This window comes from Molothrus aeneus, chromosome 1 (assembly GCF_037042795.1).
Source record: "Molothrus aeneus isolate 106 chromosome 1, BPBGC_Maene_1.0, whole genome shotgun sequence".
In the NCBI taxonomy this organism is placed as follows: Eukaryota; Metazoa; Chordata; class Aves; order Passeriformes; family Icteridae; genus Molothrus; species Molothrus aeneus.
The window spans coordinates 58,953,326-59,195,295 of NC_089646.1; the positions used below are offsets into that span (position 1 = coordinate 58,953,326).

The 241,970-nt window shown below is 41.9% G+C and overlaps 9 protein-coding genes across 18 annotated transcripts; 2 read left to right on the forward strand and 7 right to left on the reverse strand.

The window, feature by feature from the left end:
* Positions 1-11,554: 11,554 nt before the first annotated feature.
* ADNP2 (ADNP homeobox 2) lies at positions 11,555-32,588 on the reverse strand. 2 transcript variants are annotated; one of them, XM_066557782.1, is made up of 5 exons: positions 32,485-32,588; positions 26,847-27,000; positions 24,967-25,086; positions 19,835-19,924; positions 11,555-16,967 (listed from the first exon to the last, which is right to left on the reverse strand). In XM_066557782.1, the coding sequence occupies exons 3-5, from the start codon at positions 25,072-25,074 to the stop codon at positions 13,998-14,000; spliced, it is 3,168 nt and encodes a 1,055-aa protein (XP_066413879.1). In that variant the 5' UTR covers positions 25,075-25,086; positions 26,847-27,000; positions 32,485-32,588; the 3' UTR covers positions 11,555-13,997. The 2 variants fall into 2 exon arrangements, with proteins under 2 accessions (XP_066413879.1, XP_066413873.1); XM_066557776.1 differs by having other exon boundaries at positions 26,843-27,000.
* Positions 32,589-44,990: 12,402 nt separating this feature from the next.
* Positions 44,991-53,407, reverse strand: RBFA (ribosome binding factor A). Its single transcript, XM_066557784.1, has 7 exons — positions 53,244-53,407; positions 52,191-52,233; positions 51,436-51,612; positions 50,061-50,173; positions 48,523-48,607; positions 46,762-46,832; positions 44,991-45,717 (listed from the first exon to the last, which is right to left on the reverse strand). Exons 1-7 carry the CDS (start codon positions 53,351-53,353, stop codon positions 45,324-45,326), a joined length of 993 nt encoding a protein of 330 aa, XP_066413881.1. The 5' UTR covers positions 53,354-53,407; the 3' UTR covers positions 44,991-45,323.
* Positions 53,408-53,874: 467 nt separating this feature from the next.
* LOC136553413 (probable 2-ketogluconate reductase) lies at positions 53,875-58,658 on the reverse strand. Its single transcript, XM_066544928.1, has 7 exons — positions 58,553-58,658; positions 58,099-58,159; positions 57,219-57,603; positions 56,309-56,480; positions 55,089-55,267; positions 54,490-54,586; positions 53,875-54,115 (listed from the first exon to the last, which is right to left on the reverse strand). The coding sequence occupies exons 3-7, from the start codon at positions 57,598-57,600 to the stop codon at positions 53,962-53,964; spliced, it is 984 nt and encodes a 327-aa protein (XP_066401025.1). The 5' UTR covers positions 57,601-57,603; positions 58,099-58,159; positions 58,553-58,658; the 3' UTR covers positions 53,875-53,961.
* A 3,805-nt stretch (positions 58,659-62,463) lies between these two features.
* Positions 62,464-68,043, reverse strand: LOC136553421 (probable 2-ketogluconate reductase). The gene is made up of 5 exons (XM_066544940.1): positions 67,662-68,043; positions 66,040-66,211; positions 63,846-64,024; positions 63,557-63,653; positions 62,464-62,718 (listed from the first exon to the last, which is right to left on the reverse strand). Exons 1-5 carry the CDS (start codon positions 68,041-68,043, stop codon positions 62,562-62,564), a joined length of 987 nt encoding a protein of 328 aa, XP_066401037.1. The 3' UTR covers positions 62,464-62,561.
* Positions 68,044-70,188: 2,145 nt separating this feature from the next.
* LOC136553431 (probable 2-ketogluconate reductase) lies at positions 70,189-79,188 on the reverse strand. Of its 4 annotated transcripts, none has more exons than XM_066544964.1 (7): positions 79,096-79,152; positions 77,269-77,503; positions 74,790-75,174; positions 73,372-73,543; positions 72,378-72,556; positions 71,540-71,636; positions 70,189-71,162 (listed from the first exon to the last, which is right to left on the reverse strand). In XM_066544964.1, exons 2-7 carry the CDS (start codon positions 77,461-77,463, stop codon positions 71,006-71,008), a joined length of 1,185 nt encoding a protein of 394 aa, XP_066401061.1. In that variant the 5' UTR covers positions 77,464-77,503; positions 79,096-79,152; the 3' UTR covers positions 70,189-71,005. The 4 variants fall into 4 exon arrangements, with proteins under 4 accessions (XP_066401061.1, XP_066401057.1, XP_066401050.1 ...); XM_066544960.1 differs by lacking the exon at positions 79,096-79,152 and adding an exon at positions 77,997-78,198 and having other exon boundaries at positions 72,378-72,553; positions 77,269-77,375; XM_066544953.1 differs by lacking the exon at positions 79,096-79,152 and adding an exon at positions 77,997-78,198 and having other exon boundaries at positions 77,269-77,375.
* Positions 79,189-79,219: 31 nt separating this feature from the next.
* Positions 79,220-87,093, forward strand: TXNL4A (thioredoxin like 4A). 2 transcript variants are annotated; one of them, XM_066557795.1, is made up of 4 exons: positions 79,220-79,289; positions 79,416-79,589; positions 86,024-86,127; positions 86,812-87,093. In XM_066557795.1, the coding sequence occupies exons 2-4, from the start codon at positions 79,437-79,439 to the stop codon at positions 86,981-86,983; spliced, it is 429 nt and encodes a 142-aa protein (XP_066413892.1). In that variant the 5' UTR covers positions 79,220-79,289; positions 79,416-79,436; the 3' UTR covers positions 86,984-87,093. The 2 variants fall into 2 exon arrangements, with proteins under 2 accessions (XP_066413892.1, XP_066413903.1); XM_066557806.1 differs by lacking the exons at positions 79,220-79,289; positions 79,416-79,589 and adding an exon at positions 80,891-80,968.
* A 2,280-nt stretch (positions 87,094-89,373) lies between these two features.
* On the reverse strand, positions 89,374-93,049 carry HSBP1L1 (heat shock factor binding protein 1 like 1). Its single transcript, XM_066557821.1, is given in 6 exon segments — positions 89,374-90,446; positions 90,449-90,461; positions 90,692-90,786; positions 91,678-91,744; positions 91,842-92,360; positions 92,898-93,049. Coding segments are annotated over 5 exon segments (294 nt in total). The 5' UTR covers positions 91,887-92,360; positions 92,898-93,049; the 3' UTR covers positions 89,374-90,372.
* A 10,499-nt stretch (positions 93,050-103,548) lies between these two features.
* SLC66A2 (solute carrier family 66 member 2) lies at positions 103,549-170,052 on the forward strand. Of its 2 annotated transcripts, XM_066544988.1 has the most exons (6): positions 103,549-103,603; positions 103,962-104,318; positions 113,162-113,295; positions 117,495-117,548; positions 146,680-146,896; positions 167,387-170,052. In XM_066544988.1, exons 2-6 carry the CDS (start codon positions 104,116-104,118, stop codon positions 167,592-167,594), a joined length of 816 nt encoding a protein of 271 aa, XP_066401085.1. In that variant the 5' UTR covers positions 103,549-103,603; positions 103,962-104,115; the 3' UTR covers positions 167,595-170,052. The 2 variants fall into 2 exon arrangements, with proteins under 2 accessions (XP_066401085.1, XP_066401093.1); XM_066544996.1 differs by lacking the exon at positions 117,495-117,548.
* Positions 170,053-173,728: 3,676 nt separating this feature from the next.
* Positions 173,729-225,307, reverse strand: KCNG2 (potassium voltage-gated channel modifier subfamily G member 2). Of its 4 annotated transcripts, none has more exons than XM_066545033.1 (3): positions 225,214-225,307; positions 196,301-197,120; positions 173,729-176,134 (listed from the first exon to the last, which is right to left on the reverse strand). In XM_066545033.1, exons 2-3 carry the CDS (start codon positions 197,054-197,056, stop codon positions 175,340-175,342), a joined length of 1,551 nt encoding a protein of 516 aa, XP_066401130.1. In that variant the 5' UTR covers positions 197,057-197,120; positions 225,214-225,307; the 3' UTR covers positions 173,729-175,339. The 4 variants fall into 4 exon arrangements, with proteins under 4 accessions (XP_066401130.1, XP_066401112.1, XP_066401104.1 ...); XM_066545015.1 differs by having other exon boundaries at positions 196,301-197,124; positions 225,214-225,281; XM_066545007.1 differs by lacking the exon at positions 225,214-225,307 and adding an exon at positions 224,827-224,921 and having other exon boundaries at positions 196,301-197,124.
* Between the last annotated feature and the right edge of the window lie 16,663 nt (positions 225,308-241,970).

The window sequence follows — 241,970 nt, forward strand, 5'->3', positions numbered from 1 at the left end:
ATAATCCATCTGTTTCTGAAATTTGTTATGTGTATTCTTTAGACTTGGACAGAGAAATAGAATGGATGCATTTTGAAAAGCTTTTTGAACTGAAATGGCTCAGATGATAGCCCCAGAAACTTCAAACAATTCAGATTGTTTGGTTTTTTCCAAATCATTAGCAAATATCTCTTCAATATGTAGTTTCTTAGCTTGACTAGCATTTAGCTGAAGCAAATCTGATGCCTACTAAAAAGTAATTATAAATGTCTTAAGAAAATAATATTTACACACACATACATGTGTGTATATATATATATATATATATATATATATATATGCACCGCACTGGAAAACTTAGTTAAAAGCTTTAAAAGCACACTTTTGGTGGAATAGTATATACAGTGAACTTACTTTTATACATCTGTGAAGATTTTCTTTGATGAGAAATTATAACAAAAAAATTGCCTTAAATTGTGTGATGAATCTGGGAGAAGCAGAATTTAAGCCCAGAGATTGTGATTCTTTAATTTATGTCAGTGTCCATTGCTTGCTAGAAAAGAGTGAAGCTTTTGAGAGGTTAAATATGTACAGAACCAATGAGGTTTCACAGAATCCTAAATTCTGAAGCAGAAGTCCAGCATTCAGACTGTACAGGGTTTATGCTCTTTTTTCTGGATGAACAAAAGCACTTAAGTATTTCCTAGGTTTTCTCAAGACCTTGGACTACCTCAGAAGAATGAAGAAATTAACTCGTGGGTTTTGAATTCAGTTGAACTGGGATAAAAAAAAATAGAAGAAACCAAGCCCAGTCTTAATTGCAGCCTACGATATTTGAACCTGAGGAGGACAAATCTGGTGCAGGTTTCAGAGGAGTTTTCCATAAAGGTGCTAACAATCTTCTGTCACCATCTGTGTGGAAATCACTTAAAAGGAATGGAGACAGCACAAGGGCACTTCAAAGCAGCACAAGCCTGTTTGTTGCTTTTATAACAGGACCCAGATGAAACATTTACAAAACATTATTTGCTTCTCTGCTGAAGACCAACAATGGCAATAACTGGCTCCAGAGAGATGTCACTGTTCTCTCTCAGTTTGCTTAGTTTGGCTCTTCCCAGCAGGGTGGTACAGAAGCAGAGATGCCAGAGGTGCCATTTCGTACAGCCCCAGGAGAGGATCAGCCACAGGGACAAACACCAGAGCAAGTAAAAGCAAGAGACTTCTGGCTGAGTTCTGAGTCCAGCAGGAGCTGGCATCTGAATTTTGGAGGCGAGGAACAGTCAGTTCTGAGCAGGCACAAAATCACACCTGGAGCCGCAGTGTCACTTTGTCACTCCACAGCCCTGCCCCTCTCCCTTGCTCTGCTTTCATGGTGCTTTACCCACTATCACTTGGAGATTTGCACGTGTCTCTCAGTTCAAAAGCAAAATGTTATTTATACATCTCTACTGAGTTCATGACGCTTCTCCAGCTCTTCCTTTTACACATAACAAAGGATATTTCAAAACTTTTCCCCACCATCTCTAGTCCTAGGAAGCTCTGGGAGCATTTACATGAGCAAATACAAATACATGAATGCTCTGTGAGACTGCAGCCTAAGTGTTTCATATTTGAAGTCTGGGCTGTAAGGTAACCCTATAGTCAAGTGAATCCCAAAAAGTAACAGGGGGAAAAAAGATGTCTCTGCCAGGGTTGTGCAAGACCTGATTGCAACCTCCTGCAAGTTCTTTGAACTGGTGCTTTTATACAGTGAGACAGTGGCTCCAGCTGCTCCCTGTGGAGCAGTAATGAAGGTGACAACTGCAGGTAACTCTGTCACCTCCTAAGAGTGGCTGTACCCACCACTGCTAAGGCAGCCTGCCTCCCATAGAGGTGTTCAGTCACTGCTTGTTTTGTGCTCTCTGGGCTTTTTTGCCTTTCAGTTCCTAGGACATAAAGGAAAATAAAAAATAAAGGACAGCCTTCCCTGATGATGCAATAGTTCCTGAAATAGTGCAGTAATCCTACCATTATTGCATAAAGAAATGTTATTAACCTTAAATTTTTCATTATATTATCATATATATGAGAATAATTCTGATTATATGTGTATATATATATAACACATCTGTGAACCCATAAGTGACTTTCAAACTTGTATTAACAGATTAGTAGAGTTAACAGAGTTAATTAGATCACAGTCCTTTCTTAAAACAGAATAAATCTATTCTTCCCCCCAGAGTATTTTCTGATTTGCCTTCCTCAAAGCTGGATTCTTCTTCATTTGGCCAGGTCCAGTAAGGAGAGTAACCTGAGCCAAAGGGTGTTGATGGCTCTGTAATTCTGACACTCCTTCATAATTCCATAGCTTCTTGCTGTAAAGAGCCATCCCTGTGTTTTTCCAAATGCCTTCTCTTGTGCTTGGCAAGGTTTCTCACTTTGCCTCTTTGTGCTCAGTTCTCAGCATGAGCTGCAATATATACAAAGGTCTTCAATCTGTTTTATTCAATTCTGACTCCTCCTCTAAGCCAGCATTCTTCTGCAGCACTGAAGAGTCCTAGGGGGTTAGATGATTCAGTCAGTGGGTTATGATATACAGCAGAACAGAAGTTCTTACTAGTGCTAATGTGGCAGTTTTCAAACTAAAGCCTACTCTTCAGCTTGGTGTTCTGCAATTCTGCACTGTTTGCTGACAGTAGAAGAAGTGGATGGGTTGTTACTGCTGTTTGCTGTATAAATTTACTTTTTAGCCACATTTTAAGCTGCAGCAGCAGGAGCAACATTCAGTAAATATAAATAAAGATATATTTAGATGCACTTATATGCTTGTATACACACCAATATACACATATATATGCATATAAATATATTTATATCACAGTGCTCTGTATCAGGCTCCATATCAGCCTCTTCAGGAAGAGCATATTTGGCCATTGTAGAGAATTTAGCAATTTATTTTGGTAAAGAACCAAAATATGAGGGGTTAATACTTTTAAGTTTGAATTTCAAGTACAAATGGCAATCAAAGATGCAGGATCACACTGACTTATTGCCTAATTTATACATGATGTTGTCTGGCTATATGCACACAAAAAGGCTAAAAAGATAACTTTGGATGGTTTCATTCTCAGGTGCATTCAGCTGCAGCAGTTCATTTTCCTCTGAGTTCCCTCTGGTGTTTTCACTCTGGTCCCTGCTGCTCAGGGCAGTAAGAGCAGCTCCCAAGTACCAATGGAATTGCTGGCATCAGTCAGGAGCAGCCATCGGCCCCCGACCACTGCATCATATTCAGGGCCTCTGGCATAACAAAGTTTAAATATTTGCAGCCATTAGTTCCATGCAGCAACTGAGCTGCTGTCAGCAAGGCTGTGGCTGTGTTGTCATTAGTAGTGGCTGTGGGTACCACGAGCTTCATCCAGATCAGAAGCAGGGACGTGCCTTAGCCAGAAAACAAGATACAACAAGCAGCCCACCTGGCTTCCATGCTGGAAAACAAATGCTGTCACACACACACATTCCCTGTGCCTGTGTTGAATATGGCAGGTTGTGCACTTTGCTTCTTTAACAGGCTTGAAGTGGCAATGGAAACTATGGAGCAGCATCTCGTGGCTGCAGTACTTTCTGAAGTGCTGCTTATATCCATAATGCAGGATTTACTGCCTCCCTGCACCACAGCTTTAAGGCCTCACTCAAGGCCCAGATGAGTCAAAGGAGATGTGAGAAATGCAAATACACATTTCTAAAGTAGAAAAAATTAAATCTATATCTTATTTTCCCTTCTGGCTTTAGGCTTCAACAGGAGAAACTGTACAAGCAGAAAGAGTCAAGGGAATGAAACCATGTAACAGAATGCTTATCATAGAGACTTATCATAGCAGAAAAGAGAGACGGAAACTATTATTTCCATCTATACGTGATGCAGTAAGAATGTGCCATCACAAACAACCTCAACACAGACTTGCCACCCTGCTCTGGGAGATGGCCCAGCCGGGCAGTGCTGGTCAGTGACCACAGCTTAGGAACAGGGCAAGCGGAGCTGTGGCCTGTGGAGGCAAGCCGAGTTACCCATGTCCCAGGTCAGTCAGTTGTGATGGCAATGCAGCTAACACAGTCCAGATTGTAACAATAGTGATACGTGGAACTGAGATGCATTTCATTATTCTGAGAAGGATTTTTAGTAAAGTTTAGGCACACTCAAAATATGCAAAGGCTTGATTACAATCCAGTAACAGCATCTGTTATGTTCATGTGGAGAAGTTTCTCTTGGCAACTGATTAAAAAACTCCAGAGGCAAACATGGGTGTGAGCAAGGGCCAGAGCCTTAGAAATCTCTTTGAACTTTTCACATCATTGCTGCTGCAATCAAGGGCATGTGCAGTACAGAAACACAGGCTGTTAACCATTACTGTGGCCCTTCTTGCTCTGATGTGTGACCCATGATCCATCACACCTCGTGTTCATTTTGTTACGTACTCAGAAGCAGCACAATGACACTCAACAAGTAAATAAATAGCAAATACACACAATTATAAGCACATCACTGTTAACATCACTGCACCACACTCTGCAATAAAAAAAATTTTCAGTCCTTGTCCTCAGTCCCAAGTTTCCCAAACTGAATAGTTCACCCGAGTTTCCTGTGTACAGCAGTGCTGTCCATCAGCCATGAACTGTTCCAGGTGAAGATAAAGGCATTGGCATTGTGAATGTAGCAACTGTGCCATCCTTTGATGCTCTGATTTTTAACAGCAGAGAAGCTTCCTACCAGAACACAGCAGGAACATTTATTCACAGTAAATAGGTGTGCAGCTGCTACTGATCTTCAATACATTTTTACTGTCCACTGCAGCAGACTTTTAACTACTTTGTTAGCGGCAGATGCCTTTTCTAAGGCCTTGTTCTTTATCTAGAAGTGTTAGGAAAGGCAGACCCTGCTGGCAGGATAAGAGGCAGTGGACACAAATGAGAAACCTCAAACTTCACCTGAACATCACTTTTACTATGAGATTGGTTAAAACAGCGCTGGGCACAGGTTGCCCAGAGAGGACAAAATTATTTTCCACCCTTGAAGATAGTCAACACATGATGGGACACAGCCCTGGGCTCTAGGTGGCTCTGCTTCTTCCCACATGCTGTAATTCTGTAATAAAGCTCTGAGGAGCTGAAAAGCACCACCATACATGCTAACTGTCTTGCTGGTCTCCTCACTTACCTTGCATTTTTAAAATGTGGTCATTTCCAGTGCTTGGATTTGAATTCCATGACATATTTTCTCTCTGCAAGTTAATTCTAGATCAACAGTTCCATTGCAGCAACACATAATCACAGAATCACAGAATACCAGGCTGGAATAAACCTCAGGCATCATCTGGTCCAACCTTACTTGGCAAAAGCACACTGTAATGATGGCCCAGAATCCAGTCCAGCTCAACCTTAAAAGTGTCCAGTGTTGGGGAATCCACAACTTTCTTCCTTGGAGCAATTATTCCAATGCCTGTTTATTCTCATTGGGAAAAAAAAAAAAACCAAAACTTCTTGCATCTACTCATAATAAATATGAAATAACTGTGAAATGTTTTCCTTTGCATCCAGCCTACCTGCAGCCATCCCACAGCCCCGGGCTGTCCACCAGGCAGGTACGTGACACCCTTGAAAAAAACCAGCACTCACTGAGCAAGAGGGTTGAATTTGTCCAGTCCTTCCCAATCAGGATAAAAGTGGTTACTAAACATCCAGCAGCCTCCTGGCTTGAATGACAGCTCTGTGCTTTGCTTGGCCAATTCAACCCACATTTAAGTGACAACAGTTCTGTAGCTGGGAAGAATCAAGTGAGTTGAAAATGCATTCCATACATTACTACTTATTCTTGAAGAGTACATATCTTCTCTCATATATTACAGCCTTTTCTAGGTTGTGGAATGAAAGGTCTTGCCCAAAATATACAGGTTAATAAAAGACTCACAGCCATAACCCAGATGCTTCTTTGAATGTTTAACACTCAGGTCACTTGTCTGGAGTTTAGGACTAGTATTACAGTTTCATATCTATTTTTTGAAGTTTGCGTTTAATTATGGATCCCAAATGCAAATCTTTCAACACAGAAATCCTCTGCTCTCCAAAATGCGTATGAATTTCACAGGTTCAAATCACTGCTGTGATGGCTGCAGAAACTCACAAGATTTTTCATACATTGTATTACTCTGATGATTTTTTTACAAGGCAGATCTAGTATGCACTAAGCATGTTAGAAATGCCTCTGTGAGCAGGAAGTATATGAGGTGTTGGGCTCAGGTCTGTAATTGCTGACAGCAACACACCAAAGTTTCTAAGGAATTCAACTTTCCTGAAATTCAATACAGAAAAAGCTAACTACAGAGTGGGAAACATTTGTTTTGACAGACTCAGGAGGTCATCATGCTCTTGTGGTTTTAAAATAAACCTTCAACCCTAAGATTAAAAATCTAAATGCTGTGGTCAGGGTTGTGCTCCCCACAGAAATCCCGTAGGTGGCATCACAGCACATGGGGAATTACATTTCAACTGCTTTTGGTTTAGAAGGAATGCAGCCGCCTTGGGATTTTTATTTCTCAATTGTTTTTTGTTTAAAGCTAACACTTTCCTGCAACTTCAGTTCTATTTTCTGTGCCACTTCAATCTCAAGAAGATCCAATCTGCACAGGCTTAAGTCTCTCTTGCTTTATGTAAATTTATTTCCTCCTGCAGATGCCTACCATAACCTACTCAGGGCTGCCCCAAGAATGTAATTCTCAGTTGAGAAGCACACCTGACATCAAGGACATGTATGGATGTATTAAATTGTTGGTATGGAAAAGAGTCAAATCGACAACCATAATTTTTGTCGCCAGCAATCCAAAGTTCATATAACTGGGTACTTCAGGGCTGAATCAGACACAGGTACAAACCAAGACACACTCTCAAGGTTTCAGTGCTTGTTAACAAAGAAGTGAGTATTTTGAAGTTTTTTTTTTTTTAAACCCTGATCATTTAAAGAACTCTCGTGCAGACCTGAAATTATAATAAAGTTACAGTAAATTCAGCATTATTGTCTTAATTCAGAAGAGGCAAATGATTGCATTAATATCTGAACAACAACCAGTAGATGTCAGCACCATTTTAAATCTGGCACTGGGGGCCACCACAAGGGGAGGACTGGGAAAACCAGTGAGGAGTCCAGGACAAGAACTGGATCCTGCCCCAGTTCACCACATGTCCATCCTGTCCCCAGCAATGACCATCAGGGCACAGTGCCCCACTCTCCAATGACAGTCACATTGGTTTGTTCATGTGTGACCACCTGGGCACAATGTATATTAGCTCCTGTCGAAAAGAAAAAGGATGTAAATTGAGGCAAGGGTGCCTCTGGGCTGAGCCTTGACTGGATGGATGCCTTACACCGATGCTCTGCTTGTCCCTTGCAGCTGACTTATTATACAAAGCAGAATAAGAAAACAGCATACTTTTAATTAGCAGTATGGATGAAAGGAGGAAAACCAAGTAAACAAACAAAACCAACAAAAACAAAACAAAACAAAACAAAACCAAAAAACCAAAAAAAAACAAAAAAAAAAACCAAAAAAAAAAAAAAAAGGAAAAACAAAGTAATCGCCTCTTGCAGGGTTTATCACCCTTCTCAGGACTTCTCACCAACATAGTATTTCCAAGCACAACTTATCCCTCTGCCTTTGGCTGGGTCTGCTTCCTATATCCTTAAAAATCCACCCACAGAGAGGGAACAGGGAACTGGCCCCACCAGCTAAACATCTTCTAATAGTAATGTCACTGTATTAAAAGGTTTTAAGGCTTCAGATTTGCCAAAGAGTAATCCATGTTTCTCAGCATGATACAAATACTCCAGCAAAAACACAAACAGATCTAACAATGCTCAGCCACGGAGTAGTACAAAGCAAAAGTTTTATGCAAGTAACAGAAAACTGCCAGTTAATTTCTCCTCCACCTAATCCAAAACTAGATGGAGAAGATACAAAAATTGCAGATTTTGGGGTATTTCAATGTTTTTGCCAAGATTTTTGGGTATTTCTATAGCAGTTGACCTCACTGCCCCAGAGGAACATGTGCCTTAGGCCAACAGAAACAGTAGGAAGCAGCTGCTCAGAGAAAATGCCTTTTTTTCCCTGTTAATATATCATTTTGCTAAGCTCTGCTTCCCCAAGTGCCTTGCATGATGAAGAGGTCTTTAATGCTGCTGTTGTTCTGGTTCCCTCCTCCTCTCCAAAATGAAAGCATTCAGAATACTATGTGCATTTTTTTGAATATCTGTATTATTTTAAAAATATTTTATTTTATAAATATTTGACATTTTACTTCTTAGTTGAACAATTTTTATTAGGAAGCCTCCAGTCCAAGCTTTCCAATTCATCTGTTAAAGAACAAAATTGGCGTCTGAAGAATCCAGTGGCAGAAGTGTCTCTTGTGAGATGGATTTTGCTCTGTCCAAGACTCTCAGGGCCTGCCAGCCCCAGCACCTTTGGTGCAGCAGCACCAGCTTGGTATCATGCTCAGAGGGGCTCTGGAGAGGCTCCCCCATCCCCACTCCCACAGCACCCCAGCATCCAGGGACCCCAGGTCCTCTTCGAACTCCTCACTCGTGCAGGGACCTGGTCAAAGCCATGTTCAGCAAAACCCAGGCTTTACAAAGAAACTGCAGATTGGGAGGGACGGCCACTATGCTCACAGAGAGGTGTTTTGGGAATTCACCTACAGCAGCCTTCCTTGGTGCAGTGTTTAACAGGGAGCTGCTGCCTCTCAGCTTCCAAATGCCATTCCACGCCCTGACCCAGCAGGAGTCCCACCCTTGTTAGCTGGGCTTTCGGTGTGCTCCCAGGACACGCGTTTTTGCAGAACTTGGCAGGTTCCTACAGAGACTGCCCAGTCCTGGACTGTGCTGATGGGTGGCAACTCCTTTGTACCTGAAGCAGTCACCTCACACACCTCTGCTCAGCTGAAGTTCAACCCAAAAATGTCTTCCTGCCCCAATCACACTTGATCCTTCTCAATGTCACAACCCTGAATCGAGCTGGCTCTGCAGGATTCCACACTGAACGTGGTCACACGTCACCCTCCCTTGGTGCCAAGGCTACCTTGAGCCTTGAGCAGCAGTGGGCTGGGTGGATCTGTGCTGGCTGACCTTCATCCATGTGTGTTTATAAATCATGATGCTGTTGCAGGAAGTCCCAGCACCCAAGTTCTTCACATACAATACTGGTTCTTCTCTGCACCAATGCTGCCTAGCAGCTTTTCCTCCATTAACAAGTTGGGTTAACAGACTTGCACTTTTCACAGCATTAATAAAATAATAAGATCAGTCCAGACAGCTACCTTAAAATGAACTCATACTCCAAAATGCAGAGGATCAACAAAATGATCAGAGAGATGCAGCACCTCTTCTACAAGGGTGAGAGAATTGTTCAGACTGTAAGTCAAACCGACACCAACTGATAATACAATTAATCAGATCTTTCTCCAGAAATGCCCAAGCCTGATGGTTTTCAATGACACACACACTATCAGCTGTCCCATCCTTGGCTTACTTGGTGCAGCTCAATCCACATCCCACCCGCTAGTCTCAGCCTGCAAGGATGACAGGAACTGCTCTCACTCCCTCTTGATGGACAAGCAAACAAAATAAAATGATACCTGCTAAGACTCTTGAGACTTCTACTCCCCCTCATTCTATTACAAGCTGCTCTGAAACATGCTGCCAGGTAATACCTTGATGAACAGCAGTTGATGTGGACTTAAAAGGGTGAGCACACAGCCCACGTGCTCCTGGTTATCTGCAGAACAACACACTCCTCAAGCACACCAGCAGCACCATAAGCACACCACAGACACCCCCTTGCACTCAGTGCCTTAAAACAGGCAAGTGCACAGCAAAAAGAACATTGTCACACGTGTTTTGGGATCTGGTACCCAAGTAAGAAGAGAAATAGTCACAGCTGCAAGCTGCTCGTCAGATCTGAACAGCCAGAATGAGACAGGGAAGGCAGGCACTGAAGTGAGGTGTTAAGACTTTAAATGAGCACCACAAAGTCTTCCTTCATTCATGAATATTCAAATTGTCCTTTTCACATTGCAGAGGAGTTACAGGTCTCCTGACTTTTAAAAAAAGCAATGAACATTTTAATTTTCTTAAGGTTTTGGGGTTGGGGATGTTTCTTTTGGGTTAGGGGGGGTTCATTGTTTGGTTTTTATTTGGTTTTGGGGTGGTTTTCTTGGTCTTTTGTAGGGGGGAGCATCCTCCTTGCTATTAGATTGCAACTTTCTTTTTTCATGTATCTGTACTTTCCTACTTAATATCAAGTATCTTTCCCACAAAAAGGTGTCCACAATCAAGTTTTCAAGTTTGAGAAATATGTTTGAAAATGGCACAGCCAGCTGCAGTAGAATTATAGCTTTATAGATAATTTTGTTGAGAATTGCAAACCCAAAAATTATATTATCAGCTACCTGAATAAGCATCTGAGGTTTTCTGAATTTTAAACACTGAAGGGAAAAAAAGTTTGATGTGATTGTGAAGGTAGGTAGCATTCCACACAGGAACACAGTATTGAAAACCCAACACAAAGGTGTTTTGGTTATTGGACCCTTCCAAAGTGTCAGCTTACCAAACAGTATTCACTTAACTCCCAGCACATGAGCATATGCAGAAGAAACATGACCAAAAATCCTTCCTACTGCTCATATTCAAGTAATCAGTTATCACACTATTTCACAAGCACAAAACTCAAGGCACCACAACAAAGTATTATTGCTCAAACATGGACACCTGTCCAGACCAATGTATTTCAGAAGCAGGATACATGTAGATGTGGGGCTTTTTCAGTCCCATAGGAAACAAGTACTTGCAACAATCATCCTGCAAGCCAACCAGCATTCTTCCCAGCTGGGCTTCTTCACAGTGGACCAGAGCTCCCTTCACATTTTTCAAGGACTTGTATTCATAAAGCCTGCTGCAGAGGGCAGCTCCACTGTTTTCCCATTCCCATATCCCAGCAGTATGAGGTTCTGTCCTTAGAGAAGTGCCAGAGAGGCAAATACCACACCACCCACATGGAGGCCAAGGCCAGGGCAGCAGTGTGTTTCCTGACTCTCTATCCCAATGACTTCACCTGTGAGAAGCCCACAGCAAAAAGCCTGATTTAATTAAAGCCACTGATTTTTAACTTGGCTGTTTTCAAGCTCCTTGGTTTTCCTGAAAACCACAACCATACTGTGTTCTCAGTCACCACTTTCACATTTCAAAATTGATCTGGTTTTTATTTCTACAGAAACCACTTAGAAGAGCACAACAACTTAGTGATAGCAAATTAGTACCACGATTTAGGAGCATCAGTCTCTAGGAAAAAATGCAGCTACCAATATTTGAGATAATACACAATTACTATAACGCACTAAGATCTACCTGAAGCATCTAGATCCAAGTTCTACATCTTACTTTCCTCTTGTCTCTTTCAACAGCCATTTTGCACCAAAAAAAGTTCACATAAAGTTCTCTGAATGTATTAAAAGAGGAGAGAGGATGGATAGGCAATCATTTGCACACACACACCTAAGAGAAAGTTAAAAATACGGTTTATTTGAAACTGTGAAATCAAAATCCAATAAATAAACCATTTAATATCAACACTGGACACTATGTAGGAAAACTCTGGTAAGACTGGATTGTTCCCTTGGTGCCCCAAGCATGGATGAGCCACGAAATGACTTCCCAGCTCCCCACAGCCACGTTGCTCTCTCTACAATCCTCCCCCATTCATGGCAAGCCTTCCCCAGATGCACACTACCAAACCCCCATCCTGGAGTCTCACCAGAACCAGCAGAACTGCCCCAAAGATGACAGGGCTCACAGGGCAGAGGCTATAAGAGCGAGAGTAAGTGTCTACATTTCAGGACTTCCAGAGAGCATTCCTCTTCCTCACTCACAGCCCTCTGAACAAGCTTCATGAACCGTGTGCTATGGCCAAGTATACTTTATTTTTTAGTTTTTAATGAGCTATTATGAGGCTATAAGAACACAGTTTCTTAATCACTTTTTGGGGTGGCGTGCAACTGATCCCATAAATATTGTACATGTTTGTTTAACACTGCTATTAAATTACTAGGCTTTTCCAAATAGCAGTAACCATATGTTACATACACATTAAAACTCTTTGACGTAATAAATATTAAAATATGATTTTATCCAAAATATAACTCCAAACAGCTTATAAAGCCTCAGGCAGGAAGTCACCAAATTCTGCTAAACACATCACGCCCTTTCAGAAACAGCAATAATACATTTTGTATCTGCTTTAGATAAAAAGTTCCTACAGCACAGGGCAAAAGTCTACTGATTACCTTAAAAATAGAAATCAGCTTGGGCATATCACCCTTTCCTTCTAATACTGGCACAAGTGAACTTTGTTTCTTTCTTCTTAGAAAGGAGGGTGGGGAGGGGGGAGTGAAGAGGAGGAAATAAAACCAATGCATCTTACAGGTTATTTATTATGTAACTGGCTGTTGCTACTGGAGCCACTCTTAGACAAACCAGATGAAAACAAGCATATCCAGAAAGGACAGCACTCAACAAGGCCTCGATGTGGCCACCAGTTTGTGCTTCAACTCAAGTGAACCTTCCCAACAGCTCTTCTGTAATCTGCAACAGAGATGTCAGTCCATACTGAAGGTAAGTCTCTTTGGGTTTATACTACTGTGATGCTCTCTACAGGCTAACAAGAACCAATCACTACATGAATATCAACGGCTCGAGTACTCAACAGTTTAAAGTCTTGATGCTACCAATTCATCCAGGTTCAGTTTGTACCATTTCTGACCCAAGGGACTTCAAGCCAGGGATCTAATTTGCTGGGGAGTAGGCTCTGCTCAGTTACTACTGTATAAAACAGCAGTTTAAAAAGTCAGATTTTCCACCATATTTGGGTGATATTTGGATAGGGCTTCTACACTTAAGTGACATGCAGAGAGGCCATATACTCCATGTATCAAAGTAATTTGACACTCTCCAAAGCAGCTCTGTTTTTTGAAAAAGAAAATAAAATAAATGCTTTGAACAACAGGTAAACAACCAGGCTTCAACACCAAATGAAAAGGATAAACACCTCTGGTTAGCAAGATCTATTTAACAGATAACACAACCATTTCAACTCAGTTCACTGTAACACTCCAATGGGCACCCCCAAAAGCCCCTTATGTTAATACTCAGCAGGAACCACAGATCACCAGATTTAACTGGCACAGGTATTCTGACCGAGGAAAAAAATCACAATGCCATGTATTTCACAGCTACCAGCACGCTGGGAATTTGAAAGGGTAATGGATGTAATGGCCGCAATCACTGCTTCAGTAGATAAACCAGAAACAGGTCAAAAATATCAGGACTTAAAAATACAAATAGTCAAATTAATCTTTTTCACATAGTTTACCTTGTTATTTTAACCCACATTACACATTTTATTACTTAGAAAAGACGACACTGCATAAAAATAAAATAAAATTTGGTTTTAACAAGGATGAGGGTTTTACATGACAGTATAAAAAATGTAATAGGAGCCTGAAGGGGAAGAAAAAGAAATGGAAGTGGAACAAAATAAAACAAACTGCCCCCCCAAAAAAACCCCAGAAAACAAAACAAACAAACAGAACAAAAAACCAAAACAAAACAAAAAAGAAACAAAAATCCAAACCAAAACAAAAAACAAACAAAAACACCCCCAAAACCAAACAGGAAAAAAAAAAACCAACAAAAAAATCCCCACAACACTACCCCCAGGAAAGGGAAAAAGCTAAAACAAATTCCAGATGTTTAAGTCTGAAGGTTTTAGCTTTTAAAATACACAACTACGTGTGCCTTTCACAATAACAGTCAGAAGTGAACGATACTTTTTGTATTACTGCACCCTTCAACAGGCCAGTCTGCAAGTTAAAACAAACAATATAATAAATTGCTAAATTGTAAGTATGCAATTATGGATTGCTTTTAGCTACTATAAAAAGCTGGGTTACATATCCAATGGTCCATCTTTTAAATTCAAACTGTGCTTAATGTTTTTTAGTTCAGACATACTGAAACCCAGCAGCACAGATGGTTTGTGGTGTTTTATTGCCTTTAAGCATGTATTTCTCATTTTTCCAAAGAACGATGCAACATCAATTTTCCATGCATATAGCAGCAAGGAAAGTAATTCCACCTCTTTTTTAGAAGGATATGGCCTCTTGTGAAAGTAGTCTGACAAAAACTGTTTCTGTGCCTCATATGAATTGTGATCATACTGATTAGGATCTACTGCTAGAAAGCGGAGATCCTCACTAGAAGGAAGTTTTCTTAACTCAGTCCTAATCTTTTGTCGTTTAAAAGGCACTACCCCTGAATTTACTTCATTCTCTGCAGACAGAGCTATGCCAGTACTTAAGCTCAGAGGCTGCTGTTCCTTATTCCTTTGGTCTTCTGCAACAAAGCAGGAATCTGATTGCTTTCTTTTCAGTACCACAGAAAGATGCTTCTCACCATTCACAAACAGAAGCTCTTTCCTCTCAGTGCGCTCAAGCTGCATCTTCAGGCTCGAGTTGGTGTCTTTGGGAGCACTTCTACAACGGAGCAAATGTACAGCAATAGCTGTCAGAGTCATATTTCCAGTGTACACACCACAACAGTGGATGCACTTGAAAGCAGGAGACTTTAAAATCGTATGCACAGTCGGCATTATATGATGCCTCTCTTTCAAATGCTTTTCATAGGTTTCTCTACCAGCAAACGTACCTAAGCAAAAGGGACAGGTGAACATTTTTCTGGTGCATCTCCTGTTCACTTGTGCTGTCTGAGGTTTCACTTTGATGTAAACAGGGACAAGAACTGTTGAATATATTCCAACAAGCACTGCCAAATGTACTTCTCTTTCACCCATGTCTTCATCTGGTAGCACTGTGTTGAAATCAAAGTGTGGGAACACAAGGCCACCCTGAGCATCGTTACCTAGCTGAATTCCTCTGTTGCTGTAACTCGCATGCAACTCCTTTCTCCCATTGTGTGCAGTTTTGTTGTGCTCCACGAGGCTTTTTAAGTCATAGAAAGTACCTGTGCAAAACAAGCAAGATAAGCCATGCATGAAGATATGCTTCATGAGTTCCTCCTCACAGAGAAAACACTTACAAGCGTAACACCGGATTGCCTTTTCTGTCATCCTCAGAAAGGATGCGCAAGCTGCAAGTTTGTGAGGTTCTGGGGCTTCCACTTTTACTTCAAGTGGTTTGTGGGCCACCTCCATGTGCACCTCGTAGACATTTGAGGGGAAAAGCTCATTGCAAACAGGGCAGGTCTTCCACTGTTTGGCCTGTCTGACAGCTTGGCTTGTTTCAGGAGCAGGCGGGGAGGCCTGCAAGGATACATTGTCAGAGGTCAGAACTACAGGAGGAGAGGGAGCATTGGCTGGCGACTGGGACAGCTGAGCCACTGACCCCGTCTGCACGAGCTGGATAGGCACCTGCGGAGGTGTCACAGTTGCTACTCCACCACCGGGAGGTACAGGCAAAGTAACAGAGACGGGGGCCAGCGTGAAAGTAGGTATCCCATTAACCTGCTTGCCAGTGGGGATCAACTGCCTCAGTATAGAGCCCGCAGTCAAAAAAGCTGTGCTTTGAGAAACCGGAGGCTGAACTGGCTGATTTACTGGGATAAGTGCTGGGGCAACAGGTTGATTAAGCTGAAGGAACCCAGGTCCAACAGGCTGTCTGACAGGAACCACCCCAGGGGCAAGAGGCTGGTTAAGCTGGAGAAGACCTGACCCAACTGTCTGCGTCACAGGAAGGACCCTGGGATCCACAGGTCTGTTCATGTTCCCAAGTGACTGGCTAACAGACAGAATTCCTGGAGCAACTGGCTGATTCACAGGGAGGACTCCTGGTGCAACTGGTTGATTCACAGGGCCAACAGGTTGAGTAGCAGGGAGCGTTCCAGCTGGAACCAGATTGTTTATAGTCCCAATTGTTTGATTAACAGGAAAGAGCCCAGGCCTGACGGGCTGATTAAGAGGAAGAACCGCAGGGGCCACAGCTCTATTTATGTTCCCAACAGAATGATTAAGACGGAACCCGTGAGAAACAAGGACAGCCTGTGAAGGTGAAGGCTGAATACCAAGGTTGTTCTGAGCCACGGGAGGATTGCTGGGCACAAGAGCGACCTGCGAGGATGGAGCAGCAGGAGCACAGGTGGTATTTGGGAGGCTGCCAGAGGCACTTGGGACAGTCACTGGTCCAACTGTGTTCTGGACTGCTTGTGTGTGCACCATGCTCTGGTTTTGATTATTCTGTGGAAATGCAACCTGGATGCAAGCTGGAGCTGTCACAGAACCTGCTGGGACAACAAGAGGCCCTGCAGATGGGGCAGCTGCTGCTACACCTGGGATAGGCTTTGGAGCAATATGCATTTGTTTCACAAGTCCAGGTTTCTTAATGCGTTCCGAAATCAGAGATCGAAGTTTGTTCTCCAGGTCTCTGTGTGTTTCAGCTGTCAAGACATGGTACATTAAAGAATCTGGGCTGTTCGCAGGAGCATTACATTTTTTACAGTAGAACTCAACTGCATTCGGTGTACTTTCATCACATTTCTCGCCAAAATATGCACTTAGTAAGTTTTCAAAATGGTTCATCAGCACATGTTTCTTCATATTGTAATACAAGGTGTCTGTGAATTGACATTTTAGACACGTGAAGTTTATGATGTCACTCCTAAACTGTTTCATGCCATCCAAAATGCTGACTGTATAGTTCTGTATTCGTTTATTAAATGAATGAAACATCCAGATGTGTTCTCCCACTACTCTGGGCCGAGAAGAAAATGCACATTTTGGGCAAGAAACCACCATCTCTTGGTCCATTTCATCCTCATGGTAACGATGCAAGTGATTCTTGAAAGAAGTAAGCAATTTGGATGAGAACTTGCATAAGCCACAGCAGTACGGCTTTGTTCTGTATCTCTGCAAACCAAAGAAAAACATCCACTTAGAAACTGTCAGTTCCTATGCCACTGTTAACTGTTTAAATCTGCACTATCAGCTGTCAGAAATGCCTTCACTGGATGTACAGCATGTATCTTCCCAGTTTCTTCTGGTTTTGAAAAGCAGATTTAAAGATTACATACTTAAGAGGGGGAACACTTGTGTGCCTTTTTTGTTTCATTATAATTTACTAAGAAGCCTTACATGAGTTTACTTCTACCCTAGTTCACAAGAAGTAATTCTGAAGCCTGTCTGTTTTTAAATACAGGAATCACAGAACAAGACAGAAATATATACTATATACAGAAGTTAAGCCTTAGGAATTAGGAATAGCACCCCTTTTAATTTGACACCTTTAAAGCTTTGTTTAGTTCAGGGTCAGCTCCTATCTACTGGACAAAAAGACAAAAAGCAGAACAGGCAATAATTTTATTTTCTGTATTTCAACAGCCTGATCTTTGCTGAAAACTCTCCAGACCTTCCCAACAAGGCCATAAACAAAGATTTTTTAAAGAACATTCTTTTGGAGCCAAAATAATAATAGGAAGTAGCAAAACCCCCTGTTATGATAAAACAGCGATGTATTAACTCATACATACTTATACACTTAACTCATACATACAATTTATATTAACTCATACATACTGGGCATCCCATCATAGAATTTTTTTTGTGAAATTTCCTCGAAAACGCTCAGTATAGAGCATACACACTCCTCTCAGAAAAGTATTTTAACTGCTTAAGAACACATCTATTTTGCACTAACCAGTGATTTGCTCCCTCAGTTATATGTCACATGACAGCACTGCTTTTCATATCCATATGAGCATCATTTGTTCTTTCTGAAAAACTGGTAGCCCCATCAACCATTTTTTCTGATCAACTTCCTAACCCTGGCTCCTGCCAAAAACTACAGAATCGGTCACAGCAACACCCAGGTGACAAATCTGCACACTCAAAAATCTAGTGGAATCTGTCTGTTCTCTCAGACATGTTTGTCACCTCACTGATTTCTGCCCTCATGAAACAGAACCCAAAGGGAACAAGCTGTTCTGCCACTACAGCATCCAGCCCAGTTAGATCACCCACATATGTCTCTCTCTGTTCAGAGAATGTGAATACCACACTAGGAGAGTCTCCTGATGATAACCAATTCAAAAGACTGGGTCAGACAATGCCACTGGCTGGCTAAGGCTGCTGAAGAAGCCCACTGCTAAGCTATCACTGCATTATCTTCTATATATCCTCTTTAGGTGCCTAATCTTAGCTGCTAGTAAACAGCAACAAAGCAAATTAGCAGATGCATCGATCTTTAAGTATCCTGCCTAGAGAAAGGCCACTGACACTAATGAACTAATGAAGCACACAGAACATTACTAGAAGATACACCTCACTACTTCTGAAGGAGTAAAATGACAAAGGAAAAATTCCAAACAATTCTCTTTCAGCTGAACAGAAGCAGATGGAAGTATACTGCTTTGATATTCTCTGTATGAAACCGAGCTTTTCCACACAAACACTTTACAAACCATTCTGCCAGCATGTTCTCCTTGCATGCTTTTTCTGCTTTTTCTGTTCACCCATCTGCTTTTTCACCACAACCTACCAATGGCATGCCAGTTTTATAGAAAGCTTGACAAAATAAGAATAAGAATACAAGCCACTTAAGAAAAAGAAAGCATCTTGGAGATTGACCAATCTTCAACTGTATAAATGGAATCCAAAAGAAGGCTTATAAGAGACATTGCAGTAAACTCAATTAACCCTCCTTTAAAGAACCTACCCAAGAACATAGTAGTACTTTCTGTTGTGTAGTCTCACATTCCCCACAACTTAGAATCATGCAGAAAGACAAAACAACCTCAAAAAACCAAACTTCTGCCAGAACAGTTAACGTCTCCCTAAAAATAGTACAAACGGTGGAAACCACCAACTGCACTTACACAGACATCTTCTCCAGCCTACTGAGTTTACAGGAGGCAACAATTTATTTTCCCCTTATGGCAACAACTTTGGAAAAGAACATCCTGAAGGACCAGCTTCTTTTCTCCCAAATCTAGGCAGCATGATATGTGAATGATATACATTAATAAACCAAAATTGTTTAAAGAAAATGAATAAGAACAAGGTTAGTATCCAAAAGAGACAGTGTGGAACTGTTCTGCAGTAATGTGTTATCAATTCCACACTGAACTTCATTGATAGGTCTTCCATAAGAAGGCCATGAGGGGCCCCAAGACTCTTCAGCAAGACTGACAAGTCTATGTTTTTTTCTGGACATACTCCACTGCTCTAGACACAGCATCTCAGAAACTTGCTACTAGATACAATTATAGAATTGTTCACCTCAATCCTGCCTTTCTTATGGAGTCTAGCTATACAGAACTAAAAGCTGTTTCACATACACAAATCTAACTGGAAAGAGTTTTCCACTGCTACCCCAGACCAAGCCACTAATAATAATTTCATCTTAATCCACTTGCATCTATGCAATCACATTTTCACCCTTCCAATGAAACAGGAGTCATGTTGTACAGAAGACCATGCTAAGACTACATATTAGGTTAGGCTAAAAAGGCAAAATATTACTGTGACATCTTAAACACTGATGTTCAGGGTTGTATCCTTAAAGACTGAAAATGGTAACTGAAGTCCTCATAACCATCTCTATTACAGGGAAAAACAAAGAGGAAATGTAAGATTATTCCCTGACTAATAGCACTTAGAAAACAAATATTAAAGCTATTTTTTCAATAAAAAAGCTGCATTCCAATTTCTGAAAATTTTCAAATTCAGCAACTCCACACAACATGTTTATCCAGAATTTGTGTCACGAACATACATACCTTCCTTTTGCCCACAGGCTCCCAAGGAGAGACATCACTCCATGAAGTGTTACAGAAGTAGTTTTCACCTGCATCAAAACTTTTAAGATTCTAAAAGTAAAATAAAAACAAGAAATGAAAATGAGGCATTTGCAATTCTGAATATAAAGAAATCTCAATAGGAAATAAGGAAAAATAAAAAAGAAAAACCCCACACAAACAGAGGATGACTTGGAAGTCTCTAAACGTCATTCAAAGAAATTACTTCTTTGACCAGCTTTGATTTCTTTTACCTCAAGTATTTGTTCATGTGACTGCCTAATAACAGAGTAGGAATTCTGAACATTTCATAGTTACTGAAAATAATATTGGGAGTGAAAATATTTAAACTTGAATTCCACTGCTTCCAGCCAAGTTCACAGTGAACACGCAAAGTATTTTTCCTCTCTACCTTCCTCCTCCTTCATTGGTAATATTTCACTGCTTACTTCATTGCTTTATTAGCTTACCACTACAGTTTACTTTGCAACAGGTTTTAGTATTAAATATGTGTAACATTGTTACACTTCAAACTTGGAAAAACAAAAGACATTCACAAAAGCTGATTTCCAAGAGCTGCTTTTCCCAAAGCTACAAAAGCACAATATTACTGTGTCTACAACAACTGTGGCAGGGAAAGCAACTGTCCTTACAGACTTCTTTAATTAATCCCATCAGAGCAGTTCACATCCCTCAAGCCAATGCCAGCTACTATCCTAAAAATAATAAGTTTATCTCCAGATTTCTGAGACCCACACATATTTAAACACAAACTTAATGGGAAAGAAAAAAAAACCAAATAAACAAAAAAACAAACAAAAAAACCCAAAAAACAACAACAACAAAAAAAAAAACCCCAGAAACAAAAACACAAAAACAAACCCCAAAAAGCTCACGCTAGAGTCCAATTTACTAGGCATTTCTGAAGACCCTAACCTAGATTCAACAGCACACCCAGAATGCCCTGGATGGAACACAAGCTACAAATCCAGGCTTTACTCATAGAAAACTTGCATCTCTTCTCCCCTCACATTCTTACTTTTGACAAATCCTTCTTCACTCAAAACTCTGCCGATACTTAGAGAAGGCATGATTTCCACTTCTTCACCAACCCCCACTCAACAGCAGAGGCAGATAACAAGTAACATTTAAGATCAGATGACCTTACAAAAGGAGTGAAATTCATAAACCTAATAGTTCATGTTACGTGAAATTTAGCAGCAACACAGAATATAGTCAGCAACAAGGAGCAACAAAGCTTCAGCAATCAAAAAAAACCTACAGAATCCTACTTAACGCAGGCTCTGTCTGCACTAGGCTCTTGTCCATTTGCAGTATGCAAATATGAGCATTCCTACGTGTTCAGCAGATTAGAGTAAGCCAGAACATCATGCCAAAGATAATTTGATTTTAACTTCATTATTCAAGAATTTAGAAAAATGTAGCAGCTGAGTTTGCAATACGCTGTCTACCTTTTTAAGTGTCAAGTATGCTCAAAGAGAAACCAGAAAAGCTCAGGGCAACAATAAACAAATCCCCTGCAATCTAATCAACCCTAGACTTGAATGAGTCATGTATTTGCCCTTCAACCAACCAACAAAAAAAAAAAAAAAGCCAAAAAAACAACCAGCCAAAACCACAACCACAACAAAAAAAGAAAACCTCAGAAAAACCAACTGAACAAACAAAAAAAATACAAACCACAAAAAATCCAGGAACCTTAGAAAGAAGCCTTGCATGCAACAAGAAACAACCCAGAATTTTAGTGAACTATTTTTGACTGAGAAAATGAAGAGACTTGAGACTTACTAAAACTTCTTCAGCTGAACACGCTGCAGTGAATCACACACTGCTAAAAAAAGTTTTCTTAAAGTTTACGGCTTATCTGAAACACGTTCTGTTTTTGGTTTGAGTGAGCGGCTCCTACACTTAAACCCCAGATTCCGACAAGCCAAACACAGGAAATACGACTAGATAGTTTTGCTGAAATGGCTATTTCCTACAGAGGAATATCTACTAATAAAAATAACCATTCTTATCAATAGAACTCATCAGTGGGGCAAATGGCTGCTCTGAACACTTGCTTTAAACAAAGATCCACTAATTAGTTATGACCTTTCCAGATTTCTCACTTCCAGGAGGGGATGAAAAAAGGAGAAGGGAAAGGTAACACGAAAGGAACAAAGCCCTCTGAGAAGCCTAACTAAACCTTATGCATAATAGGTATTCTTAAGTTGAAGAGAAAAACATTTTTAAAATAAGAACTGTTCTCCCCTCTGTATTAAAACTCTCATGATTTTCCTTAACAAAACCATAAAAAGCTGAGAGTTTAAATGAAGACACAGAATCATAGAACAGAATCATGGAATGGTTTGGGTTGGAACGTGCCACTCTTGCACTGAGAATGACACAAGAACAGGCGAGAGGCATTATTGTAGAAAGAGCAAAGAAGGCTAATTAATTATCATACTATTCTATACTATATTACATGACATCTAAAAAACTGAAACAAGCACTCAACTGCACAGAATCTTGTGACTGTCTGCTGACCAACAGTCTGCACATGTGCTTGGCCCTGACAGGCCAAGGAAATAAAACAACATCACTTTGGGTAAACAATCTCCACATTGCATCTACCTTGGCACAACACAGGTGCAGTGCTGTGCCAAAGTAGAATTGTTCTGATCATTCTTTTCTCTGCTTCTCTCACTGCTTCTCTCAGGTTCAGAGAATGTGAATCCCACAGGAAAGGACCCTATAGATCATCTAGTTCTAGCCCCCCCATCATGGGCAGGGATGCCACTCACTAAACCAGGTTGTCCAGGGCCACATCCAACCTGGCCTTAAATACTGCCAGGGATGGGGCATCTACAGCTCCTCTGGGCAACGGTACCAGTGCCTCAGCACCCTCTGAATAAAGAATTTCTTCCTAAGCTCTAATCTAAACCTACGCTCTTTCAGTTTAAAACATTGCTGCCCCTTATCCTGTCCCTATCTGTCCGTATAAAAAGTCCCTCTCCTTTTAGATGCCCCCTTCAGGTACTGAGCAGCTGCAAGGAAGTCAGCCCTCTCTTCTCCAGGCTGAAAACCCCAGCTCTCTCAGCATATCTTCAGCTTCAGAGCAGAAGTGCTCCAGCTCTCCAATCACCCTCATGGCCCTAAAGATCACAGTATGTTAGAGAAGCTGAAACAGTCTATTAAAGGAAAACCTCTGACCTTACAGTCAATGTACTTAAACACACTGCTTGGAGAACCAAACTAGTACTCCAGCCAAAATGCTCATGTCTTCTTCCTAGCAGAGATCAATTAGCCTAAAACCTAATCCTTTTGGTCTCTAAGCTACAGAGAGGTACTAGTCATACATTACATTCCTTCATCTTCCTCACCAACTCTTGTCCATTATCGTACCTCATTACAACAGCGCAAGACCAGATTTGGGTCATGTTAGTAGCATATCATATTTCAATCCATTTCTTACATTGTCCAGCCATAAAGAGTCCAGAAACAAATCTCAATATTTGAAAAAACAAACTTTAGGTACTTCTCACTAGATGGTTTTCAAGGTGCCTTCAAACTCAGGCCTGCCTATGATTTTAAGTTTTATTAAAACATCACACATATCATGCTACCAAAAAGAAATACCATCATCATATGAACCAAGTACTGATCAAACTATACTGCTAAACCTGTACCAAAACCAGCCCCAGATTACCCAGGAAAAACAAACTAAAATTATGAACTTGGTTGAGGAAGAATTATTTGCCAAAAAAAAAAAAAAAAACAAACCAAAAAAACCCACAAAAACAAACCAGTATTTTTTGGCCAAAATCTCATAGAGGTTTTTCTACAGTGGAAATGCTTGCTGGGTTTCCCACCATCATTTTTTACTTAAAAATGAAGCAAAACCAACTAAACACACATTATACGTACCCCCAAAAACCCAAACAAATACAAAACAACTTATTACTTATTTACCATTGAAGTCCATGCAATAATCAAAGAGACTGCAAGCAATTTTATAGTAAAAACCTGTCACCATCAAAACATTCCTGCTTCCAATGGTCGAGACAGACTCCGCTCTTGAGTGAAAAGTGTGATTACAGAATATTAACAAAATAAAAACAGCAAGTAAATCAAAATTAGTAGACATTATAATTTTCCTTGAGCTATTGCCACATTTAGATATATGCAAAACTGTTCAATTGCAATAACAATGTTCTAAAATCAGTTATGCGTGTGGACTTCAACATTTTTTTTTCCATTAGCTAACAGAGTTTCAGAAAGAAACCACCACAAAAGACACAACAGTACCCTTACAGAGCGTTATACCTACTTTAGTACTGCCATACAGAAGCAATCAACCTCTTGTCAACACTAAGGCATGAATCTACTCAACACTCAAAAAATCCTGTGCACCAGCTCACTGAAATACACTACTGTTAAGAAATGGAGTTACATCGCTGTGTTTGCACCTTTTCTGGCACTGGGTTGCCAGTCTGATGGTGTGCATTCTGCCTGACTGATGCACAAAATTTTCTTCTCAAAGTGGCAACAGTGGCACAAGGTTTATCTTACTCACCCCAGTACACCTGCATATACTTTTTAAGATACAGAACCAAACTACAACTCAATGAGATCATTTTGGTATTTTTCACCAGACACAAAGTTTAAAGGCCTCTCCATTTTCAGAAATGCAGATGATTTGTATGTCTCTTCAGAAGCTTGTCCTTGATATGTGATGGGATGTCTTTGAGGAGACTGAAGTCCTCATCTGCATGAAATCTTAAAAGAACTGGAAAAAGTTGCTGCATTGCACACAAATAACAATTCATTAGTGTGTGGTATTTTTTCCTGAAGCTGTACTGTTTCTTTTTGTTGAAACATTGCTAACAGAATATGAGGCACCATCTATGACACATCTTGCTAAGAAATACACACTCTTGCCATGCTAAATACTAACACACCGAATTCCTGCCCTGGGTACGAACAGTCAGTATTAAGTAACCCCTAATGTAAGGACTCCCCCAAAAAAGCTATCATATATACACCAGAAGGTGAAATATTTGTCAGGAGTTTACATTTCAGATTTGTTTACATTCTTTCAAATACTTTACCTTCAATAATTCCCTGCAGCTGTCAAGCCCAAGATCCACAAGAATGTCCTTCACCTTTTTTCGAGCCTTCCTTACATTATCAAGGTTTTGAACAGGAATTTGAAACATTTTGCACTTTTCCTGGGGAAAAAAAAACCCACAATAACCAAAAAATAAAGAAAAAAAGAAAAAAAAAAAAAGAGGAAAAATAATAAGGAATGAAAAAACACACTAAATACTTCAACACAGGTACTTGCATTTAAGTGTGTTAAAGTAAGAACTAAAATCTGAAAAGTCAGAGAATACAAATATTTAGGTTAGAAAAGACATCTAAGATCATCGAGTTCAAACATTAACCCACCACAGTCATTATCCATGCCTCTCATCACCACACCTATGCATCTTTCAAATACCTCCAGGAATGGGAACTGAACTACTTCCCTTGCCAGCCCATTCTAGTGCTTGGCAACCCTTTTTCTGAAGAAGTTTCTCCTAATATCCAATTTAAACCTTCCCTGATGCAACTTGGCTCTTTTCCTGTCACTTGTTACTTGGAGGAAAAGACTGACCGCCACCTGGCTACAGCTTCCTTTCAGTTGTAGAGTGATTAAGGTCACCCCTGAGCCTCCTTTGCTCCAGGCTAAACACCCCCAGCTGCCTTAGCCACTCCTCACTGGACTTGTGCTCCAGACTCTTCCCCACATTCACTGCCCTTCTCTGAACTCACTCCTGCTCCTCAATGTCCTTCCTGTACTGAGGAGCACAAAACTAGACACAGCACTTGAGGTGAGGCCTCACCAGTGCCAAGTACAGGGTCAATCACTGCCCCAGTCCTGCTGGACACACTCCTGCTGATATGGGCCAGGATGCCATTTCTTAAATATGAAAACCCAAAATCTTTAAGCCAAAGAAGTGGGCTCACTAGCATTTCCCAAGTAGAAAAGCTGACTGATTTTCAAGGAAACAGAATGTAAGGGGGGGGGGGGGGGGGAAGGAATCTTTATATTTCTTCTTTCTACAGAAAATTCCAAATTTTTCTTTCAGATCTCCTTGTATCTACATGACAGGAACATAGTTTTGTAGGGTTTTCGTAAAAGAACATGAATACCAGAATTTTATTAAGTTCTATTCAGAAAATTACAATCATATCATGTAAGGAGAAATTCCACACCTTTCACCTTAAATGTTACCATCAAGATGAGAAATCTTTTTGATATTTTTGTTTGCTGTCAACCATGGACATGCTTAAAATATGATTGCTAGTAAAATCTAGATTTCCTGCAAAAGCTTCTACTTTTGTGAACTTGTAATGTATCTCCACAGGCTCAGCTGCAGAAGTAAAAAAAAAAGCTCAGCCTTTGTCAACTCCTTCTTAGATTACAGCAAGATACAATTTAGACTGTACTTTAAGAAACTACAATGGACACAGAATGCAAAACCCAACCCTAAGCTTGCACTGAAAAAGGTCACTGGAAACTTCTCCAGTAGTTCGTGCTTAAATAGCTGACAGAGGATCCAGGAGCATTTACAACATCCTACTGCTAAACCATTCATCCATCCAGGAGATGCCTGAACAGGAAAAAGAAAAAAAAAATAGAAATAGAGGAAATCTCCAAACAGTCTTTCAGCACATACAGTCTCAAATGGATTGAAAAGCTGTGCTTTTACCAAAAAAAGCAAGCTCCGTGCCAACATGAAAGCTCTACTTTGAAGAAGACTTTCATGCAAATAGTTGCAAAATCCCCCTGCACATAAGACACAAGCTAAGCCTCAAAAAATCCCCAAAACCCACAAATCATATAAAAAATGTTCCAGTCTGTATGTAACCACCCCAAACCTTAATTTATGTAAAAAACATATAATTGAAGGGTTTATGATTAAAATTCAACAAACTCACATACTATTCTTCGCTTCTTCTCCCCTGAAAGGAAAGGTGTGTAGAGAGAAATGGAGAGGGAACCCCATTTGACAGATGCTAGTCTCGTTTTCTAATGTTTTTTATCACCAAGTCCAGAAGACATTCTGATACCATCGGGGTAGGTGTACCACAGGAACCTATACAGAATGGAATAAATCAGAGTAACTGGTCTGGCATTCTCTCAAAATGAAATGAGCAAAAATTTGACATAAAATACTCTTTTTAAAGTGAAGTCACCAGGAACTTGCTGAGTCCCTAGTTAAAGCTTGAAGATCAGTCCCTCTATGACAGCAGGTTATGCACATCAAGCCCACAGTCCAGTACGGATAACAACAGAGCTACTGGACACCACCATGCCCAGTGGTGATCAGCCAGAAGGAAATATGGTTCAATACATCAGGCTCCAATGGAAACAGTTTCCCCATCTCAGTCTTCCACCTCATACATTGATGCTACTGAAGAAGGTGATACAGGCATTTGTTGAGGCATGTCTAGCTCACAAAGAAGAAACAGTCAATAGGGGTGTAGTACACAACATCCATGTACCTCAACAGTTTTCTTAACCAGCAATCATTCTGAAATTATTAATGCAGAAGAAAATGAAATAAAATTATTAATTATCCTTAAATGATTAATCCATGAGAAAGAAAAACACACCAAAACCTCCACCATAACAGAAAAAACTTGAATATAAATTATGCTCCAGTTCTCAAACAGTTGGTCTTCAATCCAAAGGCCATCACGTGCAATCATTTGCAATGTTATTCAGTAGGTATTTGAACAATGTTCTTGCAAGTAAGGATCTAAAAGGATCTCAAACTAGAATTGCAGAACGGTATGGGTTGGAATGGATCTTAAAGATCATCTAGTTCCAGATCTACTCCCACGGGCAAGGACACCTCCCCCTAGACCAAGCTGCTCAAAGTCCCATCCAACCTGGTCTAGAACATTTCCAGGGATGGGGCATCCACAGCTCCTCTGGAAAACTTCTGCCAGTGCCTCACCACCCTCACAGTTAAGAATTTCTTCCTAATATTCAACCTAAATCTACCCTCCTCTTGGAGTCTCTCTATCCATTAGACCAGCACTGCCCTATCATAAAGGTCACAAAAGATCAACCTTCTAAGCTTATTTCCTCAAGCCCTCAGTTTAATTCCTTTATTATTATGCAGTTTATTATCCACATTTTCATAAAAAAAATTATTTTTCTTCTATTTTTGACATTCCTCAGGCTTTAGTTTGCACATTGGTTCCATGAATTTGTTGGTCCACATTCCATTCTTAATCAGCAAATTCAACACAAAAGGACTACAGTTAAACTGAACGAGGGTTACCAAGAGTCTTTATCATTTTACTGCACTGCCTGTCTAAAAGACAAAAATTTATTCTTCACAGCTTTAAATTGTTTCCAAAAAAACTGATAATCCACTGAGTTTTCAGACTAGCGTCACTTCTTAAACAGAACCAAGGCAAGTTTTTAGCAAAATAAAGGAATAATTGTAGCAGCTGATGTCTCAAATTCAGTTCTAAGAAGGCTATCCAACTCTTGCTCAGGCATTTTAGCCATTAAGCTATTCCTATTTGTTGTTTTTTTCAGATAACATCTCCATAATGATACAGTGTAGCTTTATTCAACACTATGGGTTTGTTTCATTTCTGCATTTGTTACCATAGATTGCAACACCCAACTTACTACATTTGATTTTTCAAAGATCACAAATTCAACTCTTCCCTTCCAGCAGTACTGCAGTATTTTAAGTCTAGCCTAAAAGACAAAGTAACAGTCTGCACAGTATCTTGGTAGACAAAGACACCAGTTTTCAAAGTAACTACCTTTTACTATCATTTCTCTGCATTACAAAAAAAGGGAAAAACACTAACACTGCACCTCTTCAAAAAGGGAAATCATCACAAAATGCCAAGTTCCTACTCCTTTTACTTCTTAGAACCATTCTCATTCCCCTTGGAAGGAACCTCGAGAGGACAGCCAGTCCAGCTTCCTATAAGCAGGCTCAACCATTAATTGCAGCCAGGGCACTCTGTTTTGGCCAGTCAGGTTTGGCAGCCTCTCTGGGCAACCTCCTCCAGTGACAGACTGTGCTCACATTGAGAGCTTTACTCCTTATATGAAATCTGCACCACTTTTGTTTGTGTTCCTACACGAACTAGGCATTTGCAAGCAAATGAAAATGGAGTTGGTATGGAGCTGGCAAAAGGAAGATGCACATATGTGCCTTCAACGGGCATGCAAATGCTTCCAGCAAAATCCAGTCAACTAGATAATCAGGCATTTCTAGAGTTTTCAGGAAAAGAGGAATGTCAGAAGATCCACAGAGAAAACAGCCGTAATGTAACACTTTTAGACACCAGATAATCTGTACAGAAGCAAGATCTCCAGACGTGTTTCTAAGTGGTTGGCCTTCACTTGCCTGTTGCTCAAAGAACTGCTTTGAGCAGGAAATTATGGAAGACTAATGGAACTTCGTCCTCTCAACTATCTACCTCGGAAATTGAATAACTCTTAAGTTTTTGTAAATTTTATCTAGTAACTGTCATTAGTAACTGAGAAAGAGATTTTTGAAATCTCTTTAGTCTTTTTAAAAGGTTTGTATCTTTTATAGGACCTTTATAAAAATATACAGGTTTGGAACATTTGGGTTGGAGTATTTTGGAAGCTTTGTTTACTAACTTTTACTTCAGCAGTCATCAGAACTGACAAGCACCAATAAAAAATTACGTTGCAGCCAGAATATTCCTAGTAAAGTCCAGGGTAAGGAAGCAAAAAGGGCCTTTGCATGGTATCCACAGATGTTTTATTCAGCTGCATGGTGGCATGTTCAGCGTGCAAGGCACACTCATGAGGGGAGCACCAGTTTCTCCCTCTCCCCAGAGCTCAGGCTGAAGCATGCTCTCAGGCAGTACAAAGATGATGGCCGGGAATAAGGGAGGGAGTGGCTGAGGGACACAGAAGGAGCCAATGGGGTCCCAAAAGCCCCTGAGGGAAGCCTCTTGTGTCTCCCCAACCCAGGGAATGCCTCCCACGGTCCCCACAAATTATTTCCATTACAGTAAACTCATTAGAAGTTGACAATTCATATTAGTTCAGAAAACAATAAAAACTGCTTCGTTCCTGAAAGTCAAATGAAAGCATGTGATCTATTTTCAAGAACCCAGGGAACAAGAACACCGGATGGCAGAGAGCAGCTGGGAGGACAGGCACACCAAAAAACTGCCTAGCAGAATGAGAGTTTGTCTTGGCCATACCAGATTTTACCCTCATCAATTTTATTTTGTTTCTGGTAAGCTTACATATCCTGTGAGAAGTAACACCTGGGTCTCTGCTCAACCACACATTACAGGTCAGTTCCATTTCCTGGACTCTTATCTCTGAAAGAGACCTAACAGGATTTACAAGTACATCAGCACCATCAAAGCTTATCCAACCTATGGAGGGAGAGGGAAGAAACCTTCCTAAAGAAAAAGTTGACTAAATAGAATGGATGCTATTCTTGTTCATTGTTTAATCAGTTGTAATTTAAAATATATTCTAATAAAATGCACAAAGAGCAGTTCTGGTCACCAAAGTAGTTTATCTTCTTATATTCAGATTTCTATCCAAGGGCAACTTAATAGAAATCTGAGGTAAGAAAAAAAATTAACTCTTTGTCCAGCTATATCAGAAACCTCTGGGCATTTCAAATCATAGATCTCGTAAGAGTCACAACAATTCTGCTCTTTTCATGGCTATAAATCACAAACTTGTTGAAAAGGTCACCTTGCCCAACATGAAGACGACCATCATTCAACAGCTGCTAACACACAATGAAGAGGAGTAAGATATGTGATGGCATAGCCTGAGATGCAGCACAACAACCTGCATCTTACCTAACATATCAAAGCAAATTTAGATCACTAACTACAGCCACTGTGGTTTAAATAACTATTGTGATGGTTCATTAACACACAACCAAATCCCTGCTATCCAAGACTGGTGAGAAGAGGCTAAAGGACACTACCATGGAGGGACACTACCATTTAGACTCATGGAGCCTTCCTAAAGCACTAATTCACACAATACTTTGACTCCCTTGAAAGTCCCTTCTGGACATTAGCCAGAACCTGAACCCAGCAGGATCCAAGCTCATCCTAGGTGATAGAAGCATCTGCATAGAGCCCACTCAAATCCTGCAGGATTTGTCAGCCCCACGTGTATGTGAGCAGAAGAGTCACACCCTGAGTACAGCTATTCCAGGAGGAAGTACCACTGCATTTATGCTGCACTTGTCAGCTTGGTGTGACCCGAAGACTTTGCACTTTACAAATGGAGACAACAGTCCACAGCACAGACAATCCAAAACCTTAACAAGTCAGAAATGGGACAGAACTGAAATCACCCCCAGGGCTGTGCAACAGGTTTCAGAAGAAGGACTAAAGTGTTTAAACACAAACCAGCTCCACCAGCACTCAGTAAGACTTAGCCCAAATCCAGGAATTCCCAATGGAAAAACATAAGGCATAACAAAACTGTATGTGCTCTTGTTTCTAAAGATTTGCTGTAATTTGTGGCAGATGTTGCTTTTCACAAAACCTCCATGAAACAAACCAAAGAAATTATTACAGCTTATCATATACACTATACCTTATAATAAACCTTATTACAAGTTATCATATTCTTTATTTCTTGCCCAGTTCCTAAATATTGTGCTGAAGAAACTCCATTTTTTTATCAAAATTAAAGTTTATTAAAAGGAGCACTAGGATGTCTAGAATATAGATTCAATATCCCAGGAGTCTTTTTAAGTGTTTCATTGTAGCTCTTTAAAACTTTTAACAAACACAAATTTTTGGTTGAAAGAAAACTGTTAAGAACAACAAGCAATTCATCCCAAGTAATTAACCCATCAAAACTTTATCTGCTGAAAGTGTTCATAACTTTGACAGCCCAGGACTCTGAACCCCTGCAGCAGGAGTTACACACGTGTCTTTTATTCTGTTCACAAACCAGGACAACTGGAACTCCCCATTACCTGGTCTCGACCACAAAGCAAGCGCATTCAAATGGTTTTCAAGGCTTGCATTGTGTGGGTTGTGTTTGTTTACATTATTCATAAACTTTCTTTCTAAATGTATGCATTGCTGTGGCATGAGACACCACAAGGATATTCGACGTAATTTTGCGTCCCATTAACTGGTTCCATTAGCCGGTGGTGAAGTGCTGGTTCTGTACGCGTGTCACTCCTGTCCCTCCTACAGTTTGCCACAAACTGTTTCAAACCAAAACAATTCATTAAAAGCAATTAAAATTATTCATTCAGACTTCAAAGCAAGCTATTAAGCTGGGTCCTTAGACACTCCATCGCTGAAGTGCGACCTGGAATTAAATAACCAACACGTAGGACGCGCGGTGATACCGAGCTGCTCACAGCCCGCGGCAGCGGCGAGGCAGCGGGGGAGCATCCCCGCGTACAACGCTTCGCCCGATGGGGCCGCGCCGGACCCGTCCCGTCCCGTCCCTCCCTGACCGCTCGTGGAAGCCGCTCTGAACCCGCGGCGCCCGCCGAGCCGAAATCGCGCAGCGACCAGGGCGTTCGCCGCCCTCCGCCCCGCCCCGCCGCACATACCCGGCCAGGCTGCAGGGGGAGCCCCCGCCGCTGCTGCTCCTCCTCCTGGCTCTCGCTCCCGCTCCTCCTCCTCCTGCGGCCGTCGCCGCCGCCCGCCGCGATCCCGCACCGCCGCCACCCACCGCTCACGGCTGCGGCTCTGCCCCCGGCGCTGCCGCCGGCGCTGCCCGGTGCCACCGCTCCCGCGGCCCCGCCTCCCGGCCTGGCGCCGCCGCCGCGCTCAGTGCGCGCCCCGGGGGGGTGGTGGCATGGCCGGGGCTCCGCGCGCGCCTCGCCCTGCGCCCACCTCCTCAGCGCCCGCCGCCCGCGCGCCGCCCGCGCCGCATCAACCGCCAGAAAGAGAAAATGGCGCTTGATCTACCAGAGGAAGTGACGTTGAGGCTCAGTTGCATGGCAGGCAGCCAGCCAATGGGGAAAGACTCAGCCAGCATTCCCATTGGTTCCCCAGAGGGATGGGCGGGGCTAGAGGCGGGACCGCAGGTTGGGCCGGCCCAGTCTGGAGCTCACCTGCACCCCTTCACACCTCTAGGGGGCAGCACGGAGAGCTCTCGCGAGAGCCGTGACGTCACCCCGGGGAGGAGCCTGATGACACCATGCCCATCACACGAGGTTGCCACGTGACCACCCAGCACTGGGCCACATGAGCAGGTGGGTGGAGCCTCATTTGCAGCTGCTGCATCCTGGAAGCCCCACCCACCCCACTGGCCACTGGGGCGAGGCAAGGCCTGGCGGGAAGGCTCCCCATTGGCCGTGCTCCTGGGGGCGGGGCTCACACACCTTGGCGCCATGGCGGGGCTGGGCCAGGATGCAACGCCTGGGCCTGGGCCAGAAAGGACACGGAGCAGGTCTGGGGCACAGGGCCCCTCTGGTGATGCCATCCGGGAGCATGGCGTTGCCACACCCATGGCGCTGGAAGGCTCTGAGGTGTGATGGAAGACACTTCGCTGCAAGCTCTGTCTACCAGCCATCTCCATGTCTGCTAACGCACTTCTTGCTCTTCCTTGATGACAGATGGTTTCTGATGGACACAAGATGCAAACAGAGCCAATCCCCTGTGCGGGCAGGCAACAGCCATGCCACAAGGACCAAGACAAGCGGCCACAGCAGTAGTGTGGCTCTCCACCACCAAGACCCCTGATGTGGCCCTGCCACCAGACCTGGCAGGAGGCCAGTCATGGCAAGAGACCCTATATGACCATGCTGGATCCCATCCTTGGCACATGGGGACTTTCTCCCTGCATCCTTACCATCTTCCTGGCACAGGTCTCAGTCACAACCACAAGGTTGACCTGACTTTGCTCAGGCCATTCCCAAAGGCTTCACAAACTATTGACTTCAACTAGAGATTGCCTAAGTGCTCACCATGTGAGAGACATGCATCCATGGAAGCCAAGGGGGATTTTGCTATAGGCCTGGGCAGCCATACAATTTCACTGTTGCTCTACACACAGTTCACACACAGGTCAATGCATTGGCCAGTGCACTCAATGCCTCTGAAGGCCACAGCAGCAAACTGACTGGCGTCTTCTCAAAAAGTAATACAAATCAAACATTCACTTTGGCAGAAAAATATTCTTTTTTTTTTTTTCAGCAGTGGCTACAAAAGTTATTTACCTTTGTAGTCAACAGTTCAATAAGTACATTGAAATGCAATTAGTTCTTTTTTTTTTTCTGTTCGTAAATTCCTTAGCTATGTACTTTCAGCACTTTCAGTGTATAACAGTAAGGTTGTAGGTAAAAGCATTTACAGAAAAAAGGGGCAGCCATCCACGAAAGATAAATTATCCATAGCAGATATAGGACCACAATATAAAAAATTGTCACCACAGTGCAAGGAGGGGTATGTCCCACTTAGTTTAAATGTAGCATTTAAAATAAAGGTATTAACTTCTGTCTAATAATTCATAAAGTAAAATAAGTGAACATGGCTCTACCAGTATGGAAAGGCCCAATGGCTCCCACATAATCAACAATATTATACTTCCATTGCTACAGACCCAATAATTGCAAAGTGCTTCAAACAGTAGATGTGTTAAAGAGATTAAGCGAAAGGTTAAGAGAAAACATTTGTGAAAGAGTCTCTCGTGGCTGAACATTCCAGCCAAACTGTGGGATATGTCCACATTTTCACAGAACCCCAGGACAGCTGAGGTGGGAAAGGACCTCAGGAAGCGGTCTGATCCAACCCCACATTCCCAAGCCACCTGGAGACAGTTGCCCAGGATCATGTCCAGATGACTTTTGAGATAGAAACCACCAAAAATGGTTTCTATCATGTGGTAAAAACAGGAGCTAATTTATAAAGGGGGCAAATTAAATGTACCCACATAATAACTTTAGTTGTAAATCTGTCACCTGTTTATCCCCAGCTGCCAAAATCCTGCAGTGTGCTCAGCAAAACTGGGTGATCTTTAAATCATGGCACTCATTCACTTTGGAAAGGAAGTTATATTTTCACATTGCAGGACTGGCATTGAACTGTAGACATTGGAAGTAGGTTCATCAGCCACCAGCACATGCCTAAGACTTTCCAAAGTGAAACCTGTTACCAGGCTTCAAATTCCTTCCCTCGTAAAAAGACAAGCAAACAAACAAACCAAAAAAAAAACCAACAAAAAAAATCCACAACAAACCAAGAAGGACAGAAACATGCAAAATCAATTGAAGAAGAAGATTTGGAAGAATAAAAATGGATCAGGTTAAGAAGGACGAACAATGTTTGTATTCATTTTTCCTTCAAGTCAACAACAATTTCACAATATAAAAATAAATGGGCTTGGGGACAACAGAGTGAAGTCAGAAACACACAATGTGAAGAAGAGTAAAAAAGTTTTTAAATCAGGTTTTCTTAGATAAAAGTAATAGCTTTGATCAATCAAATCTGATGGCTTAGTCATTTTCTTTAGGAATGTATTTGAAGATTAGTACTTCTCCAACTAGAGGACATCAAGAAACTTGGTGAATGTAAGTTAGCTGTCACATGAGAGTTAAATATTTGTCTAGATGCCTTAACAGGTTACCTCTAATGGTAACAGATTAAGTAATATTTTTGCTTATACTGTTGGGCAGTTCAGGTCTAGAGGAAGTGACAAGAGCAAGAGAGTGCTTTGGCAGGTCACAGTGACTTGTGAGTGCCTAAGCCCTGTCCTCTTCTTCCTTTGCACATAATTCACAGTTTCAGCTCTTCCCATTAGGTGTCTCCCAGCAGAACAGGAGCAGCAAAGAGCAACCACCTGCAGGTGTACAGCCAACAGCTGGGTTGGCAAAAGGGACTCATCAGAGCCTATAGGAGAGTCAGGAGAATTAACTTCCATAGCTGCCTTCCTGATCCCAGTGTAAGATCCCAAACCAGTACTGACCTAGATGACTCTTTTGATGAAGTGCAAGAGGTTGGAGGGGAGTTCTGTCTTTTTGCAGGGATTTGCAGCCAATATTTTCTCCCTTCAACTCTCCAGTACATTTTCTGCATCAGCTTATATTAGTGTAATGTCCACTTGCTTTTGAAGATGAAGCTGCAACACATACCAGTCTCAGTGATCATCTGTAACACTGACTGATGAGCATGTTCATTGCTTTATTCTAGATGTTTAAGGGTTAATGTAATTAATTTACATTCTTTCTTCCCAACAAACAGAAGTTTCAAGGTCTCTTTTTGCAGACTCTGTATGTTTAATTTGCCAGAAAAAGGTGTTTCCTTGCTTGTTGTAGTGTGGCCATGATTCTAGAGAAACGGCAGACCTTGGAAACATTTCCAAAGAAATCATGTGCCAAGCCTCCCATTGCAACCCCACTCTTCTGCTCCCTGCAGGAGACCTTCTCAAATTCCACTGAAGTATAGAAAGACTTTTACTGAATGTCATAGCTTTTCAAACTAGTTTTCATTATGAAAGGAGGAGCTTCTCTTCTAGGAGAAGAAAAGGAAACCAAGAAGCAAAGCACAAAGAAAAGACAAAGAACAATGCCAAGGAAGCAGAAGTCATGCAAAAAGTAACCATATTCAATAAGTTGTATTAGTTCAATATTCATATTATATGAGAAAAATATAAAGACTCACAGAGAAAAATTTATCTCAAATACTTGTAATTCTGGCTGAAGCAATATCACTTTTTTACTAAACAAAACAATGTTTATCAAGATGGCTTTACCTACAAAAAATTAGACTTAAAATTACTATTAAACTATGTGATTATTTGACTAAAAGAAAGATGGATCTTAAAAATCCAGATTATGTTATAGAAATGATCTAATTATTCAGACAAGATGAGAGCGAAAGATAACTATAAAAGAATGAAGAATCTGCCCAAGTCCATCCACTAATTAGGATCTCTGACATTAATTGACACTCAAAATTATTCAAAATAATTTTTAGTATTTCTGAATTTCAAATATCATTGGGAATTTTTCAGTTTCAATTACATTGAAGCATTTTAGCCAAGTTTGAAAAGAGAATGTCTAGAGAGATTAAATATCTCTGATTTTTAAGAAAATCATAACATCTGCACGGTAATGCAGAAAATCTATTCCTCAGTATATGCAAATATTCTACTGTAAGAATTCCATTGGAAAATACAATTCAGTCTACTTTTCATAATTTCACAAGAAAATGTTTCACAAGAAAATCTTAGAAAAAAAGAATCACAATGCTTTTGGCATTTTGCACATAAAATTCTGATATTTTCTTTTCAGATGTTCTCTATTTTTAGAAGAGGAATTTTAAAACAGAACAAAGGCTTTTGTTTTATCTTAACAAAATATTAGAAGCTGCCAATCTTTGTCTTTTTAATGCTAAACATCCCTTCAAGTTTAATCCAATTTTCCCTAGGTTGTTCTGGAAGTACAAAGGTGTATGTCTACCATCGTCAAAGGCAGATTACTAACTCTGTAGGAGTGTACATTTGGTTCAGACAGTAGGGCTAATAAGGATGATTAAGTCCACTAGAATGTCAATGTTTCTACATTATTTTGGACTTTATCAAGCCAGAGAAGATACCAAAAGAGTAGGGTGTATTTTTGTCCTTGTTCAAGTTCTCCTTCTCCTTGTTCAAGTTTTACCACGAAATAACTTTCCTATAGCATTAGATGTCCCATGTAATTTGTGTGATAAATAAATACTTATACATGCAGATAGTTATTCATTACTCAGCCTTTCCCTTATGTTTCCCATCAGGCAGGCATTCTGAGAAAGCTATAAACCAGGATCATATAGCTTCTTTCCGAATTATGTACACATTACATGTCAAGTCTTTTTCTTTATTCAGAAATACTGTTTATCAAATTCTGAGAATAAAGTTTGCATGTATTCATTCATAAATGTATTCACCATACATTCATTCATGTATGTATTCACCATACATTCATTCATGTATGTATTCATTCATATAACCATAGTATTCAGATTGTAGTCTTTAAGGACAGGCAACATTGGGTTACCCTATCTTGGCTCAGCTTCCTGTGCTGGGCATTTGATGGGAGATGAGTTAAAAGATAAACCAACTGATGTTTAACAGAGCTGCAGACTAACCTATAAAAGAATAATTAATGGCTTGTCATCACTAGATTTAACATTAAGTGTAGAGTCTTTTTTAATTACCTAACCAAGCAAATAACATGTCCTGTTATTGGCCAGGTGTAAAATCAATGTATTTCAGCTAATTCTGAGAAGGGCTGACTTTGGACACTCCCTGTCCAAAGGGTTTTGGAATTCTTCAAAATAAATTAAAGCCTTTTTTTCCCAGCCAGTATGCTGCACACATACTTGAAATAATAAGGTGAATATTTAAAAGTTTGACTTGCGCTATTCACACATAAATGAATTTTCCTATTCATTTGAAAGGTAACAGCTTTAAGTACAAAATAATTAACACTTTCATTAAATATGCTGTTTGTGGTCACTCTCAAAAAATTTTAAGTTTCTTTTTAAAAACACAATAATCCCATTTGAATGTATCTGGGGTTGAAAATCCTTTGGTCATCACATAAGAGAACAGACACTTACATTTAAAATTAGAGTGCTTTAGCTGTATAACACCCTGAACAATCCCTTACCTTGTATGGATTCAGAGGTTTACTGAAATATTGCTGGGAAAAAACCAAACCAAACCAAACCAAACCAAACCAAACCAAACCAAACCAAACCAAACCCCCAGAAATAAAGGTTATCTTTAAAATACTGTTAAGTCATTGCAATTCCTCTAGACAGCCTGGCTGGTGCCCACCATGGATGACTGGCAGACTTGCTCTTGGAAATTAGATTCTTCAGCTGGGTAGGTGAAAAAATGGTTATGCAGCCTCTTCCAAAGCTGACATGTAAATCCAAGTCACAATATCTAAAAAGCTGAAGAGATTATTCCATTTTACAACCTTTCAGATGCCTTGTCTTGACATATTCCTAATGTGGACAGAAAGGTTTACCTTATATGTTGTGAAAGAGTAAGTTTATTTTAAGTATGAGAGGTACACATGTCAGATGGTAGGACAGCAAGGAGTTTACTTCTTGATGTCTGGGTTCAGCTAAAAATATGTGGGTTGGAAAAGGAATTGATTGATTTCATCAATATCTCAAAGCAAATTCTGAATAATTTAAGCACATAAAACTTTTTTTCTTAAAATTTCAAGTTTTTCTTGAAAAGAAGATCGATGAAGAGGCTGATTTAGATTATATTCCAAGACTGCCTTATCGAGATTAGGATCTTCATTTTATCTTACCATGATAGCTTGCCACACACTGGTTTGACTAGAGATGTCCAGGTGAAGGCTGCTGGAATCTCAGGAAAATTGTAAAGGTCGCAGACAGCAGCAGATTCACAGCTGACAAAAAAGCATTCAAGAAAAGTGAGGAAAATGTGTGGGTTTTGTGAAATTTGCCTTAACACAGCTGAACAGATTCAATTGGGTTCAATGCCAGCAGGGGAGGAATAGCATGGTAATGATTAGGAAGCATTACTTCAAAACACAGCACCTAGAGGTGATTGTGTAGAGCCTAGCTCTGTTCCTGCTTTTGAAACCAGGAATGTGTTTGAAGGTACTAAACATGAAAGTCCTCCAGACATATCATTTGTTCAGCCTCCTCACAGTTCCCTGGAATGCTCATCCTACATAGCTGCCTAGGGACTTCTCCTTTAAAGAAGCTATGCTTCACATCTATAAGAAGACTCTGTATCTTTTCCTAAGATTAATACAACTATCAAAGTCCTGTTTTCAAGCAGGTACCAAAACTGCCAATCAAGCTCCACCTAAACACACAAAAATAATGCCTTCTTGTGTGTCAGGCAAGATATTTTTGTAGGAAAGGCACACTCCAAAGCCCTGGTGAAAACTCATCTGTACCATGGTGGATATTTCTCATTCCTCAGGTTCAAGTAGGAGAAATTCCATCTGAAGTAAAGGCAAACAAAAACTGAACCAGTTAAGTAGGGGCTTGGAGTGCCTATGGAATAAGAAGAAATCTAGCAAGGCAAGACAACAGCTGAGAGGGCTGTCATCACTTTCAAGAAATTTAGCAAGGATGAAGTCCAAAGAAGGAAAAAAGCTACTGAAGTGCAAGGAAAATTATGTTTAACAACACAAACCAATTCAGTACTTCTTTCCAAAAGGAAAACCTCACCATCAACAGGATAGTAGCAAATGTCCCTTGGTGTATTGGGAAGAATGGTGAGGAAACCATGCATGCTTTCTATGCCTCTGCAAAGTTCACACAGAGGAAACCAAAACCCTGTCTTTCACCTCTCATGCCACCACAATGAGATATGCCCTTATTTACATAGTCTGAATGTATATATCCATTTTGGCACCAACAGAGAAAATTACAAGCCGAGTACATTCCTTCCTCTTTCAAGGCTCAAAATATTAAATCCTAAAGGAAGAGGAGACTTACCAGGCATTTGTATAAGTTCTGAATATTTCCCCATGAATGGAGGTGCATAAATAACTTTCAGAAAGATTTAAGTCACTAAGGAGCTTTGAAAGTTTTACCCTATGGATGGATTCCATATAAACACAGCCATCTGGGCAGCTTAGTTTCAGTGGGAAAAGGGATGTGAGGGTGATAGCAACAATGGGAACAATGGGCTGTTCTACAGTTTGGAAATTTGCCTGACTGTGCTTTGGGCATGGATCCAAATGTTCTAGGTCTGAAAATAACCAGCCTTTCCACCACACCTCCTCCCCCTTGTTTTTCAAAGCCTAGGTTATTTCCATAGTGGTCTCTTGGCACTGTTAATTCCAGCCAATGGAATACATTTGGCTACATTTTGGCTTTTGAGCCAAAAGTGTCGTGATGGCTCCAGGCTGAGGGAGAACAAGGCTTGGGAATCTGCTGGGAGATTTGACCAGTGTGTACATTGAAGAGGCATGTGTTGCTCGCACACTCAGGGAATTGCCAGTTGCTAGCACTGAGGTCAGGAAGGATCCAGAGCAGATTGGCATTAGTCTATGGGATTTTTTGCCTTCCCCTGCAGCATCAAGAATGACCACTGTTCAGGGCTCTCCAGTCCCTTTCTTCCAGGCTTCTCATGCAACTCAAAGATGGCCTCTGTGCCCTGCAGCTGAAGGGGGGAAGGCTTTTTTCCCCCCATGGTGAGCTAGCAAGTGTCTCTAGCAGGTTTTTTTTCCTTTGTCTGCAGCACTGAGCACGGTCCTTTGCCAGGGCTCCTCCAGGCCCTTGCACTTCCCAGACACTACTGGTGCCCTGGCTCTCTCTGACTCTTCTACCCCCTGCAGGCTTGGAGCAAGAGTGAGCTCTGCTCTTCACATTGCTCCATTTTCCAAGGGGTTCTTGCTTCTGATGAAAACAGCCTTGGAAGCCTTCCTTCCTTGCTTGGAAGGGTTTCTGGCTTGCTGCCCAATCAGAGGCTTGGATGCCAAATGGCTTATTGCCATTTTCAGCTCTTCCAGAGGACAATACAAGTGTGGGGCACATTTCATTCATCCTTGGCCAAGAAGCACAGTGGAGCATATTTTGGAAGGCAAAAAGTGTTCTTGTCTTCGATGTGTGTCCAACGTTGGATAATATCCCATAGTACCACACACCTCTTTGCTTTATTCTTCTGTACGCGGTCAGTACCAATCCTCATTCTTCTCATTCCTCAGTCTTCAGGAAACAGGGACTGCTTGACCTGTATTCCTGCTGTTGCTCTTTGTGCCTCTGTAGCTTTTCTTTGCTAGACTGGAGGGCTGTTTTTTCAATTTAAAGTGAAGAATGCACCAGCCTGGCTACATGTGCATTGTGTTAATGCTTGCAGGAATCAGCTATGAAACAGATTCCAAAAAATGAAATCATTACATAACATAAATTCAGATATAAAAATAAAATACCATTCCCTTTGTAATCTTTCAGATTTGTGTCCTTGAACATGTTTTTGAAGATGAAAAAGCCTTGGTATTTCAGGAAAACAATAGTCTCATTGTTGTTTGACTCATGGTGAGCATAGGGAATAGAATAGAATAGAATAGAATAGAATAGAATAGAATAGAATAGAATAGAATAGAATAGAATAGAATAGAATAGAATAGAACAGAATAGAGTAGGACAGAATAGATCTGCTCTATTATGCCCAGAGTTCTGCATGACAAGCTATGACCCACATCTGAATGTTCTATCTAGGAGAGCAGCTCTCTGCAGTGTCAGACACCTACAGCATCACTCAGGCTGAGCTGGAACATGCTGCTGGAGCCCTGGGCAGGAGTGGGGGGTGGAGAGGGGAAGGCAGCCTATAAGCACCGCCAGAGCCCTGGCAGAACATCTGCACTGGCCATGTGCTCTCCTGTAGACATTGATGGTTGGCCACTTTGGAGACAGAGTTTTGGGCCAGATGGACCTCTGCTCTGATGGAACACTGTTGTTCTCTGGGTCTTGTGTTTTAACAGGTTTTTCCAAGAGAAATGACTCAGGTATTTCTACAGCTGAATACAAGGAGAAAAAGAAAATCCACAGGGAAACAAACATGTATTGCTCACCTCAAACAATTTGTAACCATTAGTCTGAAGCACCTCCTCCTCCTGACTGAGGGATTGATCTCAAAGCCTAGATCTTTGATCTAAGTGTCAGAGATGTGGGGGTTTGCCATCCTGTGGAAGCCCAGCTAAACTGGATAAACACAAAAGACTTTCAAAAAAATACAGTTTCCATGTGCTTTTTGCAAATGTGTTCAGGTGATCAAATGCTCTTGAGGTGATCCACAGCTTTCACCCCCATGAAAGGTACGTGCCTCCTTTCTACAAAGTGACAGACCCAATGCCCAGGCTGGGACACAACTGCCTATTCCATCCCCTCTTCTAGTGTAAGGCTGCGAAGAAATGTCATCAAAGATATCCTGAGCATCTAATGGTAAGGAAAGGAGGAGGAAGCAACAAGAGCCAAATCAAATCAAATCAAATCAAATTGGACCAAACTGAATTGAATCAAATAGATGAGTTGTAAGGGATGATCATTGAGTCCAGCTGCCTGACTACTACAGGGCTGACGAAAATAAAAAGCATGGTATCAAGGGCCTTGTCCAAATGTCTTTTAAACACTCACAGGCTTGGGAGATTGACCACCTTTCTCAGGAGCCTATGCCAGGGTTTGCTCACCCATTGGATTAATGCTTCCTCATGTCAAGTCTGAACCTCTTCTGAGGGCCACAGCTTTGAGCCATTCCCACATGACCTGGCACTGGGTCCCAGGGAAAAGGGGGACCTTTTCTCCTTCCTTGCCTCAGAAAGCTTTACAGACCGGTGAGGTTGCCCCTCAGCCTCCTTCTCTCCAAACAAGAAAACCCCAGTGCCCTGAGCTGCTCCTCACAGGACACCCTGCCAGCCCCTTCCACAGCTTTGCTGCCTTCCTCTGGATTCATTCAGGGACCTTCACATCCTTTTGAAATTGTGGGGCCCAGAAGCACACACAACACTCAGGGTGAGGCCACCCCAACACCAAGCACAGCAGGATGATCCCTTCTCTGAAGTGGCTGGTGAAGCTGTACTTGATCCATCCCAGGACATGGTTTGCCCCCTGGGCTGCCCAGGCACACACTGCTGACTCCTGCTGAGCCTCCTGCCAGCCAGCACCCCCAGACCCCTCCTGCAGGGCTGCTCTCCAGCCACTCCTCATCCCATTTAGACTTTTGCCTGCCATTACTCCTTCCTATGTGTAGAGTCTGGCATTTATCCTTGTTCCATTTCATGCCACTGATGTTTGCCCAAATACTCCAGGCTACCCAGATCCCTCTGCAAGGCCTTTTGTCCCTTGGGAATGCCAGCAGCACCTCCCAGTTTGGAATCATCAGCAAACTTGCTCATGGTGCATTCAATTTCTGCATCCAGATCCCCAAGAAATATATTGAACAGAACCAGCCCTAGAATGGAGCCTGAGGAACACCACTGGTGACCAGTCACCAGCCAGATGTCCTTTGGCCAGATCTTCACCCAGTGCACTCATCCCACAGCTGGAAAATTTGTCCCAAAGGATGCTGTGAGGTACAGTACCAAGAGCCTTACAAAAGCCCAGAAAAACCACATCCACTGCATTCCCCTCATCTGCTGGGCAGGTGACCTTATTACAGGACACTAAATTATTTAAACTGGACTTTTTTTTGTAATGCATCTGCATTGACTATGACTGATGATTGCAGTGTTCTTTAAGTGTAGTGATAGGACAAGTCTTAAGTTTTAAATGAAAAGAGAGTAGATTTAGATTAGATATGAGGAAGAAATTGTTCTGTCAGGGTGGTGAGGCACTGGCACAGGTTGTCCAGAGAAGCTTGTCCAAGATGCCCCATCCCTGGAAGTGTTCAAGGTCAGGTTGGACAGGGCTCTGAGCAACCTGGTCCAGTGAAAGATGTCCCTGCCCAGGCAAGGGGCTTGGGTCTAGATGATCTTTAAGGTCTCTTCCAACCCAAACCATTCTGTGATTCCGCTGTATTGTAGGGCAACCTCCCCTGTGTTGATTTTCTTTACCTCCCCATTAACTAATGGAATTAAATTTTCTGTATTTCTGGTAGAATTCTCTTTTACTACCTTGTTCATTGTAATTTCTTTGAAGCTTGCAGCCTTCTGACTTTATACATTCTTGCGATTATTTTTTACGTGCTTTGAGTCAGAAAGTTTTATTCTCTTTTTATATGATTCCCTATTCATTTTCAGATCTCAATTTCTGGAACATTCTTCCCTGCTGCTCTTTCTCTGCTTTTCAAGTTGTTAATACATTTTCTAAGTCACAATGTTTTGCCAGATTTGACCCAATGGATAAGCAGTTCTCAATTTTTTTCTGATGCAGTTTCCCTTGCACAACTATAAATTTATTTTCTTTCAGGGTTGTAACTTTATTGGCCATCATTGAGATGTTTTTTGTAGAAGGTGTTCCCCCATTAGACTGGTCCTCTAGAGAAGACCCTGTCCTTGTCTTTGTGTGATGAAACTGAACACTACTGTCATTATTTTGCTTCCCTCTTCCTTCCTTATATCAGAATAACAAGTACCATCACTTAGTGGTAACTTTTATACAGGTCACTAAAAAAATAATAAAAGAAATATTGCAATATAGAAACCATAATTTTATTGGAAATAATCAACACAACTGCAAGAAGTTTTAACTCAGTGCTCTAATAGGTATATTTTATTGTTACAAAACTGCTTTCTGCTTGAACGTCCCTCAACTGCAGCAGCTTGGAAGCTGCCTAACAGCATGTCAGTAATGACAGTTTTTCTTACATACTTTGTGCTAGCAAACATGTTCACACGTGGCAAATCTATTCGTTTGAATGAGGAAGTGGTAAACATGTACAAAATAAATCTTTCAGTAGCTGTGGCAGTCTTTTTTTTTTGTGATTGGCAGCCTTCATTTCAAAGGGAGAGGCTTTTTCACTTCATTTCCTTTTACCAGTAGGCTGAGTTAAAGTTTTGTCATCATCCACATCCAATTCATTCACCTCTTCCTGTAATTCATCCTGCAGCTCATAGTCTGAGGCTGATTCAGTGTTATCATCCCAGTAATCAGCTTCGTATCTGTCCAGTAAGTGTTTCTGGGGCATAACGTCATCATCGTCAGGAGGATTCCTTGCTTTTTTCTTTTTCATTTTCTTTTGAATCTTAGAAAGCTGCTGCTGCTGCTTCTCTGTCCAGACAAAGTTTTGTGTATGTCTTGACGCTTTCATTTTTTTATAGTCCATTATCTGTTTATTCAGCAGTTCATGATCAACACCAAACAGATTAGGCCGTATGGGTGAATCTGAAGATTGAGCTGTTGAAGGGAAGAGTTTACTGTGGGAAAGAAAACAAATATTGGCTTGGGTTTTCCCCCACATGTATTTCTATTTTTGACAACTTGAGTAACACAGAAATAAACTGGACTTTTCAGTTTAACTTTATTAACACCCTGTGTTCCCTATGTTATGAAGGAAGAGATACCACCATATCATGTATGCAAGGACAGTTTGTGTCAACAGATTTAATGGAAGAAAGCCAATAAAGCAACAACATGCCAGATGAAACTGCCAGTCTCTGGGAAAAAATGTACCTAGGTGAGCACTGTATCTGGGAGACCCAAGGAACTCAAGACTTCTCCCAGCTCTTCCAAGAAGTGAGAAGCAGCAGCCTCTGTCTAAAACACATCAGAGCGATGTGACACCTTCTGATGGACTTGACTATTTCCCCAAGACACGGAGAAAGGTGTTAGGTATGCTTTGGGAGATCTGTCACAGGAATGACTTCCCACAGGAAGCTATTTCTGATTCACACCTGATGGACCATCCTGTGAGATGCTGAGGCACAGAGGGCATTTCTACCAACAGACTACAACACACAGGTGCAAAGGCTGTTGGCTTTGAGAGCATCCAGTATACAGAACCACTATTCCAATAGGTTGTTCAGCCCTATCTCTCAATGGTTAAAAATTCCTCACAGAAGAATGTTAAATCAATTTAGGGAGATTTGTCAGTAAACTTGCAATCCATACATAATAAACCAAACTTGTATCAGAACAAAGTGGACAAGTAGAGCAGTACTGGTAAATGCCATTTTCATCCTCATGAGACGATTGCCAGCAAAAACAAACATTACTGCTGCAGAGCATTTTTAAAATTTTGATTATCATCAACACATCAAGTCTGGAAATCTTAGAAGTTCTACATATATTTTGCTCATAAAAACTAAGATATTAATACCAGAACAAGTATCAGGTCTGTGAGTAACAATGTACACATCTAATTAAAATATACTTTCTCTTACGTCAAATAATACCCAATTTAAGTTGGCCAGCAGAGATGGAAACAGACAGTCCTACAATTCTGAACCAAAAAGACCCACCTTGAATCATTTTGAGATGATTCTTCTTCTTCTGGAGGTCCAAAATCAGCAATTGCCAGTAAGTCCTCCACCTGTAAACACATGAAGACCACAGATATTTAAATCTACTTTGTTTAAATCTACACTGTTTATCTACTTTGTTCCCTCTACATAAGAAACAGACAAGTATCCAACAAACAATTCTATGTTTGGACTATTTAGCAAAACCACTTTAAAACAGCCTTTTCCTTCTTTACATGGAATTGCTTATACTTCTTTCCTGGGATGTTTTTGTCAACTAGTGAATCCAGAGATTCCTACAAAGTTTTTTGCCTTATGTGCATTATGAACCCTTGGCTAGGGATTGTTTGACCTTTTTTGGTTTATTTCTTCTTACCTCAGTCTTGCAAATCCTTTTGCATAACATCCTTACACTTAGATTTTTTTTCACCTCTTCTCCCTTTCTGCAAGTTTGCATTTCTCTTACAGGCAACTATGGAGGTCCAAAATCCTTTTAACATGGCATCTAACCAGTAAATGCTACAAAATATTAATGTATTATTAATGCATTATTATATGCTGTGCTCACAGACTATATGTAATCGTGAAAATTTTCTCTTGTTTGAAATTTCATTTCAGCTTTTCTTTACATTAATTCCCTTCTAATTCATTGAGTTATTCTAGGAGTTTAATTTTTTCCCTTTATTTACAATACTTAAAAACCAAGTTCAGTGTGCTACTTGAATCTGTGATTGACATAAATCTGATGAACTGTGAAGTGGGAGAAAATGATCCATCTATCTGCTCCCCAGTGTCATTCCCTGACAGAAGTGATATAAAGAGGGTTTTTACTTATCTTCTGTGAAACTCAGAACTTTTCTGATCACAGAAAGTTCAAGCAGTTCATTGCATTTCTAGAGAATCTGAAATTCTTTTTATCCCTTCCAGCTCTGCTCATGCACACTGCAGGAGCCCATAAGGGTCTAAGAGTAATTGGCTGTAACAGCAACACTATTATAAATAATAAGGCACTTCAGGGCACAGAAACATGAACCTGTTCTTTTCAACTTCTGTTCACATCCACAGCTTGAGGAGACATTTCTCATCAAATTCTACTCATTGGTGTCATCTTTCTCTTCTGGAAATCTCACTATGTTAAGAGATCTCGCTTCACAGTCCAATGACAGCAAATTCCCAGGAAACATCAGCATTCTAGTAATATTTCAACTAGTTAAAGCTATCAACACCTTGACAGAAAACATGAAATGGTAAAGATAATTTTAAAAGTTAAGGAAAAAAATGTAGTATGAATAAGCCTACATCCCCTATGCAAAGATTTGCACTTCCCTACAAACATTTTAACAAGTCACAGATGGAAAAAGATATGGGGAAAAATAAAAATTAAAAAATCACTGTTTTTTCAATTGAATCTTAAAAGCACATAACATTTAAAATGTGGAAAGCAGCTCCTCCAACCTCATTTCCATAATTATGTACACCAGGCAGCCTTATATTATTCCTTAAAATGGTAATTTAATTCTTTAAAAATTCTTCACTGGCCTAATGATACTTTTAAAATACTTTAAAAATTCTTCACTGGCTTAATGATACTACAATTCTTCTACATATTATATAGGCAACAATCTTACTCAAGATTATTTGTTAAAATGATTTTTGCAACTATAGAGAAAGACTGATTTTTAATGAAAATTGGTAGAGCAACTAAATTATCAGCTCTCTGCTAAGTCTACATTTGTACATTGAGTCAAAGATTAGATTTACCTCTTTTACAGCTGCAGCTTCTTTGTCTTTTATAAATATTACTGGGGGTACATTTCCTACAATCTGCTGACTCTTCAGAAGATACCTGGCAAAAACACAGCATTCACCAGCATGAGTATCAGTATATCATCTGCCAGACAAGTAAAAGGTGTTAAATTAAATCCAGCAGTACTGCACATTTAAAGATATGGCTTGCAAAACTTCCAGTCTGATGAGGAGCTATCCAGGTTGATGCTAAGCAATACATCACTGCAGAACCCCAACTTCGAATGCACAGCATACAAAAACTACTGGCTGCAGGTCCAGCTGAGTATTGATGATATTAGGTTTGTCCATATCTGTGTACATAGTCTGGCACAGATTCTTTCCCCACTTCATTTGGTATCCTTATCCCCTCTGTAGGGATAAGAGCAGTGGGGGAATACAGCCCTCAGAACAGGGCAAGACAACTTATCCTACATGCTAGCTGCAGGAATGATTGACAGGGGTCCCCTTCTCTTCTTCCCAGGAGCAACTTTCCTTCTTAAAGAGTGGAAGCTGTGGAGTAGAAGAGAGCATTGTGCTGGAACAGGAATTACACAGCTTATGGAAACAGGGAGAAAGGAAATAGTTTCACAAGTATGGGTCTATGCCACCTGCCACATGGGTGAAGTCCTTAACTTCCCACAAACTGCCTGGATAGCAGAGGGAAAGCCAAGGAAAGGGAAGAAGAGACAAAAATCTCAATGATACCATGAAACATCACCGGACTCCGTGTTGGAAAAATGGGGAAAAGCATCCAAATACACGGTAGCATTCTCAGTTTGGGGGGTTTTTTGGTATCAGTATTGTGAAGAACTACTGTAATAACGGTCATCCCTTTCTGGAGGCCTAAATCATCCCCAGCAATCAGAACTGCCCAGTGAATCTGCAAGGAGATCCTTGCAGCTGTCAGTTCCCTGTACAGCATCCCGTCCTGGGCTCCTGTTCCGCACAGCCTGGCCAGCCACTGTTGCAGTAGTATTAATCAAGTCACAATAAGCAGTGCAGTTCAGCTCCAGGGAGCAGCCTCTGGGCTGACTGACAGAAGCTCACAGCTAAAGGGAGCTCTCCTAGGATGCAGGCATCTTATTGGTTCAGAGATAGACCAATGAGCTGTCTCGACCCGGGAGTTTGGAATGGGATAAACGAGTCTGATGTCTGACGACCAGAAGGGAGTTCTGTCGTGCGTTACATCGTGGATCCGCTGTAGTAAGCCACCACCACCAGGACACTGGAGTGAGACCTGTGCCACACTCCTCTTGCTTTCTGCTTGGCCCACTCCTGCCCTGGGAAAGCACAGAAGCCAGAAAAGCCAGCTATGCTCCAGCAAAAGATCACACAGCTGGTCTGACACAGCCACCCTTCCCTGTGAGGCTCATCACAGAGATGATGAGATGCTCTCTTTTAGATACTCCAAGTATCTAAAAACCTAAGGCATCCCAGTAGGTCAGGTCTAGACTGTCAGAAGTACTGAAGAAATGGCCACAGGAGGTGGCCTGTCTATCCCACAGCAGTACCGTATACGTGGAGCACTCTTTCGCAGCACACTTTCAATGTAACTGTCCTTCTCCACAGTGGAAGCAGGGTTCCAGTACACACGGCACGCTGAAAAGTTGGATGACAGGGACACCTAGAGAAAAGGCAAATCTCTTTTTAAGATGATATATATACACACAAACCTCATATACAATGAAGTCTGTGATGGATTGCAGAGGGCCTAATAGAAAATGTCTTTTGATAATGGAAGTGATGATATCAGACCAGAATCAGCTCATGAGTAAATCAGGACTGATCTACACCCAGCCATGTCCCTGTGCAGTGCAAACACTGTGCAGCTATAAAATCTGTATTGTGTTGGGAAGAAGGCTGTTTCTTTCCATCTCTCACGTTATAAGTTGTTTAACTTACAGCAATGCCTCCTGAAAGAACTGTCTTGCCCACAGCAGCCAGCATTTTTACATGCAGACATGTGATCTGAGACAAGCTCTAGAGAGACAGAAATACTCTGTGAAGGGCGCTGCACATATACAGCCAAAAGACTCATCTTGCCCATGTAGTTTTGAACACTCGTCTGACAATAGAATTAATTCAGCTGGAAAAATCATCTATTTTAGTAATGAATGACAACCCTTTACCTCATAGATGCAGATATGAGGTATCATTTTCCATGCTTCTAATATCAAAGTTAAGTCCACCAAGCTTTTAAGCTAAACACTGGTATAATTTAATCTTTATAGAACAGCAAATGTAGATGATAAAAATTGCAGACAACAAAAAAGAATGCAGAGACTGACTTAGTTCCTGTATCAGAACTCTAACATCCCTTTCAAATCCACAAATTATGACACCACTAGATACAATTACATACAAATCTCAATTCTTTCTCAGATCTGGCTTGACAATGACATTTTCTTAGGCTTGCCCTTTTTTTTTAACTAATCTCATGCATCACTTAGGTCTTCTGCCAGTAACATTGCTGGGGAGTGACACAAGCAGGTGACAACTCTCACACAGCTACAAGAAGAACAGACTCTTGGAAAGATACAATTACATTGGTAAAACCATGCTCCTCCTTCTGAAAGGGCAAGACAAAGAGTTTATGTCTGAGTAATAGAAAAAAAGTCATATCAGGAGAATCATCATTGAATTGGCCTGAGTTGCATTTGCATTAGAGTGGCAAAGGTCAGGCAAAAGTCAGGCACTACAGTGGCAAAGCTCTGCTCATGTGTACTCCAGTGCAAGATGTTGCTGCACTCTGCCACATCAGAAGCAATACAGTAAAACTCCTCTTGGCACACATCACAACATGCAGGGGAGCTCCTTTGGCACGTCCATGCCAACCTCACAACGTAATCAGAGTGGCTCAGCACAAGCTGTAGCCTTGGCACTTGCCTTGCAGATTTCCAGCTTGAGATCATAAAATTCCTGACTGACTTCACAGGTAGTGGCCATCTCTAACACAGCTTTATGAATAAGCCCATTCAAGACTCTGCAGCGCATATTGTCTTCTCTCCTTGCTTTTGTAAGGTCATTTTTCTTTAAAAAGTCCAACTTGGTTGGTTTATACAACTATAAAAAGAAACAAACAACACATTAAATAGCAGTTACACACTTGTATTAGGAAACTATATACAGTTTCATGCACTTTACTAAGTATGCTCTTATTTCATTATTGCAGCTGTGATGGCTTTATATAGGTCCTACATATCAAGTGTTTCAATACAGAATACTTCTGTTCACAAAATCTTTGACATTCGTGTACTACAGTCAAAGTTTCTAAAGTTCTTTGTGTATTTTGTAGCAAGTTATGAAGCTCCATAGATCTGTTTTCTCAAATACAGCATGCATTGACTGAAAAGTTTTGCTTGTTTGAAAAACAAACATTAAAAAAGTTTCATTAAACTAACTTCTATGAATAGAAGTTTTAATCTGAATCAGTACTCAGGAGTGTGCAAGAGAGCATTGATGCTGCAAAGGATGAAGCCAAATGGCAATCCTGTCACAGTCAGACTGAAGCCCTACTCTTTGTTCACAAAATCCTGCTATTTCTCCATCAGAAAATGCTTTAAAGTTAGAATCAATGGCAGAAACACAATTCTGTTCCTCCTGGCACAAATAAACATATTGCCTTCAGAACTTGCACTTACCGTTTGTGATCCCAGGGTAGGGCTGTCATACCAGTACTTCTTTCTTTTGGGAAAAGGAAAGGAAATCAGCCTTATCTTTCAGTAGCTCAGAGAAATAAGGATTCTCTGTGTAATTAATATTCCACCTGCCTGAAAGGACACCACAACACCCAGGTTTTCAGAGAAGTAGCTCTCCTCACAGCTGGGGTGCACGGAGCAATGCTTCCCACCCACAGCTGAAGCTGCGCATAGATGGGAAGGGGGTGGAAAAGAACAGCTCTCAGGTTTCTTTAGATTCAGAGAATCATTAAGGTTCGAAAACAGGGCTATGATCATCAAATCCCATGGTTAACCCAGCACTGACAAGTCCAGCACTAAACCATATCTCTAAGCACCACTTCTACACGTTTTCTGAACACTTCCTGAGACAGTGATTACACCACTTTCCTGGGGATCCTGTTCTATTGCTTGACCATTCTTCCCTTTCAGTGAAGAATTTTCTCCCAATTTCAATCTAAATGTCCCTTAGTGCAACTTGAGGCCATTTCCTCTCGTCCTGCCACTTGTTTCCTGGGAGAAGAGACCGACTCCCACCTGGCTACACCCTCCTTTAAGGCAGTTGTAGAGTGGTAAGGTCCCCCCTGAGTCTCTTTTTCCCCACGCTGAACACCCCCAGCTCCCTCAGCTGCTCCTCACAGGACTTGTGCTCCAGACTTTTCACTGCTGCCCTTCACTGGACATGCTCCAGCACCTCGATGTCTTTCCTGCACAGAGGGGCCCAGAATTGGACATAGCACCCGAGGTGTGGCCTCACTGAGAGCACAGAGCACCGAGGGACGATCAGTGGCCCGGTCCTGCAGGACACACTACTGCTGGTAGAGGCCAGGGCCATTGGCGTTCTTGGCCGCCTGGGCACATGTTCAGCCGCTGCCGACCAGCTCAGATCGGTGGCTCGGGGTCGGTGTCTCTCTTTCCTCCGCGGTGCCAGGGCCGCGGGAGCGCCCGAGCCCCATAGCCCTCTGACTTCCCTTGCCCCAGCGCCCACAGCCCACCCCGGCAGGGCCCCAAACCTACTTATTCTTGCGGAGCATTTTCCGCAGCAAATTCCGGGAGCCGCCCAGGGCTGCGGAGCTGCGCAGGGCCCGGCAGCACAGCGGCACCACGGCCACCCGGACGCCCCACATTGCTGCCCTGGCCCGCGGCCCAGCCCGGCCCGGCCCGGGGAGCTCCCACCTCCAGCTCCGGCTGTGCCTCAGGCTCCGGCTGCGGCTCCCCCTGCCGGCACGGAGGCCCGGCCCCGCGGCTGCGGGTGTCCCGGCCGGTCCCGGAGAGGGAAGGAAGGAGAGAGGGAAGGAGGGAGAGAAGCCGAGCCGCTCTCACGTTGGGCGGGGCTCTCACACACTCAGACCGTGGCTCCTTCTCCGGCCCGCGGCGGGAGCACGCACCCAAGGGCCGGGATTGCTGCTGGAGCCGCCCCGACACGCCGGCTGCGCTTGTGGCTGTGCCGGGCGGTCCCTCTTAAAACACCATTTACATGTCCTTCACTTCGCTGCTGCATCGGCGGACAGCTGTAAGGGGATGCGAGGAAAGTAAATAACATTGAGGCAAGACTCGGTGCTCTGGAGTTTTCCAGAGTTTCCAGTTTTCTTGAAGATCAAGACAAAACACTGCAGTTTTCCACACAGAACTGCTGCTGGATATTAAATAAATTGAACCCGTGATTTATATATTTTATCTGCATAACACGAAATTACACGAAGTAATTACATCATTAATACTAAATGCAAGCTGCTCAGGGCAGCACCTCACGAGGGATAGGAAGACCCGCCAGGCCTGCCTCTATGCTCTCTGCCATTTCCTCCATCATAACCCAGCGCGTCTTCTTGGTGGCACTTCCGATGTGAGGAGTTATTATAACATTCTTCAGCTTTAACAAGGGGTGATCCCTGGGAGAGGAAAAGAAATGCTGAAATAGTCACTCTCAGCACACTCATCAGTATTTCATCAGTATTGCAGGCCGCCAGAGAAAATAATAATTAAAAATAAAACAAAACCTAATTGCATGACCCAAGTATATTCAGAGGACTTCAAAGTGCTGCCTAGCTTGGTGGGGTTTTATGCAACAAATCCTCCAAATGAGTAAGTGTGAATTTTATTTGGCTGAAACAGGATTAGGGACAAAGTTTCAGTAGGACCAGTGCACATACCTCATATACTCCTACTAACAAAATTATGCAACTTCTCACATGTTCACAAAATCTTACTCAGTTTGAACATCACACATACACCCTTTTATTTTTAACAAAAATACATGTCCTACCTTGGCAAAGGTTCAGGATATGTCACATCCAGAGCAGCTGCCTTAATAACTTTGTTTTGAAGGGCTTCCACCAAAGCATCCTGATCCACTATTAGACCTGGGTTACAGTACGAAGGATATATTCATTTTCATGTCCTCTCAGTATTCTTTTGGGTGAAGTGGTGAGGCAAACAGCAGGGCAGGCCATGGTCACAGTGCAGAAGCAGCAGTGGAGTGTGGTGGAGTGGGAGTGGGAAGTCTGGGTATGTGCATCGGGGAATTAGCAGAATGAAACAGTGCCAGCTGTCAGGGTAGGCTGTGCCACCCTAATGTGTGTGAGCAACAATATTGCATTAAATAAATAAAAAGCTTAAGTAGGAGATATATAGATACACATGGGCTTCTAACACTCCAAGGTCACTAACATTTCAGAGATCTACTTTCTCATTATTATGGGAACACTTAAATATTTTACTGAGATTTGACCATGGGTGTCTAAATAAACTAATAATCAGAAAATTTACGGAAAATTTCAGAGGGACAGCCTCTATATTGGAGGTTTTCCCAGGACTTGTCATGCCACCAAACATTAATGCAGTTTTGTTTATTCTGCACCTTACCTCTGCTGATATTAATAAGAGTAGCAGTGGGTTTCATCAGCTCCAGCTCCCTCTTCCCAATCAGTTTGTGTGTCTGTGGAGTTAGGGTCACAGCTAATAATACAAAATCTGACTGCTGGAGCAAATCATCTATCTTCTTACAGTAAACAGCTCCAACAGCACTTTCTTCTTCCTTTTTTCTGAAGGAAAAAATCCCAAAATTAAACTGCAGTAGCAAGAAACAAGGGAAACATCAAATCACCAGTAGAGAAAATGTTTCTTTATCTTTAAATGTATTTTTATCTTTAAATGTTTCTTTATCTTTAAATGTATCTTTATCTTTGCTGTGTAGTTCAAAGCAGTTAGCTGCTTGCCTGAAACTCAGCAAAAAAAAGATCAAGCTATTTCCCACAATACCAAGTGAACTGTACACAAATGTGCAGTATGGTGGGGATGGAAAGTAAGAAATGGGTATCACATAAATGCATTGAATAAATGATAAACCAAATGCATTTTTGTCACAATTCCTGTGCTAGGGATTCTTTTCCTACCCAAAAGCAATACTGATGTCTTGTGAAAATAAAGTAATTTAAGTAAGTAATGTGAAAATTACTGAGGAAACAGACAAGACAGGGCAGGGATTAAATCTTCCCAAATCTATGTCAGCAACAGCCTGATTGTGCTGTGCATCAGTGCTGATTCACTGAAACCACATGCTGCAGAACCTGCTGGCACACTCGATCTGTATCAGGATGAGGTTGGCTGGCTCTCATCAAGTTCCCACAAAAGAAAAGAATGGAATGGGCCTGATGGGAGCACAGGGCCACAGGGCCCATACACCTCACCTAGAAGACAGCAAACAGATTGGCAAGTCTGGCCCTATATTGTCACATGGCTTTGGAAGGGTGAGATGTCTCTGCTTGAATCCCTCTCTCACCTAAATCACAGGAGTTAAGTCCTCCCAGTTTCCTCCTTTCCAGTCCATTGCAATGTCACCACCATGGCAGGAGGAAGCCAGGAGCCCCAACTAACAGGGAGAACAGTGAGGTATATCTCTCCCATTCCTTCCTGACTTTCTTTCTGTATAAATTGGGAAATTAATTACCATCTTGGAATATGTGTATGTACTTTTCCACTTAAAATAAAGAGCACTGTATAAAGTGAAAGCACAATGAAAAGTACAAATAACACATAAAAAGAGTGACAAAATAGAGTTGCCTTAGAACTGCAACAAGCTTTACCTCTGATTTCTGTTGTGGTACAAAATCTTCATTTCAAAGGCTTTGGCTCTTTCAGCCACTTTGTAACCAATTTTGCCCATTCCCAGGATTCCCAGGGTTGCTCCAGAAACCTCAACCCCCAGCCAGTCAACGGGGAAATACTCTGTGTCAGGGGAGACTGCCATCTCATGGCCTTGGAAGAGCAAAAGAAGAGTTATGTAATCTAAAGGATGTTCCAGCATCTGGTTACTTCCCTCCCCCACACACACGCTTTTTATCATAGGACTAGGCAGAAGCACAGGAGCAGTAATGTATTGTCATGTATTGTATTGTTTCTGGACAATAAGTGAGTAATGCTGCACTGTACACAGGACTGCTGACACTGATTTCTTGCTCAGGAGAGAAACATACCCAGCTTCTCTTTGGCAAGAAAGGAAGCAAGGAAGGTTAGGCCAAAGCAGCAGTAAGGGCTTCTGATTCCCAGCCTCCTTGCAGATACACCAAGGTTGGCAGGGAAAAGAAACACAGAGCATGGTGGGCAGATTTCTTGTTCATAATGACTCAGATACATGGCAGCTTGGCAAAGACAGTCTTCAAACCTCCTTGAGAATACAATCTTTTAATCCCCTTTTATTGCAACCTGAAAAGCAAGACTGCAATGAACAAGTACAATGAGTAAGTGGCTGTTGGCTGAGGGAGAAGAGGCCTGAATTTAGAGTTGTCCAAAGAAGGAACAACTCTACCTTGCCAATATGCCAGTTTGGAAATAGGATGCCAGTTATTGTCAATGAGACAGATTTGTCTTAACTTCTTCCTTTGCCCCTATTTCCCATATTTCTAGTGTTAAGCTTACTTTTGCATCAGCACACATTTTCTGCATGTTTTGAAGTCATCTTTTCTATGAAAAAACTAAGATCATTTAAGTTATTACCTTCCACAAGTCTCCTGGAAGATGCCAGCATCAAAGCCATCCCCATGTCTGCAGTGTCAGTGGAAACAATAAATGGAGTATTGGACACCTTCACACCATAGCTGGAGAGGAGTTTCAGATCCAAGTGATCTATTCCCACTCCTGCACTTGCAACTACCTTCAAGTTAGGCAAGCTCTGGAGCAGCTCTTCATTAATAGCTGGTTTGTGATACCACACATAGATAGCTCTGATCTTTTTGCTGAGAAGTGTCTTGTTTTCAAGATATTCTTTCATGGTGATGAGATGAAAATGTTTCTTCAGAAATCCAAGATGGTCTTCATATACTCCAAGCCTCCCTCCTATACAGTCAACTAGCACATAAGGCAGTTCCTGACTCTCCATGCCCTACGAAAGCAAAGAGAACCAAAAGGACATGATCTGAAGTGATCCATTATACCTTTTTTTCTAAAAACCAGGAATTGATTGGCTCAATTATATGCTGTTTTCCCACTTGATGAAGGATTTGGCTAAAGATAACCACTCACACATGCAGAAGTCTTTTAGCTTCTCCCTGTGTTATTCAGAAGGATGTTTAATTTCTATATAATCTTGTCAATAAGAAAACATTTCTGGCATACCAAGTATGCTAACACTTAAACAAATGAGTAACCAGCTGTTACTCCTGTTCAATATTCAATATTTAAAGCCAAAGTCTTGATAATTTAAGAATGCAGCTGTGTGAGTGGAAAGGTATCTTTTAGCCTGCAAATTCTGCCACTTCTGCAATTATACTAAGCAATTATCATTGATGAGATTATCTCAGTAAAAATCTCATTTAATGTAACAGAGCTATAAATTGTCAACTCTGAACTTTGGAGTTACCCATGAATGTAAATTTACCCTTTCTTTCTTCAGTCTCCTTCAGTGCTTTGCCAACTCTTCACTCTTCGCTCTGCTGACTCTGCAAAGAGCCAAGGCTGTGATTTCAGACCCCTTCACGCCGCCCCTCATTGCGAGGGGCAATGCTCCCACACTGCTCCGGCACCGCCGGGCCAGCTCCCCCTTCTGTGCCCCGGCCACCCGCCCCCGAGCGCGGTGTCCCGGGAAGTTCTCCCTGCCCGGGGCGGGCGGAGCGCTTTCCGCTGTCCCGGCAGGACTAAAGATAGGAGGGAGCTGGAGCGGCGGCCGCGGGCTCTGTCCAGCCCTGAAGGACGGCTGGGAACGGGCGGGATCCCGCAGGACAGTGGGAGCCCCCGCGCCCCCACGCCCGGTGCTGCCCCCGGAGCCACCCGCGGGGCCCGGGCCCTGTCCCCCCCCGGCAGAGGTGGGGTCCCGCGGTGCCGCTCGCACTCACCCCGTCGGCCGTGCCCGCCGCTCCCAGGCGCACCGCGGGGCGGAGCGGGAGCGGCCGCCGAGGCGGGCACTGCCCGGCTGCCCGCACCCCGCCGGGACAGCCTGCGGGGCCAGGGGGGAGGAGAGGCGGTGCCAGGGCACGGGACGGGTACCTCAATCCCTCGGAGAGAGAGCAAGGGGAGCTCACGAGTGATTGTGTGTTTTTGTAGGAGTGTTTCTGTGCTGTTCGTGATTTCAATACAGTCGGGATTTTGCGTTAATGTCCTGCACGCTGTGTTTTCCATACTGTCTTTGAAAACCGGACGTGGTCTGGCCTTTCTGCTGATCATTACACACTGTGCATATGAATTAACATAAGATGATGAGTCGTCTCTGACCAACCGACACCAGTGACAGCTCTCACTGTACAAATGAAGGTCTTTTCCAACCTATATGATTCTAGGAATACCCTAAAAATCTCTCTTTGAGACCTAAGCAGCTTGGGCAGGCTCAGGTGCTTGGACACCTGAGATGTTAGCTCAGCTACAGGCAGTCCTGTGCCAGCTTCAGCTGAGAATATGTGAGAATTTTTCTTACAAGGTTACTTGGTCTGTATCATAGAATCACAGAATGGTTTTGGTTGGAATGGACCTTAAAGCCCATCTATTTCCAAACCTCCTGCCACAGGCAGGGACACCTTTCACTAGACCACATTGCTCGGAGCCCCATCCAACCTGGTCTTGAACATTGATAGGGATGGGGCATCTACAACTTCTCTGCTCAACCTGTTCTGTTGCCTCATTATCCTCAAAGAGGACAATTTCTTCCTAATCTTCTCCGTTCTACTACCTAACCTAAACCTTCTCTCCTTCAATTGAAGGCCATTCCCCTTGTTCTGTCACTACTTGTGAAGAGTCCCTCTTCAGCTCTCTTGCAGTCCCCCTTTAGTTACTGTAAGGTTGCTATAGGGTCTCCTCTGAGCCTTCCTTTCTCCAGGCTGAACAACGCCAATCCTCCCATTTTGTCTTCATAGTAGAGATTCTCCAACCCTGTGATAACTTAGTGGCCTTCTCTGGACCCACTTCAATAGGTTCACATCTTTTTTGTGCTGAGGACCCCAGGGCTGGATGCAACATTCCAGGTGGGATCCCACAAGACCAGAACAGAGGGGAAGAACCACCTCCCTCGATCTCCATATCCAGTGATGGGCACTGGGAAGTACAGCTTCAGTTCTCAGTTCACAGAAGCTGTGCTGAAGTGATTCCCCTGGCTGTGCAGGTGGTTCTAATCCACTGGGGAGGATGCCTGGTTTCTGGGGTCACAGCAGCTCAGGAGCCAGGACATACCACTGCTATGGGCATCCAGGAATCTTTCTCCTTTCACACTACGGAATAACCAGCCATAGGGGCTGCTGTGTCTCTCATGACTACTGTAGTGCTTTTCAAAATAATGGATTCTGTCAAATACACTTTGATATGTTGAACATGAAGACAGTCAAGTTTAACACCAATCCTCTATAAAATTGCTAATAAAAAATAAAATATAATACAATATCAATTGCACTAAACCATAAACTGTTCTTGTTATCCTGGTGATGAATTTTGAGTATCAGTTGCTTACATTAATTTCAAGTTCAAACAGTTAAACTTTGAAGCAGAAATGAATTAACTAGTAATATGGAGTTATAGAACATTAACTGTATTCTTAGTTAAGTTTGCTTGCATTTTCTTCCTTTAAAAAAATACATAAAATGATTACACATTACTTCTTTCACATAAAAAAGTTTCCAAACTGCTTTAGTGGTAAGATTGTAATGAGTAAGCTTTTAACTTACTGCTCACCTGAGATCAAAGGACCCTTGTAAAGTCCCTCTCAAAGACACAAGTCTGAGGAAGGAGGCCTACCACATTTTAGTCTTGAAGGTAAAGAAAAACCTTTGGGAGGGCAACACAGTAGTGTTTGCCTTTGTATATCAAATCCACAAATTTGAATGAACAAAATGAAGGAGGAATTAGACAGAGGAGCCAAAAAAATAACAGTCAAAGGAATGTTACTCCAAGCAAAAATCCAGGACATACATATCAAATGTCAAGAAAATGCGTGTGTTATGTGGTTAGATGTGGAGAGAATCGGATGTTCTCAAAGCTGTTTCATGCAACTTGAACATCCAATTTTCAAGCTATAGGTCAGGAGCTGACACAGCTCTACAGAAATTATATCTGTTTAGCATCATATGTGAAAAGAAGTTGTCAATTGCACCAGTGCACTATCATGTTCTAAGTATATTTAGTTTGTAGACTACCTTACAGACCTCCATGTAGTGTGTTAAGCTGAATTTCACTGTGTGTACATCGTTGCTGTTTGCCAGTTTTCTCTTACAGAAAGGGATCTGATATACCAGCACTGCACAGAGCACTGAAATGAGTGAGGTCTGTGGGTATATGGAGGGAAGTATTGCATAGTCTGTGGACTTCATCCCCATCATTAAATATTGCTGTTGGTATCCATGTAATCCTGCAGGGTGAGCTGATGCCTGCAGTGTTAACAAGGTGCTTGCATAATAGTTATTTCTTAGCTTTAGGCTTTGAAGTATTGTGTTACCATAAAAGACTTTTGTACAATGCAATGCATACATCTCTCAGGTGGGTTGTACAGAATAGCTTAAGCATGAAGCTGGATAAAGACATACATTTCCTATGTCTACATTAAGTTTTATAAAGCAGTATTTTATTACAGGCAAAAAAAAAGCTGAGACAGGAAATCTTCAGGCAAGGCCAAACCAAGTGATGCATTTGTTTTCAGTGGTTATAAACTGTCATAAAGTGTTATTTGGTATCAGCCTGTCTAGCTGCTGTAGGTAAGGCCCACTTTCCCAACAGAACTCTGTATCAGCACTTTATTCCAGATCATGTACTTTTTGCACATCAAAATATTTCAAAAAACCTGAATCAATGGAGAGAACTCAGCACTTTATTCCAGATCATGTACTTTTTGCACATCAAAATATTTCAAAAAACCTGAATCAATGGAGTGAACTATAGTGGATCATCTCTTCCCTCATGTGGCCACTGCATTTTTGCATCCACTTTCAGTAACCATGAAATTGAAGGTATTGTGTGCAAATCAACTCATCACTCCAGTGACTGACAGGAAGATGTGTCTTCCCTTCTAAAGCACCCCCTGGCAGGGAGCACTTCTGAAACTAATCAGCCCAGATTCTTGAAATATCTGCAGATGTAGGAGTAAAACTCCAAGCAAATGCCAAGCATGTACAATTGTTTAAGTAGATATGAAGTACTGTATCTGATTTTGTTTGCTTCTTCACTTGAGAAAAGTTTGCATGTGCACAAGCCTTGTGTGTTTTCTGCAGTTTTAGGATATTGTTCTAAGAAAAGGCATTTTTTTCCTCTTTTCTCTTTTATTGTACATAACCTTGTTTTTCAGCTCCGTAATTTATTGCTTAGCCTTTTATTTTTTAATAAATTTAACTTATTTTTTCAAGGTTATACATGTAACAATGAAATGTGTACTGGGCACCTGTACCTCAGAGAGCAGGGAGGCCCCTGGGGCAGTCTTGAAATTCTTGACAGCCAATTTGCTGTGCCTGAAAAGCTGCAATGTCTTGTTTCCTGGAGCTGCAAAAGTGATGGGACAAAGTGTATTTTGGCCAGCACACCTGCAAGACAAAGGCTGTGTAATGATGCTTAAGGCTCCAGGCAAAATCCCGGTTGCACTTAATGGCAACTTTGCTACAAATTTTATGGATAAATAATACTATTCATAAAGGCATCCTACATAACAAAAGGCATAGCACTGCCACACTGGGTGTTTATTTGTCTTTTGGACTTAGTATTAGACAAGAGAAACTATATAAACACAACTGACACGATGGCAAACTGCTTCCTTCCAAGCTTTAGTGTGGTGTATGAACGTTTGTATTTAACAAGATCTTTAGAGCTGATGTGCAGGGGAAAGATAAGAATAAAAAGACAAAGAGAAGAATAAAAAGATATGCAATATCCTTTCACATATCAGCTAGGGAGCACTTCACTGGGTAGGGGGAGACCATTCAGGGCTGCTAGTATGTTTTCAACTGCTTCCTCTGTTATCATGTAGGTGGCCTTGTCTGTTTTAATGCCGAGGTGAGGTGTTATAATGACGTTCTTTAATTTTAACAATGCATGATCTCTGGAAGGAAAGAAAAAAAGAGTTAACTATTGTTGTTCATCTAAATAAAGAGGAGTCTTACTTTAGCTTTTGCACAGTATTTAAATTTAATTTGATACAACTCTACAAGTCCCACTTAGCCCCAGAGAACCTTAGCACCTATATTGAAGTAATTTTGAACTGCAATAGGACAAGCAAAGACTTCATAAGTAGCTCTTCTCTCCAGAAACACACTTCTGCCATGAGGCAGTAATTTGAAATATGTCAGAAGAGAGGATTTAAGCCCTCCTGACACATTTACCTTACACAATAGTCTGAGCTGTAGTTATTTGCACACAGACACAACAAGACCAAACTCCTCACAACCCAAAATGCAGCCAGCACAGTTTACTCCAAAAGGCACCATCCTGGTAGAGCAGTCTTTTTAGAGAAGCTAAGCAGTCTCTAGGCCCAAGAGGTTTGCAGTACTTCAGCCTTGTATTGTGGAAAGAAGCCTGTGGAGAAGGACACCTCCTGCTTATGCAGCAGGTCTTAGGCCTCAAGCAGCTTCCACCCATTAAAACTGGCAAGCTGCACTTGAATAAAGCAATTTGCAAGTGAAGAGCTGCTGTAGCTTTAGGGGGTGATTCTAAGGACTGGGTTTAAATGCTTTCTCTGCTCCTGCTGTTTCCTGGCTCCCAGGCTTCCCTTTGGTCTGTTATCAGCCCCTGTGTCTGGGCTGCATCCCGTTCCCATTCATGGCACTTATATCCCAACTCATGCCAGAGGCAAGGGGGCCAGCTTCCTGCCTGCTGCAGGGATGCCTCTGGCCTCAGCAGGGCTCCCCCATCCTTCCCGAGGAATAAGCAGAGATGGCAACCTGGGCAGTGGCTCTGGGGAGGTGACATCCAAAGCTGCGGCCCTGATAACACCGGTCTGCAGAGCTGCCGCCAGCGCCTCTTGGTCAACTACTGCACCTGGGGTGGAATGAGAGTGTCCCTGAGTGCGCCTGGCAGGCAAAGAGCAGAGAGCAAAGAGAGAAGGGAAGGGGAGAGGGACGAATTTCCTGATCACCCTCCCCACATGCCCCAGCTGTGCTGGATGCAGCACGGTGCTGTGGGACACAGCAGGACCACGCTGTGAGGCCAGACAATGGATCTGGATGGTACCTCGGCTGATGTTAATGAGGGTAGCTGTGGGTTTCATCAGCTCCAGCTCTCTTTTCCCAATCAGCTTGTGTGTCTGAGGTGTCAGGCTCACCACCAGCATCACAAAATCCGCCTGCTGGAGTAAACTGTCTATCTTTTTGCAGTAAGTGGCACCGACAGCTTGCTCCTCTTGCACTTTCCTAGCGGGGGGGGGAAAAAAGCATTTCAGTCAAGAAAACATTTTCTTCAATGATATCACCAGAATACAAACAAAAGGATCTGATTATCACATCCATATAGCAAACAGGTGGCAAACAAAGGTGAATTTACCCTCAGCTCAGTCTTTAGATCCTTCTGGAGAGCTTCAAGCCCTACAGCACAGGATAGATTGCATGCCTGCCTGTCAGCCGCTTCAGTGCAGGATTCCAAGGGCTTCTTATGAAGTCTGCAAATGAACTAAGGCTGAGCACTGAAGCAGATGGCAGCACACAGTCCATTCTCCAGGATCCCCTGTGTATCTCAAAGGATGCAATCACTGCTCAAACCAGAGGAGTGGTATTCACCAGAACTCACCCATGCATGCTCTGGGCATGGCAGTGGTCCTCATCCTGTTGGCACCCCCAGTATGCCTGTCATTTTTTTATGAGTGAAATCAGCAAGGCAGCTCTTTGCCAGGCTCCTGGCTGCCCCAGGACATTCACAGAGTAAAGTGTTCAGCAGAAAAAGTCAGCAGAGTAAAGAGATTTTTAGTTTTAACTTTTCACAGTGCAGAAGAATACTTGCCATTTCTTACATTCTTTGTAAATATAGCTGTCTGAACTTTGGGAAATGAAGAAGCAATGATAGGAGATCATGTGTACAATCACCTGCTTCTGGTTGCAAGAGAAGAGCTTTAAGTTATCTCCTCCCTAATCTAGAAATAAAGAGATCACACTAAGAAAACAACTTCAATTTAACTTTGACCCATGTCTCTCCTAACAACTGCACTTCACTGTTTTTTTTTTTTCAAGGCCAATGACCAGAAAGTAAGAGGGAAAAGAACAGAATGGAACTGCAGCCAGTTTTGCAGCATGCAGAGGGCACCTTGATTCAGCACACAAGCTGGAAGTGTAAATATACTTTAAATATACTTTAGGCTTTTAATTTCTGTTGCACTGTGTATTGATAATTCATCACAGCACTCTGACATAAATATTATTTTAAAGACTGAAGAATATTAAACAGAGGGAGTTGAGGATGATACACATTAAAAAAAAGAATAGAGGGATTTGTGTCTTTTAATTTTTTTTTTTTTTTTTTGTGGTTTGTGAAGAAATTCTGAAATATTTTAAGGAGTACTTTCTTTTAAATGTAAGTTTGCTCAGCTGTTTTTCTGAAGAAACAGGAATGCCAAGCATGGCTAAAAATTCCTGGCCTCATTCACCCTTGTGATTTGCCTACAGCTAGCTAAAGCAGTGACCCTCCTCCAGCAGTCTGCCTATGGTGAAAATCCCTGAAAGCCACATCCTAGCACTGCAGCTTCTGCCTCCAGTCACAGAGGAGTAAAGTTCTCTCAGGGTAGGCCACAGTTTATAGTAGTAAATAATTGTTCTGCTCATTATCTGCACCTTGCCTGATTGCAAAGGCCTTGAGTGGCTCATGGGGGTCTTGCTCACTTCAAATTGAAGAGCCCCTGTGCTGAATGTCTAACAAGGTTCAGATTTCCAGATACACAAGCTAGGAGGGACTAGAAATAAAGGGTGAAATCGAGTTAAATACTTGCTAAAATTCCTACTGGCTTGAGAAAAAACCAAGATTTTCTTAAGAGCAGCTCTCAGTCATATTTTGCCAAGTATATGCTTCCTAGTTTCCAGGCACTGTTTCCAAAATATCCCTTCTGAACTTCAAAATATGGGGAAAAAATGAACAACAAATAGAGTTATGTTGTCATTATAGTAAAATGTGATAAGAATAAAAAAGCATAAGTTTGATTTCCTTCCATGCCATTTTTCTGCAGGAAACTTTGAAATTTCTAATATAAAACCTAAATTAAGTTTCCAAGTGTTTAATCACTGAGTAACTCATTACAGGACTGATTTCAGACAACCATTCTTTTTTTTTAATCTTGGCCCTATTCCCTCATTTCTTGCTATATTTCTGTCATAACTCCTTGAAAAGAAAATACTGACTATCTGGAAGAGTTTGTGCTGCAATTAGAGTCAAGACATATCTTTACCTCCGTGTCCTGTTGTGGTACAAAATGTTCATTTCAAATGCTTTGGCTCTCACAGCAATCTTATACCCAATGCGGCCCATGCCAATGATCCCCAGAGTAGCTCCAGCAACTTTAACTCCCAGAATATCAGCTTCACAGTAGTCCATACTTGGAGAAATTGAAATGTTATGGACTGCAAGAAAAACACATAAATATGGGAAATGAATGGGGTCCAACAGGGAGGAACAAGGTAAAAGAGCCTGGACTTGTTTTGCTACTAGAGCATACTTGCAATGCTTACAAATGTGATTTTTAATGTAATGTCCTAGGTAACACCCTAACGTATCATCATCCCTGCTACATTTATAGATGATAATCCAATTTATTCTCACCATATTACAAAAAGCCTTTTGATATAATCCCTCCAAAAATTTTATTACTGCCTTAGACTCATGAAAATATTGCCCTGTTCCTCACCAACAATCAAAATAATTATTGCCAATAACAATGCAGAGTTTGAAGATATCACATGGAGAACACCATCAGATATTGGGTTTCCTCTTCACATCTGCCACTCTCCTTGGAAAGAAAAGTGAGACTTCTTTAAAAATCACAACTTGGTAATTTCTGTAATTACCTGTTAAACCTGCACAATTCTGGATAGTTCTACAACACATAAAATACAGTTATGTACACAGTGTCAGCACTTCTTGCAAGGTGACAGCCTTTTGATATTTCAATCTTCTGATATTGCCAGCTTTTCTAAAACACAAGCAGAATATTGTGAAAGGATACAAAAAATGACTCAGGAAAAAGCTCAGTCTATCATAAAACTCGGAACTATCAGAAATGCCACCAGGGATAGTTTAAGTAAATGGGAACAAGAAATTAATCTTCCTTTTAAACTGTCTCCCCCTTTGCGAGGTAGAAACCAACTTAGAGGGATGCAAACCCCCTTTGAGTTTCTATGAATCCTGTAGTAGAGATGGCAAGTCAAAGTCAGGTAAATATAAAAGGATAAATGTGAAGGATTTTTTTCCTGAAGAAAGAGGCTTTCTAACCAAGCCAAGGGTAGGTCTATTTGACAAAATAGCTAGAAAAAATTGTTGATGAGACTAGAAAGGATGCTATTAACAAAAACTGAAGTAGGCTGCCTCTATTATTACTCCCTAATGCCCCTTAAAAGCCCAAATTCTGCACCAATACATTTCAGTCTCCAAGAATATGCCCATGCCTCTATCTGCCTTGTGGGTTCCTTCCAACTCAGGATCTCCCACAATTCTATATAATCTTCTTATACCCCATTGCTGCCTCCCATATTAAGTTCTTCTGCCAGGATGTGAGTTCAGTGATATCTGATCTTTGGCATCCCACACTTTTGGTCATAGCACTGTAATGCCATCATGTTTTATTTATATCTGCTTGAAATAAATGCTATGTATGCCTAATGTAATAATTTAAATATACCTATTATACATAAAATATATTAAAATACCGATTATTCTGTTTGCCAAGCCAACATACTTACATTTTCACATTTTATGTAAAACCATGTGCACTACAGGTAACCCTAAGAAAAGTCAAATTAATGGCAGGCAAATCTTGTAATAGTTTTGGAAGCCACAAAAGAATTGAGATGTTACCTTCCACGAGTCTTCTAGCAGATGCTAGCAGCAAAGCCATCCCAGTATCTGCTGTGGTGCTGGAAACAGCATGTGGAGCATTAGCCATCTTCACACCAAAGCTAGCTATAAGCTTCAGATCCAAGTGATCCATCCCCACCCCCGAATTCGCAATCACTTTTAAGTTTGGCAGGCTCTGGAGGAGCTCTTTGTCAATGACCGGTTTGTGCCACCACAAATAGATTGCTTGGACCTTTTTGCCTACATCCTTTCTGTTTTCAAGAAATTCCTTCATGGTGATGAGGTGGAAATGTTTCTTCAGGAATGGCACATGGCTATGCAATATCCCACATATGCCACCAACTTCATTTACCAAAAGCCAAGGTAGTTCTCCTTCTTCCATGATCTGCACAAAGAAGAAAGACACAAAGTGTCAGAAGAAACACATATTATTATTTCCAGACATTTTAAAGAATAATCACTACCATGTCCCATTTAATGACATTTATGTCAAGAGATCCTGTAAACCACAAAGGAAGATAAGAAAACCAAGACAAGCAAGCAGGTCTTTTAAATATGCTACCACTTACACACACACAGGTGCCCACATACATACACAGAGCTATTCACATAATCAGTCTGAACAAGTTCTGTCCCCGCGATCTAAGATTCCATATTATGCTGCAGTGCCGGATTTCTTCTGCCCGACTAACTCCCAACACTGTCAGCAAGAGTGACCAAAACCAGACAGCTGTCAGGGACAGGAAAACACTAAATCAAAACCATACACCAACTTATAAATGGGGGAGGTCCAGGGGAGGATACAATCTTTAGCCAATTGGGAGAAACTGGGGGTGGAACGCAAGGAGAGGAATACAATATTTAAACCGATAAGGAGATTACTGGGGAGGGGAACAATTTAAACAAACCAATGGGATTTTGAAGGATACAAAATTGATAGGGAAATTTCTAGAGAAAGGGATGGGCTTGAGGCGAGATTGACATTCAATGGGAGAAGGAACAGGGAACAAAAGGGCAGGTCTGTAGGGAGATGGACAACTAGAACAAAACAACAAAAAAACAACAACTAGAGCAAAACAAACTAGGACAAAAAAACAACACAGGGGGGAAAGGAACAATCCATTGGTAATAAAATATGCTATAATAATACAAAATGCAGGGGGGGGGTTTATAAAACTGACTACTAGGGCCAAATTACAATCAAAAATATGCACCACAACAGTATTACTGCTACTATGCTCAAAACACAACAGTTGTCATTAATTACTTAGTTTCAGATCCTCAGTAGTTTGCAGTATATAGTGCAATAAATCTCCTTTGCTACCCTGAAATCACAAAGTACCCTGTCAAGTAGTTTAGAAAAATGTTGTACCAAATTTACGTCATGAAAATAAATTGCACGGCTTCATCATGAACTTTGAGTTATCAGGTTAATTTTTAAATGCTTTTTGCAGCCACCTGTCCTGAAGAGACCCCAGTGACTGCAGAGCCCTTTCCTGAGCCTACTGTAAATTACAAAAATAACAAAATCATATATGCTTGGGCAAGTGTTTTCCAAGAAGGACATACACACTCTAAATTTTTTGGGTTTTTTTTTCTGTTTGTTTGGTTTTTTTCCTCAGAATCCCTGACCATCTGGTTTTGGTCCCAAGAGGGCCTGTGAATTGAGTTACTTTGGGTTTTTTTGACAGACTACATAAAGCTACCTTTAATTTTCAATAGCAATTTTGGGAAGAGCTGTGGGGAGTGTTCAAGAGCTGAAGATCTTGGAGTAGCAATCCTGTAGCAGTTCTGTTGTCTTGCTAGTATTATTTTACTATTTCCAATGGAATGTCTAACTCTTGGCCTGCCTACACTTCCTGTGCTAGAACTTCATTTTATCATCCCTTCAGGGAGCCTGACCATGTTGCAAAATAATGGAAAGTCTTCCTGACTTTATGAAGGTGACAACCATTTTATTGAATTTTCTGAATTTGTTGATTGCTAATAGGAAAGAATGTAAGAAGAAGCTTGGCCCTGGACTGCAAGTCAGGACTGATCACTAATTTTGCTTTAGGTTATACCCTCACCAATGTGATTTCGATGGTAATTCTACGTTTCTGTCATGGCCAGTGAAGATAAAAGCATCAATTGTATCTGCATGGAGGAACTAAATCTCTTGGAATTTACTTTGGTTTTCAAAGGATACCTTCATGAAAAATAAAGACACTTTTTCAGCAATTGGCTTTGCTTTAACATGTAGATGAAGCAGGGCTCTTCCTAAATTAGAAAACCTTAGGCCTATGATCACTTTAAAGAACATTTCTTCAGTGTTTACATATAAAAATAGAATATTGGATTATTGGCTGAAAAGTGTTTCAGGATACAGTCAAATTTCTGCAGGGAATCAATGCTCATTCGTCTTCAACAGATTGGAGAGTGTTACACAAATTGCCAGGTGCACTTGCTTATCATTATGTAGCAGCAAGAACTGGGAACAGAACATTGCTATTCACCGAAATAGAATGAAGAGACCAAAATGCATAACTGCCCAGTTAAAATCTTCAAACAAATCTCTTTTATTACTTTCACTTTATTTTTTTTAATTGTGTGAAAAATGTGTATTTTGTGATTGGCTTTTCACAAATATTAAAATGGATATTTTATGTGTTATGTTAAAAAGTTATACTATATTAATCCTTTTCAGTAGTGTGTTAAAAATAGTTTTAGGCTATAACATAGTATTAAAATAAAAACTATGTGATATAAGATACATGTTCTAACTAGCTCAAGAAACTCTTCGTACAGTGATAACAGCAGCAAGACACCTACATCTCCAAGAGAAGAATTATTGCCTCTTTATCTGAAAATACACTCTTTCTACTACCTCCTTCTTGTCTTTGAGATGCCAACAGGATTAAGGGGGGGAAAGTTAACAGTAACCAGAGAAATCCCTAGTTTAAAAGGAATGTATGCATCATGTATGAGATATATGAATAGGCAACAGGCTATTGCTTTTAAGGGTTTGTTAGCGAGCCATGCTTTCAAGAGTAAAGCATCCAAACATTCATAATTCTTTGCTTTTGTTGTCCTTTATTGTCCTAACTCTGATTGTCCAAATTCTTATTGCTCTAATTTGTATTACTATTTTTATAACCATTTTATTACTATTAAACTTTTAAAATTTTAAAACAAGTGATTGGCATTTTTCACAAATTGTAAGTAACAGAACAGATCAAGTCTGACACTTTTGCAGCATCATGATGAGCAGTGCAGGAACAGGTTACTTTTTTATTCAGCTTAAAAGTGATAAGAAATAGTGCTTTCTAGTACACAGGAAATTTAGTGGCATCATCTGGCACTCATCATTTGGGAAACACTTCACTTGGAATGGGTTGGTCATTGAGAACAGCCAGCATGTTTGCTATTGCTTCTTCTGCCATCATACGGATGGCCTGAACTGTTGCGGTTCCAATGTGCGGGGTTATGATGACGTTATTCAGGTTTAATAAAGGATGATCTCTGGAAGAAATGGAAAGAACAGAATGTGTTACACAAGGAACTTACTCTGCTGCTATCCCATGCTAGTTGTGAAGAACTGAACCTCAGCAACAGCCCATTCAGACCAAAGCACAGAACAAGCATGAAGCTGGGGGATGCTTGCTTACACGTTTCTTCTTCTCCATCCGTCTTGCTCATTGCCTGGCCCATGAGTCAGGCTGGCAAAGACCCATCAGAGGTGGGAAAGAGGAATAACTTGTTTATTTATGATTGTGCAAGACAGTCTGAGGTTTTGCCCTTACACAATGAGTCTCCCGGTGGAGAGCAAAATTATGAGCACACTTTGAACACAGTTTAAAACAATTCAGATTAACAGACTGGGAAAGAAGTTTCTTTACCTTGGCAGAGGCTCAGGGTTTGTCACGTCCAGAGCTGCAGCCCTAATAATCTTATTCTGGAGAGCTTCTACCAATGCATCTTGATCAATAACTGCACCTGCATTGAAATTAAATATTGATATCCTGATGAGGTTAATGAACACATTTTTACCTATAAGGGGGGGGAAGGTCTCCAGGGTCAAATGAGAAAAAGTAGAGGATCTTTATCTTGTTAGAAAATAGAATGCCTTTTTAATAATTATTAACCAAACAAACCAAAGATTTTATTTATTAACCTTTAATTATAGGATGATTATGGTCCACTGCATAAGATTTTTCTAGGGATGAGACCAATACCAGTTTCAGTCTTTTCCTCATTTTGACACTTCCTGTATTATTATAGACAAAGCATTTAATCTCTGCAGATTTTCCACTCTTTTATCTCTGCTTTGTTTACTGATAATCTCTCTCATATGCTCGTTCAGTGCCAACAGAGCTGTTATCCCATGTGAGGCTTCCTTTCTACACTGCTGTTCCAAATGTTACTTAATATTTTCCCTTGTACCCCATTCTCCCTCACTGATGATAAACCTTTCAGTTATTTCCACTAAAACCCTCTGTTTCTAGAATAAGGCTAAAGAGAACCAACCATCTGCTGAGCATCCCTAATTTCCAGAGGGCCTTTGAAGACATAGCATATGATCCATGTAAGTCACAGATTTGTAGACTGCCAGCTACTTCATGACTCAAACAACAGAGGGATATCACAGACTGAGGTTGGAGAGGGGAATATCAACACAATCAGACAAAAGATGACCTTAAGTGTGGAGCCACAAACAGTGATTTCAGATCCTCCTACCTCGGCTGATGTTTATAAGAGTAGCTGTGGGTTTCATCAGCCCTAGCTCCTTTTTCCCAATCAGTTTGTGAGTCTCAGGAGTCAGGTTCACAACCAACATAACAAAGTCAGATTGCTGCAGCAAGTCTTCCATCTTTGCACAGTAGTGGGCACCAACAGCCTCTTCCTCCTCCTTTCTTCTGAAGGAAAAATGCACAAATCCCCAAATTGACACAACTATTTCTAACTGAGTTTAACAATCAGTCAGCCCTAGGAGAGTTCCAGAAAGCACAGAAACTGAGAGGTTTGAGACCAACACAAAGGATAAGCCATTGATAGGCTCAGTTGGTAGAGTGGATGCAGAAAGGATGTGGGCTAGAGGGAGCAAGAGGCTACAGGAGTGGTGGGACACTGGAGGAATGATGTCTGTGTGAAAGCACAGCACACAGGCAAGATGAGGTTAGGAGGCTGGGGATGCAGTCAGACCCTGCTCTTCTCTCCTGTGTCTATGCCAATTCCTGTGGAAACTTTCCTTGTCTGACATGCCAGTTAGGACTTGTGATTGAAAAGAAATGAACTGTGAAAGAAAGGGAACTAGAGATCCATGAGAAATGAAGGCCTTTGTCATTGGTGCCAGTGTGATGAGAGATCTGGCTAGGGTGAGGAGACTGGCTGGGAGGAACAGGGATGCTGCCAGAAGCCTGAAGAAGAGTCTGAGAGGGAACACCATGAGGGCACAAGACCTGGTTTGCTTGTACAACATCTCCCAAATGCTTACACAGTCCTTGTTTCAAACTGATAGTGGCTAACCAGGACAGGGCAAGTGCAGGGGGAACTGCTTCCTGAAGGGAGCAGGAGGGACCCAAAGTGAGGAAGTGGTGGCACAGTGGTGCTTGTCACACTGCTTACAACTGCCACAAGTGCACAGGAAGGCTGGGGACAGAGCAGAGCTGTGGCTTCTGTCACTGCCCCATGGACAATTAACTGCAGAAAACAGAAATGCAGAAACCTTTACCTCTGGATTCTGTTATGGTACAGGATCCTCATATTGAAGGCTCTGGCTCTCTGAGCCACTTTGTATCCAATGCTGCCCATCCCAATGATCCCAAGTGTTGCTCTGGTTACTTCCACTCCCAGCCAGTCAACAGCAAAATACTTTGTGTCTGGAGACACGGCAATGTGGCAGCCTGCGTGGAAATACAGGTTGAATGGGTACAAATAAGCCATAAATGGAGGCCTGGGGGAAATAAAAGGTTCATCACCATTACAGCAGTGGGGCTCTGGAGCACCCTTTACAAAACACCTTTGTTGATTTGGACCAGTTTATATAAGGGCCTGGATGGTGCCAATTCCTGCATCCAAGCCTGAAGCCTGTGTAACACAGTGGGATCCTGGCTGGGTACTGTGCTGGAAGGAGTGACTCCTTGGGGAATTAACTTTTCCACAGCTGGTGTGTTTTCTTGGAAGTTCAAAAATAGCTTCTTTGAAACCACCTGTAAGCACTGACTTCACTTTTTTTTTCAGCTGGGGTAAATCTCACAGTTTCTCTCCTGGATCACAACCCAAACCAGTCTCACTCCTTGAGTAGGGGTGAAGGTTTCAAATTCCAGCTCAGCCAGGGATCTCAGTGAGCTTTTACACAAAGAACTTGAGGTTCAAAAAGATACAATAGGGAGAAAATATCACTGGGAAAGAGATTATTTCATGCTCAGGGGTGGAGCAGCAGTGACAAGAAGACCATGAGTCCCTGAAGAGAGAGGCAGCTTCTTATGAAGGTCTCTTCCTTCCTTCCTTCCCCAGAAAGGCATTGCTCAGCAAGGGAGTGGGGAAAGAACCTGCTTTTAGGGACACAAACTAATGCTGCTGGAACAACTTATAACAGCTTTGTCAAAAGGATTATCATCTATTTCAAAAATAATGCTGATGCTCTTCAGGAAATACAACCCACTGGTTTAGACAAACTGATCCACAGAGGTAGGAAAAAGAAGAATTTATACTAATTACTGCTCTGGAGTTGGAGATGTGGCCACTAATGCTCTGTATCTTCCTGCAGCTCCTAATGCTTCTTTCAAGGGGAAATGGAAAGTGATGGCATTCAATTTGGATGCACTCTGGCACTCTGTATTCAGTTTTCACAGCTATAAACAACCCTCCCAGTGAACAGCCAGAGAAGAATGAAGCCCCAGACATTATTCCAAACAGGATATCACATAACTTTTAAGTGCAAAATTTAGACAAAAGCCTTACTCTTGTCACTGTTGCCCTAAAAAGAAGTAAGACATAGGAGAAGTAGATGCCTCTGAAAGTTAAGGCCTGTGAAAATTTTTCCCTGTAAAAGCATCCCAAATATTGATTCAGAAAGATCATCTCTCTCACAGCAAAAGCAAAGTGTGCCAAAGAAGTAGCTAGGACCAAGAAAATTTAAAACACTACCTTCCACTAGTCTTCTGGCAGAGGCCAGCATCAAGGCCATTCCTATGTCTGCTGTTGGGTCTGCCACAGCGTGCGGGGTGTTGGTCACTTTCACACCAAAGCTCGAGATCATTTTCAAGTCTAAGTGATCCACTCCAACCCCAGAGTTTGCAATCACCTTTAAATTAGGCAGGCTTTCTAGAAGCTCACGGTCAATAGTTGGCCTGCACTCAAACACAAAAACAGATTGGATTTTTTTTCTCATTTCTTCTTTGTTTCCAAGAAATTCCTTCATGGTGATAAGGTGAAAGTGTTTCTTCAAAAGTGCTGCAAGGTCTTCTAGCACGCCATGAGTTCCTCCTATATCCAGGATCAAAACAGCTGGCAACTCTCCTTCTTCCATGACCTGAAATGGAGGAATAGAAGAAATACTCCTTTGTTTAGGAGAACACTCTGAAAGGAGCAATGATGTTCCTTTAAAAGTTATCATTTAAATTCACATGTGTAGATCAGGAAACTGATGAAACTCAATAGTGCTTTTAATCCACAGGCACTTGGTACTAGTGTGGTATGTCAGACAAATTCCAAGTACTTTTACCAAGTGCTGATTTAGACTATAACACCAAGGAATATCTACACTCTTACATCCAAATCCAGTCCTACAAGCTGTTCTTCTCAAAGAGTTTCATTTTGCTCCTGAATCAATACTGATTTAATACAAAACTAGTAGCTTTTCCAGTAGCTTACTCACCAATGCCTTCTATAAGTAGTGCTATGAAACAGAGGCTGCTAGAAATTTAATCAAAGTTTCTTGCCTGTTGGTTATGGTTGGTGAAGCCAGAGGCAATGTAGGATGGCACTGAGGCCCAGATGGTTCTGACAAGGATTCTTTATGTCTAACAAATTTGCACAATGAAGGGCCACCCTTGGATAGCTGTTAGACTGCTTGCCTTCAGTGTTTTAAACATTCAGATCTGTACCTGAACTTACCTTATGCAAAATTTAGCACACTTATGTGCTGAACCAGTGAGGAAGAACACTAGAGGAGATACCACTGATAACACAGTCTTTCATGCTAGAACTTTCCTCTGCCCTGAGAGTTTTGAGCCCAGTCCTCTCTACAGCACTCCAGCAAATGCACTCTGCAATAAGATAGGGGCTCCACATACAACCAAACACCTAATTAGAACTCCTATTGGCAAAAGTGGTAGTTGAAGATTTCCTGCATATCTTGACAATAGCTGTGCCTAATTTCCTACAATTCTTTTTGCTGTGCTCTACTGACTTTTGATCTCCATCCCATTCTATCTCCTAGGCTTGTGTCCAAGAAACCTGATGTTTTGCTACCTGAATCAGAAAAATTTTCCACAACAGTATGCTGATTTATTCTGGGCACACAATGCTGGCCAGCTGTGTCCTGCTGCTTCACTCCTCTCACAAAAGCCTTCTGTGAGTAATCAGAACTCAAACCTGTGTCAATGTAGGTTGGAAGTTTTTGTCAACCATGTTTACCCTTGTCCTGAGCAAACTCAGACTTATCCCAACCACATCTATTAAATGGCTTACAATCTTGGCAGCAGTATCCTGGCCTTGATGTGCATTTCTGCTGCAGTTTCAGTCTGCTGCTGGACATGGGCTTGAAGGGGCCTCCATGCTAGGACAGGTCTGCAGTTCACCACAATGTCTCTGATAATACTATCTGGTTCTCAACTGCAGCAAACAAAGCAATGAGGTGAACAGTGCAGCCAAATTGCAAAGGAAGACCATGTTTTTATGTACATCTCATCTTTTTTTTTTTTGCCAGCTGAAGTTGTCAGCTACATCTAGTTGTCAAAATTGTGCAAACTTCCCCAGGTGTAGTTTGCATTTCTTAAAGAGTATCACACAACATTACTAGGATAAACTAGATTTGTGTTGCAGAATGAATGATGCATAGAATAAAAGAGGAGTTGATGTCATATTGTGATGGCATTGTCCAGCTTCATGAATGATCAGAATCTGGTAAACCTGGAGGGCAGCTAAACTTTTGCTGTTAAGCAGGGAAAACTGGGCACCAGACATGATCAAGTGACTAGCAGATGCCAGTGAGGCAGCACTGTATTACTCCATTTGCTTTCATCACCACCTCCTGCCCTATTACAATACACCACACATGATGGGCAGAGCCAGACTTGCTTTCACTTTGGAAGCACTTCCTACACTTCAGAAACAGAAAGGTGACCCACAAGGAAGCCTCTAGTTATAAACAAACCAGTGCACTAGAAGCAGGCTAGTGGCATGTTGATGGATCTTTCAACAAGTGTGGGCATGCTGAGCCTGCCACCATTCCATTCCAGCTGTGTTTGATGCACGAGTGACCCATTCGCTGCCTATAGCACTGGTCCAACAACTGGTGTTCTGCTCACCACAGGTACAATCTTAAAAAAATCACACTGATAACAGGAAATTAAAAATACTTAAAGGAACCTCACAGAAGGAAGGGGGCTCTCCAGATACCAACCTTGGTCCCAGTGCTTATTGTTCGTCTTCCAGCACTAAGTTGGCGCGTCCTGTACCTCTGTTTGTAAATCACACTTCTGTGACAGCAAAGTCCATGAGAAGCAATAACTGGATGAAAAAATTTGTAAGCCAAATTTGACTGGCCAAACATCAAAGGAATCAGTTTTGACAGACTTGATGCTTTGCTCCTGAACATAATTATTCAGTTATCTTCTCCAGTGTGCTAAATGTAACACCTGTCAAGGATATGACAATTTTGGTTTTGGACTAGTTCCATCTGTGTTATCAACAAGTTCTTTTTTTTTTTTAAGTTGTCTCTTCTCCTTTTGTATTTACATAAGACTATATGCTTCCATGTAGGTAAGCAGTCATAATCGTAGTAAATCATTGATATAAGATAACTGTACTAAGTTCTGGTCCTGCCATTGCAGAGAAAACTTTGAAAATATGACTTAGATTGAGACAACGGGGCAAATACGTTTAAGTATTAACTTCAGTGCTAACTGAAATTGACCTTATTTCATCTGTGGAGCTTGACTCACTCCTCCTGCGGAGTTTCACTCACAGATTTGTTGGCTGGCACTGCTATATCACCTTGGACTTAAACAAATCATAATAAAATAAACGATGTAATTTTTCCTAGCCCAGTTTTCAATTAAAATTAACAGCCTGCGTTATCCAGGATCAATTCCTCCCACTAACTTCTCTAAATAAGAAGACTAATTATACCTGAGCGACGACCACAAAGCACTGACCAGGGCTGGTTTCTTTCCGACGACGCGCCTACCACAGCTCGATCCCGCGGCAGCTGAAAAGCCGGGAGCTCACGGCTCCTGCTCGGGGCCGGGCACATCCGCTCCTGCCCAGCCCCGCTCCCTTAACCCTGCCTGCCCGGGCACCGCCAGCTCCGGGGCTGGCGATTTCCAGGGAAGCTCCGGCACGGGGATCACCACCCCCACTGCCTCTGCCCCTGTCTGCAGCCGGACCGGGCTCCCTCTCCTTTCCCCCGCCCTCTCCCTCTCCTTCTCCCCTCCCCGGACGTCCTAAAAAGGTGATAAAGCAAGACGAGGACTCGGATGGTTTTTGGAGAGCTCAGCACTTGTGGGGCAAAGCTATTTGCCACCAATTTACATTGTTCCCCACGGCCCTGGCTGCAGTTTGTGGGGAATTTTTATAGTGGAGACTATGTTTTTGTCCCTGCCTGCTGCAAGCTAACCTTTCAAATGAGTGTCTGCTGTGGAATTAAGGAAACAGATTGGTCTGGGATGGCCTATGCCAATGGCCAGCTCGATTCTGGAAGCCAGTGCTGGAATGTGCTGGTTTTGCTGCTGACCACTTCCACTGGTGGGTTTGCCCAGAGTGCTCCCGTAGTGTTGCTTGGATCACCGGAGTGATGATGGAGCCCATGGAACCCCAGAGCGGGCCTGGGAGTGGCTGGGCATGAAAATTGTCATTGCTGTGGGTGAATACACTGAGAAAACCTCCCACAGCCAGGAGATGCCATAGCACAGAACCACGGAATTGCTGGGCTGGAAGGGACCTTAAAGAGCATCTGGACCCAGCCCTCTGCCATGGGCATGGACACCTTTCGCTACACCAGGGGGCTCAGAGCCCCGTCCAACCTGGCCTTGAACTCTTCCAGGAATGGGGCATCCACAGCTTCTCTGAGCGTATCTCCTTGATCAAATCCCATGGAGGTTACAGGGAATGTACAACATCAGAGCGGTCAGCAGCAGAGAGTAGGAGATCTGGGCTCTGATCACCTCTGTTTCACCCTCCCCGTCCTAGCCGGCATCACCAATCCCCACGGCACGGCTCCACATCGCACCTGCGAGGGGGGACGCGGATGTCCCTGCCCAGCCCGTGCCCACCCGTTCGGCGGCGGGGTCTCCTCCCGTCGGGAACGCGCCCGGTCCGCCCCGCGCCCTGCCGGAAATGCGCGTTCCCGTCCCCGCCCTTCCGCTTCCCGCCCGTCCCGGCGCTGCCGCTGCTCCGTGTCTCTGAGGGAAGGACGCCCGCGGGGTGCGCTGGGGACGGGCCGCGCCGGGATGGGCGGGCCGGGGGGGCGCTCGGTGCCCGCCGGCGCCCCGGGAGGGCCCGGGGAGGGCTCGGGCTGTCAGCTGCATGGGCATCCCTGTCGTCCCGCAGGCTCCCCAGCCGGCCGCCAGGATGTCGTACATGCTGCCGCACTTGCACAATGGGTGGCAGGTGGACCAGGCCATCCTGTCGGAGGAGGACCGGGTCGTGGTCATCCGCTTCGGGCACGACTGGGACCCCACGTGCATGAAGATGGATGAGGTCCTGTACAGCATCGCCGAGAAGGTAAACGGGAGCTTTCTGCTCCTTCTGAGCTCAGTGTTCCCCATGGCTTGCTTGGAGCCTGGGGCAGCTTGTAACCGGGGTTCTGCACAGGTATCCCAGCTTTAGGAGGCAGCGGGAAAGTTGTGTGGTTTCACTTTCACGAATGTCTCCTAAAGACTGCTCTGATGTTTGCAGTGTTCTGGGGGGTGAAAAGAGCGTCGCAGGTGTTCGGAAATCGAGGGTGCTGCCAGTCAATAATCCATGACTGAGGGAGCATCGGCATTCAGGCAGAAACAGTGCTCGGTGGTAGGGCTGCTGCGGCTCCGGGTAACGCAGCACTCTCACTTCACAGTGGAAATGTACCTTCAGATTTCCATCTGAGTAGCTTGAAAAGTTACTTTCATTTTGGCTCTTAAGAATGGTGAGGCACTTAAATGTGCAGGATGGTATTGATTAATCTGTCACTCATATAATTCTGATTAATCTGTCAGCAGTATTAATCTGTCAGTGATGTTATCCATGGACACCAGTAGCATTCTGCTGAATTGCATGGACTGAATAAAATTTTAAGAGCCAAACTCCACAGCTGTTTTCAGATGGAAACTGAATGATTACAAACAGCTGGTCACTTACTTAAGAAAGATACATAGATAGGAAAAACTAGACTGTTAGGATACACAATCACCTACAATTTACCTTTTCATATATTTGCTAAAGTTTTTGCGACACGATAGATGTAGAATATTGACAGCTCTTTAACTGAGCCACATGAAGGAAGAAACAAAAATATCTGAATCAGAAATGGTAACTTGGGTAGGAAAAAGTGTCAGCTATCATAGAAATCACAGAATGGTTTGGGTTGGAAGGGATCTTAAAGATTATCTCATTCCAACTCTCCTGCTCTCCTGCACAGGTTGCTCAAGGCCCCATCCAGCCTGGCCTTGAACACTGCAATGAATGGAGCATCCAGAACTTCGCTGCCTTCATAGAAAGTTCTGTGCATGCTGCATAGATTGACATGGAGTTGTTTTTGTGGTTTACTTTGCCTTCTGAAGTTTTTAAAAATAACTTGTGTCTTGAAAATCCCCACAATTAAAGATCTATACCCACAGCCGTTAAGATGTATTAGAATGCAGTAAAGAGTTGTGACATGTTTTAATACTGTTGTTTTGTATTCAGCCTGGTGGGAGTGTTATGCTCAGATACTGTTAGTATGGACTTGAGGCAGGATGCTTGGAAATTTCGAAGACCTGTTGGCAGCTAGGGGTGACTGGGGGAAGAAAGAACAAAGTAACTTCTTATTTAAAAATCTCCCTCTGCAGAAATGTCAAATTAAAGAGGGAGATCCTACCTCATCCTCTTGCTTACAAGCCATGTTTGGATCTCTGCTGTTTTAAAGAGTGAGTAAAAGTTCCAATTGTCCAGGTGTTTATTCTAGAGAATAATACAGAATGTTGATGCATTATAAATGCAGGCTACGTCTGAAGGCAATGTGACCGTATTTTACATTTGTTACCCTGGTGCAATATTCTTTTAGACTGCAGCATGTTTTTGGGTAGCAGTAATATTTATCTGTATTTTATGATAGGATAACAGGGTTTTCTTTTCAGTTTTCGTGGAAAAAGAAACTAGAATGCTATCTGAAAGTACAAAGCAGATTGTACTGAAATGTACTCCACTTGCAGCTGACTGGATTTTCTCCCCTAGTGTTATATGAAAAAGAAGCAAGGTTTCACTGAATGTCAAAACAAATCATAATTGTAAGATGTTAGATTTTTTTTTGCTTTGTCAGGGGTTCAATCAAACATTGATTGAAGCAAGAATTGAGTTTCACAAATTTTGTCTTAATGACCTTTTCTAAAAATACACTTTTTTCTTTTCTTTAAAGGGAACTCATAATTATAAACCTATCCCCTAAAATACAGGGATTGGTTTGCTAAATTGATGCACCTTGTTTAAGAAATTATTTATTTATGAGTGAATAGTGTAAATTAGGTAACTTGTATTGGATCAGTTTGGGTTTAGGGAGGATTTTTCAAATGTTGTGCATTTATTTAACCATAATCAGAAGTGTGAATAGCTGTGGTTTTTCCTCGAACATAAGTTGTGCCTCTGCATTTCTGCTAAGGTTACATGAAAAGTGAGAGAGGAAAAGAAGGTGGGGCAGGGAAAGAGGTAGCTGTGAAAAAAGCATATAGGTATTTTAGCTACTGGTGTTTGTAATTAAAAGCTGATTAGTCTCTGTTCCTGTATTTTTTTCCTGCAAGTTTCTTGACTGTAAAGCAGTGTTTTGTTCTTCTAAACAGAAAAAACACTGTCTAGAAACTGGTTAGAAAGATGAGAAGGAGGAATCTTGGATCTTGTTCCAGATTTCCTTGGATATTTGGGCTGTAAGGTTTGCTTTTCAAAGGCAGCTGAAATCTTTTAACAACTGAAAAAACAGGAGCATTACTTACCTCTGACAGGAATTTCAAGAAACTTCACGATTTTTGTCAGTCATCCTGGGCATTAATTGTAGTGTCAATCTCATGTTGTAGGAATGAATTTATTTATTTTTTAGAAGGATATTGTTAATTAAGGAAGTCAGGGAGGAGAACTTCAGAGGACAAATGAGTCCCATGGCAAATGATTTTTCCTACCTCTGTGTTTCCCATTTACTAGCAAGTATGTGAAGACAGGATACAGAATCTTTATCTGATGTTAAAAGTCCTATAGATTCCTCTGCTTTATAGTCTTGAGCCATTCAGTGTAAAGATTTCATAGCAGTCCTCAGGCAGAGACAGTTCTGTGAAGTATTCAAACAGCCTGGGACAGTGGCCAGGCAGTAATATACTTCTGGGTTTTCTACATGCATCTTGAGCCATGTGGATTGATTGGACTGATCTATGAAATTACCATCACTGGGGAGAAGGGGCAAAACTGCAGCCCAACCTATGAAAAGAGGTCACACAGTTTTGAATCTATGCTGCTGTTTGACTTATGTCTCCTACTCTACCCTGTCCCCATGGAACAAGCAGCTCCAACAGCCTGGTAAGGCAGAGAAAGTTTTGAATTGAAAGAGAGATAAGGGAAGTCAGGAGTGTCAGAAATAGTTAATATCTCTCTCTGAAAATGCTTTTATCTTCCATTGTTGCACAAGTGAGGTGCTGCCCAGAAGGAGGTGTCTCACTAGAGTTTTGATTTTTTTCTTCAGAAAGCAGTTGACTTACTGCAACAAATTTACTGTATTTAGTGTATGTTATGAGGTTAAGCACTTTCAGAGTAAACTTCTGTTATTATGTGTTTAACTTCTAAAATACTACAAGGTTTTTTTCATATTGTCTCTACAGTAAAATTTTGGTTTGTATTAACAAATTCAGTGCAGTCCCCCTTGTAACTACTGCCACTGCTTGTATTTACTTGGATTTGCATGTTTAGAGTTGTATTTTATTCTTGTTCTGAGGTGTCCATACTGTATCCTCAGTTACAACTCACAAATCAGGTAGAAAACTTGTTAGCAACCACTGCTTTGACAGGGTAGCAAAGCTGGTTTTGTACAGGAATGTAGGTTTTCAACTGACAGCTCTGTCTGAGCAATGGATTCACATCCCAGCAGAGAGAGGTCGGCCTTTGGTTTGTCTCCACAAACCATGCACTTCCACAGCAGTCTGAATCCATAAATACTTCCCCTGTTTTTGCTTAAATCAAAGCTTTTTTGTGAATTAGAACTGGCTGTGTGTGAAGTTGGCTCAGATGATGCTCTGTACTGCTGCTGTCTTGACTCCAATATTGTGTCTGAGACAGGAACTGCTTCTTCAGGCTCTAAAACTGGTCAGTACTGTGCAAAAAGAGACATCTGAGTCTCTGCAAGGCTTGTCTCGTGTTGAAATGAAATGCCTCTTGGTGACAAGCTTGCTTAGCCTGGCACATTAAATTGCCCAGCCCCTAAACATTACATAGGCCACTGCAGTTCTTCTGCATCACCCTCTCCATGTATTTATCTCGTCGCTCCTTAGGCCTGAATTCCTATTTCCTATTCCTATCCTTGGCAGCTGGTGCCCAAACTCAACAGAGCACACACTCATTCAATGTGCTTTGTAAGCTAGCTTGTTTTGGAGTGGTGATCATGCCAAATTTGAAATTAGGAAAGTGAGGGGTAAAGAACAGAGCAGCTTTTAAAGTTTTGAATTAAAATTTGAGTCCAGCTTTAAGGTCTGCTTCCGACTCAATATGAGCTTTTCAGCAGGTGACTCTCATCAGTTTCACTTCTATGAAAGTAGGTCAGACAGAAGGAAGATTCAATTAATGTCTTGGATGCCTGGGTCCTGGTGATGACTTGCACATGATTTGAGTGATCCAGTCCTTTTTAGTAAGATTTATGTAACAAAATAATACTTTTATAGTCATTTCTCTTGTATGAAATCCTAGGCTGTTGATGAGCACTGCTAGTGACATGCATTTCTGGTTCTGCAACAACTCAACTAAATTAAATGCATATAGCGTCAAACTAACTTTAAAAGGTTTTTTTGTTCTAGTGCTATCTGAAGTACAGAGTTCTTGAATGTAAAATTTTGGTTTAGGAGTGCTTATGCAGTGGTATTCTGGTGCAACATGTAAATCTCCTTGGACTAGTCTTTCACCGAACAAAACAAATCCTAAGTATATTTTATTAAAATAATTTTTCAAGCTCCAAATTAAGTAATTGTTCAGAGATGGTGTGCTCTGTCAAAAGTGCTGAGTGTGTTGTAGAAATTTCCCCACATGGTGAAGGTGTGCTGCTGATGCTAAAAATGCCAGCAGGGTGGAAGAAGTAATGATAGGATAAAATGAAAATGGCTCCTCAGGTGTTTTGTTTTCTAAAAAAAGGATCAACCACCCCACAACTGCCTGCCAGGGCTCACCAGGGAATAGCTTCAGTCACTTCTCAGCTAAATTGGGCTGCCTCTGAACATCCCATTAAGGTTCTTAGAAGTCTTTAATGTAAAATTGAAATGAGTGTGAAGGATCCCTTCAGAGGGTTTGATATTATGACTGTTTTAGTTTACATGGCTTTACCTCCTGCCTGATTTAGAACATAGGGATGTTTTCATTGGAATGTTGACTGAACCTGGGACTCTTAACTGGCTCCATAAAAGCACAGTAAAAACTTTAAATTCTGCTTTGCTCTAGAAGAAATTTTACTTTCTTTGCTAGTAATACTTACTTGTATTCTTGAAGTGTGATTATTTTTATAATTTTGAAACTGTCTTGAAGCAGAAGTCCATAAAAATTTATTTACTCTGTGCTTCTGAGGGTTTTTTTTGTAAATAAACATTTCCATACTTTCTCAGTAAAGTGCCTATTAGGATGTCTATGTACAAGCTACACAATATTTTTCTCATACAAACTAATCCTGCTCTGTGAACTAAAATAAAATATTGTTCCATCGGGCAGGTATTATACTCATCATAGCATTTCCAGACTTTTGATAGAAAAAAATTAACAAGTGGGAAGTATTCTCACAAACAGTGCATTTGTCATAGGTTTTAGACCATGTGTGTCAACCTCAGGCTGGTAATTCTGGGCACCCAAATGGGAGGGACTAAAATTGTGTTAGCAGGTAACTGAGGATGGGGAGACACAATTGTGGGCTCCTGGTGTAGTGCAAAAGCAATTGATAATATACCTTATAGTTTATGCATTCTGACTTAGAATGTGATGTGTGTGAGTGTGTAATTTCTACTGTGCACTTAGGAGCTAAGTTTAGAAACCAAAATTTCCCCTAATTCCACTTGCTAACAAGTATGCTACATCTAGGAAACAAAAGTATGCCATGGTTTTCTTGCAGGAATGAAGGCATTGACTGTGACACTAGAGGGGAGGGATTCTTTTGCATCTGAGTAACTCTGCAGAATGAAAGCCAGTTTTACCAGAATTGTTCATACTTCTCATCAAGGTCTTATTTCTTTAGCAATTGCACTTTTAAATTTTAGCTTTGCACCTCTCAGTAAAAGCTACTAGTTTTAAAATTAAATTATAAGTTTACAATTTTACACAAATTGGATGTTTTAGAGGGGGAAGAATGCTTGGAGGCAGGCACCAGGGCATTGTAGATCATTAATTTTCTGAAGTCTATAAGCAGCTGATGACACAGGCAAAATGTGTCAGCTTGGCTTGCACAAAGCAACTATTCTACTTCTTTAGAGCTGTGCATGTCACTGTGAGTTCTCAGCTCTATATAAAGGGCATTTGTTTCTCTGGATGTTGATTTAGCATAGTATCTTTCCAGTTTACACTGGATGTGAAATGAGCTTCTTAGCTATATTGAAAAATATTTTCCATGTTAATTGGTTGTTGTGATTAACAATAAAAGCAAGGCTGTTTATTCTGATTTTATGACTTAATAATTTGGAAAATAAATGTTACAATAATGAAAGCTTATGCCTTTTAATTGGTAATATATATAGCTTTTGTATTTCCTGTTTTCTTCTGTTTAGGTTAAAAACTTTGCTGTTATTTATCTTGTGGACATCACTGAAGTACCAGACTTCAACAAGATGTATGAGTTGTATGATCCCTGTACCGTCATGTTTTTCTTCAGGTATGTGATGATTCTGGAATGTAACTCATTTAAGCTTTCTGTTTGTCAAATACAGTGTCTCAGCAGATCATTTCCAAATGCATAATAGCACACTGATGCCTATATTTACATTGCTCTACAGAAGAGTAAACTGATTTTATAGGAAAATGGTTTGTTTTCCAATCAGCCTGGTAACAGTGTTTGATAATAGAGTGTAAATTAATGATAGTGAAAAACGGGTTTATTATCCATTTTTCTTAGTTTTAAATCTCAAACTTCCTGTAGAGAATACTGTAGTAACATAGCAGTCAAGCTTGCCAAACTTGCTTTCAAGATAAATCAAAAGTAATAAGGTTTTTTTGGAGTTAAGGTTCCTACATTGATGAGATAAAATGTTCTACTGACAAGCATGGAAGTCTCTCTGGAGATAGAGAGTAATGGGAAAGAAATACAAACAATAAGGAATATGATGAAGGATAATTGCACTGAGTAACCATTTTGGGGGCATGTTAGGAGTTCTTATTCTTCCTTTAAAAATTGGCAGTAAAATGTCAGTTTAAGTGAGAGGAGTAATGATTGTTTTGCAAGCCTGTTTATGTTATAAGGGCTTCCTTTGATCCTACAAAGCATTTGGGGTGGGGTATAAGATTTCTTTCTGAATTATAATACCATATTAACCTGGTTTTTTGTTCTTCCTCTTTAAAGGAACAAGCACATCATGATTGATTTAGGTACAGGTAATAACAACAAGATCAACTGGGCAATGGAAGATAAGCAGGAGATGATTGACATTATAGAAACTGTTTATAGAGGAGCCCGCAAAGGTCGAGGTTTGGTGGTATCGCCGAAAGATTATTCCACTAAATACAGATATTGATGTTTCTTTGGGCTGCCTTTTCTCATAATCCTATGTCCAGTTACATTTTTTCCTGTGTATGTGTATACATAAATGTATATTAAAATAAAAAAAACCTACAAGTCCTTGAATATTGAGCATAATTTGAATGATTTAAAATATTTGAGTTCTGTTTGAGAAGCAGAAAACTTAAAGCCTGGATGTGTCTTGAATATTACTGCAGTAATATTGTAGCTGAATTTTGGGGTTTTCTTTTTTAAAGACTCTCCTTTGTTATCCTTTTGGTATTACATATTTTTGCACACAAAAAGCCTGTTTGCAAAAAAAGCATTTTAAATTGTTTCATTTGCTTTTATTACACAAATATCTAGGAAAATTATACTATAGTTTTTTTAAAGAATAAAGTGAGTTCCACTTATTCACCTTAATTTTTTTTCAGCTAATGAAATTTGACAGTGAGTAGAGATGGGTGCAAGTCTGTAATGTTGAAGATGACTTCTGTTGGGATTTCCTTGCGTATCATACTAGTCCCCTGTATCCACTAAAAATGTGAATAAAACAAGGTGCATTTATTAGTATTTAACAGAACTCAGAGAAAACATCTCCTGTGACTTTGCTCACCAGCACACCCCCATCAGCCTAATGGACTTGTGGTGCCAGACTCCCTTTTCCATGGTGGCTGGGCACTCACTTTGAAGCACTTGGTGAATTCTGCAGTGCCAAAGCATAATTGCACTTCTGGAGCTGGCTGCAGACAGCAGCTAAGGAAACCAAAAGCTATGCTGTCATTTGACCTCCAGTTTGCCTAATAGTATACCAAAATGCACATGTACTTGGGAGACTTGGATTGGATTCCACTGTGGCATAGCTTTTGAAATTTCCATTTGCATTTCTGACAACTTTTATGGTAATGGAGTTGATGTTGTGTGGGGGCTTGTTTGTTTTTTAAACTGATACATGCATATTTACAGGATTCATTGAAACCAAACCAGGCTAGCACCCGTCTCCAGAAAGAAGAAATCCAGTTTGTTACAAGCCAAAGAATTTATTTCTATTACCAAGTGTGTTGTAGAGGATTTAGAAAGTGTGAAGAAAGTAAAACAAAAGGGTCTCAATTTCTGCTGAAGTTAATCTGGTTTAGAGTGGTTACTGATTTGGAATAATTTATGTTGGAAGGAAATGTCAGCCTCCCAGTCATAGTAGGTTCCGCACAGTCAGGTTGCCCAGGATCATGTCCAGCGTTGAGTTGGTTGGACTAGATGATCTTCAAAATGCCTTCCAACCTTGATGATTCCATGTTCTCTAAGGATGGAGATTCTTCAGCCTTTCTGGAAGTTCTGTTCTGCTGTTTGAGCACCTTCATAGGTGAAAAAGATGTTCCTTGCACCTAGCTGGAATTTTCCATGTTTCAGCTTGTGTTGAGTAACCCTGGTGTGCAACACATTCAACAAGAGTCTGTTCCCCGTGCTCGGCAATGGGGTCCTGGTTGGCAGAAAAAAGCCACAGTCCTTTCTTTAGGCTGGACTAAGAGATTTCTCTCAAACCTTGTATCTGCTGTAGCCCACTCCATCTTGGTGGCTCTGTCTCACCTCCCTCACACCACTGCATGTCTTGAATGGGCAGCCCCCAAACTGACAGAATATTGTGGGTGTGGTCACGGGTGAATGGAGGGGGAATGACTTGCTGGCCCTACTTTGTGCTCATACTGACCAGTGGGTTGCTGCAGCCCTTACTGCCTGGGCACCCTGCCCACTCAGCCAACCTTTCCTCCAGACCCCTTTCCTGCAAAGTAGTGCCAGCCAGCCCCTCACACCTGCCCAGCTTGGCATTTTGAACTTCAGCAAGGTCCTGTTGGCCCACTTCTCCAGCCTGTCCTCCAGCATACCAACCTCTCCCCCCAGTCTGACAGTATGTGCAAGTCTACACTGATTAAAGCCTTAATTGGAATGATTTCTTCATCTTAATGAAGGCTGTAATAGAAGCATTTCTCCCTCATTAGCTGAGGTATTTTGCTAACCTGGCAATGCTTCAGTTTCCACATTTTTGGTAAAAGGTTCCCATTACATTTCAAACTAAATCTTCCCTGCAGAGTACCTATGTTTTGGTATACGACCACCTTAAATTTAGTGCAGATGTCCTGTTTTCTGACTACCAATTTCTTCTTCTGGATGTGCCTGGTAACTAGAATTCCTCATCTATTTCCAGGTCTTTAAATAAAATAAACTATTTTCATCAAAACAGCTAACATTAAAGAATTGAAATTGTCACAATATAAATACCTGGGTGATGTTACCTGCACTGGTGTGCACAGCTTTGGGTGGGCTTGTGCAAAGAGTAACAACTGAGCAGTTGTAGCCTACAAATACTGCCATTTTTTTAGTACAGAACGGTTTATTCTAAGAACATATAAGTTAAAAAGGCAACAAATCTTACTGTTTTAATATTAAAATAAATACATTTTCATTCATTGAAAACATTTGTGATTGGATAAGTTCACTATATAGAATGTAGTTTTCTATCCAAAACAGTGGCTTTGCCTTCTCTGAAACTAACAGTTCTTTTTCAGCTTCAGGAAATAGTGTCCCACTTAGATGAACAAACCCAGCTTTCTATTTGTTCCTGGGGCAATGGTTTAATTTTTTTTTCAAGGTTCTGTTATGACATGATACAAATACATTTGTTTTCCCTTAATATTTTTTGTCAGTGTGACTCTAGACTGGAAAATGTCGGAGTCAGTGCTATGCCGTTCTACCTTCATCTTCCTCAAACACATCCTCATTTCAGTGCTGCACAGATACAGTGAATAAGTAGGTTAGTGATTTATTCATGACTGTGATTCAGCATGGAGATAGGAAGATATCTCTCTCTGTACCGTTAAGTACATCTTTGTGGATTGTCTTTCTGCATTTCTGAAAATTACTGCATACCTTGTGCAAAAGGCATCAGAATGAACAGATACCTAAATTACTTCAGAATATTGACAGACATTTATGTCTTTCACTGCGTAAGAAGTTCCAATGACAAGAGGAATTGATGTGTCTCAATTTGAATCAGGAAAGTGTGCAACAACAGGAAGACAACATCACTTGTATCCACAGCACATGGAAGCAGTGCTGCCTCATAAATACTGAGATCACAGAGTCAGCCATCCATCAGGGAGGGAGCTGGCATGTGCAAGAGACAGATATAAAATCCAGAACACAATCCTGATATGTAGTATCATTTTGTAATACGAAGTGATTCACTATAGCTTACTGCTGTGTTTGTGGTGAGTGTGTGTGAGGGGTGTGCTCCAAGCCACACTGAGAAGCTGTAGCAGGTTTAAAAGCAGAGGTACATAAATTGACACCAGCGAGCATCCTCAGCTAGGTCAGCATACCTGAGGGGCAGGACTGGTGGGCAGGAACACTTCAAGCTACACACATTTCCCTATGAATGGACAGCCTCGGTTTACACACTTGGGGTGAGTTAGCACTGCCCCCTTGTATATTGCACTCAGCTGGAACAGGCAGTAAGATGCAGTTTTTGTTTTGTAAAAGTGGTCATGTTCTTTGTCTCTTGGCAAAAAAAAAAAAAATCCAAGGTATATTAAATATGTTTTTTAAAAAGCACACTTTCAAATCCAAGAAAATGCAGGTACACTAAATACGTAAACACCATTACTTGCTCACCACTCAAAACTAAATGGAAATGCATAAACCACAGAAAAACTTAAGTAAGTGTCTTTACTCCCAATTCTTCATCACTGTTTTCTACCCCAGCCTCTGTCATCAGGTCAGCAACGCGCTTCTCAAGGTCATTGATGCGCTCGCCCATTTCTTCCAGTAAAAAGTTAAAGATAACTTCTATAAATAAGAGTTCTACATTTTTACAAGTTTTTTCTTCTGTAAGAAGAACAAGCAGCTTTCTTCCAGATGTGTCAGTCTTTTACTTGTTCACGTTTAATGTAAGATGAAGCATGCACAAGGTCGTATTTTAGAATACAATCCCTCATTCTCTTACAACAGATAACAATTCAAATTCTTAGTATCAAAAGCCTTTGCAAATACTCATGAGTGAACTGTGTGAGAGCATGTTTTCTTTCTGAGGAACTCTTTTAAGTGATACCATACAGGTAACCTACAGAATTAGAATATGAGTGCTACTCAAACATTATTCAGGAAGCAGATGCTTCCTGAAAGGTCAAGTTTCAGAAAAAAAAATTAATAAATGCTTCAGAAAGCAGAGGTAGTTTCTGTAAGCACATGTAATAAGAAAGCTAAGAGCCCCTTCAGGTCTGATTTTCTTCTTTTGAGGGCTCACCTTGTCATGCTCAGGCCAACAGCTACTTTTAAACCGTGGCTCGTTTGAATTGCATTTTTGGAGATGGATGCTTTTTTAAATGCACCTTTGGAATCTTTACACATAATTCAATGCTTATTTTACTTGAAAGCCAGAATTGCTGCACAGAGACTACAGTGCTACTTGTAGTGAAACACATTTTAGGGTTTCCTTCTTAAAAAAGGGATCTATAAGCAGACTGGGGCGGGGTAAGTCAGGTGCCTGTACGTCACAGGTGTTTACCCCGTCACACATTCTGGGCTAATTTGATGTTTACAAGAGAAGCCCACCCCGCTGTTGGAAGCAAAGAGCCCACCCGCACCCATCAACGCGCAGGAGGCCCAGCCGCGGGATCCCGAACCGAGCCGCGGGACCCCACGTTCCAAAGAGGATATTTCTCAGCGTCAGCTTCTCCGTCAGAGCCTCAAAATTCTCCTGCAGCCGGCAGAGCAGATTTTCCGCCTGCAGGGGAAGGGGGAAAATGAACACCGGGGAAGCAGAAGGCAGGGCCCCGGCCGCACGGGACCCCGCAGCAGGACACCCGCCCGGCCCCGCTCACCAGCTGCGGCAGCTCCGCGGTTCCCAGCGGCTCCGCGGCCGCCATCGACTCCGGCTCCGCGGGCGCGGCGGGGCGGGCACAGAGCGCACGGCCCCGCCCGCAGCGCTCCGCGGGCAGTCGGGGAGTCCTTCGCTGTCAATTCTTTATTTGCTGGAGAAAGCGTCCTTCCGCGCGGCAGTAACTGAATAAGGATGCCGAGGTTTGCTCTTAAGATGTCTTATAATTTTATTTTTTTCAAAGGTTTGCTTCCTTTTCTCCCGTGCAATTAGTTTTGCGTGAAGGAGTGGTAAAAATACCGTGGTGGTTGAAGTTCCTTGCACTGCAATGCCGAGCGAGATAACATCAAAGGCATCAGCAAGAGTCGCATGGTGCCTCTTGCAGCACCAGCATCTAGGTCATCCCTGGCTTTTGGCTGCACAGTGTAAAAAAGCTCCCAGTGCATCTATTACAGAGGTGTCTTTCTTCTGGATGCTGAGACTGTTGCCTGATGTAAATGAAGAGGTTTTCATTTCACTGTGCCTGTATGGTTAGGAGCATATCACTGTTAGGCAATAAATTACCTTAGTCAATTACTTTGAGTAATTACATATGCTAAATATGCCAAATATGTGTCTTCATGCACAAAAAATTTCTGAGCTGGGAATTACTTCAGTTGCTGTAAGCCTACCACTTAGAATCTTTCGTAATAAACTTAATTGTTCTCCTTCTTGACCTTCCCCACCTCATTTGAGAGGGCGTGTTAATCTCTGAGGTGAAATTCTGGCATCAAAGCAAACCTCCGCATTGCTACCTGCTTCCCATAATTGTAGCTTCTCTGTACAGCCTTATTTTTTCCCACTCTTGCAGGTAGTCCTTGTTGTAGAAAGAAAAATCAAGCACATTTTGCAAAGCTTGAGTGTCCTAACAGTATTACTGCTCTAGAAAGCTTCTAGATAAACAAGTTGAACAATATTATGCATGTAGATAGGGTTTGCTTTTGTATGTAGCCACTAGCTTCAACCATACAGCCTTTTTGTTCTATTGCATAAGTAATAAGGAACAATTGGTGCTTCTTACCTGTTTATTTGTCAATAATAAATATTCTTTCCTTTAAGGCTAGGTAGTAGTAGTAGCTAGAGCTGTAGTATTTTTGCATTTTTACTTCCGATAACAGCCATAGTCTTCCTGGTTTTCCCTCCTTCCAGAAGAGCTACAAAAGCTTCTCTGTCATGCAGCAATATTTTCTCCCAGAGGCAGTAGAAGTGGCTCTGTCTGCTTGTGCCCAGTTATCTTGAACAAAGCCATAGAGTCCTATTCATAGTGAAGAGCTTGGAAGGATAAAGAAGCAGCTGGAAATGCAGAGGAGCAAGCATTATACAGCCAACCAATTCACAGGAATCTCACTACATCTTTGTAGTGCCACATTTTAGCAATGGCCAGGTTACGGTTCAACTGAAAACAAGCATGACTTGATAAAAGGTTTTCTGTAATTAGCTCCTCATTTTTGTGAGGTAGGTCAGCGTGGTCAAAATAGAAAAAAAAAATATAGTATCCAGCTGGCACAGCAATGAAGGACAGGCAATTAAAAGTGTGAAAGAGACTGAAAAATATTTGCCATGCATTTCCCCCTTCAAAGGTCTGGTTCTTTTACTTTGTGGGCTCAGCAGCTGATGTGAATGGCCCTCTTAGTTCAGATCTGGAGCTGAATGAGGCCAAGAGTGCACAGCTGAGTTTAGGAAATAAAAATGGAAGTGTCTTTAAAGCTAAAAGTAGTCATGAAAAAGTTCCAGACTTCAGAAAGCCTAAGAATAGAAGAGACAAATGACAGGACCAAATAGACTTTGCTTAGCAATGGATTTACTTAGAACTAGCATGCTTGGTTTTACTCTGCTGTCTTCCAGTCTCTTCCTTCTCAGAGGGCTTAGAAGTTCGGAATTGAGCTGTTGCATACATTTCCAGGGTCTGAAATCTGGGGATGTAAGATGAGCCATAGTTTAAAAGCATAGTCCATGTTGGCCATGCACCCGTGGGCTAAGGGAAGCTGAGCAAAGACCCTTGGGTTTTGTTTTGTTTCAAAAGCAAAGGGCTAGCTGAGAACTAGTAAACCACCAGTGCCATAGGAGTATTTAATGCAATAAGAATGCTTAATTTACTAAAAGGATAACAAGTTCATTTTGGCAGTGAGTACAAAAACAGGTCCTGAGGAGGTTTGAGAAAGGAGCAAAAGAGATTTGACAACAAATTCTTTTTCCATTCCAAAATATACTTTATGCTGCTTTCTTTCAGTAAAAAGCTTAGACTTTAGTCACTTTCAGTCTAAATGTCTTCTTAGTATGAAGAACATGAAGTAAAAATAAAATTAGGGTGACCTCGAGGCTGAGGTGCCATCTGCTTCCATCCTATTTCAGTGTTGCAGACCTGTGGTGTGAACTCTTCACAGTGTGCGCTGAAATGATATCCAAAGCATGTTTCCCTTGCTCTTTCCTAGGGAAATTCCAGTCCCTCCACTGCTGGAAGGAGAAGTCAGAGTAGCAGGATAGGACATAAAACCATCTTGAAACATTTATAAGACCTAAGCTCCAAGTTCACTGCCATGCTGTAAAAGGCTGTGGTGTGGTGTGATAGAAGAACTTGTTGTAGAAATTCATTACTCTTGCTCTTTGGATGTTACATAGAGCCTCTTTCCCTCCTCTTTGCTGACAAATAAGATTTTATATACCAGGAGTAAGAAATCCTCTGGTCACATAGTCCAAGCGTGTCTGGCTCAGGGTTGCTTTGGAATGGAGGTGAGGCCACAGAGAGGACATCTCAAAGAGAAGCTGAATATTACATATGTGGTAAGAGAGAAAACAGGAATTTAGTCCTGGAAGGAGACAAGGAGGCAAGTGCTCCTGGGCCAACATGGCAGCTTGTTTGGCAGCAGATCAGAAGGCAGGATGCAAATGGCACTGCAAATTTTGTGGGTTTGCTATTTTTTCTTCCTGGCAGAGGCATGGTCAATACTAAAAGTTTTCTCTGAAGAGAAAAGGGCTAGGCACAAGTTAGTGCTTTCAGCACAATCATGGTATTTTTGCTAACAAATTGTTGGACTGGGTCTTTGAGTCATGCTCTGCTTGGTCCTTCCCTCTCAGGTAGCTTCTCTTGTGTCAATTTGCAGTAGTGATTCAGAGGGACACAATGTGCAGAAAAAACCATCTGGCTTTGCTAGGTCATCACCTTTATATGCAGCAATCCCAAATGGTGCTGATGGTTCTTGTAGCAAACTTTGACATTTACCCAATCTTTTGATTCAGCATAATGCAGTTCACAGAAAGCTTGCTCCACTGGAGTACTTCCTGGTGAAGGCATTGCTTTTCTTTCATATGGTAACATCAGTAGACCAACAAGTTGTTATTTAAAAGCATGGAAAGCTGTGGTGAGTGAAATGCAAATGCCTCAGGCAGGGGAAAAAGGCATTCGGGTCTGTGGTGTCTGACAGCTGGTGTTCCTTTGAAACACAAAGTCATTTGAGGTGAATATTAAAAGCCTGGGTGTTTGCTCATGGTTCAAATTTCAGTTTCTGTATCTTTGAAGAGAAAAGGGTAATTCCAGCCGTTGGAAACCTGATCCCTGATGGAGGTACTCTGCCTTTAATAAAAGTGTTCTGTATAAACTTTTATAAAAGTGTTCTTTAATAAAAGTAATAAAAGTTTTGGAACTGCTGCTCACAAATCCCCTTATTGTGAAATATTTCAGCCAGCCCTTTCTGCAAGTATCTACAAAAAGAAAACTGAAAGGGTTAAGGATAATCTTGATCAGATGTTCAGTGCATGCTGTGGCCATCATGTACTGCTAAGTAGCTGTAACAGAACACAGGATATAATTTTCCTTGTAAGCGTATTGCACCGGGATCAATGCAGGAGCAGCAGAAAGGTGGCTTTGGAGGTTGGTCTGGTGGGTGGTGGTGCATCCTTTGGCTCTGTGAAGAGCTGTGTGTAATTCACGGCTCTGTAAAGTCACCCGCCCAGCATGTGATCCAGAAATCTCCAGCTATGTTTCCCGGACATGGCTGGTAAGAGATGTTAAAAATAGCTTAGAAACTGTTGTAAAATAGTTGATAGATCGTTAAGCATGTCCTGTTAGTTTGGTTATTATATTGTAAAAGGGGTTTAAAGAGTAGTTATAAGAAATACGGTACTCAACGTACCATAATACACCTAAGTAAAGTGCACCACCCCCAAGCGAAACGAGCCAGCCTTATTATAATGGGCTGTAATGTAATGGCCAATCAAGCGCCATAAACCTTCATGCAAATGAAGGATCCAAAAAGAAACCAGTCCAAAGGGACAAAAAACAGGATAAAAAGGGGCTTCTGACCCACTGAATTTGTGCCGCTCCATCTGGGGCGTCGGGGACGTCGCTACATCGCTGCTGAAAAGAAGACCCAGCTGCCGACCTTGCAGCATCCTCGACGGGAGCGCTCCTGCTGCTCGGCCCGCGGGCCACATGCTTTAGGCCTTTCTTTTTCTTGTAATAAAAGCTGAATTCACTTTAGCCTGGGAGCCTGCTCCCGTTTTTATCAAGAGATGTTGCTTCCCATGCTTTTTTCTGCTCCAGCCTTGTTCCATTGTCTTTGGATAGTGAGGGTGAAGGAGTATTCACCACTCAGCTCACCTCCTGAAAGGTGGCAGAAGGGAGCTGGAAGTGTTTGTCTCTGGTGGGAGAGGGAGCAGGGTTTGTTTCTCTGGCCTGCTGGCCTGCTGCTGGCATGCCTGGCACTGCACCTGGGGGCTGTGTTCCAACCACCCCGTGGCCTTGCTCCTCACACGTGCACAGAAGAGCTTTCTGGAAGCAAACACAGTGTGTGACAGGTGAGGCTCTGCTGTGAGGGCAGGATGGCCAGCCCCTGCCGCACAAGGACAGGCAGCTGAGCTCACGTGTTCATATCCCACAACCTGGTGTGGCTCTCTTCAGGGACCTTGTGGTCCAGAGCAGAATGTGCATTTTGTGCACAGATAGTAAACGTGGCATGTGCTGTGGTGCATGATGGAAAGAGCATTTTTCTAAAATATTTGATAAAGAGAGCCTGTGCTGAAGAGGCTGGAAGCTGGGCAAAGGAAGGAGTGGCTCATTGGAAAATGCCCATTTTGCATTTCCAGAAGGTGTAAAGAACTGTGGGTAAAACTCACTGTGACCAAACTGCAGTTATGCTAATGTTTCCTTCCAGCTTCAGACACAATTTTTCCCAGAGGAGGCAACTGGAGTGTCTCCCTGGTACAGGCAGTTTAAATTTGCCTTGAATTAATGGAAAGCACTTAGTATGGTTGCATAAGATACGAGTTGATTTGGGCAAATATGGACAATAACACTGGAGAACATTGGGTGTAGGCAAAGTGTGGGCCAGTGAGCAATGACAGTAATAAAAACAGCCAAGAGTGTGGTAATCTGATTCTTTGGCTTTGTGTTTTTTTTTTTTTTTTTTGAGAAAAAGCTTGCCCTCCTCATCTGAAACAAAGATCTTTTGATCTTTTGTAAATATGCTCTTAAGACTGAAATCTTGACTGGCAGTGGCCTGCTTGCTTCTTCTGTGAGACATTTGTGGAAGAGAAGAGGAGCTAAGAGTTATGGCAGGTATTTTATGCAGCTTGGGTAATGTTGGAAGCCCTCCCACATCAGCTCCATTTAGTGTTCCACATGGTGTTTGCCAGCAGGAGACATTTGGGTGCATATTCCAAGCATGCCTAGCAAAAGGCAGCTGAAATTACAAGGGCATAGAGGGGCCAGAGGGTGCCAAGGGACACTGGCAGCATAGGTAGCACAGGGGTCGGCTGAGCAGAAGAGCACTTGGGGATTTGGCCTTCCACAAGTGGGGAAGAGGTGCAGTGGCATGGGTCCCCAAGGCTGCTCCCACTTTTTGGGCTGGCCAGGGTGGCTCAGAGGGCACATGAGGATGTTAATTTTCTCTCTTGGGTAGGTTCTTTATTAAGCAGAAGCAAAACCACCTGTAACTGCAGCTCCTTGGGGTTTCAGAAAAGTCAGTCTGCTGTGTTTGTGTCTGTCTTGTCTAAATTATTTTTGACTCAAGCATTACTCTTGCAATAAAGATGGTCTTTGGGATCTTTTTTTTCCATTCTGCACTCTTTGCTCTTGGTAAGGAGAGCATAAATTTAGTTTTGTTCTGTTTTTAAGTGTACCAGAGATGTTGAGCTTATCTAACAGAAACAAGCCAGTGTGTAAATGCCACCAGGAGCACTTTGTTCTTGTCCTAGAACAGAGAAAAAACAGTTTGGGTCCTGTAATGCTACTGACTCCAGGTCACCTGGTGGTATTTTGAATCAAGATGAAGCTGTAGTTTCTCTGTCATTTTTATTTTCTCTCTCTGCTTCTTATTTACTCCACAGTGGAGAGAAAATGAGTCAGAGTAGACTAGGATAGTTCTCCTGACACTTTGGACACTGCATTTGCACCCTCGCTTGTTCAGCAAAAAGCCAGCTTGAGGATCTCCCCAGCTGCATTTCATGCCCTGAGTTGGCTCTGGCTAAGATGGACTCAGCTTTTTTCCAGAGTGGCCTGTATGGTGCTGTGTTTGTGACTAGAACAGCACTGGCAGCACACCAGTGTTTTAGCCATCACTGAACTCTGGTTGCACAGCATCAAGGCCACCTCTGTTTCTCACTGTCCTGGGGTCACAAGAGGCTGAGAAGGGAAGCAGCCAGGACAGCTGACCCAGGTGATAAGAGGGAGGTGCTGGACCCACAGCATTACACTCAGCAATAAAAGCAGGCTGCGGGCAGGAAGTTTCTTCCAAAGCAGCTGTTCCTCAGAGACTGGCTGGGCACCGGTCTCTTAATGGGAGGTGGTGAGTGGTTGACTTTGCATCACTTAGTTATGTTTTTTTATTCACTACAAGACTTTTATGTCAACCCATAGGTATTTTTCCCATGGCTTCACCCAAGTGGGGGCTTCACTGCTGCCTAGGACCAGCCCACCACACTCCTTCTTTCACAGCTCACTCCCCAGTATCAGCAGCTTCTTGTGGAACACAATTGATCCTGTAATTAAGTGAGCATTTTGCCCCAGGGAGGAGTGAAGTGCATGAGAGAGGGAGATGGTATACAGAGCTCTTTCTCCATCATGTCAAGAAAGGTCCAAAAAAACCAGCTTAATAAAATAGCCATTTTAGTTAGATGGAATAAAAAGAGGAATCTGTCCCTTCTGATGTTGAGCACCATGCATTGGATCAGTGATAAATGGACTCTGCATGGTACTTTCCCGTGGCACACTGTGCAGATCTCATCTGTGGAGACATTCCTCTATTACACGTCTTCTTAAGAGAAAGCAGCCCTGCTCCTGAAGGTTGTTAAGGTGAAAACTTCTGGGTGCATTGTTGGACATGGGCAAGGATATGCAGGTGGATTGGGAGCTGTCTATGGACTCCTCTGATGCAGCCAACTGCTGAGGTGACCTTGATGCCATGGGACAAACCAAAGGCATCCCAAGAGCAGGTGGGGAAGAAGTAATTGCAGCCAGCTGGACCTGTTTGACAGAAGAGCAGGCTGTGGGTTAAGCAGTCCTGGTTCAACTTCTTACCTGAGTAAGCAGCTACACAGGTAAAAAGTTGAACCAGGACTGCTATTTGTTTATTTCCCCACTCTGAACTTTGCCCATTGTTTACAAAGCTGAAATGGTTTGAAGACAGGTTCATGTATCTCTGCCAGCTGTCAGGCTGATTCCTGCTCTGACATGTTTGCTTTAGGGCTTTTTCTCCTTTTGTCTGTGGAGATGGTAGCAGTCCAAGTACAGAGAGGAGTCTAATCATCAACCTCCATGGTCGTGGCTCCCGCTCCCCAGTGCAAAGCATGTGACTACTGCCCAGGGAAGGGCTTGTAGGCTTGGGCATGTGTGTCAGAGCTCCCCATTGGAAGTGCAGAGGGTGGTTTCTCTGCAGGAAGGTGGGTGTTCCACTCATGCTGATATTCACTGCTCTGTTTGCAAAGACCAGCTCAGATGGAGAAAGGAAGAGTGGTGAAAATGTGCAATAGAACTGTATCTCCTATTAATGCTAGCTTGATTCTGCCCATCAGCTGCCAAAACAGGGGCTCACCAGTGCCAGGAGGGGCCAGGAGGCAGCTTCTGCCACCAGCTGCAGCAGGGTTGCTTTAAAAAAAATCAAAAAATGGAGGACAGCTGATTTAGTGATAATACATTATGGTAGGAATGGCCAATTTCAAGACACTTAAGACCCATTTACTTGTTTTATGAACAGTACAGTGAATATTTCTTTTTTATGTCCCCATGGCTGTAGTTGTAGAATGAGATATATAATGTGATAATTGAAGGAAATTTGGCTACCATAGGGATTCACTTTATCCTTTTACTGTGCAATGTGTTCGAAAAGTAACTTAGAGCTTATCTACACTTTAGCAGGGTCTTGCAGGGACTTCATATGCTTGCTTCTGTGCAACAGCATTTCTCTAATGTAGAATATAAAATAATTTTATTACTCATCTTTCAAAATCAATTGACAGAACAACAGACTGGTTGGGAGACTTGCAGCAATCTGCTATTTTTGCTGCTGCAGTAAAAACAAGTACTAACAGCTGTCCTCCTCCTCCTCCTGTAAAAAACTGCAAATAGATGGCTAAGGTTTGTCATGGAACTGGTCCATTGGGTGGTTTATTCCTGTGTCCTGTTGGTCCCAGTGTTGTCCTGGTAGTAATAAGGCCATATGGAGCCAAGTGTAGAAATGAGGCTCTACTTACTTTTTTAAAGTCAGTGGACCTATTTGCAAAAACTAAACCTTATATAGTAATTTTTACTACTTCTACCAACATTAAAGTTAAAATCCCTTTGAAAACATCCCACGTCTGCTCACCATTTTCAGCTTGCTTAAACCACATCCAAAGATATTACAGGAACATTTCTTATCAGATTTCTTAATCTAAAATAAATCAAAGTTCTCGTGATGTTTGGAGGTTTGGGGAATACGTTGTTACCAAAATGTTAGCTGCTAGAAGCTAGTTCATAACTAGGTGGCTAGAGCTGCTCACATAATCAATTTCAATTCTCCTACAGCAGATGTCCTAAAAAGATTAATTTAGTCTTCAGAGATCTGGTGTGAAACTTTTTCTGCTTCTGTTTTCTGAATGGGTAATGTACTTCTAGCAAATAGAGGGTTCTTCTCCTAGTGGGGGAATTTTGCCATTCTGTGTGAAAAAATAAATACACCTGTTCTTTTTCTCCTCACTTGAAAGAGAGGATTGCTGTCTGGCAGTGAAGCAGTACTGTTTCTAGGGTAAGCTCTGCTTTTACATCAAGAGGGTGGTCCTTCTGAGCTCCCTCTCAGTTCCTATCTCCCAAAGAAAGAAATCTGCTTTCATATGAAGCCTCTCAAAGCTCATTCTTGTGTGACTGCACTCAGACCTGCAGGTTGTGGAACTTTTCCTTGATGATGCAAGACTCTCTCCAATCACCTGTTATCACCTTAGGTTTATGTCTTCCAGCACACTCTCCTCCTGGAGTCTTGCTGGGTTTGCTGTGGTTGGGTGCTCCTTTCCCAGGCAGGATGCTACGCTGGAGGCAGCAAGCACCTCAGGATGGCACCACTACAAAAAAACCCGAGGCTGGCTTTTTAGATATCCTGAGACCTGAAGGGTCCCTTCCTGAATGCTGGCAGCTGTTCAGCCCGAGGAGTTCAGCCAGCCTGTCATTCCTACTCAGTGTCTGGTGTCACTGGTCAGCGGATTAACTCCTGAACAACTGGGATGATTTTAGTGACCGGAACTGAATTGTGTTCACACAGCAACGTGCTGTAATTCACAGTTTTTACCCGTACACTTTCAAGTAAGGGAAAACAACCTAAGTTTAGGCAGTTGTCTGTTTCCAGTTGAGTATTTTAGAACCTGCATATTGTGCACAATTTGTTATTGAATAGACTTAAGAGCATCCTGGAATAATTCTGGAAGCTAACCTGGAGATCTGGTGGCAGCTTGCGTAGTTTCTTCTACTTAGGTAACCATTACTTCAAAATACCTGTTTTCTCAAGACAACTTCTTCATGATTTCTCAAAGTACCTGTATTTACATGAATAAAGATTGGCTTTCTAATCTGGGCTACTCCTACTTTCAACTTGAAAGTTTGTTTAGGCCATTGTGCTTAAGGAAAAATAATGTGCTAAGGGCTCCAAGGAAAGCACGTAAAGAAGTTCGCATAAGTGCCTGATGATAATGTGCAAGTGATACATGAAATATGAGCCATTAAACAATAAAATGTTTTAAATAATGCAGTTTATACATAACTTGATTGTTATAGTCTCTCTGCATGAGTCAGATGCGATGACATCAGGAACTTCAGGATCCCATCAAAAAATCAGAGTTCAGAACATCTGCTATGTATTTTTAACTTCAGCAATCCAACTATCAACTCTGTGTAATGGAATAGAGCTTTGGTCAAGTAGCAGAGCTGCTACTTCCTTGTAGGAAAGCTAAGTCTCAATGTTATCACTGGTCACCTGATCTACATAGGAGGCTGTTTTGGATATTTGTGTGATGGTACTCCAAGAATGTCTTTGATAAATACATTCTGTGGTGATGTGCAGGTTCATGTGCTGCGCATATGCTGCAGGAATTGCCCAGTGGAAGAAATGCTTGCAGTTGAGCAAGGTGCTGCTATGCAGGAAGTAAACAAAAGGCTTCTGAAATCCTGAAACAGACATTTCTATTTTTAATTCAGCTCCTTTTCCCCTTTAAAATTCACAAAAAAAAAGAACTTTTGCAGTTGCTGCTCTAGGACACAAAATCATACATCACTCAGATGCAGGAAAACCCATCTCATTTCCCACCTGTTGGATGAGCAGCAGAGGATGAGCAGCCTTCCTGCTACTAACAAGGTAGAAGAAAGCATGTTTGGGGTAGTATTATGGGGAGCCCAAGGAACAAGCTTTGAGGAGAGCTCTGCAGCCACTTGGACGCATGGTGATGATCCATCCTTTTAAGTGTGGCTGAAGGAGGTGGATGCAGTGTGCATGCTGTCATTCTCCACACAACAGCTGTGTGCAGCACTTGTCCTCTCCTGGCCCAGTGCAAGCAGTGGTAGAGGCTCCCTGGTCACTTTGGGTCTGCCCTAATTTGGGTAGAAGTTGCACACTTTCCCTCCCCAGCCACTGCAATTCAGAGAGCCACAGAAATCACAGAATCATAGAATGGTTTGGGTTGGAGGGGACCTTAAAGACCATCTAGTTCCAATCTCGCTGCCATGGACACCTTTCATTAGGCCACGTTGCTCAGAGCCCAAATCCAGCCTGGCCTGGAACATTCGCAGGGATGGAACAGCCACAGCTTCTCTGAGCAGCCTGTTCCAGTGCCTCGACACCCTCAAAGTAAAGACTTTCTTCCTAGCATCTAATCTAAATCTACTCCCTTTCAGTTTAAAGCCATTCCCCCTTGTCCACGAGGCACGATGGAATTTTCCGTAACTCCTGGGGAGCAGGACGCGGGGCGGTGGCTCAGCGCAGCCCGATGAGGAGAAGGCGCCCAGGTGGGCCCGGGGGAGCCGAGCCCGCTCCGGCACCAGCCTCCCACGGTACCCCGGTGCTGCCCGCCGTATCCCGGTACCGCGGGGGCAGGGGAGGAGGGCCCAGGCCCGGTGCCGCCGCTCCCCGCCGGAGGAAGGGGCGGCCCCGGCGCTCATTGGCGGAGGCGGGGCCGCTCCCGGTGCGTCACGGGCCGCCCCGGCCGCCGCTGCCCGCCCGCCCGCGGAGCGGCGCCGGGGGATGGAGGCGGCGGTGGCCGGAGCTCGGAGAGCAGGTGCGGGGCGGGCGGCCGGCCGTGCCTGCCCGCGGGGCGAGGAGAGCGCGGGTGGGCGAGGGAGGCGGAGGAGCCCCCTCGGAGACACGACCCGGGGGCCGGGCGGGAGTGGCGGCGGAGCCGCGTGTCCGCGCCCTGCCCGGCCGCTCTCAGCGATGGAGCGGCGCGACTGCCGTGCCGGGGCTGGGCTTCCCCTGTGGAGCGCCGGGCTGGGGTTGCGGCCGGGGCTGAGACTGTAGCGGGGGCGCCCCCGACCCGCCCGCGGCAGGGCGGTGGTCTGGGCTCGCCAGCGCCCGGCTGGCAGCGGCCGGAGCCGCCCTCGGCAGAGCCAGGCTCACGCCCCATTCTCTTTCCCCAGGTCCGGGCCCCGCGGGAGAGGGCGCAGTCATGGTGCCGCATCCCGGGCAGGAGCCCGCCCGTGGCTAGAGCCAGCCCCAGCCGGAGAGCTGCGACGGGGCACCCTCAGCCTGAGGGCATCCCTCAGCCTGAGCGCCTCCCCGCGCGCCCCCGGCATGGAGCCGGGCGGCCTGGAGTGGCTGCTGGTGCCCATGCAGCAGCTGGTGTCCTGGGGCGCCGCGGGGGCCATGGTGTTCGGCGGCGTTGTGCCCTACATCCCCCAGTACCGGGACATTCGGCGCACCCAGAACGCGGAGGGCTTCTCCACCTACGTCTGCCTGGTGTTGCTGGTCGCAAACATTCTGCGCATACTTTTTTGGTAAGTTGGCTGTGTTTCTGCTCAGTTCTGAAAGTTCCTGATTGTTTGCCAGGTGTAAAGCTTCGATTGGAATGTTTGAAGAAATAAAGTTTTACAGGCGTTTTTCCTTCTCTTGAAGATCTAAATGCTGTCTTTCCATCAGTGTGTGTCTATTAAGTTGAATGAACTGGGCTGGGGAGCATGGTTTGTTTCCCTTGCCAGATCTGATTATCAGCACTCTGATTTCCAAGATGAAACTTTTTAACTTGTTGGTAAAGAGGTTTATGCTAAGTCAGGTCTTTTTTCTTGCCGACTGTATTTTGCATTTCTCATATTCCACTCTCTCCATTTTCAGAGTGAAAGCCTCGGTATCACACACTTACTCGAGTGTCTAGTTGGCATTAGCGTCACTGGAACACTTGCCATATATTCTTGCATTTTCCCAGGATGCTAGCTGGCTTCAGAGGGGGTTCACTTGTAGATGTTCATGCACAACTACAGATGAAAATTTTCTTTCATGGATAAGCAAGGAAAGGGTGTGCTGCCTTTCAAAAGCAAATTTCTTTTGCTTTCAACACCAGTTTCAATACTTAAGAGCAAATTTGTTTCCATATTTTAGTGTTGTGCTGCCGGACAAAGAAAATGTTATTACGGTGTGATTTCTGTGAATCAATGTTATAAATATCTTGCTCATTATTTCTGATTATACAGGTGCTACACCACTGAGAATGTACTTGGGAAACCAAACATGAAATGGTCTGGGCAGTTACTGCAACTAAGGACAGTTTTTCTATGATTCTGTTTTGACTACAAAGTAGTGCTTTTTAATCCATAAAGAACTGATAGGTAACAAGGCTGCATCCGTTTGTTGGTTTTCAGTTTCTTTTTAAAGAAACCTCTTCTGACTCTGTATAATGGCTTCCTGGGTTCTGCTACAGCAAAATGCAACATGTAAGTGCTGTGCTGGAGTGGAAAGCAGGACACCCTTTCTTGGCACCACAAGCTGGCAGTCAAACAGAGGAGTCATCGCTGGAACAGAGCTACTTGTTGCGTTGGAACTGTGTTTTCCTGGGGAGAAGTATATGGAGAAAGCAGAGAGCAGGAGGGAAGCAGAGGAACTGGCAGGAGGAGGAGAAGCAAAGAGCTTGAGCTGACAGTGTTAGAAAGAGAAATAGTCTTAATTTTTGGTTGTACTGGAAACAGTCAAAATATAGAAATGGCTTACACCTGAATGGAGATGCTGGCAGTTTCTAGGTAACTCAGGCGAGTGAATCTGTTTAGTGAGACTCAGACTATGGAAAAACTGAAAGATCTTTAATTTGAATTGCTTTTAAGTACATCTAGTTAAGAGATGTGTGAAAGTATAAATACTGCAAGTAGTGAAAAGTTATAATTTATATCAATATTGAAAGGTTTGTCAATACCTCAAAAGAGAGAATGCAGTTATATTGGTAGGAGTATGTATGAATAGTTGAGCCACATGATAGTATCACTCCCTGACATGTATAAGCACTGTGTAACTTCTGGTCACCTTGGAGCTTAGCATGGAATGGCTTCACACAGGAGCCTGCAGAAACCTTTCTGTCTGTACTTGCAATGAATTATCTCTCTCTAGTTCTGCTGAACTAAAAGACAAAAGTGTACTTGCATAATGATAATTCAGTCTTCACAGGAGAGAATATTTTGCTTGTCTGCCTAAAAAATTAGGCATCCCTGGTAGTTAATTATAAGCACCAGTAAGTCATGAAAACGGCATTGAGGGTGGATGTTATCCTTGGGTATCTGGATGATTAAAGGAAGATCACAGAGCAAGAGCCTGTGATTCCTGTGAACACTGTGAAAATGCACCCATTGGCAATTCAATTTTTGCATTATTTGGTTAATGTCACTTATGGCCGATGCATTATCTGTGACACAGTGCTCTCAATAATGACATAAATGGCAGAATGATTTTAATTGTATATGTAATATTTCTTGTAGGAAATTAGAAAGTTTTTATTTATTTTGTTTTAAATTTATTAAATAATTTAATCCATTCTGGTGCCAGGACAGAATTGTTCCTACAAGTAATTTTGTTCTGTGTATAATCTATTTCCCCAAGTACCACTTGATGTCTCCTTCCCTTTAGCAAACCCAGTATTAATCCAAGTCTCTCTTCTGAAAACTCTACTGCCATAAAGCTTCTGATTTCAATTGGTTTCAGGTCATTACCTGTGATTATTAAGCACGTGGTTTGAGCCAGAGTAATTTTTTCTAGACTTCCTCTCCTCCCTGATCCAAAAATAAGTACTTAAATTGTTAGGCCTTAAAAACTTTCAAGTTTTAATAGTGTTTCTTTTCAGGACTTAATTTTTTCTGAGAATGGCTGATGTTTTTATTGTTATTTTGCTTGTTTGTTTTGTTTTTAACGTCAAAGACACTTCTATCATTTGTGTCTGTTGTTACTTCCAGGTTTTCCCTGAAATTTCATGTATTGAATTTGTGGCTCACAAGGACAGACTGTTCCTGCCTGTTATGCGTTTTATGCCTCTGTATATTTGCTCTTGGGTAGTGCTGGTGTTTCTGTATTTGTGTTACTCATAACAGACCCAGTCCTCCCACCTTTCCCTTATGGCTTTATTACTCTTCCTTCTTCTCAGCTATGGGGACAATTCCCTCACATTCTCTTTGTGGAATGATGGATTCCACAGGTTCCTGTAACTGTACTTGGTTAATTCAGAGGTTATCCTTTTTTGGTTTAATGCCTGGTTTTGTTGTGGTTTAAGTTTGACCTTTCATCTCCCCTCCAAATAGAGTATTTGCTTCCTAATCTTCTTGGCATGTTTTATGTGTCAATAGAGTTTCAGCTGGTGAATTGTGCTGTGACAGTAGCCAATGAACAAAGTACTACTGAGATCAAGGATAACAATCCTGTTTCCAGTTACCTGTTCTCACCAATTCTGTTTCTCTGATTAGACTGTCTTTAGTGGTAAGCCATCTTTTGAAGTCAAGAGGACTCAGTGCAGGCCTCTCTTCCTTGTCATTCTTACATCTAATCACCTAATTTCAAGGTGTTCCCAAAGAACTTTTAGTTTGCTAGTGATGACAATAGCACAGTATCCATTTTTCATGCTTCTCTTTCACACAGTGTCTCAAAATTTCATCTTTAAGGAGCTGTTTCTGCTTTCAGTTATGTGTGTTTGGCCTTGCTGTGTTCCAGCAACGTGCCAGAACTTTGTGTGAAAGGATTGGTCTGGAAGAATGAAGACAGGCTATGGATAGCAATGGGCGTGATTCTACTTCACTTTATTTATGCATGCATGGCTTTTGTTTAGGAAAAAGAAACTAGAAATTTGGTTATGTTTAAGTCTTTTGCCCTTTTAAAGAGGATTCTTAAAAAAAAAATGGAAAGGTAGACAGTTTGTGCTTATAACATCATGCAAGGGAGTCTCTGTTTACCAGTGTGAAGAGCAGATTTTGTGCTGTAGTAGATTTTATACCAATTTAACATTATTTTCAGTAGTAATCTATTGTTACAATTTTATCTAACACATCAAAGCAATATTTATTTTGGGGTGCCAGTATAGCTGCTGGATATGATTAATGGCTGCATCAGCTGCCCCTTTGTTTTGTCCTGCCATTGTCAGTGCTGCTTCTCCTGTCTGTCTTCTCCAGCCCCACAGGTCATTGTTTCTCTGGACTGGTCAACTTGGGTAAAGTTTGCACTGTGGATAGACAACAAGAGACAGTGCAGAACTCCAGGACTTTGTAATTCTGGTGCATATGAAAGTGTATGGCCTGCTCAAAAAAAAAAAAAACAACCTGATAGCAATTTTCTTCCCTCTACATTTTTAATTAAACTCTTCATTACCATTTTTGATAGCTTGTGCCTTATGTTTTATTATACATTCTTGAGTTAGCTCTGTGTTCTTGCTCAAGGGATACCTGAGCTCTGAGGTGATTAATTATCTGTTTAAGCTGTCCCAGGCTGTTTGGAACTAGTGGGATGGCTCCAGAGTTCCCTGTGGCACTAGACCAAGGCACACACATCTTCTGGGTTTGTGTGGCTGCCAGCTGAGTAGCTTTGCATTGTCATGATGGAGAACAGCAATAAGAAGGCGGGTGAGAGTTGTGTAATCAGTAGGGGGTGGAGGATGCAGAAAAACTTACTTGTGAGTTCTCCCTCTCCCTCTCTACCCCCTCCCTCTCTTCACCTTTTTTTTTTTGAAACAGAGCTTATAAAGAGATAAATTGCAGTTTCTTCTAATATTAAAATGAGAATAAATAACTAGAGGAAAAGGAACTATAGATTTCTTAGAAATCAGCATAGACATTTTTATATATATCTTGACTAAGTGCAGCCAAAAGTACTTATGTTGCCTGCTATCCCCAGAACTCTTTTTTGGATTTTTTTTTTTCAGTTTTACATTTTGTAAAATGAATGTCAGTATGTAATGGGGTTTGTATATTTTCCAAGAAGACAATGTTCTTTCCAAAGGTTTTGAGCTGCAATTCCAAGAGACACTGTCCTAAAACTCACACAGCAGTGCCACAGAAATCCAAAAACAAGAAAATAAAACCATCCAGTTTTGGAGTTGTTCTCACAAAATAGTTGCTGTAAGGCAAACTGTGGGAACAAGTTCTGGCAGCCAGGGACAGGATGGAGACTATGGACTGTGTTATTTTTGATCAAAGGTAACCCTCTACCCACTGCACATCAGTTGACCTGAAACAAAAGGTCTTCTTAAAACAGCAATATCAATAGAGCTCAAAGCTCTCTGTGCTGGAGTCAATGGAATAATTAGAGACTCAGGTATGGAGCTGGAGGTAATTTACAGAGAAATGATGAACTGGCTCTTGTCAGGGGTAGACTCCTAGGTATTTATTGTGCTGTAACATCTACAGTGCTACCTGTGGACCAGGTCCCTTCTGTCTTGTGTTGCTCTGGCTTTGGAACGCAAAGCAGTGAAGTCTGAAGGACTTTCTGTGAGAAAGAGAAACTTGTGCTTTTAAGGCTTCTGTTACTAAAATGGATCTCAACAGTTTTTACCATGTGTGGCATGTGGGATGATGCTATGAATCAAGCTGATAGAATGACTACGACTTTGAAAGATTGCCTTACGTATGGCCTGCTGGTGGAATCTTGATCAGATATTGAGACTAAAAGTGTTATGCAATTCCTCCTCCTTTGTGTAAGTGCCACAGAGCAGGGATAAGATGCAGCTACCTTTTTGTGCAGAAAGTCAAGTGGAATGTTGTATGCACAAGTGAGGAGCTTCATTTGGGATGATGCTTTAAGTCTTGGAAGTTTACATGTCTTGTATCAAAAGATCCTGGTGCGAAACTAGTTTGTTTCTTCTTCTTGCTTAAATCCTACAGAATAAATTCGGTAATGATGTGGGATGTCTTTCAGGACAGCTGCTGTGCTGCTACCCTAGGCTATCTGTTGTGATCCTGGTAGTGTGTGGTGTATCCTGTGTGCTTCCCATGTTGCCTAGAATCTGTAACTTCCCAAAGAGCTGAAAAACAGACAGCAGATGAAAGCTGGAACTCCAGGAGTGTAGGAGGAAATAGAGTGATCTGGCTGCAGCAAAAGCAGTCAGTTTCTTTTCAAAGATGTCTTAGGAAAAGCGATAAGCAAACCTTTTATGTTTGGTCTAGCTTAGGCTTCCTTTTCACAATTGGCATTTGCTGTTTCGAGTAGGCCCAGGACTGGAATAGCAGGATTATTGCAGAATTGAATTATACCAATGGAATTACGTAGTTTTCTCAATAACTAGTTAGTCTCTGCTCTGGCTTGAACGTGCACTTCTCTTGTCTTCATCACCTTGAACGTGCATTAGTCATTTGAAGGCTGTGGAAACACTAATAACATAACTAATAACATGTAAGCCACTCCCTCCTCTTTATTTGTTTATTTGACTAGTACAGGAAATAAAGGGTTCTTTTGTTTTTACAAAGGAAGTAAACAGTGGAAAAGCTCTTTGTCTCTTTGTAGTCTGACATATGAACTCTGAGTTCCTTGAATACTGCAAGTGTCACTGTTCACTTTGTTATACAACACTGTAGTTATGGGATGAAAATGCAGAATAGTGGTGGTGACCCCTCACCCCCAGGACTTGAAAGCTGATCTTTTCTGCAAGTCTGTTCTAGTATCCTAAGGCTCTTCACCTTTCTCTCGTAAGGTGCTTTAATTGCCTTAATGTGCTTCCTCTCCTGGCTCCTGCTTACACAGAGACAGGAATAACGTCTGTGAGGCAGAAAGGAAACAGCATGGAATGGCATTCTCTCCCTGCAGAGTTTACATCCCACAGTGCTCCTGGCTCAAGCTGGCCTGAGGAATCTTAAGCTGGATTAGTGTTGCTTTGGCAGGCCCTGATATTAATGCAAAGTAGAGTAGGTAGCTCGGAGTGGTGTTTGTGTTCATGATCCTGAGCAAAATGAGTGTTCTGGCTTTACTTCTACAGCTTCAAGAACCCAGGAGTGGTCCTTGACAGTGGTATTCCTTTCAGTCTTGCTGCCCAGGTAGTAGGGTGTAATCTGTGTGGTGTAGTTTGCCCTGCCTGTTGGTCTCCATAGCAGCTTGTTTGTTTTCCTGTATATGTGATCTAGTTTAGCTGGTTGTGTTGCTTGCAAGACTTATTCTGGGGTTTGGTGTTTGGGGAGATATATTTCACATGAGTATGTTTTGTTGTATAACCTTTGTTGTCTTTTACTGGATGGTTGTGAAAAACCCTACAGGTGCTTTGCATTGTTTGAAGTTCCCATAAGAATTTTTAAATTTCCATTTTAACTCTCTTGTGAGTTTTGTTTTACTTTTTTTCCCACCTAGTGTTTAGGGGGAGACAGTCTGTAGCAATAATTGAACGTCATGACAAATTGTTGTGATCAGCCAAGCAGGTGGCTATGTTTATTTGTGTTTGTAGTGAGTGGGTATTTGTACTGCAGGCAGTACTTTTGTGAGGCAACCATTAGTGAATGACTGATAATCTCATCAGCAGGGAGAAGCTAGCCTTGCAGTGACCTGTGGCTGGATTTACTGTCATAATAGCTTCTAACTTGTGCTGCTAGCTCAGCCCCTCTTATACATGCAAATACATTTGTATTGAAGATGGTTTTTCTAAATCTGATGTAAAGTGGTTTATAGTTAACTGCTTTGTAATTGTCAGTAAGTCTTTCCCAGTTTTTCTCATCCCTGAGTAAGAGACAAATATTATAGTATTGAATTCCAGTAGATGAGGGGAACTTTGGCACTTGGTCAGCAACGCAGGCTGAAGGAGATCCGGAATCGTGAGCCTGGAGCATAGGCTAGGCCAAACTTTTATTCTTTTCCCCTGCATTTTGAACTAGTGCAATGAAAGCCTTATTCAAAGCACACACTGCCTATGATTATGCTTATCAGCTGTGTTCTTTATTTCCTTCCTCATAGCGTCCTCCAAATTTGTTACAGTAAAGGCTCCATTGAGGTTAGAAGTGGGGGGCTGAAGGTCACAGAACTGCTATTCCTGCAGTAGTAACTGGTGGGCCCTCTGGCAGTAGCGTGGAGTCTCAAGGAGCTATACTTTTCCTCAGCTGTATGCCACTAGGCAGGAAATACTTGGCTCTTTTCACTGATGTGGGCTGCTTGGCTCTTCTGCACACGATTTCCAAGGAAGCTAGTCAAGGACTTTCCAGTCTCTGTCCTGTTCCTTGTTAGTAGACTCATAACAAAAAATCTCTCTAGTGAAATGGCTGCAGTGGAAGCATAGTAGTGTGAGACAGCACGATGGTGAACCTAGCTGGTTTTTACTATATGGAGCTTGGCCAAAAAAGTAGCCCAAGCAAAACAAATTACATTTTGCCAGGGTACTGTAAAATAGGAACTGTCAAGAAGAGGGCAATAATTGCCATGCCTGTGAGGCTTAGGACTCGGTCAGCATGATGTGGCAGAAGATTGACCTTAGTAACTGTGCTGTTAGGAAATTTAGGAAGCCTGTGTTCCTCATGGTGCAGGTGAGGGAGCTGGGGAGCACAGCAATATGTTCTGACCAAATCACTTCCTCAGCATCTCTGTCTTCAAGGCATAAAACCTGGCAGAACTGAGCACAGAGAAGCAGCTCACTGTGCTGTGTGTGTCACCTTCCTGTTGTAAATGCAATATGCTTCCACTCTTAACCCCTTATGTACTTACTGAGTGTGTGGTGGGGATTGCTGATCTTTCATCAGGTGATGTTGGAAGAGTATTACTGATCTCCACTGAAGGATTCTCCTTTTCCTACAGCAGAATCTTGTGCAATCACTTAAGAGTAAGCTCTTCAGTCAGGACTGGCTACAATCCAAGTTCATGTCATCTCTACTTCCTTACCTCCCCCAGTCTTGGTTCAAATAAGGCAGAAATTTATTAAGTAGTTGGTGTGTTCTGCAGACCTGGCTTTTCCACTCACGTGTCTAGACAGGGCTATGGGTATTTATTTCTTTATAGGGCAAGTCCTGTTTTTTTTATGACTTAACTTAAAAATGGAAAATTGACAAAGGGAAGTTTTGCACAGAATTCCATGTGAAATCTTTGGAGTGTATGTGTGGAGAGCACGCATAACTGGTGTTAATGTGGCATAACTCTCTGGTCTCGGTACTGACTTACTGCTTAATGAATGTGATCCTCCTTTCAAAACAATAGGTTTGCAGCTGGCTTTTGAAGCAAAGCCTTAAGCTTCTCTCCAGCATCTCTAGGATCAGTCCACTGGGATGTTGAAATAAGGTTCTCAGATACTTCTGCTCTGAGCTCCTGTATGGGCAACTAGGTCTGTCTGGTGACTCTGGCTTCCTGAGCCTTCCATACCTCTCACTGTTAGCATTTCTTTTTGAAGGTGTTTAGATGTTTTACATACTTTCTCTTCCTTTTTTAGGTTTGGAAGGCGTTTTGAATCCCCTCTTTTGTGGCAGAGCATTATCATGATCATTACAATGTTACTGATGCTGAAACTGTGCACTGAAATTCGTGTGTCCAATGAGCTGAACGTGAAACGCCGCTCTTTTGCAGGTCAGTGATGGGAATTGGCTTTTTTAGGATAAATATCTCTGAAAATATGGTGTGCTCTACTTTCAGTACAAAAGTTCTGTGTTGCAGTCCAGTCTCCCCACTGTAGCACTTTCTGAACTTTTTTTTTAAACTGCTTATTTTCCAGGTAAAAGTGTACAGCTGAAATTTTATTTCAGACAGGTCTTGGTTCAGTCTAGAAATCAGAGTTCTCCCTAATATTTCACACCACATTCTGAATATAGAGCTAGTTGTTATGTTACTGTGCTAGCCTGGATTTTTTAAAAGATCTTGGCTGGAGTAAGAAGCTGTTTTCTTCAGCTGTACTTTTTACCAAGTTCTTAGTTATGATCTTATGCTGTTATCTAAATGTTGTAATTGCAAACATTTGCTTTTGTAGATAATAATTTTCTATTTACTTGAGTTACTGACCATCAAGAAACCAGGTGCTTCTTACCATGGTTGCAAAACTATCCTTTTTTTTTATTTTTGTGTACCATTTCCTTTGGCTTCAGTGTGAGATTAGTTGGGATTTATGGGAATTTTCTCATATTTTTTATTTTGGTTAATTTTGATAATTTCGGTTGGGACAGACTATTATTCTCTGTTTAATAAAATGTTCAGTCTTTGTACAAAGTCCTTACTTTTTTTGCTGCAGATAAGAAATGTGAGATTGGGTAGATTTTTGTTTCTCTGTGTTGACTTTGACTTACAACATTTTATGTAACAGCTTATTACCAACAAGAACAGAATTAACACTGTCAGCTTTCTGTCAGTTGTTTTGCCATTAAGGATGTATAATTTATTCTCTCCATCTGTTCTCTTCCACACTTCCTAGTAATTGAGGGTCTGATCCAATTCCAGATATCCACAGCCATCATTAGAAGGCAGCAGCTCCTGGCTGTGCAGTAGGGTAATTTATCTAATAGCTAAGGAGGCTACTTCCATTCCCGCTCATTGTGGAGTGTAGTGAGAAACTATTCAGGTAAGTGAATTCATGTGGAAGAGGAGCTGCTCTCCAGCTTCCAAACACAAGCTGCTGTGTTCACAGGGGTTTTCAGTCTGGCAGGATGAATGACTTAAAAACTGCCAGATTTAGCAGCAGGTAAAATCCAGGAAGCATTTGGGAGGGGCACGTGTGCTTTCTTCCTCTTCTGCTGTTTGTGCTAGCGTTTTGTGGTGACAGAGAGGTTTCTCTGTTTGCCCTTTCTGAGAGGAAATTGTTCTTGTGCACATTTACACACACACACTTGCAGGCTCCTTCAGTAACCTTTGGACAGAAAAGGGAGACTCTTCAGTTTAATATATAGTGCTCTTTAAGCAACTCTCCCTGAAAGACATACAGTCTCCTAAGGGGTAATCAGCCCTTCCCTTGACAGATGGTAGAACCTCTTTTAGGTTGCATTGTATTATATAAACCTTTTTCCTAAAACTCATTTTGTCATAGGGAATTTGCTAGAGAGATGGATTTTTACCTACTTGTGGTCCTTAATTATTTGTTTTCATAGAAAGGCTTGCGTCTTCCTACAGGCACTGAGAATACTTGGAATATCTTTCTTACATGGATTGATTTTTAGTAAGGACAACTGTATGATGGTTTAGAATAAACATTCAGGTGCATACAAAGCTCCTTTCAAGTTGGACAGAATGATAGGTTTCAAGCACAATACGAGTAGGAGTGAGAACTGTGTTTCTAATCAAACACCTAATCTTATCTTTAAAGTTTTATGGTGATCTAGGCAAGCTGATAAGTCTGTGTACTTACTTTCCTTCCTTATAGTTTGCTGGGGCAGTGAAGAGCTAGGTTTGAAGTCATTGTTTTTTTGTTAACCTTGCAGAATCCTAAGGGAAGGTACAGCATTTCTGTATGATAATGTAATTGTTATTTCTCACATGGCTAGTATTCATTGTAAACGTTTTTCTTTTCTATCCTCCCTTTGAATGTTTCAGCAAAATAATCCAAAATATTTAGAAAGAATAGAATATTTCAGTGGAAGGGAGTTTGCTGTTTTCTTATATTATTTTTAAATGTGGTATTTCTTCCAAGTGGCAGAAGTATGTTTACCAGTGTGTTTTCAGTTATGTGGGAATTGCCTTTTTTCCTTTTGTTTTTATTTTCTCACAAATTAGGTCCCTTAAGTAATAACTAGTTCAGAAAGAATCTGCTTCCTATCTTGAAGCATTAAGAAGCAATCGCTTCAAATCCTGACAAGCTTGTTCTGTGTTCTTTATCATGTTTTCTGGTGTTACTGGCTTAAAATACCCAAAATGTCAATAGCTATTCAGAACATACAAAGCCATTCAGTCAATTTGCTTGTACTTTGAGTTGTAGGGTAACTATCATAGCATGAGAAATGCAGTCTCCCTAGATTTTCTAGTAATGTTTGATCTTTTTTCTTTTTATTTATTTTTAGACTCTATACATAGAGAACTTTAAAAGATCATGTGAATTTTCTTAAATTTTTTCCCTTCTCACAGTTACTTCTAAATTATGGGATTTCCCCCCACTCCCTTTTAGTATTGCAAAATGAAATTAAGTTGAAAGTGGTGCAACCCATCTTGTGCTGGTGCTGCCTTCTCTGATTTTTTGTTTTGGATGCAGAGACTTTATCCTTCAGTACACACCAATTGAAAACAGAGGAAATGCTGTTCATATATCCAACTGTTCTATTACTTTTTTTTTTAAACTTGGACTGTATAGCCTGTTTTTAACAATTCAGGTTGAAAGGAGAAAGCCAGCACCCAAATTAGGCAAAATACAAAACTAACAAATACCCCAATTTGATTTTAAAACCTCCAGTGATAGGACAGTTCTCTCTCTTGCATGAGAATGCGTTGAAAACTACATGGGGTCCTCAGGTGAAATCAGCAGCCATGAACAATAGCTTCTTATCGTTTATTTTGTATTCAACCTCGCTGCATCTTAAGTGTTCTAATGCAGATCTTCTGGTACCATTGTTGGGGTAACAACAGTTTTCCATATTTGTTCCCAAGTTTTAAAGTTGTATCTGTGGAGCCATATGTTGCTGCATTGTTGGCACAGTACAGAAAGGGCCAGGCTTCTTGTTAATTTTGTTGTTGTTTTTGTTGAAAGTATTTTAATATTTTGGGGCATGATGGTGCTACCATCCTAAAGAGCTGAATATTGAAATACAAAATGTGGATGTGCTATGTCTTTACTCAAGAACCAAGAGGTGGCTGAAGCAAAATTGTCACAGGTACAGACATCTGAAAACATCTGGTTACTTTTGGGAATGTTGGTGGGCCAGAGCAGTTTCTTCATATTCTTGGAGATACAGACACTCTCCTCAAATCAGCCTCCCACCTCTCTCCAGCAAACATTCTAGTAATGCCCAAGACGTTGTGACAGATTTTGACCCCCTTGAATGTATGAACTATACTGAAAACCAGTGGACAATATTTATTGAAAGGAGATTCTTGGACATCTCTCTGTACTTGTGCAGCCTGAGTTCCACAAGAAGAACATGGGCTCCTGTGGTTTTACATTATTTCCTCTTGTCATTCATCCAGTTTTGCTGGTTGACTTAATCTCCTTTGTAACTTGTATCTTATTATAGCACTCTGATCCTTTGAAGAGCTTTGGTTTTGGCACTGGAGAATTCTCTTGTGTAATATATGGGTTTCAACTGGCAGAGGAAGGTTAGAGTGGAAAAGGTTTAGCATGCAGCATTGTTGCAGATGAGGTCTGTTCTCTCTTCTTCTTGTTGGGCTTTGTGACAGTATTTTTGAATAGCATTTTCCACCAGAGGCAAGGTAACTACTGTCTCAGCTGTTAATACATACATATCCACACACCCTGTGTTGCTGAGGTAACAGGTTGTTTTCTCTGATCACGAAAAGTTAGAATTTATGTAGTCTAAAGTAAGAATCAAGCTGCCTGTTTAATTGTTTTTTAAGCCTTTATTTTCCCCTCATATGTACACTGCATGCTGGGTTGTGCACTGAGACTGTTCAGGGACTTCCTGCTGCTCAGTCCTATCTTAGCATTGTGGGGTGGGAGCCTTATAGAAAGCATGGGGACTAAAATTTCTGGCATGTTTTGGTCTGGCTATTATTTTTTAATGAATAAAATGTACTAACTGACTAAACTGTAGCTCAAATAACCACTGTTGCATTTAATCATAAAAGTCTGTTTGTCTTTTCTTTCTTTTTTTTTTCCCTTCAACTCTTTTTTTATGTAGCTGCAGATAGTAAGGATGAAGAAATCAAAGCACCTCCCAAGAGATCCTATCTGGGTATGTACTGTACAAACCCGTTCTGCCTGAAGTTGTCCCCTTAACCACATATTTCATGATTTGCTACTTTTTGTGATCATTTTGGGCAATGATTGCATGATCATTTCTATAGAGAATGTTTGCATTACCTTTTCTTGACATACTAAAACCTGGTGTCTGGTTTTTAATTTTTTTTAAATTTTTCACCTGCCCACTTTTAACTTTCATGGAAAAGAGGAAAAGATGCTTTCAGCTCTATTTCAGAAACCAATTCTTTGAAGGCAGTTGAATTGACTACATTGTGTGTCTTCCTTACTCCTTCCCCAAGCTGGACAAACAAAACAATGATTCATTTCTTCAGACTCAGTTCGCATTTTTTCAGCTCTAATGCTGAGGAAACTATGAAATATACAGCAGTATCTTTCAGCAGATATTTCACTTTGATATTCAGGCAAAGTGCCTGCATCCTTGTGAATATTCCTCTCTTTTTTATTATAGAGCAGCCTCAAAATTGCTATTTGGGAATTAGTAATGCCCAAGGTGAGAGCTTCCAATCTTCAGTTTCAGAGTTGGAATCTACGTTGTTTAATTTACCTAAGGAATAAGAAATATTAGGCGCAAACTAGCCTTGCAGTACTTTTCCCACTCTTTAATAGTTTGGAATGCCAGTTTTAGTCAAATAATTGTAGTTTTGTTTTAAATTAGCTGGGGTATTGCATCAGAGAAGTTATGCTGGCACGGAAGTTCCCCAAAATCAACTTTTAGTATATTTTTAACTGAACTGATTCAGAATCTTCTGTTGATACCAACTGTGTTCTGTTGCAGTTCTTGAGTTAGTGAAGGATCAACTCAACTGGCAATATCCAGGGCACAGAGGAACGTTACTGTGGCAAAAGGAGAGTCTCTGTATTTCTCAACACACAGTTAATCAAGCTGGAGTTAGCTCTAAGAAACTGCCCAAGAGTGGTATTAACCTGAGTGCTTTCTTGAAGCCATAAGGCCATTCCTGCTTAGGTTAAATAAGACTCTCTTTTAATGATTCATCTTCTGGATCTCCCCTTTCAGATTTAGGGGCAAAATTCATGCTTTGGGAAATTTATCAGGTTTTTTGGTCTGATACCAGTATTTTTGCAAAGCACCTTTTCCTTTTGTATTTTCAAAACATTATTTTTTCTGGATTTGGTATCAAACTGTTTCTGTTTGTCTTTAACTCTGGTTTGTGTGGTCATTCTCACTGGCTTGCAACACTAACCATTGGAATGTAATGTTTAAGCAGTTCTGTCTTCCATGTGCCTGTATTCCTGATGTCTTTTACTAGTTTCTAGCAATGCTTTATTTACAGTCTCAGAGCTATAAACAGTTGCCAGCTTCAAGTGGTTAAAATTAAACAGAAATAAGTAACTTAATGTGACCTTTTACTTATTTCAATCAATTTTTTTTCCTTGTCTTTTTGGTTAAAAAGTCATTTGTTGGTAGTTTGATAGCTTAAAAAGATGTAGAGTAAAGCACCACACATCTTAATCCAGCTGGTCTAAGTCTGAAACATTTGGTTAATAGGTATTACTTGAGGTTTGTTTTGGAGTTGCTTAGCAAAATGGAATGAATTGAATTATCGCTAAGGAACAAGACAGCCTTACACTACTGCTCTGAACTTAAAAGACTGGGTGGGCAAGTTAGAAATATGATAATTCTCACTGCTATAAAGAAATTAGAAATGTTTTGAGCTGTTTGTGTATAATGTGCATACAAAAGTATGTGCTGGTGGTATGAAGAGTGGGGTGCACAGTGCTGTGTGTCACAGCATATGTCATACTCAATTGACATAGGGCTTAACTGAGCTGTGCCCTGCAGTGCTGTGTTTTGCTACAGCTCTGGGGAAGCTCACTTAGAGATTAGCTGAGGGGAATACTGACCATCCTTTGAGGTGCTTGTGCATTCTCATGTCCTTTAATGAGTTTTAATTAAAACTTCTGCTCAAGAAGAACATATTGTTTTTTAATTTCCTTTGAATAGTTGGGTGGTGTAAAAATTTTTTCAATGTATTTTTAGGCTTCAGAAATTATTATAGTACTTTCTTTTTCTGGTCATGTAGTAAATTACTGTAAATGAAGATGTAGTAAATTCTGTCTGTAAATTATGATCTATGAAAACTATTTAGTTACAGAGCTGTTGAACAATTAGTCAGAAAATGTACTGGGCTACCAATGAATTTTAGGTGAACTTGTTAGATAAATACAGAGGCATTTGTTTGGTGCTTCTCCTTGAATAGAACTGAAGAGCTCCCTGAGATTACTTTAGGATTTGGTTTATTGTTGGTAGTTCAAGAAACCACTTAATGCCACTGTTTTTCCACATGTTATCTGACAAAGTCTTTATCTCTGTCACATGACTCTGAAAAGTGACTTTCTGTCAGTCAGTACTGAGAGAGAGTTGAGGGTGTGGGGGAAGGTTACTGCAGTGTGAGTAACCTAAAAAAAGTTACAGTAAGGTTGGCCCCAGGGTTTTCTGATTCCATACAGAAATAAAATTATTTTCCTTTTTTTTCTTGGTGAAGGAAAGATTAAAAAGAAGTAGCTCCCGTTCTGAAGGATTAATGCTTTATTTTCTTTGTTTTCTAATTCAGATACCTAGTTCTACCTAGTGCCTGGTAGCATGACAATTGCTGAGACTGAGCAAGGTGCAGTTGAGTTGAAATTTGGGTTTTTACTTGTTCCTTGTTTCATGATGAGATGATTTAGAACAAATGTGAATAAGTGTATTAATCTGTTTTGCTAAAATATAAATTCCATTTTGAGCCCTGTGAGTGTCGGAGACTGTTGGGGTAACAAAATCACTGAAGAAGTAACAAAACACGACCATAGTTCGTAAGAGGTTGTATTGTTTAAAGTTGTTCAGAGTGGTTTCAGTGTGTGGCAGGTGAGCCTCAACGTGGATGGGACTTGCTGGATTTTTTTTTCCTTCTAAGTAGGTGGTTAAGCATTTGGAAAGACATTTCTGGGATTTCCTTCTCTGTCTGAAGATGGTTTTATCACTTGCTATATTACAGAATCCTGAACCTTGGTTTTAACTCAAAAAAACCTTCTCTGATGTGATGAGTGTGATTTCACTAAATTTTAAAATGTGAATAATAAGAATTAGTGGTAATGGAACAGCAAAAACTTAGATTAATGGAATACCTGTTGCAAAATATTTGAAACTACTGAACATTTTTTATGGGGGAAAAATGTAAAATGTATGTATAGTTAACTTTGCAGACTTATAGCTGCATAGTAATGAGGAGAAAAGAGTAATGTGAATTGAGCAGGTGCAGGCATCTGCTGCAAGTTTCCACTGGCAGTGTGATAGCCTGACTCACACTTCCACCTCTCCTTTTGTCCGTGCTCTTTAGTTAGCTCAGGGCAGCAATTGGCTTGTGTTGTTCAACAGCACCACCACAGTGTTGACATATTTGAGAACAGCACTACTGCATTACATGTGCCATGAAGGATGTAAACTTTATTTAATCAGCTCTCTGACTTCTTCTGTTCACTGTTAGGTCTGTTTGGGCATCCTGCACAGCTTGTGGACGAGCACTGTGTTTTTCCAGGGGTGCTCTGTAAGTCCAGCCCTTCTCTGTCCAGCCCTAACACCCTGAGCAGAGCTGGCGACACAGCAGAGGCACAGCTTTCCTTGCTGGTTGTGGGGAGCACCTGGGTTTCATTGGAAGTGCTTGACTTCTGCACTGTGCTGCCCGGTTGAATTCCCTGTACAGCTGGAACAATGAGAGCAGAGTTGTTGCTGAGGTGTCACCACCTCTGTCTGTGCATAACTGAACATGGAAGTGCTCTTGGAAGGATTTTGATCCCTCCTCCCCAGGATTGTATGTATCCTCATTAGACTAATTTCAGAGTGCTTTTGTTAGTATTTTGGGGAGGATGTTCAGGAGAAGGGATTGTGATGACATGTCTGTGAGAAAACAGGATGCCAAAAGGATTTTTTTTTTGCTTGTTTTGCTTTGTTTCAATTTGTGGTTTGTTCATTTTTAAATTTTTTTTAAAAGTATTAAAAAATATTAATGGAGTTCTAGTTGTTGAAGAATTCAGGTCTACTTTGCCTGAGAAAATGGCACCTGTCTGCATTAACACTTGGGTTGTAATTCCTTATATGATGGGAACAGTTATTTCCCCATGTCTTTCTCTGCATCGATTTGTAGACCTTTTAGGAGATAAAAGAGAGTAAGAAATGGAGATTATAAACACATAGGGGCACTTTAAAATTTGTTTTAAGTAAATACTTAAATGGTAAACATTGGTGTCTTTTTAATACATAATTTTGGTTTATTTTTAGTTGATGTTGCAAAAGAGACCAACACAAGTCTGGAAAGTAATTTGTCTTTACAGATATGGGTTTGTGCTGGAGGTCTAAGATATTCAAGCATTTCAGAATAATTCAGTCCAAATAGAACCCTTGATTTTTAAAAAAATATTGTTTGCATACTGAACAGATTGAACAGAACTTTTTTTTGTATTAAACTACAGACAGAGAGGGAATAGTTTAATTTAAAAATTTGTTCCTTTATTTTCATAGGGAATTCGTCCTGAACCATTGCAAGTTCAACACTGAAATAATTTTCTTTCAGAAAACATGAGGAAAATGGGTTTGGATCAGTCTGTTTTCTGGAACCAATTTTATGTGTTTCCCAGTAGATACTCTCTTTCAGGCTTTGAAGTTCCATTCAGTGTAAATCTTTCTTCAGCCCCTTAGGCTAATGAGCCTCAAAATAAAAATTCTGTGGCCTTTTATGTCCTGTTGAAAATGTTGAAAGTGGTTCAGTAGGAGGGCATGCCTTTTTTGCAGGCTTATCTGGTATTATTCAGAAGGTATAAGAGGGAAGGATAAGTTTAAAGTCTGTATTCCAGAGAGACTTTTTCCTTTCAGAAAAGACAGCTGGAAAGGGAGAAACCCAAAGAAGGATTTTTGAGCCCTCTGAGCAGCTATGATCCCTGCCTCTGGCAGTTTGCAGTTTCCTTAAGGTGAGAGATCCAGAAATACACACATCCTCTGCAGTGAGGTGGAGGCATGAGGCTGATTTGCCTTCTGCCTCCCTGAGTGCTCTGAAAGCACATTCCTGATCACAGTGGTCAGGAATGAATTTTCTTTTATTTTCCCATTTCCCTATGCTGGAGGCAGCTGGCCCATGTGGTTATCTGGAGGGTGGAGGAAGGGGAGAGGGAGAATTGCAGTAAATCCAGAGACTTAGAGATGAAGTGGCGAGGGATCCAGGTGGACAAGTCACTCTTGTACTGCATGGCATGTAGCAGGTTTAGGCCTGAGAGACAGGTGGTGGCTTTGCATGAGAGTTAAGGTGGTCACCTTTAGAAAACCTAAGGGTATTTCTTTTTGTGGGTGTCTTGGTTTGGAAGGGAGCCTCCCGAGAAATGGGAAATGTAGCCCCCTCCCTCTGAATTGCTATAAATTTTAAATTAAGAGGCACTCAGGCAAAAATATGGGAGCAGGAATAACAGTTCTTTATTAGGGAAGAAAACAAAAAAATAAAATAAACAGTGCAGTAAACTAAAATAACACTGACAGAGTCAGAACACAACCTGACACCCTGTTGGTCAGGGTGTTGGTAGCAGTCCAATTAAATGGTGGCTGCAGTCCTCCTGGAGTGACAGGTGTGGTTCTCTTGAAGCAGGGATCCTGTAGAAAGGGTGTAGTCTTCCTCTGAAGTTGCAGTGGAAGAGGCAGCTGTTCCTCTGGGAAATGCAGTGGAGAAGCCGTGCCGGTGTTCTAGAATCTCAAGATTGGTAGGAATGTTTGGCTCCTCCCTCTGGGCAGAGCATGTCACAATGGAATGCTACAGTTCTTATCAGTCATGCAGTGATATTCAATAGCCTGTTATCAACAGATGTTTCCCCGGAGGGAGGATAGGTTGTGGAAGAGATAAGGAAAACTGCCCACTTAACAGAAGACAACTGCCATACAGATGGTGAATAGAATACAATTTGCTTGGCAATCCAGGACAGTGGGATGCGATGGAAGTGGAAGAGACTGACATTAGCTGCATGACTGATAGGTAGAGTATGAGGCAATAGCTCCCAAGTCTTAAAGTAATCTTGGATGTATTGTTCCATTCATGAACTGCAGACTTATCAGTAGTTGTAGTTAGCCATAGGGAATAATCTGGTGTTGTGGGCTCACCCTGGCAGGCAGCTCTTCCCAGCAGAGCCACCCTCTCACTCCCCTGCAGTGGGTGGGAGGGGAGAGTCAGAAGGCTAGAAGTGAGAAACTCCTGGGTTGAGGTAAAGACACTTTAAAGGGTGAAGCAAAAGCTGTGAATACAGGCAAAGCAAAATAAGGATTTAATTCTCTACTTCCCATTGGCTGGCAAATGTTCAGACATTTCTAGGGAAGTAGGAATTCATCATGGGAACATGATGGGGAGACAAAATCCATCATTTCAGGCATCCCCACTTCCTCCTCCTGAGCAGGCTGCTTACACTTTCTGTGATCACTTGATCAATGTGTGAACCAGCGCAGGCAGGCTCTACTGTGATTTGATTATCTCCAGAACAGGGCAGGAATCTCAGGCATGTTTGATAGGGTGCCTCTTACCACAGGCCTATGTTACCTAAACGTAGATGCTTGAGTTGCCTCTTGAAGAAAGGTGAGGTGATGAAATGTGGTATAAATCCAAAAAACCACTGTTTTTTCTGAGCCCAAGAAATGCGAAGGACTCTTCTCTGAATTCTGCTTTCTGGTTTAGTAGTGTACCAGAGCTGTGGAGCATCTGTTACTTCATGCTAGCACATGGGTCCTACTTTTCAAGTTGAAGTCTTGTCTTAGTATGCTTCACGGTGGATTCTTACTGGGTCTGCCAGTTATCTGAAAATGGAATGACATGTGTCTGCCAGGTAAACAGTTTTTTTTGGCTGCTGACCTGGTATTTTCTTTATGTAGGTAGCATAACTCAGAGAAGAGAGATCTTATTTAGGTGGTAACACTTAATCCTTTTTTTCTGAATTTTGGTTAGCACCAATGATGGTTGAACAGGTTCCTACTGATTTTGGGTTTTGTTTTGGAACTTAGATATTTTACCTTAATTTAAGGTAAAACTAGACTTGGTAGGCAGAGAGGTAATGTCCTTTAACAGACAACTTGGGGAAAAAGTGTTTTCAGCTGTGCAAGTTCTTGTGCAGGTCTGAAATAGAAGCAGTGATCTTCAAGCTCCTTTCAGTTTGGAAGCTGTTTCTCTCCCAAGTTTAACTTTTGTATCAGTTACAACAGTTAAGCAAGAAGAATAGTTGCCACTGGTGGGATGGGGAATGGAATGAACACCCACCATAGAATGTGGATGGGTGAGTTGCATTTCAGGTTATATTTTTAGTGGACAATGAAGCTAACAGTTCTAGAGTCTGTAATTTTTGGTAACTATTGATGAATTTTAGTTTCTAGACTTACTGTTTGGCAACTTTATAAAAAAATTTTTGGCTTTTGGGCTTCACTCAGAGATCAGAAGTGGCACCTTCGACAATGAAAATTTTAACTGGCCAGTAATGGTCCTCTCCCTAGTTTGTGTGTGGGAGATGGTGACTAGTGATTGTTTCATATTAGCCACACATTTTGCACCGGCGGAGTTGATGCACTGTACGAAGTATTTTGCATTCAGCAATAAATGCAGTAGCATTCCTGTGCTTTGAGAGCTGTATTGTAAAAAATACTCTTTCAAAATACTTGAGAAATTGGAACTGCCACCTGCAACTTCTTTTAGTTATTAAACTGAATCCTCTGAAGCTTTAAGCTCTGAAGGTGTTATTCTGATCTTGTGCAATGTGGACTATAACATTTTTTTCAACATTATGTTTTATTGTAGTGCATACAGTAACTTGTGGTTAAACTGGTTCTTCTTCACAGTTTAAAAATTTACCCATTTTTAATCAGCAAGGTTCAAAGTACCACTTCATAAGATGAAATGTCCTCAGTTTTTAAATTTTGAACAGATTACTGTTGAACAGAGTGGACTAGATGTCCTGCTGAGGGCTTTTCCAATCCAAACTATTGTGGGATTGTAAATAAAATATTTGTAATTTGCTCTGTCAACTGTAGTAGCTTTGTAATGTTTTGTATAATGTGTTCATTCATTTGGCTTCTGTCATTGGTGGTAATCAAACAATATACATATTCTCTATCCCTAAAACAGGGAGTTGAGAAAGTATTACCCATGTTTACTTGTCACCAGGGCAGGGAACCTGGTGGACATTGTTCTGTTTTTGCTGCTACTGCATTGTGCAATTATTATTTAGCTCCCTTTAAGTTTTCAGCTTACAGACAGTAGGGAGATTGTACAGGTTGACTATCTCTTGTGAGTTAGAGTCACTTCAGTAAGATGTTATTTTGGGGTAGAGCAGTATGTTTGGACCTCAGTCTTTTGACCCCTTCTTTGCACCAGCCTTGCTGCTGCTTTTGAATGGCTTTGACATGAAAATGTGGATAGGCTGGTGTTTTGTGAACTTCTTAATGCAGTTTACAGTGCTTGTGTTTATAGTTTAAGAGGATCTGCCAGGCTAAATAGAGCATGTGAAGGGCCCATGCCTGTTCCAAAAGCCTGCCTGCTGCAAGGAAAAAGGGGATGGACAGGCAGGCACGATTTAAGTGGATTGAAGGAGGTGTGTGCAGTGTCAGGAGCCTTTTCTTTGCTGTGCAGCATGAGGAGCACACTGCAGTGCTTGGGAGAGCTGGAAAGAAGCAGTGCAGCTGTTGTTCTCCCAGCCTGTCTTTATTTAAAAAAAAAAAAAAAAGTGAGTGGGGGGAAAAGAAAAAAGTCTTTATTTGCTACCAAGAAATTTCAATGTTACCTTAAGTTGAGGGAAAACTGTTTTTCAGTCTGGGGAGAAAAGAAGAGAGGTGGTGAAGGTTGCTCCCCAGCCTGGCATGAGCAATTATACCTAGAGGTTCCCAGGAACAAGGTTCAACACTGTGTTTGTGGAGCGTGCTGCTCGGGCTGCCTGCTCTGCCTCTGGTGCCCCTGACCAGCCATCCGGCAGGCCTGTCATCCAGCTCTGCTCTGGTGGGAAGAAGAGACTGGAAACAGGGTCTGTTGGATACTATTTATGGTGTAAGACCCGTGCCCAGTTGGTGGTGTGGTGAGGAGATAAACCTGTGAATAAAACGTGGATTTTGCTTGTGCCTCACACAATTCAGATGGAGGAAGGAGAACTCCTAGCAACATCTAGCCACATGAGGGTGCTCTGGTGTTTCCAAAACTTGTCTGCTGAGCCGCTAAACTGGAACCTCAGAGACAAGGCTGAGCTCGCTTCCAGGGCTGTGGAAAATAGTGAATAAACAAAGATGTTGAAAAAATATTTTCCTTTTTGGTGGGACCCAGAGTAATTTAATAATATCAGCAATGAAACATCTAAATGTTCAGACAGCTGGTTTGTCTGCTCACCCTTCACATCAGGGAGCATGTGTGCAGCAAAGCTGCTGCTTTGGTTTTGTAGAGGTGAGAAACTTTTGCAATTGCCTGCTTCTTGAGCTTGTCACATGCTGTTCTAAACTTGGTCACATTTTGATCTGAATGGTGAGCTTCATTCTTTAAATTTGGCTTGGAAGGGTCTTCTGAAGTTATTTGATCCAGTTCCCTGCTTGAAGTGGGTCCAGTTAGATGAAGTTGCTCAGGCCTTGTGTGGGTGAGTTGTGAGTATCTCCAGAGATGGAGATTCCACAACCTCTCTGACACCTGTGCCAATGTCTGACTGTCTTCATGATGATAAAGTTTTCCTTCCATCTAATTGGCATTTCCCTTGTACCCCGTATCTTGTTATTGCTTGTCCTGTCTCCAAGTGCCTTCAAGAAGAGCCTGCCTCCATGATCCACTTCCCCCTCAGCTGTAGGCAGCAAGAACCCTTCTCTTAAAGCTGAATGGATCCTCTTTAGGATTAGCCTAAAGAGGATCCTATTAGCCTCTTCATGTACACTGTATATCTGAGCCCTTTAATCATCTTGGTGGCCCACCACTGGGCTCATTTATAGAATCATAAAATTATTTAGGTTGGAAAAGACCCTTAAGATCACCAAATCCAGCTGTTAACCCAGCGCTGCCAAACCCACCACCAAACCGTGTCCCTCATCACCACAGCTAATCTTTTAAATTCCTTCACATGTGGTCACTCAGCCGCTACCCTGAGCAGCAAGTTCCAGTGATTGACAATCCTTTCTGTGAAGTTTTTTTTCCTAATATACAATCCAAACCTCCTGTGATCCAACCTAAGTCCATTTTTGCTCATCCTATTGCTTGTTACTTTGGAAAAGAGGCTGACTCCTACGTGGCCACAGCCTCCTTTCAGGCAGTTGTAGAGAGTGAGAAGGTCTCCCCTGAGCACTCCCAACTCCCTCAGCTGCTCCTCGTCAGACTTGTGTTCCAGGCCTTCCCCAGCTCCATTGCCCTTCTCTGGACACACTCCAGCACTTCAATATCTTTCTTGTAGTGTGGGGCACTGAACTGGACACAGGACTTGAGATGTGGCCTCAGCAGTGCCAAGTACAGAGGGACAATCACTGCCCTGCTCCTGCTGGCCACACTATTGCTGATGCAGGCCAGGGTCATTGGCCTTCTTGGCTACCTGAGTATATGTTGGCTTGTGTTCAGCCAACTGACAGCTGGCAGGCACCCCCCAGGGTCCTTTTCCACCAGGCAGCTTTCCAGTTGCTCTGTCCCAGCCTGTAGCTCTGCATGGGGTTCTTGTGACTGAAGGTGCTTGGTCTTTTGACTGTCATACACTTGGCTTCAGCTTATTGATCCAGCCTGTCCAGATCCTTCTGCAGAGCCTTCCTACCCTCCAGCACGTCAGCACTCCCACCCAACCTAGTGTCATCTGTGAAATTGCTAAGAGCACACTCCGGTAGGCCAGCATCTTTCTTGTACTTGGAAGCCCTGAATGCATTGCTCCAGATAATGTGTCTTGTGGGCATTGAGTAGAGAGGAATAAACACATCCATCCATCTGCTTGCCATACATTTGCCCAACTACATTTTCCTGGAAGGTGATTGAGTGCCTTTACTATAGGTGTACACTTTGACTTGTGCTCAAATTGCCTGCCATGCTACCCTCTGCTATTCTGTGAAGCTGTTCTCTAGTGAGTCAGCTCTCTGCACCAGTACTGTGTGGTTACTCCTTCCCAGCCTCACAGTAACCTGAACTTCATTCCTCAGACTAAGATCCCTTTGAATAGCAGTGCTGTATTCAGTTCATAGAATCATGCAGTATCTTGGGTTGGACGGGATCCGCAAGGATCACTGAAGTCCAACTCCTGGCCCTGTAGAGGACAGCCCCAAAAATCACACTGTGACCCTGAGGGTGTTATCCAGACACTTCTTATACTCTGTCAGGCTTGGGGCTGTGACTGCTTTTCAGAGGAGCCCAACCACCTTTTGGATGAAGAACCTTTTCCTAATATCAAAACTAAACCTCCCCTGACACAACTTCATGCTGTTTCCTGAGGTCCTAACACTGGTCAACCAAAAGAAGAGATTGGCATCTTCCCTTCTGCTTCACATTGGGATGAAGTTGTTTATTGCTTACTCTCCCTAATTTGGTATTCACAAACTCACCATCATCCAGGTTGTTAATGACAGATATTAAAGAGCATTGGCCCTAATATTAATCACTGTGGGCTGCCTTGTAACTGGTTGTAAATTGTATGTTTTTCCTTTGAGAGATGAAAATCTCTTAGCCTGATGATCTAGCCAATTTTCTGCCTTTTTTATTGTCCACTAACAAATCAGTAATTCGTTAATAAAGATACTACAGGAGACTCTCAGCAGCTTTGTTAAAGGCACTGTAAATAACACCTACTGCTCTCCTCTTGCTCTTAAAACCATGAATTCATAGACTCTTAAGGGGTAGGAATGGACCTCAAAGACCATCTAGTCCCAGTCCTGCTGGCATGGGCAGGATGTCTCCCACTAGACCAGGTTGCTCAAGGCCTTATCCAGCCTGGCCTTGAACACTTGCCAGGCATCCGCAGTCTGCCTGGGCAACCTGTTTCATGTCTCACCACCTTCACAGTAAAAAATTTCTTCCTAATATCTAACCTAATTTTCCCCTCTTTCAATTTGTACCCATTACTCCTTGTCCTATCACTGCAGCTGCTGAGCAGTCCCTCTCCAGTTCCTGGTAGGCTCCCTTCAGATACTGCAAAGTTGTTGTCTTAAAGGTCAGGTTGGTCAGTTGCAGTTCATGCTTGGTAAAGCCATGCAGGCTGTCCTGGCTACTTCCTTATCCTTCCTGTGTTTTGGAGTGACTTCCATGAGGACTTCTTCCATAACCATCCCAGGGATGAGGTTATCCTGATTGGCCTGTAGTTCCCTGGTCTCCTCCTTGCAGATAGGTGTGATTTTTTTTTACCTTTCCTTCCCCCTTTCCCCTGTAATAGAAAATCTCTCCCAGTACCATGATCTTTCAGAGATGATGGACTAGCCTTTCAAAGACATAAGCCTGCACCCTCAACACCCCCACGTGCATCCTATCTGTGTCACTTGAAAATTTATGTACAAACTCCTGCTTTCCTGTTCCTGGCTACTGCTTCACTCCCTCATCTTTGCTAGCAGGGCTGAGGAGCTGTAGGGGGCAGACCTCACCAGTGAAAGCACATTAAAGCACTATTAATGCAAGAAGGCAAGAGGTGATTTTAGAGCCATGGTGACAATTAGTTATCTGGCTTTCACGGTGATGTCCTGCTTTGCTGCCTGCCAGCTCTCTTTCTGTAAGCAAAAAAGTGAGAAGAGAAATGTTGATTTTCTAGATGATGGCCAAGTTGCCAGTTCAGTGCAAAAGATATAAGAAATTTTTAAAGTGTGACTCAACTCCCCACAGACTTCAGAATAACTTTCAGGCTGAGGGGCTTTTAATTGTTAGTACAAATACATTGATAGCTTGCTTTTTTAGTTTCCTAAGTAGTTTATAGCACTGGCTAGCATGATGTGTGCTTAAAGAAGCACTGTTGCCCAGTGCTGCCTGCTCAGACATAATAGATTGTCTAGACAGCTTGCTAGGGAGAAAACCTCTGGTTGCAGCACATTTTTACGTTTCTAGAACATCCAGATTTTGTAGATTTCATGAGGTTTTAAAGAACCTCATCTTTGCATTTAGGTAAGTGGTATGGAATCAACAATTCTACAAATGAGCCTGTCATCAGAGTCAACATCTGCCAATATTAAAGTTCTGTCATGTACAGGGGATGGGGCATAGCTTGCACTCACTTTCTGCTGCTGACTCTCTAACCATACTCCCTTGGAAAGGCAGATGTTGTCACTTGGGAAAGCTCATTTGATATGTTAGGGCCTTCTGTTGGAAATGAACCTGCTGAGATAACCGTACCCACTGCTGTATGCAGTGGGAGGGATGGACAATGAGGTGACCTGAAGTGCTGGGCAGAGTGGCAGCACCCACTTGGTTCCAGTTAAAATGCTGCATGGGGCAGGTATAATACTGGATGTCTAAGCTGCCATAATGTGCTGTATGAACTGTATGTGGAGGTAATGCTAAAGGTACAGTGTGATTGTTGTGCACAGCCTGATGGATTTTTTCACTTCATTTTATGTCCTATATATTTTGTTATCTATATTTAATGATTTAAAAATCACTGAGAATATGAAGTTCCTAGTTTCTAGTAAGCTAGAAATAGGGAATATATATAAATAAATCAATGCTTCTGAAGCTCTTATAAATAATGCCATTTTAACAAGGCATTTCCTGATGCTGGAGATTGAAAGGCACTTATCACTGAAACATCAGTGCTTTGCCATTTTCATTGCTGTATGAACAGAAATCAAAATAAACCCTTTTCTGTTGTGACACAAGTGTCATGCTTTTAGCCTGTAATGCAGTACACTGACCATCCTGGACTGAAAATAATTTGTGATAACTTTATTTTCTGAAAAGATTCCCATTTTCTCTCCACTGCACACTCCCACTTTGCAAGCAGTGATGCACCAAATGTTCATTGGAAAAGGAGGACATTTCAAGTGAGAGAGAAGAGAGATCTTAGACACTCTCCCTTTTCTGTTTGCTTTTAAGAGATGACATTGGAAATCCTACTTTGTGTCCTATCTCTGAAGCAGGAAAATGAAACAGTAGAACCTAAGTACTCTATATTCCATGTGAATGCTGAGAAAGGATGAATTAGGGCAGGGGGCTTAGGTGCTCCTGCTTTCCTGTGTGTTCTTGATCCCCTGTTGCCACCACAAGAAAGTGCATGCAGTTTAGCCCTCATTGCCCATTTAGTTTGTGTCTGTCTCTGCCCCTGAATGTTTTTAGCCCTGTGAAGACTGGAGCTGAACACTCCAGTTATACAGGCTGCAAAGCAGTATCATGGCACTTGCATGGGATACAAGAGACTGAGGTGGAGGCTCCTGCTTGCACGGATAACTCTTGAGTTTATTAGTGAACAAAGTGGCTCTGATTGTTTCTTGGTAAGCCAGGCTGCAGGCAGGGGAGAGAAAACCTTCAATGGGAGCCTGAAGCCTGCATCCTAACCTTTTTGGCTGTTTAGGTACTGCTGGTTTCCCATCTTTTAATGTTAGTGTGATTTTTTCCTGACTTGAGAAGGAGAAACACCTGAAATCTCAGTGTTTTCCATAGCAGAAAAAGGCATCCATGACTTGCTGAGTGGCCTGCAGAAGCTGAAGGCAAGCCAGTCTCTCTCCCATGAATTGCAAAGGGCCTGAATCTGAGGGTTGGACTCAAGATCTCAAGTCTGATGAGATGAATGCTGCCTTCTGTGGTGCTGAGATCAGCACTGTGTCAGGGAAAGCTGCCTGCCTCGTGAAGTTTTACTTACTGATTTTCTTTGGTGATAGTAAGTTCACAGTTGGCTTTGTCTAGTTTTATATTTGGAATAATTTTTTATGAACCAAGGTATGTTGAAGAGCAAACACCAAACCAAACACCCTTCTGGTGTGGATGCCAAGTTGTCACTTCTGCTGTTTGGCAGTTAATAGATGCCCAAAGAATGGAATGCTCAAGAGAAGAAACTTGTTTACAAATTATTTGTTGGTTCTGTTGCTGTGTGTTGGGGAGGTGGGCATTGTTATGGGAAGTGGTGCAGACCTTGACATTAAGTGTGAAGCTGTTTGATGGGAGTGCTGCATTGGAGCAGATTTGGCCTATGTATCAACTATGCTTATCTGCACTGAGATGTGACTGTCAACTTTCTGAAACAGGCAGTACATCATCTTTGCCCTGCCTTCCAGCTTGATACTTTTTACTGCTGCATGCACCTGATACAGATTATTTCAGGTTGCATTAGATATTGGGGCAAATTATTTAGACATTTAGAGGTGTGATAGCACAGTGTAGAGCAGTGCTGGCTTATAGCCACATTCCAGATGGCAGCCAGGACTGCTGGGGAGTTGTACAGGACATTGTGTCAAGGAACAGGCAGAATTAAGATGGAAGGATTACTTTGTAGGTCATAGCAATTCCTGAATTCACTTCAGAGTCGTGTCCCACCAACTATTGCTCCTGTTTCAAGGCCCAAACCATCTCCTTTTCACTTCCAAGCATTCTGCTTCATTAAAGCTGATGAGGAAAGTATGTTTTTTTCTCTTACTGCAAAGAAAAGTTAGTATTGGAGCTACTTTGCAAATAATAATTTAAATTACCAAGCAAGAAATATGGTAATAAAATAAATTATTTTGTGTATTTACTAAAGAAAGTTTGGTTCATGTGGCGATATGTGTAAATAGAATAACTATATTTTAGTAATGATCTATTTAAATTACATTTCTTTTCATCTTAAAAATTAATTAAATGGTCAAATATTGCATTACTTTTACTTGTAACTTATAGCAAGCTCCTTGGTTTGAAAATTGCTTTAAAATAGAAGTGCAAAATGGCTTAATTTAAATTATAAAAAGGTAAATGAACTGCAGTGTTTGTTCTGGAGGTTCATTTTTTGGAAATGTCTCTTTTTAAAAAACAAATGAAGTGGATATTATTTTCAGATAGATTTTTAGTAAAATTAATTTACTCTTTCTTTCTCATTCTTTTATACTCTCAGTTGCTATTCAAAGACACAAGAACAAAGCAGATGTTAGCTCCAATCAGTTTCTTGTTGTGAGAATAAATAAGATTTTTTACTAAGCAAAACTGAAAAAGTATAAAAATTGTTCTTGCAGAAGCAGATAAAGCCTTCTAAACTCTGGCTCCAGTGCCAGATGTAGTATTTGACTCACTAAAGCTAGTGGTGATTTAAGTGATATTAATAGGCTGGCAGATATAGACCTCATCAGAAGGTTACATAATCACATTTCAAAATTTGGTTTTGTTTTGTGCTTCAGAGCAAATGTTTTTAGCTTCAAAATGTTATAACTAAGAGAATGGTATGCAGTCTCTGTCTGTAGGAGGAGGTGACATAACACTGAGTGAGGTTGGGAGGAAAGGCTGTAACTTAGCTCTTTGTGAGAAGCTGCTTCCTGTATGGTCTCAAATCAGCAGCAGAAAAAGTGGTTTTTTTAGAGAATTGTGAATTTATGGTGAGGGGCAGGGTGTACACAGCCTCCCTCCTAACACTTGGATTACTAGTAAACAGCATATTTCCCTCCATGTGGGAAGGAAACAACTGAGGCAACTATAGGAGGGAGCAACTATACCACCATTATTCCTGAAGTTATGAAGGTCTCCTTTCAGATGCATTTATTATGTGCCCTACTTTCTCTTTGCTCTGCTCTGTGATCAGTATGCATTACATCTCTGCATCAGGATCCTATGTCCCCTCCCATGGGTGGGGGAAAGATTCCAAATCCCAGAATTCAGTTCTGACAGATTTATTTTTACTTGCATTGTACATTTACAAAAAAGGGTCTTGTTCATCCTGACCAATTCCATGGAGAAGTAGAAATCTGTGAAAGGAAGACAGATCCTAAGTATTTCATGGAAACATTTTTTATTTTTGAAAGCTGCTTAAAGCTGTCTTTTTACTATTACCCATTGCAACTCAGAGGTCTGAAGAGAATTTTGGAGATGGAACATTTTAAATATTCAGAACATCTCTGTTTCTTTGAGTAAGATATGAGTGTCAAGATTTTTTTCCCATCAAAATCAGGACCAATGCTGCTGTTTCTAAAATACGTAGACTGCTTTGGTGTTACACACACACTTCAGTAGCCCGTGCAAGTTTGCTGTGTTTTTTGTGTATGCATGTGTGCATAGCTAACCTTTAAAACCTGACATTTATCTCTATGATAATAAAAATTATGCCATCCTCTCCTTTCTTAAAGTGGCTTTTTAGTAGGTTGCTTTGGAAGTGTCACAAACTTCAGTTGTTTGGAGGTAAATTTTTTCCCCATCTTACCTCAAGTTTGTATGGCCTTTGAAAAAAAACAGTTGCTGGTCTTAACATTCTATGCTTCCTGTCACCCCCATTTTTTTTGTCTATTTATACCATCACAAACTTGCAGTGACTCCTTGCTTATGTCAGTGTTTTCCACTGCTGTCCTTTCTTGTCTTTGCGCCCCTTGGAATGTAAAAGTCAGGAGCAGTTATTTTAAGAAAATGTCTTTAAAATCCTTAGATTTTTTACTGTGTCTTCAGAGACGACGCTATTTACTCCCTGATGCCTTTCCTCATGCCCTGTTGAGAGTAGGTTGTAGTAATTGCACTTAGGGAAAAGAGCAAACTTAATATGGAAATGGCTTAAAATAGTCTTGTACACAAGTACCTCGTTTAATTTTTGTGTACAGTAGATGTTAAAGAACAGATCAGCCCTGAAAGAAATTCACTCTTTCTTCACAGCAGAACTCAGAAATGTAATGAGGATTTTGTGGATAGGGTTGTTGTTTGCAGCTCATTGTTTATGGTTCATCTGTCATCATTCTCCACATCCCCGGCACTCCTTACTACACAATGTGAAAGGGACAATAGCAGTGGAGGGCAAATCCCAGAATCACTTGGCCAGGGATAAAAGGATGGTGCCCTGTGGTGGCAAAGTCATCTCTCTGGTGAACACTTCCAGTGCACTCTCTTCTGCCTATTTTGGTTTGAAGGTCTTTTGTTGTCCTTTTAAAAAGTAAAAATATTTGTAAAAGGGGATAATAGCCAAAGTCTTTTGACTCTAACAATGGCTTGGTGCCAGGATGCTTAGCAGCAATGCTGAAGATAATCTTGATCCTCTTTTTTCCCCCACTCATTCTTGCCCCCTCACTTGTACTGACAGAACAGTTTGTGGGATTATGTTTTGAACCAAATAAGTGAACCAATCTTGCTTAAAATGCAGGCTTGTTCTTTTCTTCTGTGTGTAAAATCTTAAAAAAAGGAAGTAAAAAGTGCACATTTTGTGGCTTCAGTGGGAAATGCTTCAGGGAACTAAACTGAACTGTTAGATATTGAGGGGGATAAGAAGAGCTTAAACTTCTGCTGGGAAATGGGAACAATTTGTGAATGCACACCTATGTCACCACCTAACTCTTCATTACAGAGCCACTTACTTAAATCATCTACCTTTTGATCTATGTCTTGAAGGATTTTTAGCTTCGGAGCATTGAACTGCAAGCACAAGGTGTTCAGAAAATGCACCTTACATAAAAAGGTGTTTGGAAGTGCACCTTATATAAAAAAATGCTGCTCTTGCGAAAACAAGGATTTATCTCTGGTCAAACTAAACAGCTGGGAAGTTGAAGGGGAATTTGTGTTTCAGAGAAGCTCTGTCTTGCTTGGTTCCTCCAGTTACAAGTGCTGTAATCAGTAATGCAGCCTGCAGGCACTCCTCAAGTGAAACTCTCTACTGGTCTCCTGTCCTGTAAATTCTTCCTGATAGTGCAGTGGAAATTCCTGCTGTTTGGTGCCTGTATACAGTAATTTAGATTTGTGCAGACTTGTAACCAGGATGAGCTTTAGTTTAGTGGTTGTGAGGGGACACTGAAGGCACGGAGGTTCTGGAAAACCTGCTTCCAGAAATCCTTTTATTCCCTTTTCCCTAGAAAGTTACATGGAGATTGGAATTACTGCCAACTTTATCTACCTATATATATATTTTTTTTAATAGCAGATGAATTTCCATAGCCACTTTTTCACTTAAATGATGTTCATTGTAGTAAATGAGAAGTTGTAAGTTGAAATTTTTTTGCTACTGCTGGCCTGACATTCGTGAATTGATTCTTGGGGATAAAGGTCGTCACCAGTGAATGGTCATGTCTTCACAAACACAGATACATAAATTATTTTAATGAATTTGGTCAAAATTGGTCAGAATGTAGGAGATGCTTCCAGACCTGGATGGGTAATAGCTTCATGATCTGCTGCCATAGGACATGGAAAAAACTTAAATGGAAGGTCCTTAATTCAAATCAGAGACATTAAAAGTTTAAACTGGTTTCTCAGATCTCATCTGTATGTTTACCTCTCTCTTCATCCTCCCTCAGATTTCCCAAAGTCTTTCTTTTTATTCCAACATAGAACAAAAATTGAGAAATACAAGGTTTTTTTTAGTATGGGATTCTTTTTAACCAGCCTACCCTATTATTATTATTAACTATAATAGATATTTGGAAGGAAGCTCTATGAAACGGAGCAGTCTGTGCCATCATTTTGAGATATTAGCATCTTTGTAATGCTGTTTGGATAATTAAAGAAAACTTGTCTGAAATTTTCATATGTGTAGCAAGGACTGGGCAGAGGAGAGAGGCAAGTGAAAAGAAGAGGTGAAAGCTTTCTACAATTTCCTCCATGCCTGTGATAACTTTAAAGTATTCAACTATCAATACTAAAATGGGTTATTCAGAGGTTTACTGAGGTAATGGCCAAGAGATGTTTAGCAGGCCACATTGTTTTAGCAAACGAGGCAGTGGCACAGGGCATTCTTCTGTTTAGACTCTAAATTACTAGGGCCAGTTTGGGGGCTAGAATTTGTTTTTGCTGGTGGTGGGTTACCTAGGAAACAAGGATTAGACTTGCCCCCAAAAATCCTAAATGAGGAGATGAGTTTGTATTCTCATGAAGAGTGTTTAGCTTTGTGTCATGAACATACTTACACATGCATTTATGAATGTGTAACCATTTGACTTCGGTGTCTGAAAAAAATCACAAATGCCTTCTTTTTGTGGTGTCTTCACAACAGAGGAGGTAGGGTCTCAGGCAAGTCAAGCTCAGGCAAGGCTGAAAAAGAGGGATCACTTATCAGCTTTTTTCTCAGAGATCTGCAGTTCAAAAGGTAGTAAAGTCTTACCTGGCAGTTAGTTACTTCCAGAGTTTCTGGGAGTAACTTGCTGCATTATACATGCAACCTGGCATTGTAATCTCTGGCACAGTGGAATTTGAGTCAAACTGAATCTGGTCTAATGCACAGCTTGGTTTTGTAATGTTTAGAAGAACTTTTATTCATTTCTTTAATTACAGTCTTTAAATAAGAAAGGGCATATTGTTTCTAATATTGTAGTAGTCTTGATATCTTCTGAGACTTAAGCTGCAAGGAGTAAGTTTCAGTAATATTAAAAATAAATTAAACTGTTTTCATATCGAGTTTATAGCTCCCAACTACAAGAATTTTAGAGTCAAGGCTGCCTGCACTGCAATGCTTAACTTACTGCATTTTAGTCTTTTTTGGAGGCCTTTGTATATTGCCTGCTAGGCAATAACTATGCAGATGATAGTGTAAAATATTGTTAAAATTATTGTAGAAATAGAAACTTGGTACTACATGTTCTTCTTGCTGTGACATTCTCATCATCCCTGCTTATCTTGCTGTCAGAAAAAGAAGTCTCTTTCTATAGTTAGCATAGAAAGGCGTATCTGGCCCAAAGAAGAGTGAGCTTATCTCTTATCTGCTGCCTCCATTGCTGGCACAGTTGGGAGCAGAGACCTGACTTCACAGCTCTGCCTTGAGGGTGAAGGGTTGGGGCACTTCTTTAGTTTGACTTGCTCTGGGGTTTTTGATGCTCCTGGTGTAGGAGGTGGGCAGGATTGGGAGTATTTGTAGTGAAGGCAGCGGCTGGCCAGAGTCATCAGAACTCTGCTGTGGCATTCCCTGGGCTTTCCATTTCACTGCCACTCCTGCAACTTTAGAGGAGGATTTCCTCCTGGGGTCCGTGCTCCTTCTGAGTCACATGCTTCTAGAGCTGTTCATGCTGCTTTCACACCACCTTTCAAATACAGAGCTTATTTCTTTAGCACTGAATCCTTTGGGCCACAGCTGTCTTATTCCAGTGGCTTTCCAAGCCCCATGATCTGCCTAGTTATTAGGCTGTTTTTCTTCGTTGGTCATAATTGCCACTTTTGCCTGCTGTTGAGACTATCTCATGAATGCAGTGACTAGGAAGAACAGTCAGTACATTGGAATAGAAAGGAGAGACTTCTATACTGAACAGGCATGTGTAGCAGTAACACAGTAGGGAGTTGCAGTAGTGATGCTACTGAGGAAGCAAGTCTTTACAGGGGGAATATAGTGCTGTAAGTACCTTGATTTAGATATACATAGCCTTAAGTAGCAATATTGGCATGTGTGTGGTGGTGGTTGTTGTCTTTTATTCTTCTCCTAATCTTACTGGCCTGCTAGCACACCAGGAGTAGAGACCCAGTGCTTTCTCTCAGCTGGACTTGGAAAGCAAAGAATTTGGTTAGTGTATGTTGCACAAGGTACAGTGGTGGGGGGGGATTGAATGTGTACCTGCTGCAAGATTGCCTCAAAAGCATCTTCCATCTGGAGAAACCCAAGAAATGTTCCTGCTTTGGAAGAGAAGTCCGGAGTACTCTTCTGCACGCTTTTTGTTGGAGGGATTGGGGTAGGAGTTTGCTTCTAGCTGCCCCCAGGTTGGTTACACTCATTCTGCAGTGATGTTCAGAGATGGCTGAGCTGAGCTGTACTGCTTCATGAGGATTTTCCAGCTCAGCTGGCATTCACCAGCAATTTCTGAGCCCAACAGCTGGAACCTTCTTCAGATACCATACTTGCTAAAACTTCCTCTGTATTAGAACAAAAATTCTTTCTTCTCCCCTGCTTGCTTTTATAATTTTGCTTTCTTTTTTATGCTTATATATCAGCAGTGCTGTGAGGAAGAGGCATGTACGTGTATGTACGCAGACATATTTAGGTTTAAACACACAAAATGTTGGCAGGGCTGGTATCAGTGCAGCACAACTAATGTAAACAATTCTGCATCCTTTTGTAAGACAGTGGAAATTCTCAAGGATGAGGTAAAGGTCAACCTAATTTTGTGGGTTTATGTAGCTGCATTTTTCTCTAATTTTTTTTTTTTTCTTCACTGTGAGACTCCCATAAATTGAAGCTGTGTACAAAGCAAATTATACTGCAGATAGCACAGCAAAGGCTGTCAGCTGCACAAGGTGCCCAGTGTATGGATATTTTGATTTAGCTTTTCATTCCTATTGTCATTTGTGTTGTTAGCAGCAGTGGCAAAACTTTCAGAATAAATTGTAACTTTTAAATTGCTGCTCTTTAAGGGTCACAAAATAGTCAAGATAGGTGTTATTGCTAATTATCTCCAGTGAGGACCACTGTGCTAAGTGGTATTCAAAGGTTCCCTTAAACTGAAGGCTGTAAAATCAGGGAAATACCACATTAATGGGAAAGGCAAAGTATTAAGAAATAGAGTGTGTATTGTTTGACTTTTTCATATGTACTAGTGCATTTGTGTCAGATTTTTTTGAAGTAGTTGTAACTCACATGTTTTTCTTAACGGCAAGTGCTAATTACCTTTGGTGAAGAGGTAGAGTGGACCCTGCAGAACCCAAAGGGGAAAGATAGAGCAGTTACCGATGCTTGTAGGTGTGTGCTGGGGGACAGTGTGGAATATGAGCGAGAAGCCCTGGATGGGCAGGATAGCGCTGAAAAAATGTCAGCCCACTTATGTGTAGTGTTTTTGAGAAAGAGGAAGAAGAGTGGGTAATAATCCTGATAGGAGAGAAAAACCATGAACCTGATGTGACAAAACAGAGACCCAGCATAGAAGATTGTGAAGCTACCTAAAATAAGGCTAAGAAAACTAAGGCAGGTACTTGCCTTCAAACTAGAGAAGATGACTGAGGGGAGATAGGGATAATTTTGATGTAGAGGAAGTTTCATAACACTTGAACTTCTAATCTCAGGTGTTCTCTCCCCCATCAAGTACTGAAAGCTCCACTAAGCTTTTAAAAACAAAAGTTCTTTGTGTGAATCTTCAAGGTTTGTGTGGGTCAGGCTTTCAGCCTTTTTCTATGTGATTGGGATTTGACATTTTCCCCCTCTCACATGAAAATCTGCTGGTTACTTTCTGTTGACTAGAAGACCCTTTATGCAGAGTCAGATACTAAGAGGAGTGGCTTTAATGAACTGACATTAGTCTAGATGTGGCCAACAGAAGGCACTGTATGAGCCAAGGGATGTCAAAAATGGATTCCATTGGAAGGGAGTAATTTGTTTAGTATAGGCTGGGGTGATATTTTCAGAAAAGGTTCAAGACCCTCTGGAATGTTTTGCTCCAATCTTGCATTGGCTAGAGAGGAAACAGTGACAATGTTTAGGTACAGGGTCACTGTGAAGACCAGATAGAAGGGAATGTTTGAGAGATGCTGACAGGGCTGAGCAGATACCTAAAAGTAACTCAGTTTGAGAAGTTCCTAGGTTTTGGACCTGAAGGAATGAAGATGAAGAGCATTGTCTGTTTATAGACAGTGTCCTTTCAAAAAGACAGTGGTTTGGATTAGAGCCAGAAGTTTTTCATGCTAAGCTCTCCTTTCTTCTCTTTTGTACCATGAGTAAAAGATAACAAGTCCCTTCTCAGTCCCAATGAGTGGAAATGCTGGCTTCAGACAGCATTTGCACATTTCTGTCAGTTCTTAAAAAAGGAGGAAAGAAAATCTAAATGTATCAGTTCTCACTGTCTGTCTGTAGTGCTGCTTCCTTTCTTCCTTCTTCTTTCTGGAAGGAAAGGGTGCCTAGCTGGATATGTGGATGATGAGAGAGAGAAAAAGTTTTAGATCACGCAGTAGCAGTCATGTGTAGTCTTACTGCCCTTATCACCCCAGTTATTTCCTGGGTGCCCTGTGGGGTACTCAGGAATTTAAGAACAGAGCATCAGAGAAACCCAGGTTCTGTCTGGGAGCTGCTCAGAATAAGCAAGGTAAGGAGTGCTAGCCAGCATGCTGCTCTGCAATCCTGCTGCTTTTAGATGAGATAGCTGAAATCAGGATTGCCAGGGAGACAGATAATGCCTGAGGCAAATGTCTGAGGATTTGCTGCAGCTGAAGAACTGGAAGTGTAAAAGTCTCCTTTTCAGAATCCGCTGCCTGGGCCCAACCTCTTGTGGCAGGTGCCTTGCAAGTCCTCTTTAGAGAATGTGGCAAAACTTATTTTTATTCAGCCACTGCTGAATGCAGGAGCTGTGTATAGCTTAGAGCACTCATTGGAAGTGTGAGAGGTCTGAGATAGTTTCTTTTGTCAGCCTGGGGATACAAGTCTGCATCTTCCAGCTGCCTAAAGAGTTGCTGTTGTAGCCAGGCTGGGATGAGGAGCAGCAGCATATTTGCTTGCAGCTCAGAGCTGAACCTCTTTTACAGCAGAGACCATGAGTTCTGGGGAGAAGCAGAAGAACAAACCAGGGGGAGAGTGTTGTACTGTAGCCCGGTGGCTGAGACCCACAGGCAGCACAGAGTGTTGCAAGTTGTGGCTTCTGCATCTTCAAAGTGCGTACGTTTTACAGGAAACAGAGCATGGATAATAATCTGAAATAATTCCCAGCCTTGGCTGCATTTCGTAACTGTTCCAGGTTGGATATATTGCTGTTATCAGGCTCTTTCACAGCATCTAAGCCAGGTTTTGGATTGCGGTGTTGTTGAGGGAGGCGTTGGACATCTGACAGCTCGGGCTGGATTCCTTTGGTCGTGTGGCAGGAACAGGTCAGGTGGGCTGGCACAGTGGTTGACAGCCAGATGATGGAAATTGGATATGCTTTGAACAGCACCACAGTCTCACAAAACATAAGAATTAGCTGTGTACCAAGGAGTAGGAGGATTAACTACTGAGTCATCTGTTTAGAAGGGCACTCGGGGGGGGGGGGAGACTGCTCAGCATGCTCTTAGGAGTTAGTGAGCAGTGCTTTTCATACAAGAGGTCAAGAGTTTAGTTACGGGAGGCAGTTTGGGTGAGTGACTGTGATGTAATGGCACTCAGTAAGGAGTGGGAGAGAGGGTAAAACCAGCAACCTTCGTAAGAAGAAAAGAGTTTATTTCCTTGTCAAAGCTATACAGAGGGCTCAAATGCAAACTCTCCCACCTTGCAAAGACAGGCAGGGGAAATGGTAAGCTTTTCCTTGACTTCAAAACTAGGAACCAAATGGAGGAGCTGGGTCAAATGTCTAAGGACAAGTGTAAGTAAATGTAGTGCAAGGATGTAGGTACAGAATTATGTCAAGGCACAAAATAAGTTGCAACTAGTAAGAGAAATTGAGAGCTACAGTAAATCATTTTTAAGATGTCAAAGTCTTTGTTTCACTTTCCCAAAAGGAACTTGCATGGTATCTGGCTTGGTATAAAATGTTTCTTGACTAAAAATAATGTAACTGTTTGGACCTCTGTGTCATCCTCACTTGAAAGTTGATACTCTGGACTCTTCTTTGTGTCACTTGGCATCTATCCCACACCAGAATCTTGAATTTACTACTTGCATTTTGGCCCGACTGGTAATAACCATTGTTATTTACAATGCTGTCTCTCGCCTGCTTTGCATTTTTCATCTCTGACATGCAAAGTGCCTCCCAGAGGAGTTCTTTTAATCTCATCCTTCTTCACCCTCAAGCTGTGTAGAGTTCTCTCCAGTCAGTGCACAAAAAACCTACTGAGCTGCTCCTTCCCCCAGCATTAATAGGATTTTCCAACATAAATCTCTCAACTATCAATGGATTAATGTGCTTAAAATGCAATACACTAGGTGGTTTAAAGAGCTCAGCCATGGGTAATAAAATGCAGTACCTTTCACCACAGTAATGCTAATTCTGATCCACACAGAATGTTAGTGACTGAAGTTACTGCTTGAACTGCATCAGCTGAGTGTACTTACAAGCCCATGTCAGGGATTTCTCACTGGGCAGAATGCAGTGAGCTGTGCAGGCAGTGCCTTCCCATTTCAGGGAGCACAAAGATATGCATCCACATTTAACTTAGACAGTTTAAAGATGTTTGCTAGAAATAAATGATGGTACAGGGGATTTCTTGTTTTGTCATTCTAAGGAAAAGAGATGATGGGGGGAGCAAAGATCCCAATATGATATTTATTATTCATACTTTTCTTCAAACATGAATAATGCTTGCAATCATATGTATAAATTTGTTCAGTTATACATATCAGATGACATGGTCTGGGACAGGGATTGCTGTTCTCTGCCTGTCTTCTTGGAATAGGACTGGTTTGCACACACATGAATTTTATTCCGTTTTTAAAACTACTTTTTAAAAAAGCATTTAAGATTTTTCTTTTGCACACACCTGTCACTGTATTCAGCAGAATCAACTTTTTTTTCTTTAAAAAAATATCTCTCCCATTGCAAACTAATGTGTTTGCACACCCTCGAGAAGGGAGCCACTTAGAAAAATCAGTCACAGTTTCTTTCCAAACCTTGAAGTGATGGGTGTGTGACTTTTTTCCCTCTGAATTTTTGAAACCATTATTCAAAGAAAGTAAACTTTAGTCTTGGTTAAAAATAAGAAATCATGTGGCAAAACATTTTAGCAGTTTAAATAAGGGCTAAAGAGGTTACAACCCTTATGGAAAGTCAGGTGTTTCATTCTCTACTTTTTTTTTTTTTTTTGAATGCAGTGTGGTGAGGTTTAGTGTCCTAAAATAGACTTCTGCATCTGGAGAATACATCTGTTAAGTAGAGCAATTAGTGATTATATATTGGGTTGTTTTTACAGTAACTCAGATGTTTTTCTGTGAAACTATTACCAAGGTTATGATTGCTCTTATCTCTTTTGTCTTCTCTTCCCTTCTTCCTTTCTTTCTTAACTATATTACCAAGCAAAATTTATAGCAGAGACCAGAACTTATAAACTACTGCAGTGAAATGGAGATTATCTAGCATATGATAGTTTTGAGCAAAATAGGGTCTCTGTACTAGTAATTATTTCTCCTGCTTCAGTTGAAATCCTGTTTCACACAGTGTTTTTCTCATCTATGCTCAAGTGTTTGCATGGATCCATGGATTTTGTAGCTTGCTTCATGATAGCTGTGGGAATGTTGACTTCTTTGGTTTCATGAACTTCCTAAACTTCTGTTCCTTCAATGTAGTTTTATTCTTTGGTTTCTGTTATGAAAATGAACTGGAGAAATGAGGATTTGGTGTCCAGGGATGAGTATTTTGAAAAGAATCTTTGAGCATGTGGAGAACGCAGGAGGAAAAACACAGTGTATGCAGGGCAGATGTGACAGCTGGTAGGAAGGTTTAATGAATGAAGGGCCATGGGCCCTTCATCTCCAAAAACGAAAGCCTTCACAAAGCTCCAGAAATGCACAAGGCTCACATGGTTTGGGCTGTGCCAGCACTGGGTCTTTTATTTAGTCTTGTGTCTCTGAATTCTGAGGCTGAGGAGCCACTACGCTAAAATACTGAAAGTCAGCATTTACATTGACAGTGGTTTTGCCCCAGGTCCTGGATAATGGCTGATAATATGCAGGTTAGGTATGGCTCCTGGCCAGTTGTGGCTTCCTCTTTGGTGGCAAAATAAAATTCTTCAGCTGGGTGCACTCAGGAGATGTTCTGAGGTGAGGGTTTGCCAAGTACTAAAAAGAGAATAGCTAATAAAGTGTCTCTGAGGGCCAAACTGATACTGATACGAAGGTATGAAGAGATGCAGAATATAAAACTATTACTTGGTGTGTGTATGTATCCTGAGGCAGCCAAATGCCTATATTCCCATCTCACTGAATTTTCTGTTAGTGTTAGTCAGTGGAGGTCGATGTCTTCCTTGCTTGAGTTAGCAGTGGCACTATTTCTGTGGCTTTTTCAACTACTTCTGAAGTGACAGCCATGGAGATCTTCTAGCGATGTGCTGTGTGTTGCACGGCTTCGGGCTGGTTGTAATTTCCCTCTTAGAACAGTAGTTCCTCACCTTGGTAGTTCAGAGAGTCCAGTTGGTCTGAAGTAGGTGAGTAGGCTTCTATGAAAGGAAGGCAGGGACAGCACCTGCTAACAAACAGTTATTGTAGCATTTTTGTTAAAAATTAAGTTGTTATATTGCTATACAATCAATTGCTATGGGGTTGTGTATTTTATTATTCATCAATAAGACTGCTAGGTATTTCCCAATGATATACTGTTAATGTACCAAGCAAATGCCATGGTTGGTTTGTTCCTTCTCTCCTTCCCTCAACAGGGGATATTGCGTTCTGTGGCTGAGCATTTCATTGTGATGGATGCAGAAATGAGTGCTACACCTGCACTCCTTGGTGCTGGCAAAGGCAAGAGGAAAGTTTTGTCCTAGAAGTGAAAGTGGTGATGTCTGTGAGAGTCTTTTTTCCAGGGAAAATCTTGCCTCAGTCTTGTACCTGTCTCAGTAAAACTATAGCAGGTGCCCTGGCATCTTGCCCTTCCCCACAGGCAGCTGCACTGCACCAGGGAACCAGGCTGTGGACTTCAGGTGACCTTCTAAGCAGCTTGGATTGAGGCAGTTGGAAGGCAGAGATAATGACATAAGAGAAAGAATGCTTGCACTGCGGTGCTTGGGGCCTGTTATTAGTACTGGAAGGTTTTTGTGGAACATTGCCTATGCCAGCTCCACTAGAGCAGTATCCAGAGTCCTTCATGTTTGATAGGAAGGTATTTTTGAAATGCTTACTTTTAAAAAGTTATCTTTTTAAATACTTTGTTGGCTTGCAAACCTTTGTTTTCTTGTTTCTTTATTGACCATCCCCCAAAAAATTATTTTGAAATCAGGACTATTATTTTTTATTTTTCTTCATTTTGTGGGATTTTTTTGTGGGGGGGAGGTGCGGTGGGGTTGATTGCAAGTGTGTTTGTTTGGTTGTTTTGTTTTAATTTTTTTAATCCTATCCCTCATTTTCTACTAACCCCTTCCGCCAAGAACTGTGGTTCCCTCATGCTTCCCAGTTCTCAATTCCACCCTGATTAACTTTGAGTTGGTTGGGAAAACATATTTAATTCTTCTTGCATTCCCGTTCTGTTGCAGATTTTGACTTGAACTATTTTTGGCATTGGAGCAAATTTACAGACTACGTGCAATGTGTCCTCACGTTCGCTGGTGTGACTGGTTACATCACTTACCTGTGGCTGGACTCCTCCCTCTTTGTGGAAACGCTGGGCTTCCTTGCAGTGTTCACTGAGGCCATGCTGGGTGTCCCCCAGCTGTACCGCAACTACCAGAACAGATCAACAGAAGGAATGAGGTACGGTGCCTGTCCTACATCAAACACGTGTGTGTGCCTTCGTGGGGGTTGTCTCTGCAGTGTGGGAATGCTTTTCCAGGAAGGGCAATGTCATCTCTACAATTTTTACTTGAAAACACAGCGGCAATCAGAGTAGACTTTTCTGTCAGTAGGAGCTGCTGCAGCACTGCTGAAGGCAGTGGGAGTCCTATGACACCTCTGAAGTCTGCCCATTATCCAGCTGGAGAGTTCCAAGGTGAAACCTGTTCTAGTGAAATAAACATGTGAAACCACTGCTGTTGCCATTAGCAACGTGTTGCAGTTCTACTCAAGCTGTGCTACACCGGTAATTAGAAATGGTCTAAAGAGATCTTGCATATCAAAAATAATAAAGAGGATGAAAATATTTTGAGCCTTCAGCCTATAACTATCAGTGTAACTCATAGAATTAGCTCTTCCTCACATATCTGCTCATCACTTCTTCATAATCCTTTACTACATTTGTAGCAAATGGCATCAGTACTTATTTTTGTGTCAGAGCTTGAAACTGACATTTGCGAAAGTGCCAATGTGACTTTTACAGTCATGACTGTAAAAATGTGGGACAGAAAATTTTAATCTTGTGCCCACTCTTGAGTCATTAAGTCAGATTATTTTTTCACACTGTTTATTGGATAACTCAAATGGTAACACTAAGATTACAAAGGCAACTTGTGAAGCTTTTTGAGAGAGGAAACGTTCACTGTGGTGCATCAGTGCACTGGTCTGTAGAAACAATACAGCAGCAAATTCAGTTCACAGAATGCTGTGATCATTTGTGACTGTCATCTCTTCCAGTGTTTCATTATGACTTCTCTGCATTCCTTTTAAAATTTGCTGGGGTAATTTTTACTTTGGTGAAGACAATTAACCATGCCACCCCCAAAGGATAGCAATTCTGTCCTCTGTTCACATTGTTTGCTTTACTTGTTTGGCTTGAGCATGCTTATACTAGCTACTCTGAGATATTTTCTATCTTGAAATGTTGAAATGTTCAGAAATTTGCTTTGATACTTCAGGCATTTTCTGATTGGGAGCCCGTTTTGTATGGAATGAGTCAGGATTTGCTTCCAAAATATTGGGGTATTTTTCATACACTCACTGTCTTGGAAAATTCTGTACCTGTGATATCCAGAAAGCAACTTATCTGCTAAACAGTTTTTATGCTCTGGTTTGACTTTTTTTTTCCCTTTTCTATTTTTCATCTGTGAATCATAATGCCGTATTAATGATGGCCACTGGTTGTGTTTTGCTTTTCCTTAACTCCTTCCTGGGGATGTGAGTTTCAGTTTTGCTATTTCTTGTATGTGCTATTAGCAAAAGGATTTAAAAAACCTTTGTTCTTTGTAAACTGCTAAGCACAGAATTGCAGAATTCTCATCTAAGACTACTTCACGAAAGAGTGCTGTGTTTAGTCCAGAGAAAATAGCATAAAAGCTCACGTTTCCTTGTCACGGAACAGAACCAGGTCAAACATAGCCACGCCGCTTATCACTTATGCCCACAGTTCCAGAATGCATTCCTCCCTCTGGTTCCACTCTTGAAGAAATACTTTGTGTGGCATTGGACATTGATGGGTCTGGGCACTGATGAAGTAATGTACAACTTTCTGCTGTTGTACTGCAGTGGGAGGATATTCGTGCATATGTTGGTGCTCTTTCTTTTTATCAAGTTAAATTGTGGTTTTATATATGTTGTAGGTACCACACACACTTTGTAGTACCATGCAATCCTAAATTGACTGCATGTTTTCTAAGCATTACTGGGCTGTTCCTCCTGTGAGAGTGAGTGATTTCTCCCAGTGTATCGCCTTCTGTTGAAGGAACTGTTGGAAATACTTCCTCTGAACTTCCCTTCCTGTGCCCACTTCTCTAAGAGCATATCAAGAAGAGACCCCAGTCACAGGAATACTGACGGGAGCATGTAACAGTGCAGCCAGCCTACTTGCATGGGTATTTACCAGGTGAGGGCTGGCTGATGCCCAGGTTAGCTGATTCCCACTGCTCTGTGCAGTTATTTACAGCTCAGGGCAGAAATAACCATGTGTGTGGTTGGTTACACTGTCGGAAGCAATTGCATTGGGGATCCAGGCCAAAATGGCTGGCTGCCAGCCATGCTTTTAGCAAGCCTCAGTGGCAAAGAAAAAGAAATGAGTTTCTAGTGTCTCTGTGACTTTAAGCTTAATGGGAAGAGCAATGAATATTAAGCTGTTCTATATAGTGACCTGCTGGTCAGTCATCACATCCTGGTTGGAGGTGGTAATTTCTTAAACCACAGTAATTCTGTCACCCAGTGCAGGAGTGCAGTCTGTGTCCCTGATAAAGATCACAGCCTTCACTACTACCAGAGAAGTGGTTGTTCACAGGTCCTCATGGCTTGGCTTAGAAAAGCTGTAACATGCATCTGTCTCTGAACTGGGACAGAACAGCTGATCCATTAGTTCTATTTTGCAAACAAGTCTTTTCATAAAGGTTAACTTTTGAAAAAGAAATGGAGAATAAGGTCTCAGTATGTGGCCCCAACTGATCGGAGTATCCTGCTGGACTCCTCTGATACTCTTATTTCTGAAAAAAGGCCACACTACCCACAACCCTTCCTGCCCCAGTAACATCTGTTTAAGTGAGAAGTTGGGGACGTTTCATACTTGACGTAGCAGTCATTTCCTGATAAACAAAATTGGAGACCGGGGGCCATGAGAGAGCCAAATGGGAGAGCTGGCTGCAGTGGCAGCCAGGATATCCTTTAGGAGTCTCTTGTGGAAAGGATCCTATCATCTCAACCCTGTATTTCCATTTGCTACTGCCTAAAAAATCCCCTACTGAAAATATCCTCTGTGTCTGAGGTAAATGTCCAGAGGGCATCTGCAGCTTAGGGAGTTATGTTTATTGTAATAGAGCATGACTGGAGTGAAGGAATCACAGTTATGTGCTTTGTAGTGCTCCTGAGAATGAGTCTGCTGGTTCTTTGATATCTCTGTTCTGCTGGATAGAGCTCCTCACATCTTATTTTTAAGTTTTCATTTTCCCCTTCCTCTCTCATTTTCGTTCTTTTTGTAGGATTATTACTACTAGGTCCTGTAGCTTCCTCCTCTCTTCTGACAGAGCAGAGACCAAAGGTGAAGTTGGAAAGAAATGGAAATAATAAAAATAGAAAGGAGATGCATGCTGAGTAACAGCTTTTGTGGAGTGAAGATAGTGTAATATGTCCTTGTGGGCTGATGGTTGATGGGTGGAAATTTTCCTATGATTAAGTAAACAACTAGTCAAAGCAACAGAAATTTTCATCATGTTCTCTTTGACAATTCACCTGGTTACTTTTGGAATGAGTACTTTATGGAAACTTGGAGCTCTGTTTAAGTATTTAAGTACTTTTGAATGGTTGCAAACCTAAATAGTACAGTAGTAGTTATATAAATTATGGTACTAAACTTGACAGAAGTGCTTTGTAATGAATTGTGTTACTACCTATCAAAGAAATATTCACTTAATCTCCATTCTTTTCAAGAACTAAACTAGTTCTGTCAGGTGACCTAGTAAAAGAGTAATTTGATTAATTATTGGGGTGGATTAGAATTATAAGCGATTATGTTAGAAAAAGGACAAAAGCTGTCTCAAAGTTGAAGAGCTTTAGAGTAATTGAGAAAAAAAGGCACTATGACTTTAAAAGATTGTTCATCACTTGTAAATTTGGTTTATATTATGTGGTAAAATATTTCAAGATTTGACATCCAGAACACCTCTCCTCTACCACCTGTTAGGAGTCAGAGCTGCTGAATACTACAGTTGGGATCTGATGCTCCTTGTTTTATTAACTGCTTTTGTTTTGGGACAAGAAACATACAGACAGGAACTTACTCTGTCATTTATCATTGAGTCCCCACTCCTTCTAGGGTAGTTGCCTCTCAGTCACTTTCTCTTTCTAATAAACTGCATTCATGAGAAATGGTGGTGTTCAACAGGAGGCAGTGGAAAGGGTAGGAAGGTTGGCTCTGGATCTGGCAGCAGCACTGCTGCACACAGAGGTCAGTGCATTGGGAGAATCACATCCTTGTGTGGACAGCAGCTTTTGTGGAGTTGCTGTAGGGGGGCACTGTGTGCTTTTGTGCAGGTGTGGGGAGAGCCTCTGAGGGGAGGCACTGCTGTTATTATGCTCTCCTCATAATCCCATCTAACCTCCCTCTACCAAAGGAGGAGGATGGAGGGTTGTCCTGGGGTGACTTCATGATGCTTGTATCCCCATTTGTCTGTTTAGAAATAAGTTTTGAACCTTTAAGACTGGAAGTGAGGGAGAGAAGAAGCACAGAGTTTATCAGAAACTGCACTTGCTCCCCTGCATCCTGGTGCTGGACTGTGTTGCCTGCAGCATGGACAGACAGCGGGACAGAGCTCTCCTTTGCTTTTAGTTAGTTTTAGCTAGCTGAGGCAGAGAAGTTCCCTGGACTGTGGTTTGTCATTTTCTTTGGTTTCTGTTTAAACCTGCTCTGGACTGAACACCCAGAGGAGCACCAGCAGCTCGCACCTGTGGCCCACCAGGCTGGGCCTGGGCCGTGGCATTTCCAGTGCTGGAGGGACTGATAAGAGACTGCGAGCTGCAACCCAGGGAGGGGACTTTCTGAGTTTGTCACCTCCTTTAGAGCAGCAGGAGGTTCTACGGTTTAATATTGTTCAATTTTTTTGTGCTGATGAATGCTTTGCCTGTTAAATAAACAGGTTTTTTCCACTTTTCTCCAAGGAAATCTTTTCCCAAACCCGGTGGGGGAGGGGCCACTTGAATTTGCTCTCTAGAGAAAACCCCTTCAGAGGTTTTCTCCCAAATTTGCCCTAAACCAGGACAAGGGTGTTCATCTGTACAGTCTGTGGCCAAGTGGTAGGTCTATGGTCCTACCCAAGGACCGTGTTAACCTTGGGACTGCATGAAGGTTGATTTGCTCCAGGACAGTATTGCATTCCTGTCTGCTGCCCTGCTCCAGAAAAAAGTAAATGCCCTTCATCAAAAGTTTTTTGCAAAGGCTTCTCAAAATCACCTGGCAGTAACTCTTTTTTACTGCCAGCTGCTCCTCAAACCCCATGGAGAAGCAGTTTCTTTTAGTCAGAGCTGCTGCATGGCACAGTCTTCCCAGGTCCAAGAAGGAGGTCTGGCAGTAGGACAGAGCTGGGCAATATATCTTGAAATCTCAGAAGCCACAGTCCATTGGATACCCAAATGTGCCCATCAGTTGTTAGCTTGGAAACGTGTGGGTTCAATAAAGCAAGGTATTTTTGCAGCAGTAGTTGGTGTCCTGATATGCAGTGTTGTCTCTTCCCTGGCTGCACCCTGGGCATGGGATGGCCCTTGCTGTGCCGGGCTCAGGGCTGCACGTGCAGCTGCAGGGTCAGAAGGACACAACCAGGGAAAACCTGTGTCGTCCCTCTGCAAGCAATTTCCCAGGTCTGTCTTCTTGCTCATGGCCAGCTTTCAGTCTGCTTGGAAGGAACCTCCTTTCTGCACAGCTTTGACTGTTGTGTTTGGCTGACATCGGATCGGGGGCACAGAATTTCACTGCTTGGAGACAGCCAACACAATCAGTGACTCTGCTTATGTATTGATCGGAGACTGTCTTGGGAAATCCAGGCTGAAAAGGCTGAATGAGGATAATCTCAGGATTTCATTCAGTTGGGTTATTGTGGTATGAAAGAAAAATATTAATTTAGTCCCTCCTGTGGCAGTGCTGGGTCAGTCACAGTGATTATCCTGTTTTAAAAAGTGCAAATCACTGATGGAGAAATAATTGGCGTTTATTGTCTTAGAAGCTGCTGGAGTCAAAAGCTGCAAGTTATAAAAAGCTTTTTCATTCAGAAATGTTTTATAAGGTGTGCTGCAGCTGTGTGCTAGTTATGAGCAAGTGTTTGTCTGAAATGTATTCAGTGAAATGAGTGTGGTATAAAGATGTATGAAAGAAATAAATTCTATTAAATTATTCTAATATGTATATGTATTTAATACATTATTTAATACATTATACATTATTTACTTTTTGCCTCTATAGATAATATTAAAAAGAAGACAGTATTTCTTAGAAAGATAAATTTTATTGTTGGTTGCTTTTATTGAATACTGCTCTATAGCTTTTTCCTTTATGAGACATGCAGCTCTTTATATCATTTTTCAGGAGAAACTTTTGAATTCTGAGACCAGTGTTTGTCCCAGAGACAAATCCTGGGTTTATTCAAAAGCTGTGAAGTAATGAAAGCTGCTATATTTTTTCTGCCTGTATTGTATTAACCAGTTGCTGTGATGGAGCAACTGAAGGCTTTATTCAGGACTTGCTAACCAATGTCTGGCCACCTCCCTTAGTGAGATTTTAGATTTAAGGAGATTGGGCAAGTGCTCTAAAAATGTTACTCCTGTGGTTTCTTGGGATTTTTTAGCCTAAGAGAATTTTTTTATTTGTGAATAAGTAAAACAGCTTCAGTAAGTTACTTCCTTTGGAGTAACTTTTGAATTACTTCCTTTATGCTATTTAAAAGAAAACAAAACCCTATGCTAGAGGGAAGTAGAGACCTGTGGATGTTTCTGCTCAGGCACCAACTGTGTATTAGCTTCTTCAGCAAAAATTTAGTTCCATTTAAAAGGGAATTCACATCTGTTAGGGCAACTTTGTTACATATCTGTGCTTTTTTGGGCAGGCTCAGTAAAGGAGTGAGAGAAATTAACTGGAAAAGAACTTAAAAAGTGCTAAAAAGGAGGGAAGTTAAAAGAGAGTGATGCAGGCAATGGCTATATTGAATGTTGTGGTTTTTTTTCTCTTCAGCTCCTTTTTCTCCCTGTCAGATATTGCATGGATGAGAGCAAAATCAAAGAAATAGGAGTAGGGATAATGGATGCCTATGTGAAAGATTTCCATTCCTGAGTATGCCACATACACAAAGCAGACACTGACCAGTACAGCAGAGACCTGAGTTAGGAGTAAATTGTGCCCAGTCCAGAACTAACACCAAGGAAGATGCCAAATAGAGAGAGAACTGTTTCCCACAGGCTTGGCATTGTACCCTCCAGGTGCTGGTTAAGCAGTGTCTTCTGTTATTCTTAAAATAGCTGCTGCTTTATATATATTAAACAGACAAAGCAGAGAACGTGGAGGAGGGGTATGGGAGGTGAAGGCCGTTTAGTTCAAAGAAACAAAGAACCCCCAATAAAGTTTTGTGGATTCAAATCATCTGACCCAACTAAGAAGCAGGTTTTCGTTGCATGAAGCATTGTGCAGACAGTCATAGAGACTAAGTTATGAAAGAGGAAGTAGTTCTTGAGGGACTAGTTAGGACCTAAAAGTTAAATACGGGGCCCTAGCAAATACAGAAATCAAGGTCTTAAGCATGAGCCAGAACTACATCAAGTAAATGTAAAATTATTAGCTCTACTTAAAAGTGGTTTGTATTTAGGGTTGTATAGCTCATTCCTTATTTTTGCTGCCTTTCCTATTGCACTAAGTTAATCAGAACTGTCACTATGCTTACAAATTGCCTATTTTAAACTATACATATAATTTACCGTAGTTCTGTGATTGTATTCTTTTGTCTTCCTAAATGGTCTTCTTTACTCAGATCCTTGGTTTTCTTTATGGACCTACAATTGTTGTCATTGCCTCTGTAGCTCCAGCCAGCATTCGTAGTTTTCTGGGCAAGTTTTACTTGTTGGATTGTGTTGCTTTGCTGACATTTCCTCTTCTGCTCCTGGCACTGATCAGCTGGTGGCTATTGTCCTTTATCGTGGCTTTTATGTAAAATATTCCAAGGTTTTTAATTTCTGGACTTTGCAAACACATCCAGGTTGGCATAATAGTCAGCGAACAGTTTTCATGAATGGATGGACGAGGTTTTTGTAAGGCTTACTACAAATAGCTTGTCTTCTCTCTTAACCTTCTCATTTGTAGTTCCAATGGGCAACAGGAACATCAGATTCCCTTCCCAAATCTGCCTGTTTTAAGGCTAAGAGATTAAAGAAAGTAGTCTGTAGTTCTCAGAAGATTTCTAATTTCTTCTCCCTTGAAAGTATTACTACATCAGGAAAATAAACAGGCTTGGTCTCAGTGCACTCAGGATGAGGGCAGAGTCCTGTCAGCATGTGAACAGGTGGGCTGAAACTATTTTATTCTGATCCTAGGAGTTAAGTGGATTCTCTCCTCTTCTCAAACTCTCTTTTCACTTGGGGCAGACCTGTGATTGATGCCCCAGGTTCAAGGGCCTGCACTTTCTGCTTGATTCTCTGCAGGTCTGTGGCCTGTGGGTTGCTGTGCTGGGTCAGCACTGCAGTCACCTCTGTGCTTGCCTGCTGTATCTCCCCAGAGCTGTTCTCTCAAGACCTGCAGCAGCACAGTATGTGTTCCAAACACAATTCTTTTTGCCCTGTACACTCAACACATCTGAGATTTTCAGGAACTGAAAGAAGAAACGTGGAAAAATCCAGGAGGGAGACCTTCCTTCCCTCAGCCTCCCAGCACTTCTGACAGTGTGAGCAGCAGTTTCCACTTATCTTAAGCATCTCTAAGGTTGTAGCACAGTGTGGGCTGCTAAAGTTCTTGCACATATTGAACTCTTCTCATTTCTCTTCCCCTGGCACTTCATCCCCTCTGTTCAAAAAGTAAAATCAAAGCAAATGACTTCAAACCAAATGCATTCATCTTTTACAAATAGTTCAAGGCCTCTGTACAGTAATAGGAATAAAGCTCTGCTGGCATGTTTAATGAGTGCTGTCTCCGTAGGTGCCTTTCTCTGTGCCCTGAGAATTTGAATTACAAGAGAAAATTTATTGTACTACTGTTACAAAACCATTCCATTAAGTTTAGGTGCTCCATCTTCCTCTAGCAAGGAAGTGTCATGCAAGCTATTTTGCATAAATAAGGTCAGGTCAAGGCACAAAAATGGGAATGGAGCCTGTCATGAAGATACCTGAGAGATGAAAGTTTTCTAAAAATGTTGTCTTCCTCTGTTACCTAACAAATTCAGGAACAGAAGTGCCTCAGTTCTTGACATTCCAGCACCTGTATTGTTTTGTTAGAATTCACCACAGCAATTGTGTAAGTGGGTTAACTGCATGTAAGTGGTTGCAGAGGTGTCTCCCTCAGTGCAGTAGGACTGAGTGGGATTAGAAATACAGAATGGAAGTAAACAGAGATTTGAGTTTGAAGACATGTAGGTTGAGATTTAAGAATGTAAACAGCCATAATCGTAATATTGACTGTGTTGAAGATCTGTAAAGTCAGCAGAGAGGTGAGTAATTTAAGTAGTTAACAGATGAGCCAGAACAGCAGAAAAAAGAGATAAAAGAACCTTAGCACAGGAAATAACTTTGCAGGGTGGTCCAGAAAGACTACGATGAAGAACTGGGTAGAGAATGGGCGTCGGGCAGATTCCAATGGGTTGACTGCAGAGATTTTCTTTTTCAGCTTTGACCTGTAATGGTTTATTTGGTCCCCTACTCCTCAGACACAGAGGGACAAGCAAACAGAAGAAGAGTGGGAAGTGCAGAGAATGACATACTGAATGATGAGCCCAAAAACTGAGATGGGGAGGAAGTGCTCATAGTATTCTTGAGTGGAATGTAGAAAGAAAAAAAATCTTGCTATCAGAAAAACCTGTTTCAACAAGGCCAAAAGAGGTAGGGTTTTAATTTGTTCTGGGGAGGATGGCTAAGAATGATACATGTCTATATCACGTCAGGGAATTACATGCCTAGCCAGATGTCCTGGCATTGTCAGGCAAGCTTTCAGGGTAGTTGTGGAAGTCTTGTCCTGTCAGATACTAAGTCTTGTATTAGAGAATTTCCCAAGACAGTATTCATAGTGTACAAGGCAGCAAATGGCAAGAGTTTAGGAATGAAGATAGACTAGGGGATGTCTATCCTTGTTGAACTGCAAAAACCCCATTGGGGCTGAAATTTTAAGATTTGTTTCATGCTACTGGGATGTGATCATGATGCTTTTATGTCCTCCCTGCAGCGTTCAATTCTGCCTACAGTAGGGCTTCAAAGCCCTGCAGCCACTGTGGGTCAGTGGCTATGTGGAAAGCGTTCAATTCTGCCTACAGTAGGGCTTCAAAGCCCTGCAGCCACTGTGGGTCAGTGGCTATGTGGAAAGTGGCTTAGAAGGGGTTGGTTTGTGGTGGCACCTGCTGACAAACACAGCCTTCTCACTTGGCTTTGCTTTAAGAAGCAGCACAGAGGTGTATGGTGTGTCACTGTCACCAGTAACTTCACTGCTGCACCTCGGTGAGCACTTGAGCATGTGGAAAGAAATGGAGAAACCTGGAATTTCAGTTGAAGAATTAGGTGGTGACATACCTTCATATAGAATTTGCAAGGGGTTATTTCATAGAATCAATAAGGTTGAAAGAAACTTCTAAAATTGCTGAGTCCAACCATTAACCGAACACTGCCAGGTCTGCCAATATTTCCTTATGGTGCTAAGATGTTTTGGAGGAGAATGCAAGCTTTTTTCTTGCAAATATCTGTAATTCCTTTCCAGACAGTAATCTGGACTTTGTCCCTAAGTAATCACTCTTATTTTACCTTCTAGTGTGTTTGGGGTTTTAATTTCCCCAGTGTTTTCCTAGAATGTGAGAAGCATTTTTACTAACTGAAGGATGTGATTATTCATGAAAGGTAATGACTGCAACATCATTAGATTTTGTCCTTGTGGATGCTGGCTTTGAAGACAAGTGAACTCCAATCACCTAGAAAAAGGAAAGCACTGGAGCTGGAACTGTTACTTTGTGTATGTTGACCAAAGATGTAATTGCAGTTCTTGAAGTAGAAACTAGAAGTGTGCTCAAGCTATGTAATTGTTACCATATGAAGATGAAGGGAAAATGTATGCAGATTACCTCAACTTGAATGAAGACTCTGATGATCTCTTGGTTGTCTAGGTCAGGAAGAAAGGAAGATTTAAAAGCATTACTTTGAGCCTTGGGATACACAGCTGTGCTGAAGCAAACCTCTGTTCCCTCGTGTCTTTTGATTACCTTTCAAATTGAATTTGTCCCAAGTTATTTAGAACTAGACCAGGAAATGCACTGAATGGTGTTGCACAGGGACATTATGTTGATACTTCTTGGCGTTGGCCTTGCAGGACATAGCAGTGATGTGGCAGTGGGCAGGCTGCAACTGCTGGGAAGTGGCTGGCCAACTCACCCTGCAGGGAAACGAGCCTTGGGAAAGAGTGCTGCTTCCTGGGATTTGTGTCCCTGTGCCCTGTATGGCAGCAAGTCCTTTTATCACCCACCTTTCAGTGCATGATGTGGGGCCCCAGGGTGGGCTGTGTCAAGTAGCTGGAGAGAAGATGGGCTGCAGGAGAGCATCTAGAGCAGCATGAGCCAGCAGCTGTTCCTGCAGCTCCACCAATTGCAGTGCTGTGAGTAGGAGGTGAGAGACGGGGAAGCAGGGACAGGTCCTCGAGAACACCTTCACGAGTGAGATCTTGAAGAATGGTGTAACTTAGGTGTGCTCTGCACCATTCTCATTACACTGACACTACTATGTGTGCTGGCAGCTGACTGTGGTTACTGCAAGAGGTGCAGGATGTGATTTTCTGCCCTGGCACCAGAGAAAATCTAGTCCCTGCCATGGCAGCAGGTCTCAAGCTTCCCAGTTCACCAGCAGCAGAAACAGAGCCTGTCTAATCTGTGTTCATACCACATGTCTAAGCAGACCTGAGCTTTGCAGTCTAGCTGGCATCCATCTGTGTCTCCTGCAGAAAGGGCACTGGTGTGAATTGTGGCTCAAATCTCTCCTCTGATCCACAGAAGAGATTTATTTTCACACCTGCTTCATAGAACTTGGAGGTTTTTGTGCTGTTTAAGACCTGCTGCCCTTCTTTCTGCAGTGCAAGTTGTAGAGTACTAGAAGTACTTTGTAGCTGTTAAGGGTTACCAGTCTCTGGACCCCTACAGACTGAACTTTAGGCATAGCTGCTTGGCATAGTTGGAGGCCATATTAGTGATCTTGGACTATCTACCAGCCCTGTGTGGCATGTCCTGTGGTTTCCTTTTGACTACCCTTTCACAGACATGTTCTAACAAATACTGGATTTTGAGTGGATATGCTGCATGGGATCAAAATGCCTGACACTGCCATACTTGAGTGGTTAGAAAATAGATACTAATAAAAAAAAAATTGACAAATGCCCATTTACCCTGGGGTTTTTTTTTGTGAAACTTTTGCTTAGATGCACCTTTTTGGGATTGTTTGCCTGATGGTGTTTCAGAGTGAAATCCTGCATTTCATCTTTTCTCATTGATGAGTACAGTCCCTGAAAATCACAGAAACTTTTAGATAATTTGCTCTTAGATTGCAGCTGACTGTGATATCAATTGCTTCTGGATATGGCTTTGACTCAACTGCTTCAGCTTGGTTACAGAGGTGGATCTCTCTTGCTGGAAGCTCCTCTTAACTCCTGCTTGTGTTGTGGGGCTGGACAAATGTCTTTCTCTGGAGATGGTCAGTGCTGCTCCAGCCTCAGAGGAATTGTTGAGAAGTGAGGTAAGGCACCCACACCAAGCAGGGCACGTAGGACTGGTGAAGAGTTTCATGCTTGGATTCCCAGCTGGCTGTGCAATATTTAAAACAAGATCTTTGCTTGTTCACACAGAAGGACCTGTCTTAGGGTATGCACACTTAGTTTCCATGTTTTCAAACTTCAGACGCTTTGGATATCTGATCTGTGTGTTTTCTTTTTCTTCTTTTCCTTTTAATAGTTTTTGGCAGGCTAAGCAAATTGGTTAGCATGAGGAGGATTCCTTTTTTTGTTAAGCCATATGGCATTTTGTTAGAAACAAATGCTCTATTTATTAATTTTTGTTCGTTTTGTGCAGTGTTAAAAATAACATGGCATTGGTGTTTCATGTTTTCTGGTCTGTGTTTCACTGCTGTAGGCAGGCCAGCCTCTGATTGAAGTGCAGTGTTAGGGATGCTTGCTATCTTTTCTAAGTAGACTATTTTGGAGCTGCAAATGGGAACTGAAAGTTTTCCAAAGTCAGGATGTTATAACTGAATCTGCTTTCTCTTCCAGACATTCCTGTGCAAATGGCTTGTGGGAGGTAGCAGCTTAAAAGGTTGCTGGAGAGATACTTTCTGTACCTTCTTCCTCATTTCCCAAAATCAAATGCAGTGTTGAAAATACTCACTGATAGGCTGCTTTTGTGTGGACTTTATTCCTGAACTAAATACTATATTATCAACTTTTAAATTATTTTATTCTGCTTTTGTATCCGATCATTCAAAGATTTGTCACTGTGTTTTAACATGTATGAAAGTCAAGTGCTAATATATGAAGAAATGTGAAATCTGAAACTGTGGCAGTCTAATCAGATTTTCTGATTTGGCAAAACCTGTGTCATGGCCAAGATATGGGGAAGTTTTCCACGATGGGGGGCCAGGATGTGTGGAAGTTTTGGACAACTTCCACTGATTCTTGAACAGAGTCCAGTCTAATTCTCTTCTTTACATGGCTAAAGGTAAATAAATTATATTCTTTCTTTCTCTTATCAAACAAAACTTAGAAGTTTCGAGTTCATCAAGTGTCTGAGCACAGCTAGCCCTAAGTTTTTGACTGTAGCAGGATGTAATTACATCAGGGCAACACGTTCCTCCTGTTGCTATTTGTGCTGAAATGTCTGCTCAAACCACTACAGGATTTTTCAATGGAAGTGACCGTCTAATGTCTGATTCTCTCAGTGTCTTCCAACGTGCAGGGTATTTTTGGGTTTGTGTGTTAAGCTACAAACATGCAGAGTCATAGCATCAGTGTGAGAAAATCTGCAGTGCAAACAGGAAGAGAGGACTGCTGTGTCTTTTTCCTTCTGCATGTTTTGTGCTCAGTCCCAGCCCGTGTTCTGCAAACTGCTGCTCTGCAGCCCTGCTGCTGTTTGGACAGAGGGTGGCAACAGTCTTAAGACAGACTGGTTCACCAGGGAAGTGGAAGAGGGGACTTCACATCTCATATTCTTTTACAAGATTCTTCTTTTTGGTAGTTTTTGTTCTTTCAGATGAAGGAAGAAGAAAGATGTAATGGTCCACGAGTGACTAATGTTGAGCAGAGTGTGCAAAGACTCGAAGGGAAAATCAGAGACTTGAGACTCTGGTTGCAGCGAGGTTTTGTGCAGAAGGAGTGAAGATGCTGAAAAGTTTTGATTAGAATAGTATTAGTCCTGGATAAGGAAGATTGCACCTGAATATATAGAAATAATTGTTTTGAGATATAATTGTTTTGGAAATTACTCATTCTCTAGTATAGTTACACAGAAAGAGAATATGGTTTGGGATTTTTTTACTGTTTTGAATGTAGCTCTTTCTACATCTAAATAATTCCAGAAATAATTCTGTAAAAATTAAGATTTGTTGGCTGACTGCAGATGCCATGTTACTGATAGCTGCTGTTACCTCTAGTTGCTGTCACTTCGTGATTAATATACAATATACAGGGAACCTGAATGAAAGAAGTTATTCCATGAGAAAAGTGAATGCTGTTTTCCAGCATGTAATTTATTTATTTAGCAAATGAAGACGGGTACAGCTTATTTATGAAATCTGCTGTCAGTGGTAGAGAACAGCAGCACTATAGGGCATTTTCATATTACCATATTAAAAACCATCATTTAGCAACCCACCCCTAATCTAGTGTCTGATCAGAAGGGTTGGTGTCTCTCTGAGCATTAATTCCAGCAACAAAATAAATAAATGCCCTTTCAGCTTTTAAAAAAAGTTGAAAAAATACCAGCTTTTCCTTTTTGTGGTCATTTGCAACTTATGCAGACTTGGCTCTGGCTGTTACTACATTAACAACTCCTTCTATTGAGCTCAGCTGTGAGGAAGACACTTGCTTTTTAGGAGGTTTGTTGTCATTGGATACTGCGGTGCTGATGTACATTACTGGGAAGTGCTATTTTTACCGCAAGTCTGCCTCAGCCTCTGGCAATACCAGCTATTTGAGCACAGTTCCTGCCTCTCCAGTTGGCATCTCTGTTGTCACACAGACATATGCTGCCATTTGCTTATTTCTGCATCCCCAGGTTGCTCTCTGGCAGTGCTCACCCCCAACCTGCTTGCTCATTTGTGCTAAGAGCAGTTGTGCTGTCCTCTTAGAGCGTATCCTCCATATCGACAAGGTGAGCATTTCCTGCCTTCCACCTCTCCCCAGCTTAGCTTTGGACTGTTTCAGGAAAGAAATATTTACTCCTAAGTCCTGCTTTGCTTTGTAGCCATTGCTGCACAGAACAGCTTGGTTTGCGTGACTTTGCAGATAGCAGGAAGATAGAGTGTGAAGTTGGTCATTCTGAGACAGTCTGGGAAATTTTTGCTGCACGCAGCCCCTTTGTGCCGTGCCGTCCAGTCTCAGATAGCATTAGTGGTGGGCCCTGACTGCCTGTTGTAGCAAAGCCTCCTCTGCATTAGCAGTGCAGCATTTTCTCTTGCCCTGTGAAGCCAGGGGTCAGTCTCTGGTGCACCAGTCTATGATCTAGCAGCCCACAACACCTGGCACATGGCAAAGGTGCAGATCCATGGGCTGAGGATGGTTATAGGAGCATCACCAAGACCAAATGGCGGATCCTGCACTTGGGTTGCAACAAGCCCAAGCTACAGGCTTGGGAAAGAGTGGCTGGAGAGGTCCTCAGCAGAAAAGGACCTGGGGGTGCTGGTTGACATCCACCTTAATACGGAGATATTTTAAAGATGTGCAAATGTACCACTTAGGGGCATGGTTTAGAGGTAGACTTGACATGGTTGGGTGAGTTTAGGTTAATGGTTGAACTCAGTAATCTTAAAGGTCTTTTCCAAACTAATGGTTCTGTGATTCACTCAGCAAATAAGGGGTTACAGTAGAGCAGTGAAGCAAGGGCTTTGGTGTGCTCTCCCCTTTTTGCTCTTTCTTCTCCACAACCAAATGAAAATTCCCATTTCTTCTGGGCAGTAAAATGCTTCCTTTTTCGCAGACACTGCTCTTTTCTCCACCGGGGCAGGTAAGGGGCAGCTATCTGCCTGAGCTAGAATGGTGTCTTTCTTGTCTACCCCAAAAGTAAGATCAAATATAAGAATTACCTCTCTTCACCAGGTGACTGGGTAAAGTTGAGAAGCTGCAGACAAAAACTGGCTTTTCTGTACAATGTGGCATCCTGAAGTGACACGCTGGCTGGAAGGTATGAGAACAGTGACAGTGTATCCATGCCATGCATCCCTCATAGTCCTACACCCACCGCTGCATCATTGCAAGTGACATCTGCATATGCAGCAAGGACAGAGCAAATCCCAAACTGGGAGGAGGAGGACTGTTACTATTGCACTGAGAATCTGGAAACTAGGACTTGACAGAAGTTGTGTTGATGGTGTAAGCTTCATCTAGCCCATCTCAGGCCTGTGATGTAGTGGGGGCAGGGCCAGCTCTGTTTCTCCCAAGGTGCCACACAGAGGCTGTGTGTGCAGACAGGTGCTGGTTGAGATGGGAGAGAGCCAACAGCAGTCGTAGCTTTTCCTCTCCTTGGAGTGGGCACTGGAGGAGTGAGACATGTACTGACTTGGAGAGAGTGCTTGGGGCATTCCAGGGGACTTGGAGTGGTGAGGTGAGGGTCCTGGGCCAGCACACCCCTCTTTGCTCATTCCCTAGCTTTACCCTCATGGTGGATTGATGTTGGCTAATGCCAAGTGCTTACCACTCATACTGCTCCTGCTCCTTGGCTGGACATGGGGAGAGAAAAGTACAACAGAAGGCTCATGGGTCGAGATAAGGACAGGGAGATCACTCACCAGTTACCATCACAGGTAAAACAGACTCCACTCAAGGAAATTAATTTAATTTATTGCCAATCAAAATCAGAGTACGATAATGAGAAATAAACCCAAATCTTAAAACAGCTTCCCCGGACCTCTCCCTTCTTCCCAAGCTCAATTTTATTTTATCTTCTCTACATTCTCCCTACAAATGGCACAGAGGGACAGGGGATGGGGGTTGTGGTCAATTAATCACATGTTTTTGCTGCTCTGTCCTCTTCATGCTCTTTCCCTACTCCATTTGGGGTTCCTGCCAGGGAGACAGTGCTTCATGGACTTCTTCAGTGTGGGTCCTTCCCTTGGTATGCAGTTCCTCATGAACTGCTCCAGGGTAGGTCCCCATGTGTCCTTTCCATGGGGTGCCGTCCTTCAGGGATAGATTGCTCCATCCATTGTTCCAGGGGTCACAAGTCCTGACAGAAAGCTGCTCCAGCTTTGCTGCTATGGGCTGCACTCTCCATGGACCTCTCAGGGACCTGCTCCAGCACAGGCTTCCCATGGAGTCACAACCTCCTTTGGGCATCCACCTTCTCCAGGGTGGATTCCTTCAAATACTACAGGTAGATCTGTGCTCCCCCCATGGACCCCCGTGGGCTGCAGGGGCACAGCTGCTTCACCGTGGTCTTCACTGCAGGGGAATCTCTGTTCCAGTGCCTGGGGCATCACCTCCCCCTCCTTCTGCACTGACCTTGGGGTCTGCAGGGCTGTTCCACTCACATGTTCTCACTCCTCTCAACTGGCTGCTCGGTAGTGCAGCAGTTTTTTCCCCTTTCTTAAATAAGTTATCCCAGAAGTGCTACCACTGTCACTGATGGGCCCAGACTTTGCCAGTGGCAGGTGCATCTTGGAGCCAGCTGGCATCAGCTCTCTTGGACGTAGGGAAAGATTCTGGCAGCTTCTCACAGAAGTCACTTTGTAGCCTGCCTCCCTGGCCCCTGCTACCAAAATCTTGCCATACAAACTGTCTACCCCAAATTCAGGTCATTTTCAAGGAATTGTGTACCAAGTTTCCATTTCTCTTCCATTCCTATAATTCCCTGTTCTGTTCCAGTCTCTTTTTTCTATCCTCATCAAGGACCAACCTCTTGGCTCCTCTCCTGTCTCCTTTGCTTTCCTCTATGGCGCTTCATTGCCTTTTCTCTCCTCTTGCATGACACTGTTCCCATTTTCTTGCTGAGCTCTTTGTGATTATCCCATGCACCTTTTGGTCCCTGCTGGATGTGCTTCTTTTGTCCAGACTCAGCCTCTCCTCTGGGAGGGCAACCAGCACTCCACAGTCACTACTTTGCATTAGCCCTGAGAATACCTTGGTGCAGCTGCAGGACTGAGTGTTGTGAGATATCAAGCATTTTCTCTGTTTTATTTTCGTTGTACCTTGGTGATTTGCAGGTTGTCTTTGGTTCTTTGTCCAAGCTGGACAGAAAAGTATGTATGTTTTTTGATACACAGACCAGTGGCATTAGCTCTTTAAACTACCTATATAATTTTTAAGATCATTTTTGTCAAGGACAAGTTGAGATTTTCATGTGTGTGGAGCGTTGTCATGTCCTAGTGAGAACTCCAGGCATGATGATGATGTCCTTGAGAGTAAGATGTACGAGCTGGAGTGTGGGCTCTGGAACGTGCAGAGGCTATCACAACATGCACCAGTTTTCCAGCTGGTGTTGCAGAATATTGAGTTCACAGGTGGCTTCCTAGCAAACTTGCTTCCTAGCAAAACTTGCTTTGGCAAGCCTGGCACAGCACATGACACAGTTAGAGGTCTGCTTGGCTCCTGTGGTGCTGCTGAACTGCAGGTGTCCTTAAGTTTTCCTCAGTGATTGACTATTCTTTCTTTGAGGAGGTTAACTCTGCTCAAAAAAAACCCGCTGGCTTTCTCCATTGGGAATCGGTGACAAATATCCTTTGTATTAAGGATGTTTGTTAAATTCCTATTCAGCTATCTCGTGGTATCTCTGAATTGCCCTTCTGTCAACAGTGAGCAGTTAGTTTGATCAGCCTGGTTGAGCATGTGTTTTTAGTGAGGGTGCCTAGCCATGCCAGGACAGATTCACAATTAAATTGTGGTCAGTTGCCCAGCAAACACTAATACACTTAAAATCAAAGGAGGAGAAATACTGACTGACAGCAAGCAAGATGCTGGTTTTATTACCCTCAGAGTTTATTGCTTTCCTAATTAAAATCTCAATCATTCCTTGACCACCACTTGCATCTATAAACATCCTGTAAGTGTGAGGTAAGGTGATTTGGTGTGACTGGGAACATGCACAGGGCAGGTGATGCAGGCTGTTTGCACCAAGCACAAATGACGTGTAGAGTTCAGCAGTTTTTTTCTTTTTCTGATTTTTTTATTTACATTTTTAGAATGACCTTGGGTGGGGAATGACTGCTCACTTAACCCCATATCCTTGCTTGCAGTTCCACATAGATTCTGTGGAAGGTCCTGATTGTAGACCTGTTTTGTGCTCTGGGCCACATGACCCAAGTTACAAAAGGCTCCTGTTTCTGTGGTGTGATGGGGCTGTACAAACTGATGCTTTTGTCCACCCTTCCCATGTGGGGAAAGAATGGGCTGCAGCATTTGGCTTGCAATGACATTATGTGCTTGTGCCCAAAACACAAATCCTGTGAGCTCCTGCCTGAGTTTGAAAAATGAACATTAAATCCTGCCCTGCTGCATGGGCATGACTGTGTGTGATGGAGTCTGTGCTGGCAAAATGTAAATTGCTTGTAATTATGACAAATCATGTGCAGTGCTCATACTGTGAACTACAAAGCTTTTGTCCACTGCTGCTTATCCAGCTGCTTAAAAAGCTCTCCTGATAAAGTGCATGAAGCTCAGAAACAGCCTTCCAAGTTTGGTTGTTCACATTTTGTTAAGGACACTGAAAATAATTTGGTCTGTTTGAAGAAACTGCTTCTATTCCCCAGAGTTTCTCCTGATGTGGGGGAGCAGGAGCTGGACTACAGGACAGGAAATGCTTAGCAGAAGAGCAAGATAAAAGCAAGTTTGGTTATTAAAAGGAACTTTGAACATTGCTCTTGATCTGTGTCCTTGATAAAAATCCCTAGTGCTGTTCATCCTTCCAGTAACAGCTGCAGGCATGTAATTTCTCCTCTTTATTACAATCTGTCTGTCTGCTTTTTTTAGTTAGGCATTTTCTGCAGTAAGAAGTGGTTTCTTCTATCTGTTTTGTTTGTTTCAGCAGATGCTAAAAGCATGCATGCATGAGAGAGCAATCTGTGTGCTACTTTACCTTGCATGAGCACAGAATGGCACACACAAGAAGTAACTGCTGGGATGAATTGTTGTTCTTTTTCATGCACTGTTTTACTTTGGTCTATGGTCAGTGCTGTCAGTATGTGGCAGCCATGTTTACAGAGCACCACTGAGTCAAATATCCTAGCTGGAGATTTTATAATGTTTGATACCTTCATAGCCACAGTTGTTTGGAGCTCTGCTTGCTGAGATAAGAGTGCTGCAGTTTGTGGAGCAGAGAGTTTGATCCTCCCTTTCAAGTGCAGTGCTGCCTGTCTCGGCTCGTCTGCCCCTGTCCAAGGGAGTCCCAGCCCACTGCTGGCTATAAATCCTACCTGCAGTAGGTGGGATCCTCTGGCACAGCAGGTCTAATTCAAAACCAAGTTCTCAGCAAACACTCTTCCCTTTCTTCTGTCTTTTAGTATCAAGATGGTGCTGATGTGGACCAGTGGGGACACATTCAAGACTGTTTACTTCATCCTGAATCAGGCCCCTTTCCAGTTCTCCATCTGTGGACTCCTGCAGGTATTTGTGGACATCGCTATCCTGTTGCAGGTTTACTTGTACAGCCACTACCCTCAGAAGCCTGTGTCCCACGCTGCACACCCAGCCAGCACCAAGGCCCTGTGAGGAACTGGGCTGGGCAGGTTGTAGGTCAGCTGAGTCAGCCATGGCATCTCTTCTTCCACTTGTAAATATTCCTGTGTTGCCAAGTTGAAAGCAGAAATGAGAACAAGGATGGAAACGGCTGCCACGTCTAGCCTTGGAGGTTCTGTGTTAAATAACTTGCTCTGTTTTCAGACTTAGCTGTACAGAACTGTTTCTTGGTGGCGGGAGGGGCACTTTATTTTTGCATATGTACCTATGAGCCTTATTAATTCACAAACGTTTGTATATTTAATCACAAGGGCTGGATGGTTTGTGTTTTTAATGCTATTTAAAAATGTTACACCACAGAAATTATAGGATATTTGTCTGAAACTTCTACCTATTTATAAAATATAAAGTCTGTATATTGGCAGGTTTGTGGCATATACTAGCATTCAGTATCTCCATGATGGAGGAAGCAGTATTGAAGAGCAAATCCAGGAGCTTTCTCTTTTCCCTATAAGGATGTCTGGTGAGAGAAGGTGGGGGTGGGAGGCCCTGCAAAGAAGTGAGCAGCCAGAAGTGAGCTGACCACAGATGCTGTAAAGCTAAAGAGTCAGCAGATGTTCATCCCTGCTGCAGGAGGACACATGGAGGAGATGATGGAGGGGGTCTGATGGTGCTGGAGTTACGTCTAGAGCTGGCACAGCCAGTCAAACATCCAGGCAAAAGGAGGAGCCAGCAGGTGATTTCTGGAAACTTAGGTACTCATGCTTTGAAACTGTGGGGTGTGGGAATAGCCTGCCCTGCACCTGGGGGCAGTGCTGCCCCTGCAGCTGTGCACAGGACACAGCTGGGCTGTAGGGTCTTTCCCAAACCAAGCTCAGAAATGAAAAAGTTTGAGATGGAGGAATAAGCTGTATCCCCTGGAGTAGGACCAGCATCTGACAGCTTGATTTGTTGAGGCTGAGATTTGTGTTCACGTTGTTCAATGCCAAACAAGAGCCAGGTTGTGTTTTGGGGTGTTTCCTGCATTGGCCCAACAAAGAAGGGGTCCATGTTTTCCTTTTACTGTTGTGAACTGTTAGGCTCTTAAAGAAGAGGTTTTTCTCTTTTAGAAGAACGAGCAGGCTGTACTGAGAGGGACTGAAAGAGCAGTTCATGTAGATGTTGTCTCTAAAGGCCATTAGCCAGCACAGGTCACCATACTCTGTGACATGCAGCTGCTGGTGGTGTGGACCCGTGGGGCTGTGACCAAGCCCCTGGGCTCCTGTTGTGACACTGCTGTCATGAAACTGCCCCGGGTGATGTGAGGAGGCCGTAGCAATGCCCTCGGTCCCAGGAACAGCTGTGTTGCTGCTTCCTTCATGAGGCTTCCTCCCTCTGCTGGGTGAGTCCTGTCTGGCCACAGGCAAGGTGTTGGACAGATTTTGCAGAATCATTTTTTCTCTAAGAATAGCCCAAGAGCTTGTGTTTTCTTAGCAGTGGCAGCAAGTCTGAGGTTTGATGACTTCAGTGTGTAAGTCAGATAATTGCCCTACCACGCTTTCTTTGGGAACCTCACGATTTGAGTCTGGACTGTCTGGATTGGTGGCAAACTGTCCAGTGGAGGGGAGTCACACTGTGCCCAGGCACTGACTCCCTGCTCTTTGTTCAATACCATACTCTTCTAGGCCTGAAGTGACCTTACAAAGACAATGTACTCAGCATGGCAGACTATGAATGTTTTGTTCCTCTCTTTTTTCCAATGTTCTGGTTGTGCTACAAGAACATCTGGGCTTTTGTCTTTTTTAATTGAAAATGTAACAACTGGCTTCTCCAGTATGCTGCTTTAATGAGGATTGTATTTCTACTGTTAGAAAACAAACACTTTGTTGTGTGTTTTAATTGTCTGAAGGTTTTTTTAATAACTTGTAATGGTAAGATTTTTGTATTTGGTGGTCTTTTTCTAACATTCTGCAAAACAGGGATGCAAGAAATTTCTGGTTCATAAGAAACATACTTTGGTATGTTATAGCTTCACTGGGAGTGCACACTTTTGGCCACCTCTTTGGCTTTGAACTACAGATATTATTGAGGATAAAACAATTTCTGCTTCTTCCTCTTGGGATTCTTCCTTGGGTGGATTCTTGAATCTGTCACCAGTACCTAAACCAGCGAGCTCTGCAGACCAGTCTCATTTACACCAGAGCAGCAAATGCTGGAACAGAAGCCAGTGAAACCATGTCTAAGTCATCTTTTGTATGTGGCATTTAGCAAGTAGGACTCTTGGCCAGGAACTCTAGAACTTCTTGCAAGGTACTTTAGGGACAAAGTGTTACAGAACTTTTGTTTTGTTCTCTAATCGTCAGGAAGTATCTGTTTCAATGATCACCTCAGAGAATAAGAAATCACTTTCTTTAAATACATCTCTTTGAATGTATGGCACATTTCATGGACTTTATTTTTTCTGTCAGTTGCAATGTTTTTTTTAATAAAATTTGCCTATTATATATATGAATTGCAGCGTTGCTTTGTTTTGTTCAGGTACAAAATGTGTGCTTCTTAACTCTTCTTATAAATCTTCTTGTCAGGAGCATTGTTGATACAAATAACTAGCATGGTTTTTCCTTCTGATGGGTGAGTAAGCACAAGGCAGAAATTGTCCTGAAGTCATGATGCACAGCAGGGATTCTGGATTTCTGTTCCCTGCTCTTCCATACATACCAGGGTAAATTTAACCATTGAGACCACATAACTTGTGTTTGCAATGCTCACAGTAAAAACCAAATTACTAACAGATTATTACATAGCTTTAAAGGGACCCTGTATCATGCAGGCTGCAGAATGAGTTTGAAGATAGGATACAGATGAGGGATGTGCTCTTGGCAGCCTCTGCACAGAAGATGAGGACATTGAGTCTGTCATCTCATGGCCAGCTACTGTTCTAAGAGAAGTCTTAACCACCCTCCCTGTTCCTTCTGGATGGGAAAACAAGCCAAGGCTGTCAGGAGGAGCCTTGCAGCTGCTGTGCACCTCCTGGATCCTGCCAGGCTGCTGATCCAGGATGTTGGGCTGCTCTGGCATGTAGAGGTGGTTTGCTATTGCTGTGTGCCATGCCACAGGAGTTGCAGAAGGGGAGCTGGGGAGGAGAGAGGGCTGGAGGTGTAGGAGAGAGGGTTGGGCAGGGCGAGAGGAGATGTGGGGCAGACTGAGCTTGGTCAAATAAGGGTTTGAAAGGGGATACTCCTGAAGGGAAGGGATAGAAGGAAAACCAAAACATGAAGGTAAATCAGCAAAATGGGTAGGAAAGGAGGAGGAATATGAGGGTGGGGAGTAAGCCCTGCCTGCTCTCTTGCAGTCTGCTGGCAGTGGAGACCCAAGCAGTTCTCACAGCAGTCAAGCCCGATCAACACTTGCAGTGCCTGCACCTTCTCTCCCAGCCAGTGCTGGTATTATTGGCTGCTGCTTTGGCATTCATTGTGGGGCAGCCAGTGGTGGGGCTGGCCCCAAAGGAAACAATGGGGAACCTCATCTCTGGGTGCTGCACCAGCCCAGCACTGCTGGCTGGTGCAGTGCTGCCCCAGGCCTCCCTCAGGGCAAATCTCTCCCTCTGCTCTGCATGGCAGGCAGTGGTCTGCACTGTGACTCCCGGGAGGGAGAAATTCCATGGTTAGATGTTTGAGATGCATGCAGTTAGGTGCAATTAAAAAAATTTAAGACATAAAATAAGATGACATTTGGTACTGGGTATTAAGCAAAAATGGGCCCACAGGTTCTGTTTGTTAAATCTGATTGCGATCCTCAGGCTTGAGAGCCAAGCAGGTTTCAAGGACCTGACTGACAACTGTAGCTTTGTTGGAGGCTTTCTGTAAGAAAGAAGACATCAATATGAGAGTGAGCAGTGTGCCACTAAATAAACACTACCTGGGTACCTGTGCCAACAGCAGTAAATAAAAGATGGGGACTAGAACATAATGTGAGTGTCACCCTGGGGCATGGGCAGGCCTTCCTGTAAACAGCCTTGTAAAGCAGCCAGTTCCAAGGGGGTGTCAGCATCTAGAAATGCACTGACAGCAAACACAGCATTTCAGAGCCCCCTCCTGCTCTTCCGTGTCCCGGCTTATGTGCACTTGGCTCTGGTAGGTGCTGGCTGAGAGACTGAGGGGCTTCACGCGGCCACAGATGGGCCAGCAGCACCACACTGGATTTCTCTACCTGCCTCTGTCCTCTTCCACGCCAAGGCTTCATAGTCCTCTAAGGCTGTGGCTTGTAGGTGCCAAGGATCCTTTGTCCCCTGAAGCATCTGCTGTGAGGCTGCCATAGCCTCTGCCTGTTCTGGCCTCAGCAGTGTGGGACAGCAGCCTCTGTCTGGCTTACAGTTGAGGAGATGACACCAGCATCACATTTTTCTTTACATTACTGCTTTTTCTTAACTGAGGCTGCTGTGCCATAGAAGTGGCTGTGCACATGCACTGTGTGAGCTCAAGTTGTGTTTGACTTTGTGCCATTCCCTTTATCTCTGTCCCTTTACCAATTAACACATCCTTAACTCTCCTAAGCTATGGTTTTCATGACTGGTGTTGCCAGCTGCCAGAATTTGTAGGTCTAGATCTTTGCATGGTGGATGTGTAGGTGGAACATGTAGAAGAGGTGGCTTTGCTCACATTTCGAGTCTTTATCCCATATAAGAGAGAAATACGTTTTTCCTTTTCTTTCTCCTTGAGGCAAAACTAGTGTGCTACAATCATGAAGCACTTAGTTGTTCGAAGAAACAGGTATAACTACCTGGTGGCACTGCTGTGCCTGCAGACAGCAGTGTGGCATTTATTATAGTTAGAGATAAATGGCCTTAAAATCATCTGTGTGCTGTGTCAAAAAACCCCAACCACTATATACAACAAAACATTCTCCAGCAGCTGATCAAAAGCAATAAGCATCACCCATAACAACGGCTGCCCTGGGTAAAATTTATTTTCCTCTGAGTGCCTTTTATGTCTGGCAATGTGTGCATCACAACTTTGTATAGCTTCCAAAAATAATTTGTTTAAAAGATTCCTGGTTTATATTTGTTTCCTCATCTGTCATCCCAATAGATAAAATGAAACTTTATTAAAAGCCAGGCTTTGACTAGGAGACAATGAGTGGGTTTTGTCACTTTATTAAAACTCTGTGCATACTGGAATTAATTATGTGCCTTTTGAAAAATACAAAGATCTCACTATTGTAGGACAATAGCAACTTGATGGAGAACAGCAGCAATATGGCATGTGTCATCAGTTTGTTTTTCTACGCAGCTGCTGAGCTGCAGTTTGCTGTCCCAGCACGGTTTTTTTCATGCTGCAAAGCTAAAAGTTGCATTGATTTATGGCTATTTGCTAGCACTGCAAGTGTGAAACTCTTCATTGTGCAAGGATGTCAACTCCAGCATGGCTTTTCTAGTAGTTAGGTAAGGGTGCTTGCAGTTTTTGGGCTTCACCACCTCAAGGAGATGCATTCTGCACCTTCCATATGCACTAGCCATGGTCACTTCATTCACACTGAAGACGGAGCATGAAGCACAACCCGGTGTGCATGAGCCAAATCACCATGAGGAGTGAACTTGTGAGTCCACCTAGTGAGCCTGTCAGGTGCCACCTTAAGACTGAGCATCTGAATGCCACCAGAAGATGCAGTGCTGCTCCTCAGCACCTGGCCACACTGTTCCCCAGCCACTGCTCCCTTTGCTGGTTTGCAGTCAGCTGGCTCCAAAGCTGGATCCCTGATGTCAGACCTTAATAATCCTTAATGAAAGAAATGTCTGCACTGGGAATAAAAAAAACCCAATAAAATTAAAATCTTTCTTGAGTCACAGCAACCCAGTGCTGGCATTGCTTTGCCAGGAGTCTGAGTCAGCCCAGGCACCACCAGCCCTTGGCCCTCCTCTCTAGCACAAGGACCAGATGTGTTCCTGGTGCTGCTGGGCCATGAAGGATGGGCAGAACCCTGGCGTGGGCCCCTGCGTTTGGTTTGCCCTGCAGTTCAGCACAGCTGGGGCTTTGCTGAGCCAGGTGCATCTTGCAGGGTAGGGGGGCTCAGTTTTGCTGCCTCCATCTCCTGCAGTGCTCAGCAGCAAGTAACACGAGTTATTTCACATCAGTACAGCAAAACACCACATCCCTCCACACCTAAATCATCAGACACAGAGAGTCAGCAACAAAGCTTTATATTTTTATTAAAATAAAGTGTAACTTTTCCATTTCCCTTGCTTCATTCCTATAAGGAATGGCTTAATATGAGAGTTTGCTAATGTAGGATTAGTTTTACAACATATGTTGAGGCAAAAAAAAAAACCGAAACAACATACCAGACAAATCCCATCTTCAATACATCAGGTTTTGTTCCCTTCCTGGTGGGTGGAGAACATGGAGGGTGACACTTCATGGCTTTAGTACAAATAGGAGTGTAGGTACAAGAGACTGTTGGCTTCCATCTCCCTCCATTCCCTGACCACATCCCATCTGTAGAAGCACTGAAAGACCCACACAGCATCCTGACTTGGAACAGATACACAGCTCTGCCAGGGTGGGGTCTGGAAAGCTCATGCATGGGGCTGGCATCAATAAGCAAACATGCAGATGCCACCATATTATTAATTTTCCCTTTAAAATGACTTAAATCCTTTGAGAATCAGGAAGAAGAGCCAGAACACTTGTTCTAATGACAGGATTGTCTTTTTCTCAGTAGGAGGGCAAAACCAAAAGGCTACTCCTAAGGCAGAGCACAGCTGCTGCACTGCAGTTTGGACCAGAGCCCACTGACGGTGTCTCGCTGGATTCACTGGGTTTGTACTGCTCCCCTACTCCTGTCTGCACAGGACTGCTCTCAGTGCAGCCACCACCACTGAAGACGACTGTGCAGAGCTGGGAGTCACTGCTGGTTCAACATTACTCTCCCCTTCTTGAGCTACATGTAGTTCAGATAGGTTCAGTGGCCTGTTAAACACATTTCTCAGTACACGAGAGGTGGAAATAGTTAACAGAAAGTGGAGAAACATCATCATTTGTCATGGTATTTTTAATATTTGACTGTTAGCAAAGGAAAAATAACCAAGTTAACATTCAGTACCATAGTCAGGAAGATTTTTTGTATGTATATTTCTGTCATGGGACTAAGTAAGATATAAAGCTTAGGATGGTAAATATGCATGTCTACTAAATAATGCAAACTGTGCTCACACACAATTCAGAGCTGGCAGTGTTGCCAGCACTCCGGTGGTGCTGCTTTATGTGTAGAAGACTAAAGTAAGCCCCTGGTAAAGCTGAAGGAATGCTTCTGCCCTTCTCTTGCCCTCGCCCCTTGGCTTGTCTGAGGTTTGTGTTCCTTGGTGGTGCTGCCAAAACAAATGTGCTGTGGGGTGTCGCAGCATGGGGAACCCCTTGCTCAGCCCTGCCACTGAGCAGGGCATGGAGGAGGTGGCACGCTGGTTGCTGTGCCACATGGCACCTGGCACGGGCTGTGCTTCACATTACATTCTGCTGGCTGGCTATGTTCAATGGCTGCTCCTTGGGCATACCCAAAAATACTTGCTCAATAGAAAAGCCCTAAGAAAAGCAATGGAGCAGAGCTGTACTTGGTAGAATTTGTAGGGGTACTTTTCAGAGGTCCCTTAAGATCAGAAGTTGGTCTTTAGAGAAACCTTGTGTTTGTCTGCCCCTCATTTATGCAGTTCATGGCATTCTTCTTGCCGAACTGACCTCCCTTGTCCGCTGCTTCTTGGGCTGCCAACGTACGTCCTCAGCTGTTCAGGGTCAAGAACTTCTCTTGGCTTACTGGTCCACCAAGGTCAGACCCTCCTGCTCACCAGCACTTCGCGGGAATGTGGCACTGTGCCCCCCTGTACTGTCACCACCCAGGAGCTTGGTGTTCTCTTGTCGCTGACGCACCTGCCTACTGGCTACTCGCTGCTGCTGCTCCTTCAGCTCACTGTAGGAACGAGAAAAGGTATGAAAGATGGATGTGACTGGGAAAGCCATCAGCAAAATCCCACTCAAGATGCTGCTCAGGGCTACCACCTGTCCGGGGATGCTACGAGGCACCATGTCCCCGTAGCCAACAGTTGTCATGGAGATGACGGCCCACCAGTAACTGGTGGGGACACTGGTGAACTCTTGCTTGGCTCCCAGTTCGCTCTCAGCCAAGTAGACCAGCGGCGAGAAGAGGGCCATGGCGACGCAGAGGAAGAGCAGGAGCAGCCCGAACTCGCGGGTGCAGCGGCGCACAGTGAGCCCCAGCGTCTGCAGCCCCAGCGAGTGCCGCGCCAGCCTCATCACGTACAGGATGCGCAGCGCCCGCAGGAAGCGCAGCACCAGCCCCACGCGCTCCAGATACTTGTTCCCGGCTCCCCCGCCGGGCTTGCTGCTGTTCTTTGTGGAAACCACATCCACGATGAGAGAGATGTAGAAAGGCAGAATGGCCAGGATGTCGATGATGTTGAGCGGGGTTTTCAGGAAAGCACACTTGTTTTCTGCCTGGATGGATCGCAGCAGGAACTCAAAGGAAAACCATGCCACACACACCGTCTCCAGCACAAAGATGTCGTAGCACTTTCGTGAGCATTCACCCTGGGAAGAAGAGGAGTGGAAAACACTTAAAAGAGGGAAGAAACAGATTTAGCCAGGGAGTGAAACAAAGAGAGTGTCAGCTCTTAAAGGAAAGCACCACGTGAACTTGATGCAAATTGTGATGTACCAAAGCAAAATCATGGCTGCTGAGAGGTACTAAAACCAAAGGCTACATGTTTGACTATAGGACAGGTCAACAATGTTCTGGAATGTCTCAAAGCTGCCAAGAATTTGGTGTGATCTTATCAGCTGCTGGCCAGAGAGCCTACTGCTAAAAAGCCAATGGCTCGCACTTCATTTCTAACCAAGACTTTAACATTTTTTAAAAGGATTAATACAGGATTCATGGGTTGTAATAAATATGTTATCCTTCCTTCCCTTCCTGATCAATAATAAATTGCTTACTAATGGCTCATAAACACCTACAGCATTTTATGTGATATGCTTGGAGTTATCTAAAATCTATTATTCACTAAATACAGTACATATTTTATATTCCAGTGAACATTTATTAGCACACCCCTACAGTCAAACACTTATATAAAGTACTGAGAAATGTAGGCATTTCTAAAAGAAAAAAATACCACAGGATAGAGTGGGTTCTGGAGAGATAAGTGTGTTTAGTTACAACACCTGTAACAACTAGTGACCACAATGCCTTCCCCAAGCTTTCTTCCCCTGCTCTTCCCTGCAGGCTCACTTGGTGGCAAATAAAGAGAGCTCTGGCTCTTTAGTTACAATGCTTGTAAACAAGCCTCAGTGCACTGGAAAGGCAATAAACAATAATGTTGGTGATGGCCACTCCTCAGTTGTTAATACTGTGGCAATTCTCTGCTGCATCACTCTTGGTACCTCCAGCTGAATAATAAACAGCTTCTCTAAATAGATTTTGATGTGGACAATTATAGGGCTAGTGCTGTTTCCTCTGTAAATGCTTGTATAAAAGTGTGAATGCTCTGGTGGCTTTGTGTGGAAGGTAAGTGTATACTTATTAGGGGAAGTGTGTATTTACTCAGTGTGCCAGTTTGAACAGTTTGTGAAACAGTTTGTTGTAAGGAGTCAATCCATGCTAGTGGGGTGTATGACTCCCACTGGATGCAACAGGTATTAGGCCCCAGTTCCCAACCTTGTTTTTCTTGCCTATGCCAAATTACAGCAATAAAACATCAGTTGAGAATGGCAAAGCTGTGTCAAGCTGATTCCCATTTCACCACTGGAGAAGCTGAGAACCTGGCACATCTATTAGCAGCTCTGCCCACATACTCAGCTAGGGGAGTCTTTTGCTCCAGAGAGCCAGGGAAATTTTTAATGCACAGCACCACATCCTAACTTCATCCCTCTTGAAGTGTGTATGCACAGGCTTTTTCCCTGTTTGGAAAGAAAGCAGCCAGCAAGAGATTGATGAGACTTTTGCCCTCTTCACTAACTACAGCCTTCCCCAAAATGTGGAGGAACTGGATATGTTTCAAGGGCTGTTGCACTGCCAGCAGTGAGAGCAGGGTCATCACATGAATGCAAAGCCTTGAGTTACCTCAGTATGACAACCAAAATGCTGAGGCACCATGCACATCTTACACTTAAGAAGAGATTGAGACAATAACTAAAGAGATGTCAACAAGAAAAACAGATGTGAAAAGGAATCCTCAGAGCCAGCATTTATGGTCCTTGTAGTAACCACAATAAAAATTGTGATGCCTTGTGTTTATGCATTTTTGTTTCGTATTCCACTTTCAATTGGCACATGATGTACCTCCCACTGTTTCCCAGGGGGTCATGCTGATATGGAGAGAAAAATTATTTGTCCTATTGAAATTACTGTCAAGATTTTAAGCATATTGCAGGGAGGAATGATAATCTTATTTTACCAGTATAGTAGCTCAGATAGCTCTCTTTAAATTCCGAATTTTGATTCGTGTGAACACTAGAAGGAGCTTAATTTATATCTACCTCACCAAACTAATTTGGTCATAAGTAAGTATTTTTGTCACAAGCATAATACATAGGATGTAAGATTTTGTTTCTAGGAGCTTTCCTCCTATTACAGCATAATTATGCTGTCAGGCTCTCCTATCAAATACAGAATCAAGACGCGTTCACACCACAACACAAATCTGGCTCTGTGAGCCAGAGACAAAGCTCACAAGGTCAGTGGAAGGACTCTGCCTGTACCACTGTAACTTCTCTCCTTATGACCCAGAAACCAGCCCTCAGACCAATATTGTCCCAGAACTCTTCTGCATGGGAATCTCTCATCAGGATATGCTTGATCTCACACCTAAGGGAGTCACTGAAGGTGATTTGCAGCTCTTCACCCCATCTTTGCAGGTGCTCTACAGGTTCAGGTTGCAGTGTGAGAATGACAACCCAGAGAAAAACAGCTATGGCTTGAGCAAAGCAACAGCAATGACAAGATGCATACCCAAATGTGCAAATTTGCTTTCTCTGACAGGTGCACCATTACTAGGACCACCACCTATGGAAACTAGGATGCACCTTGACTTAAGAGCCCTATCTGGCAGGAAGCGTTCTAGATTCTGATGCACATATATAGACTTTTTGTGCCACTAAAAGTTTTGGGAAAGTCAGTGAAGCCTATGGGGAATTTAGCCTTAAAATAAAACTACAAAGTCACTAAGGTGATTAATAGCTAATTTGGCACCTAATTCCCCCATGAGTTTCTATTAGCTGCATATGGAAAGGAGACTGCCAAAGTGGTTTTGTGTATGAGTTTTGGTGCAGGAGAAAACAGGAGTGAAAATTGCTCCTCATGAATGGGCTACCAGGGAAGATGACTTTTGGAAGACCCTGTCTGCTCTCCCACACTCTGACATGTTTATTCTCTGTAGGTTCACAGACCTAAAACATTGCTATTTATGTCTTCAAACTTCCTGCAGAACTACTTCCCAAATGCAAGTGCGGGAGCAGCCTGGCAACCTTTGTTCAGCCAAGCTCAAGAAGCCTGGTGGAATTTGGAGCTCAGATAATCCAACAGTGCAGAACCAAGCTGCATCTTTGCCCATCAAGATAATGAGGAGCTGAAATTTCCTCCATCCAGAGTGGAGGCTGGGCCCTGGCTTTTTTCCACTCTTTCCACTCTCCACAGCTGACAAATAATATGAAAGTTGAAATATTTACTTTCAGTACAGTGGAGTGATAATGTTTTACTACACAGAGTTCACTTCAACAGGATGAAACAGTCCCCCTTTCCAGCAAATGCATAATTATCTTCAGCAACTTGCTCAGTATCCTTATTAACCAACACTATCTAAACAAGCCAGGCTCTGTCCAAAGGCTGTCCTAAGAATAAGAGAATCTGAACAGGCTTTTAGAAAACAGATCTGTGTGTCAATCAACCTGCCAGAGGTCTCTTTTTTACACTAATTAAATGTCTTCCTATCCCTTGGACCATGTTTCAACATCATCGAGGTGTGTCCTATTATTATCCTCACATGTTATAAAAAGCAGCAACTCAAAATTGTATTTCATACTCTTTGCACTTCATTTCTTTCAGTTGCAGCTGCTTTTCCTTGTTGTTTTTTTTTCCTGCTTGACTACAGCATTGGTTAAAAATAATAAAAAAAGGGCAATTTTTGCTTTCTAAACCTTCTAACTATGTTTTCCAGTCCAAATGGATGCTGAAATTCTGTTTGGGCTTTTGAGGTTTTTCTGTTCAAGAAAACAAAGCAAAAATTCTCAGAAAGGCACACACACAGATGGGAAAAAAAAAATAAAATCAGGAATTAATCAGCCATTGGAACACAAGAAAAACAAGTCCTAACAGAATAGGGCATCCTGCCCAAAATAGGTCTTCATCAAATCTGTATGTTCTCAAAAAAGATTGAGCTATACCAGCTTGTGGCCATAAACATGTCCATTAACAACTATACACTGCTTTTTACTTTTTATAAGCAAAACAGCTCTCCCTCATACCAAGTAACAAAATTTCTTCACCCTGTAATCTAATGGATACAGTTTTATCACTACTTTTTCATATTTAGATTGATGAAATTGAGCTGCAGGGAAAACAGTTGTTTTTCACAAAGTGTATATATTTATTTATCTGTGTACATTTGTTTCTTTCAAACCATGAGTAGTTTGGGTTTCTTTTTTGTGCAAAAATTTCTTGAGTACGGGAAATTATCTGCAGTTGCACAGAATTTGGGGACTATATACCAATATCAACACAGGGAACAAGGAAAGAAAGTAAGAAAGACATCAGTGAGTAATTCTGTGCAGTCAAATTAAAGTGAGTCTCCTTCATTAGGATCTACAGAAATTTGCTGTCAAAAAGCCAACCACGGCATCTTTCTTCTGGAGCAATGTTTTCTTTGCCGAGAGTTCCTTTGGCAAAAGGAAAATTACAAAAAGGAAAATTGGTGTCACTGGAGTTCAAATCCATCTGTATTCATTGTTCTGTATGGCCTGTCTAAAAGCGGCAGACATCTTTCAGAAACATTTTGGTTTGGCCTGCAGGGTCCATTTCACTTGTACTGAACTGTGTACTGAGCCCCAGAAAAATTCTCCACTGTGTGTTGTGTGACTTCTTGGCCCTGCCTTTGTCCTCTGGTCTCCTGGGAAGAAACTGTGACTATTCCTTAGATTCTTGCAGACTTTGACACCATCTTCTAAACCCTCTGCATTACAAGATGTCAAAAGCCAGATCATCTTTAACTGCTCCAGTTCTTGTGCTGCTTTCCAAGCACTTTTTTGTGAGGTCAGCAGCTCTGTGGCACTTTGAAGGAAGAAGTTTCAATGCTGCCCACTTTGACCCTATAGTGAGATTTCCCTTACTGTCAAATCTGTATGTTAAGAAAAAAGAAACCCCAACATGAGAGGCATTGCATACAGAAGTACTTACATAAGCTTGAAAATCATGACATTTCTAAAATGTTATTTTTGTACACGTCCACTTGCCCCTTGTTACTTGAGCGTTTTGGGTCACATGTTCCAAGTGTTTCTCTGTGTGCATGAGATCAAAATCTTTCTTAACAACAGTTGTGGAACTTGAAATTCTGATGCAACTGAGATCTCAGCATCAGAGATCTGTGTTAAGAGACCTGCAGACAAAGCGACCTGCAGCCCTGAGGCTGCTGACAAGTCTGCCTACAGTCCCCAGTCCAGAGGCTTAGGGTGTTCCCCTTGGATTTGGGTGGGAGGCTGAGCTGCCTGTTCCAATGAACATCTGCATGGTTGCCCAGAGGACAGACACTCCTCTACTACATTCTGCAGGGTGACCCAGAGGACAGACATGCCTCCAGTACCAATTACTCAGCAGCCCAACACTTGGAGCCTTTGCTGGGCTTCGGAGAGACCCAGCTCCTACTCCTGTGAGAGCGGGGTGGGAGCTTGCATCTGGCTCCCTCCCAGTGCGTGGGAGCGCCTGGAGCACTGGCTGCTGGATCATTGGCTCTCTCTTATCATTGTAAAATGAAGAAGCCTTCCTTGAGAAAAATTCCAGCAAAAGAGCAACATTCCCAGAAACATGGCTCACCAACAAAACTCAAAGGTATTGCTCACGCTGGCACTTTCTGATGAAAGGCAATTTTCTGATGAAAAGTGATTTTCTAGTGAAAGCATCCAGACAATTTTCCCAGCAGGGATAAGTGCAGGACTCCTGCGATGTGCCCGACCTTGGAAGGGCAGCATCCCGCCCTGCCCTGGGGCACAGGCAGCTCCCCTGGCTCTGACCACCCACAGACACAGCGATTGTAACTCAGCGCTTCTGCCACTGACGCTGGGGTCAGGCTGAACTCGCGGTCAGCCTGCTCTCAATACTTCCTTGTGCTCCCCAAAGAAAGATAATTCAGATAACTGCACAGCCTGTCCTCAAAGCTGGCTGGCTGTGAAATCAAAGTAACAATTTCTGTTTTTAAAGTCACCAAAGGGCCATGAAAGAGTCCTCTGCTTCTTGCTGTCCACACTTTGATCTGTAACTCGAGCTTCATTTGTTTCATCTTCAGCCCAGATGCCAGCAAATGTAACCTGTGCCTCCAAGGGGAGGGCTGCTGCCAGCTTTGTGCAGCCCTGTTATGGACACAAGATGGCTCTTATACAACTTGTCTTTGTTGAGGAGAAAGAGTAAGGAGGTGGGCAGGAGCTACACCTGCTTGCCCCTCTGGATTTCCCTTGGTCCTGAGACAGCACAGCCCCAAATCACCACTTCTCAAAACCCCTCAGGCTGCCATTTTTATCCTGCCAGTGAAACTGCAAATAAACACAGAACACCAACAGGAACAAGGGAGATGCAAGAGACTATGGCAGCTGCTAGAAGGTAACTGCGGGCTGTGCTAAAATGCCCAGCCAGAGTCTAATCAGCTCATGGAACTGCATACTGTCCTATTCACTTGCAGTCATGCAGCCAAGGGGTTACTGAGATACCTGCATGTGCCTTTCATTTGTCTCAAATTGCTGCTCTGACCTGTAACTGTGAAGCCAGATGGCTGTGCTCATGGAAATCTCAGCAAAGGGCCTGGGAGTCAATGAGAGGGAAGAGAAGACCACGTGAGGACTTTACCTAAGACTGCCCTTGCAGACTACAGAGACAGGAGACACATCAGGATGCCACTCTTGATCCAGGAGGCTGCAGAGGGAACCAGCTGTGCTTCCTTGGGTTACTCTGCCCAGTCCACAAGCAGCTGATGCTTTGGGCCATGTCAGCCCCAAACTGTACAACCAAAATTAGACACTGTAAGTAGGCCTCAGGTTCCTAAGCCATATAAATAGTGAGCTTTGAGACGTGTTTAGCTGACACCTTTTTCTCTGGAAATGCTACAGATGTCTTAACAGCTGACTGCATAGATTTGGCATATACCCCTGAATGGGGGAGAAAGACACAGACATGAGGGATTCAATTGCCTACCTACCAGGCAAGACCTACTGTGATCCTAAGGCTTTCTTCCACTTCCCTGCCTCCTTCATGTACTGGCCCTGACACATGCAGATGTATTCTTTGGTCCCCTATCCTGCCTCCTTTTGCCCCAGTAGAGCTGTTGTTGAGAAGAATGGAAAGCAGGTAAGTAGTACTACAGATGCACAAAATGCCCTCTCATTAATACCTCCTCATGCCTGTGCCTGTTTTTAGCACACACTTCTCCAAAAGCAACAGTGTTTGTTAGAGGGAAAAAAAAATGCTATCTGGCTCTACTTTATGGAAAGCAACCAAAACCTAAACTCAGCAAGAAGCAGGAAACACAGAAAGAATAAAACAGACCTTGAAATATCTATGAAATTGTCAACTTGCCTGATTTTCAGATGTCTATCAGGAACAAGCACAGCACCTCATACAGAGAGGCTGGGGGAAGTGTCAAGACATCCAATGTCTTAAAGCTCCTCAGAGTTTGTGACTGTGGCTGGGAGCAGCTTAAGGAACCAGTGTGAGCTCCAGCAGCCAGCTGCTCCTATCTCCCACTCTGATCACACCACTCATCAGGAGTGAGGGGCTGTACTGTAACATAAGGAGGAGCAATACACCCTGGGTAACGTCTTCTGCAGATGTGGTCCAGGAGTGGCTGGAAGGGCAGCACCATCAGCTGAATAACTGCAACCAGCAGGCGAGGTAGGAGGGCAAAGGAAAGGGACCTTACATGATCAGTCTATGCTGGCTACCTTCAAAGGCTGGCTACCTCACTAATTGACAGGAGACTGTTGGCCAGAGAAGAAATAGCTATACCGGCTTTCCGGTGTAGCTGGACTCCAGAAGACACATGAGGTTCCAAAAAAGACCCTCTGCAAGAACAGGGAAGACAAGAGACCTCTTAAGCTTCTCAGTTTTGAGGGTTGGTGGTGTGATGTAGTTCCCATGAGAACAGGGGTCTGCACTCACCCCAGAGGACCCCTTCAAGTCCTACCTGCCCATAAAGTCCAGCTGGCAGAGGAAATGATCTCTTGGTGATGCTGGAGTTGGCCTTCAGGTTCTGAGATCCCCACCTGGCTGGTACACAACTTTTTCTGTACATGAGTGTAAGACATAAGCAGGCTATTACTGATATTTAGAGAATTACAACCTATATGTACAAGAATAGATTTACTGCCATTTGCTTGAACAAATATTCTAAATCAAAACACTACTTTTGTAGTTGGGGTCTGCTTTGGCAATTTTGCAATTGTTCAGTGCCATTGGGACACTGTCTGAAGACAAATAGCTACACAGGAAGACACAGGTCCAGGAAAACAAGGTATTGTATTTGAAACTCATCAACTGCCATGGCATTTGAGGCAGGATTTCACAGACCACAGTCCATATGGCTTGCTTGTCTTTGCCCTGCAGCTGACCCCTCTGTGGGAAACACCCGTGAGTGACACAGGGGTCCAGGTGTGCCCAGATTCCTGCACAGCCCTCTGTGCTTGGACCAAGCACAACCTGCCCAGCCTGGCCTCAGGGGTCAGCTCAGCACAGAGGATTTGTTCATCAGCCACTGCCACCGACAGAGAGGCAGGAAAAAGAATGATGATTTTAACAAGTAAAGGTGTCCTCCAAAGAACAGCTTCAATTTAGAAACACCAATGTTCTCAGTATTTCTGACTAAAATTACTTTGGAATTTTCTATTTCCGGATTACCAGAATGCTTTTTTTGGGTTTGGCCCATTTCTTTCACTGAAATTGGAAGTAAAAATCCCCAAGAGAATTATGAATCACCAGGAGTGTCCTTACTGACAAGTGTCCCCCTCTTCCTCTGATTTTATATGAACAGAAATCTTCCTCCTCAGCTCCCTCTATTTTCTAGCTCTGATAGAGACATCAGAGCCTTGGAAGTTTACAATGTTTTTTTTAAAAATCCAGTATCTGCAAATCTAAGCAAATGCTTGATCCTGAGCTTTCACATGAAGAAGACCAGTTACACTGCAACTTAGCAAATCTGATTTCTGTATTTTCTATCCTAGTGCTCTGAAAACAAGGCATACTCAGTTGGCACTTGGAAAAGCTTGAGCAATGGCACTTGGCACTTGCAGCATAGCTGGTCCTCACAGGCAGGGCAAGATTGCAGAAATAAAGATGAGGGCTATAAACCAAACCAGCATCAAACTGCAGAACCAGAGCAAAGCCGAGTTCTTGCCAAGGGCACCTGGGTGCAGTCTGAACAGTTTCCCCAGGGAATGGGAACACCTGCACACCCCTCCAAAAGAACCAGCCCAAAAGGGACAGGTCTGTGTGACAAAGCAGTGGCATTCCCAAGGCTTTCACACCTACCCAATACCTAGGAAAAGGTGATGTGGTGATCTGTGAGCACCTGGCTGTGCTCACAGATATACACTGCCTACCACTGTGGTCTTCTGAAATCCAGCATCCTCTTTCCTTCTTCTCCTCCTCAAGCTTGTCTCACACCAAAAAAAGAATCTGTCTTGTTCTCCCTCTCTCTCTCACTTATTAATTATATTAAAAGATCAACGGATTCTTAATATCATTTTACAGTCTATTTTCCCTCTTATTTACCCAAATTTCTCACTTCTTTCAATCAATTTTTGAAGCTCTTCTTCTCCTGCCTCTCACTCACTGCTGGTTCTGTTTTACTGACCCATATTTATTTTACTGGTTCCTGCAACCCTGTAACCTGCTATAAGATCTGGGGGTGTCTGTTTTTTTCCTTGGAGGAAAGAAGGACAGAGTCAAGCTTACTGCTTTCCTTTGACATTTTTTTCCAAACCTCTATCTCTCCTCCCGCAGTCTCCCTTTATCCTCTTATCTGAGAGCAGGGGAAAGATTTGCCTGTGTTGCCTGTGGGAAGATTTGCCTTCCTGCTGGTAGCAGCTCAGGCACAGCTGGCAGGGAGCTCCCGCAGTGCCCTTGCACTGAAATGCTCTGAGCTGCCATGGGTTTTTACCAGGCGGATGTGACCACAGCAAAACCCCACACACTTTCATATTCTCTTTCTGCTCAAGGCAACAGTAAAAACAGTGCTTGCTGTGCCAGCAGTGCAGTGCAGCACACAAGAACTTACCTTAAAACACCCAACATTTCTACTGTGTGTGAAGGCAACAAGCTGCAGACTGGGAGAAAATCTCTACAGTGTCTGCTCACAGTCGGAGCAGGGACTTTTTGGGAGAGTGCTGCAATTTCTCTTGTCATCATCTCTACCCAGTGTACCAGGTGCCAAGTTTCCAGCACAGCTCAGGATGTATTGGATGGCTGGGACCTTCACACTATTCTCTGCATTTCCTATTTGAATCCAGGCACAGGAAATGAGATGGGGCAAGGGAAAGGGATTGTTTGTGTGTGTGTGACTTATGGAAGGGTGAGGGTAGAGTGAGTGAGTGACCAGAGGGGTGGGCTGGCACATGTCCTGGTGAACCCTGTTCTGGCTGTGGCTAAGACCCTCCAGTAGCATGTCCCAGCCCCTGTGGCACCCCCTACAAACACAGTCAGTGCTGGACAAGACACCTGGGTTAGGATGCTGCCTTCATGGGACCAGACTCATGTCACACCACTCCTCAGAGAGCTTCCAGGCTTCTGAGCTTTTTCTGGCTGCCCTTGCTTTTAATCACAATTATGAACTGTCACTGCTCATTTCATCTTACTGATGCCTTCAGGTTTGAATATTCACAAGGGCCAAGGAAACCCCAGACAGAGAGAAGATGTACAGCATCCTTGCTGGCACCTCCTACACCAGCAGGAGTCAGGGACAGGATGGCAATGGCTCACTGTCCTGGAAGGGCAGAAGAGGCTCTTGAGCTGATCCTCTGTGGAGCAGAGGATCTTGCCAAGTGGCTCATGAATCATATGCATGGCTTCAGCTGAGCTCAGTCAGAACGTTTAGATGGACTGACAGAATGTATTTAAAAACTTTGTCAGATGCACACAGGCATGTCCAGATAAATGGTTTCCATTGTTAATTACCCACACTGTAGCACACTTTAATTCAGAGCATGAGTTTGTCCAGCTGCAGCTTTCAGTTATTTCAGTTCACTGTTGCCCACAGACATTCTCTTATTATGATTCCCACTGCATTAAAAGCACTTCTAGTGTTTCATTATAAAGTAGAACTTGAGATTTTAAACCATTTTTAAAACTTTTTTTTCAATTTGCCTTCCAAATGGATATCAATCTGGACACAGTATCTCAAGCCTCACTTGATGTCTTATGTTGGTTTTCTACTATTCTGAGATCTGAGAGATTTTTTTTAAACAGTAAGGAAGCTAATTTTTGAAAAATGCCTTTTTATTAAGGAAGAATATTGTGTGGCACTAATTCAAATGTCTTACAGAAGTACCTACATCAGAAGTTGCTTTCTTCTGAAAACTTTATAACCTAAAAAAAATTTAAATTTGATTAATGAGAGGTGTTCTACACAAACTAGATCAAAATGTGACTCAGTACCATGTTTTTGATGTTTTTACTTGGAACTAATATCATGCTTACCATTACAAAACCTAACAACTTTATAGATTTCTCCTGGTCCTTTCTCAAGCCTTTGTTTAAAAACTTCTGAAAAAAAATCTTACAGCTATTTTTTCCCCATCTGTATACCACTCAATTTGTCTTGAATATAAATGTCTACACTGAAAAAAAAACCCAGTTTCAAAAACTTTTATATTTCATCTCCATTGCTACACTCTAGGCAATGAAAATGTAAGCATTTATAATGCTGGATGATTTAATGCAATTCTTCTAAGTGCCATACACATGAATCAGCTCATTACCTCAGCACAGCTATATGAGGTGCAGCCAAATGTAAATCTGCCTCCTTGCTTTCGTTCCAAACCTCCAGAATTGATAGCAACCTATCCTGGAGTTCTGAAATGAAATTTCCAGATTATATTTTCATTTCAAATAAATGAAAGAGTTCTCTCTTTCAGAACACTGGGACAGTACTCAACAAGCCTACAGTGCCCAAGCTCTCCTGCAAAAGGCAGTGGAGCAGTCTGTGGAATACAGGAGCTGTGCTGTACCCCCAGGATATCAGGCTGTGATGAGTAGCTGTAGTAATTTTACAAACATGTCTGAAGGCCAAGTGCCTATTATTGTGAGGTATCTTCAGAGATTCCCTGGATGATTTACCTGGAAGTTTGGAGAATAAACTCACTGGTAGGGATAGATACTTATGAGGGTGGAACCAGAGAGATATTAAAAGAAATTAAATATGGAGTATATTTTGCTGGGTAAGCCACACTGCACCAAATATAAACCAGTTAACAATGTGACAGTTACCAATGCTTTTATGAAATAGTTTTAGCTGTTTAATTATTTATCACTAACGTTACATTGCAGCATATTTATATAATATTTAAAACAAGACCCAAGCTTGCTATTTATTCATGAGAAGATATCCTGCAGACTGAAAGAGTTCATTGGCCCAGAATAAAATTATTAACAAGTCAAAAGTAATTTTATCTTAGCCAACTCTTGCCTTGTTCCCAAGCAGTGCAGAGAAACACTCTCCATTTTTTTACTTCTAAGCCTAAAACACTGCAGAGAATCTCAGGTGGCTCCCAAAATCTATATTGTAACCTACTGTCCTCAAAATCTTCCAGGGCAGCTCCTTAATCCATAAGGATTTCTCTCTTTATTTGGGAAAAGCAACCCAATAGCAGGCACTGCTGTGAGAGCCACGGTTGGGCAGAGCCAGGCATGGAGAGCTCAGGTGATGACTCTGCTGAGAGGGGGAATTTTGAGCAGGTCTGCAGGCTCCCTAAGGGACTCTGTGTAAACCTGCCACACAGTGCTGGGTCCCCACCCTCAATCTAAGGGCAATTCTCAGAGAAAGAAAATACAACATTCCTCCTAATCCTCCCGATACATGGGAGGATGATTTTCTTACTGGGACCATGGTTCCTTTATCTGCTCTTGAAGCAGCTGCCACGATGGGACAACCAGGTACATCTGCCAAAGTTTAGAGAGGTTCAATGAAGCAGGAAGGCTGGATTTTTGTTTTTTCTTCCAGGGGTGGGACAACTGCAGAAAACAATTACTTTTTTTCCCAAGAAAAGCAAGCAAGCCAAGGAGAAGAAATGGTGAGATCTCTTCAAATAAATACAGCCAGTTGTTATCCAGCACTTTGTCCACACAACCAATAGCAAGAACAACCAATCATTCCTTCAAATGTTTTCTATTTGTTAGCAGCTTAAGGCAGCCCTGCAAAGAGGAAGGACTGTCTTGTATAACAGCTGGCAAAGCTGGCACATGGTGTGATATTTGACCAGGGGTATTGCAAGCAGCAGGGGTCCCGGGCAGTGGCTGGCAGAGCTGGTGCAGAGGGCAGTGAGATGTAAAGCAGTGATGCTGGGGACTACCAGTACCCAATGTGTCTCCTCAGTGTGTGAATACAGCAATCCTGAACTCAGCAAAATAAACCGATACTGAGATATGCTCCATATAACAGCTGGATTTGGACAGCCGAAAAGGAGGGATGGAGATTCGGATCCACAAGGCAAAACCAAAGAAATGTGTTCTTTTACATTAGGGGCTGTGTCTTTTAAATGCCTCACAGACATTTCCCAGGAAAATGATCTAAGGGCATGATCATCATTTCTCAATATTTGCAAAGAACATTTTGCCATTGGTCTCACACTTATAAACTCCATGGGACTCAGAGAAAAGACGCAGAAAGCCCCACAGAACTTGACATTTAAGATTTAGATTGAGCAGTGCAGAGTTCTCAGCTCTGTGATTTTAACGCTGTCTGTGTGACACACAGAAGCAGCATCACTTAGTAAAACCAAACCTCATCACTTCCCACTGCTTTCAGACAAACCTGATCTCTCTGAAAGACAACTTGCTTAGCAAATGTCTCTGACCATCAGAAAGGAGTTGGGAGACCATGCTAGCATGACTCGGACTTGAGAACTTTGCAGTTACTCCTTGGTTTGGATTCAGCATGAACTAAGTTGGTCTCACTTGCAAAAAAGAATTTCCTTGCCTAGAAACATGTCTTGCAGGTGAAGCATGAGGAAGGTACCTGAACAGATATAGTTTTATTTCTATTGTTATGATGGCCATAGACATTGTGTTTAAGATATTCTGTCCCAAAGCATTCCCAATCTAAAGGCAAGATTACACAGAACAGGTGATGGAACTACATGAGGCCAATTGAGAACTTCAACAAGAAAGCAAACATTTGCTTATTGCTGTTAACTGAAACTGTGAGTAAAGCATGCTCTCAAAGCTTGTAATTTAAAGCATGTGTTACCAGTTTCATTTAAGTACTATCTGAGGAGAAAACCTACTTTGACTTATGAAAGGAAAAAAGGTAAGAAACACCTTACTTCTAGTTAAAATAGAGTTCTGCAGTGCTCTGAGTCCTACACCCCTTAAGCAAGGACATGTGAATGTTAAACTGAATATGAATCTCATGTGCCTACAGGAACTTCCTTGTGCACGACGTAGAAAAGGCAGGTGACCATTGCTACTGAGTAATTTGGTCTTTCCCTGGCCTCCAGTCAGCTGTGTCCTGAGGAGTCTGGAGCAGACACAAAATGCAAATTAGCAATATAGGGTACAAGTACAGTACATCAGTTCAGATGCCAAAACCAGTGATACTGTTATAGCTTATGATTTTTGCATTTCAAGAGCAGAGCTGAGAGTGGTATAACAAATTCTCAGATGATCCCTAGGGAAATTAGTTAGTCCAATTCCCCAGGATTCTTTTTATAAAAAGTCACCCTCAGTGCCTACACACTATTAATAGTTATCTGTAACACCAACAGGGAGATATTTTTTTAATACATGTTTTTTGTTGACTGTGCTTTAATTTCTAGAACAGTTTATTTCACAATGAAAGTAAAAACACAAGCTGCAGCTTTATTAATACTTTCATTCATGAAAACAAACCATCTACGCATCACTCGTGGCTCTAAGTTAAAATTAAGGTCTCAGTATCACAAGCAGAGCAACAACTGGACAGTCAGAAAACAGATAAAGTCATAAAAATGATGCCAGTAATTCTAGAGTCTCAAGCAGAGTGCCATCTTAGGATAGCAAGCACCACTGGACTTTGTCCAGCATGTCTGTATCTCTTGCACTGAGGAGCCCAGCACTGCACACTACTCCAAGTGTGGCCTCCCCAGTGCTGAGCTGAGGGGAAGAATCTCCTCCCTTGGTGTGCTGGCAGCACTTTGCCGCATGCAGCCCAGGACACCAGTACCTGTCTTTGCAGCAAGGGCACAGCGCTGGCTTACGGCCAGCCTGCTGTCCACCAGGGTCCCCAGGGCCCAAAGTTTGTGTCATCAGCAAACTCACTCCAGGTGCACTCTGCTTCACCCTCCAGGCCACTAATACAGAAGCCTAACAGGACTGGAACGAGTGTAGACCACCAGGGCACACTGCTAGTTACTGGACTCTGTGTCACTGACCACCATGCTCAGGGCATGGCCATTGAGACAGTTTTCAGTCAGCCTCACTGTCTGCTCATCCGGCCTCTTACAGAACAGTTTGTCTATGAAAAGCTAATAAGAATCATTATCCAAGACTCTCTTAACCTTGTCTGAGATTACTTTTGTGTGTAGCTTTGTGAAATGAAACCTTTAGTCACAAGATTGTTTAAAATGCACATTCACAATTTACCTATTCCCCATCCTCAACATTATGGAAGTTGAAGCACAGTGTGTAAATTGAGCTTAGAAGATTAAATAGTTTTGGCTTCTTTACAAGCTATTATTAACTTCATTATTTATAAGTCTCTTTGTTGTAATGTTCTTCAGCTGAAGGTTATTGAACTGTCACTTCCTATCACAGCATCTCTAATTAGGCTAGCTTTTCCCAACATGTTACTAAGCGTGGTGAAGAACGAGCTCTCTGATCTGCTTCTCCTGTTTTGCACTGTGCTGCTACAAATGACTGAGCTCAGAGGTCTCAGGCCTATAAATACCTTTTTGAATCAGGACAGAATGTTTGATAGTATTTTCTAAGTTCCACCCTTTCTTCTCTGATGACAAAGGCTGCTGTCTAACAAAAAAGAGAAGATTTGTCTTCAGAGAGAAATGGTTGACATTTCTGTTTTCACCAAGAAAAAAATGAAGAGTCTGGTATGATGACCATCGGGCTTTCAGCTGAACCTCTCTGAATGACTTTTGGTTGTTCAGCTCTTACTGTGTGTTTAAAGCTTTTGCTGTAATATATCCCTGACTGGTTTACTCCTCTGATGTATTAGCTGCTTTCTTTGAGTCACTTGTTTGAGATAGCTGCGATTTGTTTAGAGAGGTGAAAAGTCCACTTAAAGGTAGGATTTGCCTAAAATGCCTTGAGGATACTCTGTGCCTCTGGCAATTTTTATGTCTTGGAGATGACTTTTGTGGTGGTCTTGGAAGAGCCTGGTGCCTGGGGGCTCCTGCTATGATTCTGTCTCAGCAGATTTTGACTTTAGAGGAGACTTTTCACCATTACATCTACATCTCTCATTGAATTTTACACATTCTGAAAATTTTGAAATAAAAAGTTTATCATTGTCTTGTTACTTTACATGGAAGAACCTGACTACCTTCACATGTTTGTTTTCTTCATATACTTGAAGTGTCCTTTTCCTGAAATTTCCAGAAGGAGCTATTATACACGTTACTGGATTGGTGGATTTTATTTAATAAGCAAATAAAAGCTAAAAAAAATGACTAAATATATATCCTTCTTGGGTAAGTGAAAAGTAGCTCAGGATCTGATTCTGTTAACTCTACTGACAATTGTGCAGCTTCTGAAATGCACAATACTACTTTCAAAAAAGAGTAACACTCAAGGTGAATCAAGGTGACCTTTAGTAAGAACAAGTATCTACAGTACAGTGGAGCATGAGCCTTCCCACTCTTGTTAAACCACCAGGGATTGCCACTGTCATCCAGAACACCTGGAGCAGCTAATAAAGTTAACAACATGTATGATTGAATTTTCTGCTCTATTTTAAAAGAGAAAGGCAGGTACCTAAAATAATTTCCTCACCCACCTGGTAATTACTTCTAACTTTTAAGGTCCCACACTTACATCTTGTTTGAGGTCATTTACAGCTCTGCAGGACATCACTGGGTGTAACACTTTGTCCATTCAGATGGCATTAAAGGATCAGGGTATGGAAAATTGCTCCCCAAAATGGCTTTTTTCATGATTGGCTTCTCTGCCTTTCCCTGAAGCAGTAACAGGACAGATAGATGGCACATAGAGCTTTTGTTTTCTGTGCTAACAGCAGCTCAAGGAAAAGGCCACTGTTTGCTAGCCAGAGCACCTATGACAGCCCTGACATGGAACCATAACAACAGCAATGCCAGCCAGAAAGCCGAGAAAATGTGCACACTGAGTATGGTGTGCCTTTGAAATAGTATTTACTATTTATTTGTTCCTTAGTCAGGAGGGATGCACATCCTTTTTCTGCATGTTAGGAGACTGCAAAGCCAGACCAAAGAGCTATCCCTGGGCACAAATTTTAACCTAGATACTGGGAATAGAGCTCAGGATGATTACCATGGATTTGAATTCACATAAGCTCTCTTATCTCCACACCTGTTACTTGCAGAGCTGCCTTGTCTTGCTAAGCCACATAGGGAGTACAGGCAGGGAGTCTGCAGCCACATTCCCAGACCCTACAGGTGACTCCAAGTGGGCAGATGCCTACTTCTTGCCTTGCCAGAAGTGATCCTTCACCAGTACCCTGTGCTACAGAGCCTCCTTTGTCTCAAGCAAAATAACCATTTCCAGTCTGTCCACAGACCTTCCCTGTGCAAAGCGTGGAACAAAGATTATTTTCAGGAGCTCTGTGCTTTTAGAATCTAAGTGCACAGAAGAACGTTGGATAATTTATTCTGATCTTCTCCATATTACAATAATTTCCCCTTTGTAACTTGGTCTGCGATTGATGTTTTTCTTTTGATTGAAGTAAAATCTGTTTAGCTGAGGCCTAAACAAAAGGGCACTGAGCTTTTAACTGAAAATGTCTAAAAGCACAGAATCCACTAATTTTCTTCCTAGCCTGTCCCAGTAATTAATCAATTTGGTATTAAATAGTGGCTTATAGTTTCCCATATGTATTTATAAGGATCCAGCTTTTATCCATGCATCCTCCCCCTGCTTATTTTAAAGGTCTTTTAGATGATACAGTTCTTCTCCCCTCATAAAAAACTTACGTGCCTAATCCACTCACCTTCCTTCCAATAATTTAAATCAACTGAAACGTTCAAGTTTCTTATTGTATGGCATTTTCCCCAGGTGTCTAAGATTTGCAGGTCTTTAGCCTTCTCCCAATTTTTCAAAACACCATGAAAAACATGAATATGAGAACCAACTGCAGTATTCTAGTGTCAGTCTCACCAATACTGCATACAGGCACAAAAATTCTTCCAGCTTCTTACTAATACTCCCCAGCTTAGCTATTCAAGGATGGCATTAACCTTTCTGACTTTATGCTGCAATAGGAATTTATAGTTGCTTGTACACTAAATATTATTCAGTGCCTCATTTTGGGAACCAGAGTCCCTGCTTTTACATGAGCAAGTCTGCATTCATCTTTACTGCAAAATTTTGCATTTGACTATGAGAATATTCTCCTTCTAATGGTTTCAGCTTACCAAGAAATCCAGGCTTCTCTCAAATGCTTTTTCTATCCTCATTATTATCCTGCTCCACCCAAAAAACATTATTAGCCTATTATTACGAGTCCCTATTTATGTTTGACATTCCTTAATTCTCATAATTCTAAAAGCAGTAATTCAGCTCTCACTTAAACCTGTGAGAGCTGAACTATTGCTTTTAGAAGTATGAGAGTTTAGGAATGGTCTAACATAATAATACATCTCAGTTTTCAATAGTAGAATATCCCTTGTACTTAGAAGTTAGGATACTGGAGCCCTGATGGTTAATTACAGTAAAAGGCATGTGTTTTAGAAATGATATCTTAAAAACCAGTATTAGGACAACACAGTGTGAACTAGTATGCAGTACTACCATCTTCAAATTTTAAATCCGAAAAAGGCTATAAAATAAAGATCTGATAATAAATCATATATCAGTCAACATACCAAATGTTTTATTTTTTTTTCCTGGCTGTTCCTGAAAGAGTCTGATTCCAAATCAAACTCCTCAGCTGAGATGTAACCTGAGCAGACCTCGCAAGCAAAGGGTGGGTTTAACTGTACACAGGGTGCTCAGTGAGGTGTAGGGGGCTCTGTGGAGCAGCTGAATCCATTTTCCATCACCTTGCATTTTACTTTCAAGCTGACATAACAGTAAATGCCTCTGGTCTGGGGATGATCTCCCTCTTTTCTGCTTTCGGCAGTAGGGCACAAGCCATCCAGCCCCTGGGTGACAGCACATGGGAAGAGCTGCTTCCAGGAGGGCTCAGCCTTCAGCTCAGAGGCAGCATTTCATGAGGTGAAGTACTGTCTTAGTAGCTGAAGTTCACAACCACATTTAATGACCACGGGGCTGGGAAATAAGCCCAAACATTTAGTGTCAAGCTTGGACTTGGGTAAAACTAGAAAGGGCATGAATTCCTCAGCACGTCCCCACCCCCAACTCCTCAGATTGCATTTCAGCATGTATGTGAAGAAAATGTGAATGTCCTCCTCTACCATTTTTCAGATGAGCTCTCACTGGCCTACATACAATTAATCCTAGGGAAGTGAACTGCTTGAACAAAAAAGGGACTAAACCCTTAGGAAATTTGATGAACTAAAGAATAAACAAAATATCTGTAAGACTTGATTTTCAAGGGCATGAATCATCCACAGCTTACGCCTGAGAATACTAAGCAGGTCTGAAAATTGGGACAATCGCTCTGTTTCTGCTGTTAAGTTGCTGCCTCAGCTTCCCTGGCCTTTACATCACCCTATAGCATCAAAATACTTTAGATGTGGTTTTTACACTGGCACACTGAGAGTTCATTCAAATTGTTAAAGTATCTTTAGGGAAAATTGATTTGTTAGCTCTAAACTTAACCTCAAAACATTAAACCAAAAGAAAGGCTGTTTTTTATCCCCAGAGTAGCTAGTTTGTCAACCGGTTAGACATGTCAGAAAACAAATCTGGTGGGTAAGGTTATCTGCTGGTGTGAACTGGCTAAGCTGGGCTAGCAGGCAGAGTTTGGCCCAATCTGGCCTCAGTTTTAAGTGACATAACGCTTTCTGTGCTCTATCCAGCCAGCCCTCCACATCATATATACTGAACACAATACCTGCGTATCTGCTGGAGTGATTTTTCCTGTCACCTTTCCCGTGGAGACAAGAATGCAAAACATGCTCTACCCCAAGAAAAGCTGCACTTACCCGATCCTCCTCTTCTCTGACATCTGGCATGGTGCTGATGCAGAGGCTGACAGCAGTGATGGCAACAAAAGAGATTGAAATACAAGCAAAGATCTTTCCTGGGATCCCTGAGTGGGGGTTCTCCACCATATCCCTCAGCTTTCTCATGCACAGACTCAGTCGGCTGTTGTCCTGGAAGGCACTTTGCGTAGCTTCATTAAATACCATCTCCCTCTCAAACAGCCTGGCCTCAGCTGCCTCTTCCTCTTTCTGTCGCAATCTCTTTTTACAGCACCACTCCAGGTGGTCCTCTTCTATCCCCCAGTACACAAGCTCCTCCTGGAACGAAAGAGCACACATCTCCCTGAGAAGCCTCAGCTTCCCAGCCGTCAGGAATGTCATGATCGTTCTGAAGGCACTAGGATTACGGTCAAAAAAAAATTCATTGCAGCTAACATCATAATCATCGCAGATGTCCATGATCTCATCATAATTGTTACAAGATTTTAGCTTCCCAAGCCTGGTCAAGGGGCAGTTCTCCAAGGTGGTCCAGGGAATTTTGTACTTAATACCACCTACGTTGATGATCACAAACCTGGACCGGTCATCCAAACGGGCTAAGCAGCACAGGTCTTCTCCAGGATGCAGAAGTTTGGCCTTTTTGTAGAAGAATCCTTTCTTGGTTTGCACTTCACAGAGGTTTTCCAAGTTGTTGAAGGAGCGGGAGCTGAAGTCAGGATCTGCATTCCCAGTCAGCAATGCCATTTCGTGGTACATCTGTTGAGTCCATAGGGAGGTTGAGGCTACTCAAACAAAAGCATCTGGAGCTTGACCAGAAAGTCTATCTGTAAAACAGAATTTTAAAATTACAAGAAAAGTGGGGCACTCTTAAATGATAACAATCTTATCCTCTCCCTCCCGAGAAACTCTTCTCTATGGCATTCCTTCTTCCCCCATTATTTTAGGACTGTCTTTGCTTGATAGCCGCTTGAGGAAAGAACTTACACTACTATCAAGTCAGAAGCCATGCTGTTACTTCTAGAGTGTAGAGTAGAGTGTAACTTCTTAGTTCGTGATTGAATGGAAACAAAACCAGTGTATTACCATTTTTAGAAATTTCTATAGGTTCAAGCTATATCCTGGACATCAGCGCATACTAGAAGAGAAATCTAATCATGTGGATAAATGGTAATTTACAGTTTAGCAACTTAATTAAAAAACTTAGTTGCAAATGTTTTTTCAATTATTTTGGTCCATCTATATTATGTTCCTATTGCAAAAAGCCTAAAGGTTGAGGATAAAATGGATACTTACAGTACAGTCAGAAATGTGATGGCAAAAATGTGGGTAATTCCCAACCTAAATTCACCAAGCCTAGCAATAGCAATGCATATGTGGGAGCTGAGAGCATGCTGGGTCTGAGCTGAAACCAGAGCTTGCCTGGGAGCCTGTAACTGCTGGAAGCTCTGCTGTGGGCTTGGCTGCAGTTGTGGACAGGGTTCCAAGCAGCCTATCAGCAGCTCTGAAACAGGAGATCAAACTCAGAATGAAGCTGAGCTGGAAGTGACTCGGTTGCTGCTCTTACTTCTGGATAACGCAGAACACAACCGGTCACATTTAGAAGGAATTATGTATGATTCCAGGATTTAATTTATGCCTCCTGCTTATCCCTCCTTTACCACATCACAATCCACATTACTTTCTTACTTTCTCTAAATCCCATCACATGCATTCTTCAAAGCTGTCTCTCTAAAGCAATACTGGGATGTCTTGAAATGCTACCATATAATCACATTTGTGAATCACCCAAAACTTCCTGAATCGCTCAAATATGAAGTAGGAAATAAGAAGTCTGTGTAGGATGACTGGGTCTCCACACAAAAACCCAGGCTGAGAATGGATGCAATGATGGGGAACAATTTTAAGCAGAGGATGGAGAAACCGAGAAAGAACTGACTAGTGAAGGAAAAACTGACATTTTTGATGACAGAATGGTAATTGTGAGGCAGTAAATTCATAATTTATAAGCAACAATAACCTCTGAATCTCATGCCTCAGCTGGGAGAGAACAACAAACAAATGGGCGTTACGAAAACTGGAGAGCACTCACATTCAAACATATTCCCAGAGGAGCAACTTCTTTTATCTTTAATCGGCTCACCAACTCAGCTCATTAGAGTTAGTCAAAATGATCTCTGACAGAGACTGGTGAATACTTTTAGTCACAGCCCTGAATCACCCTCTAAACATTCTTACCAACCACTCTCCAAAAACAACACTGCAGTAACAGTGGTACTTTTGCTTCAACATTTCTATGAGGATCCAGTCCCTGAATTTCAGAACAACACTTATATCAGATATTTGTAAAGAGCCAGAGAATGGTTGCTTTGTGTGCAAAAAGCTAGAGTCACCCAAAGATACTTTTCAGCACCGTGAAAATTTCAGAAGAGCTAATGATTCCAAAATCTCTACAATTTCACTTCAGGGGAGACAAATAATTGTTTAAACATCCGTTTCTACAGGGCAACATGAGCAACAGAGAAGAGCTCCTTCATCTGGCTAAGGGCCAGGAAGGGCAACACGTACTCTAAGGAATGGGTGCTTTTACAGCACAGGCTTGAGTGCAGCTGGGATTGCAAATACCATTACTGTCACAGCGAGAGCGCACTGTCAGCACAGCATATGCTTTAAGGATTTGGTCTCTTGTTGCTTTCTCTTGGTAAGATAAAATATTCACTGTCACTACTGAGGGCTCTGCACTTTTGTTTTCATGCCTCACTTGTTCCACAAGTCAACATACTAAAAGGAGTTTACATTGTTTTGACATGAAGACCAGGACTTATTTTTTTCCTCTCCCCCATGTAGCAGGTTGTTGCATAAAGGGGCCACACAGATTTCACAGAACTGCTTTGAATCTAATCTTACATGCACTTCTTCCTCCTTCTAAGCAGCAGCTAACTCAATGTGAAAATCTGTAAGCATGTTTGCTACAAAATCTATGAATTATAGAGGGTAAGTATTTTATTTTGTGGATATAAAATGATGTTGCTTAAATCTAAAGCTTAAGAATGCAGCTTTTTTTTTATTTAATCATCAGTGGATAAATAGAAAGTGAGAGAGAAGTTGTTACAAATTAAAGTTGCCTATGATTTAACAGGTTGATTCTGGACAGTGCAGGCAGCACCAGATGCTGGAGTTCAGTAACTAAAATGAATTTTCTGACATCACAGTTCAATGTCCCAGAATCCATAATAGCTGACAGCATTTGTTCTGGATATCTCATATTTAATCTCAGATTAAAAGATAAGCATGTGAAGACAGTTGTATTTATTATGCTCCTTGGCACTTCCACCTTGTGATCTCACTGCCCAAGATCAGGCTCAGATGTCAGCGGAACAGCTTGTGGTGCCATTTTAACTGTCCTATAGAAAACCAAAATACTGTTGGCTCCCAATTTGGCATCTATCCTAAGAAGTAAAACAAGCCTGGAAGGTCTGCTTCTGATCTTATGTGCATGGAATGTATCATGACTATCACTAAATATTAAAGGGTGTTTCAAAATTATGTAGGTCTTAAAATACTCTCTGCATGCCAGGGTTATCTAATGTATGCACATGCCTGCAGTAAAGCATCCCATTGAAGATTAATATTAAAAGCCAATACTTCCAGAAATGATACTACATTGTCATCCAGTTGGCATTTCTACTATTTAATCTGACACATGGGTGTATGAAAGACTATTAAAACACAGTCTGGAATAAGTTGCCCATCACAGGGATGAAGGACAGAATTTGACTCTGTATTTGTTGTTCATAATTTTGAAGTGCTGTGGGAGAAATGCTGTATGATTATTTCAGTTTGAGGATCATATACAGGGTGGGTCATACATTGTGTGGATCCTTTTTTATTTTTGAAGTACATTCCAACAATTTTTATTCACTAAGAAGTACTTTCCTTGGCCATCTGTGTATGCACATGTATATGTCTACATACACACATAAAAGTTCAGCCACATTTTGTCAGCAGCAAACAGCTGAGATCTTCACAATACAGGTATTTCTCATCAAATATTTTAAAGATTTAATAAATGTCAGAAGCACACAGCTGCCTCACATTCTTCTTTTTGCTGAATTATTTCCTCAGTGGAGGAAGGGCTCTTTCCCTGCTTACTGCCTTTTCACTTTGCCTGTTCCTAGAACTTCTCTTCATACCAAAATTCCTCATTATCCCATTCAATCAGTATCACTGCATCTAAGTCATGTGTGATTCTGCATGAGGTTCCTCTGGTCTCAAGTTATCTTGGATAAGAATGAAAAATGGGGCAAAATCTTCCCTACCAAGAGGCTGAGCAGCCTGGCAAGGAGAACTTGAAAACAGTGATGAAAGGGAGGTAGTGGTGGAGCAAAGACTGCAGGGTGCCATGGCAGGAGAGACCTCATGAGGAAGGGTGGCCACATAAAGCCTGTGCACATAAGTGAGGGTATAGGAAAGTGTCATGGGCAAAGCACTCACACCTTTTCTGAGAAACCAGCCTGAGCAGGTGGCTCTGAAGGGCCTGTAGGCAAAAGCAGGTGGCCGGAGGGGGGGGGGGGAATGGGAGAATTTAGAGGTCTTTGTGCAGTTGCACAGAAGAAAACTGTTTCTCTGAGGGTGGTCAAACACTGAAAGAGAATGCTGAGAGATGGTGGAGGCTCTGTCTTTGAGGATATTCAAAACCCATCTGGACACAGTCCCAAGTAACCTGTTCTAGCTGATGCCACTTTGAGCAGTGGCAGATAAATCAGATGAACTCTGGAGGTCCCTTTCTACTTGAACTACTCTGTGATTTTGGGAACAGTCTCTTTTTAACTGCTGCTGTAAAATTACAAAGTATTGAAGGCTTACATTTGGGCTACAATAGCAAGAGGAAGCTGTGAGACCTTTTAGTAATTAATGTTTTAAGATTTCCTTTGTGAAATGAAACACATTTTGACAGACAACGGGTAATTGTGTCATAATTTAAAGCCACAAACATGAAACATATATTAGGGTGACCACAAGATGTTTTCTCTTGGTTCCAATGAGAGTTGAGTCAGTGAATCTGTTCTGCAGTGCTCAGCCATTTCTAGTCAGGGATGTGCTGAAACCTGGCATTGCTGCCTGGGACCAAAGCAGTTCCCACTTCTTACCGTGACATGATTTATAAATCACAGCACACACAATCAATTTTATATAAACCTTACACAGGCATTTGACCTTCCATTTGGTGATGTTACAGCTAATAGTGCGGACGAAGAGGCTTAGGAGATCCATGTTACTCTTGTACTTATTTACAATCCAGTAGAACTTGGACTCCCAATAATAAATCCTTGCCAGTCACTGTGGAAACATGGAGAGGAGAGCACCTGCCCATGAGGCTTACAAAATGCAAAACAGATGGGGTGCAAGAAATACACATATTTAAAAACACAACAAAACAAACCCCAACAAAACAAAACTGAAAAGGGGACAGGGAGGATATGGTAAAACAGATGCAGCTAAGCCTGGAAGGCAGACCCTATGGGATTTGGGGAATTAGCTTCTGAGATTGTCCACACCGAACATGATTATGGCTCCCTACGTACTGATTATCACAGAATCATAGAATCATTTATGTTGGAAAAGACCCTTAGGGAATCCCTGAGTCCAGCCATTACCCTGACACTGCCAAGTCCACCACTAAACCATGTCCCAGAGTGCCACATCTATGGACTTTTAAACACCTCCAGGAATGGTGACTCACACTTCCCTGGGCAGCCTGTTCCAATGCCTCACCACCTTACTGGCAAAGAAATGCTTTCTAATATCCAATCTAAACCTGCCCTAGCACAACCTGGGGCTGTTTCCTCCTGTCCTGTCTGTTGGTACTTGGGAGAAGAGACTGAACCACACCTCGCTACAGCCTCCTTTCAGGGGAACTGTAACTTGGGCATAGTCAAATGTTACATATTTCTGCATTTATTGCCAGTAAACTTTAATATCCCTAACCTCCTAAGCCCCTGCTTAGGGAAGGCAATAGCTCAAGTTGAAAAGTTACTAGAATTTTGAACAGCCCTTCATTTTGTCTCTTTCTTCATTGGAGTAACAGGAAGCAGTGACACCACCTTACCCATCTAACAGAGAAAGAAGGGCTTCTTCTATAGGTATGGAGCACAATAGCCAAACTAGTCTTCTCCAGAGAGTGTTTTGGGGGCCTTGAGGAGGATGCTGCATTAGTCAGTCCAGGAAGCCCAGGAGACTCATGCTGTAATGAAGGCTGCAAAATTCAGCATGTGAAGCTGGACATTGTTTCATACACTGAATGTACATTTTCCTTAATATTGTCATTAATTCACTGGAGGAAAAAAGTAATAATTTTCTTCTCTGAAAATCCCTCACCACATTTAGGCCACACTACATAATTAGCTGAAACAATTCAGTTTGTTAAATGAAAAAATTAACTTGACTCAACATTAATTATTCTGACATACACCCATAGCTATTTGTCTCCATTAGACAGATTATGAGTTATCTTGTGTCATTGCACTTGCCAGAGTTCTATAGTGAAAGTATTAACATTGTGACATCTTTAAGAAATCAGGAATTTGGTTGAACTACCTATGTGAAGCTATGGGATCCTTACCTGTATCTTCATAGCTAAATCCAGTCTTATTCTGCACATCCACAAGATTTCTGTGCCCACTTATCTTTGTACTCTGAATAGCATCAAACTATTATTTCTATGAAGCTATTTGCACACTTCAGTTGCACAGCAGACAAAGACAGATGTGCTAGATAAAATACAAACAGAGGAAGAACTGCTTATTTCTGCATTCTACCCAGAATTATAAAATTCTCTTCAGGCTAGCAAGATTAAAGATTTCACAAAGGTCTTAAAACATGTATTTCACTTAAAAAGAACTATAAATAAAAAACAAGCAGAGACTGCAAAGATTTGGCAGAAAAGTTTTTCCCCACAGAATTATTACTACTTACAATAAAATAGAGCATTATGTTTAAACCGTGCTTTATTTGTTTAGGTGAATTAACCCTCAGTTGGTTACCAGAAAAACAGGTTTGTAAAATATGCTTTCACCCTCAGTTCATATTTCCTGAACAACTGAACAGACTCCAAATATGCACCAAGAGGATGAAAGGGAAGGGACTTCAGAGCAGAGCTGTACCTCCCAGACTCTGGGAAGATTAGATTGGACATGGAGATTTGTTTGATCCAGTTCCTGTTAATTCCAACCTGGGGTTAAGTATACAGTGTCAAGAGCCTAAAATTAAAATGTGTTCTGTCTGCACTTGCTTGGTCAGAGACTGAGCCCTGTGAGCACAGTACCTTTGACCCTTACTGGCAGCCACTACATGGTGAAATTTTTATTCTTCCATTAATCACACACAAGTTTATTTTAGGACCTTTACTAATTAATCCTGTTAGTATCCCATTTAATCAGCCAGTCAGATAAGGTACTATGAGTTAGTTGCCAATCTGAAATATTTCTTTCCCTGTTCTTAGTTTGTTGTATTTCAGAATAAAAAAATAATCAAAATCCAGTTTTTAAAGTATCTGCTCCAGTCATGATTACATACCCACAGCTGGCCTAAGATAACATGTGAATGGCACTATTAAATGCAAAAGTGACAGACTGAGTAGTATTTTAAAACAGCATTTTTTGTCCCTCTCATCCAGGAAATTCAACAAATTGTCTCATTTCTGTTGCCAAAATTCAGGAAGCACAAAAAGCCAAACAAGTTTTGGTGTCTTTGAAAAGCACAGAATTATCAGTCAAGTGTTCCAGTTGGTCTGCAGATAACTGCAGGGGTTAAAAAGCAGTTTTTAACTCAAGCTCTGCTCCTAACACTGATCTTTTCTTTCTGATCCATCTACAGGTTTTTGCAATTCTATACTTAGCAGCTTCCCACCCACATGATTAATATGCTTGATTTCATACAGAATATACCAACTAGATTTCTCACTAGAAATAAGGAGGTTTGGCTGTGTGGTCCCACTCTTAGCCCAGTTTCACATTCAGAAGTTCATAAAGATTTGCTGGGGCATTTTTCCTAATAACTGAACCTGTCCTTGTGTCTCTTTCAGGGCCATTCACAGGTTTGTACAAATAATTGTTAGATACATATGACTGAATGTGAAAGAATGAGAGGAAACAGCCTCAAATTGTGCCAGAAGAAGTTCAGACTGGATATCAGGAAAAATTTCTTCACTGGAAGACTTATCAAGGATTGGAACAGGCTGCTGAGGGAAGTGGTTGAGTCAGCATCCCTGGAGATCCTGCAGACACTGCACCTAGGGACATGGTTCATTGCTGACCTTGGCAGTGCCAGGCTAATGGTTGAACTCAGTGATCCTAAGGGTCTCCTCCAACCTAAATGATTCTATGAATAAATGCTCTTATTAACTGCTCACAGATTTCAAATGCAGACTTAGCCTTTTAAATTTCCACATGAAATCCTTTGCAGAGAAAATAAATTGTATACAGATGCATCTTGCTTCTCTTGTTAGCTTGAATTAGTGAACACTGGATTTTATGTGTTTTCGATGTTTTTTTGCAGATGACATTCTTGTTCTCATGTATGTTTTGTAAGTCAATTGTGCACTGACCTCAAAAATATTCCCATCTCTACTTAAACACAATTCTGTCTCTAAATTTAACATGATTGTAGTTAATTATTAACATCATTGCATAGAATACTTTGTAAATTTAGATTCATTAAGATTGTATATTTAATCCATGGTTGGAGTTAACAGGAACTGGATCAAAAAAAACTCCACGTGCAATAGAATTATCTCAGAGAGACACTGATAGTTCAGTGGTTGAAGGATAGTTCCTGGCCTAAAGTTGTCCACTTTAGCTCATCACTCTTTTTGTGCACATCTGGTGTCCCCAGAGCTTGTTCTCCCTTGTTTGTCCCAATATCCCTACCCACACTCACAGCGACACACATATTTTGCAGAAGATTAATATGGCTGTGGTTCCAGAGCCCTTGGATTAGGTAACTCCTAAACAGAGGGGGTTCATAACTCTGTGGCGTGATGCCCACACTGAGCACTGGGAATACTGACACAGTGCGAAAAACTGCAGCTTAGTGCAGCAAGAATTACCTGCCCTACCTGCTGAGGACAGAATTCAGGAATCCTGTCCTCCAGATGTGTTTTTAAATGAGGTGGTGTTCCAGATCTGGCTCTGTACACACCTTGCATTTCCACAAGGAATGACCACCACTGCCTGGAGCGGGAAGTTCCCAGAGCCCTTCACTTCTATTCTGGGCAGTCTTTACCCAGGGACATCTGCATTTTGCAGCTTTCAGTTGTGGTGAACTGGAAATACTGCAGTAGCTTGAAATAAATTAAAAAATTAAAATTTGTGCTCAAATAAGTAGGAAAACGAATACTATGACTAACACAGAACTCTCATGTATTTATATAAATTTAACACAAAACTCTGTTTCAAAATGTCAATTTCATTACATCTTCTGTCCAGAATTCCTCCTAGACAAATGTGATAGCAACATCAACTTTCCCAACAAAAGCTGACAGGACAAAGCCACCTGTGTAGAAGCACTGATTCTTTTGTTTCCTGAAAAGGTGGGAGACAGTTTATATTTTTCCCCCTTAAACAGGTAGAGAGAGGTCTTTTGCAGTTTGGGTTTACAGATGCATTTCCACATTTTTACCCTGCTATTGAAGAGGATGAAAATGACCTGTAATAGTCTAAGGCATTTCTGTAATTTCTCTCACCAGCAACTCACTTTCCCCTCCACTGAATTACCATTTCTGTATTCAGTAGAGAAACACTTAAATTCACTAAACACACTCACTCACTTAAAAGATCATCTGATAATGTTACCAGTTTTAATGTTTCATAAAAAGCCAAGATGATAAGAAAACTTTGCACTTTCTCTAATGCAATTATTTCAGTCAGCTACAGACTGAGGATGATAGCATTTTTAAAACTTTGTTCTCTATAAAATTTCAGTGGACTTGTCTATGCAATGCAGTGGGAATGAATAGATTCCACTGTGAAGATGATGGCTTTAAAATGAGGTAAAATATGACTGATCCAGTTATGTGTAGTATCTTCAGCAATCACTGAATCCTTCATAAATCACATCTCCTTTCAAAAACACTGGAACAGATACAAGAGGAAGGCTGACAGGCTGCTTATTCATGTATGCAATAGCTGAAAACATTTCACTGATATCTTGGTGGAGAACCCTGATAGATCAGATGTCATGCAGGGGCACTGATGTAACATTTCCCAAGAACTGCTATAATGCCACATGTGTGAGAAGCCCAATTCTCAGACCAGCTCCCCAGTCTAGAGGTTTTCGACCCAATAGGTTTATATGTACCACTGAATAAGGTGACCTCTTGGGGCAGTGAAAGCAGGCAATCATATCAACACTATGACAATGACAACAATCCTTTAAAGGTTGCTTTAGACCTTTAAAGACCCTTAAAGGATGCTCAGGGTGGCTATTTATTCACTAATTGTTTTTGCACTTGGGATAGCAAATGAACAATTCTTCCTGTTCTCCATGAGAAAGCACTCCTCTTTCCAGAATTCCATCAGTTTCTGCCAGATTGCTCACCACCTTTCTACTTGCAATACTGACAAATACACAGAAACAATGGGATAAAATACCACTAAGGAATTAATTTTACAGCATCATCATTACTGATAAGATTTTGTTTCTGAGCAGTTATTTTCATGCAGCAAAAGGACATGTTGTTACTCATAAGGCATACATTATTCTGCGAGACAAACAATAAATCACTGCCAGATCCCAGCATCTCTGGCACACTTCAAAGCTGCTGGTTTCTTCCTCTGCGTTGTCATGCTTTAAATCTTATTACCATCAGAAAGATGATGAGGAATTTCCAGTTACTTCAGTTCACTACCAGCTGGCCTTCCCCTTCCACGAGGAAGACTCCATGAGCTGCACAGTCTGTGGTGCTCAAGTTAAAACCTCAGGAGGTAATTTACCCAAGGGCCTTGCTCAGGAGGTATTCAAGACTTCACTCCAAGCCTCCTTCATTGTCGCCTCATTGGTTTTAACTTCCCCCTGCAGGTTCCCACTGCAGCGCTCTGTGAGAGAGGCCAATTGTGGGTACCATGCAGACACACAAAGAGGCTTTACATCAGCAGAAGCAGTAAGATTGCACAGACCAATTCACCCCAAATCTGAGTCCCGCAGAGATCCGTGCGGAGCTGCCACTCCCAGCGCGTGCCGCCATGGCTTTGCTCAGAACCAGGCCTACAAAGGGCAGGGGGCCTGGCAATTCCATTGCCAGTGGAAAACAGCAAGGTGAGCAAGATGGTGAACTGGGCCAGCAGAGTTGAGCAAGTTGCTTCTTCATTCCACCTTAACCTGAGTGGCCAGTTCATTGTGCAGCTAACAGGATATCCATGCCTATTTCACTTAGAGCAATGGAAAGCTGCTTTCACTTTCTTGTGTTGCCAGAAGATTTGATGGGCTCTCAAAAGAGAAGTTGGAGACTGGCATGTGTAGGAATAATTTTCCACCTCTTTTTCTTTCCAACTGTGCTCCCTGACTGCCAAAGGAGGCTCCCTGGCAAGTGCTCTGCAGATGAATACGCTGGTCTAACTCATCAGGTTGGGCTTGCTAGGGCACTGCAGTACTGGCATAGTCAGGGGAAAAAAGATGGATGTTCAGCTAAATGAGAAAGATCACAGAATGGAGTTTCATAGTACTAAGAAAAAAGCTGGGCTCCAGCTCTTTTGCAAGCCGGTACTTTGGTAAATATAAGGTTTATCTATTACACTGAAGAATCTGGAGCATGGTCTTTACAGGAACTCTCCACGGTGACAGCAGTGAAGAGAAGTGATTCTCAGGCACAAGGCTTATATGATCAGCAGCTCTGTAAATTTGTATCATGCAATACAGCAAAACACCCCAGATTTATCTGCCTCCATTTTATTTATCCTAGGGCATTTGTTCCAAACAAAACTTCATTATTCTATTACTGGGTTTTTTGCTAACAACCAACCTTTATTGTTAGCACAAAAAAGATACACTGAAGAAATAAGCAACAAAATAACTTTCATTCTCTCTCCTCCTGAAAATTTTTAATTAAAAGACATCTCATAAAATATGAATTCATATCGAATTTGCTTGCCCATCAAGTAAAAAGCAAGCACAGATATCTAAAGCACAGCATCTAAACATCTGAATAAAGATTGGCAAACAAGTAGCTAACAGCTACTTAATGAAAATGCTCAAAAAAATGCATGTAATCTGATTTGTACTGCATAATTCTTTTTGTATTATTTATTTTACACTTTAAAATGACCTTGTTTTATTTTACTTAATGCATTCAGTCTCAGTAGCTCACTGATACAGAATAATTTATTTTAAACTCTGATTAAGCAGCTGCTCTCCAGTTCAATCAGTCCCCTTCCCAACAGCAAAATTTTATTTGGCTGGTGAAAACTTCTATACCCTGACAGCAACTTGAAACCCCATTTGGCCTCAGAAACCTTGTCCTGAAGTGTATAATCATACTCCACAAAGCCTAGCTTCAACTAAATCAAGAGGAATTGAATGGGCTGCGGAATTGGGCTCTAGAGAGGTCCATCCTCAGGCTTTTGAGGAGCTGGAGTGGAGGGTACCTCTGTGAAGACTTGCTGGACAGAACTGGAAAGATCCTACCAGTGCTATACAGTAAGCCCCATTCACAAGATAAATTTCTGTGTCTCTGTCATCATTACAGAAATGTTTTTGTGTAAAGGATAGCTTCATGATCTGAAAGGGAAACAAAGTGTGAAATAAATATGAGACATGAGCAAACACAGATGGATTTACAGAAAGAGAGTGGGAGAGAGAAAGCACTCAGCTAAACCTCTTGTGGTCAACTAAGAAATGTAAATGGTACTGCTTTGAGATAAAATATGATCATAAATGAAAATAACTTGGTGGTTTTATGTTTACAAGTACTAAATAAAAAAAGCCACATGTAATTTACAGTGTGAAGGCAGAGGAGAAGAATAAAAGGATAGAGATCAATATGGTAAAAGCAGATACTTCATTATTTTAGAGCCTAATTCAAGCATATGCTGAATTCCTGCACTTTTAATGTAAGTCAGCAAGTGCTTACAAGCAGCTTGTAAGAAGCTCTCAGAATCAGGATCCCAGTCTGCTATATCACCTAAGAAAACCATTACCAAGTACATGCATAACTGGTACTAAGCCCATGCTTGAGTATATATAAACACTCTCCTAGAAAATGCTGTCTTTTCCCCCATTCATATGCGTATCTATGCAGATATCCATATAGCCCCCTCAACAGGCAGGGAAATGACAGATATGAGATCTGCAACACGACATGCACATGGCACAGCTCCAGCCCATGGGAGCACAAGGCCAGTAAGCACCAAGGAGGGTCAAATCAGTCATCAGCTCCCACTGGTTTCCAGTGGAAAGGAGCAGCTTGAATCTGGTGCCTGCATAGAAGCACCCAGAGCAATTTGAGACACCTTGGCATATCTGAGGATAGCAGATGTGGCACAACAGCAACAGCTGGACAGCAAGAATGATGTGCTAGTACATCTGAATGAACCATCTTTGGGCAACCAGAACTATCCTAGGTAAACAGGTTCTTTGAGAATCTTGCACACAGAGCCTTTTGGGGTTTATTTTTAATCTCTTGGCAGTGACAAAAGATCCTCCATATTCATAACTTTTTACAGTATGGCAATCTTACATCAAAAGTGAGTGCTGCAGACCAACTGATCTCTCCATGCAGATGAGATACTCACTGAAACAGAAGAAGTGCTATTAAAAAAAATAGAGGATTACTACCATGCTTTGGTGCATGTAAACCTGAAAATTTCTGTAATTAAAGCTAAACACTATCCTAAAAGAAGTTTCCATAAGATTCACATTAGGCAGCTATATTTTTTACTAAATAAATATAGCTGTTTTACCCAAGCTGAACACATTCAGCAATTTGCAGTACAGAGCATAACTCCTTAATGCTCAAGATCAATGTGATCACTGCAGATACTGGTTTTGCATGTACTCAGCCTGTGCATTTGAATTTCCAGTGTCTATAGCTTGATCAGGTGTTTGCTCATATAAAGGTACTTGTGATGGGGACCATCACCATGGGGAAATAAGTCTGTGTTTAGTTATAATGTGTGTACAAATGTGTGTACAGGTTGAAAAACAGTGGAAATTATTCCTTATTTTTGGAGATACTGTGATCACACAATGTCATTATGGAAAACCTGGTGGGCCTCACCCTTCCACATACACACACCCAAGAGCCAAATAGAAAAAGAGAAGCCAGTGAAAGGGTTAATGCCAAGTGGTGCTACCTCTTCTCCTGCTGGATAAATGCTGTTTTCTAAAAATAGCAAATAGCCTTCCTGATCCTGGATTGGTAAAGTAGAAGGGTTTTAAACTGAAATGCATCCTCTACGAGCCACAGTAAAAAAGTCCCAGTTTCCTCCAAACTGTAGAAATTCTACTACTCACTGTATTTATAAAAAACCAAAGCCCAACTATGAAAACTAAATTAAACCTAACAACCTAAATATCCTTTTCATGTGTTAGAATCTCATGCTTTCTCCTGCCTCTGTTTTATGCATTCCCACTGACTTGACAAAACTGGGAATTTGTTACAATGACAGAAAAATCAAAGCCACTTAATTCACCAATCTATGAGAGTAAAGCACTTTTCATAATGTATGTACAGGCATCATGTGAGCACTCACTGGTAGCTGTGCTGGAATGCCTGGATATTGTGTGTTTGTCAGACTGTCATAAAGATTTCTAAATACACAGCTACAAACTGCAGATGAAATCTTGCAGTGCAGACAGGCTACACACACCTAAATTAAGGAGGTGTTTTAATTCTCGATACAGAAAGATGCAGATTGTCTTTCTGCATGTAAACCTGTTAAGGTTTTCAGACTGTTGTGATTTTGCACAGAGAAAATCAATGCTCTCTCAGGTTCAGTAAGACCTATTGGATTCTGTGTGATTCCACCAAATGAGAGGAAAAGGAGGAAGCAATATAGAAACCACTACAAAGGAGCCTTCTTGAGCACTGAGTCTCATATTATAGGGACAAGATGGGAACAAGGTGAGAGAACAGACAACATGTTGCCTCATTTCCACCTCATTTCACATCTTTCTTTCCTTAACATCTTTATTTCCAACCCAGTAAGATAGGAGCAATGAAGACTGCAGTCTTCATTGACCCCAGTCAAGCCATCCCAGACAGACAGTGGGGAGGAATTTTATACAAGTTACAGACATATTCATTCCAAATTCTCCTGAAAGTGTCACAGCTGTTGATGAGCACCTCCCTTATGGACATCTGCTCTTATGTCCATGTCACTTTTTAATGAGTGATCCCCTCAATCAAATCTTGAGCTCAATTTTTTTTCTAAAGCATGAAGTTTCTGCTTCTTTCCTAGTACTTTCCTAGTTCTTCTTCTGGTTTCTGCTGCTTTCCTACTACTGAAAAGGCGAAGAAGTCACTTGTAGTATCTTTTCTTACTTCCTGGCAGATCTAATAATCCTTCTTACTAATCTGGCAGATCTCATCTCCTTTTGAACAGTTTCTTTACTCTCTCTCCCAGCTATTCTTGGCTAGAGCAACGTACTTTTCCTCTTATTAAGGACCCTTTCACTCCAAATAAATGTCTTGCGTATCAGCCCACCAGGCATCAGTTCCAGCTCCTCATTACCAGGTCCATTTTTCCTTCTGCAGACACCTGCATAATTACATTATGTGAAATATCTTATATAAATCAGCAGTCATTGTCATATGTTCTAAAGAATTGACCAGCAATTGTTATCTACTGCAAAACTTCATCCCAATTTTAGCTATCAAATCTAAGCCATAAAGTCAAAAGTTAACTGAATACAGGTTACTGAAGCTGCATTTTGGAAACAATAACTTACAATTTATTTGCCTAGATCCTACTTTCAAAGCTATTGTGATCTCATCCCCACAGGCCTTGAAATTGATTTTTGAAACAATACTTTAATTACCTTCCTACCTGGCAAGCTTTCTCTGGTGCTTGGTTCAGAAGCTGAGATTGACCCTGACTTTTCCTGTCTGGGTCTGTGCACTGCTGTTATCTGCTCTCCATCCTTGATCACTGCTGAATGTGTCAGCCCAAAAGGGCTGGTGAGTAACTATTAGAACACAGGGCAACATATGAAGCTTTCCTGATGCTTTCAATAAACAGTGACTAAAAGCTCTTTAAATTATCAAAACTGTGGCAAAAGTAAATTATATTTAAGGTTGCATTTTCACCACCTCCTTATTTGTACATTCAAAATATGTCCACATAACTGTATCAGCTAATTAGCTGTGCAGCTGTTCAAATGCCTTTTCAAATGCATCTGTACATGGTCAAATGTAGATTTTTCATACCTGAATGACTGTAAACAAACAAACCAGAAGCCAAACGAAGACTTGGCTATTTAATCTAGAGGATATTGCACATTAAGAAACACATTCTAAGTTGCAACAGTGTAAATTATTGCTATCCTTTTATACATTTTCAGTTCCTTTATGAAAAGAATCACATTTGATCCATTGAAAATAAATCTGGTCAGAGGCTATTATAAAATGCAGAATGTGCTTCCACAAACAGAACAAGCAAACTTGAGCAATTGGTACATTCATAATTTACTTCAGGGTCACTCTGTTTTGCTGACATATATCTATTATTAAAAACCTTTTCCATTGAGTTGTTTTAAGTTCCAATAAAGGCTACCTTAAACCTCTAATTTCTTTCTGTTTAATTCTGAATATTTCACCACTTGAAACTTCCAATGACTACTTGCAATAGTTACATTTAACCTTCCATATGCCACTCTTTCTCATACAATTGTTTACCTTCTAGGACAAGGACTGGTATCAAACCTCCTGTCTTTTGATTAGGCTTCTTTCCTACTGCAAAGTAGCACGTGTACCCTTAGGCTTTCAGTTTACTAAATTAAGTGTCAGCACTTTCTATGATCCCTCAACTTCTTTTCCCTCCACAGATTGATCTCATTTCATTATCCTTGGCAGTTCTAAAACCTTTCAAAATTTGGTCTGCTGAAATTCAATACTGATGCAAAAGGACCTAAGGTTCACCCTGACAAGATACAACTACAAATTTTGAGCATAACTCTCTAGTTAGCCTTCCCCAGTCTTACTTCATCGGTCATTCAATGCTTAGAAGTAGAACTTGGGCACACTATACAAACCCTAAAACCAGAAGTGCATCCTTTACCTAGAAAAATATATACTTCTTTCCATTTCCTGAACAGTTCTCCTCATCACTTTTTCAACTACTCTTAGAGAAATGACATTACATGACTGCTTTGCCTAAGGCAAATGGATATATATTATTTCAGCATCTCTTTGTTTTCTTTTTTCCTTCTGGAGGGTGAGGCCAGTAAATGTTATACTAGACTAGCAACATGCTGCAAAGTCAAAATTCAAAGAAATACTCTGCAGGCCTCCTGCTCTAATTCTTGCTTTGAAAATTGGTACTTCTTATGTTGACTTGAAACATGAAAAATAACTGTGTGTGGCCATAAAAGAGCACAGGAAAACAAAATCTGTCAATTACACTGAGTTATTTTTGTCATATCTGGCCTTCTGGCTCTATTCCAACTATATCACTGCAGTTAAGTCAGTTACTTACTATCAGTTGCTTGTCAGCTCCTGGCACTGCTCCATGACTTCTTCCAGGTGACTCACAGAGCACAAGACTGACCTTAAGGTAGCTTCAAATGACAATAAAATGTGCAGCTTGCCAGAACAAACACAATTTCTCTTTCTCCTAAGCCCCAGTTGCATCCCACCTGTGCTTCCCATTCCAAACATTCAGAGTAGGAGGAAGAAGGTCATTTGAAGATTCAGTCTGCAGGTGTTTCCAAGATGTGTCTGTGATTAAGCAAAGATCTTCCTTTGACTTTGTCCAGCTAAAGAGCGATGAAAGTAAATAGACTTTTCCCCCCTGCTCCATGATTCTATCTTTTGCATTTACTTACTTCTGAAATGCTTTCCAAATGTTTTGTCAGGGTTTGGCCTAAAATCTCGATATGCTGCCTCCTAAAATTCTCCTCAAACATATGTTATTTGCCTTGAAATTGATAGTGTCTTTGCACTCCAGAAAAAATCTTCAGTTAGAAGCACCATGAGATTCTCTATTTCCAGACCAAATCCATTCAGTTATCAAGGAAAGAATTAGTCTTCTACAAAATCCAGTCAGGGCATCCAGAGAGGAAGCTGATCTGCTAAATAAGGAGCTGCCATTTTCCACAGCTCCTTTTCAGAGCTGAACTGCCATATGCTGCTGCCTATCCCTCCTTCACTCGCATCCCCTCTGCAGGAAACCAGCTCTGTGCGCTTCAGCCTGCTGGCTCAGCCTTCCCCAAAACTGTGTGCACTTTACTTAGTTGCAGGCTAATGTCGTCTTGCCCCACCTCAAGTCACTGAAACAGGTTTTTGGTGCCTTAGGCACCCCCCAAAGGAGCAGGTGCCTCTTTTCCACACACACTGCACCAGGTGATGCAATAGGACACATGATCCTTTGGGAGTCCATGGCTGGCTGAGTCACAGACACAAGCGACATGTGGCACACTCTTTGTTTCTGGTTTCTTGTGAGTAGCATGCAGGGTTGAGGAGGTGGAGAGAAGTCAGTGTGGTTCTGATTCCCTTGCACAGCATCAAGGGAGCTGGGGGAGAGGCAATGGGAGATGAGCTCTGCTAGGCCCAGCCTAAATCTATGCCTATAACATGCTAAAAAGAACAAAAGCTTCAGTATGTGTCATTGAGGCTGAGTGGTACCTCCTGTGCCAAGAGAGATTCCTTGAAGAGGTCTGTAACACCAGTGCCCATCAGGAGTCACGACTGTCTAGTGCAATAATGGAACTCTTTCAGCCAAGCTTGCACACAAACCATTCCCAGCCTTTCCCGGGCTCAAAAAGCTTTGAAATGAAACTCCAGGCAAGACCTCCCTCTTGCAGTCTCACTTAAGCCTTCCCTCCAGCCACATCCTGCATGCCAGCTGGTAGCAGGCATTCCTAACCCCCTGGCTGCCTGCGTTGTCCTCCTCTCCAAAGGGACTTCGGCATCACTTTCCACATGTTTTGCCCCTGCAAAGCTATCCTGCTAGCCTTACCCCTCACATTCATGCTTTCCACTCCACTCAAAAAAATAATAAAGACCAAAGGGTGGAATGTGAGTGGGAAATAAAACCTGATAGATGAGACTGCCTTTACATAACTACAAAGTCCTAATCATAAATGTACTAATGTACTTATTCCTGTGCTGTTGAGAACCCACTAGTATAGCAAAAATGTAACACTGGAAAATAAGCAACACAAAAATGTGCTAAAATCCATCACTGGATCCCTGGAAGCCCACACGTTGTTTCCTGGCACTCCAAGATTTACCAGTTGGCTTGGATGAAATTATGGAAAAGGCAGACGGACACACTTTTCCTTATCACACCCATTCATTATCTTCCATCCTCACTATCACTGTACAAGACACAAGCTCTGTACCATCACCAATGTAGGGCACAATGTCATGTTCCCTCTTGCCTTTGCCTTTCATCCAGCCCCTACATGGGACTGAGGAGTTAATTCAGAAACCTGAAGTCAGGCATCGTCAGATCCTAGCTGGTAAGGACCCACACCTTTATTCAGAGACAGTCCCATGAATATGCAGCTGGTGACTCTGAAATCACTTTAGGTGACACCTGTTATCTCTGTGAATGGGTAGGTGAATGCACAAAATGAACTGAGAAAAACTCTTGCTTGTTACAACAGAGGACAGATAATAATGCAAAATGTACAGATAAACAGCCTGAACACTGTTGTTCTACTCTGACCTAGGAGTATTTTAAGTCAAAACACCAGTTTGTGGTAATTGTGCACTAACTTATTTTAAGTGAAAGTCTATCATTCTGTTATGACCACCTGAATACATTTAATAGCCAGCTGAAATTTCAGCAATGGATGCCTCAAAGTTGGACCATGCCTAGTAGCTTTCATAGGTGGAAATAGGATGACAAAATCAGTAGTTACAGAACACTTAATTGGAAGGTTCAAAGAACCTGCACATTCATGATGTATCCCGCTCTAGGGAGAAGTTTGCCCCTAAACCCCAGGGCTGCATTTTCATTTACATTCTGAAATCAAAGGGTTTGATTTCTTTTATACCTTTCTTATGGTATTGAATTTAACTTTAGCTGTGTCTCTTGCTTCAAGATTTTTCCCAGAAATCTCCAGTGATGCATAGAATAACTTAAAAATTGTAGAGAAGGATCTTTTGGTGGTACAATTACTTTTTCTCTTTAATACTTTTTCTCTTTAATTCTCTTTTGAGAATGCCAAGAGTGGTATAAAGGATGCCAAGGAAGCAAAAAAGTGGGGAAGGAATCATGTCACTAAACTTCAATAGTCTGAATGTGCTTGAAAAATCTTCTTGACCAAGAACGAAGTAGGAAGAGCCCAGAGAAATGCTGACTCCAGAGGCTTCAGAAAATAATCAGGTGGCTGCCACTATACATGACAAATCCTCATCTGACTTTCTGCTTCTTCATGCTGATATGTGCATAGAGCAATGTGCCGCCCTTATAACACCTTTTTATAAGAAGCTCAATTAATCCAGTTTAATAAAAAGTATCAAAGTATGAGTTTTGGACTGTACACCAGTCTTCTCTCACTTAAGCTAAAGGTGAATCCCTTCATTTGAGAAATAAATAAATTCTAGATAATCTTAAAAAAAATAATTCTAGTATTTAGAATTGTATAGGTTGTTGAACAAGGAGCCATGTTTGATATGAAACAAAAAAGCATGCATATCCACATGTGCAGCATTTGAACAGGTATTATTTGTCACAATCTCCCACAGATGCTATCAGAGCTTACAGAGAAACGCAATGGTTATTAAAGATGATTCACTGCACTTATTAACATGACAAAGCACAAGAACCCTGAGCTAGTCATTAGAATGAATGAGATTTGATAAATAAAAGGCTTTACAATGTTCTATAAGGACCCACTCGAAACCCCTTACATTTTGTGAGCCCATCAGCTTCAGGACACCAACTTACTCAGGAGTTTGTGTGAGTTACTCATGAAAGGTCCCTCCCAGCTCATACTATTCTATTATCCAATGCCACTGGGATAATGCAGGGAGAGGCCAATCTTTGATTGCAGTTGCTCAGTTAAAATTTTCACCTATGGAAGACACAGTATTATGGTGCCAAGTCCAAGCTAGTGCATGTTTTAAAGGTATTTGTGCTGATTCCCTTCCTGCAGGAGAAAAGCAGAGCTTGTCAAAGTGACTTCCAGATGGAAAGTGCATCCCAGATCATACGTGTCTACAAACAGAACAAGCTGGGCAGTCCTGAGGCTGCTTTCACTTGACCCAAGTGCAGAACCATCACATTGGAACTCAGAGTAGAGGAAGAAAGCCAAGTGAGAATCGCCTATTTTAATTGAAAAGCAATTAGGCAAGAACACCAGCAGATTGCAGTGGATATTGAGAAGCCATAGAACAAACTGCTTCCATGGACCAAAGGATCCTTGTGGATTCCTTCCAACTCAAGATATTTTATGATTCTATGATCTAAGGCTGAAGTCTTTCAGGATTAGACATTGAATGTAAGCTCTTTTCACAATTTTTTATTTTAAAGCTAGGAAAGAAATAAAATCAGAAGTTTTACTCTTGCTTAGTCCAAGAGTGATATATTATTCATCCATAACTCTGAGGGTTTTAACTCTAGACCACTGTACAGGTACAAAGAAATACAAGTACAAACACCTACAAAGGTGGGTCTGGACAGGCTCCTTTGATTTACCTCAGCCAAGAAGAACATTTCCCTGCCATGCAGCCAGGAATTGCTCCCAATTAAGAGCCCTGAACAGCAGTCTGCAGAACAAATTCCAGTCCCTCTGATGCCAGAGGAAGCCTTCATGGTGTGAAGCCTCATACAACCACCAGGAGAGGCTGAGCACAAAATCAGGCTTTTAGGGAAACACTAAATGCAATACTAAACTGAGAAACATTTCAGTGACATTTACATTGAAGAATTAAAATCACGTCAAAGAGGATATTCACAATCTACAATCACAAAATGCTGGGACACTCTAAAGCCTGGGCAGTATGCTGCTTCTGCTTCTGGTGGATAAAGAAAAGGTTGTGTATGCTGTGCATTTCCCAGCCTTACAGGACTCAACCTTTTGTTTCTAAATCAGCAGATATGAAATGGAGCCTTATATCTCATTCTAGACTACTTAAACTTGTCACGAAAAGACTTTTCAAAATTTCCCTTTTTTTCTCTCTTTCATATGTAACCCTGATCAGCTTCCTTAATCCATATATACTTGCAAAGGTTTTTGCTGGCTTTAAAGTCATACTCAGAAAAGTCCTTCCTGAAACACCTTTGGTGACTTTATAGTATATAATAACATTAAAAACTACTCCTCAAAATTTGAATAAATGACCTTGAAAAATACAACAGACAAGAACATGGCAATAAAATTATTCTAGGTACAGAACTTAAAACAAATCAACCTTATCTGAACCAGAACTGGTGTGACAGAGTTGTTCCTGCCTTCTCGTAGGCTGAATAGAGGAGACTTTCTTAAGGAATTGATATGACTTTCCCTTAAATAATGAACACAAGTTCAACTGAATGGAAGCCAGAAAAAACCCTAAAACTTAGCTGGGAACTTAGAATGAATATATTATTGAGTACTGCCACAGAAACTGTCTGATTAAACGTAACAGGGTCACGATTTTACTCTGTGCTCCTCTACAGTGAAAGCCATCATATAAAGGATACCATTCAAAGTTAGCATACACATGCACATCAATAGAAACCACAGACAAGCCTCTTGGGGCTTTACTGACTGCTTAAGCCTGGCAGGTCTGGCTGGTCATTATTCTCTGCATGGAGGTAAGTTCAGAAATATGTCAATATGCATTATTGCAATCAACAGGCATTAGTGTACATCAGCGTGCATTACTGTAATCAAATTTAACAGCTCAACTGAACAACAAGCTCTGGCAGTCTGAAAAGATGGCAAAAGGTCCACTAATGGTAACAAAGTGGTACTAGACCATCCATGGAAGCACACAGCAGGTCTCTGCCATCAAAGTATAACCACAATTTCACGGCAAGAATCAGTCTTGATGGCCTCCAACAATCTTCATTAACTAGGAGGACATTATAGTGATGTCCAAAAGCAATAATTACTGATGTCAGAATTAGAAATGAAAATTTATGAGATGTGATCCATGTCCTGGGAAATATCTGCTTTTTCAAGTAGCTCTTCCTTAACTTTGGAACATTATCAAAGGCAGTTTGTGAGGTAAGAGATTTAATTTGTGACAACCAAGCAAAAATTTCATCCTGACAGGTCAAAATAAAGTAGAATTCTAACCCATACAGACTTTAGTCTTGGGATAATGTTTGAAAAGCTCTAAAGAGGCTTGAGTTTCACTCCGAGTTTTGTTGAATTAATTCATATTGTGATTGCAGAGTCTCCATAAAGGCTCTGGCTTCCTGGCTTTACCAGCTGAAAAAAATTGCACTGATAATCTGAAGGAAAACAACTATTTTCCTCACGTCTGTTACAATCTGTTCAGCATGGAGTACATAGGATTCTCACACTTCACTCTGAGAAGTTCAAAAACCCCTCATCTTCCCTCAAGCTCAGTCTGTCCTTCATCCTACTATTTAGAACATTCAATGATTCACAGTGTTGACAATGCACTTTCTCTAGCAATTGTTTCCATCTCATTTCCAAAGCAGGATCCTGGTTCTTATTCTTAGAAACATATTAACCCCCACTCCTGACAAAAAACCCCAAAGTCCAAAACCAAACAAAACCTAGAGATTTTTTCTATACGCTGCAAAAGTCTGTCCATCATTATGATAACCACATTTAGACAGCGGGACAGGTTCCTGGCTGACACTGCCTTACACCACTCGGGCAAACAACACGACCTAGACCCATTAATGGGAATCACATATTGGTCCCTTCATTAACACTTGTGTGCTTAAACCAGCACATTCCCATTCTTGTTGACTCTGAATGTGATGCTCTTATATTATTGCTCATGCAGTTCAGCGTTGCTTCAGCTGTAAACAAATACAGAGTTTAGCTGTGAATGAATTCCAGCTCATGCCAGTAACAGGGAATGGGAGCTCGGGGTCCCAAGCTCTGAATAAGAAGATGAGAATAATCTCCATAAACACCAACATGTGTAATTCTTCTTCTTGAAACAACACTGAAAGGATACATTTTTAATGCTTTATTTTTGTTTCACCTTGGTTGCTTTAATATTCCTAGAATCTTGAGTACATTTTTTCTTTTAAATGCTCATATCCTTTCTCATTTGTCAAACATTGATTTATCTCCTGCAACTTATGCAGAACTCTAATTTAACACACTTTAGTTGGATCTCTTGTTTTCAACAAGCATCACAGATTCTACTGAGAGCTCAGAAAAACACTGGCTGACCAAGCACACAGCATGGAGAACCATTGCTTGTGCAGGTAGCCTGCAAACATAGTGGTTTTACATTTATTTTGACCAATAGCTGGTATCACAGCTTGCAGTCTTAATTATCCTTATTTTTAAAGTAGTTATTTAGAACCCTGAAAGAGAAGAAGAAAGAAATCATTTGGGACCTTTTCTACTCAGGAATAGGAATAGACTATAGTGGCTTAATTCAATTACAGTAATTTATATTCCTCCTTTAGCTTTTTGTCATTTGGAAAAAATACCACTAACCTCTGACTTGCTTTAAAGATTTAGATTTTATCACCAAATAGTGGTGAAATGGCAAATTTGTTGGTAGAACCTGAACAATTACCAGAGATGCCAGTTCATGTTAAGAAGCTGGGAGACTGCATACATTTTATCTTAATCCCAGGGTGAAAAAACAAAGATTTTAACTATTTAATAAGAAGAAAAATGCTCTAGAAATTGCTGTTCATACACCTAAGGCTAGTGAAAGCACTGGAAGTCTGAAGAGGTAAAGCACTCATCCTAAAGCACGTCAGCATTCAGTAAACCATCACAGATGGTTTTTGAATTGGCAAGGGCAGAAAGACAATATTAAGAAAGCAGAATGACTCTAGCCCCTCTCTCATCTTAAATAACATAGGGAGTGTTCATCCTCTCTCCTGGGAAGTCAGGGAAAGGCCACTGGTCTTTCATCAGGCACTATGACCAGCACCAGAGCCTTCACAAACATTGTTTTTCTCACTCAGCTCACCATTTAACCACAGTGCACAGAATCTGAACTGGCATTTGTATCTTAGTCCAGTGAAGAACAAAACTAAGTGAAGAGCAAGGAAAAGGTCTCTCACAGGTAAAACACTACACCAGAGGAACAGAAGCAAGAGACCCTGACTTTCCATGGGGCTAAACTGCCTCAAAATGGAACATGCATGTGGTACAGAGGCAGTATACTCCAGGGAAGCAGTACCAAGTAACTTGTCAGGTTTAATTAATTGGTTCTTAAAAATGCCTGATACAAACAAAGCATTGAAGTCCCTTGGCTGATTATGGCACCTCTTAGAATCTGATGAAGACATTCATCTGAGTAGGGAAACACACACGTCAGGTAAGTCTAATGTCTTAACTGAGCAAATAAGTTATTCCATGCAATTCAAGGCACACTGAGTATTTAAAGAGGTACTGAACCAGAGCTGATAGGTTTCTTCATGTTTTTAGCAGAGCTGAAAAAACATTTGAAAAAAAATAATCTCAATCCTTATCACCTACATGCATCTGAAAGTTTCTGAACCCTCTACCGAAACCCATCTGTATCACAGGTTTAACACACTGGCTCTTGATTGCCCATGTAATTTTTAAAATAAGAGAAAAGCTCCTTAATCACTCAGACATTTAAAAGATTTGGAGTTTCCACTATCTCCAGTTTCCTGTTTCTTCTCTTAATACTATTTAAATTGAACATTTATTTTTATCATTCATTCAGTCTTAAAATGTTGCCTCTTTTTCTTTCTTGCAAACAATCTGAGGACACAGGGTTCAAATCCATCTCAGTCTTTCCTCTAATTGCTCAAATAAGCAATCAAATAGTTGTGTGCAAGCAAGTTCACAAGCTAAAAGCTATGCCGAGCATTCAGAAGACAATACTCTGGAATAATTCCCCACCTGGGTGCTCACCCTGTACCAAGAGTACCAGTGCACAATGTTAGTAGCTAGAGCATCATCAGTTCCCACCAGCTTTTCTGGCTCTAGCTTCTCCAATTAGTCTGGTCTCATGCTGGAGAAGTCCCAGGGTTTCCATAGTGTCGAAAAATCCATCCAACACTGGCTTGATTAGTGATCCTGTCTGACTGCAGACAGTGCTGGGTTCAGTGCAAGGCACAATCTGATTACCTGGGGGTAACTTCTTACAGTGTCCTGAAATCATAGTCAGGCATTTAAAAGGACTTCTCCCAGCATCAAACACAATGACAAAGGGAATATGAATATGACCATCACAGTCTTGTCTAAGTTCAGCAAAGAAATGCAATTCTAATGAAACTCTTCTCTCATCCGTTTTACCAACATGGAGCTACTATGGGGAATTAAAGAAATAAACTCATGCATTTTAGGTTTTCAAAACCAAAGCCACATAAACAAAGCTGGGCTATATTAACGTGGACCCTGACAATAGATCCAAGAACCAAAAGTTAGTCATACAAAGGGCTGTGTCACATTTAAAAACTGAGCTGAAACTTTTCTCTCTCTGCCGTTTTAAAGCCACTCCGTACTTCAGCCTGAAGTAAAGGCAAACATTTATTGACAGCTAATGCAGTGCTCCTGTGATGTATTATTAGGCACAAGCCCAGAGGCACAAGGCCAAGTGCTGTTCATCTCTTGGCGAGTGCCACAGTGTCTCAGATATTCACTGCCTGGAAATATCTGGTGATATTGCTAATGTTTTTTAAAAGGCAGGAGTCTTGAGTTTTCACAGAAACTGATACACTGATTAACCCACCAAAATAAGAGTATAATTGAAGAAGCCCTGCAACAGTTCACCCAGTTTCTAACCCTTGTTTCCACATATCAGGAGTGATGTACCAAAAAAATACTACCTTCCTTTGCCTTACCACATGATTTACTTCAGCAGTGTCAAATCAGATCTTTCTTGCTTGGCTAAAAACCTTTCCAAAACAAGTGAAAACATCTATCAGCTTTTACCCAAGGGAAATGAACTGCTGAATATTCAATCATAGGTTTCCTTCCAAATGCTCTGCTTGTTTGTTTTAGAAAAGCCTTACAAAGGACAAATAAAAGGTTTGAAATCGTCTGAGCAAAGCTGACTTCTTTCTTTGAAGGTCACCCTCAAGTCATTTCAGAACCGTGGAAATAGCCAGGGGAGGGATAAGCAGACTCAAAAGACAGCTTTTCTTCTCAAGTAACTTTGGTGCTTCAGGCTGAACTAAAAAAATGCCCTCCGGTGGAGGTTTGCCACTTTTTATGGACCTATCCAATTTTACCCTGGGGAGAGAGATGCAGTAAGAAGTTCTTCTAGCAAAAGTATCTGCGCACAAGTTCTTCAAAGAAAGGAGAGATTGCCTTTCCAAAAAGACTTCACTAGAAGTGATCAGGCTCGTCAAGGGTCTTATGGTCAGGTACTTTCTTCTTTGGGACAAACCTTAACGACTGTTTTCAGGGTCAGTGCCAAAGCTGGAATATACAAACCATACGGTATAGACCTGAATCAAGACAGCCTCTTCATAGTCCTTTCAGAATTCATGGTATGATCATACTAATAATATGCACTCAAATTGACAGTAATGCATTTACCAAACATTAACTATGACTGCCTTGCCTATTCAGAGCAAATTTTGCCTAGGATCCAAACTGAACTCATAGTCACGTTAGCTAAACATATTATTTAGGAGATGTTGCAGCCTGACTAAAGACTCAGTTTTGCATAAACCTTGAGAAAGACCCGGGAAACCAGCGGGAGCTCTGCCTAAGCAAAAACTACAGGATCTGGGGCCCGTGTGCAACTCCATGCACGGGCACGCCACCGTCATTCCAGTGACAGCTCCGCACACCCCGTTTCTGTAAGGAAAGCGAAACGCCACCCGAAATCCCCAAGCAGGCAAGCGAGCAAAGCCGCGCTCCGGGGCAGTCCGGTGAGGGCAGCGGCCGTGCCCCGGCGCAGCTCCCGGCGCCGCCGCCCCCGCCCAGCCCCGGTACCTTCTGCCGCGCTCGCTGCGCTCCGCTCCTCTCCGCAGGGCAGGGCAGAGCCGAGGCCGCCGCGGGAGCGCCTCAGGCCGGGGCAGGGGGCAGGCGGCAGGGACGGGGCGGGGCGGCCGCGCTTCGCCGACTCTGGCAGCGCCCCTCGCTCCGCACACGGCCCTGGCAGGGACGGGACGCGGCAACTTCGCGCACGGTGCCGCCGGCCAAACAATCGGCGGCGTTGCCGCTACCCAGTGCCTCGCCCGGCGGGTGCCCCCGGCCCGCCCGCCCGCAGCCCCTCTCACCTCAGGCACTGCCTCCTCCCCACCAGGACCGGGGACGGCGCCGGCTGCTCCCCGCTCCATCGCTTCGCCCCGCTCCCGGCTCCCCACTCGCTTCGGCTGGTGCGGCCCCGCTCGCCGCCGCCGCAGCCCCAGCGCCGGCCCCGGAGCGCCGCCTGCCGCCGGGGCACGGCCCCCCCGCCCCCGGAGCGCCGCTGGCCCGGCCGCCCTGCGAGCCTCAGGGGACACCGTTCTGGCCGGGCAGCGGCGCTCATCTGTCATTCATGTTTTTAACCAGCAGCCCCCTCCCCTCATCGGGGCAGCGCGGGCCCCGCTCTTGCCCAAGCACTCATCCCGAGCCCGACCGTGACGCGCTTTGAGGCGGCGATCGCGCTCTCCCGGGCGCCGGACCTGTGCTGCCTGCGCTGTGCTCCCGGCTGAGTTTCCCGCTCCGCTCCGAGCCCGCGGGCGGCTCCGTGCAGCCTGCAGGTGAGCGCTGTCAGCGAGCCCGCGGGGCGTGCCAGGCGCTTCCCAAGGCGGGGAGAGCCCTTTCCCTGAGTTTCTGCCCCTGCCCGGCGCAGCCGAAGCCCGTCGGGGAGCGGGAGCGGTGCCGGCAGCCCGCGGGGACGGTGCTCCGGCAGAGCGCGGCTGGGCTCGGACCCTGTCCCGAGCGTTGGCGGGGTTCGTGTGTGCCGGGGCTGCCAGGAACCCTCGGGGGCAAAGTGGGGAGCAGCGTTCACAGACGGTCGGGCGGAGACACCACTGCCCTGCTTGATGTCCCCGATCTGCGAGCGGGCTCTTGGGGGAAGGTTAAGCCTTTGGATGCCGGTGTGAGTGCTCAGGCTCTGCCCGCGCGTACACCGCATGTACACCGCCGCGGGATGCCGCTCACCGGGCAAAACAAAAGCACACCACACTCGTAACTTTTATGGTTTTAGTAACGACGATGCTCTACCCCGACTCCTCCCTCCCTCCCTCAACCCCGATCGGTACCAAGTTACAACCTATTTGTAGGTTAGGATCCTTACCTATTTGTAAGGATCGAAATGCATTTCCTGAGGTTTCTCTTATCTCCTGTCAGCTTTTTTCAAAATGCCTCTGTAGCTAATACCTGAATCCAGTTTTTTGTCAGTCTTAACACATTTATTTTATTTTATTTATTTTATTTTATTTTATTTTATTTTATTTTATTTTATTTTATTTTATTTTATTTTAATCCTGGAATTCATTAATTTTAATTTTTGGTGTATTAAAAAAAATATTTCCTTCCCTTCCTCTTGGGGAAAATTCTGGGTAGTTCTGGCATCTGTCATGATTTTTGCCTCTTAATACTGAAGCAAAGATTATGTATGTATTAATTAGTTTGTTTCCTCAGTTAGTGGATCAAGAGCAAGAATTTGTTAGGTCAAACTTGACAAAAACTGTCAGTCCCAGGCAGCCCCTTGTCTCTGCAAGGAGCCAACTCTGTCTCAGGGAGAGCAGGACATAGCTCTGCCTATAGTATCTGTAGCTATTATGGAGATTCTCTTTGTACATGTATATGCATTTCATGGTTTTTACTAATTATTGCTTACAACCACTACAAAATCGATCAAGTTTCATGGGAACAATTCAATGCTCTTGAAGTATTTGGTTTTCAAGATAGCAGTGAAGAAGTAATTGGCAGTTAAGTACATTGCCTTCTAATTTCATTTCATATTCTGTTTGTCTTGCATTATGTAAAGACAAACAAACAGGACCTTGCTCGTGGCCTTCTCAGCTCCATTTCAGCACTGCTTCTTGCATGATCTCCATAAATCACTCCACTCTGCTCTCCCACTGAAGTCTGGAAGCGAGACAGGCATCACAAAATCTGACCTTGTTTGTATCAGTGTTAGAGAACTATTGGAAACCACTTGTCTTTCTCATACAGAAAGACCTTTTTATTTTCATTTTTGTGCTGCTTGACAGCGCAGATAGCTTGAAACATATTTCCCCTGGCATGAGATTTTTGTGCAGTTACTTTTCTGTGCCAGTTCTATTTATTTATTTAACACGGATTTATCCCACCTGTGTATGGCTTGTATTTCCTCAAAATAATCTGTGTTGAAATACACAGAGGTATGTATTTCTTTCTTTTCCCCTCCCCCTTTAATTCCCAATAAGTAATTTGACAAGGCTATGGAGATTAGGATATCTCACTTCTATTTGCAAACTGATGTGGTACTATTATCTTCAGAGGTTACCTTTCACCTTGCACTGGAGATTAGTTGTGCATCCCCAGACATGAAGAGTCAGCATGACTAGACAGGTGTAATTCCACTTTTAATAATTCCAAAGTATTAAACAGTATTCCATCTCCTCCACCCCCCAGTTCCACTAAGTTGTAGTTTCTTTACTTCACTGATGATAGTGAAGAATAAAATTGAAAATCAATAGCAGAACGTTATTTATGGGGTCCATGCCACTTACCATTAAAAATAATACAATTCCAGTTTTCTAAACAGATAGGGAAAAGGTTGAATGGAGCAGTTAATTGGTTTGGACAGGATCAAAATTGTGCAGTCTTGGCATTACTTTTGTTGAAAACTGGGTCTCTGGCTTCAGCCTTTTTCTCTCAGTGCTGCTGCTTTTGTGCTGCTTTGTGCTCCTGTTCCTTGAAGGCCATGTCATGTGTGCTATTCCCGACTCAGCATGCACAGCTGCAGCAGGGAGGCTACAGGCACCATTCCAATCCTCCTGAAGACCCTCACCTCTAGAAGTGGTCCACAAAAGGTAAATTGGCAGCTTTGTTTCATGTCCATGCCTATAGAAGATTGGGACAGCAACCATTCCTTCTTACTCTTCCTCCTCGACTTGCTTGGAGTAAATACAATTGTTTGGTTTACAGTCATGCCTTTCTACTGCAATTGAAAACACATTTATATGGCTTTCTGTGAGGTGCTCTCTTTATACAGGTGTGTGGGTGCAGCTTCATCAGTCTTCCAGTTTAAAAATTTAATTTTCTACTTGGACCTGGTCCTGCTTCAAATGAAATTACCATCTGAAGTCCCAAAAATTTCAGAGGAGTATGATTAAATGCTTTGCAGGTGTGTTTACCCATTTCTTTCCAATCCATCCCACTAGTGTTGCTATTGCTTCTGTTCCACAGGTGGCAGCTTCAGTGACATGGCAAATGTAGAAGACAAAGCATACCTCTGTTTCACTTCTTCAATTAGTTTAAAATTTCTTAAATATGCTTAAATGTTTTTAGAAAGTAATAAGCATTAAGACACTTGCTTGCACTGCTCACCAAGACCTACTTTCATAAAGCAAAAAAAAGCAGATTTAAGTGCAATACTTTAGGGTTTTTAAAAAATCTGGAATCTGAGGAATGCTGGAATATTATCCTAGAGCTGTGAAAGGGGAAAGGATATGCCTTTTCCTTTTGATTCACAACAGAATAACTCCTAGAATTGTGTGGTTGTTGTTGTTAATTTGTTTTTATTATTTTAGCATCTCAGTTGTTGTACTGCCATGATGAATTTGGTTTAGGATTTGTGTCATCTTATCCAGAAGCTATTTTACAGGTCAATAAGATGCTTCATCTGAGTGTCAATAAGCTCTCTTCAAATACATTCAGCTTCTCAGGACTCATTTGGGATGAGCAGTCTTAGGGATAAGAGTTTATGCATGTATTAGTACATGTGTTTTACAGATGGAGAACCTGTTAAATCAGTTCACCATGGTTAAATTAATTCACCAATGACCAAAGAAACAGTATATGGGCAGAGGCAGTAAGAACCTGCACTAAAGCTGGAATTTTATATTTTCACCCTGGTGTCCCAGTCAGGCAACTTGTTTCAGCTGCAAACTGGTACACCCCCATCTGTCTGGAAGGGACCAAATAGAGAATTGGAAGGTTTTGCAGAGGATGGGCCTAAAAACGTGGCATCAGGCAGGAGGTGAATTCTATATGTTAGAAAGTAAAATAAGGTGTCACAATGTATGTAAAATAAGGTGTCACAAAAAGGGAAAGAAAGGTGGTTGTGCCCATGACACCTGGGGTGTGTGTAGACTGTGGAGATGGTTATAGAAGCTTGCTCCTTGGAGATGGTGGCAGGAACGAAAGGAAGCCCCTGGAAGCCTGACTCCCACATTTCAGCTCTCATAGCAGACAGAAATCCCAGAGATGGATAAGTGAATATGTCTGTGAAGACTGTGTTGAACACTATTATTGTAATGCTTTTTGATCAATTGTCACAAAGTGCTGCTGAGTGTGTTTTTGAAGGGAGAGAGAGGCAGATAGCAAAATTTTGGTACCTGTCATGGAGATAATTATTTTTGTAGCTGAAGGGCAGGAAAACAGGAAAGGGAAATGGAGCATCTCTTGCTTCAGGTAAAAGTGATTTTTCAGACAGGGAAATAATTAAGCTGAACTTCTATTTACATGACTGCAACCGATTCTGTTCAGGGTAGCTGATCGGAACAAGGTTCTCAGAGCTAAGAAATTATACTGCAGGTAACAATGCAGAAGGCAAGCATAATATAATTGTATCAATGACAGCAGATGCAGTAGTTTTCCCCTCAAGTTATTTGTGACGAAAGTGGTCATGTGCATGTGCAAAATATTAATGATCTGTTAGAACAGTAGTCATGTGTATACATTACATGAATATGGCCATGTGTATATATTACATAAATATAATATTTTTTCTGTACTTATCTTCTTCTGTATGAGAAGGTATCAAAGGGACAATTTAGAGTTTTCTGCAAACTATTTATGTAAATTATATAACGTGTTGCAAGCAGGAGGTACTTTTATATTAATAACAATTTTTCAAATTATTTCAGGGGAAATTAGGTTGGAAAATCACAAGAGTTAAATTCAAGAAAGCAAAAGGAAATCAAGCAAGTTATAGAAGATGTAATAGAACTATTGTGGTGATCGCTTGTGAACACTATATCCTTTTTGTATGAAAATAATATTGCTGTGAGTTACCGCTCTGGTGTTTCCTCTTCTGTTAGATATCAGGCTGTTTTTTTGTAATTTTGCTGAGAGTCACAGCAATGAATTTGTATCTCTGTAATCTCTTGCCTCAAGTTGCCGGAGCACAGTCGTAACAAACAGTGTACAAGTCACCTTCCAATTATAGCTAAACTAAATTTTAAGGTAGTATATGCAAACCTACCCTGAAAAAGAAAACCTGTTATGTAGAAAGGAGTTTATGTTCTTCTGGGTCTGTTTATTGCCAGAGTCATGGGGTTGGTGGAGGAAAGAGTAACTCTGCCAAGCAAGAAGCTCTTGGCTACTTGGCTCTTTGATTTGCAAATGAGACCCAGGTATACATATTAACATTGAGCAAAACTAGAGCCTTAGGACAACAACATGTATAGTTATATTTCAACTTTTTCCAGGTCAGATGCAAACTTATGCTGAAAACTGTCTCTTTGTAGAGATCTGACCAAGCTGCCAAGCCCAGGGGCTGGCACTGACTGCACGCCACACCATGTGCTCAGAGATTGCTTGTCTACAAAGGAGGTAAAAATCCACATATTGATTTTGAGTTAAAAATCAACAGGAGGTTTGGAGGTAAAAATCAATATATGTCTGCCTCCATCTTGATATGACACATCCCAGCAGCTGTGCTCAGGCTGAAAAGACATTTTGCTAGTATGGGGATTTGCCCACTCAAAACACCAAGGCAGAAAACATTCTATATGTGGGAAGAAATACAGAGCATAAACTGGAAGCAATTTGGAAATTATATTTTTTCTCTCAAATCAAACATAAGCACCCAACACTCTGAGATGAAAGCATAATTACTGAATAAAAATATGGTCCGGCAGCCAGACAAATGGAAAATGAATCCAACAATGTTAAGCTTGATCCTGCCCTGCTTTGGGAAAAATTGCTTCTTAAATACATTTCATCGTGTAAATTTAACATTTCATCTCAAAGTATTATGTTTGCTTCAATACAGGCTTTGTGGTCTGAAGGGTTGTCCTAATCCATTTGGCTGAAAATTAAGGCCAGTGAGAGAAAAATAATATCAGAATGATTTTTGTGGGGTTTATTTTCACTGTTGTTCTCAGAAAAAAAAAAAAAGCAAAATTCACTAGTTTCAGATTCTTGACATGGATCATTAAGCCAAGGCAAGCTCTTGTATTGGCTCTTTGACTCAGAACTAAGGTTTCAACAGTAAACTGTACTTTTTTTGAAAAAAAATTACATCTCCTTTAATTTCAAATGTCAATACATAGAATTTAAAACAGTTTAACAAAATCACTCTGAAAGTTCATTCAGATAAATGTTTAATCATCCAGCATTGTCTGGAGGCTTATGAACATGGGAATCCTAATGTGCTCTAAAGTAGCATTTAACTTTTTGTTGAAGGAGAATATGCCTTTTTCAGGGAGGAGTGAATTACCCCTATGAGTGGTCTACATGAAGAGTAGGTGTACAGTAAATTCCCAGCCCCACTCACTAACTTCACAGTAACTTTCTCTGCAGACATGCATCCAGGTCAGTAGAATTTATGCTTTGTGAATCTTGCCGTGCACATATTACAGCACTTTGGCTACAAAGTGGATCAGAGCCCAAACAGTGAAGGATGGCTGTGTCTGCATTAGGAGCAAAATGGTGCCGAGGGTCCAACATTTGTCTTTCAGGAGCTTTTTCTGCAGTGTAGCTGCGGTGTGTCCCCAGGGACTCAAAGCCCATTAGTGCCTGAAGCACATCTTTCAGCTTAGCTCCTGCAGAAAGACCCTGGTTGGGCAGTATTGAACAACACGCACTAAGTGGGGAGAATCAAGAATAATCTGAACTTTGTTGCTAGTGTAGATACTCTGAAACAGGGCAGGGCTTCACAGGAGGGCTAGTCTGATGGCAGCCTGAGTGTGCTGTGAGTCTAGGGTGACCAGTGTCCTGGGGACCTGCTAGAGAGTGGCTGTGGAACTCCTTGAGTTAGCAGAGAGGCTGGTATTTTTCATTTTGTGGAAAAAACAATGCAGAAAAGCACTCATCAGATTCATGCCTATGGCACCATTCAGCCTGTCATGGCATTTGATGCAGAACTAACACTCTGCACAGCATTCGGTGGTGAAGGCCACATTATAAAGACTGCATTGAGAACTAGCCCTGGAGCTTTTCTTGCCCCAGTCTGTTTGCCATGAGAAACAGTAGATTAAATAACATCCAAAACGCCAGACTCCTGCATGTAATGAGCATGCAGTCCACTGAATTCACTAAGCAAGAGGTCAGTGGGCTTAGTGAATTTGCCTGGTTCTTTTAAAAGACTTTCTATTATTAATAACGTTTCCAGCTTCTCAGTGGGAGCTGAAGTTACTGCAGAGCTTTTGAAACAAATTTCAGGGGTCAGGAATGGATGTGCTATTTTTGGCTTCCACTTAACCACCCAACAGACAGGAGTCAGGTAAATGATTTGCTCATGTTGCCATTAGTATCATGCTGCTATGCATGGCATCTTTTTCATAAAAAAACAACAGAGCTACCATTCCAGCAGCTTGCAGCACAGATTAGAGAAAATGGTGAGGTTTGCCAAAGTGCTTTTGCTCTTTACATAGCAATTAAGCTTGAGAGAAAAACACGTGGCCACAGGTGGGTCTCAAGCAGCTACACACAAACCTCAAGTATCCACCTAAGCCACAGTCACCTTCTGGGATTCAGGTGGCTTTTGAACAACCAGTGGGCTGTTTGTAAATTATTCTCATGGATGCCAACCTATCCCTACCTATGAAAACAGCAGATGAGAGAGCACATGGCAGTGGCTGATGGAAAGAGGAGATTAGGGCAACAATATGGTCAGTGTCACCCGTGAACTTTTTCAGTTGTGGGTATTTTTGTAAAAGTGAGAGTTAGAATAACAGTGCAGGTGCTGACATCCAGAGGAGGGTGGTTTGGAGGGGAGGGAAGGAATGTGGTTACTGCATTCATTCCATCATGGCTCACATTAGCAGTGTGTCTTAAAAAAAAAAAACCAGGATGCTGCTAAGGACATAAAGAGAGCTCTGGTGCATCAGTTGTAAAATTGAGTTATTTCTAAATTATTGGTTTTTTTTAAATGCCACTGGCTGAGTTATAACACAAAGCTGAACAAGGACTGCAATGAAGAAGATGAGTAATTTCAGTGATGGAACCTGCAGAATTATTTAAGCAGATTTGTGTGATAACGGGGGCTTTTCTCACAGTGTTTGGTCTTGATAAGAACAAGATTGGTGTCTTATCTGCACTGCTTATCACATTTACTGCTTAATAGCAATGGAGCTGCTGACAGCCAGGAAACAAAAATTGTCATGAAAGTTGAATGATTGAATTACCACTAAATGAATGCCCAGAGTTGTCAGTGATATTTTTGGCAACAAAGAGATCTAACCAAAACAAAACAATTTTCAGAATTCACTGAGGTGATCCTTCAGAAACACCAGTGGGTGCTGCATCAACAGAAAGTGTCACAAAAGAGCTGTTTGCCTTCAGCTCCTTCTCCATCATTATGAAGGAACCTTCTCACTTCTACAGTGGGGAAACAGTTTCAGGCCAGAAGCGTGGACAAGCAAGGAGGGGAAAAGAGGCAGATGCTCAAGGAGCAGCAGCCTCCTTGGGTGCCTTCAGCTCATTTTCTGAAGTGTAGCCAGTTTCAGAGGAAAGTAGCTCAGGAAAAAGAAGGTGCTGTGCTGCTTGGGAGCTGACAGACTGCCCCTCCTCGACCAATAATTAATTACCAGAGCCAGAAGATAAGGTTGCTTCTCAGCAAAATGTTTTTTGTCATATAATGATCATGACAGAGATAAAAGTGCTTGGGAGTGCAAAATTGACTTACTTATCCATGCTATAACCTGACCAACTGCATTCACACCAGTAAGACCTAACGATGCTTCATGCTGGGGCTCTCATGAGATGAATCTCTGCAGGGAAAAAATGTCACTTGTTTTCTACTGTGCTCTTTCAGATACTTTGGGCATGCAGTTTTGTTAAACAGAACCCAGCAATCATTTTCATATTGGTATTTTTGAGCATTTTTCTTTTAATGAAGAAGTGGCAGCTCATATAGAGCCCAAGAGCATGCATGAAACATTCAAGTGAGCTCCAGCTGAGACAGCTCTGGGTGCAGCGTGGAAGGAGGGATTTTGTGTGGCTGAAGACTGTCACCTGTAGCAGGTCTTCTTTCCTGTCCTTAGCCATCTGTCTTCATCAAAACCCAGGTCACAGGTTAAATGTCAGCAACAACCTTTGCACCTTTCCTTTTAATTAATGGCTCTTGAAGTGACTCAGCAGATGCATAAGTTTCATCTTTATTAAAATAAATTTTCTGTTAAATTCTATTTCACTATTTAGCCTGATGGTGCCATTGGTTCCTTACAGCACACATTGCAAAACATCCTTTCAAAGCCCAACTAGAAATCAAAATTGATTAAACACCCAATAGACTCCCCAAAGCTGCGTGAAAATTGAGCATGACTAGTTTCAGAAGTTAGAAATGCCATTCTAAAAATTCTGACAGGTTCTCTACCCCTAAGAAAGTCCAGAGAAGGACTGGTTGTCTTTGTCCTGGTTTACAAAGATGCTAATTGGGAAGTTTAAGCAGGCTTCACTGCTGTGTCACACATGAAACTGGACGGTTAGATCACTGACGTCAGAGCCGTAGAAAGAATCATTGCCTTGCTGGTGGGTGGTAGGCACCATTGGGCCAGCAATCCTGTCCCTGGTGATTATGAGAGACTATTAATCTTGTTCCAGTGCAGAACAAAAAGCCATCTAAGGTGCTGGAAACTTTTCCTTTGTTGCTAGGGAAGTCAGTGCAGTGAGGCAAGGACAATGTTTTTCTTTCTACATCCATCCTCTAAATATTTGTAATTTCTGTGACTACTCATTGTGTGCATTCTTTATTTTCTCAAAGCAGTACTATTCTGAATAGTTCTCCTTATCTTATTCTCCAACGGGTTTCTAAACTGTAAGGAAGCAGGTTGTGGATCAATTAACTCCACCTAGTCCATCTACTTTTTCTTTTTCATTTTTGTACTTAATAGCAAACAGTTGCATTTCCATCTTTTGGTGCCCACTAACTTTGGGGCTGAAATACTGGGAAAACAAGGCATTTAAGTCTTGCTATGAGAAAGAGCTACCCCAATGCAGCATAGAAAAAAAGACACCCTTTGCTCTTCATATGCCACACAAAGTCCTTCAGCTGCAGAGGAGTTGGAGTGGCTCATGAATTTACCATGGTAATATGAGGTTCAGACTTTGTTCCTGGAAAGAGCTGAAGTACCTACAATAGCTGGCCATCAGGTGACAGCCTTAACACAGTTGCCCTGCTGTGGGTTACAATTTTTCCTCACACCCATCTTCCCTAGGCTTATTCCAAAAAGCTAATGATAAATTCTGCATAAAAGAAATATATTGACATTTTCCCTCTCCATTTATGATACCACCAAAGATACTATTCCTTATTTAGTTTTGGTTTTTTGAGATAAATACCATGCTCTTTATAACCCCATTGAAGCCAGCAGGTTTTTCTCAGCTTACACCTAGGAATGATACCAATTTTCTGTGTGTTTCTCACTGTGCAATTCTGCCTAGGACGCAATTGTGGGAGAAAAAAAGACCTCCCACAGCTGGGGAAGAGGGTCTAAGCTATCTGGGAATTCATGCCACTGTCAGTCTGTCAGCTGTTTGTCTTCTCACTGACCCAAAGCCCTAGGAGATACCACCTTGTTTAAAATCTAAAGAACACAGTGTACCAGAGCCCCATCACTGGGCTGACTTGACCTTGTGCTATTACAGCATCTAGCAACTCGCTTGTCAATGGGAAAAAAAAGCATTCAGAGGGGACAGAAATTAAAAAATACAGCACAATAAAGCTCAAGATTCTTGTATGTTCTGCACATATAAAGCACTATTTATCCAAGTCCTTTTTTCCATCCTATTGCTTAATTCTATTTATAATGATGAAACAATTCCTCAGGAGCGTGAACATGTTCATATACGGGAAGTAAATTAACTCAGTAAATTGCTGACTAAACCAAACAAATTAAATTTTTTTCTTTGAGAATAACATCCTCCCCATCCATTATCAAACAAAAGATACCTGTATTAAAAGCTTACACTTGAGGCACTCTCCCTGGTACTGCACAATTTGTGACACAAACTCATTAAGTTTATTACAGCAGGGAAAATTATTTCTATCTGCAAGTATTTTGTAGTAGCTCTTTCTTACATACCAATTATGGGTCATTAGCTTCCAAATAAGCAATATCTGCTCACATATATGGCATGTAGCCACCTTAAAAGGTGGAAGCACCTGTGTAATGAGGTCATCCTGGGAAATGCATGTAGCCAGGTAGCTCTGATTAACAAGTTTACAGAAACAGGGGCTGCAGGCAAACACTTCTCCATCACTTCTCAGGCTAGGCTGTACAGATGGCGTTTTCTTCAAACTGTTCCACCTTGTGGTACAAAGTGTTTAATATGGAAGTTCAACCTATTCTATTCCAGGCTCAACATACTCCAGAACCTGAAGAAAACTAATCTCAGGGAAAGTGTTAGAGCAACATTTGCAGCTTAACATTTCTTAATGTTAAGAAATGTTAAGCTGCAAATTGAGCACAGCCCCTTGAAGGTATCTTCAGGCTTGCTCCTTGCCAGAAGAGTTTCAGTAAGGGTTGAGATCAGGATTCAAGCTGATAGATTTCCTGTTGGCATTTAGACACCCAAACATATAGGTGTCTAATTTTCTTCATAATAAATGCTCTGCTTGTGGCATCACAAGATGCTTGTGATCTAACAGGCACTGCCTCAAGCTCCAGCACAGGCTAAGCTGTATTCAGTCTACTGGATGTGCCATAATGAGACAGTAGCAAGTCACCAAAACATTGACTCAACTGACTGAATAAGAAAGGAATCAGTGGTCTATCTCCAAAGACTAAAGGCAGGTAAGAAAATAATAAAGGTCACCAAAACAAATGCCACTAAGTGGCCACTTGGCTTGACCCCTCAGCACAGCGTATCAAGGAGCTGGAGAGAGATAGGGGCAACTGTGGCTGGGAGAGTGCAAGAGAACAGCTTCAGCCCAAGAAAAAGTAGTGTCAGCACATTCAAAGGTGTAGAAGCAAGAAAGGAGTTCAGTAAGTATCGAGCCTTCAGTGAAGCAAGGAAGAATGGATTATTTAATTTCTGGAAGATGAAAATTTGACCATAGAATAGCATTTTTCTGCAGAAGATTGAATATTAAGGTATTAGGTAAACAGGAATGTACAGTTACAGACAGAAAAATGTATTGTATGAAGGAGTTATTTAGAAGAAAGAGTGAAATAACCAAAGAGCTGAATATTACAGAAAATCTGGAACTGACAGTGAAAAACTAGGATAAAGTTTTATTTCTAAAATGGAAGGCACCCTCTTCCAAATGGAACCTAAACCACTTCCAGTTTCAGTATGCATCACACATTACTCACATTACTGATCCACAGGTGGAGGGGATGTGAGGTGAGCCTCATAATGTCTGAAGGAGAGCCATCACAGAACTTGAAGCAGTGAAAAAAAGATTAAAAAAACCCCAAAGATAAAATACATCCTCAATTAAATTATAACTCAGCTAGTATGCACAAAGTCAAATGAGTTCTGGCTCAGTTTCTCAGAGAAAATTAGATAGTTCTGCTCCAAGTGGAAGAAAAATGTATCCTTTTGCAAATGCATTTCTCTGTGTTATGCTTTTAAGTACTAGCTTTTAAATCATGTTTGAAGAGGCCTGGGAAAGCACATTAGCACCTCTCCACAAGCACTGTTTGAACATAGTTGGCTCGGGGAGAGGGGAATGAAAGATTTCCAGACTCAGTGCAGACAAAGCCCAAAGGCTGTTGGCATAAGTACAAAGCTAGAATAATGCTTCAAGAAAATGGAAAGAAAATGCCTTTAAAGAAGAATTCACCAAAATGACATGAAACAGCAAAGAGGAGACAGGACCTTTGAGAGCAGTTTTTCACAATTAGGTCACTGCTCTTTTGTGAATGTTGAGGTGTTCCACAACAGGAGTCAGAAACCTGCGGAAAGCCTGTTCCAAAAACCCTTCTGGATCCCCTGGCTCACTTTTCACCATTGCAATTATCAGACTGCCAGGGCAACTGATACAGCAAATTGACTGTTCACTTCCAAAGCTGCTTGCTGCTGGTCTTACAGAGTTACTGCAGGAGCTCTGGGAAGCAGCAGCATGCCTGGAGCAGCTCACAACATCCCTTGGGGGAATGAGAGACTTACCAGCCATTTCTGTGTGTAGAGGGACACAGTGTAATGCAAAGTTATCAACTGTATGTCCCTTTTTTTGTGACCCTTTTTTGTGTCCCTTTTTTTGTGACCATCACTCTCCTTTCCCTGACTCCAGGTTAGCAGAGTGCTTTCCTGTGCCCTGTGTTTTAAAGAACAAGCTGAAGTCCTGCGTGTGTTTCTGGCTTGGTGTTTGCAGCCCCTGACAGCCAGCGCTGTCTGACAGAGCCATCCAAGTGACCACTAGCCAGTTGGTTGCACCCTGCACCCAGAAGGGGATTTCACATTTGAAAGGAGCTCACCACAGAGAAGGTAAAAAAAGAAATGTCTGCCAATGTGCAAGAGGAGCAGACCAGCTCCTGGAACACATTTTAGGGAATGTGTTTCTATTTATTTTCTTTCTTCTAGCTTAAATATTTTACTATTTTCAAGAAGGAGACCATATAAGCATTAAAAAAAAAAGTGTGCCAAGGAGTGCACTTGCATCTATAAGACAGCCTGCAGACAGGTGAGATGGCACATCAGAGGAAGAGGGATACAGGTTTCCAATCAAATAAGTCACTGTGCTGTGTGGAGCTGGAACCGAAGCTCAGCACAGGTTTAGGCAGGTCTGTGTGCAGTTTGGCAGATTTTCCATTTACTTCTTCAACATACAGTGCAGTTCTGTTTCCTGAACAATGTTTCAGCAGTCTAGGGGTTTGGTGTGGAGCTTACTGAACATCAAAATTCAGTAAACTGTCACTGTTCTCTGTGTGATTAATAGAGATTAATGTTGATGTATGTACCGGCATGTGACACCACTGTTTCTACAAGGAACCATTACTCATCAGCTCAACATGTGGGATTAATTGACTTTGTTTATTACTAAGGAGAAACAAGCAAAAAGGTCAAGTTGCCCTAGCAAAATTATGTGCCATCACTTAGTAATATCTCTTCAGTGGGAAATACTTGCTGAATTGAGTGAGAACAATTGTTTTTTATTTTTTGTCAGACTGATCCACTTGGTCTGTGTAATTAAAGTCTAGAACAAATGTATGTACCCTGACAGCCTCTCGCTACCTACGGATCACTTTAGTTGTGTACTGACAGTCACGTGCCATAGATGGAAAAAAAAATTTTTTTTTCCATCTCATTGTTTATTTTACATTAATTCAAGGTATTTCTGACACTGTGTTTTTTTCCTGTGAGTTTGATTTTGCAGAAACAAACATTTGGAAATAATTGATGCTCTTTTAGGCCCTACTAAACTACCTTCAGCACAACTATCTGTATAGACAGGGAATACTTAGCTGAGACCTTTATGCACTTTGAATCATCTTTTTTACAGTGTTTTTACAGAATTCTGCAATTCAATTTACAAGTTACAAAGGATGTGAAATGAATGATGAATGGAGAATGGCTGTGATGCTGAATAGCTGTGTAGGAAAATCTTCCATAACAAAGAAAAAGGGGCTAAGGAAAGGTGTGTGCTGCTTCCACAAAAAGCAGGTGTGATCTCTTAAAAAAGCAAATAATAGTAATGTGAGACGTGTGGGCTGTTTTAGTCTTTTTCTTATTGGACAGGAACACCCCTGCCCCACCTCACCCCCCATTATGAAAAGAAATATTGATAAGGAATTGTTTTGCAAGCACTTAGAGATTTTGCAGAAGTTCTTTGGTATCAGGATGGGAGGTGTGTCCTAGGGATCTGAAAGTATCCTACTTCTCCCACTACATGCTGAGAATCAATGAAACCCAACTGGTCTCTGGTTGTATGGGCAAAGAAACCGTGTCACAGATGTAAACTTCAGAAATTTGGTAAGGCCAAAGGCTTTCTAGAAAGTTAAAGATCAGTAAAAAAATTGTTCAGGATTTTCAGATTTCCTGCTGTAGCCAGGAACACCAAGAGAGGAACAGATGCTCTCTTTACAAACGTGCAGGTCTTTGAAAGCCTTGGGATCATTTCTGATAGAGTGAAGTCTGGGATATTATAAGCAGAGAATGCCACAGGAGGAGATAAACTAAAACAATATGAGTAACTGCTTGTCACAAGTTTGTTGCTTAGACAAAGATTAATGGAGAAACAGAGATAGTTTGTTCCTCTTGAAACAGAAAAATTACCCTTTTTTGCAACTCTGGGACAGTATGCTTACAGTGGATTCCAAATTTTTTTTATTCTTGTACATAATATTTATAAAAAGGAAAACTATAGAGGGATTCAATAATTTTTCAAGACATTATTGGAAGAACTGAATCACGTTTCAAAAAACAAGACCTTGATTTATGCTGTAAAACCCAGTGTTTTAGCTTTCATGGAGGCGACTTCCACAGCAGATGGAACAGAATTTTGATGAATTTCCCTGCTGTCCTGGTTCTGGCCAGGACAGGTTTGATTTCTGCAGTAGCCAGAAGAGGGCTTGGCTAGGACCTGGAGATTATTCTGTACCACCTCTCCTCATTTTCTGTATGGGGGAAGCATGGATTGGTTGGGTTGGATTTGTGGTAAGCATTTTGCATTTGAATCACTCCGTGTCTCACTTGTACACTTTTGTTATTAATATTGTTGCTATTAACTGTTCACTTGCTTCTCTCATTGCTGTTTCCAGTAAATTGTTCTCAAGTCAAGCCAAGATCTTTGCCTTTTGTGTCTCCAGTTCTCCACTCCAGTCAGCACAGGGGAGAGTTGGAGGGGGAATGGAAAGTGAGTGATGGACACAAGTAGAGCATGGTTGCACTGGGAGCACTAAATTCCTAAACCACAACAACTGTAAACAGAAATAGTCATGGAAGGGCTTTGTGGAACTTCTGAAGCTAGAAAAAGTAATTTTTATTTCCAGTATTTTGCTGTAATTTTCTCACATAAGAAAGACCATCTATTTTTCCTTTGAAAGGCAATGTCCTTTCAGCGACACAAAATTTCACCTAAAAATAAACCAGTCAATAATGCAAAGCACAGAAATGCCATGCCTTTCTGAGTACCTCTTTTTGTCAAGGTTAATAGATAGAAGCAACATTACAAAACAAACAGCTCTGGGAAAACAACATGAGTAATACAGATTATTCAAACAAAAGAGACTGCAATGGTCATCTCATATGACCTCCTCCTATTGTTATATTTGGAGTTATTTGTAGAATATTTTTATGAGAATGCCCACTGAATCTTCATCTCAACATCATTTACTAGAGTTAAGAGATGATCACACATCTTTTGTAAATAAATTCAAATATTAGAAACAAATGGTGAAAGTAACAACTTATAAATTGGCAGAGACACTAGCAGAGACATTTGTTGAGTAACATGCATCTGTTCTTTTATGCATTTACTAATTATCCAGAGTGGAGAATAAAGAATATATTAGTTGAAGTCACTTATATATTAAATTGAGGGAAAATACTAATACAAAGAAGACATTAAAAAAATAGGATGGAACTCACCCAGACAAAAAATACAGGGAGAAAGTGAGAAAATGAGATACTATTTGTGGATTAAAACACAATCAAAATGAAAAGTTATTCTAAATCACAAGGGGATAGAAAAATCTAAGACATGCTATCAAATGAACCTGCAAAGAAATAACATGGAAAGAATCTTAGGGGGCTGTACTTTCAATGCAGGATAACAAGGTAAAATAGCCAGAGAAATATATAATGAGACTGGAATATATAGATGAAATCTTTTCACAAGCACACCTGGAATAGCTTGTTCACTTCTTTATGAGATGAAGAAGATCTGATGAAAGAGAGAATTCTGATCAGCACAGCAAATGGATTCATCAAGGTCCAAAATTTGATTTATGAGAAAGAATGAAAAGGCTTCAAAACATTTTAGATGATTAGTTAGATTAAGAGACAAGTACAGCCTAGGAACAAAGCAGCAGTCTTGAAATGCATAAGACCTATAAATAATGTTGAAGAGACTTCACCAGCTAATCCAAAGCAAACATAAATGAATAGG

Coding starts and splice junctions, on each gene's coding strand:
- LOC136553421 (XM_066544940.1), bottom strand. CDS start 68,043: ATGGAAGAAGGAGAACTACCTTGGCTTTTGGTAAATGAAGTTGGTGGC. Junction 66,212..67,661: donor TGCTAGAAGACTCGTGGAAG/GTAACATCTCAA, acceptor TTTTTCTTGCAG/TCCATAACATTTCAATTTCT. Junction 63,654..63,845: donor CCTCATTAACATCAGCCGAG/GTACCATCCAGA, acceptor ATTCCACCCCAG/GTGCAGTAGTTGACCAAGAG.
- SLC66A2 (XM_066544988.1), top strand. CDS start 104,116: ATGGAGCCGGGCGGCCTGGAGTGGCTGCTGGTGCCCATGCAGCAGCTG. Junction 117,549..146,679: donor TCCCAAGAGATCCTATCTGG/GTATGTACTGTA, acceptor GTTCTGTTGCAG/ATTTTGACTTGAACTATTTT. Junction 146,897..167,386: donor AGATCAACAGAAGGAATGAG/GTACGGTGCCTG, acceptor TCTGTCTTTTAG/TATCAAGATGGTGCTGATGT.
- LOC136553431 (XM_066544953.1), bottom strand. CDS start 78,120: ATGTGCCCGGCCCCGAGCAGGAGCCGTGAGCTCCCGGCTTTTCAGCTG. Junction 77,376..77,996: donor GCTTTGTGGTCGTCGCTCAG/GTATAATTAGTC, acceptor TTTTTCATCCAG/TTATTGCTTCTCATGGACTT. Junction 73,544..74,789: donor TGCCAGAAGACTAGTGGAAG/GTAGTGTTTTAA, acceptor ATTTCCACGCAG/GCTGCCACATTGCCGTGTCT.
- TXNL4A (XM_066557795.1), top strand. CDS start 79,437: ATGTCGTACATGCTGCCGCACTTGCACAATGGGTGGCAGGTGGACCAG. Junction 79,590..86,023: donor TGTACAGCATCGCCGAGAAG/GTAAACGGGAGC, acceptor TCTTCTGTTTAG/GTTAAAAACTTTGCTGTTAT. Junction 86,128..86,811: donor ACCGTCATGTTTTTCTTCAG/GTATGTGATGAT, acceptor TCCTCTTTAAAG/GAACAAGCACATCATGATTG.
- ADNP2 (XM_066557782.1), bottom strand. CDS start 25,074: ATGTTTCAAATTCCTGTTCAAAACCTTGATAATGTAAGGAAGGCTCGA. Junction 19,925..24,966: donor GCTGCAGGGAATTATTGAAG/GTAAAGTATTTG, acceptor TTTTACTTTTAG/AATCTTAAAAGTTTTGATGC. Junction 16,968..19,834: donor AGCCTGTGGGCAAAAGGAAG/GTATGTATGTTC, acceptor TTTGGTTTGCAG/AGATACAGAACAAAGCCGTA.
- KCNG2 (XM_066545033.1), bottom strand. CDS start 197,056: ATGTACCACGAAATGGCATTGCTGACTGGGAATGCAGATCCTGACTTC. Junction 176,135..196,300: donor TCAGAGAAGAGGAGGATCGG/GTAAGTGCAGCT, acceptor TCTTCTTCCCAG/GGTGAATGCTCACGAAAGTG.
- RBFA (XM_066557784.1), bottom strand. CDS start 53,353: ATGTGGGGCGTCCGGGTGGCCGTGGTGCCGCTGTGCTGCCGGGCCCTG. Junction 52,234..53,243: donor AAAATGCTCCGCAAGAATAA/GTAGGTTTGGGG, acceptor TTTTCCCAAAAG/AAAGAAGTACTGGTATGACA. Junction 46,833..48,522: donor AAGCTGCAGCTGTAAAAGAG/GTAAATCTAATC, acceptor ATGTGTTTACAG/GTGGAGGACTTACTGGCAAT.
- LOC136553413 (XM_066544928.1), bottom strand. CDS start 57,600: ATGGAGAGTCAGGAACTGCCTTATGTGCTAGTTGACTGTATAGGAGGG. Junction 56,481..57,218: donor TTCCAGGAGACTTGTGGAAG/GTAATAACTTAA, acceptor TGCTCTTCCAAG/GCCATGAGATGGCAGTCTCC. Junction 54,116..54,489: donor TATCCTGAACCTTTGCCAAG/GTAGGACATGTA, acceptor TTCCTCTCCCAG/GGATCACCCCTTGTTAAAGC.